General features: G+C 37.6%; 2 protein-coding genes and 2 long non-coding RNA genes across 6 annotated transcripts; 3 read left to right on the top strand and 1 right to left on the bottom strand.

Annotated features, from left to right (window-relative positions):
* Nucleotides 1-9461: 9461 nt before the first annotated feature.
* Nucleotides 9462-21570, top strand: MRPL44 (mitochondrial ribosomal protein L44). The gene is made up of 4 exons (XM_074191264.1): nucleotides 9462-9662; nucleotides 11822-12290; nucleotides 15302-15480; nucleotides 17471-21570. The coding sequence occupies exons 1-4, from the start codon at nucleotides 9481-9483 to the stop codon at nucleotides 17637-17639; spliced, it is 999 nt and encodes a 332-aa protein (XP_074047365.1). The 5' UTR covers nucleotides 9462-9480; the 3' UTR covers nucleotides 17640-21570.
* An 8610-nt stretch (nucleotides 21571-30180) lies between these two features.
* Nucleotides 30181-107407, bottom strand: SERPINE2 (serpin family E member 2). Its single transcript, XM_074191263.1, has 9 exons — nucleotides 107327-107407; nucleotides 64393-64672; nucleotides 58523-58750; nucleotides 50625-50822; nucleotides 37860-38058; nucleotides 37009-37109; nucleotides 34773-34859; nucleotides 32292-32375; nucleotides 30181-30826 (listed from the first exon to the last, which is right to left on the bottom strand). Exons 2-9 carry the CDS (start codon nucleotides 64649-64651, stop codon nucleotides 30789-30791), a joined length of 1194 nt encoding a protein of 397 aa, XP_074047364.1. The 5' UTR covers nucleotides 64652-64672; nucleotides 107327-107407; the 3' UTR covers nucleotides 30181-30788.
* LOC141490883 (uncharacterized) lies at nucleotides 31109-68801 on the top strand. Its single transcript, XR_012469381.1, has 4 exons — nucleotides 31109-31255; nucleotides 40116-40273; nucleotides 40373-40429; nucleotides 50605-68801. It is a non-coding gene; the product is annotated as an uncharacterized LOC141490883 (long non-coding RNA).
* Nucleotides 86137-206034, top strand: LOC141490884 (uncharacterized). 3 transcript variants are annotated; one of them, XR_012469384.1, is made up of 4 exons: nucleotides 125782-132287; nucleotides 135044-135135; nucleotides 138073-138397; nucleotides 199264-206034. It is a non-coding gene; the product is annotated as an uncharacterized LOC141490884 (long non-coding RNA). The 3 variants fall into 3 exon arrangements; XR_012469383.1 differs by lacking the exons at nucleotides 125782-132287; nucleotides 138073-138397 and adding an exon at nucleotides 86137-91238; XR_012469382.1 differs by lacking the exon at nucleotides 138073-138397.
* Nucleotides 206035-240050: the final 34016 nt, after the last annotated feature.

Genomic DNA, 240050 nt, shown 5'->3' with positions numbered 1-240050 from the left:
TTATTCTCCCAAATCCTTTCTATCCCATTTTCCAGGTCCCCCTTCTATAAAAGAGTAGATGGCTAATGAGGCAAGAGAGCAGGGAGTGCAGGCAACATTTTTAAAAACTCTCATCACCTCTATAATAAAAGTAGTAAAGTAGAACAATGTCCACCTTATCTATGCTTGTCCCTTTAATAACCAAAGGAAGAATGAGCTAGTCCTCTGAGTTCCTCTCCTGTACCAATTGAATACTGTAAGGGAAACTGGTAGAAAGGAACTCTAGAATCTTCTGAAATTAGCCCCCCTCCCCTGCAAAAACCCAGAGTATTATATAATGTTTAGGAATTCAGTATAGAGGCATCTTGTTCTGCTCTAATACTGTAGTGGTCAAGCTGGTTTCAAATTTTTTTCTCCAAAAACAGTTCTCAATTTCCCTATTTCTGTTGATGATACCACTGTCAATCTTCCTAGTCATTTAGACTGAAAGATTTGGAATCAGCCTTGTCTCTTAATTCTTGTTCACCCCATGTGTTTAATCAGTTGAAAAGTCTGAAATTCTGCCTCCCCAACACTATTTGGATATCTCCTTTCTCCTCATACTATCATCACTCATCAATTCAAGCCCTGGCCACCTTTTGTATAAACTACTGGAACAGTCTCCTAATAAACCTAATTGAAGGTAACTGATTGGCAGACCTCAAATCCATTGTTAAGAGTATCTCTATCCCAAGAATATGAAGACTTTCCTCAGGGAAATGGGCTGATGAGAACAATTTGTGCCAAAAGGTCATGAAGGCAACTGAAGTAGTCTCTGTGGAGCTCTTAGAGCTTAGGCATCAAAGACACTGTATTACTCTTTTTTTTTCAATTGGTATTTTATTTTTTTCCAATTACACATTTTGAAATTTTTTCAATATACATTCACATGCATATACATCTTTATAAGTTATATAATTTCCTTCCACCCTCCCTTCTCACCCTCTGCCCCTCCGTGGTGAAGCGTCTGGTGAATGTTGTACAAATACATTTTCTGTATGAAGAATTAGCACTAAGGGGAATAGAAAGAATACTATGATAGGAAGGAAAATAAGAAATTTTTTAAAAAAGTGAACATAGTTCATACAGATTCTGTAGTTTGTTTCTTTTGTTTTTCTTCTTCTGGATGTGGATAGCCTTGTCCATGACAGGTCTCCCAGCTCTCCCAGCTCTCCCAGGTCTCCCAGATCTCTCCTTGTCCTTAATCTCTGAAATGCTGAGAGGAGCAGCATCCATCAAAGTTGATCAACTCACAATGTTGTTGGTAATGTGCACAATGTTCTCTTGGTTCTACTCCATTTCCTCTTGACTTTCGTCCTGCCATTTGACTTGGATGACTCAAAAAGAGAGAGTGAAGTTGACAGTTTTGTGAAACTCTACCCCACTTAAAATCATTCATGCTTGAGTCAAGATATCACCCCATGATGTCTTTGGTCCTCTTCAGAAATGAAGGTTGAACAACAATCAAATTCAAATCAACTTAGAGTTTCATGGTAAGCACATTCCTGCTCCTTCTTGTTCAAACCTGCCCTCTACAAGGTAAAAAGCTCCTTTCCCAACTTCCTGTCATTTTAGGTTATCTAACAGAGAAACCTGATTTTTCCACAGAGGATAGAGATCTCATCACTTTTCCGGGACTGGCCTCTTAGTTCAGTCATTCATTGGAGTGGGGTTTCTTTAGAGCTCATCATCCCACACAATGACCTTAACACTATTCCAACCCTAGAAAGTAACAATTCTTCCTTCTTTCCTGAGAAAACTGAACTCTTACATAGGCATAGTAGAGTGGAAAAATTATGTCATAGGATGTGAGAAAAGACTGATATTGCTGAACACCAGTAGACAGGTGGTAGATGATATATCTGAAATGAGATATCTATTTTCAGATGTGACCAAGGTGGGGAAGCAGTAGGAAAGGATGGTGATGGAATAAAAATCATCATAGTCAACAAGATGTTTTTAATATTTTTTTTTAGGTTTTTGCAAGGCAAATGGGGTTAAGTGGCTTGCCCAAGGCCACACAGTTAGGTAATTATTAAGTGACTAAGGCTGGATTTGAACTCAGGTACTCCTGACTTCATGGTCGGTGCTCTATCCCCTGCACCACCTAGCTGCCCCAACAAGATATTTTTAAAAAAGAAACAAACCAGATGGTAGAAGGATCTATACGAGGGCAAATTAAACTAGGTCTCTTTTTAATGAGGGGATGATATGACTCAAAATTTGCCACAAATTGTTACAAATACTAAACAAAATGGAAATGCATGATTTTATTAGAGTTACATCTATTTCAGAAATAAGTAAATGAGAACCATCAACAATCAACTGGCAATGGTTCAACAGTCACAGCTGCCCACTCTTGCAGTCCCCAGGGATGTGTTTAATAAGGTCTTGGTGATTTGAATTAATCAAGGGTAATCACATATTCTCTTCTGTTTCCTGACTTGCCTTGATTATCAGCTCCCTATTATGCATTCCCCCCCCAACCTTCCTAAGTCAAAGATCCTTGGCAGAGAAAACAAAGTAAGAGTTGAACAGAACTGATTTCCTTCCATTGTTGGAAACTATTTTTCAATTTACTCCCTTCCTCCCTCAAAGTGGTCCTGGCTTTTCTTTGATCCTATTTCCACCATTATAATATAACTAACCTTTTTTTTTTTGCCTCTCATGCAAATTCTGGCATGTTTCCTCCTTTCACTGGCTTGACCCTAAATTTAACCAGCCCAGTCACAAACACTGCCTTCTTCTACCTTTGAGTTCTTAGGACAATTGTCAGTCATTTTTCCCTCTGGTCTTCTCTGCTTCTCCTTTGAGAGCTTCTAGATACAAGTAGAAGAAATCACCCACCAGACCATGCAGACTATTCAGAAATCTTTTTTATTTTTTTCCCAATCGACTCTGTCACACTTGCTTTGACTACTATTTTAATGTTTTCCCCCTCACACTACCAAACCCAGCAAGATGGTACCATCTCCTCCATTACTGAACAAATTAAGGCATCTGAACTGGATTCCTTCATAAGCATGAGACAATGGGAAGAATACAAAACTTGGAGGATTGTGAGTTCAAATTCTGACTGCTTCTTTTTACTTGTGTGACTTCAAGGAAGTCATTTAAACACTTTGGTCCATAATTTCCTCATTTGTAAACACGATCTAAGGTCACCTTCCAGATCTATTGTCTTTCTTATTCAGTGTCTCAAAACCCATATTCATCATCACCCATTCTCTCTTCCTTTGCTCTAATTACTGAGAAAGAGTTGACCTTCCTTCTTAACCAAGGGTAGCTTCTTTCCATTTGCCCTTTAAAAAATTTCTTTTTAAATTTTCATCTATTTGTACATGCATATTTCCAAGTTTCTATTTGCCCTTAATACCATGTGGGAGCTTGTTCTATTGATCCCTCTTTCTACAATCTTCAGTCTCTACTGGGTCCTTCCTACTGCCTATGAATAGCCTCTCTCAGAGCATACTTATCCTTAGATACATAAGGCTTGAGCTCGAAGGCATCCAAGAAGTTCAACCACGTAAAATCTAAATGGGACAATTGGAAGCACAGAGAAGACTTGCCTAAGCTGATGAAGTAGGTGAACATTGGAAATTCTCTAACTTTAGAGCCAGTTTTTTTTCCCTACTGTACTCTAAGGCACTCTGTTTTGTTTTTGTTTTGCAAGGCAATGGGATTAAGTGACTTGCCTAAGGTCACACAGTTAAGTAATTGTTAAGAGATTCAGGCTGGGGGCGGCTAGGTGGTGTGCAGTGGATAGAGCACTGGCCCTGGAGTCAGGAGGACACTTAATAATTACCTACTTAATAATTACCTAATTACCTAGCTGTGTGGCCTTGGGCAAGCCACTTAACCCCATTGCCTTACAAAAACTAAAAAAAGAAAAGAAAAAAGAAAAAAAAAGAGTCTCAGGCTGAATTTGAACACAGGTCTCCCTATCCACTGTGCCACCCAACTGCCCACCCCCCTTTCTTAAAACAAAACAAAACACTTTTACTTCACCATAATTTCTTTTTTTAAAAAAACTTAGTATTTTCACAAGTTACTTGTAAAAACAACTTTTAGCATTTGCTTTTAAAACTTTGCATTCCAAAATTTTTTCCTTCTTCCCTCCGCACCCCATGCCACCTCTTTGTGAAGGCAAGCAATACAATATAGGTTATACATGTGCACATTTCCATAATAGTCATGTTTTCAATATAAATTACTTTTTTTTTAATTTTAGTTTTTTGCAAGGCAAATGGGGTTAAGTGGCTTGCCCAAGGCCACACAGCTAGGTAATTGTTAAGTGTCTGAGGTCGGATTTGTACTCAGGTACTCCTGACTCCAGGGCCAGTGCTGGGCCACTGTGCCACCCAGCTGCCCCCAATATAAATTCTTTTGCAGAAAATAATGATTCCCACTCTCAAACTCTTAAAAAGAAGAGTCTAGATACTGTCCCTATTTCTAAATCACTCATCCCTGAACCCCTTATAATTGGTCTTATTATCCCACAATTTTACTGGAATTCCTCCCTTAGAGTTGATCATCAGTTTCTAAATTAAGCTTTATGACGTTTTTATTCCTGATTTTACTTCTCTGCTGCTATTCCTGAATTTCCTCTTACCTGTCTGAGTATTCAGTTTACTTTGCTGAATCATCATCCATTTCCTACCACCTAAATATAGGCATCCCTAAAACTCCACCTTAGATCCTCTATCCTTTTTCTCCTTGAAAAATCCACTCCCAAGGATTCAGTTATTATCTAAAGATCACTGACTCATCATAAATTCCAGCCCTAATCTCTCTCCTGAAAATTGCTTCAGAGATATCTCTGTCTATACATCCTTTGGTTATCTCAAAGCTGAATGTTCAAAATTAAAATCCTTTCCCTCCCTAAATTTTCCTATGCCAAGGAAACTTCCCTTTTCCATGGAAATCATTGTCATCTGCCTAGTGACTCAGATTCATACACTTTGAGTCACCCTAGACTCTTCTCTTTCCTTCCCTCATTCCCATTCAATCATTTGCCAATTCTTGTTAATTCTATTTCCACAGTATCTGGCAACCACCCTATCTCTCTCTCTCTCTTTCTTTTTCTTTTTTTTTTTTTAGGTTTCTTGCACATTTGATACAGTCAAACCATGGAACAAAGACAGATGAATGGAGGTTAAGATGTTGGAAATCATATCTCAGCTAACCCTACAGTCTTGAAGAGGGGTAAAAGAGTATGAATAACTGATAGGAAGAGGACAAAAAGATATCCCAACTTATTAACTCGAATTAAAACAGAAGAGCTTTATTAACAAAATTATAGGGGCAATCACCCTATCTCAATCCCTCATCATATTTCACCTGGACTTTTAAAAACTAGTGAATCATTCTATTTCTAATCTCTTCTCCAATGTATTTTCCACATATCTATGCAAATACTTTTTTTTAAGACTACCCTTCAGCTCAAAGACTTCCAGCGGCTCCTTAGTGTTCTATAGCTTGGATTAGTTGGTGGAATAGTAAAATGAATGCTATCTCTGAATTCTGAGCACCTGGGTTTGAAACCCACCTTATCTTCCTCTTGCTTATCTTGTTGAAGTCATGTAAGCTGAGTTTATGTGACTATAAAATGAAAGGTTTAGATTCTATGACTTCTGACCCTTGTACTTATGAATCAATGATTCTTCACAGGCTTTATTTTCCAGCCAAACTAGAGCTGACTCTACAGGGATCAAACAGGAGATGGCTATTTCCAGACATAACAACTCATCTCTTGCCTCACTAGTTTCTCAGAAGCTCATCCTTCTTGCTTCAAATGTTTTCCCTGCCATAGTCCTTATCTCCTTTCTTCAAGCTTCCTTCCTGGGCTTTGGACTGTGGTAGGCACTTGTTAAATTGAGTTAAAGGTTCAGTTCAGATGCCGCCTCCTCTGTGAAGATTTCTTTAATCCCCCAAGAACTAGTGCTCTAACTCTTAAAAATTGCATGTTGTGTTCATAGGTAACAGATGGCACAGTGAATAGAATGCTAGACCTGCCCCAGATACCTAGGGCTTATCTTATTCTGGGCAAGTCAATTGACCTCTCTTAGCCTCAGTGTCCTCATCTGTAAATTAGGGATAACACATCACAGGGTTTCATAAAGATCAGATGAAATAAAGTCAAGCACTCTACAAAGCTTAGACAACTGTTCATGTCAGCTATCATTATTATGTTTCTTTAGGACCAAAGTGGCTTTGCCTTTTGTTTTTGAATCTGCAGAACCTTGTACATAAAAAAATGCCTCATAAATGTTCAAAGTAAATTTCTACTTAGATCTCAGTGGGATTTCAAAAGGGCATAGTCGATAAAGGTTACTAATATTTAATATGCTTCCAAGACAAAACATTATTTGTTAGCTCCCAAAGAGTACTTATCCCCTGTGTTTTTCCTTAAAAAGGCTTTTAAAGGTATGGGATATGATGATGTTGTCCTGGTCGATTTCTGGAGTCCCTGTGATGTCATTGGCCCTGAGGATAGGACCAGGGTTGCTAAGGTAGGTAGGTTCCCAAGAGTCTTCTTTCCATCACAAAGCCCTGGCTGAGGATGCTATGAGGTACTCCGCTATCACCAAGGGTGACTCCAGCTATTCAAAGGGAGAAATAGAACTTGTTGGCTGCTAATGTGGTGGCTGTTTGTACATCCTGAAGTCAGAAGAGGATTCAAACACTGACAATCAAAGATTTCCTTCTTCGTTTATCTCCATGTATGCCCCCCCCCGGAAATTAATAACAATGACAATTAAAGAAGAGTAATTAATTCAAACAAGTGGAAGACTTGAAAAGTAGCATGGTGCAGAGGAATGGGCACTGGACTTGGAAACAGGCAGACCTGTGTTCAAATTCTCCTTTTGAGTCTTATTAGTGGAGTAACCATGGGCAAGTCATCTCATTGCTCTGTGCTTCATTTTCCACATCTGTAAAATAAATTGATGGGCTATCTGACTTTTAAGGTCCTTTCTAGCACTAACTCTATGATAATAGACAAACTGGTCCATAAAAATAGGGAAGGTGGGGTGAGGAAAGAGACAAGTATTTATTTGCTATGTGTGAGGAAATGGCAGATTTTAGCAAAAATATTTCTACATGTTTAATTGAAATCACCACATCAGCCAGATTTAATTCCCATCTATGCTGACATTTAATTCCCATCTATGCTGACCTCTCTCTGGAGCTCCCATCTTGTATCTCTACCTGCCTTTCAGACATCTAGAACAGGATGTCCAGTAGATATCTTGAATTCAAAATATCCCAAACTAAACATCTTACCCCCTTAATCCCCACCCTCCATTCCCTTCCCTATTACTGTAGCAACACCATTCTCCCAATTCTTAGTTTCTCAACCCAAGAGTCATCCCACTCTTCACTATTTCTCACTCCTTCCCCCTCCCATCTTTAGGGGGTTTTTTTTGCAAGGCAATGGAGTTAAGTGACTTGGCCAAGGTCACACAGCTACATAATTATTAAATGTCTGAGGTTACATTTGAACTCAGGTCCTCCTGACTCCAGGGTCAGTGCTCTATTCATTGTACCACCTAGCTGCTACCCCCATCTTTAAACTCTTACCAGTGTTTTCACTTTTGCAACATCTCTCAAATTCAGCCTTTGCAAAAGTGAAAACACTTTGGTCACAGTTTAAAGATGGGGGGGGGGCAGATGCCTTTTGTATTTCCTCCTGGAAGCAATAGGGTGAAGTCACTGTAGGCTATTACAATAGTCCAAGAATGAAATGATGAGAGGCTGCATCAATGTGGACTATTGTAATAGCCTCATTTCAGCCACTAAAGTGAATTTCCCCAAACACAGTCTGATCACCTCACTCTCCTTTCAATAAGCTACAGTGACTTCACCCTGTTGTCTCCAGGAGGAAATACAAAAGGCATCTGTTTGGCATTCAAAGACCTTTATTATGTAGTGCTTTTCTACCTTTCCGGTCTTCTTATACCTTATTCTATAACGTTTAGGGGCAGCTAGTGGGGAGAATGTTGGCCCTGAAGTTGGGAGGACCTGAGTTCAAATCCAGCTTCTGATACTAGCTGTGTGACCTTGGGCAAGTCACTTAACCCTGAATGTCTCAGCTTCTACACTCCCCAACATATATTCTTTTTTTCAAAAATTTTATTTTTTAAATTTATTTTGACTGTTCCAAGAACAATGCCTGGGATCCAGGCATTTCCCATGTCTGGTTGTCCATCGTCTGGTATGCTCTCCCTCTTTTGCACTACTTAATGATCTTCTTGGCTTCCCTTAAGTTCCAACTAAAATCCCAAATTCTACAGAAATCTTTCCCTAACCCCTCTAAATTCTAGTGCTTTCCCACTGATCTGGTACATAGCTTGCTTTGAATATATATATTTACATGTCGTCTTCCCTATTGGTTTGTAAGCTCCTTGAGGGCAGAAGGACTGAAGTTCAAATCCTGCTTCAGACACTTACCCAGAGTGTCATTTAACCCCAATTTCATCCACACACAAAAAAATTCAATTGTCTTTTGACTGTCTTTTACTTCTTTATACCCCCACTATTTAGCACAGTGCAAGACATAGTTGGCACTTAAATGTTTATTGATTAATTGACTTGCCAGTGGAGATGTCCTAAAGGCAGCTGGTGATGGAAGAAGACAGCTCAGAACAAAAATATGATTAATTAGATGTGTAATTATTTTCAAAGAGATAATAATTGGGCCCATGGGAGATGATGAGATCTTTCAGTTAGAGTATAATGGGGAGGAGGTCAGGTTGGAGAATGAATGATGATGATACTGAAGAGGAAACAGAGAGTGGGCAGATAACCCGAGAGTGGTCAGCATTCCACTGAAAGACGCAGCCTGTTTATAAACCGGGGAAAAGACCTATGTTCCCCTTCTTAAAGGCTGTGTGACCCTGGGCAAGTCATTCAAGCTGACTGCCTCAGTTTCCTCATCTGTAACAAGGTGATCATGATGGCATTTGCTGTCCAGGACTGTCCTTGATTGCTATAAAGTGCCCTGCGGCCTTTGATGCTCGCTGTTATTCCAGATCTGTATCTTAGGGCCCGGCTTAAGGCTTGTTTAACCATCTGAACAAGCGTGTTTGGATCTGGTTAAGGGATCAGACTGGCGGCAGCAGTAGAAATACTTTAACTGAGGCCCAGGGCGATACCTAGGGCAGGGGGCAGCTCCTGCCCACCCAGGGCCGGTCCCGGGGAAGCCAGGCTGGCCAGGTCCGGCTCGCTCAGAAGCACCACGCGAAACAGCCAGCAGAGGGAGGAAGGATGGCCCCGCCCACCGGAGCCCGCCCCGCCCCGCCTTCCCCGTGCACCCAATGAGCAGCCTCTGCTCCGCCCCCGGGCTCCGCCCCCATCCCGAACCTGGCCCCGCCCCCAAGGCCGCCTTAGCACCGCCCCCAGAGGCAGGGAGCGGTGTCGATGCGACACCGCTCCGACTCGCTTCCTTCCGGTCTTCACAAGATGGCGTCTGGATTGGTGCGGCTGCTGGGCCGGGCGCCCCGCGGCCTCCTGCGGGCCTCAGCCGTCTCGGAGCCCATCCGGCAGAGCCGGGGCATCAAGGGCGGGATCCGCGCCACGCTCCGCTTCCTCAAAGAGGTGGAGCGGCAGCGGCAGCTCCGCTGCCCCCCGCCTCCCGTGCGCCGGTAGGTTCCGGGCCCCGGACGGGGTGCGCGCGCGCATGCGCGGGAGGCCCTCCCAACCCCCCACCCCCGCGCTTCTCCTGCTGATTGGCCAGAGGAGCCCGGGCTCAGCCTCGGACCCGCCTCTCCAGGCGGAAGGGCGGGAGCGCGCTCCGACCGATGGGGAAACTGAGGCTCCGAGGGCAGAAGGGACGGGAGGAGCGCAATACGGTGCGGGTTACCGTGGTCCTCGCCCTCCCCGAGCCGGGATGCGCTGTGATGCTGCCCCATTGGAAGCCCTTGGGGGCAGCGCTGCCTGGGCCCCTTTTTTGTGGCTTGGAACTGCTGCATAATTAACATTTCCTGCTGGGTGGGGCTTATGGCCTGGATTCATTCACTGTAATTTATTTATTAAACACCTTTTTTATTTTATTATATATATTCTTTTATTTTATTATTGTATTTAATTTCATTTATTAATTAACCTAGAATTTGTTAAATTGATTTTTATTTAATTTTATTAATTTATATTAATTTATTTTATTTATTTAATATTTAATTATTACATTATTTATATTTATTTTGCTTTTATTTATTATTTATTTTATTATTTACTTTTTAATTTATTTAAACTAAGTAAGCTAACCATTTATTGAAACTAGAATAAAGTTGACTAAAAAGTTCCCTACACGTAAGGCTAAAAACGGCCTTTCATGTGCCCGGCAGTATTTTAAGTGCTAGAAATGACCAAGTACGGCAGAAACTCAGTCCTCAGTCCCTGCCCTCGAGTACCATTCTAGGACAGACTTGAACTCGGGTCTTCCAGATTCCAGCCCCAGGGAATCAAGTCCTACAGCTGAAGGCCCCTCCTGTGGTTGATGGTCATTTGGTGTACCTGGAAGATAAATCCCTTGTAATTTTGGGAGGTCATCTCATAGGGAACTCAGGAGTGGTTGGGTGAAAGTACATGCATTTGAGATGAGTCTTTGGCAAGGCAGAGGGGAGATGAGCATATTCCAGGAGGGGCTTGGAACGGCGCCTCATGTTTGAGGGGCATCTGCTAGGCTTCTATATAGATAGAAGAGTGAGGTGGAGGGGCGTGGGTAGTGAGAAGAAATGTAGGAAAGGTCTAGACTCTGAAAGACTTTAAATACTTAATACTTAAATGAAACAGAATTTTCTATTTGATTCTGGGGTATGAGAAAGTTGGGGAGGGGTGTGGACAGGAGAGTAGTTAGGGTGACTATCCTTTTTCTGTGCTGACATTCTTTGAGGATCCCCTGAGGTATGCTCTTTGCATTTCTGTAACTGTCTCCTCCATCACTTGTGCCTTTCTGGCCTTGAGATTCCTCTCCAGAAACACTGGAGCTAAGTGATGTGGTTTGTTTAAGGGAAGATCCTCTCCCTTTTTTTTGTTTGTTTGTTTAGGTTTTTCTTTTTGCAAGGCAATGGGGTTAAGTGGCTTGCCCAAGGCCACACAACTAGGTAATTATTAAGTGTCTGAGGTCAAATTTGAACTCAGGTCCTCCTGACTCCAGGGCTGGTGCTCTATCCACTGCACCACCTAGCCATCCCCTCATAGCTTATTTTAAAAAAAGACCTTATGCCATTTGGTCTAAACCTCTCATTTATAGGTGAACAGGTGACTGACCCAGAGGGGTTACATAATGTGACTGTCACCATGCCAGTTGTATCTGGCATTATGGAGAGGAAAAAACTTAATGGATTGGGGAGATGGAGATTCTTGGTAAAATCTGGAACTTCTAAAGATAATGTCTTATTTCCAGTGCAGGATTTTGCCAGGTTATAACTGCTTTTCAAAACATTAATCTAGCTATCTAAATTTCTAAAACTTATAACCATTATTGTCTGATTTATTTGTTTTGAAAATCAGTACCTAGGGCAGTTAGGTGGTGCAGTGGATAGAGCACCTGCCCCGGAGTCAGGAGGACCTGAGTTCAAATCCAACTTCAGACATGTAATAATTGCCTAACTGTGTGACCCTGGGCAAGTCAATTGAATAAAATTTTAAAAAAAGTTACCTAGAAGTAGGGATAATCATTTTTCTAATTGTTTCTTGTAGTTGGAGAAGGAATGACATTTCATAAAAGTAACATTAAACTTTTGAGATAAAAATTCAGCATTTTGAGTTTTCAGTGCTCTGTTCTTTTTTTCATTTTCAGTTCAGAGAAGCCCAACTGGGACTATCATGCAGAAATCCAGGCGTTTTGTCACCGACTACATGAGGACTTTTCTTTAGAGCTTCTCAAAACTGCTTTTATTAACAGATGTTACATTGAAAGTGAGGAAGCCAGACGACAGAAACTGGGAGTTGACCAAAAAGCAGTGGCTCTCAACCTTAGAGATAACAGAGAACTCGCAGAACAGGGAAAGGCCTTTTCCCAGACATGTCTCACACAGCTGCTTGGTGGGGCATACCCATGCCTGCCCGTCGAAGGTGTGCAGGCCATTGTGGATTTTCTTACCCATGAGGATGTTATATGTCATGTAGCCAGAAACCTGGCTGTAGAGCAATTAACACTGAGTGCGGAATTCCCTGTCCCCCAGGCAGTTCTCCAACAGACTTTCTTTGCAGTTATAGGAGCATTGCTGCAAAGCAGTGGGCCACAGAAGACATCTATTTTTATCAGGGTATGAAACTATTTATTACTTATGCTTTTGAGCTTGAGTTTACAGTCTTTAGTCCTTGCAGCTTGTTATTTGTGAAGAAACTTGGTTAATTTAAAAAGACTGGACCTAAGACCAAGTATAAACTAAGAAAAATCAAGAGCAATAGTTTCATATTTTTCTTTTTTTTCTTGTTTCTGTTAAAATGTTAGACCAAATTATGAAGTCCTACAACTGTCTCTCTTTAAAACCATCAGTCCAAGTATGCAAAATTCAAATTGAACAATATTTTTTCATTTAATTAATTTATTTTGAATTTTACAATTTTTCCCATAATATTGATCCCCCCCCCCCCGAAGGCAGTCTGTTAGTCTTTACATTGTTTCCATGGTCTACATTGATCTAAGGTGAATGTGATGAGAGAGATATCATCCCTTTTTTTTTAGAGTTTTTTTTTTTGGCAAGGCAATGGGGTTAAGTGACTTGCCCAAGGCCACACAGCTAGGTAATTATTATTAAGTGTCTGAGACCGGATTTGAACTCGGGTACTCCTGACTCCAGGGCCAGTGCTCTGTCCACCCTCCTGGTTTCTAATAAAACAATAGTGTTCTATAACATACATATATCACAATTTGTTCAGCCATTCCCCAATTTGTGAACATTCACTCGATTTCCAATTCTTTACCACCACAAACAGGGTGTACAAATGGTGTTTTTACCTTTTTTCATAATCTCTTCAGGGTATAGACCCTGTAGTGGTATTGCTGGATCAAAGGGTATGCACATTTTTATTGCCCTTTGGGCCTAGTTCCAAATTGCTCTCCAGAAAGGTTGGATGAGTTCACAGCTTCATCAACAATGTATTAGTGTCCCAGATTTCCCACATCCTTTCAACATTGTTGATAAATATTTTTCAGGTTCCTGCCTTGTGCAAGAATTTGTAGTGGTGGTTTTGGGCCATTTCAGTCATGTTCAACTCTTCATGACCCCATTGGAGTTTTCTTGACAAAGATACTGGAATGGTTTGCCATTTCCTTCTCCAGCTCATTTTACAGATGCGGAAACTGAGGCAAATAGGGTCACACAACTAGTAAGTGCCTGAGGCACAGATTGAAACTCAGGAATCTGATGAGTCTTCTGGACTCCAGACCCAATGGTTTATCTACTATGTCACCTAGTGATCCCCCCAAAATTGTATATTATACCTAATATCAGTATAACATTACCAGCATTTTATCATTGGCCTGCTAACTCAAATGATATTTAAAAAAAAACAAAGCTCCAGTTGGAGATCGAGCTATCTATCTATCTATCTATCTATCTATCTATCTATCTATCTATCTGTATATCTTTGGAGATAGGCTGTAATGGAATTGACTGTTAGCTCAATGTTAAAATGTGGGTACATTTTATTTAGAAAATAATGAAATATTAACAAATATTTACAAAGCACATCCACATATAATAACTGGCATTTATATCACAGATGACTCCTTGAGCTGTCTACTTTGCCCTGGCATCTCTGAAATTCCAGGACCTGCCTATTAGATATTTCAAATAGGATGGTCCATAGGTATCTCAAACTCATCTAAAATGGAACACATATCTTTTCCCCTAAATCTCCTCTGTTTCTGTCAAGGGCATTACCACACTTCCAATCATATAAGTTCGCAGCCCTGGCATCTTGCTCCATTCCCAAGTTTCTATCACTGCACATATTCATTTATGTTAGGTCTGTTTGATTCTATATCCACATCTCCCACAACTTCTAGTTTCCCTCTCTTTATACTGTCACCCCTGGTTGAGGCCCTCATCACTTCTTCCCTGGACCAGTGCATGAGTCTCTTCATTGGTCTCCTGCTTCCCTGTAGACAGGCACTTCATAAGTGGTTGTTGATTATTCTAAAGTTTACCCCTTGCAACAGCCTTGGGAAGTTGTAGCTATCAGATCTTTATACCTAGATTAGGGAATTTTGACCATTCTAACAAAGCAAGTTTGGATCTAGGTGTTTTTCAGTCCAATTCAAGTATTTTTGTTCACTCCTTTGCTGTGGTCTCATCTTCTTGTCATATATAAGTATATTTATTTAGAAAGCATGTCTAGCTGAATAATTTTCTTTAACTATTCAGTGTTTTGCTGGTTCCTGTAGAATTCATAGGTGTTGGTATGTTCCATTTTCATTTAAATAAATAATAGAATGAACATTGAATTTCTTGGATTATTCATCCTTGTTTCTTATTTTTTTGTGAAACTTTAAAATAGAGTTACTTGTGATAAAGTCATTATTATTTTAATATCAAAGAAATGTTTAATAAACTTTAGAAAACTCATAGGATAGATGTCAGCGCTGGATAAACTTCCTACCAATCCAATATTATTTTTGAGTTAGCTACTTTGACTACCCTTAAAGAGTAAATAAAAGCTTGTGAAATTCCCTTTTGCAAATATATATACATACATACACACATAAAGAATAAATAGATAATTAATCTGGGACTATCTAAACTTATTTGCCACATATCAATAAAGTTTTTAACTTATAACCTCAGGAATATTTTAGCATCTTTCTATGATATAGATCAAATCTAAACAAGGAGTTAGACCAAGCAGGACAGACTTGATGTCTGTAGGAATCTGGGTTTGAAGCTGGCCTCTGGTACTTGTGTGACACAAGGGAGTATAACCTATTTGGGCCTCACCTTTTTCATTTGTAATGTGGGCCACTTAACTCACAGGGTGGTTGTAAATAAACAAAGATAATGTATGTAACAAATTTTGAATTTTAAATGTAAATGCTTTTGTTAACTTGAACTCAGACTAAAAACATTTTCATTGCACTGAAGTTTTATAAAGAATATGGTTTGAAATAGGCAACCTTTGGGAAGCAGAATTTCTTTTATTCTATGAGAACTTTGTTTTTAATGAAGTGTGATCTGGATTATTCAGCAAGAGTTAGATGATAGCATCCTTAGAATTATGGATGCTTTTATTCCCTTCTGCCTAATATTTATAATGTTATTTTTTTTTCCTGCAGGACTTCTTAATTACACAGATGACTGGAAAAGAACTTTTTGACATGTGGAAGGTTGTAAATCCCATGGGTCTTCTAGTGGAAGAGTTGACAAAAAGGAATATTTCTGCTCCTGAACCCAGAATTACCAGGCAGTCTGGAAGCAGCACAGTGTTGCCACTGTATTTTGTTGGTTTGTACTGGTGAGTAAAGTTTGCATTGTGTTTTGCAGTGTATTTTTGCACATTTTAACAAAATTATATTGAAAAATATTTATTGTGATAATTCCAGAGAAAGATGGCTTCTCAGATCCTAATTCCTGTAGGAATTTGCATATCACCTGTCTTGTCTTAAGGAGCATGACCTATGTTACTTTAACTGGGAGCTTCTATTAATTTTACTTCCGAATACATATAATGACTAAGGAGTTCTCCATAAAATTTCAGGGTCTGAGATATATTTGCTGCTCTTGGCACTTAACTTTTGTAACCAAGAGGCAATTGGGTTTCAGCCTCCAGTTGACTCTTAGCAAGGAAGGCTCTGTTTAGCTACAGAAGGGAGGACTATTGTCTGCATTCAGTTCAAATTTGGGAATTTGTATACTGATAAAACCATTATCAAACCTTATGAAAATGTTCACAGTTTCTCCAAAAAGTATAATATTTATTTTTTATAACCTCTAAGTACATTATTAATCTACTAAGGTCTCAACTCTGATTCCCAATTAAGATATGGAAATTTCTTTGTAGGTTCTTAAAGACTATGTTGGCAAACAGCCAACCTATCAGGTCACAAAGTTATGATTTGGTAGGCAGCTGTGTCTGTTGTCCAAGGACTAGCTTAGCTTATGTGCAAGAGGCTTGTCGTGCTTTTCAGAAGCTACAGCAATTCTGGAAAACCCTTTACCAAATCAGAGAGTTATGATCTACACCCATGGAGGTGGTACCTTCCTTCATAAATGAAATCACAGATTCTTGAAATTTATATATTCAACACATTCTTACCATGCTCTAGTTCCCTTGCCTCCTTCATATGCTTTTGTTTTCAATTTGGTTTACATTTGAATGGGGGCAGCTAGGTGGTGTGCAGTAAATAGAGCACTGGCCCTAGAGTCAGGAGGACCTGAGTTCAAATCTGGCCACAGACACTTATTAATTACTTAGCTGTGTGATCTTGGGCAAATCACTTAACCCCATTGCCTTGCCAAAAAAAAAAACCTTAAAAAAAGTTTGAATGTCCCTTAATCTTAGCACAAGTTAAGGTAGTGTTGCTAAATCAGTACAATTTCATATCTAGAAAGCAAGTTTTATAGCAGTTTATTTTTAATAGACCCAAGCAGGGACCAACTTGAAAAACCTAGTCCAGTGAGTTGTCAATGATCTTTAGATCTTTAGAAGAGATCTTTTTATAATGAAGGTGAAGCAGAATCCATTAAAATCCAAAAGTGTTGTTGTCAAGGTGTTTCAGTCATGGCTGACTCTTTGTGATCCCATTTGGAGTTTTCTTGGCAAAGATGCTGAAGTAGTTGCCCATTGCCTTCTCCAGCTCATTTTAGGAAATTGAAGTCAAGTTAAGTGACTAACCCAAGATCACATACATGCCTGGTAAGTGCCTGAGATGAGATTTGAACTCAGGAAATGAGTCTTCCTGATTTTAGACTTGGAACCCTATTTCTTACAAAATCTAACTGCCCCAAATTAAAAATTATCTATTTTTTTAAAAAATCAACATTACTAAGGCAGCTAGGTAGTGCAGTGGATAGCACTGGCCCTGGAGTCAGGAGTACCTTAGTTCAAATTAGGCCTCAGACACTCCATAATTACCTAGCAATTACCTTCGGCAAGTCATTTAACCCCACTGTCTTGTAAAAAGCAAACCAAACCAAAAAAAAATCAACATTACTTCCAGTGTTAGATTTTCTTAACTTCTTTTTGGTCATGGACTCCATTGAATTTGGTAAAACAGTGGATTCCTTTTCATAATACTGGTTTTTTTTAGATACATAGATTATAGAGAAAACCAATCAGTTGTATTGAAATACAGTTACCAAAATATTAAAACAAGGGACCCATAGTTAAGATTTCTTGTTGTAATGAATGTTATCTTCAGATGCCATTTAGAAGGTATATCTAATGCTTGCATATAGTAAGACTGCATACTGAAATTTAATGCTTGTTTTTACTTTCTTTCTAGTGAAAAGAAACTAATAGCAGAAGGACCTGGTGAAACAGTACTGGCTGCAGAAGAAGAAGCTGCTCGGGTGGCTCTAAGGAAGCTGTATGGGTTGGCTGAGAATAGGCGACCTTGGGACTATTCCAAACCCAGTGAAAAATTAGCGGAAAAAATTATTACTTCGAATTAATTGGCCAAAAACATGTTAGCGCTTGAACTCACCAAAGCAGAAAAAGGAACCACAAACTTCAAAGTGACTTGGAAGATATGATGACAGTTCCTAGATTGCTCGGGGAAATCTTCTTTCTCCCTTGGGGGCTTGTCAGATTACAAGAGAGTCATTTACTGTTCAAAAATGGTTATGGTGAAATCCTTTCAAGTTTGTTAAATCTTATTTGTTGACCTCTTTAGAAGAAATTGCTCTTGAAGTTCTGGATTTATCACTGTGTGATTTGTAGAGTGTTATGCTTTTTATCATTTAGCAATTCCCTTCTAGCTTTGAAGTATCATGGTATGAAAATTTTTTAGTTCCAAGTCCCAATAATACCAATTTAAAATTTTTTTTGAATACAACAAATCTTTGTTTTCTAAAATGTTACTTGCCAAATTAATTTGAAGCATATTATTAACAGGTTGACTAACTTCACCTACTTAACTAAATAGTATAGCTTTTAGCATCACTAGAAAGGCAAAGTCCAAATTGCGACAATTCTACAATAAAGGTGAATGGCTTAAATCTTTGTGAGCTAATAAGTCTGTAAACTAGTTAGAATTCTAAAGTAAAGCAGTAAATAAAGGGTAATGTTCAAATATTTTTTAAATCACTCTAAGACCATAAACTTTTTTTTCTTAATTAAAGATTTTATTTATTTTGAGTTTTACAATTTTTCCCCCATCTTACTTTCCTCCCCCACCTCCCCACGGAAAGCAATTTGTCAGTCTTTACTTTGTTTCCATGTTGTACATTGATCCAAATTGAGTGTGATGAGAGAGAAATCATATCCTTAAAGAAGAAGAAACAAAGTATAAGAGATAACAAGATCAGATAATAAAGATATCAGGTTTTTTCCCCCCTAAATTAAAGGGGAATAGTCCTTGAACTTTGTTCAAGCGCCACAGTTTTTTCTCTGGATACAGATGGCATTCTCCATTGCAGACAGCCCCAAGTTGTCCCTGATTGTTGCACTGATGAAATAAGTGTGTCCATCAAGGCTGATCATCACCCCCATGTTGCTGTTAGGGTTTACAGTGTTTTTCTGGTTCTGCTCATCTCACTCAGCATCAGTTCATGCAAATCCCTCTGGCCTTCCCTGAATTCCTGCCTAAGACCATAAACTTTTAAGACTAATTTGAAGATTGTAAATAATTGTTAATTCAATGAATTTAGAATTGGGAGGATAATTTATTACTATAAACGCAAACATTTTTGTTTCTATTAGTTTTGGAGTAGAAGCTTTCCCTTCAGTATTATTTTTTTAGGGCAGTTTATCATAAACATCCATCTTGCTATTTGGGAAAAGACCAGTTAGTTCCATATATGTTCTTACTTTGAAATGCAATGATTTATAAACTATTTAATTAAAGTCCCAAAAATCTTTTGTAAAGGGAATTGAAATTATTTTTTATTTTTTAAATAGCATTTTTATTTTCCCTCTATATGTAAAGACAATTTTTAGCTTTTATTTTTACAAGATTTTGAGTTCCAAATTTTTCTTCCTTACTCCCTTCACTCCTTTCTACCAACAATGGTAAGCAGTTTGATATAGGTTAATAAACATGCATTCATGTAAAACATTTGTCCAGTTGTGAAAGAGGGAACAGACCAAAAGAAAAAAACAACACAAAAAAGTTTAAAAAGCATGCTTTGGTTTGTAGTCGAGTCCAGTCCGTTCTTTATCTGAATGTAGATAGCATGAAATTTTTTTTTGGAGAAGCATTTTAATAAAAATGCATGACCTGAAAAAAGGCTAGTAGTCTAATAACATCTTTGTATACTTGAAAAAAAATTTATGAAAAATTTTGAAGTTTACAATGAGTTCCTGAGCTGTCCAAATGTTATAATTGCTCAGAGTAAATCCTATGAGTTTTGGAATACAAACAGAAAAAGGAACAGTTAATTTATTTCATAGAATTTTTGGCTATCAGATCATACATGATCCCTGCTTAGGGGAAAAAAAATTATTTACTGGGATAGTCTCATAACTGTTTTAAGATTAGATACATCAAGGACTTGTCATGTAATTTGTAAAAAATATAAAGCAAGTACTTGAGTTCAAGACAGGACTTTTCTTTGAGATTGTAACTGATTTCTGTAAAATGTTCACCAATTTTCTAAGTATGTAACAATATCATTGCACTTTTAAAAAACCCTCAGCCCCATATTAAACTTTTCATCTTTGTTTTTTCAAGATAGTAGGATTAAGTGACTTGGGGTCACACAGCTAATAATTGTCAAATGTCTGATCCTGGATTAGAACTCAGGGCCTCCTGACTCCAGGACTGGTGCTGTATCCATATTTCATATTTAAAAATTAAAATGTAAAAACTTGATATAGAATGCCCTGTTTCATATTTGGATATCTGAGCATAAACTGTTCAGATAATTTAAGTTATTTTGCAAAGCATGAACTAAGAAAGTATCCCTATTTTTCCAAATAAAAAAAGTATGGATCACATGAACTGACCATCATTCTGATTATGACCACCAGATGGAGCTGTGATCATTTCCTTTTACATGGAGGAGGTATTACTTTTAATCTTGTCAAACAAAAGTTTATCTTCCAAAGTAACAATTAAATGATTTATATTAAGGATAAACCTGCTGTACTTGAAAGGTAGTCTGTCTTTATTTTTTCTTCACTTATAAACTCTCATCTTTTATATTGCCACCCCCAATCAAAAAGCTAACCTTCCTGTTCCTTCTGGATGCTTAGTGACAGCTATGAGCCTGCCCTTGCTGCTTTAAAACAACAAAGAAAGCTAAACCTTTAATGAACTAGACATCACGTACCAAAGTCTAACTCCATGCCCCAGTCAGAAACCTGCTTTTCCAGCTTTGCCTCACTTCTGCCCTTTTCCAAACTTAGTTTCTAGGCAAATGTGGCAAAATCCTCTTTTATTTCTCTTCTTTGTTCTTATATATACTTTTCTCTACCTGAAAGACAAAAACATTTCTCTTTTGAAGTCTTTCATGATACTTCTTCCATGTGGTCTTTCTGACTCATAGCATCTTATATTTATATCTCAAAAAGACCTCAGAGGTCATTGGGTCCAAATTTATTTTACAGATAAGGAAACTAAGGGAGATAAGTTATGTGATTCACACAGGGTCACATAGCTAGTAAATATCTGAGACAAGATTTGAACTCTGGTTTTCCTGAATCTACTAGCTGAGGACCTATTGAAGGGAAATCCTTTTATTTCCAAAGGCAGTTCATGCAATTTTCAAATAATTGATTGTTTTGGATCATTATTTCTTCACTTGCTTTCAGGGTTTGTGCCTTCAAATAGACTAAGTGGGGAGGTACAGATCTAAATAGAGTCCAGGACTGAGTCTTCACCTGTGCTTGTTTAGGTAGAATCCTGCATTTTACCTACATTGTTTCTAATGTCTTAGGCTCTGAAGTTTCCACACTTTCCTGGAAGGCTTGTTAACATGTTTAATAAGGAAGTTATTATAAAGGCTTATAAAATCAGCTTAACAGACTTTGAAGGGAATTAGAATAAACATTTTAAATTCTACTTTACCCTCTGCCACATTTTTGCCCAAGTCAATTCTGAATGTAGTAAAAACAAACCAAAACAATCCTGATGAATCATTTGTCAGAATACTGTAAGAGAATTTTGTTCCTATTTTTAAAAAATCACTTAGTTTGGATGGTTTGGCAAATGGAATCAGCTACCAGTTTAATCTGCCTTTATGTGACCAGTGATTCTCTAAATAGGTGATCTCCGATGTTTCTTTCAACTCTAAATTCTGTGTGATCCTTAGATGAGTGAAATTCATAGTTATGGTCATCCTTATGTTGGCTACTAGTTGCAACCTCCTCCAGTAAACTTATTACCAGAAGAAAGTTGCAAAATGGCTTATTTTTTGTTTTTAGTACATCTAGCATTAAACCAAAAGTTTGATTAAAGTGATCAAAAATTTGAAAATAATGGTAGTAAAAGTCATCTTGTGTGAAGGAAAACAGAAGGAAAACAGTGTTACACACTGATAACAGCACCTATCAGCTTAACAGACTTTAAAGGGAATTAGAATAAACATTTTAAATTCTACTTTACCAAGATAGGTCCAAGATATGACATGATACTTTCTGTTTTACTAAATGAACAGTGATGGGAACTTTAAGGAACTTTTCTGAATTTACCACCTTCCCCCATATTTCTTCTCCAGTTTCCATTCAAAACAGTTTCACTATATCTTAATGGTAACCCTTGTCAAATAGCTGGCAATAGCAATGATGGGCATCCAGAGACCAAGGTCATTTTGGGGATGCTCATAATCTTATGATGTAGACATTGAGACTTAAATGATATTGGTGTCTAGTAATCAGCAAGACCAATTCTTGAAGGAAGTGAAACCCTTTAAAGGAAATAGGGAGACCCCAAGGTCTGTAATCAGAATGATTACCTAACCAGTCAACGGGAGGAATCTAAAGACTAGCAGACATCTCAGATAATCCACAAGCTTTGTTAGAGTTTAATGATAAAAATTTAGTGAGAATCCCTTCCTCAAAAAAAAATTATGTATCCATATATCTATACATGTATAGTGTTATAATTTCTCTACAAACAAAACAAAAAAAAAAGCTTTGGTTCACTTGTTCATATATGTAGTTGCATACAAATATGCTCTCTATATATCATATTTATCTCTATGTAATATTATGTATGTATATATAGTATGTATGTGAGTATCTATCATCTCTTCCATATATCTATGAACAGCTTAGGTGGCACAGTACATAGAATGCTAGACCTGGAGTCAGGAAGATTCATCTTCCTAAATTCAAATCTGACCTCTCCTTACTAGCTATGTGACCCTGGGCAAGTCACTTAACTCTGTTTGCCTCAGTCTCTTCATCTGTAAAATGAACTATATATGTATGTATGTATGTATGTATGACATATATATGAGAAGCCTGCTATTTGTAAAGCATTTACCAGGGATTGTAGAAAGATGACTTCATGCTAGAATCAAGAGACCCCAAGATCCCCTGCAAACACTCCATCTGGCCAAAAAATGCACCCCTCTACTAGGTCATAGAAAGAATAATTTTCAACTCTTCCACACAACTTTAGAATCCACAGAAAGAACCCCAAGTCCTGAGGAGATTCTGAGATAGATAAGTCTTGAAGCATACCCACAGTCAACCAACCAAAGTCCCTGGAGCATTTGGGGCAGTCCCCAAATTCACTTTTTGCATTCCACAGAATTAAGCTCAGCTTGCAATGTCCTAGGAATGTAGTTGCAGGAGACAAACTCTAGGACTTGGGGGGTCATGGTCAGATCCATCATGATACTTCTTGCCCAAGCTTCCCCCAGATAAGCCTGGCATAGAAAGGAGTAACCTTGGCAGCTGTAACAGGGCCCCAAAGCAGCCCTAACCTACAGAGAGAGCAGCTTTGGGGTGTTCCAAGTAGGGTCCAGCTGTGTTCCAACAGTCCTCTCAGCTGCACAAGAAAAGCTCTAGGCAAAATTCAGCCCAAGCAGTCCCTGAAAACTGTGGTGGAAGCCAGTCAAAGAGTAGCCCTTCAGCCCAGCAACAGGCGAAGGTTCTCCAGGGAGAGATTTTGAAGCCTTGGGCTGAGAGGGAGCCTCAGAGTCCAGTGAATATCTTGGTGTTAAAGAGCATAGAAATCAAAACCTAGGAGATGATTTTGACCCCACAAAAAGTCCAGGAAAAGCATCAGGGAAAAAATATGCCCTGGTCAAAGGCATTGAAGTTTGTATCTGGAAGAAATGGACTAAAAGAATCAAGAATGGAAAAATCAGGAAGTATCGAACAGCAAGGAAAATCAACAAATTAGAACAGTGGAAACCTCATTAAAGAACTGAATGCTCAGAAATTAAAATTGGCCAGACAGAAAAATAATGACCCAACAGTTAATTACCCAGCACTGGGTATACAAAGAAATAAAAAAAAAGTCCCCTAACAAAAACAAATAAAACAAAACCAGGCCTCAATATCAAAAAGATAATATTCTAATGGGATAATAACATTAAAAAAACACCTAAGTACAAACAAGATATTTAGAAGGAATGGAAACCTGGAAACTGGGAGACAGAAGGGAGAGAAGGCAAGGGGGACAGCAAATGAAAATATTTAAGATTTGGGAAATGACAGCAGGGAGGCCAATATCTCCGGATCAAAGAGTATGTGATAGGGTATAAGAAGAATGAAAAGATAGGAATGGGCTGGGGTATAAAAGTCAAGCTCCAAGTAGTAATTTTTGTTTCCAAGGGTGCTAGATTAATTGTTGGGGACCCAGGACTTTTGAACTGCTAGAACTCACAAAGTCCCCTCCATACCTAGACATATTTTTCTTTAGATGCTTATTCAGCCAAGATCAGGAAAGAACAAACCAAAAAACCAGCTCCAAACCCAAGTTTAGGCTTAGCTAGGCTAAACATGAGCTTGAGATATCAGTACTCATGGATGGATGGTAGCTAGAGTAGAAGAAAAAATCAGGCTGAACACCGAGCATTCTTGGGTATGTTATGGTGGAGATTCCTTTGATATGTGGGTTGGACTTTTGGGACACTGAGGACACATTTACCTCTCAAATTCTGATTCCATGACTCAATAAGTTACCAGTTCTTTCTGCTCAACTGCCAGCAAGGGGATTGCTGTGTCATCGAGGAGTATCATGCTCTTGAGCTATGTCCCATATTACTGGAACGAGCCAGGACCCCTCTGTATGTGCCAAGACATGGCCTCAGTTATATGAAAAATGAACATGATTTTTCCTGAAAAATGAATATAATTTGGGAGAGAAGGCACTAGCATCTGGGAGAATCTTTAATGTTTCAAAATAGAAGTGGTTTATGAGTTGAGTCTTGAAGGAAACCAAGGATGCTAAGAAATGGGGCTGGAAAGGGAAAGTTCTAGATATGGTGGATGGCCAAGACAAGATAAAGAGGATTATGTGTATGGAACAACAGGAAAAGCATTATGCCTGAATCCTAGATTACATGGTGGGGTGGAAGGTGGACGAAGACTAGAAAGTAGGAAGGGGCCCATTTGTGAAGAACTTTTCACTTCAAATAAGATTACATTTTATTTTGAAGATAATAGAGAGCCACCACAACTGATTATGTAGGAATTTGCAATTGGTAGACTTATACTTTAGGAAAATCATTATGAATTCCATCATTTTCCTTTTGTCCTTCTCTAGGGTCTGGCAGGACATTATTCTACGATATTTGGGATAGTATAGTTGAATTTCCATTGTACCATGGTCCCATGGACTTGAACCATTTAACCTTTAAGCATTAGCACCTTGCTTGCTATGACCCAGAGTTGTGAGTATATTCCAGTTCCTTCCCATTCCAGTCACAACCTATATCTACTTTCTGTCTGCCTCTTGCTCAGAGGTCCAGAGGCAGATGAGAGATTCCCTCCTATTTCCAAAGTCTAATGGGAACTGAGACAAGTTCTTCATTAACAGGATATGGGCCTAGAAAGTGTTGTCTGAACAGGTAGAAGAAACAGCACGAGAACAATTATGTAGTCATAGTCCTGGAGACTCTAAGAACATAGATCTGGGATTAGAAGGAACTTCAGTGGCCACCTAATCTCATCCAATTTCTGGGAAATGGCAAGTAGTAAGCCAAAATGCCTACGAGGATTATAGAAAACTGAATAAGAGGCCACACATGTGCTTCAAATGAGGTTCTCAAAAAAAGAAAGGTCTTCACTTAATAGATGAGGAAACTAAGCTCCCAGAGGTAGATGACTTGGTAATCACATAGCTAAGTGTGAGATGTGAAATTTGAACCTGCATTCTTTGACTCCCAAGTAAAAGGGTCTTTCCATGTACCAAAAGGCCACTTCACTCAGGACATGGTTACAAAAGTCCTTCTAGCTTAAGCAGACCTCATTTATTTTTCTTGAAGTTCTATCAAGTTGGTTTCAGGTGGGCAGGACTATTCAAGAATAGAGTGGAAACCAAAGGCAAAAACAAATCTTTTGTGTACCTCTTTCAATTCCCCATTTTCTTTCTGCAGTACTTATAAGTACTAAGCTAATACTATTCAAGTTTTTCATTTTCAGAAGAACAGAAAATTACAGGGAGTACAAAGGGCCACTCCCTTGTGTCCTTTTGAAAAGCTCTCTCATGAATGATTTTTTCAGGTGGCTTGTTTCCAATTGCCTTCCAAGGACAAAGACTTTTGTAGGCCATCAACATCATACAGCTTTACAATTATTTGGGTCAATGCCTACATTTTTCAATGCATTGTGTTCCAGGTCCAATTGAAAGCACCACACACACTCTCAATGTGGAGATGAGTGGGTCTACTTGTCACTGTCCTTCCCATCTACCACGTTATTCTTGAAAATTGCCTGCCTTCCCTTCAAACTCAGTGTGACACCTAATCTGTGTGAGAAACCATTTGTTTTGTCTGTTTAATTGCCTGCACAAGCCCATATGCACACAAGTGCAGGTAAACACACTCACACATGGCAATATCACCATCCCCCAGTGGACAGTAGTTTTTATTCTTGTCTTCAGATCTTTTGATTTTATTTAGTTTACCTGAATGCAACCTCATATCTGAAATAGCCCCTGCTATAAACTCTTTGAGAGTAGGAATTGTTTTATTCTCTTTGTATCTCCAGTGTCTAGTAAAGTATCTGACATAATAGTTTGTTTTTTTTTTTTTTTTTTTGGTTTGTGCAAGGCAATGGGGCTAAGTGGCTTGCCCAAGGCCACACAGCTAGGTAATTATTAAGTGTCTGAGGTCAGATTTGAACTCAGGTACTCCTGACTCCAGGGCCAGTGGTCTATCCACTGCGCCACCTAGCCACCCCCACATAATAGATAATTAATATTTATTCATTGATTGACTCTGGCCTAGGCTTCCCACTGCATTTTGAAAATTTCTGGAACACAAGAAGTTGAAATGACTGAGGGTATTACTGTAAACTGAGCAAAAAGTCACACCTGTGCATTCCAACTGAAGGACTTTTTAAAAGGAGAATACAGCTTTGTAGATAGTTCTTGGGTGATTTTCTTTCTTGCTAGTCCTCCTGGGGTTCTACTTGGCAAGATTGATATGATCTGGTCATGTGACTGGTGGTCTGGCTGATCTTGGCAACAAAAACGATGAGAATGAATAAGAAGAGTCTATTAAATTGGAACTATTAAATTGAGAGGCTAACTAGAATGAATTAAAGACTACTTCTTTCTTCTCTAGGAGAATTTAAAATCAGGACACAGGACAGCAATTTCTTATAAGGGTCTTTGATATGGAACCCAGGGTAATAAGGTCTATGAATATGCAGGTATTAACAGTTGTGATTTAGGAACTGTAAGCTTTAAACATTACTTTTATTTTCACTCTAATAGAAATTCCATTTAATCTAAAACTGGGAGAATAATGTTGGGCTCTTAAATATATATTTTTAAATTTTATTTATTTAAGGCAATGAATGGGATAAGTGACTTGCCCAAGGTCACACAGCTAGGCAATTATTAAGTGTCTGAGGCCAGATTTGAACTCAGGTATTCCTGATTCCAGGGCCACTCTATCCACTGTGCCACCTAGCTGACTACTCTTAAATCTTATGGATAATTTTCCTACCTGTAGTCCTTACTTTTTTTTTTTTAGGTTTTTGCGAGGCAAATGGGATTAAGTGGCTTGCCCAAGGCCACACAGCTAGGTGATTATGAAGTGTCTGAGACTGGATTTGAACCCAGGTACTCCTGACTCCAGGGCTGGTGCTTTATCCACTGTGCCACCTAGCCGCTCCTTAGTCCTTACTTTTTAAAAATATTTTCTTTACTATATTTTAAATGAGCAAAAAGCCAAATTAAAATCAATATACCTTGAAGTTTTGAGAAGACTTCTAGACCTAGACCCTCCACCCCTACCCACATCCTTTTTTAAAAAAATTATTTTTTTTATTTATTTAAGACAATGGGGTTAAGTGACTTGCCCAAGGTCACACAACTAGGCAATTATTAAGTGTCTGAGACTCAATTTGAACTCAGGTCTTCTTGATTCCAGGGCTGGCACTTTATTCAGACCCACATTCTTTTAAGAGATATCCAGTTCAATACAAATCATTTTTGGACACTGCAGGTCTTAGAAGCATGTTTGAAGCAATGACAAACAAAGAAGTTGCAGTCAAACTTTGGGAGGGGTGGAAAGTGGGTAGTTGGAAAGGTGAACCCAAAGAGAAACATGGTGAGAAAGTAGTTTAGGGTTTGGAAGACTGAAAGTCTGAGTACCTTGAAATTATTTGTATTTTCGCATAATCAGATTAGCTGAAAAAAATCTGCAGATTATATAACTATATGCTAAAAATAGACCTTGAGAGATATTTAAGTATTTACTTAGGAGATTGGAAGCTTTTTTTCCCCAGAACTACACTAGAGTAGATGATTCAGATATTATTGTTATTCCTTTTTTAAAGATATAAAAGTTGAATTTTAGAGTTAGATGGCACAGTGGGTAGAGCACTGGCCATGAAGTCAGGAGGACCAGAGTTCAAATCCAGCCTCAGACACTAGGTATGTGATTTTGGATATGAAGTAAACCTGATTGCCTTGCATTCTGGGATATCCTCAGTCATTCTGATTCATATCTGGTCACTGGACCCAAATGCTTCTTGAGGAGAAAGTAGCCTCATTTAGCCTCATTCAAATCCAATTCAAATGTATTTTTCATGTAAATTTCTTTGAGAATGAAGAAAAATATTACTACTACTACTACTACTATTATTCTAAATTGAGAGTTGCCTGTGATCATATAGCTGTCATGTGGCCAGGTTATTTGATTTCAAATTGAGCAACCTTTGCAATATCTTAGGTTGTTTTATTTCCACAAGTCTCAGAAACAAGTTCAGTTATATCAATGAGAACAAGCTGCAATGTAGATGTTCTAAGTCAAACTTCAAGTTACAGTGGAGCAATCTTTAGGAAGAATATTTGGGTTCTCATTTCTACCCTCAGCCTCAATTCCTTCATTTATAAACTGAGGAGGTTAGATTGTGGCCTCTAACGTTTCTTTGCTAAAACTGGTGAAATTTATAATAATGTAATTGGGTTTTTTTGTTTTTGTTTTTTTTACAAGGCAATGACTTGCCCAAGGTCACACAGCTAGGTAATTATGGAGTGTCTAAGGCTGAATTTGAACTCAGGTCCTCCTGACTCCAGGGCCAGTGTTCTATCCACTGTGCCACCTAGCTGCCCTGTAATGACCTAATTGAGCCTCAGTTTCCTCATTATAAAAGGAGGGAAGGGGAGACCATATGCTTCCTAGGGTTTTTTCCTTCCAGCTCTAAATCTTATTTCTAAATTTATTTCTAGATGGAGTCAGAGGATAAGGGAAACCAGCAACCATCTTATAGACTTAAGTAATTTAATAAACCACTGAGAACTGCATATAATTACCACACTTTTGCTTGTAAACAGCTGGGGAAAGAAGCCCTGCAGTCAACTCCTTGGTCTTCCTTCTTAAGTAAGCATTCCTTTTGCTTAGCCAATGGTATTTTAAAATAACTGATGTAAAGCAGTAAACTTCCACTAGTCAGCACATTGGCATTATCACACGTTGTAAATTAGCCCAGGCCCAAGTCTAAAGTTTTCACATACACATTGAAAGTAGGCAAATAGAGCCTGGGGACTGAAGAGGTATGTGGGAGTGACTGGGATGTCCAGGAGAAAATCATATTTATAAATTGTGGTGAGAAACCTTTAAAAGTTTTTTGACTGGATTGGACATAGGGTTTCAAGAAATCCTTGAATGAAAATGGAAAGGAATTTGTGGTAACATTAGCCTTAGGAAAGTTGCTTATAAGTTTATCTTAGAAGACTAGGATCCCAAAGAGCATAGAGAGAATTTTGGCATAAAAAGTAAAAAAAAAAAATGAAGAAAAAAATTCACTCCCTCAAGTTACCAAAGTCATAACCTCTTCTTTGGTACCTGCTACAGAAGAGTCTCTTCCCTTTGTTGGAAGCCTAAATAGATCTCTCTTGGGGCTGAGGGAATTTTGGGGGGGTGAGGGGGACAGAAGAGATTAGAATGGGTTACCTTTCAGGCAACTCCTCTGCAACCCTAGATGAACAAAGAAGCATTGAAGGACTGAGTTAAGTTTTAGCTATCCAGCTTGGAGGAAAAAAGAGAGGAAAGATCTGGAGGTGTTGGATTTTCTGTTGTTTTGGTGGGGCAGGGGTTTAGAAGGAAAAATTTGCTGTCAGATCAAAGTAGTATTGTCCCGTGGTCTTACTCAAACAATTCTTTTGTCTAAGTTTCTAATAATAGATAAAAAGCTTGAAAGTGTGTGTGTGTGTGTGTGTGTGTGTGTGTGTGTGTGTGTGTGTGTAGGGGGAAGTTGAAGGAGCATTTTTTTCCCACTGTTTACAAACACTTTATTGTTTCCTTTGTACAAAATACAAAAATGCAATTTCAGAAAAGAGCACACACACACACACACACACACACACTCTCCAGCAAGAGCAGGCCCACCACAGAACAGCAAACCTTGTCTAGCAAAGACTCCATTGGTTCATTAAAGTTTATTTTAGTGAATACATGCATCATAGAAACAAAACCAAAACACACACAAAAAAGCTGAGAGTTGCGTTATTCCTGTCCCCCAAATGCTTACTGTCAAGTCTTTGAGGGGCAAAGAAGAGAATTAAAAAGGCATCTAACAATTTTTTTTCCATAGAAAAAAAGTCAACACTACCACAAAAATTTTAGTCACACTGGTTAAACTCTTTTCCCCAAAGCCACAGCTTCAAAAAATTTTTTTAAAAATCCTAATACTCAAGAGGTTTGTTAGCCTAGGTAACCATTCAGTAGTCTGAAGAATCTTTTAGACATTTTGAAGTCTTAAGCCTTTCTATTCACTTGCAGTGCTCCAACCATCCCCATCTTTCTCTCCCTAGGACACTTTGCCCAGAACAGCAATGCTTCTACGGTGGAGGCTCTATTTTATAAAACCCAGCCAAATTTCCTAAGACCTAGTTTTGGAACAGAGTCAGAGTAATGTACAAAAATATTCAACAGAACTATTAAAGATGTAGTCAGGGAGTCTTTTCTTCACAGCAAAGGAGTCTTTGCCTCTCAAAGAAAAACTGCATTTTTTTTTTTGCATTTTCTTTAGGGTTTGTTTATTTGTCCCATGAATAAAACAGCACCTAGAGTAGGAAAAAAGAGAAACAAAACAAAACAAACTGTTACATAGTTGATGAAAAAAGCCTCACTCTTTATTCATTCATTTGCTAATTTATTTTTTTGAGACTAAGTATCTCTGTTTAGCTCAGATGTGAAGTACAGAGCTACACCAAGACATGGAGTCATGGAAATGACCTTGGATTTTCAAAGGCCAAGCTACTAGAACAAAAGCAAGCATCCAGTCCAGGGCTGGTGACCAACTGTCAGCTGAGGACCTGCTTTTTATCAGAAGGATGGCTAGCCAACAAGTAAACAAACCCTTTGGCTATGGCAGCCTATGAAAATAGATACTAAGGCATGCAGAAACTGTGATGAAAGGGATCCAACATTGGATCCCTCCAAACTTTACTTACAGAAAATCTGAACATGCTCTCTGATCACTGGATCACAGAGTAAGTATTGCTTCATTCTGTATCTATCTATCTATCTATCTATCTATCTATCTATCTATCTATCTAGAGATTGGCACATAGAGGACCATTAAAAATGCTTGTTGGTCAACTAATCTAATCCAACTCCATTATTTTAGAGAGGAAAAAAGTGAAAGCCTAGAGAGGTTAAGTGACTTGCCAAGGATTTAAGTGGCAGAACTGGTCCTCTGACCCCAGATCTATACAAGGCTTCAGAGTCAGGGATGATAGCAAAGATTAAAGAACACAGATTAAGAAAAAGTAGAATGACATTCAAAGTGATTAAGACTAGGAAGATAATTGAATTCTGTTTTTAGGAATGTATATAATGTAAATATGTATTTTACTACAATATTTCTTCTATTTATGTGTGTGTTATGTGAGAGAGAGAAATATCTCCATATCTCTATACCCATATCTTTATCTCTCTATTTCCCTACTCTCCTTTCGAAAAGATTTCATTTTAGGAGGTTAGCCTATATTTGGATCAGTATGGCAATATATTAAAGACATGATGAGTAAAGTCTTCAAAGTTCTAACGTTAATGATCATGTTAAGTATGGGTCAGAATGTTGGAATATGTTCCAAGATGTTTTGCAAAAAAGTGAAATTTTCTACTAAATTTGATCACTGTCTCTGAGCCTTTGGAAAATCCAGGTGGTTTCTGTAAGTCAACTATCATACATTTAAAATGCTATTATACCTGCCCTAAATGATTACAAAAGAAAACCACCTACGATTCTGCCAAAATTTGAAAGGTCCCATCATCCTCTGGCAGCAGGCTGCCATAAATGAGTTCCTGCCAAAAAGCTTATTAGATCTTAAAACATTACCCTGTAGATCTTCAAGGTTGATTGATATAGTATACAAAAGGCTAGGTAATTGCTGCCATATAGTAATTACAGTATTAAGTCTAACAACCTTCAGGCTATAAGGCTTGATAGAGCTATGCTCCCCACACACTTCTTTGAATACCAACATTCAGTATATGACAGAACCAGCAATAATAATCACTTACCTGTAGGATTGTGTCGAATGAAAAATAGAAATGGTCTTTCTACTATAAACCAAGGAGGTGATGATCTTGCTATTAGAATAGCAGCTAAGAAAGAAAGGAACAAAGGGATTAGAATCCAAGAGAATAATGTCAGTAATCTAAATAAGACATAGCAGAAAAGGGGATTGAAGTGGAATTAATAGTCCTCTTACTAGAGAGGCTCTTTCTCCCCACACCTTGTCTGATTTGGTTCAATGAGAATGATTTGCCACATGACAACATCTTTGTTAATTTAATTTCCTTTGTTTATAAAATGCCTTCCCATTCTATTTGCAGTCTGCCCACCTGCTAACCATTCTTTAAGGTCTTCCTTTAGTCATCATTGCCATGAAGTCTTCTCTGATCTCCCTAGCTTACTATAACTGATTCTTTCATATCATTCAGATGCCATTTATTTTGCATTGAGGATATACAGTTTCTAAAATAAATTTTTTTTGGTGACTATATCTAGTCCTCCATTAGTCTAGACTGCAAGGTCATTGAAAACAAGGAGTGTCCTTTATACTATTGTGTCTTTTCCCTTCCTGTCTGGTCTTCTCCCCACCTTGGCAACTGCTACTATTCCATATCTATCTATCTATCTATCTATCTATCTATCTATCTATCTATCTATCTATCTATCTATATGTATATATATCTGATCGATACATGGTATGTTTTACTCTATTAAAAACCACACTCATAATTAAGTTCTGTTACTTTTTTTGGGGTGAGGTAATTGGGGTTAAGTGACTTGGCCAGGGTCACACTAGTAAGTGTCAAGTGTCCTTTTACTCTTTTAATTACCAACAAGGAATTTCAACTATAGTCTTACCACATGTGATACATTTATTTTACCAGTGTTAGTCAAATAGCAACCTTCTCCCCCTTCCCACTCAGTTCAGAGGCCATTACTCAGAATAAAATATCAACATAAAATTCAAAACATAAAAAATTACAAAAGACAAAGCAAGTATGTCTTCAGATTTGGCTAACCTAGACATACTGTACTTTTACCATTATCCTTTAGAATACAACTGAAAACAAGGTTTACTCAAAGAAGTTCATCAAACCTCGATTAGGGCCCTAAATGAAAAGTTTTCCCAGACCAAACTGTATTAAAGAAAGCTGAAGCTGTTTCAAAGGTTTACACTTTGTGATATTGTATTGTTTGGAGTGGGGTGGGGTGAGTGTGTCAGTTTTTTTAAAAAAAATTCCAACTACTTCTATAAGTTTTATAATCTTGGCTATATATGTACTTTTCCCCCTAATTAAAAATTGGAGTATAGATAATGTTTCATTCTAGGAGAGTGTCTGGCCCACAGGAGGTGCTTAATTAAGTTGCCAGACAGTTTGAGGTACTTGGGATACATATACAGGAAAGAAACAGTTCTTATTTGCAAAAAGTTGACATTCTAATCATTCATTAATGCCTACTGATTTCTAGACAAATGGAGAAAATAAGTGACCTACTGATTTTTTCTTTTTTTTCTGGGACAATGTGGGTAAGTGACTTGCCCAAGGTCACACAGCTAGTATCAAGTGTTTGAGCCCACATTTGGACTCAGGTCCTCCTGACTTCAGAGTCAGTGTTCAATCCACTGCACACCTAGTTGTCCCTATGGCCTATTGATTTTTGCTCTTCTCCTACATTACTTAAATGATGGAGGGAAAAAAGTAGATTTGGCATTACAACGACCAAGACTGGGAAAATGGCTCAACTACACTTAATTATGGAGAGACGTAATATAGATTCTGTTTCTCTAATAATAATAATAATAATGATGATGATGATGATGATGATGATGATGAAGATAACTAGCATTTATATCACACTTTAAGTTTTACAAAGGGTTTTATATGTTATCTCATTTGATTCTCACAATAACCCTGAGAATTAAGTGCATTTTTTTTATCACCATTTTACAGATGGGGAAACTGAAGCAAACAGTGGTTAAATAATTGTCCAAGGTAAAAAACAACTATTAATTAAGAGTATCTAAGATTGGATATGGATTTAGATTTTTCTGATTTCAGATCCATGGCACTATTTAGATGATTTTCTTTGATTATCTGTCTTCCTCTCTTTACCCCAGCTTTCTGGGCTAAGTGGTCAGGGACTGTGACTTACCTCAATTTTTCCTCTTCCCTAACATGGTGTCCCACACATAGCAGACAATCAATGAAAAATGGTTGAATGTATGTACTACATAGCTGGGATTCATCCAACATATGTCAATACTTAACTTCGCTTTGGATAGAGATGGAGGTAACTGTACTAGAGAGAATATGATGTATTAAATTTGGATCATAGTCTGAAAGGCATGGCCTTGTCTAATATCCAAAGTGAAAAAAGATCATGAGAGCAGGAACTGGGTCTGCTTTATCTAACCTTCTAACAATAGGGCACTACTACTGGATGAGGATTGTGTTCTTTGGGCGTCCATGCACACCAAGACTTACTAGTTGCTGCAGAAGCTTTGGTCCCATCTTCACTCACTTCAATTTTTGCTTTTTGTATTAGATGAGAAACATGAAGATTTCCTGATCCTGTTCAGACAAAACAAAGCATTATTGTCAATTTAATTTAATTTAATCGTCAATTAAGTCAAACCACTCACTGCTAGTTTCTGTGATTTGGTTAGTGTGTACAACCCCCCCCCCCCAATTATCATTCTTATGACAACTAAGCAGAGCAGTGAACAGAATAGTGGTCAAAGACTGGATTTGAACTCATTTCTTCCCAATTCCAGCTGGAATTGGGAAGAAATGAGTTCAAATTTAGCCTCTGATATTTACTAGCTATGCAATTCTGGACCCTATGTCTACCTCAGTTTCTGCATCTGTAAAATGGGCATATCATAGCCCAAGGTTGTGAAGATCAAATGAGATCATATTTGTTAAATGCCTAGCATGGTATCTAATTCTTAGTAGACAATATTATCACTATTCTTGAAGATGACAGGGGAGGTGATCTGGTTAGTCAATGACTGAAGACTGTTAAAAAAATAAAAAAGAAAGAAAAAGACTGAAGACTGTTGTCTCAGTGTCACCTCAGTGGACTTTTAGTCTCTGCTGAATTAAACAGCAGTTTTATAAACTGGAAGGGTCCTTAATTATAACCTAATACAACCCCTTAGTTCTACAGATGAGGAGACTAGGGCTAGAAAAGTAGTTTAGTGAAATGGGAAGTCACAAAGGAGCAGTCACTGACTTTAAACCTTTCATATGGAGGTGACTGATATCCCATAGATCATGGGAGCATAAATTCTGAATAAAAAAGATAGAAGAGATTATATAATCCAACCTCTTTTTCAGATGAGGAAACTGAGGGTCAGGGAGGAAAACTCTCTGACCAGGGTCATACAGACTATAAGAAGAAAGAACAGGGAATTAAACCCAGATTCTTTGACTCCAAATACATCACTCTTCTCATTGTACCCCAATGCTGCTCTAAGAGCTCAAAGGCACTTTACAAGGGAGCTCTGTGCTTGCATTCATTTCCACCACTATCGGCATCCATTTCACACCCCAAAGGATGACAAAGTCATAGGCAGAGCATCCTCATTAAAGTGCACTGCCATATCCATGTAGGCAGCTGCTGTTTCACAACGTCAGGCACATTTGTCACCTGGCAGGAATAGACAACTGGGGGGTGGGGGCTAGAGAAAGGAGAATACCCACAGCTGTATCCTGATTGATGGGTTAATGATAAGTGATTGCATTCTTAACCTTTGAGGGGAATGAATAAATAAACAAATAAATTATATATACTTACACACAAATACATATGTGTGTGTGTGTGTGTATTCACATATACACAAAATGATTAGTTTTACTTCCAAAGATGGAAAAGAATGAATTTAAAATTTATATATTATATGTATACATATAATATATTAATATTTATGTATGGAGATCACACTTTTGAAATATTACTTTGGAAAAAAGAGTTATATAAAATGAGATACGATAAAGTGTAGTCTCAAATCTATAAATCCTAAAAGTGGTTGAAAGGGAACATCCTTCTCTCAGTTCAAAGCAAACTCTAACCAAACTCATCTTTGCAAATCCACAGATATAAACATACCTGAAATACCAGAACTATAGGTTAACCCTATAGTTACCAATCACACATTTGAGCATCTGACAAGGCCAACAATGAACTCAGAGTTTTCAGATACTGGGAAGAATTTAAGAGGAAGAGTCAAATGATTTGGAAAGCCCACTTTACAAAATGAAAGTCTTCCCAGAATTTAAAAAATAAATTCTGATAAGTTTAATCAGGTGTATATATAAGATTATCATCAAAATTCCATTGCACCATTTTGTGATGTCTATAGCAAAAATATTAAAATTTGAAGTAGTCACCTCGAGAGTTCTAACACATGCTAAATTCTGTTTGCTTCCTACCCTAATGGATCTAAAGGATCTATGATTCTCAGATGATAATTCCTTCTCTCTTCCTAGTCAGAATTTGCAAAGTGTTTAGTAAGGTACCTCCTAGGGAGCTGTTGAGATACACATAGAGGTTCAGTAACTTGCTCAGAGGATAGCCAACAGTTCTCATTGATGGGATTCGAACCCAGATCTTCTCGACTTAAAACTTAGCCCTCTATCCTATCCACTATTATCATGATGCCTCTGCTCCTTGGTGAAAGCACAGACTTATTTAGGAAATAAAACTTGTCAAACATACTTGCTATTTTTGCAAAATTTGCCTTTGTTGAGTCAAACATGTCGGTAATGCCAAGAGCCTTCAGGGAATCCTTCAGATCAAGTTTTGCTACTGCTGTGAATCTGGTACAAGAAAAGGAAATAAAACAAGGAACAAACATGTACTATTAGAATACAAGAAAAAACAACCTAGGAAATAGGACTCAGTAGCAAATTTTAAAAATAGGAATTTAAACTAGCATCTTAATTCTCACACTCCAAATTTAAATATCAAGCAAACAGAAGCAATTCCGAACAGTAGCATCACAGACAACATGTACATGTGAAAAGGAAGTAAGGGAGGAAAAACTCAGTGTTCCCTTCTGCTTAAGCTCCTTCCTCCTGGGGGGGGGGAGAGAAAGACTCTGAAAATGCCCTCTTTATTCTCTAATCCAGAGCAGATGGCAAATGTATGAAATAGAGTGAAATTTTCTACATTTATAGATGTAGGTGATTGTAATGAACTAGTCTAATTGCTAGTTATTTCTGAAATATGTTCTCAACACCCCAAATTGGAGCTTGGGATTCATAATCCAATTTTATAGAGCTGGAAGTGACCAGAGTACCTGAGTCTGACCATTCTCATTTTGTGAATAGGGAAACATTGGTCCAAAGAGATAGAAATGACTTGTCCAAAGTCACACAACCAATAAATGGCAGCTCTATGACTAGAACCTAGGTCATGTGACTCTTTGCCTCCAAGACCTCTTTTAAGCTATCAGATCATGTTTATTAGAGTGGTAATCCTATTTCAGTTTTCAAATTTAATCCAACAAATGTCTATTTAGTACTTCCATCTTATCTTCAGTCCAAAGGCATCATGATGTTACTTACTTGGGCAAAATCAGCTGCACTCTCTTTGGTACCATGTTGGTCATCCAACTCTGTATTGTCTTGGTGCTGATGTGAGGGATGATGGCAGAGAGTGGGGTGGTGCTCTCTGTAGGCAGGGCAATCAACATGCTGATGCTTTCTCCATGGTAAGGGAGTTCAATGAAATTGTACCATAAGTCATTAGGTGTGCTTGCTGACCCTAAATAGGGAAAAAGAAATCAGAGTCAGCTTCAGTACAGCCTCCATGGTTTCCTAGAAAATTCACAGATTGCCCTACTCCCATGTGCAATGGTGCCAACTGAAAGCAACAAACTGTTCACTAGGACATCCTCCAGGGGAGGAGAGCAATTCAGGTTGACATTTCCTCTTCATAGACAATAGCTCTCAAGGAGGAACAGGGCCAAGTATAATTACATCTTCATTCCTCATGCGGCTTTACATTTCTTCAAATTAAAAGGAGGTCTGAATAGTAAAGCTACTGTATTTCACAATCACTGCCTTTGCCCTGGTGTGGAATTCAGCTGAAATGCAAGGGTAGAGACTTTGTCTTTGGAAATACTTTCAAATTCTGGACTCCATATTAAATGGGGATCAATTCTGAAAAAAAAAGAGTGAATGCAGGCTGCCTTGGTGTCAGGCTATTTGCACAGAGCAGGAACAGGAATAAGGGATGTTTTACATTTATTTCTGTAGCCATCCAAGTAAATGCCTCCAGAGATACACAACACTGTGACTGACAGATTTGTATATAACCTCTAGAGCTGGTTCATTTTTCTTTTTCAGGTTTTTGCAAGGCAAAGGGGGTTAAGTGGTTTGCCCAAGGCCACATGGCTAGGTAATTATTAAGTGTCTGAGGCCAGATTTGAACCCAGGTACTTCTGACTCCAGGGCCGGTGCTTTATCCACTGCGCCACCTAGCCACCCCTAGAGCTGGTTCATTAATATATATATACAGTATATGTGCATATAACTACCATCGAACTGGCCCATCAGTACATGCTCTTTGGATAATGTACTGTGCTCTGAACGGGGGAGAATAGATTGTCTTTTGGGGACTGTGTAATGTTTTTAATGACTCTTCCCACCCCCAAATTTTCCTTGAAGCACTTCTTTTTTGACATCAATATTCTTCTAGTGATGTTGTAGGTCTATGAATCATGAAAGGCTACAATTTCCAGCCAACTTTCAGTTGAAACCATCCACATGACCCATTAAAAGTGTAATGGGTGTATGACCCATTAAAAGTGAACCCCTTAAAGAACAGTAACTGTCTGACTTTTTAAATATACATTGCACTTAGTAAGCTAAATGTTTTTTTTTTTTATTCATTCATTCCCCAGAAGAGGAAAGTTGTTGTGCATTCAAGGAATAATGGAGAGATGCATCAGGTTCTATATAGCCTGGGCAAAATGCTTGCTAGCCCATTAAATAGATGCAACATGTGAAATACAGAAAAAAATCACCCTGAGTCACTGCAAAACAAACTCAATGTACATATGGCATTGTACAGGGGTCAAACATATAGCCTGGGGCAACATTTTTGAATGAAATTCAAATCAGATTAAAAAAAGTAATTGGTAAATATTTAACAAAATAAATAAAAATACAATCGAACATTGATAACATGTTTTCTAAGTCAATATGCACCTCTGGGGAGCCTTAGGTATAGTTTAGTAGCCCCTATTTCTATTTTACTTTAGCACCACTGCTTTAGAATCTGGAGGTTAGTTGAGGTGAGATAAGATTTAAATTGGAAGATTGGGTCATGAACAACTTCACTATCTTGTATGAGTTCATGAGTTCACCTAAGCTGTGCAGGGGATAGTTTCTTGAAAGTCAAACCAAAGCAATGAAGAAGTGTCTCTAAATCTCTATGACAACAGGGTTAAAGTCAGTCATAATGAGGGTTGCATTCTCTTTTCATTTTTCCTTTCCAATCAATTATAATACCCCAAATTCTAAAATGTGAAGTTTAAAGTGGAGGTTAACAGAGTCCACCTTGCTTCCTCAATGATAACCTACCCTCTCCCCTTCCCAACTCCCAAAGGAGCATCTCTAGCATACAAGGCAGGTAGGACATTTCAGTAAAAAAGGAGAAAGTTGTAGAACCAGCCTTGAGGAACATCCCATATTACCATCTAATCTGGATGCAGACTTCAAGGACCTTCCAGTATCCTTCCTATTTTCAGCCCTCTTGAAGCTTCAGTTGCCATATGGAAAATCCTTTAATAAATTTCAATCTACTCTTTGTTACAGCTATAATGACCTATTTGTTATTCTTCATACTCAACAACACTCCATGCCTTTGTGTTGGCTGTAGACAAAGAAATCAAGACAACTGGTGATGACCTGGGATGCAGTGGATGATGTAGATGTCTTTGATGCCAAACCAAGCTCTAAATGGTCCACAACAGGTGCTGAGTAAATGCAAATTGATTAATGGATAATATTGAATATTGATTAATGTCAAACTGAAGTTTCTTTTTTTTGTTTTTTTAAACCACTTTCCCTAGGTATGGATGCTGTATGTTCTCATTAATCCTTTTTAGGAGAGGCTTTCCCAGGCAAAGGTAGGAATCTAAATAGATAAAGGGGAACTGATCAAGTCTTTTCATTTGAAAAACTCCTAGAACTCATACAAATAGCCTTCATTAAAATGGATACATTGAATGATCCTCATTTAAGAGTTGCATCTAGGGGTGTGCATGAGGTATAACAAATGACCAATGAAGAATCTCACAAAGGGAGTAGTATAAAGAATTCCAGAGATCTAATATGATTAGGAAAAGACATGGGACATCATGTAGCAAGAGCAAGGGATGACTGATGAAGAGTACTTATGTATCCAGCAGTTATCCTTCCCATGCCAAGGGACCTAACAAGAAGGTCCACAGAGTTTAAGTTGATGGATTGCTGTCCAGACAGATGAAATGAAATGACAGATCCATCAATATACTGGTAGATCAAAGTATATTCCTAATCTTCCTGTAGTACAAGAGTGGCACAAATACTAATTTCCTACATTTTTTGGACAAATAAACAAACATTTAGAGGTGAGGTGACCAACTGGTGCAGAGCTAAGATTCTTGACTCCAAGTCTGGTTTTCCCCTTACCACTTGAAACCATACTGATTTTAGAGGCAATGTAGTAGTACCATTAGTAGAGAGATGGTGTCATTCACAAAGACCTGGGCTCCAACTCTGCCACTGATACTTATTGGCTGTGTGACCATAACAAAGCACAGCAAACATAGCCCCTTAAGGCCCCAGGAAACTTTTTATCCCAGTAACTTAGGGTGCAAGTCCTTATATACATCACTGGAAATTCCCTACATGGATAAAAATCCCTCCTTTAAAAAGCAAACCATTCACACACCTCCTAATAAAGCGTTGTAGAGATAATAGAGTATCAGCAGCAGCTTGAAGAGTTTTGCTGTCTTTAAGGAAGACAAATCAATGGCCTAGAGGGAAGTTGGCTTTTCTTTGTAATCCAGAATTCTTGTCTAACAATCAAGAAGGATTTATTAAGAGTTTACTATGTTGGGTAGCTAGGTGGCATAGTAGATAGAATGTGAGACCTGTAGTCAGAAGACTCATCTTCCTGAGTTCAAATGTGGCCTCAGACACTTACTATCTTAGCTATGTGACCTTGGGCAAGTCACTTAACCTCATCGTAAAATGAACTGGAGAAGAAAATGGCAAACCACTCCAGTATCTTTACCAAGACAACCCCAAATGGGGGTCACAATGAATTGGACACAATTAAAATAACTGAAGTGACTGAACAACAAAAAATGTTTCTAGCCAATGCACAAAGTACTGGAGAGATAAAGAAAAGGCTAAAGAGAAACAAATTCCTTGCCCTCAATGTCCTAATATTTTAATGGCCAAAACCCCCCAGATTTACCCAATTTTATAAAAGATATACACAGAGTAGATGGAAGGTAGTAATCTTAGCAGAAAAGGCATTAGCATCTGGGGAGATTGGGAAAGGCCTTTTGAAGAAGATGGCATTTTTCTCTATCAGGAGCAATAGTTTATTGGGGTAGTCTGCCCTCTTCCACAGGGTTCTGGAAACCTTCTGTCTGCCATAAAGTCTACCTATAAAAAACACAAATAAGTATGCCCCTTTGTGGGATATAGGGCATATTCCCCAAAGAATATTTTGGACCATAAAATGCAAGAGAGCTAGTCCAGCTAGTGGAATGCAGGACACCAGTTTCTCTTTAAAGAAGAAATGTTTAGACAAGCATATTAGTGTAACCTTTTGGAACATGGTGTTCCTTCTATCCACAGTATCCAGACAACAAGGCCACTCAGCTGCCCCAGCACACAGGGCCACACTCAGGGATACATAATAACTCTCAGGATATGAGTGACTCTGTTCTTTGGTTATTTGATCCCAAAAGACATGAATTTTCTATTTTTTCCCTCACTAGCATTAGGCATTAAATATTCTCAAGAAAATGAGCTGAATTTGCAAAAGCAATGTAAAGATTATTTGTATTGTTTTGATTCCCTGGAGAGGAAATGATGATCCTCTCAGTCTTAATTCAGAAATTTTCTATTTGAGAGTTCCTGTGATTTCAGTAGAAATATTAAGACTATTTAGAAGACTGGGGTAACTTTTTTTTCCTTAACAAACAACATTTTTTTTTAATCAGTTAGATTAGATCATTAAAGATGAAGAGAGATATAGGTCAGGGGTAAATGTATGTGACCTTGAACAAGTCAATTAATTTCTTTTGGAGTTTGCTCATCCATTATTTTCAGATTGGAAAAAAATGGACTAATATGATTCTTTCCAGGTGTAATCTATGACCCTATGAATAATATTGTGTCAACAGTCAGGGATGGACTATGCATATGTGCAAACATAAAAGCAGATCTCTATGTAGGTGAATGAAGATTTTATAAATCTACATATATGTATATGATTTTTGATTTCCATTTATAATACCCATAACTGTCCAGTCTTTATGTATAGTCACTGACACAATTTTCTTGCCTCTCATACATTCTTGTATCTCTATGTTCTAAATCACAAATATGTCAGTGTTCATTCATATGCATGTTATAAAATAGTTAAATAAGGCGGGTAATGGAGTGGCTTGAAGAGAAGGACATAAACTGAGAGTCTCCCTCTGAAATGAAAGAAAAGAAAAGAAAAGGAAATATGCCTTTTTTCAGAGACTAAATTATATTCTTTCACCATATTTTAAAAAATAGGAATAATTCACTGCATGATTTTATGGAAATTTTCTAGAAACCTAATCTTCTTGAACGACACTTTACTTCTGAAGTAGTATTCTAAACACAAGATATTTCAATGACCAAAAGATATCACACCTGCTGCAGTTGAAAGTTATTGTTCTCATAAAACAATGAATCAAGAGCAGAAGGGAGTATAGGCAGCCTCTTGGCAGAACACAAAAAGTTCATTCCCTACCACTAAGGTATGTCCCAGTCCTAAAATTCTATGTTCTTTGTGCCACATTCTTGGATATTACAATCAATATCTTTCCCAATTAGAAGATTTGGGGGATGCTTAAAAAAAAGGAGGCAATCTCATTTGACAGATTGTAAAGAAAAATGATGGGAAGATAAATATCTTTCCTTGAAGAAATTGTAACTTAGAAAATTTGAATGAAAAATTAGAAATTAAGGAATGAAAAAGTGTCAAAAAGATCACAGATCCTTAGAGAGCCTTTACATTTTCTAGAATTGTGGTCCAATAGGGAAGCTCACTCAATTATATCTCATGCCTATCCTTAGCCCCCAAAGAGAAGATATAAAAATGTGAGATCCTTTTTGGAAAAAAAAAACCCTCTAACCAAAGCCAAAGGAATAACTTTAAGTTTATGCCACTTTTTTCCCTTTTCAAATAAATAATTCTAGGAAGATTTTACATAGGAAACAAGCTCTTCTGGTCCTCAATACACTAATCAACTCTTATCATAAATGGTCAAATGTCTTCCCAGGACTATCAAGAATTTACTTTGTGAGTCTATTACCCTCAATTTTAAAAAAAATATCTTATGTACCATATAATTTTGCTGTCTCTCATATTTTATTTTCTCCTCAAGGATATGATTTCTCTCTCAATACACTCAGCTTTGATCAATGTAAAGCATGGAAACAATGTAAAGACTATCAGACTGCCTTCTATGGGGAGATGGGAAGAGGGAAGGGAGAGGGGAGGAGAAATTGTAAAATTCAAAACCTTACAGAAAATGATAGGTAGAAACTACTATTGTATATAATTGGAAAAAATAAAATATTAATAAAAAAGAATTTACCTTGTAGATAACTGGGCAATGTTATGAATGTGTATGCTAACAGTGGGAACTAAATATGAACTTCCTAGTTCATGAAAATATTAGGTTAACACCCAGAAGATCTGCTAGTTTAAAAAAAATTTTAAATATCATTGCATCAGAAGAAATCAATCTAGTAATAATATCAACAAAGTGAATATCCATTAGTATTCTGAATTTACATCTTTGGTTTGTGTGATATGCATTTCTTTAGACATCTCATTTATTAAAATGTCTTCTATTTGCTAAATACTGTATTAGATACTAGACAGAGCATTGATGAAGTGCTTATAATCTGCCATATATGGTGCTCTGGGAATGTAAATATAAGCCAGCAAAGCAAGCTCCTACCCTCAAAGGAGCCTCTGTTATATTTTTAAAATTCACTTTTATTTTCTTTTCAGTTCTGACTTTTCTCCCTCTTCCTTTCCATCTCTCAACCAATGAGAAGGCAAGAAAAATAAAACCTATTACAAGTACGTAGTCAGGCAAATCAAATTCTGCATTAACCAAGATGAAAGATAGAAAAAAAAACCTCTGCACTGAGTTCATCAGCTATTTTTCTAGAGGTGGAGGTGGAGAGAATGTTTTTATCATAGGTCCTTTAGAATTCTGGTTGGTCATTGTGTTGATCAGAGTTCCTTTTGCAATGGGGAAAGACAACACATAAAGGAGGAATGGTGAAGATTGTGGGGAGATATTACTGAGGAAAAGCATGGCCAGGGTCCTTCCTAAAATAGCTTTTTGTTTAGTTGCTTTTCAGTAGTGTCTTTGTGACCCCTTTTGGTGTTTTCTTGGCAAAGATATTGCAGTGGCTTGCCAATTCCTTCTTCAATTCATTTTAATAATGAGGAACCTGACACAAACAGGGTTAAATGTCTGAGGCAAGTTTTGAACTCATGAAGATGAGTCTTCCTGCTTCCAAACATAGTGCTCTGGATATTGCACTACCTAGCTCTCCCTCCCAAAATGAATTAGGTTCAAATTTGGCTTCTGATGATTTTTACTAGTATGATCTTAGGAAAATTACTTAACCTCTTTGGGTCTCAGTAAATGAAGGGATTCAAATCAATAGTCTTTAAAGGGTCCTTCCAAATCTAAATTTGTGATACTATGAAACTCTGATTTTCAAACAAAAAATTAACATTAATTGAATGTCATCTAAGAGCTACTCACTGTGTTAGCTGCCAAGTCTGCCATAGCTATGTGTCAGACTATCAACATGGGTCTATAAGATGTTTTTTGGTTAATGTTTCAATTTTTCTAAAAAAAAAAGTCAGGAATTCAGAGATAAAAGAAATGGGGCAAACTAATAAAGATATTTCTTGGGGATAAAAAGAACAATGAGGGGAAAAAAACCCACCCAGGAAAGAAAATTTACATCATCAGGAAATAATGTTGACCTGGTCTGCCCAATTCTGGATCATGATTTTCACTAATGGCCTTGGACAGATCATTGATTAAGCAAAAGTTCGAACTCTTATCATAGGCACAAATGCTTGCTAGGAGTAGATGAACCTAGGGCAGCTTTTATAAATCACTACATTGATATGATGTGACTATAGGAAAATCTGCTCAGTTAACAAAAATTGATTCTAACATGCTTGATGGAAACCACTTATCTAACACAGGACATGAAAATAATTAGTTTCCAGTTTATTTACTCTGTTTTCAGTATGACTCAGTGTAAACTTTCCAAAATGTTTAAGTCTAAGCTTCCATCTACTTTTCTAGTATTATTTGTTAAATCTCTTCATGTAATTTTTGCTTCAATCAAATTGACTTGCTAGAGATTTTAGCTATGTGATCCTCCATCTCTTCCTTCTGTCTTTGTATAAGTGGGTCCATGTGTCTGAGTACACTCTTTCTTTTATCCTGCCTCACAGAATCTTTAACCACCTTCAAAGAATGGCTCAAATGTCACCTCTCTACAGAAGCCTCTCCTGAACCTCACTTATTATATCAGCATTACTCTGGTATTATTTTACATTAATTTCTTTGTAAATGTTGCATTTCCTCAATCCCAAGAGAAGGAACTTCTTGGAGGCAGAAAAAAATGCTGGTTTTTCTGTCCCCAGTAACTTATCTGTAATAGATATTTATTTATTAGATAGCTATTAAATAGATATTTATTAAGCTTGTCATTGAACTGAATTTTTAGGAAAAAATGTTCTCTCTATTGATATTCTACTCTCTTTTTTTGCCCCTCCCCAATGAGAAAAGCAAGTAATTTGAATATCCTATTTTTTCCTATTAAAAATTGCACTCTAGAAACGAATGGCAGAATTTGGCAACTTTTTTTCAACCTCTAATAATTCTTTAAGAGTTTAGCTCTGTTAATCATGATTTAACTGTCAATGAGAATGGCTTGATATATTATATATCTAGCACAATTCTAAAAATATACTTCCTTCTCCAGCCAAAGATTACCTAAAAGAGTTTCACAAAGAGTAAGTAAACTTCATGTCTGATTAGAGAAAATACATATGGCAGACCTGTGTAAAGATTGGTAAAGAACATATGTTGATTATTCTGTTAATCACTATAGCAATGCAGAAACTAAGGGTGAAGACAAGTAGTTACACTACTTTTTTTTTTAAAAAAAAAAGGTGACTGGGAGGCATAAATCTTTCCCCCTTTTTTTAACCTTCCTGGGGTATAGACTATTAGTATTATTGAGTCAAAAAATATGCATGGTTTTATAGCCCTTTGGGAATACTTTCAAATTGCTCTAGAGATTAATTGAACTAGTTCATAACTCCACCAACAATGCATACCTACTTTCCCTCAACTTTCCCATTTTTTTTTAGGCTTTTGCAAGGCAAACAGGGTTAAGTGGCTTGCCCAAGGCCATACAGCTAGGTAATTATTAAGTGTCTGAGACCGGATTTGAACCCAGGTACTCCTGACTCCAGGGCCAGGGCTTTATCCACTATGCCACTTAGCTGCCCCAATGCTGTTGCATTTTGAAGAAAGTTATTAAGATATTCATCCCTCCTTTCACTTTCAAACAACCTATATATATGTCGATATATGTATATTTATCTTTATTTATTTATAAAGTCAACTTCTCTCTGGTATTTCAATAAACCCAAAGTCATATTAAATATATCTCAGGAGCTCAAAAGACACTTTCTTGAAAAAGCAAAAGTTTTACTAGAAGGGGTGGCTAGGTAGCACAGTGGATAGAGCGTGGGCCTGGAGTCAGGAGTATCTGAGTTCAAATATGACCTCAGACACTTAATAATTACCTTAATAATTACCAAGCCACTTAACCCCATTTGCCTTGCAAAATCTAAAAAAAAAAGTTTTACTAGACTCCCATCCTCCTAGGAGGCATATTGGTAGTAAGAGATAGGGAAGGGTTATCACTTTCAAATAAAGTGTTCCTTCTAAGTGGCTATTTACAAAGTTATTTAATAGGGATAGCTAATGGAACAGCCCACAGTTTCACCATGAGTCAAAAATGAAAAGATCTATTAAAAAAAAAAGACAAAAACAGTTCTTGGTATATTGTGAATTTTTAGGAGCCATTTAGGAATAGGTTTTGTACTGTCAAGACCACAGATTCATTGGAGAATTTGTGTTGAAGTTTAAGTTGTTTGAAGATATAAAAATGTAATATTGGGAATAAAATAAAATTGGGAATAAAAAAGGTTTAGATTCAAGTCATAAATGGCACAATTTTCTTTCTTTTTAAAAATTATTATTTAATTTTATTTTCAGTTACAAATTGAGGCCCTTCCTATACCTCTGTCCCACCCATTCAGATGATATGCTAAATAACATTAGATATGAAACAATATAAAATTATTTCTACATTATCCATGTTCTGGAAAAAAACTAAGAATAATAAAGGGGAAAATGCTTCAATTAGCATTCTGCATCTACCTGTTCTCTATTTGCATGTGGGCAGTATTTTTCAGTACGAGTCCTCCAAAAGACTTTTATTCATCAGTTACTAAGCCTTTCACAGTTGTTCATCATTACAATATTACTGTTATTATGTACATTATTCTCCTGTTCTGCTCACTCCACTTACCAGCAGTCCTAAGAAGTCCTACCAGAATTTTTTTGAAACTACTCCTTTCATCATTTCTTATAGAACAATAATATTCCATCACATTCCTACACCATAACTTATTCAGCCACTCCCCAATTGATAGATAGTCCCTCAATTTCCAGTTCTTTGCCACCATAAAAGAGCTGTTTACATTTACACGTATAAATCTTTCCCCGGGGAGGCTAGGTGGTGCAGTGGATAGGGCACCGGCCCTGCAGTCAGGAGTACCTGAGTTCGAATATGACCTCAGACACTTAATAATTACTTAGCTGTGTGGCCTTGGGCAAGCCATTTAATCCCATTTGCCTTGCAAAAATTTAAAAAAAAAGGTTACTGGGAGGCATAAATCTTTCCCCCTTTTTTTTAACCTTCCTGGGGTATAGACTATTAGTATTATCGAGTCAAAAAATATGCATGGTTTTATAGCCCTTTGGAAATACTTTCAAATTGCTCTCGAGATTAATTGAACTAGTTCATAACTCCACCAACAATGCATACCTACTTTCCCTCAACCAACCAGCAATAAATGGCAAATTTTAAGCAGTAATCACTACTAATTTAAATTCACTCCTGAGTGTTTCAGTCGACTCCATTATGAAGTATTTTTATGATGAAATACTTACTAAGCCCAAGGGCTTACAAAGAAAGGCAAAAAACAGGCTATTCTCCCATGAAACTCAGTCTAAGGGGAAGATGAGAACATGTAGAACAACTAGGGACACAGGATAAACTGGGGGTAATTTCAGAGAGAAGACACTAAGATTAAAGTCTGGGAAAGGACTCTTGTAGAAAGTGGGGCTTTAGCTGAGATCTGATGGAAGCCAGGGGAACAAGGAGGGACAGAGAGAAAATGCCTGTAATCAGGAGATGGAAGAGCAGAGAGGCCAGTGTCACTGGACTTCAAGGCAGGTGAAGGGGAGGAAGGTAGAAGAAGACTAGAAATGAAACAAACTGAAGATCTTATATTTGATCCTGGAGGCAACAGGGAGCCACTGCAGCTTGTCGAATATATAGAGGTGTTTTGGTTCAAATATCCAGGATTAAAAAAAAAAAAAAAGAAAGAAAGAAATCAGCCTTAATTCATTTATGCCATGATAATGAAGACAGAAGTCTTTAAGCCATTAATAGGAAAGTTCACAAGATCTTTAAATGGAGATAGGGACTGGATCTGTGATTTCATTGTCATAGGGAACTCCCAATTCTACCAAATGAGGTTAATATTTTCTCAATTTCAGAGGGTTAAATATGGCAGAGAAGTCAAATTTTGGGGTGAACACAGATAACCCAGATTAAAATGTAATTTTAATGGAACTTAATGGAATTGTAAATGTAAATGTAAATATGTAAAACTACAATGAAATAAATTAAAATGCAATGCAGTATAAATAATATTAGTTTTCTTTGTCAATATGTAGTTTCCAGAAATCTGTGTTCTATTGGGACAGAGTGTCAAAAGGTTAGAAGATTTGCTCTGGGTGGGGGGGAATGTGATTTGGAGGCCTATTCTCTAATCATTTTACAATACTTCCTTAAAATACCCAGGGATCTATAATTGTATGATCATGGGAACCTCCTAAGGATAGAAGCTGTAACTTCTCTGAGATGGTCTTTATGAACTTGTGTGGCTAAAAAAATTCACCATCTAGAGGTCAGACAGACTTCTGGTAAAGAGCATCACTAAATTAAGCCAGGGCTAGTCCTTAGACAGTTGAAATGCAGCCTATCACACATACTCTTAGGGTATGGAAGTGATCTTAGGGGCTTTCAAGGAATGTAGGCTCTCACAGATCTTATTGAGCTCTAAAGGTTTTAAATGAATGACTGTCAGAAGACTATGACATTGTTTTTCTACCATCAGTTCTTTTTTTAAAATATTTATTTAAGGCAATGGGACTTGCCTAAGGTCACACAACTAGGTGATTAAGTGTCTGAGGTCGAATTTGAACTCAGGTCCTCTTCATTCAGGGCTGGTGCTTTCTCCACTGTACCACTTATCTGCCCCTATGACATTATTTTTAAGGAAAGAGAGCCTTCTCCTCAATAAGTGTGTTTTTTTTAGATTTTTTTTTCAAGGCAATGGGGTTAAGTGGCTTGCCCAAGGCCACACAGCTAGGTAATTATTAAGTGTCTGAGGTCGTATTTGAACTCAGGTACTCCTGACTGCAGGGCCAGTGCTCTATCCACTGCACCACCTAGCTGCCTGTCCCAATAAGTTTACTTAATTTTTTAAAAAGTTATTTTTACTTTAAAAATAAAATTACTTATAAAAAGAAAAGCAACTATTGTTCCTATGATTTTTGGCTTACCCTGCCTTTAATCCAAAGAATGAATTTTATAATAATCTATCTTTGTTTTTGAATTCTAGGCATTTGATTGTGAGCTTACCACATCGGAACACTGCCAGTTGAGCCAGCATTGGTACTTGGTAAGACTTCCCATCACCTGCCACAAACGTGCGTTTCTTTGTATTTTCAGGTTGAAATCGTGATTTCCACAAACCCTTGAAATATATTGCATTGACAAGCACCAGCTTGGTGAGCACACCATCAATAAGATCTGGGGAGATGAGATTGTCAATCATTCCTGTAAAATCAAAAGGAAAAAAGTAATAAGAGACCAGACATAAAGGGGTCCATGGAGGAGAAGGCAAAAGGGATTTAGAGATTAGAGAGACAATAGGGGCAGGACTGGAAGTTCAAAGGATAATAAATTGAAGGTTGCAAGAACTTTAGAGGACACTGAGTTCATGTCCCCTCCCCTTTTGAAGAAGTAGTTCAAGATAAAGAATGGTTTGCCAAGCAAGATTCATGCAAACCAAATATCTGAGTCTAGATTTGAATCCTGAACCTCTTGACTCTAAGCTTAGTGACTCTTGGCATCACAGAATTCTGCTACTCATTCATCTAGTTCAGTAGTTCTTTAAACTTTGTGACATTAATATGCATTTTTTAGGGTTTTTTTTTTTGCAAGGCAAACGGGGTTAAGTGGCTTGCCCAAGGCCACACAGCTAGGTAATTATTAAGTGTCTGAGACCGGATTTGAACCCAGGTACTCCTGACTCCAGGGCCCGTGTTTTATCCACTATGCCACCTAGCCGCTCCTAATCTGCATTTTAAAAAAAAAAATTATTTACAGTTCTGAATTCTTTCCCTCCCACTGCACCCTTCCAACCCACTGAGTAAATAAGAAAAACAAAGTTAGTTTATAGATGTGTATAGTCAAGTAAAACAAATTCCCACATTAATCATGTTCTAAAATAAATATATAGATATCTTTATCTATTTGTTTGTCTATCACATAGAAATATATATATATATATTTACATATATACCCACATACAAACATATATGTATTATATTATATTATAACATTTATATATTTCCAAATAGCTATCTGAATGCTTCAATCTACATGATGAATCTCTCTATTTGGAGGTGGGCAGCATTTTTCATTGTGAATCCTTTAGAAATGTGTGGTTGATTCTATTATGGAAATCAGAGTTGGTTGTCTTTATAGTATTGTTGTTACTGTATAAATTGTTCTCCTAGTTCTGCTCATTTCATTTTGCATCACTTTCAGCTCAGGTTTTTCTAAAGTCCTCCCCATCATTATTTTTTAGAGCAAAATATCAGTTCAACATATACCATGGCCCCCTTTGGCAGTCTGTCAAAACCTATGGTCCCCTTCTCCAACTGTCTTAACTGGAAGAAAGTGCTAAATTTCAGTTAGTGAAAATTAAGATATATAATTTTTCCCCTGTCTGAAATCATAGATTCCCCTGAAATCTATACATGTACCTTTTAGAGGTCTATGGCTTTCAGATTAAGAACCTTGATCTGGTCTTACTCTATTCTATTTGACAGGAAAAAGAGACCCAGAAAAAAGCAGCCTGTTGAAAGATGGAAGAGCTGGGTCTAAAACTCAGGTTTCTTGACTCCGAGTCTTCCAATTACCTACTAAATCATCTATTAAAAGTTTAAAAGTCACAAAAGGCACAAATCTCTCTGCATAGGAGACTAGCTTCTATACAAAATCATGAACTCTGGTCAAAAAACAATTTAAAAAAAATTCCTTTCACTTTTTCTCTAAAGATTTCCAACTGTGGTTTCTGCCTAGATATAACAAAAAACACGCTATTATAGCATTTTGACATTTAGTTAGCAGAAGTGATACCAACTGTTCTGGAGAGACCTAAAGCTTAGAGATCAGGGTCCTTGAAATTTCAAGTTTAATTTAAAAATACTTGAAGTTTTTTTCTATCACTGCAGGGCGTATATCAGCTATTTTTAGTGACATTTTCATAAGTTGATGAAATTTCTCAAATTGTGTATAGGGTTCCCTACCCCTCTGAGACAATTCCATTTCTTTCAAGTCTTCACACAAGAGGTTTCTTCCAATAGCACTTTAAGCAGCACTGTGAAGGCTCATAGCCAGCCTCCTAAGGAATAATGTAGATGGAGGGGCAGAGGATCTGGTTCAAATTCCAACTCTGCCAATCACTTAACTTCTTATATCTCTTTTAATTACCATCAATTAAATTAATAATAATAATAATAATAATAATAATAGTTGTAGAGAGCATCAAGGTTTGCAAATATCACTTCATTTAATCCTCATAATGGTCTTGTCAGGAAGGCACTAGTATTATCCCCATTTGACAGATGAGGAAACTGAGGCTAAGGGAGGTTAAGTGACTTGCCCAGGATCACAAAACTAAACAGCATTGGAAGCAGGATTGGTATCAGGGCTTCCCGACTCTCTCTCTCCACTGAACCTCTTAGCTGCTTAATGCTCAACTGGAGGGATACTAAACAGGAGCTTTTGAAACCTCAGGGCTATCTATGAGTGTTCCATGGGATCCAGGAAACAGAGAAAGGAAGAGAGAACAAGAGAAAAAGAAGCCATTCCCAAAAAACTCTCCAAAGGCACTCATGCCCTGGTTGCCTCTCCTTCTAATTTCTTTTCTTTTCCTTTTTTTAGTTTTTACAAGGCAATGGAGTTAAGTGATTTGCCCAGAATCACACAACTAGGTAATTATTGTCTGGGGCTGGATTTGAATTCAGGTCTTCCTGACTCCAGGGCCAATGCTCTATCCACTGAGCCACCTAGCTGCCCCTCTTCCTCTAATTTCTAATGAACCTGAAGCATTCCTCAGCTAGTCCAAAGACAAAAATGCAGGTAGTTTTGACAAAGATACAGGTTTGCAAGTAGAGATGGCTTCATTCTTTATATTTTTAAAATTGTTTCAGCCTAGCACATGGCAGACACAAAATAAATGCTTGCAGAACAACTGATGGATACATCCTTTTGATGTACAAAAGTCCCGTGCTTTGGTCAGTACAAGAACTTTCCAGATATTCTCCTTGCCAATCAGTCAATAAGTATTGTCTGTCATATGTGCTAAGTACTGAGGATATAAATAAGAAAGAAGTAATTCCTGCCCTTAAGGAGTTTGCAATCTAATGGAAAAGACAATGAGCAAACAAATATGTCCCAAAAATCTATAGATAGGAGAAATTGGAGATAATCAATAGAGGGAAGAAAACTGTTTACCTTTCTTTTGACTATCATATTTTTTTCCATGCTATAGGAATAAACAGTGTACAACAGTACTAGGCTTAAGGTGGCACACAGGTACTACCACCTCTGCTGACTCCTGCCTATATGTTATGCTAACTAGTCAAAGGGGTTCACTCATCTCCTTAATCTCAGGTTTACCACTTCCACCACAGTCTTTTTATTCCTCTTGGTAGGAGGAGTGGCACCTTGATTATGGGAATGGAAACCACTCCCTTCTGGGGTCAGGGTACCCCCACACCCATCCCCTCCTGTAGCATGTTTTGGTGATTAGGTAATGGGCAGAGCCAGCAAGCTCCTGGCGCAGCTGCTTGGGCCAAGGCTCAGGGCCAGGCTCTCCACACAGAAGGCACTTTGACTTGATGGGGGGGGGAGAAACTATTTAAAATATATTTCATATTTAATAGAAAAGAATTACCCTGTTTATAACCATTTCTTGTTACTGTATATCATTTATTGAATGAAAAAATGAGTTTTTGCAAGCTAGTAAGAGCCTCTAATCACCATTTATATGAATAATTCTATGGGAAAATGAAGTCCAGTTCAAAATTCTGTGTTCTTCAATTGAGGACTGACTGTACAGTAAAATTTTTAAAAACAAAATTATCATTTCAAAGTCACAATGGAGAGAACCCATCTGGAATGGCCCTAGATTCTATTATAGAAACAGAATACTATGAACCTAAGAAAGAAGTATTGATGGCAGAATTCTAGTGTTCATTGTCATGAGACTGAAAGAAAAATAAAGCTCAAGGAGGGGTTTGGGACTTTAGTAATTTAAAAATTATTTATTAAGCACCTATGCTATGGAGAGATCGATGGGTTCAATGGATACCATGTAAGACTTAAGATCTCACAAATTGCCTTGGATCCAACTGTGTGACTATGACAGATTATTTAACCTGACTCTTTCTAAGCCTTAGTTTCCTCATCTGTAATACTTACCTTAAAGGGCTGTTACAAGGATCAAAAGACAGAGTATGTATAAAGAGCTTTGCAGACTTTAAATGTTATATAAATAGAAGCTATCATGACTGATATTATTTTACAGAAGAGGAAACTGAAGTTTACCGATATTAAAAATGACTTGCCCAGGCTCACGCAGCAAGTCTTAAAGCCTGAATGAGTCTAGATTCAACTTCAAAATCAATGTGCTTTCTGGGGAATAAGCATTTATGTAGCACCTGCTGTGTATTCATCACTGGGCTAAGCACTTTTTCTAATTGTTATCTCATTTGATCCTCACAATAATCCTATTATATTATCCCCATTATATTATATACATATAATATGTTATATCTAATATTGTATTATATATGCTGTCCTCATTTTTGCAGTTGAGGAAACTAAGGCAAACAGAAGTGAAGTGATTTGCCCAGGATCACAGAGCTAATAAGTATTTGAGATCCAATATGAATTTAGGCCTTCCTGACTCAAGACCCAACATTCAATAGTGGCACTAGACCATTAGCTGCCTCTTCTTTCTTCAATCTCACTCAAGTAAAAGAGGCCATAGATTGGTTGCCTGGGATTAGATGGCTTTATAAGGTATTGTACCCAAATTTACTTGACTTTAATTTTCTTTATAAAAGATGAATGACCCTTGGAAGGGGATGTCTAGAACTCATGGTTGATAGGCAAGCAGAATCCCAGTTAAGCAAGTAGATTATAAGTGCTGACATTTAAATAGTGATTTCAAGTTTACTTTGTATACGTCACCTCACTAAAACCCTTCTTTTACAGATAAGAAAGCTTAGTAAAGTTGAATGATTTGTACATGATCATACAAGTGGTAATGTTTAAAAGTAGGGTTTGAATCAAGAACTTCTTGGCCCTACCTCCTAGCTCCTTCTAGGTTCTGGGGTAAACCTTTTGCCTTTTTCTGGGAACCAGGCTTCAAAGTCATATCTTCCTTGGTATGGCCCCAGGGAAATGCTCTTTCGTCTTATTTCCATTTTCAACATCTTTATGTTGTGTTTCTCTATTACAGTATAAGCATTTTCTCAATTTGAATTCCCCAGGGCCAACATTCTATCCATGGTCTTCCTGACTCCAAGGTCATGTTCCCTCTCATAAGATGGTGAGGAGCTGGCTGTTGTTTGTTAGCTCCCTAACCTGAACACCAGACTAATGTTCGTTCCAGTTTTGGAGGCTATTATCACTCCTGATAATGTCAGATATTTTAAAAATGAGACCAATGACATTTCTAAGCTGGAAGCAAATGTGCTTTAAAATCTTTCTGAAGTACAATTCTGGAAAAATTTGTATACAATCATTTTTGAAGGGGACCAATGACACTATGGGGTGATGTATTGACTTCTTTGTGAATTGGATTTAAGTGAGGCAGAGTTGCACAAAGACATCAGCCCTGCTCTCTCTCCATGAGTTACTGAAGTGAAATGGCAGAATATGACTGCAGGGGATGACCCTAGTGACTTTGATGCCTGACCAAAGCCAAAGTGCTCCAAAGAATCTGTTTCAGCCACTTCATAGACACCAAAACAATAGTTCTCTTTTTTACATTCTATTGGGGGTAGTTTTCACATGCTTGGTGTGGATATCCCACCCCCAATTAACCAAGTTTAGTTACCAGACAGTTAAGAGAATAATCAACTGATAGATTTAAACTTGTTGAATCAAGTCATCCAACCATGTAAAGCTGCTTCCTAAGTCACTGAAATAACTTGTGCATCAGACTGTTGAGCCTTTAATCTAAATCTATAATCCTGTGATTCCATGGATTTTTTGAAGGGAGAGGGAGAGAAATCATGAAGGAAGGAAAAAGTGTCATAGTACTGGAGACTGGAAAATAAAACACTAATTTTTTTTTTGCAAGGCAAAAAATGTGACTCACCTAAGGTCACATACCTAAGCGTCTGAGGATGGATTTGAACTCAGGTTCTCCTGACTCTATCCATTGCACCACCTAGCTGCCCCCAAACACTAATTTTCAAAAAGGGGAGATCTTCTTAAAATGATAGGCAGATAAGTATGACTTCTATTTATGGTCAACATTGAGAAATGGAAGCTGTGATTAGTATGAACTTGTTCACCAAGAACAAGCCATGACAGAATCATTCTATAGTTTTTCTTTTTTTTTTTTTAACCTAAGTTTACTAAAAGTCTGGCCTTTCCTTGGCCTACTGCAGACACAGTATGCCTGAATTTCAGTGAGGCATTTCAAATTCTCTCGTTTATACACTGTGGATAGGAAACGGCTGGATGATAGTACAGTTAGGTAAACTGGGGTCCAACTGAAGAGCCAGGGGTGATTTAAAGATCAGGGTCATCCTAGGGTGAATTCCATAATGGAATACTGTTAGATTCTGTCCCTTGCTTATTATGATAACTATGCCACTTATTTCTGAATACAGCTTACTGATAAAAATGCTTATCAATCTTGTGGATTGTTTCCTTGAAATTCTAACTAAAATCCCACTTTCTATAAGAAGACTTCCCTTAATTTCCCCTTTTTTAACTGCAGTGATTTCCCTTTTAAAATGGTTTCTTATTTAATTTATTTATTAATTTAATTATTTTCAATTTATCATGTATATAGCCTGCTATGTCTATATTTAGTTGCATGTAGTCTCCTCCATTACAGTGCAAACTCTCTGAGGGCAGGGACTAGTTTTTGGTTTGTTTTTTTGTGCTTTTGCCTTTTTTTTTAGTATCCTCAACATTTAGAACATAGAAGGTTCTTAAGAAATGTTTACTGAATTGAACTGAATAATTGAATTTGTCAGGGATGGCTAATTGGTTACATAGTAAAGCAGGGATCTAAAATGATAAACAAGGTAGGAATATGTGACTCTAATAAGACAGAATTTAATACTTGTTTTTTTTAATTGTTGATTTTCTTTTTTAATTTATTTAAGGCAATGGGGTTAAGTGACTTGCCCAAGATCATATAGCTAAGCAATTATTAAGTGTCTGAGGCCAGATTGAGCTCTGGTCCTTCCTCCTGACTCCCAAGTGCTCTCACCACTTCACCACCTAGCTTCCCCAATATTTTTTTTTTAAATGAATTGCACAAGAATAGTACAAAGGAGAAACAATTGTTTCTTTGAACCCTAGTAGACTTGAAAACTCAGGAGTCAGCAGTGTGTTTGTTAATCAAAGCCAATTTAGTTTTAGGCTACATAAATAGAAACAGTGTCTAAAATGAGGGAAAGGGCGGCTAGGTGGCTTAGTGGATAAAGCACCAGCCTTGGAGTCAGGAGTACCTGGGTTCAAATCCCGTCTCACACACTGAATAATTACCTAGCTGTGTGGCCTTGGGCAAGTCACTTAACCCCATTTGCCTTGAAAAAACCTAAAAAACAAAAACAAAACAATAAAATGAGGGAAAGTTATAAACACACAGTATTTGATACTTGTCAGACCACATGTGGAATAGTATGTTCAGTTCTGGCTGTTTAGGAAGGATACTGAAAATTAGGATGCACAGAAGAGGATCTGCTGAAGGAACTGAGGATGTTTAGGAAGAAGAAGAAGAAAAGATTTGGGGCAACTGTTTATAAATATAAGTGGTTATTCACATAATTCCAAACCCCAGATTAGCAGTGTCTGGATTAATGAAATTTTCCTTTACTGAGGGATAGGAGAGAAAACACATTTAGATATTAGCACATTAGAATCTAAATATTTTCCCATTCATCCACTCTGCATCACCCTAGATATGTTAGGGTGCTGCAAATACTCACCTCTAGTTTCATTTTTAACCCAGAAATTGATGGAATCAGCAGCAGAGGCTTTATCTTCAAAGTTCAAATTCCGGACTTCACACTGAAACACATCTTTGTTCCTTGTAACAAAAGGCACTTCCATTTTAAAGCCATTCTTTGCAAATATAGCATTCGCCACTGTGACAATGTCTTTATTCTTCTTGGAGACGATGGCCTTGTTGATTTTCTTTAAAACTTTACCAAATCCTGTGGGAAAGATGGGAGAACGTAGCAAATTAATTACAAAGAGAATCAAAAGGAAACTTCTATCTTGTAACTTATGGGGAATAAGGACATTCTAAATAAGATGTTTGGGTAGCAGGAGGCCTAATTCTTCCATCATCTTAGTTGTCTACAAGAGTGAGCTCTCTTTCCAGAATGGAAGCCAGATAACATGCTGGGAAGTGTTGGGACTTTATAATTAGTTGATTGCAAAGGTAGAGTCAGAAGGCATATACATTTATCAATGTAAGAAAGAACTGGCTCTGACATCTTCCACGCACTACTATCATCTTCACAATTGAGAGTTTTTTCTTGAAGATAGTAAGTTTAATTACTAGCTCAAAAGTCAAATGAAATAATATTCTGTTCCAAGATCAATCTCTGCTCACATGCAATTCAATTAGGGAGGCATGTAGGGAATACATCACTTTAGCCTAAACTCTTCACCTATACAATGAGCAGATGAGAGGAGATGGGTTTCAAGGTTCCCTTTGGTTCTATATTTAGGGAATCAACTTGATTTTTTGTTGTTCTTTTTTGTTTTCCCACTCTTTGACACTATTTTTTTTTAATCAAGGAGTTTCAATGTGGCGCTCACCCTTGACTAAACTTGAAGTTCTCAATTACTTCTATTAATTGCTTCTATGATTCTAAAGATACATTTGAAGACACAAGTTTATAGATTTAGAACTGAAAGGGACCTCATTTTGTTTTTTACAAATGAAAAAAACTGAGGATCACAGTCACACAGATAGTAAGTAATATAGGTTTTCTGTCTCCATAGATCAGTATTTTTTCCATTGTACAACACTGACTCAATAGAACTGTATTATATATTAATATATGTCCTGTTTGGTTCCAAATGGGTTAATGCAGAGAAGTCTCCACTCAAATTCTATTCCAATGCATCATCATGGTGTGGAGGGGACCCCTGGGGCTTGCTGGTAGGAAAAAAATGCAGAATCATTGCAATTCCCAAGGTGTACTAGCTCTTGCCTATCTGTGTCATCAGTTCTACAAAAGGGTTTTCAAAATAATGGAGTGTGCTCTGGAGTGTAATTGTGGAGCTCCCTGAGAGCAGGGGCTATTTTTACCTTTGTCTTTATAGACATCCAGCACCATGTTTGGCACAGTTGCTCCTGGCCCAATTGAGATAAAATAACACAATTTCTTTTGCAAATCTTAATTGGTTACAGAAATACTAGCCATTATTGTTGTTGAATGTTACAAGCTAGAAAAACTTTAATTATTGGTCCAGAAAAGGATTGTCATCTGAAGAATAGATTAACTAAGTGTGGAAAGTCTTGGTCATTGGGTGATGAATTTCTTCAGCCTGGTTACCGACAATGCTGTTTACTAAGCCAGGGGAAAAGTTCTGAGTTCTGTCACTAGAAGGAACCACCACCCAGACAAAAATCACACTGAAATATTTTAGTGTGAAACAAGATGACAAGATACCAGGAAACTATTGTGTCAATGAGGAGTTAGGATCTTAGCTTTCTCCTGTTTATTTCAATTTTCTTCAAAAAATGTCCCTCTCTTTTCAGCAGGGTCAACATCAAACAGCCGGTATATTGTTCACCTTAACAAAATATTCATTCATTAAATGTTTATTGGTCATTCATTCAATTACTGGATATGAACCATCTGCTAGGTGATGGAAGAGACAGGAGGGTTAGGTAAGACTCAGACCTTACAAGTCATTCTAGAGTGCCCTCTTGTCACTCAAATTGTTACTATCAGGTCTTCCTGACTATGAGATCAGAGCTCTATGCATTACACAGAAGCTACCTTTCACATGATACTTCAGGGCTTACCTGACCAAATAAAGAGAAAAACAAAGTCAGTATAAGCAAGACTAAGAGGGTAAGTGCTAATCTGCACTGGGGAAGAGAGTTTCCTCACTAGAACTCCTTTACCTAGATGAAATCATAGACCTGAGAAAAATGTCATATAACTCTATAGGGATCATGGATAATGAGTGGGAAAGGAGTTTAGGGGTCGGGGAGTTCATTCCTTCATTTTGCAGAGTGAGACCTGGGGTATGTAGGTGACCCAGGGCATGGAGTACCAGGTCTGGAATCAGAAAGACCTGAGTTTCAAATTTGACCTCAGACACTTAACTGGTTGTGATCCAGGGTAAGTCATTTAACCCTGTTTGCCTCAGATCTTCATCTGTAAAATGAACTGGAGAAGGAAATGGCAAACCATTCCAGTTTATTTGTCAAGAAAACCTCAATTGGGCTCATGGAGAGTCAAACACAACAGGAAAATGACTGAACAACAACAAACTGAGGCTTAGGGAAACCAAATGACTTGCTCTGGCCACCCTGTAAGTAGCAAAGGCAGGTTTTGACTCCAGATCCTCTAACCCCAGAGTCAGTACTCTTCCTCCCCTATCCGGCTCCATGGTGCTTCCTTATTTTTATTGTTCCTTATTTTTACAAGCCAGTGTCTCCACACTGCTCCTTATTTATACAAACCAGTCCTACCTTAGCTCTTCCTCCCCAGAGACAACACAATTATTTTGTCCTAAGGGGCTTGAAAGCTGAGGATGTCCTTGATCATAAGTTGTCCTTTTTTCTCTAGAATGAATTTTTAGTTTAGTCCCAGATTTCACTACTATTGCGCATCTTTTTGTTTGTTTGTTTGTTTTCAAATAGAGATGAAGAAAGCACCAGAGAGGGTAGATGTAGGATGACTCCTCAAAAGGCCAAAACCATCAGCATTTTTGAAAGTGCCATTGATTGGATTTATATTTGAGATATATTTTTTAAAACAGATACTATTTTTAGAGGGTCTACAAGTGTGAACTTGTCATTATCATCTTTTTGGAAGCAATTCACTCACCGTGAATAGAGAAAATATAATTGTTCGATGAGAAAACCCTCAAGACAAGGTCTTGCATAATGAAATGGATTCTAGGAATACCTCTTTAATCCCACACAGAGAGCTGATCACACAAGCCAGCAAGACCTAGCAGGTCTGGAGAGTTGCAGTGACCCCATGTTTTTGGTTGGCTTTTTTTTCCTCTACCCAGTTCTGGAACTTAACTTACTGGTTCCTCTTTTTAGTTTTTTTAGATGACTGTGTCTCTGCTTGAAAACTAGGTACAGGGCTCTGGCCTTGCCTAAGGTGGGCTAGACAGACCTCTGCCTAACTATTTATCATAAATAGTAGTTCTATAGTGCTTAAAGATTTACAAAGTTCTTTAGTTTCATCATCTCATTAAATTCTTATTTTTTTCTTCATTATCTTGCTCTATGAAAATAGTTTTTGTCCTTCTTTTAGGTGACTCATGTACATTTACTCGAGTTGCGTTGTCTCTGTGGGGGAAGAGCTAGGGTAAGACTGGTTTGTGAAGCAATAAAAATAAGAAAGCATTGATGAGACACATACAGGTTAAAAATAACAAAAGGAAAGGTACAACTGTATAGAGGTCTATCTTTGACTCTTGGATCAAAAAATAAGAGTCCCTGTAACAAAAACTAAATTTTTCCTAGTCTTCCTCCTTCCTGGAACCCCTTCTTCCTGGATTTGATCTAAGAATTAGCCCTAACCAAAGCTTATAATACATATTTATCAGATCAGCTGGCATAGTAGGAGGCGTAGTGAGCTTGAGTCAGAACACCTGGTCCTGGCTCTCACCCTTTTAATTGAGTGGCTCTGGGAAAACAAAAATCATAAATTTCTGAGCCTCATTTACTCATTTATTCTAGGCTTTCATTTTACTGTCAAGGAAACTGAGGTCGAAAGAGGGTAAATGATGTCCCTAGAGTCTTACAACTAGCAAGAGGCAAAGCTTGATGTGAGAGTCTCTAAAACCAGAGCTCTTTACATTTTACCAAACTTCCTTTTATGCCCTAAAGGAGCATTCCAGACCTCAGGGCAAGCTAACCAGCATGAGATTGGCCCATCTAAGCAACATCGGTTTACACAGCAGAGGGAATTCTGGACTGTCAGTCTCCATTTTAATCACTTCCTCTAGCTCAGAGCCATAACTAGCAATTTTGGACCCCAAATTAACCCGGCACAAGTAGCATGGGAAGATCCTTTTAGTCAACTTTATAAGATAAATTTGGTTCCTGGGATAAGAACCCAACTAATTGCCTTTGGGGAAAAAAAGAGACACCAGGATATTGGCCTCTGTGGGCAGACATCAAGTAAAGCTGTGTTTGTAGTGATTACTGGACTGTGGCCAGGTAGGAGCTCACCTGACTCACAGCTGGGAGGGGAAGAAGCTTTTATCTGGGAGCTTCCTATTTTAGCTAATTATTCTTACTAGTAAAGGTGCTAAGTTCAACTGTTTCTACCTGCTGAAGGATTCCAAGCAGCCAGCTCCCCTTGAGGTTCAGCACCCTGAGGCAAAGTACTGATTACCTGGTTGCCTTTGCCCTAGCTTCAGACAAGATGTTCATCTTGATTCATTTCCACACCAGCGAAGAAAGAGGCAAAAAAAACCCCAAGCTTAAACACACACACCACACACACACACACACACACAAACACAGGAACTGAAAGCACAGCAGAGAGAGAAAGAAATCAAAACCAATTTGTCCAAAGTTATATTGCTAGGGGCGGCTAGGTTGCACAGTGGATAGAGCACTGACCCTGGAGTTAGGAGTACCTGAGTTCAAATCTGACCTCAGACACTTAATAATTACCTAGCTGTGTGGCCTTGGGCAAGCCACTTAACCCCATTTGCCTTGCAAAAAGAAAAATCTAAAAAAAAAGTTATATTGCTAACCAGGGTTCAGCCTAGAATCATCAAGGTCTCCTTCTAGCCCCCAACTCTTTTTAACAGAGACATCATGGTATGCAATGGAAAGAGTTGCATTTTGAGTCACATGAGTTTGAATCCCAACTTTGACATTTATTAATTTTGACCTTAAGGAATTTGCTTTCCTCAAATATCCTCCTCTGTAAAATGGGATTTGATATCCTCATAAAAGAGTTAAACTAGATCATTTCAGAGTTCATATTTTAAGGGACAATTGGTGAATAGCCTACTCATCCCAAGCCTGTATTGTGTAATGGAAATAATATTGCTTTGGGAAGTAGGTAGTCTGAGGGGTCTGTTATCAGCTCTGCCTCTAACTATATTATCTGGGGCAGCCAGTTTGATTCCTCTGGGCAGAGGCTTCTTGTATAAAATGAACCAGATCACATAGTCACAGATTTAGAGCTGGAAAGGAGGCCATCTAGTCCAGTTTCCTCATTTTACAGATGAAATAACTGAGGCCAACAATAGTCAAGTGACTTCTGCCCAAAGTTCTTTTTTTAAAAATTTTTATCTAAGGCAATGGTGTTAAAAGACTTGCCCAAGGTCACACAGCTAGCAATTGTTAAGTGTCTGAGGCTAGACTTGAACTCAGGTCTTCCTCACTCCAGGACCAGTACTCTATCCACTGCACCACCTAGCTTCCCCTTACAGGTAGTAATCTAAAGTAGAATTTAAACATATGTCCTTCAACTCCACAGCTAATAATATTTCAATCCATTTGAAAATTCTGTGATGTTGGAATTGATGATTTCCCCCAATAATCCTTGATATATCCTGAGGAATTATCCTGTAAAAGACATCCTGCTGTAAAAGATATCCCAGTTGTGACAGAAAGAAAACTCACCATTGACACCATATCTCATCACTGTTGTCAGCTGCTTCTTTGTCTTGCCATCAGCCCCAAGCTGAAGCATCCCTAGGATTGATGCAATCCCATGGGGAGAAATAATGATATTCTCACGAGGGCGCGATTTGACTATTTGATTAAAAACTTGGATTCCAGTGTCTGAGCCAAGTTCCTCAAGAGAGAAAGGATCAAGATGGGAGTAGGCTGATGTCAAAGTCACTGTGGTGAAAAGGAGAAGTGGAAATTGCCAAGACATGGTTCCTTCTTGAAGGACAACCTGCAAATTAAGGAAAATTAAGATGCATTTACTATGCAGTCATTAGGAAAATATATTGTCTTCTCCGCTTGGTGTCAGTCTTTATACTGCATGTGACCCATTGAAAACTGAAAAATAGCTAAGGAGAACTCGAATTAGATATAACAGAAAATATTGGACATCTCTTAAGAAATTAGAGACAATAACTGGGTTGAATTCCTGCTTCTGACACAAACATGGCTGTATAATCTTGGGCAAGTCATTTAACTGCTCAGTGACTGACGGCTCTAAAACTATAAAGCTACAGCCCAATCTCATTGATAAAATGGTTGACAAACCACTTGGGAGTTTCTGACACTGCTGAAATCACAGTTTCCCTTTCTATAGCCTCACACTTAGAATTAGTAGAGAAATATATAGCTTTAAAATCTTCAAAGCAACCAAATTCTTAAGTCTTCTTTGGTACTTTTGGAGCAAAGTAACAAAGTTTTAGAATTGATGGAAAGGGAGGAATAAAGAGAAGGGAAAAGAGAGGAGGAAGCAGGAAGGAGGAAGAAAGGAGAATAACATTTTTTTTAAGGTTACAAGACACAGAAGGATTTAATAAAACTAACAGATATAAACTTATTCACAATATAGAGTTTAAATTGGCTCACTAGCAATATACCTAGTTATCCAGATATTTACCAACTATTTACTATTTAAGTGTCATAAGTTATCATAGTTGCAAAACTATATCTGTTGGAGATTCTAAAGGAACAGAAAAAAGAATGAAAAAATTAGAGGAATAATTATGGATATAGATATGGTGACCATAATTAGAAAATGTGATCTGCTTTGTTCATTAAAAGTGCACTTTCATTTGTCATAGTTGATAAACACTGAGCTTGAAATCAGAACGACATGTTCAAATCCCAACTCAGACACCTACTAGCTGTATAATCCTGAGCAAATCAATTAACTCAGCTCAATTTTCTCATCTACAAAATGAGGATAATGATAACATCTACCTTATAGGATTATTATGAGAATCAAATGAAATAATGTCAAATGCTTTGCAGACTTAAAAATTTTGTTTTGTAAATATTAGCTAATATTATTTTCAAGTAAAGAAACATTGATATCATTTGTTTTTAAACATTTCTTAAAATATCTCTGACCTCTTCCTCCCAGAAATCCATGATTTGTAACTGCTAGGTTGAATAGTAGATAAAAGTGCTGGACCTGGAGACAGGAAAACCTGAGTTCAAATTTGGCCTCAGACTTTTATTGGCTATATGACCCCAGTCAAGTCACTCTGACTGCCATAGTTTCCTCATCTGAAAAATGGGGATAATTAATAATAATAATAATAATACTAATATAACAACACATTGTCTATTGGATGTGAGGACCTACTGCTGTGAGGATCAAATGAGATAATATTTGTTAAGTATTTTGCAAACCTTGAAGTATCGTATAAAGGTTAGCTATTGTTTTAGCTAACAATAAATAATAAGAAGAAGAATAATAAAGGAAAAACAGTTTGCCAAAACTAACCAATATATTGAAAAAGTTTGATATTATATGCCACTTTCTATATTATTAATATTCCACCTCTGAAAAAAAGAGAGAGGGGAGGGAGAGATAGGAGTGGATGGGAGGAAGATTTACAATGTATTTAAATCCCCTCATACACCTGCTGAAATAGCCATAAGCAAGCACACAGATGTTATCTCTGAAAGCTACCTTCAGTGCCTATAGTAAGTATATCAGGGAAAAACATTAAGCAAATTGATTAAGAATACATCTGTTTACACTTCTAGGGGCTGCTTGGAGGCATAGTAGATAGAGCATCAGCCCTGGAGTCAGGAGAACTTGAGTTCAAATGTGACCTCAGACACTTAGAAATTGCCTAGCTGTGTGACCTTGGGCAAGTCATTTAATCTCATTGCCTTAAATAAATTAAACTAAAAAAAAAAGCAATTAACTTCTGTTCCCCTATTCTAACTCCATTTTAAAGAAGCTTTTCCTCCATTAAGCAAAACTTAAGATACCCTCCACTTTTTATCTATTTATTTATTTTTTGCTGTGGAGTGTGGCTGAATTTGTCAAAATCCATCCAAATATACCTTCCATTTAATGAGGACCTCAACTAGAAATGCTACTTTAATTTTTGCTGGGCAATACCCAAAGTCACACAGCCAGGTAATGATTAAGTGCCTGAGGCTGGCTTTGAACTCAAGTCCTCCTAATTCCCCGTCAGTGTTCTATCCACTGTGCCTCCTAGCTGCCCCTCAAAATGCTACTTTAAGCAAAAGCACAGTGTCTGGTATATAGAAGGCAACAAGTGTTTATTGAATAAACTGAATGAAAAGCACAATTCTTTCTTCCTCCATGAAGTATATAATTCCTGCTAAATTTTTTGTGGGGTCCCTCCTAAAAGGCCCAAGCTCTTAAAATTATGGGAATTCAGGTATTACTTTCCCTCTTTTTTCTCCCCCACCCCACTCCTTGTAATGAGGCTGTTTAATGGTGAAGCAATGTTAAGGTAAGAAAAGGTAGAAGGAGCAACAGAATAAAAGTTATATTCCATCTATTTTGAAGATTAAGGGCCTTTTCCATCCAACCTGTCCTTTGGGAGGAAAGAAAGGGCAAAAGTCAGGGCTAGTCCTAGGTAAAATCCTGCAACTGGAAAAGTTCATCTTTTTTGGTTCTCTCCCATCTCCCTTCCATACTTTTCTACTCTCTGGTCCCTCTATCTTCCCAGTTCAAGATGTGCCCAACCTCTTCAAGCTAGTGTTTGTATAACCATAGATGGCAACATAGATGTTTGTCCTTCATTCTTGGAGACCATAACATCAGGGAATGCCATGACAAGTACATGAATTGGATTTGAGTGGGGGGCTATGCTTAGTTACCAGTCGCACTTTCTCTTCCAGAATCATCTAGGTCCAGTGGCCGGATAAGAATCAAGATGACTAGAGATGGCCCTGGATATGAGGCAGTCAGGGTTAAGTGACTTGCCCAAGGTCACACAGCTAGGTGCTAAGTGTCTGAGGCTGGATTTGAACTCCTGTCCTCCTGACTTCAGTGCTCTACTCACTGCACTTACTCTGAAGGCTTCATGTAGCAGCCTTACCCTCTCTCATCACAATGTCCCAATGTCCAAATAGTATTCAGATTTTCTTGTACAGTTTTGGTTTAAACAAATGAAAGTCCACTTTTAATGAACACTGCCAAAGCAGAGCACAGGTTCTATTTATGGTCACAATATCTATTCCCCATAATTATTACTTTGATTCTTGTGCCCTTTCTTCTGTTCCTCTGATATCTCAAATAGATATTGGGAAGGCCAATGGAAAAGTATGAATAATTAACCTTCCCCTCCTCTGACTCTTTTATTGTCTGTTAAGGAAAATGAATTGCTAATAGATGGTGAGTGTTTGGGACATCAGTCAGTAAAAGAGATGGTTTTCTCATTCAAGAACATTTTCTAAAAAAAAGATAAAGGCTATTATGTCTACTTGAGGTTCAATCATCTTTCCCTTATATCCCACTCTTTGTGGGTTTTATTAACAGAGACCTCAGAGTGGTTTTCCATTTCATTCTCCAGCTCATTTTACAGAGGAGAAAACTTATAGAAACAGAATTAAGTGACTTGCCCAGATCACATAGCTAGGAAAGTGTCTGAGGTTGGATTTGAACTTGGGAAGATTACTCTTCTTTACTTGAGGCTCAACATTCTATCCATAGTTGCTCCTATGTATCTCTATGAGCTGCCTATTCCTATTCTCTTTCCTACCTCTTTCCCTCAATAGGATGATGAATTTAGCCACTGTTATCCTTTTCTCCCACTCATAGGGTTCCCATTGGAAGTCTGATGTTAACCCTAATTTTTTCCCCACAGGAAGGAGAAACAGTCACATTGCCTTGGATTCATTTGACTTTCCAACAATATTGTCAAATTTATGAATGTCCATCAAAAGTCAAATACATTCCAAGACCCCCAAATTCTTTATTGTTCCTACTCCTTAGATATTAGTAGATACTAACAGCTGTCAAGCAATTACTCCCAGAAATACTTTCCTCTAAGGACCCAATGATTGACTTTAGTTATATAATTTTAATAATTATAAGAACTATTTACCAATTATACACAATAACTATCAATCAGGATAAAATCATTATATGTTTATATGTATAACATATACATATAACATAAAATGGTTATTCCTCAGAAGAATTGTTTTAAATTTTAGCTTGAGTTAAATAATACATCTTGGCTAACATGAAAGTTTACAAATTTACCAACAAGAACTTTTATTAAATCTTATGTTCTGAAGCTGACAGTTTGTTTACTAGCTACTTCTATCTTCATTAAGAGATGTTGGTACATCAAAATGGTGTTCTTGAGCCAGGCTAAGAAATGAATTGTACTTATGTTTATTTCTTTGTTAAAACTAATTGTTTTCTTTTGGTGCATTATAAGCCCAGAGTAAAGACAGTAAAATAAACTATTAGGCTGAGAACAGAAGTATAAACAAAAATATAGTCTGAAAATTTCTAAGTTATATGGTTATTATAGAGGGCTTGTCATCTTGTCATTCATAATTATTTTCTAACATGTACCATGTAGAATTTGCTTTTTTTTGGTCTAATCCAGAATCAATATTTCATGCATCCTCCCATAGATGTAACTGTAAGATATCTGTGTAAGCAAAGGCTTTCTCAATTCAGAACTTCAAGGTGACCTACATACTTTGCTTCTCTGGGTCTTTTCCATGGCCAGCATGACCTAATTTTGTTTTTGGCTCATAGGATACTTTTAATATTGTTATACAAAAGTAAACAGGAAAAAATAATATCTGGAATTTTAGGGTTTCCAAATATTCACTGCAGAAACTGAGTTGATTTTTCAAAACTTGAGATTATAATTCCTTTTCAATGTAAAAGATCCCCAAAGTCTGCTATGAAGAAGAGAGAGTTACATTTTATTCGACTTAAAGATACTTGGTTATATTCCCTAAAATGTTTTGATTCAGTTCATGGCTATCATCTTCATTCAATATACATGTTGGCTTTATCCTTTTCTACTGTCATCCTTCAATGAACCATAATCTATTTCCTGAATGATATCCTTCCTAACTATATAAAAATTAGAAAGGATCTGAGTTCCTACTATGCCATGGTTATCTCCTGTCTTCTGATCAGACTACACTGATGTGGACAGTGAAACTCCAGCTGCACAGTCTGAAGATAGCTAAATGTCCTAAACTTTGGGAACTTTGTGAAGAATTATGTTCCAGCCTCCTCTGAATTTGTACTAGATTTCTACTATCTGGTAGTCAGTAGGGTAGTAAATTAGAAATATAACCTCTTTATTTTACTGAATCAATGTTTGATTTAGGATTTCTGCTGAAAGAGGAAAAAAGCTTACCAGTTTTCACTGCCCTGAGAGACTGCCACCTTAGTGGACTCTCAGCTATAGGTGTGGATAATCATGGAGAGGTACTATTCAAGGTACTACAGACAGTATGGCATACCTAAGGAGGTCTAAGAATTAGTGAAATTTTGAACAGGGAGGGAAGTGGTCATTCCTTCTGCTTATCTATGTCTCTCTAAATCAAATTATCCCATGTCCTAAACTCACTTATTCATGTAAGTGAGTAACATTTATACTTTTCTAGAGTTACTATTTATTTATGTCATTAAAACTAGATATAAAGCCTAGGAATTTCTCTTAGGCCCAAGCAATTCTAGGCATTGAATTAGACTCAAATAGAAGCAAGTTTTGCTTTTATTGATGTTTTTTTTTTAACATCACATTCATTTCAGAATACATTCCTAACCCCAACCAGTGAGCTATTCCTTGTATCAAGTTGTAAAAAAAGGGAGTTGAACAAAAAGAACCAAGACATTAACTGTAACTGATGGCATGTACACTATTCCAGAACCACAATCTTCCATTTCTGCAAGGAAGGGAGAGAGGTACATTTTCTAAAATCTTCTTTGGGAACAGACTAGGTCATTCTGATTACAAAACTTTCTGTTTTATTTTAACTTCTTTCTAAAGTAGGCAGTTCTTTACATGAAAATAAAATTTGGAAGAAATTCTGCCCCTGGAATCTTTCAGGATGGAGGTTTTGCTTCATCACAGTCAGTTTGTTTTTAAAGACAAAGTAACACTCAAAATGTTAAGTGTGGGAGAAAGAATAAGGGTGTTGCCCAAACATGGGAAATTTCAATAAGAGTGGCCTCAATTAGTTTTACTATTTTCATTTCTTGAATCATGTTTTTCATAATAGTAAAAATGTATTCAAATTTCGGCTTTTTTCCCAGGGAAGTCATAAAAGTCTACAAATCTATTTTCACAAGAGTTATTCAGATATTTCAAAATGCTTGGTTTCATTCTCCCAAAGCATTCTATATTTTCCAGGGTGGGGAAATATACTTGTGAATAAATGAAAGTTTACTTAATGTATGAATGAAAGTTGAGGGATTTAGATTAAGATAAAAGTGGCCTGGAAGGCATGGGAATGAAAACCATGAAGCTGATATTACTATTCAGGTGTCACACATCCATGGTAGATCTCTCCATGGCATCTTGGGGAAATCAGAAAGTGGAGACACAACTCTCTTCCTCTCTCATTAATTCAACTAATCACTTCTCCACAGATAACTGTGATTTTGCTTAAGCTATAATCCCATATCTCTGATGATTTACCAGACACTTTCATTTCAATCATAAACATCTACAAAGTGCCTATGTGTAAAAAGCATAGTGCCTGAAGACACCTAAATTGAAATGAAATGTTAGCTGATAGAGCTCATTATCACCTTCAAATTCGAAATGCTTAAGAGCAAAGTTGTTATCTTTCCTCTGCAAACAGCTCCCCTTCCTGACTTCAGTAGCTTTGTTTGTTATACTACCATTATCTGATTCAGAGATTTGAAGAATGCCTTTGTATCCTCCTTAAAGTCACTAAATTAAATAGTGAGCTCTCCCAACAAGAATGTCCCCCTTTTGGGGGGAGTTAGGTGGCACAGTGGATAGAGCACCTGACAGTGGAGTCAGGAGGACCTGAGTTCAAATGTGACCTCGGACACTTAAAAATCACCTAGCTGTGTGACCTTGGGCAAATCACTTAACCCCAATGTCTGGTAAAAACTAAAAAAAAAAAAAAAAAAAAAAAGGAATGTTCTCCTTCTTTAAATTGGGACTGAAAAGTAGAGGAGTTATCTTAGATGTCCAGTTTTGAAATTCCAACTAGCCCTGCAGTAGCATCAGGGTAAAAGGTTTTTTCTCCAACATCTTTCTTTCTTTCTTTCTTTCTTTTTTTTTAAACATTCTTCAGCTCTAATTCTTTTTTATTTTTATTTTTTTTTCTTCAGCTCTAATTCTGAGGATGCATAGTGAGTCAGGAGGGATTCTAAGGATTCTGTAGGAACTATGGCACATTCTAGACCTAGTCTTGGGATTCTTTTTTAGTCACCATCTTAGAATATGGTTAATGGAAGTTTCTCCAGTATCTTTCTGCTTACCCTTTTCCTCTAAAACCAAGAACAGCCCCAGGACTTTGACTTTTCCCATTCTTGTAAGCAACTTTTTAACTGCTTGGTATATGATTACTGCTTTGAATCCCAGATATGCAACTAACTTAGCTACTAGTTATTCTTCCATTAGTTAGGGGTTCTTAACAGGGGGGGTCTAGTAATTTTGATGACTATTTCACTATAATGGTTTTCCTTTATGATCTTAAGCATTTTGTTTTCTGCATTTAAAAACATTATTCTGAGAAGTCTATATACTTCACTAGAATGCCAAATACATCCACAAAAGGCTTAAGAAGTTAAAGGGGCTGACCTCCAAGTCTAACTCAGCAATTAAATTCTATTAATCTAAAGATTTGTGTCCTGATCAGTTGCAAACAGAACAAAGGAAATTAGTTAGTATTATTAACTTCAAAACTTAGCTAATATTTACTAATCTTATTAATGCCCAAGAATTTCACATTTGGTGATCCCAAAGGAATGAAGGCTACCTACCTCTCTAAATGCTAGCCAGGTGTTAATAGCAATAACAAGAGTAGCATCTAACATCTGTATAGTATTTTGAGGTTTACAAAGCACTTTACAAGTACTATTCCATTTGATCCTTATAACAACCTAGTTGAGATAAATACTATTATGATTCCTACTCTAAATATAAATGACCTGCCCAGGATTACACACTAATACATGTTTGAAAAGGGATCTGAACCCAGAGCTTTCTCTAACCATTAGATCATACTGCATCCAAACATACCAAATTTTATTCACCTTGATTTTGTTAAAAGATATATGCATTTGAAAACATATCTTTTTCTCCATGAATTCCAGTTTTGTAGCCCTGCAAAGCTACAAAAACTACAAAACAAGCTTAAGGCATATCTTGACACTGCTTGGGGATGTTAAAATCAGCCTGTGTCTACAAAAGTTATAGTAAAATTGATGAAGAAATGTGAAAAGCCAATGAGTCAAGTTGAAACAGAGACCTGATTTCTTTTTTTGGTTGACTATACTGTCATTTGGTAATGTTTCTTGGAAATGTATGAGAAAAACATGTTACTTTGATGACTGAACAGTAGGGTATAATTGCTGTGGAATCTTGTAGAAAATATGGCCAATATAAACACAACCCTGAATTCTTATCCTTGGTTCTTGCCCTAGCTCTCTTACTGATGCTTTATTTGTTGTTTTGTTTTTTTGTTGTTTGTCCTTTGTTCTTAAAGAAGCCCATGACATTAGGAAGGTGATGCCATGACAAACAGCTGAATTAGATTTGAGTGAGGGGATACTGTACTAAGTCACCAGCCTCACTTTCTCCTCCAGAGCCATCTGGATTCGGTGACTAGATATGAATCAGAATGACTGGAGATGGCCCTGGATGCAAGGCAATCAAGGTTAAGTGATTTGCCCAAGGTCACACAGCTAGTAAGTATCTGAGGATCTGAGCTCCTCCTGATTCCAGGTCAGCACTCTGTCTGCTTCACCACCTAGCTGATTAAACTTGGACCAATCGTCTAATGAACCTCATTTTCCATCCCTGTAAAATAGGAATTACATCATTTATAGTACCTATCTCACAGGGGTGTTGTGAGGATCACAAAGCACCCTGTAAATCTCAAATAGTCTCTCGATTACACCAAAGGCAACGATAGTCACTTCTTGCTTGAATGTTTTACAATTCAATGAAGCAGCCATGATTCACAAGGTTGTTACTGATGGCTATTTTAAATTCAACAAATATTTACCAAGCCCTTACTATGTGATAGGCACTGTATTAGTCTCTGGGCATACAAAGGCAGATCCTAATAACCTCTGAAAAACTGCCTCCAAGGAAGTTATTTTCTGCTTAGGGAACAGGGTGGATAGTCCACACACCTTGCAGATTCTAAGGGACAGAGAAGCTATGGAGATTGGGCAACATGTTTAAATCATACAACAAAGGTCAAGGTTTTCATAAGGAAAGGATAAAGGATCCCACTATGTTTTTCAAAGTTTGACAGTGGTGCTGAGGGATAAGTCTAATATTCTAGCACAAGAACAGTAACCAAAAAATGGTTATTGACTGACTAAAATTCACTCTATACCCTACCTCATATCAAATATTAAGATGTGAATTAGAATTGTTTTATTCTTTATACTTGTATCCTTAAAGCCTGGCACCGTGCCTTGCATGCAGTAGGCACTTAATAAATGCTTGTAGAGGGATGGCTAGATGGAACAGTGGATAGAGCACCGGCCCTGGAGTCAGGAGTACCTGAGTTCAAATCCGGCCTCAGACACTTAATAATTACCTAGCTGTGTGGCCTTGGGGAAGCCACTTAACCCCAATGCCTTACAAAAACCTAAAAAAAATGTAGATAAGTTGAAAAAGTATTTAAGTAAAACAATGGAGGTTTTTTTGGGGGGGAAATGATTCAATCTATACATCAATGACTTTTGGGTTCCTCAGGGTGGGAACACTTTCTTCTGATGCAAATATTAAACTAGTGAATAATTACACATACATACATCATCATCAAAGTTTGCAAAGCACTTTCCTCCCAATAAACCTTTGAGGCAAGGAGTATAAGAAATATCTCCATTGTATTAGATGAAAAAAATTAAGGTTCGGTGAGCTTCAATGACTTTTCATAATCATATAACTGGTCATCATCCAAAGTGTGGATTGAACCCAGGTTTCCTGAGTCCAGAACACACCCACCATACTCAGTTACTTCAAGGCAAACTGACCCACAATGTAACAAATTTTATGTTTTTAAAAAAACCAATCCCCAAACCAAGTGGTTTTGGTGGCATTCTTCTGTATCTGTTGTTACTATTGATAGGAACAGCATCAATTATCATTTAGCCTATCATTGCTGCAGCTTATTCAATTATAAAACGGGGATCACCAAGATCACCTGCCTGCCAGGGCTGTTGTGAGGATTAAATGGTACAGAATAAGCAGTATACAAATGTTAGTTATTATTATTATTATTATTATTATTATTGAGGTACTTAGGTGGCTCAATGAATAGAGTATTAGACCTGGAGTTGGGGAAATCTGAGTAGAAATCTGGCCTCAGATGCTGAACTAGCTATATGGCCCTGGGCTAGTCATTTAACCTGTTTCCCTTAATCCACTGGAGAAGGGCATGACAATTCACTCTAATATCTTTCCTTTAAAAATTTTTTTTTATATATTTAAAGCAATGGGGTTAAGTGAGTTGTTCAAGGTCACCCAGATAGGCATTTTTTTAAGCGTCTGTGACCGAATTTGAACTCAGGTCCTCCTGACTCCAGGGCCGGTGCTCTATCCACTGTGCCACCTAACTGTCCCTCTGATATCTTTTACAAGAAAACCTCATATGGGGTCAAGGACATGACTGAACAACAACTCTCATTGCTATTATTAATCACCAACAGTATACTGAATAGCCTTTCCTCCAATTATTTCAAAATAAGTAGAAAAGCCCCCTAGATTAGTTACAGACACAAGAACAAATCCCACATGGAGGAAAGATCTGTTAAAACAACGATAATTTGATGTTGGTCACCAAAAAAAGCTATAAAACTTCATTTCTTCTCACACTGTCATGCTCAACCTACAAATATTTTAAGTACGTGACTATAGGTGATCATGAGGAATACACAACATCATACAAATACACAACAAATAACAGCAGTTCTGGGAGTCATTTGTATTTTGGATGATAGCATTGCTGTGCTAGAGCAGACCTAGGGAGCTGCAATGACCCAACCCAATTCCAGAGACCTTACATCTACCCCCAATCTTCACATAAAGAGGTTATTGATTCAGAGTGAAAGGTTGAGACTTTTTTGGACACGGCCAATGCAGGAATTAGTTTTGCTTCACTATACATGTCTGTCTGTAACTGAGCTTTTTTTTCCCTCAGTGTGGAAGGAGGGTGTGAAGTGGAAGTAAGAGAACTTGAACCTGAAAATAAAATAAAGTTAAATTTTTTTTTTTAAAAAAGAAAGGGTCTTGGAGTGGAAGTCACAAGGCCGTGCATGAACAAGGCTGTGCATGAAATCCCAGCCCTGTTGCTTATTATTTGTGTGAAGCTGGCTTAGTCACTTAACTTCCCAGGGCCTCCATTTTCCCATCTGTAAAATGAAGGGGTTTCCCTGCATGACCTCTCAAGTCTCTTCTAGCTCAATATCAATACAGGTTTTCTAAAATAAAAAAATGGTTTGACTTGACGAATCTATAACAGCCCTCTTTCCTGTCAGAGGAATCAGCAAGTTCCCCGACTCAACCAAGCTGGACTCTCCTTCCCATCTTATCATAAACTCTTATTAAATATTCTGAGTGGTCACTGGGAAAATGGGCTTCCGTATTCTGAAGTAAAGAAGGAAACGTAAAGCACTATTTCTCTGACCCCTGAAAGTTAGCCTTAATGGCCCTTGGAAGGAGCTGTTTTTAAGACAAAGCCATCCTCTTTTTAGAGTTCAATAAAAACCTGGCAGACAAAAGTTCTGTCTGTATTGCTGTTATATTTATTAAACCAAGCTTCCTGTGGCACATTCCGGGGAGTGATAGGACATTGTGTTGAGTCACAGGGGTGGAGAGAACAGTGGCTCTCTCTTCCCCCAGAAGGCAGATGGGACTTTTGAAGGTTTAGTGAAACATCTAAAAAAAGAAAACCTGAAACAAACCCCCAAACGGTTTAGATTCTTTATAGGAAAAGAAACAGGAGAAAATATTGCAGAGGTAAAAAAGTAATTGCATCTTGTTGTTAGGGTCTCTGTTAGCCTCTGCCTCTCCAGCTCCCCCACATCACCTCAGCTGACAAAATGCAATGAAACCTGATAGTGTCTATATAAAGGGAGAGGATATATCCTGTCACTTGTGGGGAAAGAGCATGTAAAGTGTTCCCACTCCAGCGTTTTCCAACTTCAGATTCTTCCTACTACTGTTCTACTTGCTGGCTATTCTTTAAAAAACCGTTTTTTTTTTTAAAGGCAGTGGGGTTAAGTGACTTGCCCAAGGTCACACAACTAGGTAATTAAGTGTCTGAGACTGCATTTGAACTCAGGTCCTCCTGACTCCAGGGCGGGTGGTGTATCCACTGTGCCCCCCACCTGTCCCACTGGCTAGTCTCTAAACCAGTTCAATCCAAGCTACATGTTTGCTTAAGCATCACTGTAAACTGAAACCCATACTTTTCTCGATCTGAAGAGTCAGCTAGAAAATGAAACACAGGAGACAGCAGGTGGGTTCTCAGGATCAGGACTTGACTATCACTGTAGGCTACATTTGTTTGATTATCCCATGAGGAGGTTCTGGTGACTTCTGCTGGGTTGCTTGTTTTTGTCTCAGAAGACGAGCTGATGGATGATCAGTGAGAAGCCACCATGTGCTGAGACTGACTACAGAGCTTTTTCTCAGTTGGGAGGATAATCACCACAGGCTCAGAGACACTACTGAGGTCAGGATCTGGGCTGAAATCAGGCAAGGATGCTTATGACTCTAGAACCTAGTCATGGGAGGAAAAGTCTTGGAACCAAGAGAGCACCAGGCCCATCCAGTATCTCTTCTCCATTGAATCTCTGATTAAACTGAATGAAACAGAAACCTGATACAGTACAATTAGAGAGACAGAGACAGAGAGATGCACACACACACACACACACACACACACACACACACACACAGAGGCAGACACATACAGAGACAGAATCAGAGAGACAGAGATAGATAGATAGAGAGACCGAGAGACAGACAGAAAGAGAGAGACAGAGACAGAAAGAGAGACAGACAAACAGAGACAGAGAGAAAGAGACAGAGAGAGACAGGGAAGCACAGACAGAGACAGAGTTAGAGACACAGAGACAGAGAGAGACAGAAGGACAGGGACAAAGAGAGAGAGAGAGAGAGAGAGACACTGAGAGAGAGGGCTCTTCAGAAGTATGTATGAATATTTCACCTATTTTTCTTGAAATAATGGAAAGAACAATGAATTTGGGATCAGGATATTTGGTTCTGGTTCTAAGCTCTATCATTTATCCCCATGAGAGAAATCACTAAAACTTCATTTTCCTTTTCCCAAATGAAGGAACTGGACCAGGTTATCATTAATATTCTTATAATGCTGATTTTCTATGAGTTTCTGATTCTTCCTTTTTTTTTTTGGCAAAGCAATGGGATTAAGTGATTTAGCCACACAGCTAAGCTAGTATTAAATGTCTGAGGCTGGATTAGAACTCAAGTCCTGACTTCAGGGTCAGTGCTCCATCCACTGTGCTACCTAACTACTAGAGTTGCTGGTTTGTTTTATTTTTTATTTTTATGGCACAGAATTACTTGCTTGGGACCTAATCATGACCAGCAATCTTCTCATGATGGCAAATGTCTTTTTCCAAGAACAAAAACAATAGAGGGAACTCTCTCTAATTAAAACTAATCTAACATAAAGGTTATTCTGGCAGTTATCTCTCAATTGTGATTATGGTAGCGTGAAGAAACTAGGAAGAACAGGACATATTAGGATCTATGGTCTGAATAGGACTGAATTTATCCTAACATAATGGGAGTTCCCATTGAGAGTGCTCTGGATTTAGCCTCTGAAGACCTAGGGGGCATCCCAGCTCTGCTCCTTAATAACTAACTGCATGCCACAACTTTTTCTGAACTTCATTTTCCTCTATATAGGGGTCTGCTTTTAATCCATACCTGTGATTTCATTGCTGCAAGGGAATTCCTGGTATGTCAACTCCTTTCAGAGGCCAGACCAACACCTCAGGTGTAGTCTGGAGAGTTGGTTGGGGACACTGAGAAGCTAGCTTTTTCAGGATTGTAAAGTAGGGTCCGAGGCTGGGCTCTGATCTATGTGTTCCTCAGACAATAGCTATCCTCTATATCCACCCTACCATGCTAACGACATAAAATAAGGAACTTGAAATCCTAGAGCTCTGAATTTCTTTTTGGTCGCCTTTGTGATTTTTATCTCTATCAATATAGATTTGCAGCCTACGTATCACAGAGACTTAGAGGGTGGTCCAGGGTCCACACACACACACACACACACACACACACACACACACACACACACACAGAGTCACCTCTCCATAATGTGTGGATAAAGACTCTTTTGTAATTGCCATATGTTTTCAAATTTATACTATTCAAAGTTAGGATTATGTAAAATGCAGTAACTCATTCTAGGCCAAAGGAAACATGCAGTATGAATTTAATAACACCACCTCCTTATTATTTGCACTAATTCGCCCTACTCGAACAGTTTGTTACTTCAAATCTGGGGTACTTTATACTAATCCATTTTTCTGACTGATGAGTCAAATCAGTGAGAAGTTAAATGACTAGGCCGAAGTTACACAAGTATAATTTGTCAGAGATAACACTCAAATCTCTGGCTTCTTGACTTCATCTCCTATGCTATTTTATAGTTATAATATAATGTTGAACACTCACCTTATGTAATTTTATATGTGAAAGGGAAAGAGAAAACATGGAGGGCCTGGAAGTTTGGATTTTAAAACCTAAATTTTGTGAGAACATCCCAGAATATTCATCCAAAAATGCAGAATATTTACATGATTCTGAATCTTTAAACTTTTGCTTCTTTCTCTTTCTGTCCCCCCCCCCCCCGCCAAAAAAACCAACCCTAAATCCAACTCTCAATTAACTGGTGTTATTTTTCAAGTTGGATGCCAAAAGTTGACTAAATAACCTCTAGTTTCATTCCTTTGCTGTTGGAAAGACTCAGTGGTACAGTATAGTACTTTATTAGCTTTTCACATCTGGGTTAAACACCCTTGGGGAGAGATTGGCTCACTGGTCTCCTTGTCCCTGGAGATTACCTGTTGGAATGTAATCCAAAATGGCCACTACTGGCATCCTGAACAAAAGGCCCTTGGGTGACCTGGTAGGGAAAGCTTGGGAATTTTCTCTACTGGAGTCTGAAAGTTTGATTTATTCTATTAACAGTGGTCAATATATTAGCTTCCAGGTATTTTTTTCTGTTATTTTCCAAGACTGCCAAGCTCAGGCAACACAAGGAAGAGTGTTTTTCTATACTATCCTGAAACTGAAAGGGGATCAAAGAAGTCCCAAAATAGTGGAGTTTAGAGGTCAGTATTATTATTAGTAGTAATAGTAGTAATTATTAAGAACCAATGCCATGAAGCAAAACATTTTAAGGTAACTCTAAGGAAAATCCAGGAAGGTGAGTCTTTCAAAACATCTAAGTAAAATTTGGAATCATACATGGAGCAGTATCCAGAAGAGAGTTCAGATATTTGTATTTATATTTGTGAGAATTGAGGCCCAGAAGAGTAAAGATTTGCTTTTTGTTGCATACTTGAGTATAGGTCCTCTTACTTTGTTTTGGGGCACTCTCTATCTTTTATGTCTCACTGAAGATTTTTCTTAAGTATTAAAAAACCACATTTACAATGGGAAGGGGGAGGATTAGACATCCCAAATGAGGAAGGAATTCCTTCCAATATCAACTTCTTTCAATTTACATTGTTAATTTTGGAAATTATGTATCAATGTCACATATAGACTTCCCAATTAACAAGGCTGGTTATCTTCCCAAAGTATGTTTGTTATGGTTTGGAACCCAAACTTCATTTTCCAATAGAAATAATGCTTGGGTCTCTACCTAGGCCAGTACACAAATCAGTCTAGGAACCAAGAGTGAGGGAGGAGGGGAGAGGTAGGAAAGGCATCCTTCTGAAGGTGAGATTTGATTGGAATCTTGAAGGAAAACTGGGAAACTGAAAGGTAGAGAAGGTTAGGAGAGGGAGGGAGAACATTCCAAGCAAGAGGGAAAAATCACTGGAGTTTATTGAACAAGGAGGTAACATGGGTTATCTCCTGGATATGGAGCCAAAATCATACTTGGTGGTGGTGTTGGGGAGAAGGGGGAACCAGGGAAGGAATACATTTGGAAATGAATTAAATAAAAACTAAAGGGGCAGGGAGGGAAAAGAAGGATGAGTTAACAACTTAAGATAGGTTAAGAGAAGGGTTTTTTTTTTTGGTGTATATTTTAGGATAAGGGAAAACTTAGAGAGTATTTCTTTGCAGGGGGAGGTTGGTTCTTAATGTGTTTTGTGTCCTGGACATGCTGGTGAAGTCTATGGATCCTTTTTCAGAATAAAAGGCATCAAAAGTCTCAAGTTCAACCCCAAAGTTAGACTCTCAGTGTATGTGACCTTGGACAAGTCACCTAACCTGTTTGTCTCAGTTTCCTCTACTGGAAAGTGATGAAATTAATAGCATTTACCTTGCAAGACTGGTGTGTTTGTGTGTGTGTGTGTGTGTGTGTGTGTGTGTGTGTGTGTGTGTGTGTGTGAGAGAGAGAGAGAGAGAGAGAGAGAGCAAGAGAGAGAGTTCTATATCTGGAGAGTTCTAAAAAAGAAAAGTCAGGTTATTTTTTTTAATTCCCACATCTGCTCACACATCCATACATAAGGAAAGTTTTGTACTGGCTCCCTTAGCACTCTTTCCTTTCACATCAAAATCCCCAAGAACGAAATGCAAAATAACCACCTTAATGCTATTTTAATCTTGGGGCTAACACATAGAGAAGTATGCACCTCTTAGCTTTATCGGCAATGCTGCAACAATATTTTCTGTGATTAAAGCCCCCAAAGGCCATGAGTCATTATGTAAATTTTCCATATGAAATAGTCAATTGTGTCCTCAGAACTAGGCCCAACTGTAAAAATCCATCCAGGTTGGACATTCCTCTGCATTTCTTCAGCTAATTGAAAAGATCACAGGTGTAACACATGAGTTAAAGCTCCCATGAGGAAATTCCATTTGCATTCCCTGGCCCAAAAAGCATGCAAGCCAATCCTCATGTTATGCTGTTCTGCACTTCTAATTCAATATTGTTTGCCTGAAGACTGAACTAATCAGAAATGTTCACATTGTAAATTGATGACCTGAGACTTTTAATGTTGAGTGACTTTTAAAACACTGCTTTTTTATTGTACCTGTTTTACTGTAGAAACATTAGCAAATGTAGCTTGCATAGATATGTCAGTGAAACAAAGAAGAAGCCTGAAACTCTTAGTAACAGATGTCTACCTGGGGAAGACACTATGTAAGCTCTGCTCCTTGAGAGATCACCAATGATAGCATCATATACAACTGTCTATGGGATGTCCCCTCCCAGAAGTCCCATGGGCATCTCAAACTCAACACATCCAAACTGGAATTCATTACCCACTAAAACCACTGCTCCTTAGAACCAGAACAATTTATAAAAACCCAACAATTCCATATAGACAAACAACTTTGGAAGACCCTAGGGACTCTGATCCACAATGACCGGCCATAATTAGAGAACTCATGATGAAATATGCCAGCCAGTGTCCCACCTCCTGATAGAGAGGTGAAGGATGGAGAGGGCATATTGAGACATTGTTTTTAGTGGACAATGTGGAAATTTGTTTTCTTCACTATATATGCTTTTTTTCTTTTTTTTTTTCCTTCAGGTTTTTGCAAGGCAAATGGGGTTAAGTGGCTTGCCCAAGGCCACACAGGTAGGTAATTATTAAGTGTCTGAGGTTGGATTTGAACTCAGGTCCTCCTGACTCCAGGGCCATGCTCTATCCATTACACCACCTAACTGCCCCCAAAAAGCTACTTTAAATCTGTCCTACCAGTATTATTTTCTTCTAAATTTCCTTTGTGGTCTTTTGTACATTTTCTTCAATGATATTTCCTTTCATTTTTTGGTAAACCCTTCCACTAGCCCTCATAATCCACTCCCCCCCCCCCCCAACCCAGTGGGAAAAAAACAAAAAAAACCCTTCAAACTCCTGTAATAAACCTAGTCAAGTTAACAAACCTCCACTGGTCACATCTGAAGATGTGAGGCTCATCCTATATTCTGATCTAGCACCCCACTAGCAGCATCTTGAGTTCTCTGCAATTCTGGTTAATCATTTCCCTTATGAGAGTTCTAAAATATTTCAAAACTGTCTATACAATGTTTTTGATAACTACTGTCTAAAGTATTTCACTTGTTCTATTCACTTTACTCTGTTTTTGCTTGTATAAATCTTCCCAGATTTCTCTGAAACTGATACTCAAAGTGCAATAAAATTCTATTCTATTTATATTCCACAATTTGCTCAGCTATTATCCAGTTAATATATTCACAGTACTTATCACTGTACTTGGCACATAGTAGGTGCTTATTAAATTTTAATTGACTGACTAATGAGTACCACCTTTATTTCTACTTCTATGTTACAAGAAGCTGCTATAAATGTTAGTTTATCTAGGTTCTTTTCCTCTTTCTTTGATTTCTTTTAATATCATTGGATAGGAAGGTATTCACAATTCAGTTCTGGTCAGAATTGATTCTGACATTTTGGGTGTAGTTCCAAATTATCTTTCAGAATAGCTGGACTATTGATGGCTCCATCAATAGAATAATATTATGCCTGTCTTACTAGTGTTTTGGAGTATTTTTTCATCTTACTGCTAAATGATTGAGTGTTGATTTTCTTCCTTTGATTACATCTTCTGACCATTTATCAATTGGGAAATGACTCTTGTTTCTTATATATCTCTTGGATAGAAGACCTTTCTCAGGGAAATTTTATGCGAAGAGTTTCCCCTCCACCCCCAGTTTTGCATTGATTTTGTTTGTGGAAAAACTTTTCAATTTTTATTAATCAAAATTGTCCATTTTATCTGAGTTCACCTTGCAAATATAAAATGCTTTATAAAACTAAATACTATATAATTTTAGCTTAGCTGTGGTTGTCATTTGTTTTTGAAGAGCAACGATGATATCACATGGTAATGCTTTGGCTCATGCATGAGTTGGTTTTAAGTGAGGCAGAGTTGCACAAAGTCATAAGTCTCACTCTCTTCCAGTCATCACAGTCCATTGGCAAGGCAATTGACAATGACCTAAGATGCAGTGGGTGACCTTGGCATCTTTGATGTTTGACCAAGTGTTAAGTGTTCCACTGTGCCTGCTTCAGCTGCCTCCCTAGCCACTGGAACAAACTATTCTCATCCTTTCATTCCAGTTGGGGAAGTCTTCTCATGCTTGGGGTAACCAATCCTCTAACTCACCAATGGGTTTGAGTCCTGTTGATTACCTTCAATCATCTGCTTTAGCCCATCTGTTGAAATGATTTTGCCAGGGTATGACTTCTGAGCATGCTACAGTTTCTTGGAGCTACAGGTGAGACTTGGGTGAAGGTAGACAGCAGTGACTGAATAGCCTTGATAGGGGCAAACCCTCATGGCAGAGGTGCTAGTCCTCCCTGAACACCCCATTAACTGAGACAGCAAAGACTGTCAGCCTAGTTAATTATCTTGGGTGAGACCCTTCACTTCTGGATCTCAGTGTCTTCACCTGTAAAACAAGACAGTTATGCAGATGTTCTCTAAGGACACCTTGGGCTTTGAAATTCTTTGCTTCTAATTCACCTCAACCTGAAGTGTTTTGGTTAGATGAATTTAAGAACATGAACATAGCTAGGGTCTGATTTCAATTTCATGTCTTCTTGGCTCCCATGCTCACTACCTGGCAGTTTTTCCTGAGTAATGAATGATAGTCAGTCCTCACAGAAATAGCTTTCCCTTTAGAAAGGGATCAGCTCTTTTTAACTGTGTGATCCTAGGCAAGTCACTTATTCTCTATTTGCCTCAGTTTCTTCAACTGTAAAATAGGGATAATAATGGATATTAAATAATAATAACAATCCAATGTTGTGGTAAGGATCAAAGAGATAATAATTACAATGGCAGTAAGTTGCTGGCACCTATTTAATGCTTTATAATTTTTTTTAAAGAAAAGCTTTTTTGGGGGACTTTTCTTATCCTTAGTTTCCATTTCCTTTTTTTTTTTTTTGGAGTGGGGTTTGCAAGGCAATGGGGTTAAGTAACATCCATTTCCTTTTGTTGTTTTTTGTTTTTGAAAGGCAATGGGTTAAGTGGCTTGCCCAAGGCCACACAGCTAGGAAATTATTAAGTGTCTGAGGGTGGATTTGAACCCAGGTCCTCCTGCTTCCAGGGCCAGTGCTCTATCCACTGTGCCACCTAGCTGCCCCCCATTTCCTTTTCTTTTTTCCCCCCATTTCCTTTTAAATAAAGAGTTTTCACTTTTAAAAAAAATCACAAAACTCTTGGGTCAGATTTTTCAAATATCAGAGCATTTCCCTGAAAATTAATTAATCAGATAGATGTGGAATCACGAGATTCTGATTCTTACTGGCTAGCTGTGTGACCTTGGCTAAGTCGCTTATCATTTGGGCCTTAGCCTTCCTCGTCTGTAAAATGGGGAAGTATTTCAGACATTTATTTTTTAAAATTAATTCATTTTAATAATGTGATCTCTAAAGACTCTTCCAGTTCTAAATCAGTGATCCTGATAGAGCAACACCTGACAGATTTAACTCCCTAGCAGTGAACATTATTTCCTATTCTATGTTCTTGACTTCCAGGAATATGGGAAAATCCTCAGCAGTTCAAAGGCACTTTTCTTTTCTTTTCAAAGTAGCTTTGTGAACCAGAAATTATCCTAATCCCTGGAATTCCAAACCTTCTCTTCCCTAATTGCAAAGACAGACAGATGTTCCATTTAGCTAGAGATTGGACCAGTGTTGACAGGGCTGGGTTGTTCACAAAGTTTTTTTTCTGGGAAGGGCGATCAGTGTTTTCTAGATACTTTATAAATGACACTGTAGCTAAATGGGCTCAGGTGTTTGCTGAAATACTGTAGCAACCTTCTTTACCACCCCAAGCCCTTCCCATTCTATGTTAAATTTACGCTGGCACCACTAGGGGCAGAGATGAGTCAAGATGCACCCATGGATCCATAGGCTCATGTACTAAACTGTTCCTACTGTGTTAAGTGCTGGCCAAACAAATATAAATAAACAAGAATCACTACCATCAAGGAATTTTTAATTTAATGGGAGAGGGAGGGGAGATAGCACATAAAAGGGAAGTGATGGAAAGTGATTGAGGGAGGGGAGAGGGGAGACTCCTGGGGAGGACGTGGATTAACAGAAGTGTGCATGGATGACTGAGGAATCATAGCATTGATTGATTCTTGAAGGCTGGGCCATGGGAGTGGTATGCCAAGGTCTCTTCCTAAGATTAACATTTCATGGGAATATGTTCATGGAACCTTGGAGGTCACCTTGTAAAACCCATGCCTGGTTAGAGAGGCCTTCTTCAAATCTCCATTTGACACCCTCTAGTGATGGGGAAACTCACTTGCTCTTGAGACAGCTCCAATGTTTAGGAATTTTTTTTCCTTATATAGAGTCAAAAAGCTGTCTCCCATTGCTTCTAGTTCTCCCCTCTGGAGTCAAGGAAAATGAGTCTAATCTATCTTCCACATAAGCTTAGAGCTGGAAGGGATCTTGAAAATCACCCAGTCTAAATTTCCTGGGAAACTGAGGTTCAAAGAAAGTCTTTGACTTTGACTCAACCCTGGTCACAGGAGGAGTTAATGGGACAGCAGGGATAGAACTCAGAACTCCTAGCCTTGTCAATGCTCTTTGTTGATTGGTTTCCTCACTACATGATAAGTATCTCTTCTTTTCCAACCTATCCAAATCCATCTTATTCAGGATTGGATAATGCTTCAACTCCAAAGTTACAACTGATGTTACGAGATGTGGATCATGTCTCATTTACCAGAGAAATGGCAAACATAGTAAAAAAAAAAAACCCCTCGGATCATTGAGAGTGATAAACTTGAGGATTAGGCCCTGGTAATGGGGCACAGGGAGGGGAGGGGAAGTGTGTAAATTAGGAGAGGTTTTGGATAGGAAGTGGCATCTGATCTAAGCCTTGCAAGAAACTGAGAGGTAGAAGTGTGAAGAAAATACATTCCAGGCATAGGTTCACTTTGATTAATCTTTACCACTGCTCATTGAATGGCAGATAGATGAATTGCTAAAGTAAGTCTTAGACACAAGATGCAACCTAGGGGGGAACTACTCCCTTGAAGTAAAAGAGCTACTAAACAAATAAGAAATAAAATTAATTAATTTAATAAATAAATCTAAATTTAAAAAGTCTCTATAATAAAAGGGTAATATCATTAAATACTTGACTCAACATGAATCCTGTAAGGGAAAATATACTTGGTTTGAGTTCATTACAGGGTAAACAAGTATGAAGGCAATGGGGAGGGGGAAGGGAAAATGTAATCCATGAAGACTTTCAAAATGCCTGGCAAAATTTGCCAGACTATTAATAAATTTGAGACACCAAGGAACTGGGAAAGGCAGAGGAGGGAAGAAATAGTTTGTCATGGGGCAGGCAGTTTTACATGAAAAGTATAAACAATGAAGACTTAAGGTTTTGTATCAGAACCTGCTTTGTCTACTATTTTTAGAAGCAGTTTGTTATAGGGGAAGCATGGTAAAATCTCAGAGCTCAAAGACGATTCTCAGCTTTTCATGGAAATAGTGAAAAACTGCCAATGACACAGAGAAACTTCAAGGACTTCAAGAACTTCCCCAGAAGTTCAAGTTGACAGAAAAAATGATAGATGAGTTTGAATGTGGCAACTATAAGGTCAATGAAGAAAATACTCAAAGCCAACTCATTATGTTTCCCCAGTACTGCTTCTGCTCCAGCATATACAGCACCAATTGCTTCAACTGCTGTTTTGTTTGGGTATGATTTCTGATCCTCTCTCCATCCTCCATTAGACATATGTCAACTTCTGAAAGTTCTTTCTAAAGTTTGATTGATTACCAGAACTATACACAAAATTCTCAAAGTGGTCTGACTGGGGCATGGGAGATTACAGCAGACCTCTTACCTCCTCAAGGGTAGGATGAAAAAAAAAGAAAATTATTTTGACTTTGACTGTCCTTAAATGAGTGTTCCATAGACACGGGGGGAAAAAAGAGTATTGAACATGATATCGCAATTCTCCAATCTCACAGCTTGCACTGTTTCCATCAGTTTTCTTGCTGATCACAAAAGTGAACTATGCAATTTTATTCTATCTGTAGTCTTATATAATCCTCTCATTTAACCTTTTCTTTATAGCTAGGATAGTAAATCTGTTGTTTGTTCTTCATTATCGAAGATGACCAGTGACAACATGAATGAGTGATGTTATGATTTTTCCAAAGAAATACCAGATGACTATTTGAGCTTTTCTGTTACTTCAGGGAGTTTTGAAATAGAGAGGGAAGAAACCAGACAATTATTCCAAGGAGTGAAGGGAAGACAAAGGGTAGAGAGAAAGTTTAGTTTCGTAAGGGGCTTCTTGGGCAGACACATGCTTGCCAAACAGGATTCAGCTCCACAAAGAAGCCCGTGACAATGAGATCTAAGCTTTTCCAATTCCAGCTGATACCAGCAATGAATTTCCAGTTATTTATATGGCTCTTTCTCTTCTCTAAGAATCCCTAGGGCACATTTTATATTTTGTGGCATATCTAGTGCTATTTTAGTTATGATTTAATGAGGGTTTTATATCATTCCTCCCGCCCCCTTTCTGATACCTTTGAACATGGGGATTCTGCCTATATCATTTCTGTCTTTGACAACAAAGTTTTTGACAACCCAGTTTGGCAAATTATTTCTCTCTGAGCCTCATTTTCTTCAACTATAAAGGTCTTGATCCCCTTTCTACCCTGGCAATCTAGGATTTTTTGGAGGGCATTGTTTCATCAGAAGAACTGCTATTATGGGCAGGTCTTGTTGTTAGGATAGCTGGGCAAACACTGGACAAAATATCTTTCTCAAAGTACCAACTTATTCATAGTGTGGTACAATCTAAAGCCAGTGGCAAAATGATTCCAGGAAGAGTTTACATTAAGTGACCAGAAAGACTTTTGACCTGTAAGGGAAAAATAAAAATTTACTCACTAGCAGCCTTTGGTCAATCCTGGACACAAATGAAGAGAAGGAGCTGCTCATACATCCAGAAAATTTATTGAAGTCTCTGTCTGGATCATCCAGCATCAAAAATGAGATTTACATGCAAATGACTATGTATTGATAAGCTATAGCCAATACAAATGGGAGATCATTTTAGAGAGAAGGCAGCATCAGTGGGGAGACCAGGAAAAAAGCCTCTTACAGAAGATACAAGACCTGTGATTTCAGAAACTCCTTCTACTCATGTATGGCAGCACTTTCACCCTAATTTATAGGTGTAGAGTTGCCTGGAGACCCTGAGAAGTTCAATGATTGTCTCAGGGTTTTGTGGTCAGCACGAGTTAAAGGTAGTACAAGAACTGTGCGGCCAACTCTACATCCATTACAATACACTGACTCAATTAAATCTCAGGAATTAATTCAGAAAAGGTAGTGCTCCAGCTGGGCAGTGTAGACAGTCACTATTTTTTAGTAAAAAGCTAACTCTTCATTTTACATGGTGCAGTGTTTAGATTCTGTCTCTCATTGTCCAATTGGTTACTTTTCAAAAAGACTGTGTGACCCTGGGCAAGTCATTTCCCCTTTACAGGTTCCAGAGAAGTCTTCAAGTCAGGGGCGAACCTTCTTTGGGTCATGTTGGCAGCCCTTTGGCACTCTGGTGAACCTACTGACTGATTCTCTCCTCAGAATGTTTTGAAATGCATAAAATAAAATACATAGAACTTTGAAAATAAATCAATTGCATCAAACTTTTAAAAAAGAAAGCAGACAAAAACAAGTTCATGGATACCAGATTAAGAGTGCCTCCCTATTCTAGGATTAAGTTTCAGAAAACTGTACTGGTAGGAAGAATTTCTTATTCCAATGAATTCCTGGGTCCAGTCCCTAACCCTGGGCACCCAAATCTATGCTCTTCAATATGGAGCTTAGCACAGGTCTCCCAAGCAGCTAGAATATACACGCATTTCAATTCAACCTTTTCAAATTCTAACTTCCTGCAAGGGTCACCGCTGGACCCAACTGCTACAGAAGCCCTACCTGATGCCCTTATTCCCTCCTCCAACTACATTGAATTTAGTCATTCTTTTACAATGATGGATGCTCCACTGTAGCACTACTCCTAGTTAGTTCCTTAAGCCTGGAATCCTAGTGCCATTTCCATAGGCTGGCTATAATCAGAGGACAGCTACCTGTCCTGCCTCAGTATGACTCCAGGAAGGACAACAAACATGATGCTAAATATTTTTGGTGCTAGGTGAAAGGATTGCTTTTTGTTTTTTAATTTTGTGTCTCAAATCCCTTTGGCAGTCTGATTGAAGCCCAGGACCTTCTTCTCAGAACAAAATTCCTTTTAAAAATCATAAAACATACAGGATTAAAAAAGAAATCAATTATATTAAGAGTTATCAAAATACTTTTTTAAAAAATTCATGGACCCCAGTGCATTGCATTAGATCCATTACAGGCCTCCCTATCTTTTCTCACTCTTTTGACAAATTCAAACCTAGTCATTGTCTATTTATTCCAGTGGGTAATAAATAATCTTGATATAAAAATATTACACATTCAGAGATCATACCAACTGAGTGCTAGTCCAAACCTCAAAAGTCCCTAAATATCCACACTGCTCAGAAAGTATGTGAAGATGCTTAGGGGAAACTGGATGATTGTAGAAAGAACCTTTGTCTGGAATGGAGGAAATTTTGGTTCTATTCATGGCCAAACTTCTGACTTGGAATATGACTTTGAGCAAGTCTCTCATAGACTTTCTTGTGCCTAAATCTGGATGAAGAGGGCAACAGCATTTTCACAAATTGGTGGGATCCAATATTACATAGATTCACTGGATTTTAAAAATAAAATGTATAAAGAACTTTGTGCTTAAATATTCATCTACCAATCCTGGGGTATTAGAAAAGAAAATAAATTTGTTATAAAGTCTATATGTGCAAATTGGGAAATGTTTGCTTCCTCAAAAGGCTGACATTGCTTCCTGTTCTCACCCAAACTGGTCTCTCCTCTAGTGCTTTCCTTTTACCCCTCACCCTCTTCTAATTTCTCCCTACAATGAAGCCAGAGGGTTTCAGACTTCCATGAAGCCTTCAGAAATGAGATCAGTTCAGAGGGATCACTCCCTTCTCTGAATTTCTGAAGCACTGGTTATACTAGTCAACTTGGTACTTCACAAAGGTAAACCTGAATTATTTAAATATTGCACATGGATGCTTCTGTCTCTGCAGATACAGAGATGTGTGTGTAGGTTCCTTGAGGGTGGAACTCTAGACTGTCAGGATCTAGATCAAGGGGATGCTCAAATTTTCTTACAGTGCTCTTTTTTTTTGGCAGCAGTTAGGATTATGTGACTTTCCCAGGGTCATACAGCTATTAAGAATCTGAGGCTGCATTTGAACTCAGGTCCTGCTGACTCCAAGGCTAGTGCTCTGTATGCCTCCTGGCTACCCCACACTCTTTCTATATACTCTACAATTTAGTAATATCAGACTTCTTGCTGCTTCCTGCAAATAGTATTTTCTTTTGCCTGACTCTCCCCCTTTTCTGTGATTGTCCCTCATGCCTTTACCTCCTGGCTTCCTTTGACACTCAACTCAAATCTCACCTCCTGCCAGAGGCTTTTCCTGGTCTCCCTCACTGCTACTGCCTTCACTGATGATCTTCCATTTACACTGGATATAGTTTCTAAGGATATGATGGTTTGCTTGTTGTCCCCCCTCTTAGAATGTGAACTCCTTAAGGGCAGAGGCCATGTTTTGCCTTTTTTTAAAAAAAAAATCCTTATAATTTAATACAGTGTCTAGCACATAGTAAATGATTGAGAAATACTTTTTGATTGATACAACTATTCAGAAGATAGAGTTCAGGGCCTGGGGTCAGGAAGACTCATCTTCTTTAGTTCAAATCTGGTCTCAGACATTTGCTAGCTGTGTGATCCCAGACAAGTTACTTAACCCTGTTTGCCTCAAGTCTCCTCATCTGTAAAATGAGCTGGAGAAGGAAATGGCAAACCATTTCTGTATCTTTGCCAAAAACATCCCAAATGGGATCAGACATGAATGAAATGATTAAACAGCTCTCTCTCTCTCTCTCTCTCTCTCTCTCTCTCTGTCTCTCTCCCTCTCTCTCTTTTTCTGTATATATATAAACACACACACACACACACACACACACACACACACAAAGACTTTCACAGATCTCCAAGACCAAATCTCCTTCCATTATACCAGGATGCATTAATACATACATCTATAGATAACACATGGATAAAAATTATTACATAATAAATCCTTTAGTATAATACTATAATATATAAGTATAATAAATAATTTTATAAACAATATAATGTATATAATTATATATACAGTAATCATTACATAATATAATGCTTTATGTATTTATCTAATTTTGTTTATAGAATTATTATTTATAGCTGTATAATACATATATGTGTATATCTAATATTATATGTGTAGATATACACATGTACATATGTATGTCTATATCTCTATCTGTCTATATGAATGTAGCTTGGTATAGTGGAAGGAGATCTGGTCTCAGAGACCTTTGGAAGACCTGTGCTAGTGGGGTAACCTTGGATAAATCTGTGACCTTCTCAGACCCAGGCAACTTTTAGATAATAAATTACAGAGGATTTGCTTGTAGATGAAGTTTCTACACACAATTTCAGATGTGGACCTGACCCCAGCCTCCTAAAGCAACATTTTTAACACATATATATATATATATATATATATATATATTCAATGTTTAAGATTATAAAATAGAAATTTAGTAAGTTTTTCATAATGTGTTACCCATTTCAAAGCTAGTTCAGAATGAGTACCTGTTCACATTAACAGAAAGTCAGAAAACCTGAAAGGAGGAAGAAGTCTATGAATTTAGGGGTTTTTTGGTTTTTAAATTTTGATAACTATTTCAGTATAATTAGTATATAATCTCCATCATAATCCAATGTGCTTTATTGTATGCATTTCATTTTAAAGAATTATGCTGATGGAGCAGCTAGGTAGTGCAATGGATAGAGCACCAGCGCTGAAGTCAGGAGGACCTGAGTTCAAGTTCAACCTCAGACACTTAATAATTGCCTAGCTGTGTGACCTTGGGTAAGTCACTTAGACCCATTGACTTAAATAAATAAAATTTAAAAAAAAAGAATTATGCTGAGAGGTCATAGTTTGCATCAGATTGCCAAAGGGATCCAAGGCACAGAAAGGGTTAAGAAGCCCTGATGGAATCAAGTCTCTTCATTTTATAGGTAAAATGGAGGTCTATTAAGGGAGAAGACTCCTACCCATGCCAAAAGAAAACAAAAAATCAAAAAACCAAAAACCACCCAAGGCCCAAACAAAGAAGGCAGTGTGGCATCGTATTAAGAACATTTGCCTAAGATTCAGAAAACCTGCATTTTTTTCATTTCAATCCTGCCATTTACTACCAGCCATTTGGCTTTGGACAAATCCCAACCTCTCTAAGCCAGTTTCCTTTTCAATAGAATGTGGGTGAGGAATAGAGTTGCACTAAGTGGTCTTTATGGTCCCTTATTGCTAACATGCCATGAATCTTGGCCAATTTTCTTCTTACTATAGAAACAGTTATTTACTTATCTGCAATGTTTAATTGTTAAGACCAATGACAGCAGGTATGGAATAGCATTTCTTTTTCTATCTCTTTTGGCCCCTAGCACAGTGCTGTGTCCAGGATAGGACCCCAATGAGTCTTTGTTGAATCAAATCCTTCAGTGTTCAGAGTACCTAAGCGTGACTGGTTAGTAAACATGCTTATTTTGCAGTTCTTTAAAACTGTTTGGCTTCAAATAGAGACAGACACAAAAAGGACAGGGAAGGAGACACATAGACAGAGACAGAGAGACATGGAGAAAAAGGAAAAAAAACAAAGAGATAGAGCCAGACAGAGAGACAGCAATAGAGTCAGATCCAGAAAGATTGTCAGACACATGCATTACAGTCTTGATGATGAAGCATCTTTTGGTCTTGTGCCAGATGCTCACTAGAAAGATACCAGTTTGAAGAAGGAAGAGAATAAATTGCTGAGAGAGAGAGAGAGAGAGAGAGAGAGAGAGAAAGAAGCTAATCACTGATCATGCAACCACTATGGAGACAATTTTAGAGAAAACATTGTAGAGAACAGTGAAAGCAAAAGGAAGCAAAATTCAGTGATTTAAGAGACCCTTTCAGAATTTGCCCTTTCCTTGTGTTTGAAGATTGAAGGACCTGACCTGCTCAAGGGTCTATCACTAAGAAGAGGCTGAGCTTCTATTGAAATTTAGACATTGGGATTCCAAATCCATTGTCTCACGTTTAGAAGGGATAGAATTAAACTAAAATCAAAGGAACCAGTTTCTCATCCACAATCAATAAATGTTCTCTTTCAGTCATTTTTCAGTCAAGTCCAATTCTTCTTGGCCCCATTTGGGGTTATCTAGGCAGAGATCTTGGAGTGGTTTGTCATTTCCTTCTCCAGCTCATTTTACAGATGAGGAAACTGAGGCAAACAGAGTTATGACTTGCCTAGGGTTGCATAGGTAATAAGTGACAAGACAATAAATATCTACTTTGGAAATTCAATTAAACAGCATCTTTGGGAAAAAAGAAAATATCCAAAAGTTTTTCCTCTTCCTGTGAAAACTGTGATCTTTCATAAAGGAAGCTTAAATAAAAACCTAAAAAACAAAACTGTGTTATTCTCGGCATTTGGTTTATCTGAAGTAAAGCTCTCTGGGCTGAGGGTTACCTATATCCAGTGGATGAATGTAATACTTTTTTTTGCTAACTCATCATCCTCCCAATCATTTGTTCTGAATCTAGCTGCTGAGATCTTTTAAAGTTCAAGTCCTAGAAGAGAGCAAGCATTATCTACCAAGTTCAGTATTCTCCATCTATAGAAAACAGCCAAACTTAGTCGAGAATTCCGTCATTCAATTTATAAAATGGGAACTTATCTTATAGTGGAAAACAATGAATCTGGGGTCAGAATGACATGTAACTGGAGGACATTTCATTGAATTCATTTATCTCTCAATGTGGGTATCGATATCTTGGATGGGTGCTGCTTATAGATAATGAGTTAGATCCAGAAATGAATAGAAGATTGGCTTACATCACACTTGGGAAACCAGATAGACCTCTCAGTGATCCTGAGCTGCTCATTGCTTTATGGCTATTACTCACAGAACACAGAATACAATGTCAGATGACCCAAAGGCAATGTAAAGGTTAACAGAGTAAGTTTAAGAAGGCTGTAGCATATTACTAATGATGACTTGGGAGAAGCATATTAAAATATCATTAAGGATATGCATTAGCAGAACAAGAGGTAAGCTAGTCATCATTGAGAATGATGGACTATAGAAATGATACAATGGTGTTGTCTAAATAGTAGCTGAGCCAGAAGAAGCCCTCTACAAAGTCATTTGAATAAAAGATTCTCACATAGGGAAACAAATTTGACTACAACACATTGAGACTTGGTGGGATAAGACATAATTAGGATAGAATTCTAAAAGAGTATTCAGAAAGAAGAGACTATGTGAAAGTTGAGGGGTGAGCATGTATGTATAGAATATAACTGTATTTTTAAAAAATATACTCATTGAAGAAATCTAGTAGAAGGAAGAAACTTGAAAGGAAACATTTAGATGAAGAACAAATAAGGCAGAAACAAGTATTAGAACATACTCAAACCAGATGAGCAATTTAAGAAAAGGATCACAAGCCTAGAGTGGAAACACAATGTAGACATTTACAGAGATGTTGCTTTCTAACCAAAGCAAGGCAGCTAACAATTTCTTGGCTGCCTTTATGATAATCTCTCAAAAAAAGTATGAACCAGTGAGGGGAATTTCCATTCTGAATCTGATTGTTACCAACAATGGAAAAATGGTTACTGGGATGAAAATAAAAGAAATCTCATGGGAAGAAGGAAGATCAAATTTATTTACCTCAGAACATGATAGAGAAGAGGAGAGATGGCTATGGTGAGCAGAGGACTTTTTCAGAGAAAGGATAGGTAATTTCACATGGACTGATGAAAGAGTACTGATGAAAACTCAGAAAATCTCAAGAGTGAGATTGAGAACACAAAGTAAAACATGCAATGAGGAGGAAAAGGGAGAATTGTATAAAGAGATGTATATGGAGATGCAGAGGGAAATCAATCAAATTTTCAAAAAGATTGTGAGCAAGATGGAAGATGAAGATATAGATGTTGGGCATGATTTTTATAAGAATAGTGTTTGGACTGTTAAAATTAAGAATGATCTGCAGTTGTCTGTTCGGCAGCATAATGAGATTTTTTTAAAAAACAAAATCTATATTGGGAGGAAAAGGATAATTATAGAACTGGTAGGACTGAGCTGGTCAAAGTAATCAAGGTGGATTACCCAGTATAATGGATAAAGGAGAGAGGGCAGAGCTGCTTAACTTTTATTTCCATTCTGTTTTCTCTATCAAGGAAAATGTCTGAGGATTAGAAAGAAGAAATTAAAAATGACTAATAGAGATCTGATACCCAGGAGAGGAAGGGAAACTTAAGAGAGAACTTTGCTGCCACTGATGAGTTCATGTCACCAAGCCCAACATCCTAGGGCTTTTAAATGGCAGATTTGAAGAAACATAGTCATTGAGCTTTGCAAAATGGTGAAGGATGGGAGAGAGAGCAATGAATTGGAGAATTTACTGATTTAAAAAAATCTATAAAGCATAAAGCCAGTGAGTTTGACTTCAAACCTTGATAAAATTCTAAAACTTGTTATTTGTAGCTGGGGTGAGTTCTTTACAGGTATGCCAACCCTTTGATCTTTACAATCTAGTTAAGGGTTTCCAAGGAAAAAGAAAGTGGTTTTTGCCTCTCCTTATTCCTTCCCTTCAGGAGGGGTTACTGCACCTTTCCCCTCCTATGCCATGCCTCTTCCTGTTTTCTCCTCTGGCTGTCGTATTTTCATAAATCTGTAAGTACTGTGAACTCTGGGTTCCACATGTTCATTTTTCTTATAATAAACCTGGTTTTCACATAAGTCTTATGACATTGTGATTACCTGTTGACAAAGACTAACTTCATTTCCTATTGTAACACATTATTATAATTTAGGCTCATTTTTAGCCCAGAGGGCAAAATAAGGACTCATAAGTTCCATTGGTTTCCTTCTCTTTAGTTTTAGGAAATTTATTTTAGATGAGAAGGTCTAGATTCTTCCTAGTTAGGAAAATTTTCTATTACCTTGGTAGAGGTTATTTATCTATATGTTTGTCTTCCTATCTATCTATATTTTTTATTTAAATGTAACATTAGCCCTTGACCACACTGTGGCAGAAACAAAAAATTCAATTTACTGAAAACATTTAAGTTATGAAATTGAGGATTATATTGTGTCTTGTGTTAGACACAGGGAGGAGAAAATGAGAAAAGAGATGACCTTTTCTTGGGACTCCCTCTCAGCCTTGCTCTTCCTTTCCATACTAATTTATAGAGCCAAGATCATTCCTCCATATCTCCTTTCTCTGCCACAGTTTGGTCCTACAATTGTTCCATGCCTGCTCCAACCTCTGGAATCCAGCTGTTCAAAATCTCTTCTTCCCCAATTCTGAGGCATTTTTCCCTTTTATGAAAGTATTTAGGTCATGACTCACACAATGAGTCTCGCATGCAATGGCTTTGATTGATTCAAGGAGGTGTACAGGCCCGGTTCACAATGAAATCTAATTGATTCAATTAAAAAAAAGAGTTTATAACTAGACAATTCACTAGAATTAGAAGGGATGGCTTTGACCTTACATTTATAATTTTTTTGATAGTTTATTGGACTGATAGAGTTAATCATGGGAAATGACATAGAGTTTGCCTAGATTTTTATTGAAGGATTTAACAAATTTTCTCCTGCTATTACTGTTAAAGCCACAATGAAAAGCCATATCATAATCTATCTCATATTATGTAAATTATGAAATTGGAAGAACTTTGCCCCTCCCCCATAGCTATCATTTTTGAGGATGCTCCAAGGAATGCTTTATGCTATATTAATTAATTAAAGGGACAGATGGCATGTTTGCCAAATTGGTAGATAGCAAAACTGAGAAGGGTAGTTAACAAACTAGAAAAGAGAGTCAGGATCCCCAAAAAAAACTATGATATGTACTAGAGGCAATAGAACAAGACATACATTTTTCAGACATGTCAATATATGGTGTTTTATGCTAAAACATTTGTTTTTTTTATAAAAGAGATTTTTTTTGGGGGGGGAGGGGGCAGTAGGGGTGAGTTGATACCAAAACCAAAAAGATGAAAAGAAAGAAAAAAGTATCTATAAATAGAAGAGAGAAGGAAGCTCAGAAGGGGACACAGTATTAGAACTGCCATGTTAAATCTGTAGTATGCAAAAACCAACCAATCAAACAAACAAACCTCAACCAACAAACCCCAACCACAAACTTTATATAGTGGAGATTCATGGCTTTATATACAATTCCCTTTTTCTATTGTTCTTTGAATATGAAAATGTTGTTTTTTATTAAATTCACAATAAAAATGAACATTTAAAAAGTTGTGACAGATTAAAACACTGGATTGAAACACAGGGATAAATGCAAAGCAATATATTTAGCCAGTATAAGATGGAATAAGTATAATTAGGAGCAGTCCATCTGAAAAGGACCTGGGTCTGAAATATAATCAGTGTGAATTAGCAGCAAAGCAAAGCAGTCATACAATCATATACTATATTAAAAAAAGGCAGAATACAATACTAAAGAAGTCAGATCCCACTGCTTTTTAAACTAATTGATTTGCTTCTGGAATACCAGGTACTACATTTTAGAAAGAGTTGATTGTTTAGAGAAAATCCAGAGCAGAATCATCGGAATGATGAAGGGTCTCGAGTTATAAAGATCACATGAAGTAACCAGAAAGACTGGGCTGGAAGGAACAGTATATAACAGATGTCTTCAAGTATCTGAAATGCTGTCACATGAAAGGAGGATCAGATTTATTCTACTTGAGTCCAGGAGCCAGAACAAGACATTCTGGGTAGCAGTTACAAAGAAACAAAATGGGGTTTGATGGGAGGAAAAGTTTGCTAACCAAAGTAGAATGGGTTGTCTACCAGGAGTGAGGTTCAGTAAAAGGTCTTCAAGCTAAGAGTGGATGGCCTCTTCTTGGGAATAGTGTAGACAGAATTCTTGTTGAGGTACAAGTTGGATGAGGTAGAGACCAAAAAACTTTCCAAGTCTGAGATTTTGTGATTCCAGCATATCAGGGACTCTTCTATGGAGCATTTATTGAAACACTTTGCCAAAGATTGCACTGAACGAGAAGATTTGGAAGCATTGTTGTCTGCACCAAAGAGATCGTGAATCCATAGAGATAGTGAGAAAGAGTGTCACTTCACAGGCTCATAAAATATTCTTTCACCTTTTCAAATGCCTTGTTCACTTCTGAAGTGTGATGTGTTATTCTGCATTATAAACACCCACCCCCAATCACAGCCCATGAAAACTCTGGATAAAAAGAGAAGTGATAGCTCTTTTCTAAAGACACATAGCAAAGCGATCACCTGATGTGAATTTTGAAAAGAAAAAATGTTTCCATGCCTGGCATAGTCTTCAAGCAAAAATCCCATAAGTCGGCAAAGTAGAAACAATGTCACGTTATGGTGAAACCAAAGTGTTTCCTTAGATCAATAATTAAAGACATTCAATTTAAAAATTATTACTTTTCAAATGACTAACATTCTCTCTTTTTTTAAAAAAATAAATATTGAGATGAAAATAAACAAATTTAACAATTATAATTATTAATAACAAAGTACTGCCCAGTCCAAGTTTGCAATTAGGGAGGCAACTGGGGGGCATAGTGGGCAAGAGCACTGTACTTGATTGTAATTTTTTTTTTTTTAGGTTTTTGCAAGGCAAATGGGGTTAAGTGGCTTGCCCAAGGCCACACAGCTAGGTAATTATTAAGTGTCTGAGATCGGATTTGAACCCAGGTACTCCTGACTCCAAGGCTGGTGCTTTATCCACTGCGCCACCTAGCCGCCCCAAGAGCACTGTACTTGAGATGAATATTTACTATTTGTTTGACTCAGGGCAAGATACTATTTTTTTAGCCTCAGTTTCCTAATCAGTAAAATGAAGATAATAATGGCAGATATCTCACAGGGTAGTTGTGATAAATCATTTGAAATAACTTATGTTATTATGTTTTATAAACTTTAAAGCATTATAGGTGAGATAGCATTAAATGTTGGCTGTTTTTATTGGTAGTATTAGTATTTTGAAAAAGAAAAAAGTGGTAAGGAGGTAGATTGCTCTAGATCAAATTTTAAAAATTGGACTTGGGACTTGATTTAAGGGAATTGCTTGAACTCTAGGATGAGACTATGGGACATTTAGTTAGTTAGAACTGTCATTTGTAATAATTACTAGAGGACTGGTTAGTATCATAATGGTGAGATTTGTGTATTCAAAGGAAGTCCCAAAAGACAACTAAGCACAACTGTGACTTTTATTTCCGAATCTGTTAGGTTGATCGGCTCCGTAGCAAAAATCATGTAACATCTAGGCAAATATAATCTGGTAAGAGAAAAACAACGTGCTTTTCATAAGAAATTCGATTTTACGGATGTTTTAGTACTCTTTGACAAGGTAAATAAGCATGTGGATTAAGAAGAATGTCGATGTAATTTACTGACTTTCAAAAAATACTTTATGAAGTTCTTCATTAAAGGTTATTCTATATAAGTGAGTTTCCATGGGATTAGAGGTAATATTTAGTCATGGATAAGGAGCTGGATTGGAGACAAAGGGGAAAATGCACAAGGCTGCGAATGAGGAAGTATTCAAAGGAAAGGAATTCACCAGAGATTGATCTTAGGATGATTTTTATAAATAAGGATTGTTTGATGGAACTGTGGGCACAAAACCAGAGGAAAGAAACCTTGGAGGTAGAAGGAGAACACATAATAGCTTTAATAAAATTTTATTTAAAGGATTTTTTTTCCATGTAGGAAAAAGAGTAGATATATTGTGTAGCTCCGGTGGACAGCACTAGGACTAATAATAATAATAATAATAATAATAATAATAATAATAACAGTAGTTGAGATTTTTATAGCTTCTAAAAATTTTGTTAAACAAGTATTAATATCTTTGGACTCCAGTTTCCTAATTGTGAAGTGAATACTAAATTAGATCACTTCTAAGGGTTTTTCTATTAAATCTATGATTCTATAACTCTACCAGTATATGAACAAGAATCCAGACCAAACACTTATAAAATAAGGGGCTTAAAAGAAGCTATTAAATGTATGTTAGGAAAGAGATCAGAAGTCACAAAATTTTAGAGCTGGCAAAAACCTCAGGGATCATGTAGACTGGAGGTTTTTAATCTTTTTTTTGTGTCTGTGTGTGACTGACTCTTTTTGGCAGTCTGGTGAAATCTATAGATCCCTTCTCAGAAGAAGACTTTTTAAAAAATACAATTGAAGGAGATACTAAATTTCAATTAGAAGTTTGTGAAACTAAAAATGTAATTTTTCCCCCACCTCAGTTTATGGTTTCCTCAGTTGTCCACAGACCCCAGGTTAAGAACCCCCAATTCACATGAAGAAACAGTGTTAGTTTCCTAAGTTATTGGTGTCCAGGACTGACTACAGCAACCTTATACTTAGGTCTTGTCCAAAGAGATATACCCTATTTCATGGCAAAGGCAGAATTAGAACTGCTGACCTTGGATTCTGGGGGTGGTAGTGATTATTTTTAAATGATATAGGGGATGAAGTCAACAGGATACTGGTCAACCTCAAGGACAAAACAGAAAATTATCTCTTTCTTGTACATATTTCAACACTTCAAGGATATGTGATTTCATCAGTGTGGGTTAGATGGGTTCTAGAGTTGTCCTAAAGCCAATCTACTAAGGAATCTCTCTGCCTTAGCTATCCTTAGCTTACTGTTCATTTCTGGACAAGCACTCAATCTTTCCAGTTTGGTAGGACCTTTCAAATCTTGGGCTCTGTAGAGAGTCTTCAAGAATCCAAGGTTACCTTTATGGCACCACAGTGAATGGAAGGGATGGCCAAGTGGGACACCTGTCCAAAAAGGCACCTGAAATCTAGCATATTATTCTGAACCAAGAACTTCAGAATGACAGACTGCATGAAATCTGAGAAAGTTCATTAAAATGATCATAGGAATCAAAGAGCTTCTAAAAGCTAAAGTTAGGCATCATCAGTGGCAAAGACTGATAAGAAGAGGGGGATATGATCAAAGGTTTTTATAAAATCATGTTTTAAGAAGATGTAGGACTGTTCAGAACAAAGGGCCCTCCTTGAAGCTTGAGGAGTTGGATATTTACTATTTTTCTGCCTCTGGGGAAGCCATATACTATCTTTTAGCCTCAGTTTCCTCATCTGTCAAATAAAGATAATAATGGCAGATATCTCATAGGGTTGTTGTGAAAAATCATTTGAAATGACATATGCACCATGCTTTATAAACTTCAAAGCACTATAGGTGAGATAGCACTACATACTAGTTATTTTTATTTGGTAGTATTAGTCTTTTGGAGAAGAAAAAAGTGGTAAGGACATAGATTGCTCTAGATCAAATAAAAAATGTAATAGGGCAATAGAATGAAGTGCTATTTTATAACGGAGTCGGTAAATTGATGAAATTAATACCATTGCCCAAAGACAGTGAAAGGTAAAAACAGACCAGTTCTGGAGCCATCAGACATTAGGCCTATAAGGGACCTTTGACCATCTCATGAGCTAAAATTCATAATTTTAAGGGAATAATGCCTCCAAGATGGTGCAACAAGTCACTAAGTTAGTTAGCTTCTTAGTGACAGAGTCAGGATTAGAATACAGTTCAGCTGATTCCAAGTCCAAAAGAAGTTCTTAGTTGATAGATGAGAATGAAAGGGGAATTAGGGAAGACATCCTTGATCTCAGCCATCATTTCTACTCCCAAACCATTTCTTCTTAGAGACAGAATCTCTGACCCATTATGACATGTATTATATTCTTAAGACCTAAAAACAACTCACATTATGAATATTCTGAGATTTATAATTTAAACTTTATTGGTGCCTTTTTTCTTTGTAATATCATTGTCATTACTCATTTCCCATAATAGAACTCTCCCTTGTAACAAATACTTACAGTCATCCAAAATGAATCAATGCATTACCATGTCTACAAACATAAGCTTAATTCCATAACTCTAAGTCACTACTTCATAAGAGGTATGAAGCAAGCTTCCCTATCAGACACAAAATGCTTTTTTCTGCAACAACCCCAACAAGCATGAGAGAATAGGAAAAACCATGGACATGGGGACAGAGGAGCTGGATTCTAATCTAGGCTCTACTATTTTTTTTAAAGTTTTTGCAGGGCAATGAGGTTAAGTGGCTTGCCCAAAACCACACAGCTAGGTCCTTATTAAGTGTCTGAGACTGGATTTGAACTCAGGTCCTCTTGACTCTAGGGCTGGTGCTCTATCCACTGTGCCACCTAGCTACCCCTCTACTACTTTCTTAACACTGGACTAGTCACTCTAAACCCTCTAGGTCTCAATTTCATCATCTGTAAAATGAGATGGTTGAACTAGATAATAGTTCAAAAATTCCTCTGAAACTCACAACCTTCAAGATATGTTGTTTATAAGAATTATCTCTGTTTTACAGATAAGGAAATTGAGACTTACACAAATTAAGCAATTTGTTTAGGGTCACACAGTTAATAAACATGCTAGCACTGGCCCACAGTATGGTTCTAAGTTAATTTTCTTAATTTCCTTGTTAAATCATGGAATTTCCCAAGCTTGAGAAAGGAACAGGAGTAATCTGGTTTACTCTATGCTAGACCCTAGACCAGAGGTGTCAAATTCAAGGTTGCAAAACTGCCCCAGATTAAAATATAATAGGGAAATGCTTAACAAAATAAAATACAACACAACATAGAGAATGCTGATTTGTGATTTTTAAGTCAGTATGTGGCCAGCAGGAATCTTATTTCTATTAGAAGCTGACACCATGGGATACTACTGATAGCCTAGACAACATTCAAAGAAATGGGCATATTCAGTCTCTGACTGAACACCTACAATTCTCACTAACTCCAGAGCTGAAAAATGGTGTGAGTGGGGGAGAAGAGCAGGAATGTAGTATATTGTCAGATCTTAAAGTCTGAAATTCTATTTAAGAGATACTGCTTCCTCCATACTCATCCCCTTAAAAGTTATCAATCTGTAGAATAACTTGGAATGAAGACGTTTCAAAAAATCACTTGAATTTATCCATCCATATAGATTGAAAACAATCAATTCAACAAATACCAAATGGGGAATGGCATAGTTAGCAGTTAATCTGAAAAATACCTGGTGGCTCAATATAAGTCATTAGTTTGATATGGCAATTAAAAAAAGCCAATGTGACCTTGGACTACACAGAGAACCAGAGATGCCAGGAATAAGAGAGTATATACAATATCAGGAGTACTGTCTTCAGTTCAGTAGCCAGAGTTTTTGGAAACATAATGAAGTGATAAACTATAGGCCACAGAGAGAAAGCCAACAAGAACCATGAAGGGTTTTGAGCCCAATTGAATGAACCAAGGTTTTCTGGTCTGGAAAAGAGAAAATTGGGGGAGTAGGGGAGTCGATAGCACCCAGTATTCAATAGAATAGTATGTGGAATAAGAAATGTTCTTTTTCTTCAGCTGTGTTAGACTTTTCTTGGAAGAAATTCTGGAGTGGCTTGCATTTCCTTCTTTATCTTATTTTATAGCTGAGGAAACTGAGACAAATCGGATTAAGTCACAAAGAGAGATTGAACTCTGGAAGATGAGTCTTCCTGACTTGGCTCCAAGCTCTATTCATTGAACTACCTACCTGCTAAGTAGAAGGCAAAATTGTGGAAAAACAGGAAAAAGTTGCAAAAAAGAAAAAGCTTTCTAACAATTAAATTTCCTTTTGGAAAACATAAAGGGATTCCCCTCACTGAGAGTCTCCATGCAAAGATTGGAGGGCCTATTTGTCATATATATGATGCAAAAGGAATCCATGAGCTAAATGACTACCTACAGAAGTGAATTTTTGGGCAACAAAACCAAAGGACATCTCTAGAGCCTTCAGCAGTAGCACCTTGGACTGACATGTTTTGGATAGCATCTTGAAGGAAGTTAACTATAGAAATATCTTGATTAATTTTTTAAAATTTGTAATTAAAGAATGAAGGATCAAGCAATGATTATCTTGTTCAGGCTTCTCATTTTACACATCAGGAAACTGAGGCCCAGAGATATAAGGTGACCTGTCCCAAGTCACAAAGCTGAGAAGAGGCTCTGCCTTCTCCCCTACTGTACTGTGCCTCTTGTTTTCCAGTGCTTTATGTTTACCTTATGACAGATCAAAAGCATTTTTTAAGTGTGGGATTTTCATTTTTATTCTAACAAAACAATTCAGATAATTTGGGGGACTGAAAGAAGATGTTGCTTTTTCCTTGATGCTAAAGGGGACATTCTTCTTTTGAGCTCCATTTACATCACCGACTACCCACAGCAAGGGACAACAAAATCTAACCCTAACCCTAATTGTCTAAAGAATTTCTGGAGATTATTTTTTCCTTGACGAAGGTGCATTATGTTTAAAGAAAGCAACGTGATAATACAGCAGGACTCCCGGGAGTCAGAAGAGACAGGACTTGAATCTCTGCTTTATCCACCTTTCTCAGGAGACCTTTCCTGGTCTCCCTCAGTTGTTCCAGCCTTCCATCTGAGATTATCTTGTGTCTGCTTCCTGTAGATCTTAGATATTTTAACTCCACCTCTCCCTCCCTCTAAGAGAAGGGGAAATAATGTTTCTTTCAAAACAGATAGAATTCGAGAATATTTCACAAGCATCTCAGAAAATGTCCACGATAAACTTATTTAGCAGTCCACGCCACAATTCCTACTTTTTAAAATTGTGATGTAAACAGCTCACCCAGAGATACTTCCATGTATCAATGGTGGACAATCCGGTGACAATCAGAATGATTTTATTTTCCTTCATGAGTTTTCTATTCCAAGCCTCTCTGAATGCCTAGACAAAACCTTCAAGAGAAAAAGGTCCAACAAGAAAAATATCCCCCAAGTCCCCAGCCCAACTTTCCCCAAGGAAGGGGTAGGAAGGGCAAACAGCAAGTAATCGACTCATCAAAGCCCTTCTTTAATGAAGTGACTCTCAAGGCAGGTTTTGGCCCCCAGCTTCATCATTAGGCCGGCTGGCGTTTCCTGTGGGTGCCCCTTCTTGCCTCTTCCATTGGCTAAGCAACGATTTCAAGTTTCAGAAGTTGGGAGGGGAGAGAGATGCCCCCCCCTTCAGGGACGTGTGCGACTCCCCCAGTGACTTGCCCTTTACTCTTCTTCCCATGTCCTTTTCTCTTGTCGGGGTCTATAGAGAGAAGCTGGCTGCTTGGACTGCCTTCCTCCCTCTTTCTACAGATTCGCAGCTGTGGTCACACCTGGATACCCACTGGCACTGCCCCTCTCTCTGTGTAAAACCACCCCCCCATGTTTGAGGTTGCTACAGGGAGGGAGGGGGAGAGCAACCCAGGGTACCCCCAACCCGACGCGGGGGCAACCAAAGCCTGCAGAAACTTCCACCAATGTCACGACCGTTATAGGCGCCGGCAAAAAAAGGGCAAAGGCGAGGATAGCGCTCACCCACGGGAGCACGCACTGAAGGGGCAAGAAGAGTGAGTCTGCCCTCCGCGTCCTGCGAGCCGTTCAGGACGGTGGGGGCGGAAAGCAGAAAGAAGCCCTTAGGGCGCAAGGAGCCGGGGCTCCCCTTTCCAGGACTCCCTTCTCCCAGGCTCCCCTTTCCAGGGTTCCCTTCTTCGGGGCTCCCTTCTCCAAGGCTCCCCTCTGCGGAGCACCTTTCTCCGGGGCTCCCCTGGCCAGGGCTCCTTACACCAAGGCTCCCCTTGCCAGGGCTCCCCTCTCTGCAACACTTCTCTCCGGGGCTCCCCTCTCCAAGTCTCCCCTTTCCAGGGCTCCCTTCTCCAAGGCTCCCCTCTGCGGAGCACCTCTCTCCTCCAAGCCTCCCTTCTCGGGGCTCCCCTCTCCGGGACTCTCGGGGCTTCCTCGCCTTCCCGCGCCCCCCGGGGAGGGAGGGCTGGCCGCGGCGGGGCGCCGTCAGCCCGGGCCGCTGGGGTCCGGAGCCCACCCCGCGCCCGGAGCCCCCACTCACCGCCTCTCGCTCCGGCTCTCCAGGTACGCCAGCGGCGGCGGCGGCGGCGGCAGGAGCCGAGTCCTGCGAGGGCGGGGAGAAGACGGAAGAAGAGAAAAAAAGGCAGGAGGAGGAGAGAAGTGCGAGGAGGAGGAAAGAAAGGGGCAGGAGGAGAAGGGGCGAGGAGGCGGCGGCGGGGAAGACGCGGCGCTAGCGCCACAAAGCTCCCTTTATGTCTGTCCCGGCCCGCGGCTCGCAGGGCTGCTCCTCGCGGCCAGGGCAGACCGGCCGGCCCGGGTCACCCCCTCGCTCCCCGCCCTCCCCCCGTCCCCTTCCTTCCTGCCTCTTCCCCCCGCCCCCCACCCACCCCGAGTCCGCGGGAGCCCTCCGGGTCCGCGGCCCCTCCTCCTCCTCCTCCTCCTCCTCCTCCTCCTCCTCCTCCTCCTCCTCCTCCTCCTCCTCCTCCTCCTCCTCCTCCTCCTCCTCCTCCTCCTCCTCCACCCAGCTGCCCCCTCCTTACCCACCACTCCCAGGACTTTGGCACCGACCCCCGGGGTGCAGGTCAGGCACGCGGAGTGGCCCTTCCACCAGAGCTGGAGAGGATGGGAAGAAAGGGGTCAGTCCAAGGTTTGTCCCTTTGGGACAGCCGCGGACCACCCGGATGAGGGGCGAGCGCTTCTGCCCTTCTCTTCCCGAACTGGAAGGACGCCTGGCACAGCCTGTGCCCATGAAACTATAACGACCCTAGTAGCCTTCGAGTTACCAGTCTCCTTGCCCCCCCCACCCCGGCTCCTGTCCACAGGGGATCCTCCGCCCCAAAAGGACCAAACTTGCTTGTCGGCTCTTCCATCCCCTAGAACCGACCTGGGGAAGCCATACGTGGCTTCTAAGGATCTGGAACAAGTTCCGTCTTCGCCCCCATCAGAACTAGCAGGACCTTAGCCGCTTATCTTGATTCCTCATAAAGAATGAACTCCCTTTGGGTCTTCAACTTGTCCATAGCCCGGCATAGAAATTTCACCATATTCAGAACCACTACTTTTCAGAATCAAATGAAAAACTTTTCCTCTAAAGAAAAGTGAATGAGGGGAGTCGAGGTGGTCCAGTGGATAGAGCACTGGCTCTGGAATCAGGAGGACCTGAGTTCAAATTCGACCTCAGACACTTAATAATTGCCTAGCTGTGTGGCCTTCGGCAAGCCACTTAACCCCAATGCCTTGCAAAAAAGAAAAGAAAAGAAAAGAAAGTGAATGAAATGTGAATCCACTGACTAATAATTAGAAAATCTTGGGTGATATAGTCTCCTTTTCAGGTACTTAAATATTTCTTGAGTGTACGAGTGTTCAGGACGCTGTGCTAGGCAAAGTGGATTGGGAATGGTGCACAAAGAAGTCTAAGGCAGGGATCTGGCCCTTCAGAGATGCCAGGGTAGTTAAGGAAATAATCCAGGTAACAAATGGTGAGTAATTCTTCAGGTCAGTCTCAAGCTGGATAGTTACACAAAAAGTCATGTGTACATATGAATATACACACAGGCATGTAAATGTAGATGTGCTCTAATGCCCATATCTACACAACATACACAATAGACATGCAATACACACCTACATACAGACATACACACGTTTTTCCAAGTCTGTGGTTTTATATGGAGAGCATGCTCCAGGTGAGGAAGCTACCTTTACCAATGCAATTCTCTGCCTTAGGGGGAAACTCTAAGGTCACAAAGTCAGTGTGTAATAAACAGGTCTTTAACTCATTTGCCTAGATTTCAAAGCCTGCCCTCGGCCTCATCTTGTATAAATCTAAAAATGAGTAAAAACATTAGGTAATGCATCCTAAGTGAAAAACACATACATACCATAAAACTAGTAATTCTGTGCTGGACCCCCAAAGAAAAATCCTTAACTAAGCCTGGTATGTTATACCTAAAGGGATTCATGAAAATTTTATATTTTCCTTAAAAAAATTCCTTTAAAACTAAATCAGATTTGAAAGAACTTTATAAATATGTATAGCATTTTCATCTATTATTTCCATTATAGGCCATTGGTTTTTCCAGATCACTTTTATTTAGCTATTCTAATTTTAATAGATTTTTGCAGAAAACTTGAGGATAATTACTTGAAAAAAAAGTTCAGAGTAAACAGAAACCTGGAGCCCTTACCTCTGTTTTTGTCCAGGCTTTTCACTACTACTGAATATCTTTTCTCCTGAATGACATACAAAAAAAAAAAAAGATTTTGAGCAGTAGTAGATTCTGAAATCAGACAGGAGGATATGGTTTTTAAAAAATGTGTGTATAAAAATATATATACATACATACATATATATATATTTATATACATACACATCTATATATGTAACTGCACAGGCTAAATCCCATGACATATTGCTATCTTTTGTTCTTTGTGGTATTAAGTGAAATGTCCAAAGCATCTCCTCAGAAGGAAACAGTGTAAGACAAAGGACTGTTTTGCAAGTTGGATAGTGCCGGGAATACCAACTCTGCTTCTAACCAAGTCAGCCTTCCTAATGTTAGTTAGTCTGTATTCTTAGTGCTGGGGAGAAGAGACCAAAATAATAATCACAAAGATGCAGTGGCACCATTTTTTCAGACATATAAAGCAAATTATTATGTGACCCAAGTCTTACCTAGTTTCATGGAAGAAGCTAAGCTTCTTTTGGGGAGGGGGGATAGTCAATAGCAATAAATCAGTTATTTTTCTTTAGCGTCTGATTTTCCTTTGGAGAAAAAAAATTTTTGATGACTTTGTATTTCTAATTGACAGTTCCCCATTATCTCTAGCTCAGACTCTTTGGAAAAATCCAAGGACTTCCTGACTTTCTAAATAGAATAATTTTTTTCTTGATCTCTCTTTGCAATTTTGTCTTCACTGCCTTGAATTTCATTATCTCATTCATTTGTCCAATCTGTCACATTTTTCAGAGAGGGCTTTGGATTGTTTGTTTGTTCCTCAAAAAAATGTAAGGTTACCTGGAGTTTATCCAGCTCAGTGTAAGGAAGCCCTAGTGGAACTCTAAGCCTGGCTTTGTGTCTATGAGCCACAGTTGGGAGAAACCTAAGAAAAGCCAAAAGAGGAGAAAACAAATGATCCATTTAGTCCCATTTCCTCTCTTGGAAAAGGTCCAATGTTGAAAGCTTCAGAAGATGTAAAATCCCCCTCCCAGCCCCCACCTCTACAATGGACCTAAATAGTGTGATCTTGTACCTTAGAAAAAAATTTCCTTTTGATCTCAACATGTGATCGTATGAGATCCTGTAGAATGAAGGCCCTCAGAAGGCAGCCAGTGGTGGGAAGAGCTTTGAATCAGGTTAATCAGAGTTTGAATCTTGACTTTTCTAATAAATTAGCCCTGTGACCTTAGGCAAGTCATTGAATCATTGAGCTTCATCTACTTCATCTGGAAAATGAGGGAATTGGACAAGAGGATCTCAGAGATTCTGTCCATTGGGACATTCATAATCCTATGATGTTGTCCTATTAAGATGATTAGTTTCTGCTCTCATCTGTAACCTCTCTTTAACACTTATGCCACAAAAACTAGATTTTTGTGTGCTGTTATATTCTAGCTATGTGACCCTGGGAAAGACACTTAACTTCTGCCTCAGTTTCTTCAGCTGTAAAATGAGAATAATTACAGCACTTACTTCTCAGAGTTTTTGTGAGTATCAAATGAGATAATATTTATAAAAAAGGCTTTGCTTTTGCAAATTCTCTATATTCCAATACCACTCTATCTTGTTTTATAATCCAAATCAGTAAGAGAAAACTGCCTTTTAATAAAACCTAATCTCAGAATTTAACTTGTGCATTTCAAACATTGTCTTTATTTTCATTTAGCTCCTTTAAAAGTTTGTTCTTCAACAAAAGCCATCTATAGTCACATGAAAAATGCTCTAAATCACTATTAATTAGAGAAATGCAAATTTAAACAACTCCAAGGTACTACCTCACACCTATCAGATTGGTTAATATAACAGAAAAGGGAAAGAATACAACTTGGCAGGGATATAGGAAAGCAGGGGTACTAAAGCACTGCTGGTGGAGTTGTGAATTGATCCAGTCATTCGGGAGAGTACTTTGGAGCTATGCTCAAAGGGTTCTAATACTGTGCCTACCCTTTGATCTCAGAAATACCAGGTCTATATCCTGAAGAGATCATAAAAAAGGGGAAAAGACCCACACATACAAAAATATTTATAGCAACTCTTTTTTTGTGGTGACAATTGAGGGAATGACTTAACCAGTTGTAGAATATATGCAATGGAATATTACTGTTCTGTAAGAAATACTGAGTAGTTAGGATTAAGAAAAACTAGGGAAGACTTTCATGAACTGATGCTGAGTGAAGTGAGCAGAACCAGGAGAACATTGTACACAGTAAGTGCAACACTGTATAATGATTAACTATGATAGATCTAACTCTTCTCAGTAATATAATGATCTAAGACAATTTCAAAAGACTCAAGATAAAAAAAATGCTAACCATATCCAGAAAAAGAACTATGGAATCTGAATGCAGATTGAAACATGCTATTTTCCCTTTTTAAATTTGCTTCTTCTTCCTTGTGGTTTTCCCCTTTTGTTCTGATTTTTCTTTCACAACATGCAGAATGACTAATGTGGAAATATATTTTACATGATTGTGCACGTATAACATATTAGATTACTTGCTCCCTTGGGGAGAGGAAAGGGAAGGAAGGGAGGGAGAAAACTTTGCAAAATTGAATGTTGAAAACTATCTCTACATGAAATTGGAAAATTAAAAAAAAAACAAAATTATTTTTTAAAAAAGCCCAGACAGTTAATGGGGGGAAAAAAAGTTCATTCTTCAGTTAAATCAAATCACTTCCTTCCTTAACTTTCTGAGATAGACTGAAACATTTGTCTGTTTAGGCTTCCCAATCATACTCATCAATTATCATAGAATCACAGAATTAAAGAGTTTGAAGGGATTTTAAGTTGGAAGTGAGATAACTGGTAGCAAAGTAGGTAGAACACTAAGGCCTGGAGTCAGGAAGACCAGAGTTCAAATACTGCCTCAGATACTTACAGGCTGTGGGACCCCTAGTAGATCACTTAACTTTGGTTTGCATCAATTTCCTGAACTCTAAAATGAGAATAATAAAAATAGCAGCCAAATCAGAGTTGTTAAGAAGATAAAATATTAGTAAACCTTAAAATACCATAGAAACACTAGCTGTATCCTCAAAGACCATCTAATTTAACCTAAGTATGAAAGGAATGTCACTATAAAGGTACCAGACTAGTGTATCATTCCCTTGAATTTCTGAGTGAAGAGACACTATATACAAACTATGGTATACTTTTTTTAATGTACATTTTGTTATGTATGTGGTACGTACATTTTGTTTTATACGTTGTTTTGTGCAATGAAATCACCACACAAATAGGATGGAAAAACTCAGATTCCAACAGAAAAAAGTCCAAAACAACTTTCCTAGTTCCTGTTCCATTTTCAAACCATTATCTTTTTTCTTTCCTTTGACCAGTCTTTTTTTTTTTTTTAAGATTTTTTGCTAGACAATGAAAAGTGACTTGCCCAAGGTCACTTAGCTAGGTAATTATTAAATGTCTGAGACTGGATTTGAACTCAAGTCCTCCTGATTCCTAGCTTCTCCAATTTGACCAACTTTAAAAAAATGTTGACTCATTAGCTCCACTTCCACATCATTCTTTTATTTTTTTTAGGTTTTTGCAAGGCAACAGGGTTAAGTGACTTGCCCAAGGCAAGTAAGGCAGCTAGGAAGTTATTAAGTGTCTGAGGCTAGATTTGAACTCAGGTACTCCTGACTCCAGGGCTGGTGCTCTATCCACTGTGCCACCTAGCCACCCCCACATCATTCTTTAGCCCTTAGCCATCTATCTTCTACTATGGCTTCCTCCAACACTCAAGGTCATAGTATCATGGAAGAAAACTTATTTGTCATCTAGCCCAACCCCTCTCATTTTACAGATGAGGAAATTGAGGCCATACAAAACAATATTAGCAGATCTGGATTTGAGCACAGCTTTGTGCTCTCTGACTTCCAATCCACAGTTTGTTACATTTCTGTTGAAATGCTCCCACAAAGTTTCCATTGATTTTCATCTTTCTTGAGTTCTCAGCAGTGTATTCAATCCAAAAATAATTCATTTATCACCTTTGTCCAAAGCTGGAGCTAAGGAGACAAATCCACAGTCTCTTTCCTGAAGGAGCGTTCACATGCTTGGACAGATGTCATAGGAACACAGATATGACTTAGTTGGGGAAAGGAGGTGGGGAGTGGGAGAAGAGATGAGATTAAGAATTCTGGAAATATTTGAGGTTGGAAAGACCACCAAGAGATGGAAAATCAGAGATAGCTCCATGGGAGAAACTAATGTTAACAATTTAGTTGTTAGACTTGGGTTTTAGTTAGATTGTTGAATTGCGAAATTCGACTTCACACTCAGCTCTTAAGTTGAATCTTAACAGAAGATAATTCTGAAAGGTACTGATGAAAAGGGAGTGTCGTATTTTGGGCATGGGATATATTTCAATCTTGTGAAAAGGAGACAGTTATTTTGAGCCCAGGACATAGTAAGCAGCAGAATTTGACAGGAATAAAGAAGATACAAAGAGGAAAAGGGTGAAATAAGGCTGTCAAGGTAGGTTGAAGCCAGATTGCCTGGCAAAGGCATATTTTATCCTAGAAATACATAGAAAGCCACTGAAATTTTTTGAGCCAAAGAATGACATGGTTAGACCTCTGGACCTTAAGATGGCTATTTTGGAAGCTTTGTGAAGTATGGAGTAGGTGGAGAAAGACTAGAGATAGGAAAATCAATTAGGAGGCTATGTAAAACAAAAAAGAAGGGCAGCTAGCTGGCTTTGTGGATAGAGAACTGGGTCTAGAGTCAGGAACACTCCTCTTCCTGAGTTCAAATCTGAGATCAAACAGTTACTAACTGTGAGACCCTGAGAAAGTCAGGGCCTGTTTATGTTGGTTTCCTCATCTGAAAAGGAAATGTTAAACTACTCCAGTAAATAACATCACAAGGGGTAGGATGAGATTGAAAAAAATGATTGAACAACAATATACATAGAGGAAGCTCTATATAGACCATGTAAACCATGATAAGGGATTGCATAAGAGTGTTGATCCTTAAGTAAATGAAGAAGAAATAGGCACGAAATGATGTGGAGGAAGAATCAAGAAAACTAATAAATTAGCAAATATTTATATAGGGCTTACTATATGTCAAACACTGTACTAAACATTTTTACAATAACCCATGGAATTTTAAAATTATTATTTCCATTTTATTAATGAAGACATTAAAGTTAAATGTCTTTCCCAGGGTCATACCTCTAGTATCTGAGGCTGGATTTAAATTTAGGTCTAACCTTGTCTTCAGGTCTTAAGTTCTATTCACTGTATCATCTAACTGCCCCAGGAAATTGGTTGACTTTGGGTAGTGAGATAGACATAAGCATGGAAAAGAATGCCAAGGTTACAAACCTCGATGATTAGCAGAATTCTGTGTCCTTAGTAGAGATATGAAAGTCTCTAGGAGAGATAGGTTAAAAGAGGAGGACAGCGTGTTGTTTTGGAATATGTTGAGTTGACAATACTATAATGATTTCCAGCTAGTGTTGTCTAACAAGTTGTTGGGGTGCAGAACTGAAAGTCATAAAAGAAATAAGGATTGATTAATGTAGGAGTCATCTGTGTCCAGATGATAAGATTATCCTTGGGATTAGATGAGATTACCAAAATAGAGATTACAGAAAAAGAAACATTTGATTTGGTCTGTCATCTATTCTTTTAATATAGGAGATTTTTTATCAAGTTAACAAACACTAAAAGAGGGAATACTACTTTATACAAAGGACAACACAAAAAGAGGATTGTATATATAAAACCATATTGCTTGATTTTTGAAAAACACATATAAATGCAACCCATTACTTTCCAAATGGACTTGCTTCTCTGCTTCTTTCAGTTCTTTGTGTACATAAGCCCTCTTCTTACTTCTTTTTCAAATTTCTTTCTCATTTCTTCCCTCTTAAAACCTCTTCCTTAGTTTTTCACAGCCCAGGTCCATTCCTTGTTCTCCTCCAATCATTTTGACATCTCTGTCACTATCTCCTATAATGGCTCATCTTTTTCCCTCTCGCCTCACAAAAAGGATATTCCAATATTCTCCATTTTTCCTCTTGATTCCTCTCCTGTTGCAGTCTATCTTTTAAAAGAGCCTATCTCCTATGATCTTGATCCTTCATTCAGCCATTGCCATGTAGATAGTTGCCGACATCCAAATTTTAAATATTGGCTTCTATCCTAAAAGCCAAATACTTGCATAGCATCTCCACCTGGAAATTTTGATATTACCTAACACTCAAAAGTTTAAAAACCAAGTTCATCATCTACTTCTTTCCCCAACCAATATCCTCCTGATTTTGATCTCTTTATTAATGATCTCACCATTTTCCCTTTATTTTGGGTGAAAACGTAAAGTTTCTTCCCTTAGCCCACCTTCTAGCCTTTTGTGAAGTCTTATCCTTTCTTCCTTTTCAATGACTCTGAATTCAAATCTTCTTTTTCATTTCCACTCCATTAACACAATTTAGGCCCTTATCAGTTCCTATTATCTCAATAGCCTTCTAAATTGTTTCTGAGTCTCTAAGTTTTTTTTTCAGTTCTTACTGTTCACTGCAGCCAGTTTAACCTTTCTAAAATTGTACTTTACTCCATTCTTCACACAACTGCCAAAGTGATATTCTTAAAGCATAGGTGTATCCATGTAATTTGCCAGCTCAAAAAAGTTTTAGTTCTACTCTTTATTACCTCTTGGTTAAAATATAAATTCCTCTGTCTGGCATTTAAAAACCCTTCCCAATCTGATTACAGCCCAGTTTTCCAGACTTATTATACTCAGGCTCATGCATTTTAGTATCTAGTCAAACTAGCTGACTCTTCACACAAAACTTCCCATCATTTACCACCTCTGTACTTTTGCCTTAGCTGTCCCCTTTGCCTGAAATGCCTCTTCAAATCCTTATCTTCCTTCAAAGTCACCTTTGATGTGAAACCTTTTCTAGTTTTTTTTTTCTGGCTACTAGTTTTGGATTTTTTAAAATTCTGGATCTGCTTAAAAGTCTGTTTGCTGTTTCCCCAATGGAATGTAAAGCAAGAATTGTTTCATTTTTGATTTTGTATCTCCCATTCCTAGAATGGTGTCTTTACTTATTTAGTAAATGCCTGTTCACTGATCACTAATGATGGTCTGCAGCCTAGCAACCTTCTATTGCTTTCATTTCATTGCAAGAGGTGACTTGGGGTCCAGTGGACCCTCCTACTAGAGGCTGGGTTATGAATTCATAGGGACCAGGTTCATTTGGAAGAGAGCCTGGTCCAAAAAGACGGGGGTGGGGTGGGGTGGGTCATTGTTTCTTCTGACTTTCTGGACCCTTACCCTCACCCTGGAATAATCATGAGGAAATTTCTAAAAGAAAGCCAGATTTGCTTTATGTCTAGGATCTTCACAAAAAAGTGGATAACAGAATCCCTTCTAGAAGAAGTACACAATATAAAATATAGGTGTTAGATATAGGAAAGCAATTTCCACTGAAGATGCTTAAAACATAAAAGACATCATAAACACACCTCAACAAATACAGAAACATAAAACAATATGGGAGAGCACACTCAAAAGATTTACAAAAGAACCTCAGCTACTTCTGAAATAGATATTTTACTGTTTTCTTTGAGCTGCCCTCAAGGTCTCCCACTGCATCCAAGGCCATCTTCTGTCATCCTGTTCCATATCTGGCCATTTTCTCCAGAGGAGAAAGGGAAGTTGGTGACTGCACAGCTCTCCCTCACTTCAACTCAATTCCCTTGCTTGTCAGGGTATAACCTCTCTGATATCATGGTCCACTTCAAGAAGGAAGGACAAACAATTACAGCAGCAGCAGCACCACCTCCACCACCAACAACCACCTGAGCAGTTCCCAAGATCCAAAGCTCCCAGTTATCTAGGACTCATAGATGATGGGCTTTCTTAATCCTTTCATCTGTAGCATCCTTCTCTGAAGATCAAGGCTAATGTGGACCTTACTTTTCTATGGACAAATGGCATCTGACTCTGAAACTCTCAGCCTCTTGAATCAGGGCTGAAAGCCTTTATTTTTCTCAGGATGGTTTAGTCTAGGGTCTCTGATCAAGGAAGGAAACAGATAGCAGAAGAAGGAGGCCGAGGACTCAAGCTTACCTAGCAAGCGAATATTCTTGCTGCCACCATTGCTACATTAGTAATAAATTTGTTGATTGAATGAATGAATAATAGACATTTATTTGATATCTATTACAGTCCAGTCAAATGCTATCATAATTGATATTCACAATAATCCTATGAGATAGTTGCTATTATTATCATCTCCATTTTACAGTTGAGGAAAGTAATTCAGAGGGTCATAGTATAATGACTTACCCAAGGCCACACATCTAGTGTCTGAGAACAGATTTGAACTCAGGTCATATTGACTCCAAGACCAGTGCTCTGCCTGCTGCACCATCAATCTACCATAAATTAATAAGTAATATGAAACAGAGCTGAAATCCTATCCTCCCTCCCACTCAATATTTTCCCAAGGATCTGAAATTCCTTCTACAAAAATCTTTAAGTGAACTAGGCAATGAAATGTCTTCTTCAGGTCACTCTTAAAATGAACAATTGTTCCCTGGAAAGGAAGGGGAAGGAGAATGTTAGTTGGAACTGAGGGAGTAAGGGGAAGAAGACTCTTTTCACTGGTATTTTAGTACAGATTTGTTTTTCAGAGTAGCTAGTTGGCATCTTGGGTATTTTGGAAGGCAGAAGGAAGTTGAGATGAGAGGATATGTAGGTCAGGCACATTTCAATATGAGTGAAATCCACCCATTGCCAAGGAATAGATATCATGAGGCAGCCAACCCGGGCAAGGGGTAGGGGGTAGGGTTGGGAGTGGGGAGGGGGGTTGTCAGACTCCAATGATGTACCTACATCTGATGCCAAGACAGAAGGAAATATGTAAAGTGGAGTTGGGGGGCATGCTATTAAGGAAGATAATTAATAAATTTATAGTGTTAGGTGTGAGAATGTGACATTGGATGTCTCATTTAGCAGTCCCATTAAGCAAATCTTTAATCAATGATGTTTTTTTTTCCCAGTTGTTAGTGGGTAGGCTTAAAATGGAGTATTTAAAATTTACCGCTTCCCTTCCATCTTATCCTTTTACCCTGCTTTCATTTCTGGACAGGAAGGAACATGATACATGCTCTATTGAGAAGCACCCTGTAGAGTGGAAAGAGAAGCCAGAAAAACTGGGGTCCAGTCCAGGGTTCTACCATTTACTAATTGTGTGATTTTGGACAAATAGCTTAACATTATTGACCCTCTCTTCATCCATAAAATGGGGATAATACCATTCCCACTACCTACCTCACAGATTGTTAGAAAATTCAGAAATGGAAATGGGAACTATTTTTGCTGACACTTTGGGAATCTTTTTCTGAACACCTGACTGCTTGTATTTGTTACAAGTGAGAATTTCTATTCATAGGGGGTTCCCTTCAGAGGTTAGTGAGTAGTAATAAATATTCCTCCTAAAACAGATCAACAAAATATTTTAAAAAACACATGGAAGAACATCTAGAGGAAAAAATTATGGATTCTGAATGCAGACCAAAGCATACTATTTTCACTTTTTATGTTTTTTCTTTTTCTCATGTTTTTTCCCCCGTTAGTTCTGATTCTTCTTTTTCACAATATGATTAATATGGATATATGCTAAACATTATTGTGATTATACATATATAACCTATATCAGATTGTTTGCTGTCATGGGGAAGGTGGAGAGAAGGGTGGGAAGTAGAAAAATGTGGAACTCAAAAGCTTACAAAATAATGAATATTGAAAACTATCCATGTAGTTGAAAAATAAAATAACAACTAAAAAAATAGAAGAAAACCAAAAGAAGTGCGGAAGGAGATGCAAAATTTTGTTATTGCTTGTTAAATTTGTTATATGCATATTTCCTTCAAAGGATCAAACTGTATATAAAGGTTTACAGCCTCTCTTTATATATAAACATATTATAAGAATATAATCCTCCTCTTTCATTGCATATTGAAATATATGTGCCTGTTGGATTAAATTTACAGTTTTTTAAAAAAAGAACAATTACAAAACCAAACACAAGGATATAAATAAAATAAAATCATTCCAGTTGTGAACTCTTTCTAATTATAATAAGGGAGACAATTTAATATAATGGAAAGATGAGTAGATACAGAGTCAAGGAAGACCTAGATTTGAATTCTCCCTTAATGCTTATTAGATATATGAACTTAAGAAAGCTATTTAACTCCTCTTCCTGAGCTCAAATCTGGTCATATACACTTACAAGTTGTATGACTTTGGACAGGACGAAGTCACTTTATTCTGTTTGCCTCAGTTTCCTCATCTGTAAAATTACCTAGAGAAGGAAGTGACAAACCACTCTAGTGTCTGCCAAGAAAACCCAAAAATGGGCTCACGAAGTGTTTGGGACAGGACTAAACAATGACAATAACAAAGTACTTTCCAAATGAGATAATGTTTGTAAAGAGTTTTTTTAGAAAGATTTTTTTATTTTGAGTTTTACAATTTTCCCCCAATCTTGCTTCCCTCCCCCATCCTTATAAAGAGTTCTTTAATCATAATGTCATTATGTTAGAGGCAGTGTAGTGAGTGGATAGGGATTTTAGAATTAGGAAGACCTGTTTCAAGTCCTGCCTTTGGCACATACTGGTTGTTTGATCCTTAACCTCTCAATGTATAAGACAATTCACTAAGTTGCAGATAACTGCAAATTGCAGTTTAGATGAGAAATGCATGAGTGAAGTTACTTTTCTGGCATGGAGATCTCTATTCCAATAAAATTGCAATGGAATGTCCAATCCCAATTATTATGTTAAATAAAGTTAAATTAGAGATTTGTTAAGAAAGATTGTAGGAGTGAATATATTTAGTCTGATTAAAAGATGAATCAAGGAGGGATTTTAAATACGTGACATATTATATATTGGGAGTGCTATTATAAGGAATTCTTTATTTCTGTGAAGATATAGATCAAATAAATTGCAGGAAGATAGATTCAGGTTAGAGCCCAGGGCAGATTTCTTGATGGTAAAGGTTACTAAATCATTGGGAGTGATTACCGGGAAATTTCCAGGTGAGTGTCCTTAGGGGATATTAAAAATAGACTTGGGCCAGATGATTTCTATAGTTCCATCCAAGGCTATTATAGTAGAATGCCAAGGATAGACACCCATCTGTCTAGTGCGGGGTGCACTTCCAGTGGTGCCATGGAACATTCCAGATCCTCTCAGAGGCTCATTCTGGACTTGGGATTGGCTTCTCCTTCATCTCATTTTCTTTGCTTTGTTCACATTTCCTCTTTGACTGTTGGTTCATTCAGTTCTTCCCCCCTCCTGGTCTCATGCTCCCTGTCTCTTTTCACAGTACCGGCTGTGTCTATAACAGACTCCTCCTTGTGATACATTAAGATAAAAGCCGATACTCTCTATCCTTTCAAATGCTCTCTCAAATCCATCTTCAATGGAGTGTTTCTGACCACAGTACAAGGCTCCCCACTGAGCTGATGAGGATGGAGGAAAAAACTCCCTATTTTTTTTAAAATTTTGCTGGGCTGGGAAAGGAGGGTGGTGTATCCTAAGGAAGGAGGAGGAAGAGGGGGAAGGGTTTGCTTATTAATGTTACCCTATCTTCTCATCTTTCTACTTCCTACAGATTAGTTTCTATTCATATTCTTCTAAAAATACTTTCTTTTTTTGGCTTTTGCAAGGCAATGGAGTTATTAAGTGACTTGCCCAAGGTCACACAGCTAGGGACTTATTAAGTATCATAGAGTGATTTGAACTCAGGTCTCCCTGACTCCAGGGCCAGTGCTCTATCCACTGTGCCACCCAGCCGCCCTCCTACTTTATTCTTTCTTGATGCTTATCCCATTCTAAATCAATATCATATGACCAACTAGGTAGAATAGTGTCTAGAGTTCTGCATCTAAGGTTAGGAAGACCTGAATTCAAATCCTGTGTCAGATACTTATCTATGTGATTCTGGACAAGTCTCTGAGCTTCAGTTTTCTCACCTTTAAAATGGAGATAATAGTAGTATCTGTTATTTTAAAAAAATATTATTTAATATCTGCTTTTTGTTACCATGAGGACTGATTTAGAATTTAGTTTTATTTTTCACCCCCCCCCCCACCACAGCTTGCACATATAGATACTATAGCAGGAAGGAATGAATGAAGTAAACAAACATTCATTAAATTCTAGGACAACCCTACTTGGCCATTGTTTGGACTCCAGAATGGTTCAGAGTGAATGTAAATAGCAATTGTTTCTTTTGTGGCCAGAAAAACCTGAGATTCTTCCTCTTGCAGACTGATTTTTTTTTTTTTGCACCATGCAAAAGAGGCCATTTTTGCTTCATTTCTTTCTCCCCTGGCCTTCATAAAGGAATAGGTGTTGCTTCAGTCAAACAGATCTGATAAAGATTCTAGCTCAAAAAGGTCAAGGTCTTCCACTGCATCCAAGGCCAACTTCAGTTGTCCTGCTCCAAAGGTGGCCATTGGACTCAGATTGTTCTGGAGGAGAAAGTGAGGTTGGCACAGCCCTCCCTCATTAAGATTCAATTAACTTGCATGCCATGACATCACCTCCCTGATATCATAGCCCTCTTCTAGAATGAAGTACAAACAACAACTATGTCTCAGCTGGAAAATAAATAGAAGCAAAAAACAATCCCTTTCCACAAGGAAATTACATTTTAATGGAGGAAGATGATTTAGGAAAGAAAGCTGAAAAACTGGAGGAGGACGTGTCTGATAAAAGTCACTGAGACTGATGTTGAAGTTTAAATGGAGATAGGGTTGAAAGAGGAACAAAGACATTCTGATTCAGATCCCTTCCCAAAAAATGGAGGCTCTAGGAGAAAAATCACCAATTGGAGAAGGGGATTTGGAGCGGACGAGGGATACTTAGGGTGAGCAAGCCGCAAGGGTGGTAGTATATTCTAGGGAGAGGAGGCCCCAACCATCCTCTATCAACTGCCAAGCCTTAACATCTTTTCTTCTCTGAAGAATCTTCTCAAAGGTCCCCCCCCTCAAGGTGCAGTGTCTTAGTTGAACTTCTAAAGTCTTGACTCTCAGTTGGCAAGGTTAACCCTCCAAGAATATTTCTGATGCTTAATTCTGTTGGAAGAAGCCGCTTTCTTCCTCAGGTGGCCACCTTGATGTATCTGTGTCTATCTGGGGTCCAAATCTCTACTCCCTCAGCTATACCTCAAATTTCTCTTGACCTATCTCAATATCCTAGATAGGATGTCTTCTCAGAAATGTTTGGAATTTCCAAATAAATGAAAGCATTTCCAAATCCCATTGAGTATGAATGTATTACTCTATGACATTAGGGGTATGTCTTGAGTGAGTGTTCCTTAGTACTCTCCACCTGCTCACTAATTAGTGCTCCAAAAGCATAAAACAGTCATTTTCTAGAAGTAGTTTTTTAAAATAGATTTCCTGCCCTTTTGATTTCACTTTGAGATATCATTAAAATGTTGACTACTGACATACAGATGGTTGTAACTATCTGGGGGAACCACCAGATGGTGGTATTACTGATAATTTTCTAAATTGGGCTTGTTAAGAAGAACATGATTATCCTCAAGAAAATGCTTTATTAGTCTTATTATAGTACAATTCTTTTTAAGCAAGATGTTGATTACCTCAACTGTTGATGTTTTGGTGTTCAAAGTCAGAGCAATTTCTGTTTATGAGTAGAACATTTCCGAGGTAGTCATAACCTCAAAATAATGTGTCAAGAATATCTGAATGAATATAAATATCCCTAGAGAAAAGTTTCTTAGAGTGTTCTCAGGTTGGGGCCACCAAATAAGGATGTGGTTTTAATTAGAGCTGGGTTGGAGACAAATGACTTGACCACTGATGGTGCTCATATATAAACTTTGCACAGATGCCAGTAAATGTTTCTGGAAGTCTATAGATAACACTTTCATTCAACCACATAAACAGTACCTCTGACTGGGAGACCTTTGCTTTAGGTTATAAAGAAGATTGTATAATGCTTTGCTGTGGTTAAATGTAAACCGGAAACGTTTCTAAACATTTAATAGAAGGTTTCTCATAATTTCCCAAAACCAATTTAAGTTTATTAGATTAAATCAGTCTAACCCTGACCAGATATAAGGAATATGATCAACTCATGGCAAACTATCCACAGTCTTGGAAGCTCCTGACTGGAAAAATTCAATTGTGTAGGGGCATATGTAAATGTGTTTCTGAAAAGAAATTTTCTGCCAAATGGGTTCTGATTCTATGATGGCAAAAGGAAGATGATCCATCCACTTAGTACACTATGCTAGGGATTCAGGATGGTCTGGATTATATGCCAGGGAGTCTTGGTTGGTTGTTTGGTTATTGTCTTCTACAGGTTGGGCACAATCAGTTGGATTTACATTGTGGACACCATATATTTTATTACATATAGAAATTTTTCAAATATTCATATCAAGATCTGAACTTTAGGCAGCTAGGTGGTGTAGTGGATAAGGCACCGGCCCTGGAGTCAGGAGTACTTGGGTTCAAATCTGGTCTCAGACATTTAATAATTACCTAGCTGTGTGGCCTTGGACAAGCCACTTAACTCCATTTGCCTTGCAAAAACCTAAAAAACAAAAACAAAACAAAAAAAAGATCTGAACCTTAGCTCTTACTCCAAATTCATTGGGGCCATATCACATTGCTTCTTTAATTTATGAGCACATATTACATGTAAGATATGACTAGTTTGTATTTGGCATGTCATATTAAACTTCCCTGAATCCATGTTCACTGAGTGTATGTTCTGAAGGTGCTCATATTTTGATAATGTGTATTACTCATGCATTCAATTGTACAAGGAATTGTACCATTTGGCTATGATTGCATGATGTTGCTATCATTATCAACCAAATTGTCAGTCATCATCATCATCAATCAATCAATCAGTCATCCAATTAATTTTTATTAAATGTTTAATAATAAGTGCAGTAGACCTGAATTCATTACTAACACCAAACACTTACTAACTTGTGACCCTGGACAAGTCACTTAACTCTGTCTCAGTTTCCTCATCTATAAAGTGAACTGGAGAAGGAAAATGCAAATACTCCAGTATCTTTGTCATGGAAATCCCAAATGTGGTCATGATAAGTCAAATATGACTTATCAACAAAAACATATATGTTCTGTGCTAAAGATACAAAGAAAGGCAAACTAGCTCATCATCCTGAAGGAACAGTCTAGGAAACCATTTAGGTTTATTATTATTATTAAGTAAGAAGTGGGGTGAAATGACCAGATATATAGGTTAGGAAGACCAATTTGAAAATTAAATAGAGGATAGATGAGAGTGAGGAAAGATCCTCTCCATGGAGATCAAACAGTAGACTATTATAATTGTCTAAGAGAGAAGTGATATCAGCTTGCACTTGGGTGGTGGCAGTGTTAGAGGAGAGAAGAGGGTTCACACTGGGGAAGTTCAAGAGGTACAATCTACAGGGATTTGGCAACAGATTGGATATGGTGAAAAAATATATTCCAAGAAGTCACCTAGATCATGAGACTGAGAGATTTTGATGATAGTAGTGACCTCAACTGTAGTAGAGAAGTTCAGAAAACAGGAGGATATTTTTTTTGGGAAAATAACATTTGGTTTTGGAAATATTGAGTTTAAGATGACTATGGAACATCTAGTTGGAGATTCCAATAGGCAGTTGGAGATGTTAAAACTTTTACTATTGTTCAGTTATTGCTAACTCTTGACCCCATTTCGATTTTTTATTGTTGTTGCTTTTGGTAAAGATATTAGAGTGGTTTACTATTTTCTTTTCCAACACATTTTACAGATGAGGAAACTGAATCAAACAGAATTAAGTGACTTGCCCAGGATCAGACAGCTGAGGTCAGATTTGAACTCAGAAAGATGAATCCTCTTGACTATAGACACTTTACAGAAAAAGTTAGATGCCTTTTGGCAAGTCAGAGGGTACAATATTTAGAAATCATCTAGTCATTTTTGCAAATGTTAACAAATTTTTACAAATTAGGAAGTTGAGGAGCAGAAAACTAAGTGATTTGTCCACAGTCATATATATATATATATATATATATATATATATATATATATATGTATATACATATATATATATATATATATATATATATATATATATATATATATATATGAAGTGGCAGAGGTGGAATTTGAACCCAGGTCCCCTGACTTCAAATCTAGTGATTTTTTTTTTCTATTCTACCTCAGAAACATAACTCTTCTGAGTCTCATTTTTCTCATATGTAAAATGGAGATAATACTGTTAGAATAATCCCACAGGACTGTTGTGAGGCTCACATGAGATTATGCCTGTCTATGGTCACAAGGATAGTATACGGGAAAGGTCAGAATAAAATTAATTAGGTTTCTTTTCATTCCAAGTTCAGCTGGCTCATCACTGCACTGGTGTTACTGAATGGTAGAATCATTGCTTATGAAGTATCCTCTTTTGGATCATTTTCTTTCATTAGAAGGCATTGTGACAGGCTAGATGACTATTTGTCTTTAATTGGCAATGTTGCTGTCATGGTCTTCTGGGGTTGGAGAAGATGAAACCACCTGCATTATGTGGTTGCATCTGAAGAAGAAATTAGAAATGGACTTTTTAAACTTAGAAACTAAAATGCAAACACATTTTTTATAGCTACAATCTCTTTAATCCCTGAACTCATTAATCAAACAAGAAAAAAATTACCAAGGGGATGATTTTACCAAATAAAAACCAAACAGAAATTCTAATATTTCTAAGAAAAATGGACTATGCCCTGGGATGAAATTAATTCAATTCTATTCAATTCAATCAACAATCCTTTTGAGTGCCTACTGTGTACAACGGCATTGTGCTAGGCTCTGAGAGGGATAACTAAGATTATCCTTGCCCTCAAAAAGCTTCCAGTCTTGTTAGGAGAAATAGGAAACCAGGTTATATAATCCAAAGTGAGAATATGAAAATGCATGGAAAGCACAGAATCAAGAGACTTGGAAGGAGCCAAGGGATTAACTGGATCAACTGGGGAAAAACTAGAGTAGAAAGCATTTCATTTAGTCATTTGATAATCATGTGGCAGACACTATGTCATTTGTATTGTAGAAAATGCATTAAATTGGGAGGCAGGAGAAATCTTTGAATTATGATGCAAGAGAAATGGATCTGAGGTAGCTAAATGGTACAGTGGATAGAGTACTGGACTTAGACTCAGGATGACCTTTATTCAAATCCCTACTCAGATATATGATGGTGGACAAGTCACATAACTCTGTTCACCTCAATTTTTCAACTATTAACTGGTGAGAATAGCAGCACGTACCTCCCTAGCTTGTTGTGAGGATCACTTGAGATAATAGTTATAAAGTGCTTAGCACAATGACTGGCACCTTTTAGAAGATTCTTAATAAATGCACATTCTCTTTCTTTCCCCTGCCCCAAGTCACTTCTCTTCCTTGGGTCTCAGTTTCCTCATCTGTAAAAATGAGGGGAGAAGGACCAAATGACTATTCGATTCTCTTCCAGCTTTAAAAAGTGTGTGAAGGGGAACATGGCAGCTGTGGGATGGCCTAGATCACCTTCTCAGACACTAATGACATGTCATTTGCATTCAATTTTGCCTTCCACAGATTGCCAATTATAGTTAAATTTGTCAGACCAGCAATATCCCCAGGATAGCTCAAGGTTAAACAAATTCTCTAATCCAAATATCACAGGGGAATACTAACGTCTTACTTTTCTGCCAAGAACAATAACAATATAAAAGCATTTCTGTGGCATATAAGTGAATGACATATGTAAATCCCATTTGGTATAGACAGGAAACATGGGGTGAGCACATTAAAATGAAGATGGTTCAATACAAACTAAATTCAATTGTTTGTGCTAATAACTGTTGAAACAGGTTCTCCCTACATCAAAAGCTTTCCAGGAAGGGAATTAGCCAGGAAGGCATTAACTCTTGAAGTGTGAACAATTTTAGACTTGAACATTACTTTAAAATATGGCTATTTTATGCAAATTATATGCAGCTTTTATTCATTCATCCATTCACTCTCTCTCACCTGGGATTTTTGGAAACCCTAGTTTATATATAGTGTCCTATCTTTTCATTCAAACGTAAGTTCCTTGAGGGCAGGATCTGATTTATTTTTTAACCCTGCTACCTAGTGAGTCCTCCACATAGTAGAAACCTGTATTTTGTTGAATTGAATTGAATAATTATTGTACCTCACATAGTTGTTGTAGAGATCAAATGAGATAATTTTTTAAGGTGCTTTGCAAAACCTTAAAGGATTATATAAATGCTGGCTATGGTTATTATTTTAACTATCTCTCAATTCCAGATCTATGCATTGACTATTCCCTCTGCATTGAAAATTCTTCCTCTGGGGTGGCTAGGTGGTGCAGTGGATAGAACACCAGCCCTGGAGTCAGGAGTCCTTGAGTTCAAATCTGGCCTCAGACACTTAATAATTACCTAGTTGTGTGGCCTTGGGCAAGTCACTTAACCCCATTGCCTTGCAAAAACCTAAAAAAAATGCTTCCTCCACTTTTAAACCTTCTGATATGGCTAGATTGTATAAAACATTGGACTTAAAAGTCTGGATTATCTGAGTTTTAATCATGATTTAGACAATTTATTAGTTATGTGACCAAGGCAAGTCACTGGACCCTTCTCAATCTCATTTTCCTCATCTATAAAGTAGGAGCAATAAAATCACCTAGATCACAAGCTTGTGAAATCAACTGAGATAAGATATACAAAGCATTTTACAAACCTTAAATCACTACATAAATGTTATTTGTTATTCTTTATTTGAAAAAACAGAAGTGCACAGAGAGAAAAAAAGCCAGCATCAAAATTGGAATGAACTGGGTTTAAGACTGGCATCTCCAGATACTGGCTGAGTGGTCCTGGGAAATTTACTTAACTTCTCAATTCCTTCTAGTAACTCTAGAATAGTTGCATTGGAAGAAGAAGTTTCTATATCAATGCAATCAGCTTTGCAGATTTTTTTAAAAAAATTATTTATTTAGGGTTTATTTGGGATGTAGATACCATTAACCTGTACCATTAGCCTGTACCATTTTGAGATACCATTAACCTGTACCATTAACCCCTATTTTAGAGACAAGAAAACTGAGATTCAGTGAGATTGTATGATATCCTGAATGTAAGAGACATTCAGATTAAATGAGTAAACTATGTAAGGTACTTCAAAAATCTTGCATTATATGGATTCTAGTTGCCCTTATCATTTGTTGTTATTTACCAGAGTAGGGCAATCGGGATGGAAAGGAGATTGGATCATGCTGAACAAAGATCTGCTGAAGGAACTTAGTTTGTTTGACATGAAGAAGAGATAGTTTAAGGAATAAGATTAATTGTCTTCAAGTATTTGAAGGACTGTCTTGTAGAAAGGTCTCAGAAGGCAGAACAAGAAAGAACTGAGGGAGGTTTTGGAAAGACAGATGTCAAGAAGATGTGAGAAAATTTTTTTGTCATCAAAAAAATATGACTAATAGTGGATTAAGATGACTCTAGGGTCGGCTAGGTTGTGCAGTGGATAGAGCATCTGCCCTGGAGTCAGGAGTACCTGGGTTCAAATCTGATCTCAGACACTTAATAATTACCTAGCTGTGTGGCGTTGGGCAAGCCACTTAACCCCATCTGCCTTGCAAAAACCAACCCCCCCAAATAAAAACAAACCACCAAGATGACTCTAAAGTGTTTTCCATCATAGGGCTCATGATTATTTCTGGAAGGGATATTAAAGATGTTCTAGTCATAGAAACATAGAGTTCATAGAGTTAGAGCCAGAAGGTACCATCGGAACCTTAATGTATCATTAAAATTTCCGCATTTATAGTTGAGGAAAACAAGTCCTAAGAATGAATTTATTCAAGATCAGGTAATAAAAGTAGCAGATAATAATAGAAATAATAATAATATGAGATGTTGTAGTTTTTCAAAAGAGAACATCACTATTTGTCAGATTTGGCTAAGAAAGGTCCCATTATAGAATTTCGGTGTGAGCCTGACTTTTAAGGATAGGTTGGATCTGAAATGCATTTTGATTCTTCAATTTCAAACACATGGATTTATCCCCTCTGGAAAATGTGAACGGACATCATTAATTTAACGTATTATAGCAGGAAGACACCAGATGGTTTTCTTATTAAATGCTGTTGAAAATAGGCACAATATGTCCTGATGATGTCCCTGGTTTGCAGTAAACTCAACTCTGAAGAGAACAGTTCTAAGGGATGGGTCATTGTAAGAAGTCATAAGGTCATAGGATATAGAGCTAAAAAGGTTGTTAGAGATTATTTAGTCCTATCCTCTCAGTGTACTAATGAAGACATTGAGTCTTAGACAGGTGAAGTGATTTGCCGGAGGTCACATAAATCACAGGACTGGGATTCACAGGATCATAAATCTAGCCCTAGAAGGGACTAATTCATTTAATCCAACTCCTTCATAGTATATGGAAAAACTGAGTTCCAGGTTACAAGTAGGAATCATAATCATAAGAAGGAGAATTTTCTCAGACTTTATGGTATGATGCTTTTTCTACTGGATTATCTGGAAGTCCTTTGAAGTCACCATTTATCAAAACATTCCTGGTACTTATGGTTTGTTATAATCCCAGGTCCCATAAATTCTAATTGATAGAAGATGAATTTTATTTCTATCCAGCGACTCAGTGTTTTTGAAGACCTACCTCTACAGTGCTTACTTAGCATAGGTGCTTAATAAATATTGATTGATTGGTTGTTCAGTTGTCTTGATTGAAAAAATGCACCGTCCTTAAGTCAACTTGATGATGAGCCTCTCAGAGTTCAGGCAGACAGGTTCATCAAGGGAATAGAGTCCATGGCTGGTCCTGAACTTGGGGGCTTTTCTCTGGGAAGAACCTTCCTTAGAGTTTAACCTTGGCAACAACATCACCGCCCAGAGTCATTATCAGGGCATGTCAAGGGAAGATTGATGAATGTAGATTCTACAGAGGAAATGATATAAAGGATAAAGTACAGTGGAAAATATTTTAAATCAATGGTAACAATACCATTTGGTCCTTGTAACAACTCTATGCATCTAATACTGTAATATAGGGAATGCCAAAAATCTCAGTGCAGTTGTATGCTATTAAAGCTTAAAATGGTATAAAGACTTTTGAGATACCATTAACCTGTACCATTAGCCTGTACCATTTTGAGATACCATTAACCTGTACCATTAACCCCTATTTTAGAGACAAGAAAACTGAGATTCAGTGAGATTGTATGATGTCCTAGATAACATAGTTAGGAAATGGCAGAGCCAGAACTCAAACCCACATATCCTGATCAATTAAGCAGAGTGATATGACAAATTCATAGGTATTGTTTAATCATGCAGACAGGTCCCAATTAATTATAACTAATGAATTCATGAATCTGAACTATTTGAATTTATAATTCTATGTGAAATATAGTTATTGGTTTCATCCAATGGAAATATTCAATGAAAATTCAATTGATGTCACTATTTCATTGGATTAATTCTTTGTACTAATTGAGACCTCTTTGTTCTTAAGAACTCCTTAGGGGAGGACATTTGTAAGGCAGCTGGTGAAGAAACAACTGAAAAAGAAGTTGTGCCTGTAACCAGGAACTAAAAAAAAATAAAAAAGAAGAGGTGCCTCTGTCTTTTGTGATGTTGGAAACAATCTGATACTTAAGATCAGGAGGATAGGGTCTTGTTACCCCTAGATAGGTCAGAATTCTAAGGGTGAAACAACTCCTGCTACAAGTGTCATAAGTCATAAAGAGAATAAAAATGGAACAATCTTGTAAAATATGTACTACTATTAAATCTCATCACTATAAGTCTTACTTTGGGGAAAAAGATGCATTAACCAGTATAGATTGCTCAAATGGGAAAGAACTTTTCAAAGTTAAGAATAATGAGGTAGTCAAAAAAGCCAAGGAGAGCAAAAGGAGACAAAGGACTAGAGTGGGGAGAAAACACTGTGGTTTCCTTTCCATACCAACATTTACTTATCTGCCACCAGGAGTTTGTTTTACATTTCTTTGAATTCCTCTTTAGTACTTAAGCTACTTTAGTAGTTATTGATCTTGGTTGAATAAATAAATGAATGAATTAATTAAGGGATATGTTTAGTTTTTACCTCAAACATTTACTAGCTCTTCACAGTATTTGGCACATGTATAAATGCTAACTATTGTTGGTGATAATAATAGTAACATTTATTTGTATTATTAATTGTGACTCTCAGAGAATCGATTGACTTGTGTTTTGGTCTCCTCATCTATATAATGTTGGCAAGGTCCTTTCTAACTCTAAATCTAAGGTCTCTTACAAAGCTATTTCAAGGAAGCAGAAAGCTGTATCAATGTAGGGACATTCATAGAGATTTCCCTAGAGAAAATGAGAAGCTTATATGAAAAGGAAAAAAGAAAACTAAAAACCTACAGAGACTTCACGTGACTGACAGGTCGGTTTCTTCTAGACTCATATTGGTTTTCTGGAGAAAATAAAGCCTCACAGAAAGGACTCTTCATCTGGATAATAGAATAATGATTATGGCTAGCATTTAAACCCTTTAAAATTTGAAAAATGCTTTACAAATATTATCTCATTTTATCCTCACAACAACCCTATGAAGTGTTGCTTTTCTTTCCATTTTACAGATATACAGATAAGGAACTGAGGCAGAGAGAGCTTACTTGATGTGCCTAGGTTAACACATATAGTAAGTATCTAAGATTGAATTTGAACTCAGGTCTTCCTGGTTCCAAGACCTGAGCTCTAGTCATTGTACTGTCTTTGCAGTGCATAATAGGACCATAAATTTAGAATTGAAAGAGATTCTAGAAATCCCCTTGTCTAACCCCCTTATTTTACTGATGAGGATGCTGAGGCCTAGACAGGTAGAAAGTAGCAGAACCAAGGCCATTTGACTTCAAATCCAGTACTCTTTCAATTGATTAGCAAATACAACATCTGGATTCCAATTCTTGTCCTGTCATTTGGGTTTTTCAGGTTTGCTTTTTTTTTTTTTGGCAAGGCAATGGGGTTAAGTGATTTGCCCAAGGCCACACAACTAGATAATTATTAAGTATCTGAGGCCGGATTTGAACTCAGGCACTCCTGACTCCAGGGCTGGTGCTCTATCTACTTTGCCACCTAGCTGCCTCTTCTACTGTCATTTGAAACAATATTACTTCAGCTCCCTGGGCCTACATTTTATCATATTCCAGAAGAGAAAACTGAGGTTATAATAGGGTTAAAGGGACTTACTCAGGGTCACACTCTGGGGCCAGATTTAACCTCAGGAAGTTGAATCTTCTTCACTCTAGGTTTGGAGCATTATCCACTTTTCCACCCATTTGCCCATATTGAACCTGTAGTTCAGGTGATTTTAACAATATACTTGAATCCAGTATTTCCCAGACTAGTATATCCATACAGCACTTGGTAGCTCAAAATCTATCACTGGAACTCATAAATGATGGCCCCCATAAATAATGGATAAAAGAATTTGGGGAATATTTGAAAACAGCATTTATCAAACTCCTACTATGTGCTAAGTGCTGGAGACATGGTTCCTGTCTTCAGGAAACTCCCATTCTAATAGCAGAGACAATATGCAAACAATTGTGTACATATAAGTTTTATACAAGATCAAGGTAATCTTGGGGATTTGGGATGGAAATGGGCTGAAATCCTGAAGTATTTCTGTTTCTGTTTAAGAGGGTTGGTTGGTATTAATTAGTATCAATAGATCCATTTTTGTAAAAAAAAAACCTGGATTTCAGAAACATCCTTTTGGGTTTCTTGGAGGCCTCTAGAGTCAAGGGCAAAAAGGGCTCATTACAATGTCATATCAGCTTTGTTCATTGGCATCTATCCAGTTCTATTACAGTTTGGTGCACTTCAAATAATGGAGAGTTTTGACCTTATTAGGTTATAAATATAACAGATGAGGACAAATGGAATTCCCATTAACTCTCCATTTCACTGGGACTTTGTAAAGGGCCATTTCTTGAGTACTTGACAAAATTCTTAATTAAGAAAAAAAGGTTTTTGAATCAATCTCTTTTTAAATTTTGGACTTAAATATTTGAAGGAGGTATGGACGTTGTTCAAAATTCTGAGTCAGATTGAAGTCAAACATGCAGATAATTAACTGAATATTTATTTTACTATTTCAGGGATCCATGATTTTATCTCTGTTAGTATTCCCTCCAGAACACTATCCCTCTGTGCCTTATTAGATGTCTTCACAAACTGCTATGACCAAAAATACTTCATCATCTGGTGGCCATTCCTTTGGCACTAAATGTCAATCAATGCAAAGGTCTTGTGAACTCTGGGGAAAAGCTAAAACCTATAGCATAATAGTATTCTCTTTATGATCATCATATAGCAATTTTTTTCAGCCATTCCTCAAAATGAGGAGTATCCTCTTTGTTTCCAATTCTTTGCCATCATAAAATGAATTATTATATTTTTGTACATATGAGTCCTTTCCCTCTTTCTTTGATTTCTTTGGGAGTTTAGGTCTAATAATGGCTTGTTATTGAAAACAATTTAAAAAAGAATAATAAAAGACTTAGAAGGAAATATTTATATATCGGGGGTGGCTATTCATGGCCTAGTCTTCATATATTCTTGCTTAGAATTCAGCAGTTTGTAGCATCGTCTGATATGCAAAACTCTTCCAGGGACAAATGACATAAAGGAACACAAATGCAGACCTACATTACCCTCCCCAGTGATGTCAGGCCTGGTTTAACTGATTTCTCTGCTTTAAAAAAGATACTTCTCTTACCATCACAGTATCACAGACTCAAGTGTGGACTTGAGGATCTAGTCAATGATCAGTAAATGTTTATAGACTGAATATGGGCCAGACACAGCACTAAGCACTGGAAACACAAATAAAAAAAGATAGACCCTGTCCTTGAGGAGTTTACCAAAAAAATGGAGGACAATACACAAAAGGAAGCTGAAAAGGAATGAAGAAAAGGTTAAAAACTATTTCAACCTCCTCCTTAAATGGAGACCCTAGAGACAATAGTCCAGTCATTCAGTCACTGGGAACAATTTGAGCCATAATCTCTTGTTGCCCATAGGAAGTCTCAGAGTGGGGAAAGAAACTAGTGCCTTCTTTGGGGCTACTAGCAGTAGTTGCTGCTTTTCCCACAACTCACATCAACTCCCCTTCCTTCCTAATTGTGGAAATACATTGAACTACTCCAAATTTGACTGAATTAGTCCTCATATGATAGACATGCAATCCATTTCAAGGACTCTATTCAAAACTTTTCATGATTCAATAGGTTTTTCTAGAGTTTGTGGGCTACACCGGTATTGCCTTCAGGAATGTAGGACAATATCCAGACCAATAATATTGATAATGATAATAATATTGATGATGATGATGATGATGATGATAACAATAAGGTCTCTTAAGGTTTGTTTGCTCTGTGGTGTTGCCTTTAGGAATGATGTCTATACCAACAATAATGGAGATGAAGATGAAGATGGTGATGATGATGAAGATGATGATGATGATAACAATAAGGTCTTTTAAGGTTTGTTTGCTCCGTGGCTATTGCTTTTAGGAATATCTCCACCAACAATAATGATGATGTTGATGATGATAATTAACTTGGTATACAAGCACATTATACATGTTATTTCATTTGATTCTCACAACAATCTTGTGAAGTAGGTGCATATCACTATTTTACAGAAGAGGAAACTGATGCTGAGAGAAATGTTAATTGATTTGCTCAGGGTCATATTTCCAGGAAGTATCTGAGACAAGACTTCCTAACGAGACTCTATTCATTGCACCTTTTAACTGCCATCTAGATGAGAGATCAGAATTAATTTTTCTGGGTCTCAGTTTCCTCACTTGTAAAATGAAGGGTTTGGACCAGATGATCTCTGAAATCCACTTCAACTCCAAAGCTATGGATTTTTTGAACACAGTGGAAGAATTATGTGAAAAAAAATCTGATAATATGAATCATTCATCTCATTTATCTGAATTCATTATCAGAATAAATTGAAAGTTCATTGCTTTCATATAAAAATTACATCTTTGATTGATTCAGGTGAAGTCAGGGTCTTTGTAGTAATGATAGGAATGCTTTCTTGGTTCATATTTTTTCCCTTGGACTGAAAAAAGTCCATTCTAAAATTAATGAGGAATCTTGATTCAGGATTGATGTTGGCAAATTTTTGTCTTCTTTCTTTATTGTCATATAATCTATTTGTGCCATCAAAGAAAGGCCTGGAGAGGTTAAATATTACAAAGAATAGGAATTCCTTACTTATGGAACTGAGCCCAATGAGTCAGTTTGTTGCATTCAGGTTGTTGCATTCTGTCACATGCTGGTGCTTGCCTGGCATTAATGGTTTGCTGTAGTGCCAAACTGCTTTGGTAAGAAGCAAAATTAAGAACCAAGAGATTCCCTCAGCAGCCAGACCATCTCCAATAGTTCTGTTTCTTAATCAATCAGGGCACTGGATTGAACAATTCTGTAAAGGCAAGTGAGAAGGATGCCTGGCAAAACATACCCCTCACTATGATAAACATAATTGTGCCAATTCACACCTCCAATCATTTTCTTGGTTGGAGTGGTCCTCTTTGATACCTAAGGACTTGTAGTAGAATGACAATAAGCTAAATGAAGAACTGAATCAATTATGTTTCTGACCCAGCCAGGCTGCTCACTCCTCAAAATAATAAGCACAGTTCTTGTTGAATGAGTCTAATAAAGGCATATTAATCCTTATACACATTTAACAACTGTATATGTTTCAGACAGATCTAAAGCTTAAACTTGACTTTGCTATCAACTTGCTATGTGATTGAGAAAACTGTTGCCCCTCAATTAAAATGACTGGGGTAGGAGTAGAGAGTACTCAAGATGATCTCTAAAGTGCCTTCAGTCTAAATTATATTAAAACTAAATAAAATTTAGTTTTAGTGAGGGAGAAGTGGAATGTGGGAGTCCAAAGTTTAAAATTTATGTCCTCAGATCAAGAGTTAAACTTTCAAATTACTTTATATACTTTATTCTTTACATCATTGAACTTTTCTGACCTTGAAATTTTCTTTCCAAAAGAAATCCCATAATCATAGGTCAATATATATTTATTTATTAAAATGCATATGTACCATTATTAAATTTAATATTTATATTTTTTTCTGGCCTCTAGAGCAACCAATGCAAAAACTGTCTGAATAAATTAAACTCTGTTTGAAATGGTTAAAAAATGTTGAGAATTCAGCACTTTTATATTTATTCAAACACTCCAAATGTTGAAGAAATGAGAGCATGTCCTCTAGTCTTAGCCTGCCCTTTTATGTTTCATGCAGAGCAGACTTAAGATTGTGAAACTTCTCTTCAGTTCTAAGTAGTGATGACAAAAGTCGAAAATTGCTACTATAGATGTCTTTCAGCCTAAAGCTCAACTGGAAACCACTGAAAATTGAATGTCAGGAATGGGTGGTGGAAAGGAATGACCTAGAGGGCACAGTAAAACTCCGGTAGCCTGCTGGGCTTTGGGCTCCAACCTCCTTTGAAAGATTGGATATCATTTTCACAAACATCGAAAAGAGGAGGAAGCTAGGATTGTGAATCCCCAGGGAGACAGTGAGATCAGCAAATCTATAGAGGAAAAAATACATATTAATGTGGCTTTGGGGATATCAGTCTATTTCATCACTCTTACAACTTTGATGGTGGTATCTGGAACAACTGAATAATGTTTTTTTCTATCTTCCCTTTATTTAAGATTGAGCAGTTCTGGTGAATCTCTATTTTTTTTAAGAGCAGTAGAAAAAGACTATATTTGTAGTCTGAGGACCTAGGTTGCAATTCCAATATTGTTGGGCATCTGTGTGACCTTGGAGAATCATTTAACCTAAACATCTTCATCTACAACTAGAGAGAATTTTGAACTTGAAGCTTAGACACATGTAAATTAAATCAATCATGAAATTTCTTTCTTTTTAATCATGAAAGTTAGATCTCACACCTATCATTTAGGTCAAAAAATGACAAAAGACAATAATGGTAAATTTTGGAGGAGCTCTAGGAAGGCAGACATATTTATACACTGAGGTTAGAGTTTTGATTTGGATCAGCACTTCTAGAAAACAATTTAGAATTATGCTCACAGAGTCACTAAACTGTGCATATAGCATTTGACCTAGTGATACTATTGCTGGGTATATCCAAAGGAGTTCAAAGACAAAGAGAAAGGTCCCAAATAGACAAAAAGTAATTTACAACTGTACTTTTGTGGTAGCAAAGAAATGGAAATAATATAGGTAACCCTCAAATCATAGTGGCTGAAAAAAATTGTAGGAATATAATAGAATATTCTTATATTATAGGGGGCAACTAGGAGGCACATGCATAGAATGGTGAGCATGGAGTCAGGAAGGCTTGAGTTACTATGTTTTTCCTTCTTTCCTGTCTTTCTTCTTTTTCTCTTTTTTCCTTCCTCAGATCTTGGGCAAGTCACTTAACCCTATCTGTCTCTCTATCCTTATCTGTAAAATAAACTGGAAAAAAGAAATGTCAAAGACATGCCAGTATCTCTGCCAAACAAATCCCAAAATGGAATCACTAAGAATCACAGATGATCCAAAAGGACTGAACAATAACAAATTGTATTGTAAGAAATAATAAGCATAAAGAATCCAGAATAATTTGGAGAGTTGAATGAATAGATGCAGAGCAAAAGAAGCAGAACAAGGAGATCAATGTACATGATGATTACATAATGAAAAGGAAAACATCACTGAAAGCCTGTGGAATTCTGATCAATACGGTGAGCAATCTTGATCTCAAATGATTGTTGTGGAAGAATGCCTCCTATCTCTTGAGAGAGAATTGGTAGACTGCTGTTGTAAAATGAGGCATTCATTTTAGATATGGCCATTAGATTGTTTTGTTTTTTAACAATACATCAAAATATTTGGAATACGGGCTGAGAATCAGTAGGGAAAAGACAATAATGTGAAGATAAAGAAAAAGCACCAACTTTTTTTAGCGGGGAAAGGACAATATTCTTAATTCTAACTCTAGTGGCACTGAAGGGAAGGGGAGGAACATCTTTAACTTTTCTGATGTTCCTTATGCCTCTATCTCAAGTGAATTGGTATAAATTTCTATTGTATACTAAAAAGCATTTGAGATTTCATTGTCCATATCCATTCAATCGAGCCCTATTATTTTTTCCTTTGAAATATTTATTGTATGCTTCTCTTCTGTTTCAACAGGAAATAGAGCTCTGGGTCTGGAGACAGGAAGTCCTGAATTCCAATCTAACCTCATCATTTACTATATGACCTAGGCAAATCACTTAACCAACCTTTGTCTGCCACAATTTTCTTAAGTGTAATGGGGCCATAATAGTAGCACCCCCTTTTTAGGGTTTTCATAAACGAGATAAGATTTGTAAAGTGTTTAGACTAGTGCTTAGTACATAGTAGGGTCTTAATAAATATTCATTCAACTCTCTCCCTCTCTTCCTTCCTGTATTACTGCAACATCTTCTACCTTTGTCTTTCCTATCTCTTGTCCAACCCACCCAGCAGACTGACCAAATTAAACGCTCTATAACACCTGTTACTTCTGGGCTAATAGATTGATACCTGTAGTTTGGCAAAGTCCTGTATAATCTACATTCTCCTTCCCTCTCCTCTTTAACAGGATTCTCATTTTCCTGCTCATCTTCAGCATGTTATGTCTGGTCCTAGAACCTCTCAGAACCAGAAAGTGCCTCAGAGACCAACCAGAGTAATTAGTATCTAAATAGAAGTCCTTTGAACAGTTCCAACAGATCTTGTCCTTTCTTTAAGAACTTTGCTGATTAGGAAGTTTCTACCTGCTGAGGCAGCTCATTTTACTTTGGTGCAACTCTAAACATTAGAAAACTTTTCCTTACATCAAACCCAAATCTCCTTTTCTGGGACTTTCTACTCATTGCTCAAAGTTCTTTTCTCTGGAGCTAAAGAGAAAAATGTAATATTTCTTTCACATGAGAGCTTTTCAAACACTTGAAGACAGTGATCACATCTTACCAAATTTCTTTTTCTATATTTCATGATTTTGAGGTCTTCCAACATCTTGGTCTGCCTTTCTATCTATCTAAATTTTATTCAAGCTCTATTGTAGAGCTCTCTCTCTCTCTCTCTCTCTCTCTCTCTCTCTCTCTCTCTCTCTCTCGTCTCTGTCTCTAACATCAACTACTACAATTAATTATTTTCTCTATGAGGATGACATATTATATATGTATATACATATATATAATCCCACCTTTGTCTCTCTCCTGAGCACTTGCTCCACATCACCAATTACTTATTGGACATTTCAAATTAACATAGTGAACGCAGCATGTTTGAAATAAAACATCTTTTCTGTTAAATGCACATCTTTACTAAACATATCTATTTCTCTCATAGGTACCACCAATAGTATAAGAGTATCCCAGGTTCATAACCTTGGGATTATTCTCAACTCCTCTCTCTTTCTCACTCCATTTAATCCAGTTAGTTTCAAAGCCTACCATTTCTATTTCTAAGAAAATCTCTCTCCTGGTCCCTCTGTTCTTCTCACAAAACCACTATGTTATTAGAGCCTCTCATCATCTCTTGCTTAGATAATTGCAAAAGTAGTCTAATTGGTCTTTCTGTCTCGACTGTCTTCTCACTCTAGTCCATTCTCTGAACTGCTGCCAGAGTGATTTTTCCTTCAGCACAGAACTAATATGTCCCTCTCTACGGCTCAGTAAGCTCCAGTGCCTTCCTAGGTCCTTTTGGATCAACTATGAACCTCTGTTTAGCTTTTAAAGTCCTATACCACTTTACACAAACCCATTTTTCTACTCTCACATATTACTCAACTTGCCACCCTCTCTAAGCATTCTAAACTGGCGCCTTCTCTGTTCTTCACACATGATAATTCTATTTCCCAACCTTTTGGCCTTGAATTGGTCATTCCCCCATGCCAGAAGGCACACTCTCTTCTTTTCCAACTCATAGATTTCTTGTCTTCTTTCAAGAGATAGCTCTTGCAACACTGATCCCCCCCAGTACTAATCCTCTTCCTCCAAATTGCCTTGTATTTAACTATTTTATATTTATTTGTGTATTTATTGTCTTTATTTACTTTCCATTTATTCTGTATATAAGGATATATATTCATACTGTTTCTTCCATTAGAATGTATGATCCTTAAAAGTAAAATACTTTATTTGTATTTATGTCTCCAGTGTCTGACATATGGATGCTTATAAAATACTTATTGATTGATACATATCATTTAAAGTGCAACTCAGATCTCATTGCTTCAATAACCGTCCCCTAACTACTTCAGTCCAAGATAATTTCTCTTTAATGAAATAGTAAGCATTTTAAGAGCAGACATTCTATCTCATACTGCCATGAGAATTCGGTGTCTCCTATGGCTTAATACATCTTGAATGATGGATAAATGCTTATGAAGTTGAATAGGGTGCAATGATTTGAATGAAACTATTTTAAAAGCAATGGGTTTACATTTCCCAACATCATTCTATAACTCTATCATGAGTTATTATATTTAATATTGAATGTGTAACATTATATTGTTTTTTTTATTGTGCAAATATTTATTTGGTCAACAGGGGTGTGGATATGCCCATGCAGATACATAGAGGGGGTCCTGGAAATCTTGCATCTAATCCTGAGGGGAGGGCTCACCCCATTTAGACTCATTTAGACAGATAAGCCTGTTTTCCCATTACTAAGTGTTTGGAAGGATGCATGCTTAGTATCTGTATAGATCATTAATCAAGAATCTTTAAAGGGACGTCTGTTTGTTCTTCTCAGGCCTAGTTTCTCAGAATTTAGCAGAGATATTTACCAAACATTTCCTGAGAGATTCATGCTGTAGAAATATCATTAAGTGGAAAGAGAGAAGAGAATGTAAATTGAGAAGAAAATTCAAACTATAATACTGTCAATGAGGGGTATTTGCTTTAGAAGTTAGTTTAATTGTTCAAGGTACTTTGAAGGGATGATGCAGGCAAAATGCCTGGAGAACAAGACCTGTAAGTAATCAGATGGTAAATAAGAATTATGGAGAAATGGCAAAAAACATGACTCACGATCTGTACTTCAGTCCCAGAATCATGAATCTTCTGACTGTTAATACTTCCTTACCAGATGCTTCATTGTTTTGACACTGGATGGATGTTGAATATTTGGTGGACTGGTGAATCCTTGTGGAAGAAGGCAGATCGGAGGGATACTTCCCTTCAGGCTCATTTTAAACCATTGCAAACCAGAGTCAGAATGAAAACCAGTATTCATTATCAAAAGTGAATTTATATACCAAAGTTTCATTGCTCCTGATAGCTAATAAGAAAACAATTTTGATGGCTAAGAAGCTTATTTTATTAATGTAATTATGAATTGTATTATAAATGGAACATATGAGAGACAGAATGGATAGAGTAGATAGACAGCCACTGTCCTAGTCAAAAAGATATGAATTTAAGTCTCTCACCTCTGACAAATACTGCCCATGTGATTCTGAGTAAGTCAATTAACTCAAAATTCCCTCCTTCCTTACATTCTCTCCAACTATACAAGGTAGAGGGAATTTTCTCAGATGGACCAGTGAAGTGCAGTCTAGATAAATTTGTAACACTAAATCCTAATTATCATAATCTATTAAAAATAAGATTTAGGGTTAGAAGAGTCCTGAGGAATCATGAAATATGGGGGTTCTTATTCTTTTCTGTGGCATAGACATCTTTGGTAGTCTGGTGAAGCCTGGGTACTTTTTCCTCAGAAATAGGTTTTTAAATAATTGTCAGTTAAATGTCAACGATAATGAAAATATTATTTTTTTCCCAGTCAAATTCATGGAAACCCTCAGAAATCTCTCCACAAAGGGTCTGTGAACCTGAGATTAAGAACTCTTGTTCATGACCAACCTCCCCATTTTACAGATGAGACAGTTGAGGTCAAATGACTTCCCAAGGTAAGGGACCACATAATTAACAGAACCAAGATTCTATCTCAGGTCTTCAAAGGGCAAATTCAGTACTTTCCCCCCTATACTAGGATGCTACTTTATTTTTTCTTTTAAAATTTTTTCTTTTTTTTTTTACAAATACAGGTAATACTTTTGAACATTCATTATTTTTAAGATTTAGAATTACACATTTTTCTTCCTTTCTCCCTTCTCCAAGACAGCAAGTGATCTGTTATGCATGTACAATCATGTTAAATGTATTTCCACATTAGTCATATGGTGAATGAAGAATCAGAAAAAAAAGGGGAAAAAAACCACAAGAAAGAAAAAACAAACAAAAAGAAGTGAAAAGTCATTCCAACTTCTTAGTTCTTTCTCTGGATGGGGAAGATAGTTTCGATCACAGGACTTTTAGAAATGTCTTTTGGTCACTATATTGTTAAGAAGAACTAAGTCTCACGGTGGATCTTCACGCAGTATAGTTGTTGCTATCCTCATTGTTCTTGTTCTTACTTACATCAGTTCATGGAAGTCTTTACAGGTTTTTTGGGAATCTGCCTAGGATGATACTTTAGAGGTCAGTTAATTCAACTCCCTCATTTACAAATGAGGAAACTGAGTCCCAGGGAGATGATCTGATTTCCTCTCAGTCACTTAGGAAATAAATGGCAATAGGATTTTTTAAATTTAATTTTTTCGTTCTTCCTTTTTTCTTTCCTTCTTTCCTTCTTCTTCTTCTTCTTCTTCTTCTTCTTCTTCTTCTTCTTCTTCTTCTTCTCTCTCTCTCTCTCTCTCTCTCTGTCTCTCTCTCTCTCTCAGGTTTTGTAAAGTAGCCTGTTAGAAAGATCACTGAACATGAAGTCCTAAAATTAAATAAAATTAAATACTAGCGGTGCATTTTCTAGCCTTATATCTTTAGGTAATCCATCTTTTCTAAAACACACATTCCTCGTATGAAAAATGGGGATATCAATAATTGGCAGTCCCTCACTAGGACTTCTGGAGTATCCAAAGAGTCAATGCATAGAAAGTTCTTTGTAAGTGAAAAAGGACTATGCAAATATAAGTTGTTACTATTATTCTTTGAGACAACCCAGTTGGAGAAATATGGAGGTGAATAGTCCCTGTGGTTACCTTAAACTCTCCAGTCTTGTGATTTTCATGAAATTACTATATTTCTTAATATAATTTTCTCATCATCACCCAAACAAACTACCTTGCCAACAAAATTTGGGTGGTTTTTTTTTTTGGTGTTTACTTTCATTCTATTGCCAAACACTTGGCAGTCAAGGGTGTAGGAGAGTTGTCTGGTTTTGTTGGACAGAATTAAATACATAAACAGAAGGCTTTAACTACTTCAAGTAGGGAGTGTCAGCCAGGAAAAAAAATCAAAGCATATGTTTACATCAGTGTTCAGAACAAACAGTACTGGCGGCTAGCAACTTACTTGGAATTAATTTTCGTTTTAAAAACAATTTATTAGAGCTCCAGTGCTCAAATCAAGGCATTATTCTCAGACAATGCTGTCTTTTTTATTTCATTTTTTCTCACAATATTTTCTGCTTTTCCATATTCTGCTAAATACTGCTATTTCTTAGTCTTCAAGTAAAGATTTCAGAGTTCTAAACCTGAGTCACAGACTACTGTTTCTCCCTGAATTATTAAAAACAAGTAGCTAGTGAAAAATAGTGGGGTTAATTCTGGGTCATTTCAATCAGTCCCAAAGATGGGTCATTTGTTTTAATCTATGAGAAGCAATGACACAGAACAAGCTAAGTTTGAATAGGAGATAGTTTTAGGGCCTCTTGAGAGTCATAGAATGTCAGAATTGAAGAGATCCACTACTTCCACATCAATGCTTTACAGGTGAGGAGACCAGGAAGAGCCTATGTATCGCCCAAAATTGTGGTGCAGCTGAGACTAGAAGACCTAGGTTATCTGAACCTGAAGTCCAGTTTCCTTTCCCTTATTTCCATTCACTTTTGGGTAAAGAGGACACCCAAGTAGTGTGAAGACTTCTGTTCTAGACCCAGGGCTACTTTTGATATGGCTAAGCAAAGATAAGCAAAGATAAGAGGATTATTTTAGTCATCTTTGATTTTCTACAGGAGGGTTGACACCTCAGTATTCTGGGAATAATTATCCTATAAATTCCTAGATAGGTGAAATGGTGAAGAGCAGAGAGCAGAGTTTTTTTTTAATATTTAAACATTTTTAGATTAATATTCAGCTCAATAGCTGTCAACTTGATACTCTGCTTAAGGAAAATAAACCATTCTGGTCAGACTAGAGGGAAAATGGAAACAGTTTAATGATCAATGACTCCAAAATATAAGGAACATCAAAGGAATTTTACCAGTCCTTGTATTCATCCTTAACTCAACTTGTTCAGATTGGTACCTACTAGAGTGCTTAGAGTCTACATCCCTAAAATGATGCTCTTTGGTGTCTTGTATATAGCAGTTTAATACTTAGGGGAGGCTAAAGTCTTGATCATACTGACCAGCTCCTGGCTGAACTTAAGGTGACTCACTTCTGGCCCTGGTAGTAAGGGGTTGATTCAGGATTTCAACCCAAGTCTTCTGACTCCCAATCCAGTTCTCTAGCCATCACACCATACTACATCCCAACTATTATGGGCCTTGGGTTCCTTAACCATTAAATGGGGGGAGGGCAAGTGAGCTATAAATCTATAGTCCATGAACCAATGATCCTAATAATAGCATACTGCTGTGTTTATTTTAGGGTATTCTACTTTCTTGAGATTCAGTGATCCATGTATGTCTTATTGACTAGCAATTTTCTGTTAAGCAGAATGTTTGATTAACCATACCAGTGCACTCCCTGATTGTTCTGAACAACCACAAGTTCACTGACTGTATTATTCTTATGACTTATGTCTTTAGCTGTTGTTACTCACATCCAACCTCCAAACTGGAAGGTCTAAAAATTCAACTATTTCACCAGAACCTTTTTTTTTTCAGTCATTTGATTTATAGCCCAAGACCACTAAGAAGTAACAACTCATAATCTCTCTGAGACACACCCAGGCAGACAGGAGTCATCCTGGCCAGGCTGACGCACAATTTATTCCAGCTCATTCTGATGGGGGTAATGGATGTCAGCTTGTTTGACTCTAAGAACCTTTCATCACACTGAGTTCTTCTGCCTTTAACATAATTGATATTTTAGAATAAGGTGTGTGATATTCATCAGGACCAATGCACTTTATTTCCTCTTCTCTGCACCCACCAAGTTGAGTATTTGATGTGAGTGTTTAGGATTCTTTGAGAAGCAACATGATGAGAAAGATAAGGGGTTGACTTTGGAGTAGAAAAGACCTGGGTTCAAGTCCTTCCACTAATATACACTAACTGTATGAACATGGGCAAAATGGTTAACTTCTCCATTCCCCCACACAACTTGTTAAGTTGCTAAGGAGGTGAACTAACAATTAGGGGAGTTGAGAGATGTGGGATCAGAAAAGAAGTACCTGAACCTTGAAAGAGGTTAGGAATTCTATGTGAATGAGGGAAGGAGACTATTCCAGACATGGGGAATGACCAGTGGAAAGAAACAGAGGTGAGAGAGGATTATATATTTGTTCCAAGAGGCAATATGGAAGTAGCTGTTGAAATTTTTTGAGGACTTGGGGAGGTGATGTGATTATATCTATGTTTTTTATAGGATTCTTTTTATAGGGTGAATTAGATAATTGGGGGCAAGGAGAATAATTAGGAGAGTTTTTTCAGTGGTTCAGATTGAGAGGTAATGAGGGCCTGAATTAGGATAGCAGTCTTTGAGTGAAAAGAAGGGGATGGATGTGATAAATTTTGAAGGTTGAATCAATGTCTTGGCAATTACTTAGCAGGGGAGGGAAAGAGTTGAGAATAACCTTAAAGTTAGGACTCTAGGTGGCTGGAAGAATGGTAGTATTTTCAATGAACAGTAAAATTAGTAATGAGTTTTGGAAGAAAGACATTTTTTTTTGATATAATTTGTTTTAAATGCCTAGAGGACTTCCTGTTTAAAATATCCAATAAATAGTGATGAGAGAGAGAGAGAGAGAGAGAGAGAGAGAGAGAGAGAGAGAGAGAGAGAGAGAGAGAGAGAGAGAGAGAGAGAAGAGGAGAGGAGAGCTGGATATGTAGATTTTGGAGTCATTTGAATAGACGTGATTACTGAATCTATGGAAGTTGATGAGATCACCAAAATAGAGAATGTATTGAAGACTGGGCCAAAACTTGAGGTACATCTGTGCAAAAAGGGAATATGGGTTATGAACTAGCTAAAGAGACTGAGGATTAATCAGACAGGTAAGGGTGGAATCAGGATGGAGCAATGTCATAAAAATGAAAGAAGAAGGAATTATTGCTCATTTCAAACTGCAGAAAAGATGAAGGGTATAAGAAGGATGAAGAGGGAGGAGAATTCAGTTGGATTAGTCATTAAGATATTATTGGTAACATTGAAGAGAGCAATTTCATTTACATGACAGGATCAGAAATTAGATTGCCAGGGGCTGATAAGTGTGTGAGAGGGGAAAAAATGGAGGAAATGAATTTGATGACATTTTCTGAGAGCTTGATTGTGAAAGGGAGAAAAGATGTAAGGCAAAAAAGAGACCGGGTCAAGTGAAAGTTTTTTTTAATTAAAAATTTGTTTTCAGTTTCAATTTTTCCCTCCCTCTCTCTTCTCCCCCCTACCCTTTGAGAAGGTAAGAAACATAGTACCTATTATAACAAAGTCATGAAAAACACATTTCCATATTAGCTATGTTTTAAAAAACAAAGAAAAATAAAGATAATTTTAAAATATGCATCAAACTGCACTAAAGCTCATCAGTTCTTTCTCTGGAGGTGGATAACAATTTTCATTTTGAATTCTTATTATTTTTATCAGAATTTCTAAGTCTTTCATAACTGATAATCATTACAACATTGCTATTACTATGCACAACGTTCTGGCTCTGCTCACTTCACTTTATATTAGTTCTTACATGTCTTCCCAGATTTCTCTGAACCCTTTCTTCTTATCATTTCTTACAGTAAAATAGTATTACATCTCCATATACCACAACATGTTTAGTCATTTTTCAACATCTCCTCAGTTTCCAATTCTTTGCCACTGCAAAAAGAGTTGCTGTGAATATTTTTGCATATATAGGTCTTTTTCCATTTTCCTGATCTCTCTGGTGTACAAATTTAGCAATGGTATCTCTGGGTCAAAGGGAACACTCAATTTTATAACTCTTTGGGCATAGTTCCAAATTGTTCTCCAAAATGGTTGGATTAGTTCATAACTGAAACAACTATAGGGGATCAAAATCCTCCTCTTCTAGTTTTCTGCTTTTCTTCTAACCTTGAATACATTGGTTTTGTTTGTGCAAAAACTTTTCAATTTAATGTAAACAAAATTATTCATTTCATCTTTCATTTATACCTTTTGTTTGTTTGTAAGCTCTTCTTCCTTTATCCCTAGGTCTGAGAAATATTTTTTTCCTTATTCCCCTAATTCACTTAAGAAATCACTCTTTATGTTTAAATCATGTACCCATTTTGAACTTATTTTAATGTATAAGTGTCATAGGTGTCCACTGTACCATCTAGCCTTTTTTTTTAGGTTTTTGCAAGGCAAATGGGGTTAAGTGGCTTGCCCAAGGCCACACAGGTAATTATTAAGAGTCTGAGGCTGGATTTGAACTCAGGTTCTCCTGACTCCAGGGTTGGTGCTCTATCCACTGCACCACCTAGCTGCCCCTCACCTAGTCTCTTTTTTTTTTAAAAAAAATTAATTTATCTATTTTTCCAAAAACATGAGAAGATAGTTTCCTACAATCACTTTTTTGGTAAGGTTTTTGAGTTTCACAATTTTCTCTCTCCCTTCTTTCCTTCCCCATCCCATCACAAAACGAGCTGTTGTAAATATTTTTATCAAGATATTTTTTGATCTTACTGTCATTAGCTATCCCTCCTAATTTTATGTCTTCTCAAACTTGATGAATATACCATTGATATCATTTTCCTAGTCTTTGATAACAATGTCAAAGAGCATGGAGTCAAGTACAGATCCCTGGGGCACTCCACTGGAGACCCTCTGCCACCCTGACATAGAACCATTAATAATTTTTCTCTAAATCTGGGTAATGAGCCATCTCTGAATTCACCAGATGATTTTATTGTCTTCCAATTCACATCCCTCTGTCTTTTCCCCAAGAAAACAATGAAATATATTATCAAAAGCTTTTTAAAAAATCTGTACACCCAAAGTATTTTCCTCATCCTCTAGTTTAACCTTATTTCATTTTTTGATAATCTGGTTTGACCTACTCTTAATGAAGCTCTGCTGGCTTTTGATGATCACAGCTTCCCTTTTGGGGATAATAATAGCCCTACCTCACATAGTTGTTGTGAGGATCAAATGAGATAATTTATGTAAAACACTTTATAAACCTTAAAATACTATATAAATGAGAGTTATTATTTTTGGATATTCACCAACTATCTCTTTAATGATTCATTTATAGAAGTTCCCCCAGAACTAAAGTCAAGCTCACTGGTCTATAGTCTGCAGACTCTATTCTCTTCAACCCCATACCCTTTGTTATTTTTAAAAATTGGGATATTTGACCTCTAATAGTCTATCTTGTTTTCCATGACTTTTCAAATATAAATGACAGTGAATCAGTAATTACATCTTTTTTTTTTCAGGACCCAAGGAAGCAGTTCATCTGGGCTAGGTGATAGGATTCATGAAGATAAGCTCAATGTTCTAAACTAAGTGTTTTCTTAGGCTCTCCTTACTTATCTTGGGTATTAGCTTTCTATTAGACATTTTTGATTTCCACTATAAAGGTCATTCTCCAGAACAGAAATAATATAGGACTTTAGCTGCTCTGTTTTATCTCTATTCCCTCCTCATTGTCTCATCCACCCCAAGCAATGGTCTAAGCTCTTCCTTAATTCTGCTTTTCCATCACATGTAACTGAAAATATCTCCTCCGTCTTTCTGGTGTCCTTGACTTTCCTCATCAACTAAAGCATCATCATGATTTTGACCTTCCTGATGCTATTCTCACAAGGCCAGGCCACATTCTTATGTTCATTACATGGCCTTGTTTCCTTTCCCCATATATTTCCTTTTAAAATGCATGTGTGTATGTATATAAGTCACACACATGCACACATATATGTATGAATGCACACTACATACATATTCATAGTACATATATACATATACACCCATGATCTAAGTTTATTCAGTAAAACTCCTATAATGCCTATTACCATGCCATACCCAAAGTGGATAAGATATATTAAAAAATACATTTATAGTAATCCATATGCAATTATAGAAGTGGATGGGTTTGAATAACAAGTGGATTTGGTCAGTATCTGAGATTTACTGTAAGGTCATTTGTAATGAACTTGAGAGAGACAGATCTGAGAAAGGAGAGAAACTGACTTGACAGAAGAACTAGGGCAAGAAGCACTCTCGGGGTCTCTTCTTTCTGTCTTCAGTGTTTGAAGTACCATAGGACTTTCAAGAACTTGTGGTTTCTCCTTCCTCCTTTCCTTCTTCCTTTCTTCCCTCCTTCCCTTTCCTCTCTCCTTCCTTTTCCTCTCTCCTTCCCTTTCCTCCTTCCTTCCTCCCTCCCTCCTTCCCTCCCTCCCTCCCTCCCTCCCTTCCTTCCTTCCTTCCTTCCTTCCTTCCTTCCTTCCTTCCTTCCTTCCTTCCTCCCTCCCTCCCTTCCTCCCTCCCTTCCTTTCTTCTTCTTTCCTCACCTCTTTTTCCTAACTTAGTAATCACTAGCAAAATCAAAGAAACAAACTACATAAAAAATTATCTCCACAAATCCCAATTATTTTCAGTTTTTAAATGCTTATGTAACCCTATGTCTATGCTTGTTTTTTTAAAAAAAATTCTGAGTAGTTTTCTCTGTAATTGAAGATATGATACACAAATTGAGAAAGTAAACTGTGATGAGGGGAACTAGGTGGTGCAGTGGCTTCTGGAAGATATTAATTCAGATGTGACCTCAAACACCAGCTGTGTGACTCTGGGCAAATTACTTAACTTAATTTCCTATCAGTAAAAGAACAATAACAGTACCTACTGCCCAGGGTTGTTGTATCAAATCAGCTAATATTTATAAAGCACTTAGCATTGTGCCTGATACATAGTTGGGACTATATACTTGTTAACTATCATTATTATTAATAACAATAGCATTAATATGATATAGTATCAACACAGCATTAATATTAATAGTGCTATTAATAACATTAATTTATAGAATTATGACTATAAATGCCTATTAATTTATAACACAAAATAATATTTAATACAATAATATTATAGTACTAATGTAATAATTTAATCATCATAGTTTTTGCTTTATCCCTCATTTGAAATCTTGATGATAATCTCTTTGAAAACAAGGGCAAAATTTCTTTTTTTAAAAGATTTCCTCTTCTTGGTGTCTGAAACTTCTGGAGTAAGATTTCAGTGTAGGAGACTAAGATCACGATAACAGCAGCATGGAAAGTACAAGTAAGACATGAGAATAATAAGGTCAACCTGGACATTGAGGATTGTAGTTATGAACATCAAAGACTAGCAGCAAGTAGGAATGCTTCAGAAAACACCATTTTCTTCATTTTTCCTTTTATAAATCATGAAGAGAAGGTGGGAAGTTAAAACCCCCTGACTATGTTCCTTTTCTAAGAAATATAGATGAATTCATTTGAGGTTTTCTTTTAAATACTGATGATCTGGAAGGATCTGGGTTGGTGTGGATACAGTGAAGAGTTTGTTTTGCATTTGATCCCATATCATTTAAAAAACACCCATGATAGCAACATTCCAAGTATCTGAATTTATGAATGTCTCAGGAAGTGACCTGAGAGAGTCATTAGCCCCTCCTAGTCATAAAGAAACTAGATTTTGGATTTTTCTATTTGAGCAATATTTCTTTTATCGCCTCAACTAAATTTAACCTCAGTGGGCAAAGATTAAAAACAGAAACCATTTCTGAACTCTAATGTTCTTTGAATGAGCAGTCTAGCCATTTGCAGGGTTAAACATACTCTTCTACCTATCAGAGATACTGCCACACCTTTAGAAAATGACTATTCCATGTATAAGACCTGAGGGTGCCTGAAGGGTCTAGAATGATTCCAATAGAGCAGGGTCCGGTGCCTAACACAAATTTTACTCTGTGAATTCATTTAAACTTCTTTATTAGGTTAGCCAGCCAGTAACCACTCTGTGTCTCCATATGGTTAACTTTAACAGTATAACAATTAAAATACCCTGGTTCCTACATGCCTAAAATCATGGATTTAGTGCTTAAAAATATATAAAAAGACATATGGTTCAACCCAGAATGCTTGACCTGGAGTCAGAAAGATCTACATTCAAATTTGGTCTTAGATACTTATTAGTTTTGTAACCCTGGATAAATTAACCTCTCTGTGCCTCAGTTTTCCCATTTGTAAACTGGATGAATAAAAAGTACCTATTTTCCAGGGTTGTTGTGAGGACAACATGAGATTAATATTAATTAAGTGATGGGGGGACAAAGAAAGAGGGGACTTTGGAGAATATTTAGTCTCATCTTGCTTCATAGATGAAGAACCTAATACCCATAGAAGTTTAGAGATTTGGGATAGCAAGGTGTGCAATGAATAGAGCACTGGCCCTGGAATCAGGAGGACTGAGTTCAAATTCAGCTTAAGTTACTTACAAACTGTATAACCTTGGGCAAGTCCCTTAACCCTGTTGCCTCAAAAAAAGAAAAAGAAAGAAAGGAGAAAGAAATAAGAAGAAAGAAAAAGTAGAAAAAAGATGAAAAAGATAGAAGAAAAGGATGATGAAAAAGAAAGATGAAGAAAGAAGAAAAGAAAAAGAAAAAGGAAGAAGGAAAAGAAGAGGAGGAGGAAGAGGAGGAGGAGGAGGAGGAGGAGGAGGAGGAGGAGGAGGAGGAGGAGAAGAAGAAGAAGAAGAAGAAGAAGAAGAAGAAGAAGAAGAAAAGTTCCAGTGATTTGCTTATGGTTGCATAGGTATTTTTGTGCTATTTCCCTCCATTCAGACTGAGAATTCTTTGAGAGTGGGGCTTTTTTTTGGGAGGGTGAGGTGGGATTGTTACTAAGTAATGCTGCTTGGAGTTCTTTGTGGTTTGTTTATTCTTTTAGTCTGAGTGAAAACCCACTTTATAATAGTATATACTAGTGCTTATTGAAAACCAGTCTACTTAATTCACATTGTCCCATTTCTAATCCTGACTTTTCCCTGAATTAATTGTATGATTTGAAGCAATTTCTGCAACAAGATGTCTCTGGTCCATAAATATGGCTAGCATCTTCATCTAATTAACCAGGAATGGTATAAAGAAAAACAGCAAGAAACTCAGAAATTCTTTCCAAAGAAGAGTCAGATTGTATGTAAAATTCTAGTAATAACTGACTTGAAATAGAAAGAGAATTGAAGGTGTTGCAATATTTCCTCTCTCCTTTTCATTGTGTAATGTGATCCCTTCATTGGGTGTGTGCTTACTTAGTCATTAGTGTTACTGAGCTATACACTATTCCCATTGAGATTAAATGTACTAGCAGTCTCATAATAGTCAAGCTGGGTCTCCTGATGCCACTGTTTAGTGACGGTCACCAGGGCCTGCTATGGAAACAGCTCTCTGGAGTTCCCAAGAAATTGAATGAAATCAAATCATGTGCATCTTCTGCACTGCCACAGATTCAGAATGTATTTTTGTTGTTCTGGGGATTGAGCACAAAGAAGCTTTGTTGTAGCAGGTGGATGTACCCATCTGGTGTCAGACTGGCAGGTGTCCAAGAGACTGGACAACATTCTTAGAGAGCAGTATCATCAGTATTGACAGGTATGGGAAAGGCAGACTGGAAAGATCCCCTGAAAATCCTACCACAGGTCTTGGGTGCTGATTCCAACTCAACTTCTTGCTAACCATTTGACTGTTGACTTCTCTGAACCTCAATTTCCTCATTGGTAAAATGAGTGTGCTGGACTAGATGACCCCTAAAGTTGCTTTCAGCTTTTTAAATCCTATGAAAACATGCTCATCATGTTTGAGATTCTCAGACTTGAAGCAACTTGAGGTTGTATACTATACAAAACCACAGGAAAAAAGTCATTTTATTTCCTGCCTAATTCTTCTCTCTTTGGCTAAAAGCTAGTATTATTTAAGTATTAAAATAAATATTAAATTGTGGGAATATTGCCCTATAGCTGGAGAAAATAAAGGATTTGCTACCAAGAAATAGTGGATAGGACTGTTAAAGAAGGGGGGAAATGTGAGAAATGGAAAGAGAGAAAGAACTATAGCACTGAAAAGAGAAGAAAAAAATAGATGTAAGGAGTTATGGATATGGGAGATGTTGTGATTGAAGCAAATTTGGTGGAAGGAAAAGTGTTGCCTGTGCCTATCTGGGGAGCTCTGCTATTTAAAGTGACTCCCGTTGTTGAATGCAATTTCAAGATGAGAATGGTCTTGACTTATTCTCCTTCCTCCAGCTTCCAGTTTTCCAATCTATCTGACCTTGGCCATTGATGGGTTAAGCTTGCACTTGACATGTTGAACTTCTGAGTTTCAAACCTTGGACCAGGAGGGACCATAACATAGCTTGCCTATTGGATAATACCTGAGTCAGGTGCTAGAGAACCCCCCAAGTGCTACCCTTGTCCAACCCACTATAGAAGTGCATTCAAGTTGTTTGGAGGAGAAGCACCATCTTTTTTTCTCTATTCTTCACCCTACCTTTACCTTGTAAGAATGGGTCTCTCTCTCTCTCTCTCTCTCTCTCTCTCTCTCTCTCTCTCTCTCTCTGTTAGGTCTTGTACTCCTGGTCTAGACCCTCTGGAGAACCATGGGCCCCATACCTAGATTGTCCTCAGAGTATTTGCTGTTTCTCCAGGAGGAAAAAAGGTACACTTTGTAGACCTGTGTAATGAATCCTGAGCAGCTTTAAAATCCCAGGGCTGTATGTAAATTCTTTCACCATTCAAAGGCCTCTCAATATTTAATGGGTAACACCAAGCCCCCGAAACATTATGAGCAGTGGATTTTTCCCTTCATTTTTTTCACCAGGGATATGGTTTGAAGGAATTGCGGATTCTAGAGACTCATTGGCCTTGCCTGAAAAGGGAAGACTGGCTAGAAGTTGAGGGAGAGAGAGGAAGAGGGCATCCTCTCCTGCCCTTTAAGTAGAAGGAGACCATAACCCTAGACAGGACTAGGGAGTTGGAGGTGGACAGATCCTTGATCAGAGGAATTCTCATTCTGTAAAGGAAACCAAATATTCATCATTAATGGTCCTCAAGTGAGGAGTGATTTCTCACATTGAAGACACACAGTCCACTTCAACATCAGAGCTCTAGGATCTGTTATCTCCTCTAGCTCAATCTCCCTACTAGAAGTGCAATAATGAAAGTTTCCACTAGATGGTGTCCAGAGTCAATAAACATTTATTAAGCACCTACTATTTGCCAAACACTGTGCTGAGAGCTGAGAACACAAATATGAAAAAAGAAAGATACTCCCTTGTCCTCAAGGTGCTTACAATCTAATGGAAGAAGACTATATAAAAAGGGAAGTTGAAAAGTGGTGGAGTGGGACATGAAAGTATCCAGTGCAGGGGTAGAGTCGAGAAATCAGAGAAAACCCCAGAGTAATGGGAGATGAGGTGTTTGACTAGAGTAACCCAATCATTAAGGGGCTTTTTTGGATGTGGATAATTGCTCACATTTAACAAGTATTGTCCTTTCAGCATTCCTGTGAAGCGGAGAAGTATTTTTTGATTTTACAGAAGGAAAAAAAAATCCTGAAAGGTTAAATGACCATGGTCACACAGCTAGTAAATATTGGGGCAAGGGTTTGAATTCAGCTTTCCTTTCTTACATTCAATACTTTCCCTTGCATTCTGCTGCCTCGCCTGTGCAAATCTGCCTGAGACTAATTACCCCCAATTTATTCACTTGTGCAATGTTTATTTTAAAATTTTTCTTTACCTCAATATTACCACTAAATTCTACCAATATCCTAGTTAAATCAAAGTTGACATCAAGACAATCTTTTCACACCATCTGCTCCCTCTGAACATTTATTTAGAACAGGTGGTGCCCCATGTCTGAAATTTATCAATTGATTCACAAATATTTAATAGGAAACTACTATATCTAGGCATAGTGTTAATCCCTGGAGTTATAATGACAGAAGAAAAGGAAGAAGAGAAGAATAAGAAGAAGGAGGAGGAGGAGGAGGAGGAGGAGAAGAAGAAGAAGAAGAAGAAGAAGAAAGGAGAAGAAGAAAGAAGAAGAAAGAAGAAGGAGGAGAAGAAGAAGAAGAAGAAAGAAAGGAAGAAGAAAAAAGAAGAAAAAGAAGATGAAGAAGAAAGACATTCCCAATCTCAAAGAATTTACATTTAATGAGGGAAAATGCAAAAGCTCCTAGAGATAAGGGGGTGTTTACAGGTAAATTTATCCAGAATAAATGTAATCCAAATCAAAATCCTTATTGTCCTTTATGGTTTAGCTCTGGCAGCATCTGTGAAATAAGGGAGTTGGACCAGGTGGCGGCTGAGGTTCTTTACAGCTCTAGAACTACGATCTCCCTAAAGTCTTACTTCATCCCTGACTCCCTTCCTTCTTCAGAGTGTTCTAGTTCCTATTGGTTCCCCAGAATGATTATTATTTTCAGTGTGAACATTTATACTTTAGAAATGGGAAAATATCACAAATCAGAGTTTGATTTATTGTTTTGTGGAGGAAAAAAATGTGAGTAAAGCAGATTAGACTTTTTTTTTTGCAAGGCAATGGGGTTAAGTGACTTGCCCTAGGTCACACAGCTAAATGAGTATTAGGTGTCTGAGGGTGGATTCAAACTTAGGTCTTCCTGACTCCAGGACCAGTGCTCTAATAGGGCACCACCTAGTTGCCCCCAGTAGAGTAAACTTAAAAAGTATAACATGGGGCATTCCCCCACCCCCACCCTGAGAGGTGGTTGTTAAACATTTACCAGCACATCTCTGGTTCTTTCTCTCCTCCCATTTTCCTAAACTACTCTTTCTAGGTCTCTTTTTTGGTTCCTCAATTCCTTGCCTTGTACTATATTTATCAATGGATGTACAGTAGTATCCCTTTTAATAGAATTTAAACTGGGTCTGTGCTGTATTTTACCTTTGTTTACAGTTATTTTCTGTTACCTCTGAGAAAATACTCAGTTTTGGGTTCAAGAACATTCACAAAAATGTTCATGAGATCCTGCTCATTGAATCTGCCCTCTTTTAGACCAATCAGTTTTATCACATGATTTTAAATTATAGGGAGAAGAGTTTTTAAAAGAAACAATCTTGTCCTATATCATCACAAGTACTGCTAACACCTGGGTTCCCAATCAAAGTATTTGACTTCCTCCCAACTCTTATATCCCCAAGAAGGTTGCAACTCTAGATTGATTCCCACCTTGTAGCCACCAGAGGTCAGTTGAGGATAGAGGTTATCACTACCATAATTATTCATTTGCTGTACCTGTGATACCTGGCTCACGGGTGCTTTTCACTTTCTGTCTGCAGGTTTCAGTCATTGATGAAGTAAGTTAGTTCATTATCATCAGGATGATCAAACCAGACATCAGGACAAAACTTATGTCTAGATTGTGGCTGCTCTATCCATCATTTAGGGAAGAAGGAACTCAGACCATGTAGGACAATTTAGAGCATAATATGGGAAGAAATTCCCCCTACAGTGGCAATCATGTTTACTCCCTCTGCCTCTGACTTGTTCTCTTCCTGCCCAAACTTTTATTTTAAGAAAAATTTAATTTTTATTTTTCCATTGCTAAAACTATATTTTCTCTCTCCTTCCACTTTTCCCTTTCCTGTGTCTCTCACTCAATTGAATTGTATCACTCTACAAGAGATCAAAACAAGAGGAAAAGAAATCAAATGTACAAAAAATATTTATAGTAGCTCTTTTTGTAGTGGGCAAAGATCTCACTTGTTCAGTCTTGACTTTTGTATTTTTTCCTCCTAAGTATTTTGTATAATTGCAAGACTATGGGTACTAAAACTTTGTTGGGATATCTCTGAGTTGCATATAGAGGAAAACACTGTCTTTTGCACTTGTACAAGGCTCCTCTATTGAATTCAACCTTCTGTCTTCATTATCCACCAACTCTTAGTAATAGAAGACTAATGAATCATTTCTGTTATCTTTTGGTCATTTCATGCTCCTTTGGGGATCTTTACCTTACTTCTCTAGCTTATTTCCAATCCTTTGAAGGTAATTAGAGGGAACATGGTTTTAATGTGAAGACCGGTCTCAAAGTTAAAAGATCTAGATTAATGTCTTGATTCTTTCATTTAATGGCTATATTACCCCAAGCAAGTCACATCATTTCCTCTTTCATCTGTAAAATAGGAACCATGACTTTATTCAGTTCAATTGTTATGAGGATCATATGAAATATTGCATGCAAACCTTTTTGCAAACTCCAAAGCATATTTAAATTATAGCTATTGTTATTATTGATGCTTGTCTTTCTTTCTTTCTTTAACACAATGGGGTTAATAGTGACTTGCCCAAGGTCACACAACTAGGCAGTTATTAAAGTGTTTGAGGCCGAGATTTGAACTCAAGTCCTCCTGACTCCAGGTCTAGCACTCTATACACTGCACCACCTAGCTGCCACCTTGTCTGTCATTCTTTTTTTTTTTGCCTGGATCACATTCTTTGTGATTAGTCCATGGCAAAAGTTACTTCCATATGTTTCCAACGTTGCCATTGCTGATCGCAACTCCCTCCTTTCTTATTTCTCCACTACCATGTACTATATTTTCTCTCTCCTTTCACTCTGACTCTGCTGTAGGGTAGTTGAGTGGCACGGCAGACAGATCCCTGGTCCTGGGGCCAAGAGGCCTCGAGCCCCACTACCACCTCTTAGGCCCAGAATCCACCTGGCCCTGTGGTCCCGGACAGGCCATCCAATCCCAGCCCCTTGCAATAAGTAAAAAAGAAAATGTGTTATATCTCACCACTCTCCCCCCATGGTCCATCCTCTCCTCCATCACTCACATCCCCCCTCCCCCCTGTCGCCCCCTCTCCTTCTTACTCCAGATGCCTATACCCCATTGAGTATATAAGCTGTTTCCTCTCCTAGCCACCTCTGATTAGAGTGAAGTTTCCTTCATTCCCCCTTGCCTTCCCCCCTTCCATATCATTGCAATAGCTCATTACAATAAAGAAAATTCTTATTATATGAAATATCTTGGCCTATTCCCCCCTCTCCTTTTTCTTTTTCCCATTACATTTCCCTTTTTTCTATTGACTCCATTTTTACACCATATTTTATCTTCAAATTCAGCTTTCTCCTGTGCTTCAACTATAAAAGCTCCCTCTACCTGCTCTACTAACTGAGAAGGTTTATATGAGTATTATCACTGTCATTTTTCTATACAGGAATACATGCAGTTCATCATCATTAAGTCCCTCATATTTTCCCCTTCTCCTCCAATCTCTATGCTTCACCCGAGTCCTGTATCTGAAGATCAAACCTTCTGTTCGGCTCTGGCCATTCCAATAGGAACATTTGAAATTCCCCTGGTTCATTGAAAGTCCATCTTTTTCCCTGGAAGAGGACATTCAGTTTTGCTGGGTAGTTGATTTTCGGTTGCATTCCAAGCTCTTTTGCCTTCTGGTATATTTATTCCAAGCCCTACGAGCTTCCAATGTAGCTGCTGCTAAGTCCTGTGTGATCCTGACTGCAGCTCCACGATATTTGAATTGTGTCCTTCTGGCTGCTTGTAATATTTTCTCTTTGACTTGGGAGTTCTGGAACTTGGCTACAATATTCCTGGGGGGTTGGTTTTTTGGGATCTCTTTCTCGGGGGGATCCGTGGATTCTCTCCATTTCTATTTTGCCCTCTGCTTCTAGGATATCAGGGCAATTTTCCTGTAGTAGTTCTTTGAAAATGATGTCAAGGCTCTTTTCCTGATCATGACTTTCAGGTATTCCAATAATTTTTAAATTATCTTTCCTAAGTCTGTTTTCCTTATCAGTTGTTTTTTCAATGAGATATTTCACATTTTCTTCTAATTTTTCATTTTTTTGGTTTTTGAAGTATTGATTCCTGATTTCTGGTAAATTCATCAATCTCCCTGAATTCTATTCTTTGTCTGAAGGATTTGTTCTCCTCAGAGAGTTTTCTTATCTCTTTTTCCATCTGGCCCATTCTGCTTTTTAAAGCATTCTTCTCCATAACTTTTTGAACTGTTTTATCTATTTGACCTAAGTTTTTAGCATGCTATTTTCTACAGCATTTTTTTATTTCCTTGACTAAGCTGCTGACTTCATTTTCATGTTTTTCCTGCATCTCTCTCATTTCTTTTCCCAGTTTTTCTTCTAACTCCCTCATTTGATTTTCAAAGTCTTTTTTAATCTCTGTCATATCCTGAGCCCAATTTCGGTTTTCCATGGAGTCTTTAGATGTAGGAGCTTGTGCTTCCTCATCTTCAGACTGAGTATTTTGATCCTTCTTGGGCTCATTTGCAAAATATTTCTTAATTGCGTTCTTCTTTTTTCTCTGCTTGCTTATTTTTCCCAGCCTGCACCTGTTTTGGGGTGTTTCCTGAGCTTTTGGGACACTCCCACAAGGGTCTCAGTGTATGAGGCTCTGTCCTCCCTCCTGGTTTGTGAATGACCATATGCGCCCCCCTCTGCCACGGGGATGAGGTGGGGGGGCCCTGCTGCTCTTCTGGGGGGGCCTAGACTGAGATCAGGATCTAAATGTGGTCAGAGCCCCAGAGTCCTGTTCCAGGGACAGAGGACAGAGCTCTGCAGTCTCTTCACTCCCCTCCCTTAGCTCAATGGGCTCATGCCCTGGGGGCTCCTGCTTACCGGCTCTGCCTGCTTCTGTTCCTGGATCAGGGCTGCAGAAAGACCACATTGCTTGCTGTGTGCCCTGAGGGCTGGGCTCCATGTGCTCGCTCTGGCAGAGGTCCCCCGCTGTTCCCCCACTTTGTGCCTGGTGCTCCCCAGGGCGTAGGTCAGGAAACTCCCCCACTGCTGTGAGCCACGGTTCCCAGCGCCCTGGGGTTGCCTCCGGGAGGCTGAAGTACTTTTGCAGTGGTGGGCTGCCCCTTTGACCCTGGGGAGCAGAGCCTTTCTGCTCTTTTCCAGGTTACCTTGAGTAGGAGAACTGCCTCTCTGGGTCCCTTTGTGGGTTCTGTCTCTGGAAAGTTTAGTTAGAGTCCTTAGCTTATGAGTTTTATCAGAGAGCGCCTAAGACTGGATCCTTTCTTGTCACCATCTTGGCTCCGCCTTCCTTATCTTTCATTCTTGAAGAAGACCATGTCATCTTAGAGATGATGCCTTGACAAGCACATGAATTGTATGTGATTGAGGGGTAGCTGTTCTAAGTCCCTAAGTCTCACTTTCTCCTCTGGAGCCATCTGGGACCTGTGACCAGATAGGCATCAGGATGACTGGAGATGGCCCTGGGTGTGGGGCAATCAGGGTTAAGTGACTTGCCCAAGGCCACAGTTAGGAAGCATCAAGTGTCTGGGGCTGGATTTGAACTCATGTCCTCTTAAATCCAAAGGCCAGTGCTCTATCCACTGTACCACCTAGCTGTCCAACTAGCTGTTATTAATATCTTGTTAGATTTGTCTCTGATATTCTTTATGCTCTAACATTTTTTCAATTTTACTAGACAAGACTGACTTTCAGATTTAGAGATCTGTGTATTCTTTCCCAATGTGGTCATTGAATTCTCTCACAAAATAGATGCATGTATACCCCTTCTCTGTGACTTTCAACCCATGACCATAACATCCCTTCCCATTGAGGAAAATGTTATTGGGCCTCAGATTTAGAGCTGTAAGGGACCTTAGCAGTCAGTTAATACAACCCCATTTATAACAAATGAGGAAACCAAGGATCCCAGACTTTCCCAGCATTTCCCACAGAAAGTAATGGAGCTGGGATGGAAATCCTGGTTCTCACATTACATAATTGATACCTTTTCCATTGCACTATCTTAGTTCTTATGCAAAGGGTTTCTTCAAGCTGACTTTTTCTTCTACCCCCTCATTGAACTAGAATGATACAGACCAGTTTCTTCAGGAGTCACTGCTTGCTGACTTCTACTTCCCACTATTACAATCTGCTTGACATTGCAGATTCAATAGAGAGATGATCAGGATTCTCTTGTTTTGTCCTGTTTCTTCCAAGTTTTAATACTTCAAGGATCTGTGATTTCACTGGTGTCAGTCTCCTTTCCCGGTAGAGCTGGTGTGACTGACAAAAATTCATCTCCCCTTGGTCAGTCTGGCTTTAAATACTCCTAATTTGACTAGGTTGGTCTTCAAAAAGAATAGACAAAAAATCTCTCATTGGTCTTATTCTTGAAATCTTCTTGGTCTGGTAGAACTTTCTGGTTTGCTCTCTAAAATATTGCCTTCAAATATCCAAGATTATCTCCTTGGGTGCCATGATTGGGCATCACAATTGAACCTTAAGGAAAGGGTGCCTCATTTTCTTAAGAAAAAATAATACAGATGGAATTTAAATCCAATCATTCATTATTGCTCTTTGCATTAGTACTCATTTCCAAGACGCTGTGGAAAAATGAAATGTTAGCTCTCATAAGGGGTCCAACTACTAGAATTCTCAGAAAATGTTCCTTTCCTAGAAATACTCAGTGGAAACCAGAGAAAATAAAGATCTCTTAATGGCCTATAATCAATCGATCAACAAACATTTATTAGGCAATTGTTTTATACAAACACATACTAAATAATAAAAAAAATTGAGAAAAAAGTTTTAACCTTCAAGGAGGTTATGGATTCAAACAGGGATCTTCTCACTAGTGCTTTTCTTGGGAATTAGTAACTAGCAGGTATAATTATAGCTATGCCCTTATTAGTGTCAATAAAAAATCTCCTGAAATCTTCAGATACATCCATGTGTTTAAATTAGTGCTATCTGAAGTAATAATTGCAATAAAATATGATAATTGGCTCTAGCCCAATGGACATATGCAGTACAAATTCAAATAACTTGACTACTTCTTAGGATAGTCAGAATTTGCATTAATTGGAATTTAGCTAGCCCAAAGCTTAACCAAAGATTTTCACATAAAACTTAAACATAAAACCTTCCACTTTCCCACTACATTATTTTTAGTATCATTAGTAATTTGAACTAGAGTTTAGGGAGCTGATAATTGGGGAAGGAAAGATTTTGAAATGTGTCCACCTCTATGAAAAGGCAGGATTCATTGTCTAACTTCACTAGTCCTCTTTAGTATATATTGGCTACCTCTTAGGCAATAGCATCTTAGGGAAGTGTAATTTTTAAAAATAATAACACGAATAACTTACAATTAATTAACAGGTTTCAAAATACTTTTTTTTCACAATGACCTTGTGAGGTAAGTAGTATAACTATTATTTCTCCCCCCCCTTTTAAAAAAAGAATGAAACTTAGTCAAGATTCAAATCCAGATTTCTTGACTCTAAGTCATTTCATTATATTATGTTGTCTCTCCTTATTAGTCTGTACTATGAGCTTCCCACAGATTTTCCATATGACTCAGGAGCCCCTAACTAACTCTCAGGTCCAATGTGTTACTTTGATTCAGTATTTACTCTAATCTCTATCTCTGAGGCCTTACCCAATGACTCTTTGCCAGACCAAGCCAGATGACATTTGGAATCAGACCAGAAGACATTTAATTAAAGCAGCATGTAAGATAAATAACAAGGAATTGAATAAGTTGTAAATATAACTCCATTTAATTCCGCTGTCTACCCAACACACAGGCTGTGGGACACATTAATTTTAATCTTATGGCATAGGTATTAGAAAACAGTTTCTAAAACCATTCTTCTGTGTAGTCACTTTCCTTTCTATCTTGTCACAGCAGCTAACAAGAACTGACTTCTTGGAAATAAGAGCTTCAGGGCATCTGGGCCAGTTATGAATCAATTATATATCCCTTTCCTGATTCTGATTGTGCCAGACTGCCACATTCTTGGGACACTTTATAGAGTTCAAATATGGATGCCATATGATCTCATCTTTCCCTTTTCAGGGCTTCATCCATGCCTATTGGTTATTGCCATTCAGCTTCTTTCTAACCCCTGCATTAGTTTTTTAAATTAAATTTTATTTTAAAAAAATCAACAATGATACAACTTCTGTCCTTCCCATCTCTCCCCACTCCAATCAAGAAAAAGAAAACTCTTATTAGAAACATGTATATATCAAATTCTTGTAGAATCTGTTTCCCCAAAAAAAGTCTCCTTCTGCCTGCACATCTTTACCAGGAGGTGGGTAACATGTTTTATCCTGAGTTCTCTGGAATCATTATATTGATCAAAGCTCTTAAGTCTTTCATTTGTTTATCTTTTCACTATTGTGGTCAGTGTCTATAACATTCTTCTGTTTCTGCTCACCTCAATCTATATAAGTTCATATAAGTCCTTCGAGTTTTTTTAAACCATTCTATTCAACATATTTTTGAAGTTTTGCAAGGCAATGGGGCTAAGTGACTTATCCAAGGTCACACAGCTAAACAAATATTAAGTGTCTGAGGCTGGATTTGAACTCTATTCACTGTGCCACCGAGATGCCCCTTTCATCTGTTTTTAAATTTGAAATATTTATTTTTAGTTCTACATTCTCTCCTTTCATCCATTGAAAAGGCAAGAAATATGATACCCATTATATATATGAAGTCATGCAAAACATTTTCACATTAGTCCTGTTTTGAGGGGGGGAAATCAAGAAAAACATAGTGAAAAAAATATACTACATATGAACTCTCAGAATTCATCAGTTCGTTCTCTGAAAGTAGATGGCATTTTTTATCATGAATTTTGGAATTGTCTTGGATCATGATATTTTTCAGAATATTTAATCCTTTTACTATTGATTATCATGACAACATTTTTGTTACTCATACAATGTTCTCATGAGCTCATATGAATTTCCCAGGTTTTCTAAAATCATTCTTTTCATCATTTCTTATAGTACAATGGAATTCCATCTTATTCATATAGCATAACTTCTTTAGTCATAATTTTCCAGTTGTTAAGTATTTCCTTAGTTTCTAATTCTTTGCTATCACAAAAAGAGCTGCAATAAAAATTTTTCTACGGGGTGGCTAGGTGGTGCAGTGGATAGCCCTGGAGTCAGGAGTACCTGAGTCTGGCCTCAGACACTTAATAATGACCTAGCTGTATGGCCTTGGGCAAGCCACTTAACCCCATTTGCTTTGCAAAAACCTGAAATTTTTTTTTTCCATTTTAGACTTTGTTTTGCTTAGGACTAATAACCTCCATTAATCTATACTTTCTCTTATTCCCCTTTTACACTCATCTATACATAATCTCCTTTCCTTTGATCAGTTCAGAAAAGAGTGAAGTTCCAGTTTCTTCTCCCCTCTCTTCCTCTTTATATGGACTTCTACTTGTATACCCTGTTTATGTAAGATAATTTCCCCAATATTTCTTCCTTTCCCCTCCTAATATGTTCCTCTTCTCTTTCCTTTCCATTCAGAACTACTTCTAGGTTTTGTGTCTAATTAGACTCCCTGCTTGACATTGCAGATTCAATAGAGAGATGATCAGGATTCTCTTGTTTTGTCCTGTTTCTTCCAAGTTTTAATACTTTAATACTTCAAGGATCTGTGATTTCACTGGTGTCAGTCTCTTTTCCCGGTAGAGCTGGTGTGACTGACAAAAATTCATCTCCCCTTGGTCAGTCTGGCTTTAAATACTCCTAAGTTGACTAGGTTGGTCTTCAAAAAGAATAGACAAAAAAATCTCTCATTGGTCTTATTCTTGAAATCTTCTTGGTCTGGTAGAACTTTCTGGTTTGCTCTCTAAAATATTGCCTTCAAATATCCAAGATTATCTCCTTGGGTGCCATGATTGGGCATCACAATTGCACCTTAAGGATAGGGTTTTGAAGAATCACATGGATCATCTCATTTTAGATTGCAAACTTTTCCCCCCCTTTTTCAATACCTTATGATTGCTTACTCATGGTTATATTTTTTATTTCTTTTGACCCCTGTGTTTGCATTTCACAATTTATATCTAATTCTGGTCTTCTAATCAGGAAGGCTTGGAAATATTCTATTTTCTGGGGTCAGAACTACACTGTTGTGATGTCCTTTTCTACTCTCTTCTTGCTTGCTAGGGCCTGTGACTATTCCTTATCCTGCAATACCACCCCTAAACTCTGGTTCCCTCTTTTGTCTATTCTGGATCTGTGAACTGGAGCTAGTTGGTTATTCAGTTGTGTCTGACTCTTTTGGGGTTTTCTTGGTAAAGATACTGGAGTGGTTTGCCATTTCCTTTTCCATTTCATTTTGCAGATGAGGAAACTGAGGTAAACTGGGTGAAGTGACTTGCCTGGGGTCACTAGGCTGGTCTTGAACTTAGGAAGATAAAGCTCCCTAACTCAAGGACTTCACTATCCACTAGACTAACTAGCTATGAATTAGTAGCTATTCTATTCTGCATTAGTTTAGGCCCCTCTGATCTGGATTCAGGACTTCTGGGATGGAAAACGACTCACCATGGTTTCTTCTTATATTTTTGCAGTTAGGACTCAGTCCAGTGCATTTTCTAGATTTCTTTGGGGAATTTTGGGGAAAGTTGCACTCCTTTCTATTACTCTGCCCTTTTGGCTTCCTCCCCAATTTCACAAGTCTGGTTGCTTCTTTCAAACTGTACTTCTTCCTAACCAATGTGCCCTGGATGATGCTTTCATGCTAGAGGGTTCACACATAGTCTTCTTGAAGATATCATCCAGAGAATCTTCCAGAATAAATGGTAAACTCATAAAACCTCAAGCATTGTGGAAATATGGAATCCCTCTGGGGACATGCCATTCTCTAACTCAATACTATCTTTCAGTTTTAGAGGTGGAGAAACTGAAAAACAGAGTCAGTGATGAAATGGTGAATAGAACTTGGAATTCTTGCCTGTATTTTCTATGACAAAACTTCCAGTAGTACCCTTTGTTGTGGCCCATGAGGTCAAATATTTTAAGAATTTAACTGGATTAGATTTAGTTTAAGCTGATAAATTTCAACACACACTTTTTCAAAAGTTTCCTTTCATTTGTCTTGCCCAATCATCGCATAATCATCCTAATCTCCCAATGTGAGCCACTTTGAAAAACACTCATAAACTCTGTCTCCATTTCCTCCCAGAATAACAATGTTATACTATGTATATCTTGACCATGTTCTTCTTTCCCTAAATGACAAATAAGTCAGCTAATCAGAGGGGTTCTTTCTCTTTTTTGGATCAAGAATTTTTAATATGAGGTCCATAAAGATATTTGGGGGGAATCCATGAACTTGAATAGGAAATATTCCATTTATGTTTTGATACATTTTGTTTCTTTATATTTTATTTTATCCATTTAAACATATTATTTTGAAATATAGACTATAGACTTCTCTAGAGTGACATCACACACACACACACACACACACACAAATAAGATTCCCTATGCTGGCTAGATGGGGCAATACCAAGTATTCTAACAAAGGATGTAGCCTATATGGGTAAAAAGGCCAGGGAGAGGTGTTTAAGAAAAGAAAAGTCTTGCCAAAGTGCCAGTAAGGGAACAGGGATTTCCCAGAACCCTTAGGATTGTCTACCAATCCCAAAAGACTGCTGGGAGTCATCTGCATTCTCAATTAGCACTGACGAGCAAGAAATTGGTGGAGGCCAAGCAAATGGAACTCTACAAACCAAGAGAGATCTACCAACCCTTCTTTCCATTGTGCAGGACAAGTTGTAAATATTAGTCCAGTAGTGATTCCCTAAGCAAAGTGAGGTACAGAAATCCTTAACTTCTTTATAGCTCTCATCAAGATACCTTCAAAAACTTTCAGGAGTTCTTTGCTATATACAAAAGAGGCTCAGTGAGAACCTCCATCTGCAACCCACCTTCATAGCCTTATCTCCCAGTATTTCCTGACTTCCTCTCTGTGACCTTGCCAAACCAAACTACTTGCTATTCCCTGGGTGCATTCTGTGATTTCCTGCCTTGTGACTTTGAGAATGTGCTTCTCTCTACTTCCCATCCTTCCCTTCTTTCTCCATCTGAAAAATTATTCATTCTTAAAGATACAAGTCAAATGTCAATTGTTGCATGAAGCCTTTTCTGATATTCCAATGGGAAACCATCTGCTTCTCTAACACAGAATTCTCATGAGACTTCACATATTTTCAGTGGGTTTTTCATATTCAATCTTGTTATTTGTAGTTGGGTCTTCAGTTCTCCACTAGGTTGTAAATACTTTGAAGGAGAGAATCCTATAGCTCATCTTTACCTTCCCATCCCCTCCTATACTCTGACCAGCAAAATATCTTACACATAGCAAATTCTCAGTAAGTTTGTTCATCTGTCAATGACTGAATAAGAAAAGGGAAGGGTCACCAAAAAAGTCATTGGCTTTATAAAAGTACAGTGCTATTTGCATAATGTTACTACTTTATGAAAAAATAAGGTTGGTCAGGATAAACTTTCACAGATTTCTTTAGCACCTGCTTTTTCTTTTACATTTCTTTAGCACTATGTGTCAGCATTGTAAGCATATGATTTCATTTAATTCTCACAACAACTATGGGAGGTAGATGCTATTATTTTTTTTTTAGGTTTTTGCAAGGCAAATGGGGTTAAGTGGCTTGCCCAAAGCCACACAGCTGGGTAATTATTAAGTGTCTGAGGTCAGAGGTAGATGCTATTATTAAGCTCATTTTATAGATGAGAAAAATGAGGCAAACAGAGGTTTAAGTGACTTGGCCAGGGTCACATAGCTAGTAAGTGTCTAAAGTGATATTTGAATTCAGGTCTTCCTGACTCCAGGTCCACCAGCTATTCACTGCACCACCATGTACTTCTATGGCTACCTGCATTCAAAGGGAGTTAAACTAGAAAATAGGTTTTCATTTTTGTAAATGATTGTAAAATCTTTCTTCCTCTCCTTCCCCTCCCCTGCTTTTCAGTATAAGGAGTTGGAAATTCAAGTTTGGAAACAATCTTCCCAGAGGACAGGATGGACTCAGGGGACTGGGAGAAACTGGGGAAGAAAACCAGGATTTTCTTATTGTGAGCTTCTGGGTTGGATCATCCATATCTGCAGTAAGAAGGGGTTAAGAAAATTAAAGAGCTCTTCCAGCTGGTGAGACTTTCAGGCCAGGACTGACAGGAAGCTGAGGGGGTGGCTGACTGGGACTGAAGGAAAATTCCAAAGCTGGAAGGCAATGCTTGGGGACACCTAAGTGTCTTTAGTTTGGACTTTATTTAAAATTCAACACCAACAAAGACCTTCTGAAAATAAAAACAATAACACCCTACCCCCCAAACCCCAAACCCTTTAACTGGAAGTATCCAGGAATGAATGAAAATAAATAATGTTGAAATTGGTTTTTTTTTAATCATGTAAGAGATCAGGCTGAGTAATAATGGAGCCATTGGAAAAAGGACAAGATATTGCAGAGGAAGCAGGAAGTAGGCTGAGGGTCCAAGGGGAGCTGTCATTTGGAAGATGGCCAAGCTTCGATGAAGCAGGGGAGGTTGTCGACAATATGTCCAGAAGCTACTGGGTTGATATGACAGCCAGGAATCAGAGCATGGAGGCAAGACTAGACTTCAGGAATGGTCTGAAAAAATGTGGACTTGACACCTGACTTAACCAGAGGGTGTTGCATCCAAAAAGACTTCTGGGTTAGGAAAGCAAGCCTTCTTCTTGACAGTCCCCCATCAATCTCCCTTGTCTATGCATGCTGAAACTACCTCCTCTCAGAACATATCATGGCCCATTTCCACCAAACAGCTGCCAGTGGGTTTGTAGGCTATTTTTTTTCTGTTACCTTAGGATTCTCAGAGTTTAAACAGTTAAATCAAGTTTTTATGTGACCATTATGAGACACAATCTGCTAATGGACAAATAAATATATGGCAGACTCGTGTAAAGAGCATAAAGATACTGAGGCTAAAGTTGAACCAAGCAACTAGAGGAGGAATATTATAAATAAAAGGATGATAATAAATTAAAGGGAATGCAGGAGGCTAGATTTCTGGGTCTAAAGTCAAGAAACCTCCTTTCCTAAGTTCAAATCCAGCCTTAGACTCTAGCTGTGTGACCCTGGGCAAGTCACTTCACCTTGCTTGTCTCAATTACTCATCTGTAAAATGACCTGAAGAAAGAAATGGCCAACCACTCCAGTATCTTTGCCAAGAAAACCCCAAGTTGGACAGACTGAAAAATGACTAGCAACATTAATTAGATGCAAGAGCTACCCCCTAGAGTCATAGGAACCAACCAGATTGAGAAGACACCTCAAAAGGTCACTAAGCTGATACCCTTGATTGATGGATTAGTGAACTAGGACTCAGTAGGCTAAATGATTTGCCCAAGTTCATATAACTTAAGAAGTGGGCATTACATAGAAGGCCTCTGACTTCAGAGCTAATGAGTGCCTTGTCTCCTGTACCATGTTGTCTAGATAAGCTCTCCTAGAAAGTTTCAATGATATCAACTTAGATTTGTACAATTCTTTTAAAAAATTTTTTTGTTTTTAATATGACCAGTTTCAAGCCTCTTCTTCTCCTCTGAGAATCATTCCTTCAGAATAAAGAATTAAAGAAAAAAGAAAGGAAAACATTCTCTGAGCCTGATTATATATGTAATATTTCATACCCATAGTTTCCCACCTCTTCAAATCAGGGAGATACCTTTCGTGTCAAGCTTGTTTTTGATAAGGAATCTCATTTGCTTTTTGCTGATGGTGTTCATTCCATTTACATTGTAGTAGCAATCGTGTATATAGTTTTCCTGTTTCTACTTAACTTTCCATTAGTCTTTACATTGCTTAGTGGTTTATAGTTTCTATTAATCAATCAACAAGCATTTTTAAGTGTTTGCTGGGTGCCAGACACTAGCCTTGATGCTGGTGATGCAAATAGGAAAAATGGGAAAAATTCTATGTTTGAAGCAGCACAAGTAGACCTCATTTATAGATAAAGAAACTAAAACTGAATTTAGAGAAATGAAGAGACTCACACAAGGTCCCAGATTTTATATATATGGTAAATTGAGATCTTTTCAGTATGTCTTCAGTGCCTATTTTACAATTCTATACTTTCCTTCTGTGTTGAAAAGTCAATTTTTCTAAAAGTCAAAGTTTTCTAAAAACTACTTTAAATTGTGTAAACAATCTTACATGGGTCCTCAGAGAAAGAGGCATTATGGTTGGATTGGATAATTCATTCCTGTCTGGTCAGGAAAGCTGTCTTGATGGTTAAACTAAACCTCTCAAGTTGGAGTTAACCATTTCTTATTCTGGCCTCAAGAAAGAGGCACGTTGGTACACTTCTCAAAGGGATCAAGCACAAAGCTCCTGCCTGGCAAAATGACAGCCTACAATGACAAGCGCCAAAACCTCTCCTTTTTATATTGGGATTGCTGCTTAGGAGGCCCTCAGATTTACTCTTTTGACTCCAGGCAGCATACCTTGAATGATCTGTATCTGCAGTTTGAATTTGGAATCTTGGGGAGTTCCAATTCAAGTTCTGACACTCACCAACTGTATGACCTTAGGCAAGTCACCTGAACTCCCAGTTTTTTTATTTGGTAAAAGGGCTAGATTAGATGATGTCTAGGATCCCCTTTCAGTGGGTTAAAAGGTTAAAAAGTTAGTTCTTCAGTATTGACATCTTGGTCTAGAAAGAATGTAAGCTCCTTGAGGGCGGGAGCAACTTTTGTTTTCATTTTTTCATTCCCAGTGCCTAACAGTGCTTCACACCTAATAGATGTTTAATACTTGCTTGTTGGTTGTGTGATTGATGCTGGCTTGTCTCCATAAAACTCAGCTTTCAGATCTTTATTCTTGTTTCAACAATACATTACTGGCATGTGGTTTGATTCAGAAAGGGAGTCAGTGTTAATTATGAGTTAGGTCAAAGGACAGGAAGCAGGGTAATGTAGGGAAAATAGTATTGTCTTGGAAGAAAGAAGACCTGGCTTCTCTTCCTAGTCCCTAACTGTGTTTTGTGAGTCTATTCCCTTTTTTCCTTTCCTCAGTTTCCTCATTCATAAGGTGCATCTGAGTTCTCTTAGAACTCCAACATTCTATGATACTGGGAAGGAATAGGAAAGGAAGAAAGAGAAGAAGATAAAGGAGAAGATTATTAACTTTTCTCCATGGTTCCTTAGAGAAAACAGGGGACAATGACTGGATGAGATAAGGGTAACAACCACCAACAGTTTCATTTAGAAGAACATATAAACTTTTTAAAGTATGCAGACAAGGCTCTTCCTATCCCTGATCCCAGTGTGGCTGCTGAGTCCCAAACAAGTCTCCTCCTGGAAACTCTTCAAACAGTCCCAAGTGGTTCAAGAAGTACAAATGGCTCTTAAACCCCTAGAGAATCATAGCTCCCATTTGGGAAAATAAGCAAGCTTTTACTTATGTAAGTCCAGAGAGCTCCAATTTCCTACTTCTATTTATTCCTTATAAAAGGGTTTTAGTACTAACAGTTGGGGCCATGGCTTCTGACCAAACTGCCGAGGAATCTATCTTCTGACTCAGTATCTGCTTATGATCCATTCAAAGTCATCTTTCTACCATTGTTTCCCATACTTGAGTCTTTCAAGAAGGCACTCAGTCCATCAGCAAGCATTTATTAAAAAACATCTAAAGCAACTAAACCAGGAGGCAAAGAAAATAGAGAGCTGGCCTGATATCAGAAGGACCTGAGTTCATATTGAGTCTGTCTTAGTTTCCTCATCTTTAAAATGGGGATAATAATACTAGTGTCTAGATCAGAGGACTGTTGTGTGGATCAAATGAAACTATATTTGTAAAGTGCTTATAGTGTTTGACAAATAGCAGTTGCTTAAAAAATTTTCTTCCTTCTTCCTTCCTTCTTTCCTTTTTTCTTCTTCCTCTTCCTTCTCTCCTTTCTTTCTTCTTCTTGTCTTCTCTCCTTCCTTCTTTCCTTTCTTCCTCTCCCTTTCTTCCTTTTCTCTTCTTCCTTCCTCCCTCTCCTTTCCTTCTTCTTTCTTGCCTTTCTTTTTCCTCTCCTCTCCTTTCTTCCTCTCATTTCTTTTTTTCCTTCTCTCCTTCCTTCCTTTTTCTTCTCCTCCTCCTTTCCTCCCTCCCTCCCTCCCTTCCTTATTTCCCCAGGCAGTGTGGTATGTAGTAAGAACAAATTCTGACTCCCCCAAAGAGTCAGATTTCTAAATTCTAATGAAGGAGACAGCATATAAATAGGTAAATGACAAGTAAATACCTCGTCTTCATTTGTCTCTGGGTTTCGGTGTCCTTGTCTCCGGACATTCCTCTGCTCCCCTTTCCCGTTCATCCATCACACCTTTGCTACTAGCTCTGCCATTCTGCCATTCTCTGTTTCTCATCTCTGTGGTCCAGGTTCCTGGCCACCCACTCATCCCTATCTACCCTTTTGTTCATTCATCTTCCATTCAGATATGGGGTCTACTGAAGCATCTCTCTAAGGCTGCTTCATCTAGTGGACCTGGTATCAGAGGACATGCCCCACCTCTAACTGCTGCTGCCTGTGTGACATAAGCAAGTCACTTAACCTCTCTGCATCTTAGTTTCCTTGCCTGTAATGATATTACTTATATCTTTACTATATATTACTTTGCATGACTGTTGAGAAAATGAAATGAGGTAATGTGGATGATGTAGTTCAGAAACTTGAAAGTAGTATATAATTGCCAGTTGTTTTAAAAAAGCTTAACTTATTCTAAAATTATATAAACAACAATAATGCACCTTGGTCCCTTGTATGTTAGATGATTTCAATGACTTTCAAAACAGAGTGTTTCATGATCCATCAAGAAATATGAAAACTCAAAAGGTGGTCTTGGGAAGGGCAATTTTTAGTGCCCTAACTTCTTTTTTCAATGTTTTCAAGTACAAAAGCAGAGCCCAAACACTGAACCTCCCCACACTGACAAATGATGGTCAATAAATTATGTGTGCTTTTTGGATAAGAAAATGTGCTACACAGGAAAAATAAGCAATAAGAATAAATCATTGTCACTAATAGAAACAATTCCTGACAAAAGAATGAGGTGATCTTAGATGGTCTGACTGAGCATTGTAGTTCTAAATCATGTCAGAATTTTAGAAATGCATTTTTACTTTTAGGGGAACTTATACTGCCTCCCCCCTTTTTAATATAGGATAAAATTAGTTTAGAAGAAAATTAATCAGAAATAATTTTCTTATTTGGAATAAAATGTACTGTTTTGGTGTAGCATTGCACTGGTCAATGGGCTAAGATCATTGAAGGAAGCACACTAGTGGAGTTTCATGACCTAGAGAACTAGAAAAACATTCTCAAAACCCTTTAAGTTTATCCCCTAGAATCCTAAGGATGGATATAGTAACCAATCTCTGGGGATTTGACTCTGAGTGCTAACTGGGATTGTCACATAGAGTGTGTACAAAATCTATAATTACGTGGGTATCTAAAGTCAAGATACATATGTGTATATGCATATTCAAGAGTACATATGATTTTGTATATGTATGTATATATGTGGGTATGTATATATCTTGACTTTTATATGTAGATGTAGCAGACACTTTGAGACAACTACCCTAGCCCCAATTTGTACTAGAGCCCCCCAGAATATGAGTACTATATCTCCCCTTAGGACCCTAGGAACCAATGAATTTGCTTCTTTCTTTGATTATCAATTGATATTGACTAGTCAGTCAGACAATCATTTTTAGAAAGAGGTATCTGCTAAGGTGAGATAGTGAGGTAAAAGGACATACCTTCAATTGGGGAATGGCTTAGCAAACTGTGGTATATGTATGCCATGGAACACTATTGTTCTATTAGAAACCAGGAGGGATGGGAATTCAGAGAAGCCTGGAGGGATCTGCATGAACTGATGCTGAGTGAGATGAGCAGAACCAGAAAAATACTGTACACCCTAACAGCAACATGGGGGTGATAGTCAACCTTGATAGACTTGCTCTTTCCATCAGTGCAACAATCAGGGACAATTTGGGGCTGTCTGCAATGGAGAATACCATCTGTATCCAGAGAAAGAACTGTGGAGTTTGAACAAAGACAAAAGACTATTAACTTTAATTTCGAAAAAAACAAAACAAAACCTGATACCTTGTTTGATCTTGCTATCTCTTTTACTTTATGTTTCTTCCTTAAGGATGTGATTTCTCTCTCATCACATTCAATTTGGATCCATTATACCACAGAAACAATGTAAAGACTGGCAAATTGCCTTCTGTGGGGGGCTGGGGGGAGAGAAGTGAGATTAAGGGAAAAATTGTAAAACTAAAAATAAATAAAATATTTTAAAAAGATAAAAAGACATAGCATATTATTACTTTAAAAGTGAGAGGCTAATTGATTGAGTCAGTGATCTTTACTCATAAAAATACACATACATCCATGTATGCCTGCATATAAACAGAGAGAGACAAAGAGAAAGACAAAGAAAGAAAAAAAGAAAGAGAAGGAAGAAAGGAAGGAAGGTAGGAAGGAAGGCAGGGGTCTGACTTTTACTATTTCACTTTGATATTTAAACCCAGCTTTCCAAAAATATGCAGGATTTATCACTAGATCTAATTGTTCATGACATGGAATTTCACAAATTAGCTGAACACAGTTCCCATATGTATATCTATTAAAACCTAATCTCTATTTTTAGTGGTTACTACAATGTCTTATGTTTAGAAAAGTTCACACCAAATGAATTCTAAGAAAAATGATGTATGAAGGTAAGGAAGAATTCAGTATTTTTCTGTAGAACTAGTTAATGATTGAATTATTTTGATTTATTTAATTAAATTGATTTAGGATACATTTTCTCTTTTGTTCTATACCAAATTCTTTTCAACTCATTTTTTTAACCATTCATTTCCTTATAAATTCTGGCTGAAACTCCCTCTTTTCATTTACCCTTTAACTCAAAATCTCCTTCCAAAGGGAGATAGTTTGACCAATTGTACTTTAAATTTTATTGCTGCCTTTTGTTTTTATGCCATAGAGATTTTTCTTTAACCTTCCATTTCCCATTGAATTCTTCCTTGTAACCAAAGAAAAGTTTCAGAAAAGCCTATTGATGTAGCAATCATTCAAAAGGTAATATCATTCTACCTCCAAAGTCTCTCTTCTTATTATAAATCATCAGTGTCAATGTATAAAGCATTACATGTATTTACCTGCCTTTTTAGTATGTTAGTATCATTCTAGTCACTGTGAAGGGCAGCTAGGTGGTGCAAATAGATAGAGCCCTGGTCTTGAAGTCAGGAGAACAAGAGTTCAAATCTGGCCTCAGACACTTAATAACTGGGTGACCTTGAGCAAGTCATTTAACCCTGATTGGCTCCCATTCAGGGTCATTTCAAATCATCCTAATTTGTATCTGGCCACTGGATTCAGATGACTCTGGAGGAGAAAGTGAGGATGATGACTAGCACAGCACCACTCATTCAAATCCAGTTCATGTGCTTGTCATGGCATCACCTCCCTGATGTCATGGTCTTCTTTGAGAATGAAGAACAAAAACTGTGGATGCTATTCTCTTGATTCAATCTTGTTCATTCTCCCAAGTCTGCCTTAGTTCATACTCTCCCTGAATTGTTTGATTCTGACTTCAATTGCCAACTTGATGGAGCAAATCATTCAATCTATTCTATAATATAATATCACTTACTTCCCTGAGATTATCAAAATGTCTAAGCTTCATCAAGTGAAGGGAAAACATAAAATAATTTCATTTCAGTAAAAGGAAAAGTAATATGTTGATTTTGTCTGAATATACTATATACTCTTTAAATAGAACTCCCAAACTGTGTTGGGCAGACATGGGTGCCTCCTCTTTCCCCTTGACCCCCCTCCACCAAGGTCATATTGACAGCTAGGAGATTCAGAATAGCCTTTTTGAAGGAGGTAAACCTTGAGCTAGAGATTTCAAGAAGCAGAAGCAAAAAGGGATGATAATAACATTCCAGGCAAAGAGAATAGTCTAGGCAAAGGTATAGGGACAGGAGGTAGAATACTTCAGGAAGAGCATAAAGTAGGCTAATTTGACAAGGGTGGTGAGTGCAGGTAAGGAAGTAAGGTGAAATTAGGGTGATAGGTGGAGGCAAAAGCTAAAGACAAGAGTTGGTAATTTATCTTAAAGGCAATTGGGAGCCACTGGGGCTTTTCTTAGGGTGGTAACATGGTGAGACACATGCTTCAGAAATATCAATTTGGCAGCTATGTGGAAGCAAGGAGACTCATTAAGAGATGGATGCAATGAACTGATGCTGAGTGAGATGAGCAGAACCAGAAAAACACTGTACACCCTATCAGCAACATGGGGGCAATGATCAATCTTGATGCACTCGCTTATTCCATCAGTACAACAACCAGGGACAATTTTGGGCTGACTGCAACGGAGAATAGGATCTGTATCCAGATAAAGAGCCATGGAGTTTGAACAAATTTCAAGGATGATTCCCTTTAATTTCAGGGAAAAAACAGATATCTTATTGTCTGATTTTTGTTATCTCTTATACTTTTTTGTTTCTTCCTTAAGGATGTGATTTCTTTCTCATCACATTCAATTTGGAACAATGTACAACATGGAAACAAAATAAAAACTGACAGATTGTTTTCTGTGGGAGGGGGTGGGGGAGGGAAGTAAGATTAGGAGAAAAATTATAAAACTCAAAACTCAAATAAAATCTTTAAAAATTAAAAAAAAGACTTGGACATCAAAAAAAGGTAGATGCAAGATAAGAGTGGTGGGAATGGAGAATAAAGAATGGATGTGAGAGATATTGCGGAGGCAGAATGGAAAAGACTTGGCAACTGACTGTATGTGGGAGATGGGGAGAAGGAAGAATCAAGATGGTAAAGGAAGAGTCCAAGGTGGTAAAACTGGATTGTTGGAAGAAATTGGAGGGTCAGAGGGAGAGATACTGAGTTCTCTTATGGAAATTTTGAATTAGAGCTTTCCATGGAACATTCAGGAAGAGCCTAGCAGAACCAAAAGTGGGGCCAGGCAGGGCTGGTTATATAGATTTGGGGAGTCCATAGCATAGAGAATCTTTGTATGCTGACTAAATCACTGAGAGATTATAGAAATAGAAAGGCCAGGAAAGAGGTCTGGATTACATTTGGTGTGGGACAAAGATTCAACAAAAACTATTGACATTGGGGAATTCTCCTTGTGCCTTTACTCCTGATCCAAATTCCCAGGGTTTGTTGTTGCCATTTTCATCCTTTTTTTACCACTGAAGTTCTATTGAATATTTTGTCCTTGGGGGTCTCTTTACTTTCCAAAGCTCAGCTAGCTAATTTGAAAACTTAATTTGTTATGGTTAGAAGAGATCACTATCTAGATTATATATATATATATATATATATATGTATATATATATATATATATATATATATATATATATGCATTTTAACAGTGACCTTTTGGAGATTCTAGTTGTTATGGCTGATTCCATCTAGTCCAGATCCCTCGTTTTGTAGATAGAGGTTCAGGGAAAAGGACCATGTATTTTTCTGTAGAACTAGTTGATGATTGAATTATTTTGACTAAGCCAAGGTTTCTCAGTGAGGTAGCTGCAGAGAGTGGAGTAGACCCCAGGTCTCTATAGTCCCATTTTAGGGCCCTTTAAATAATACTCTGACTCTGATGATGGGACTTTCAGATTGGTTGGAAGTAGCAGAGCACTTTTAAGAGAGGCATTTTTGTGATAGACAGGGCCTTGTAGCTCCATGTCAATCAATTTAGTTCTGTAACCCATGATGAAGTGGCAAGAGTTGTGAATTGGAGGACTTTAGTTCCAATTCTGATAGCTGTCTTCCAAGACTTTGGCTAAGATCTCTAGGTTTCTGGGTTCCTATCTGTCAAATGAGTGGGTTCAACTAGACAATTCCTGAGGCCCTTTCTTGTTCAATGTTTATGGTTCTATAGCTTGCCTATGAATATAAGGCTAACCCAATCACTAGCGTATTAATACTGATCACATTTGTTTTTATTTTTTGTTTTTTCCCATTTGGCAATAAGGCTATATATTTGATCCTCATATTAGAGGGAATTTCAGACTTTATCTCTCAACAGACTACTGAGAGATTCAGACTCCAAGTCACATTCCTTCTTCCCCCTAAGGACTATTTTTTTTAACTAGAACCATGATTTTATTGGTATAGGGGGCAGTAGGAGGTTAAATGCCAGCGTCAGACAGTTGTAACAAGACATGGGAATTAGGTCCAGGTCTTCCCTACTCTGAGGCCAGCTGTCTATCCTCTTGAGCTCATAGTCTTTTCTCTGGTTGTATGAAACCTTTGGAAGTCTGAGGAAATCTGCAAAGCCCTTCTCAGAATGATGTTTTTAAATACATAAAATAAAATGCATAGAAACACAAAAGAAATCAATTATGTTTAAAGATTTTATTTATTTTGAGTTTTACAGTTTTTCCCTCTAATCTTACTTCCCTCCCCCCAGCCTTCACAGAAGGCAATTTGTCAGTCCTTACATTGTTTCCATGGTATACATTGATCCAAATTGAATGGGATGAGAGAGAAATCATATCCTTAAGAAAGAAACATTAAGTATAAGAGAAAGCAAGTTCAGACAATAAGATATCAGTTTTTTCCCCCTAAATTAAAGGTAATAGTCCTTGGTCTTTGTTCAAAGTCCACAATTCTTTCTCTGGATACAGATGGTATTCTCCATTGCAGATACCCCAAAATTGTGTCTGATTGTTGCACTGATGGAATGAGCAAGTCCACCAAGGTTGATCATCACCCCCACGTTGCTGTTAGGGTACATAGTGTTTTCCTGGTTCTGCTCATCTCACTCAGCACCAGTTCATGCAAATCCCTCCAGGCTTCCCTGAATTCCCATCCCTCCTGGTTTCTAATAGAACAATAGTGTTCCATGACATACATATACTATAGTTTGCTAAGCCATTCCCCAGTTGGACATTTACTTGATTTCTAATTCTTTGCCACAACAGACAGGGCTGCTATGAATATTTTTGTACAAGTAATATTTTTATCCTTTTTCATCATCTCTTCAGGGTATAGACCCAGTAGTGGTATTGCTGGATCAAAGGGTATGCATATTTCTATTGCCCTTTGGGCATAGTTCCAAATTGCTCTCCAGAAAGGTTGGATGAGTTCACAGCTCCACCAACAATGTAATAGTGTCCCAGAAGGAATCAATTATATTTAAAAACAAGCATAAAAATATATTAAAAAATAAGCTCATGGATCCCAGTTTACAAATTTCTACAGGAAGATGAGAGACTGCTTCTGTATGGATTAAATACAAGAGGAAAGTGGAACTTACGTTGTCAGAACTTTTGTTAAGCACTAGAGTAAGCACTAAGAAATAAGGGCAAACCTAAATTGTTTTCTCTTCTGTGAGCATGGGTCAGCACTTTGAAGATCTGTGTAGCAGAGGGACAGGATGAATATGATTAAAGATATGCTATAGCTTAATCCATACCAAGTAATTTTCTTAGTGTTGGGGCATCTTTTTATGAGTATGCAGCTTACCTCTCCAACTGTACTAGGGATTTCTTGAGGGCAAAGACAATGTTCCATGTTTCTTTTAGTACTGTGCCTTGTCTGTGTTCAATAAATATTGAATCATTCATTGTTTGATATGATTTTCTTGGTATTCTCCCTAATTAGGAAAAAAGATAACTTAATTAATTGATAGTCAAAACGGTTTTACAAAATAAGGACTTTCTCTCTTTTTTAAAGGTTTTTGCAAGGCAATGGGGTTAAGTGATGTGCCCAAGCTCACATAGCTAAGAAATTATTAAGTGTCTGAGGTCATATTTGAACTCAGCTCCACCTGACTCCAGGGCCAGTGCTTTATTCACCATTGCCACCTAGCTGCCCCAGGACCTTTCTTTTTTTTTTAAGGTTTTTTTTGCAAGGCAAATGGGGTTAGGTGGCTTGCCCAAGACCACATGGCTAGGTAATTATCAAGTGTCTGAGACCGGATTTGAACCCAGGTACTCCTGACTCCAGGGCTGGTGCTTTTTCCACTGTGCCACCTAGCAGCCCAGGACCTTTCTTAAAAGAAATTTAAAGGCTGAATTTACAGGAACAATCCAGTGTTGTTAAGCAACAAATAGAACCTCCATTAGAAAATTTAGAAAAATAGGAAATCTTATCTCCACTCTGTTCCTCAGATAATAAATTTTGGAGTACAAGCCCAGGTAGGAAAAAGAAAAACAAAAGACAATCAATGCAATTTTGGATACTAACCATATGGACTTGAACTGGAATTCAGAAATTTGCCCTTGTCTTGTATGATTTCACCTGCAATTCATTTGAACACATCTTTATTCAATGCTCAGCTTTGTGCCAGCATTAGAATAACTCACTTGACTATTGTGCTTTAGTGCTCTTACCTCTAAGATATCATGTCTCTGAGTGGCCCAATCATAGCTGACTCCTCTAAAGCAGACTTGGTTATGGAAATATTAAACTGATGATTGACTTTTAGTAACTGGCTTTGAGACTTAAACCCAGATTCCAAAGAAATGAAATTTTTATCACTAGATCCAATTGTTCATGAAATGGTATTTACAAGTTAGTTGTGCACACATCCCTGAATTTTGCTACATTTTTTTTTACAAACTATGTCTGAATATATATATATATATATATATATATATATATATATATGTATATGTATTGAAATTCATCCACTATCCAGGGTTGACTGAATCAGGTTAGAGACCTGTGATTTTATTGTTATAGGGAATTCCCAGGTGAAGAGGCTCCCTCTACTTATGCAAGCTGACACATTCCCTGCCATTCAAAGGCTCTGAGAGGCATCCATAACATTGGAAGGTTAAATTAATTGCCCAGGATTACAAAGCCAACTTGAACTAGTCTTTGTGGTTTTGGGGGAGACTCTTTATTATTTTATGACTACGTCTTTCAGACCCCGTTATCTCTATGTTCTTATAGAGCAACATCCTAACTCATCTTCTTGTAGAATACTTTGTAGATTATCTTGAGGAAACTAATCTTTACTATTTCACAAAAAAAAATGGAAAAGGGGAAAAAAGAAAGAGAAAAGGAAAAGTGACAAAGAAAAAAAAGTGACAGGCTCATAAATTAGAACTGGAAGGAAATTTAGAGATCACCAAGTTCATTTTCAGTTATAGAGTTAAAGAGATCTTAGGGGTCACCTAAATGTAACTCTTCCATTTTATAAATGAGGATGCTGAAGCACTAAGAGGCACTTTGCCCAAAGTCACAAAGGAAATAAGGCAGAGCTGGTATTTGAAACCCAGGTCCTTTGAATTTAAAGTCAGTTTTTCCACCAGTGGTAAACTCCAGACTCCTCACTAAGCAGAGGATGGCACAGTTATTTGTGAACACTTCATGTGGGATTTAAATTAAGATTTTCAAAGTAGTTGAAGCACACTTCTTTCTTATTTAAAAAAAACAAACAAGGCAGCTAGGTGGCACAGTGGATAGAGCACCAGCCCTAGAGTCAGGAGGACCTGAGTTCAAATTTGAACTCAGACACTGAATAATTATCTAGCTGTGTGACCTTGGGCAAGTCACTTAATCCCATTGCCTTGCAAACCCCCACCCCCCCAAAACCAACAAGAAATAATGAGACATGGAAGAATATTTGGTAGGCTATTTAAATAATGACATATATGTATGAATATATGTATTATTACAAAGCAAATGGTTTTGAAATAGTAACCTGATTCACAATTTTAACAAACTCCAAGAGGCCTATAATTAGGAAAGAGGTTATAAACCACTAAGATCAACCCTGACCAAAGTAAATATGACCATCCTGGGAAACTGAACTTTACAACATATAGGGAAAAAACCCACAGATTGAAGAAGGATGTGAGTATTCAGGAAATAATTTACAAAAGGAATTCCCCAGACAAATAAAGATGAAAGAAGAGAAATACAGGCCAACCTTGTTTTATTGTGCTTTGCAGAAATTATTTATTTTTATTTTTTTACAAATTGAAGGTTTGTAGCAACCTTACGTCAGCAAGTCTGTCGGCGCCATTCCCCCAAAAGTATGTGTTTCCAATATATCTCTCTGTCACATTTTGGTAATTTTCACAATATTTCAAATTTTTTCATTACTATATGTTAAGGTGACCTGTTATCAGTGATCTTTGAGGATACCATTGTGATTGTTTTAGGGATCCACCAACCACACCCATTTAAGATGATTAACTTAAGTTGAAAAAATGTTGTGTGTGTGTGTGTGTGTGTGTGTGTGTGTGTGTGTGTGTGTGTGTGTGTGTCTGTGTGTCTGTGTTCTGACTGCTCCACCTACTGGCTATTCCCCATCCCTCTCCTTGGGGCTCCCTATTCCTTGAGATGCAACAATATTGAAATTAATAACCCTACAAAGGTCTCTATTGTTCAAGTGAAAGGAAGAACCCGCAAACTTCATTGCTGTTTTATTTTAAGAAATTTCCACAACCAACCTGTTAATCAGCTGCCATGGGTTATAGTATACAATAAACTCTAGGATAGTATAAACATAACTTTCATATACACTAGAAAACCAAAAATTTCATGTGATTTGCGTTATTGCAGTGGTCTGAAACTGAATCTCTGAGATATACCAATATTGACTTTTAAAATCTGAATACTTTTGGCCACTTGATGGTGATAAGTTTTTTCTTTTAAGTTGAGCTTAGATACATGAGAATAAATAAATCACAGGAAAAAGACATAACTTCATTGAAGTGTTATTCCTCAAGGCATCCCCAACTATGGGGTCCTGTAAGCCAAAGAAGGCTACATCAGGTTCAGGATATTCTGTGATTCCATAGCCACTCAAAGTCATAGCTTCTAAGTCATCATAAATTTCCTTACCTTTAATATTATCTAGCTAACTGGCACAGGGGATGTAGTAGAGTCAAGAAGACTCACCTCTATGAGTTCATTTACTACCTACCTGGGTGACACTGGGCAAGTAACTTAATCCTGTTCACCTCAGTTTCCTCATCTGTAAAAGTAACTGGAGAAAGAAATGGCCAACCACTGCAGTCAGTATCTTTGCCACAAAAACTCCAAAATGGAGCCCTCAAGAGTTGGATATGACTGAAACAATTGACCAACAATAAAGAGAATATAATTAGTTCAGGGCAATTGTATCTGGTGAAATGATATAGCTATAAAAATTCAAATGAAACTTTTCCCTCATTTGTCCATACAAGTACACTAGCAGTGAGCAGAGTGGACACATGAAGGAATACACCTAGAAGCACACATACCTAGGCACATATGTGGAGGGATCCCTCATGCCTGGAAATGCTGATGCAGAATCAATTCATGTGTCCAACAATACAGGACCACTGACCTCTTCTAGGGATATTACCACCCTGATGTCATTTGACCTATCTCATGCTGAGTCTTCACTGGATCCATAATTTCCATTGATCACTGCTCTGTTGGATACATGGTCCCTGCCAATCTCTGGTCTGTTTAATATCATCCTGCTGAATATTGCCAGGCATGGCATCACTGTGACCTACATAACTATTTTTCTCTACTTCCAATTTCTTGTTTCATTTGAAATCTTTGTTTATAGTACCATGTTTTACTCATGAGAATAGAGAACTCTGCCCTGCTCTTTTAGTTCAAAAAGTCTAACCATTTAAAAATGAGAAAAGTAGTTGTTTTTTTATCAGCAATAAAACTAGCAATAGGCTTGGAAAGATGGGGGGGTAAACTTTGTCTCCATGTTTTTTTCAGAATTTTTGGTTTTTCTAACCCTGGCTGAAGATTCTCTGACTTATGTGACAGCTTGTTAAAACATACAAAAGGATCTTATACCCGCAGGCTCAATATTTCATTTGTCTTCAATTTGACTTGGTATCCACATTTTCTTTGCCTCTTGATTTTTAGTGTCTGAAAGTAAAACTGCTATAATAACTGACCAGTGAGCCCACTCCTCATGAATCTGCCCAACGTGCTTAGCTATTGCAATTCCCCAGGTGGACTTTGGAGCATCCAAGATATTCTGTGACTGTTTGAGAGTGACATGGTGAAGACTGATTGCCTGTATGGATGGAGTATTCAAAGAACATGAATGGAACTGATCCCACTCTTTCTCTTCACTACCTTCTTACTGGGTGGAATTCCAATGAAAGAAGAGATGATGCTGTTATGGGAGAGGTCTCAGACCCTTCCAATCCAATACTGGAACATGGCTCGTGCGTATGATTCTTAGTTCTCTGTCTCAGGATTTATTTTTTCGTTTTAGATGAAGGAGCCTACAACCTTGTGAGTTTTGAAAGGTCAGGAGAATGAATCACCAGGAGATTCAAGAGTGGAGCCCATTCTGTAGTTTGCAGACAGTAGGTCTAGTTTCAAGACCCTAGGGAGTAAGGGGTGATCGACTGTTAAAACCCAGAGCTCTGGAGTTGGGACCAGGACTCATTTGGTAGAGATGCCCATTTGGGTATAAACTCTGAGGGGCAAGTGACATGTAGAAACTGTCTTGTTTGAACTCTCTCCCTACCAGAAACTTTATTAACATAAGGGACAGAGTATCAAATTGTTGGGGAGAATGTTTGTATCTCTGTTCCTGCTCTATATGCAAAGTAAATATTCCTTTTTAAAAAGTTATTGGGTATACCTTGGAAACAATGCAGAAACTAACAGACTGTGGGGGAGTGGGGGAGGGAAGCAAGATTAGGGGGGAAGACTGTAAAATTCAAAATAAATAAATAAATTTAATTAAAAAATATGAAAAAGGTAAAGATAGGCTTTTAGAATATTGTCACTCACTTGAATGAAAACATTAGCAGCATGCTAAGGAAATTGCAGAGGAAAAAAGTTGGGAGGTATAATTAGTATACTGGATGCTAGTCATTCTTGGTGGACTAGAACATTGGATAGAATTGAATTTGATAATGTCTAAAGTCTTAGACAAGGGTTCAAACATCAACTTAACATAAAGAGGAAAATGTTTAGGAAAAAAGTTATTAATTGGATGATGATTGGAACATAGGTGTTAATCATTGGTAGCTAACATAATGGAAGAAACTTAGTAGAATGGGGACTCAAGGCAATAATAGTAGAGGAAGACATCCATTCTCCATTCCCATCACAACTGTAACGAATAACAAGTTAACAAAACCTATGGATAATGCAATTGCATCCTTTACCCCTAGTTGGCCAACCAATCTACTAAGAGGAAAGATGTATATTCATTCTCCTTTCTCTAGACTCAAGACTAGATGGCTTTTAGAGTGGTTTATATTTGCCCTATTGATTGTATTCATTGTCTATGTATTATTCTTTATCAGATCAGCAATTGTTCTGACTTTGAAGACTCAATAGTCCTCTGGTATTAGCGGATGTGCCAGCATATGGAGAAATTGTTACTGTTATTGCCCAAGATTATGCATCACTCAGAGATTCCTTAATCACATAGATCCAGCACTCTACCTAGTATGCTATGCTGCCACACTAAAAAAATTTTTGTTAAAACATCAGCAAACCAGAATTGTGATGAACATGGCTCATGGGGAGTCACAGAATAAAATGCTTCTTCCTTAGGAAGCCATCAGGCAATATATCAGAGAGTCTTTCATTATAATTAAATTATCTGACTAATTTCATTTATTACAATTTTTAAAAAAATCCTTTATATGCTCTAGAAAGTATAACAAATTCATTTGGCATACTTCTTATATGCATAACTCCTATTAGCCATTTGATCCAGTTTATCACAGTATTCAGACTAGAAAGTCTATTCTTAGCCATTACATCACTTTCCCCCCTACATATATCTATAATTTCTCAAGTTTCTTAATTTCCTCTATCCAAGTAAACAAGATGTGTGCTAAGCTCAAGTTAGAGTGATTCTGATTTGGAGGATGAAGGTATCTTTATTTTTCAAACAGTGGCACTCTTTATTATTCACAGAAATTGCATTTCCAGGAGGGAGGAAAAATATGGGTTTAAATTCCAGCATCTCTAATTAGAACTTTGTGAAGCATCCTAAGTCCATTTTGATTCCAGAAAAACTTGCTCCATGCACACTGGTAGGACTCTCCATTTACCAAAAAGTCTGAGTGGCAGTTAGGAATTTCAAAAGAGTGGCAGTTAGGAATTTCAAAAGCCAGATGAGCTTGTCTTTCACCACCTAATATGCTCTTGAGAAATTACCCCCCACTACCATTCAATTAGGACAGACTCAAGGAATATAAACTAATTTTAATATTGGTTAAAATCAGACATAATTAGAACTCTACTTTTGCCTACATTATCCATCCTAAAGCATGTTCCATGGTCAAATAAAAATCATCAGGGGAGGGAGGTTGGGTTACTGTTTTGAATTATCTGCACTTCTGTTTTTCTTTATTAGTAATGGTGCCTAAATGAGAGTTGATTGTGAGAATGAATCCTATCCTGTTTTGGTGACATGAAGTTGGGACGGGGCTATGTGAAAGCATAATGGCCAGCGATGGCTGAACTGAGAACTGGAGAGATCTTAGAATTAGCATTGGCATTCTCTTTGAGCAGAACTCTCTCTGGGAGGCTATATGTGATGGGACATGGTAAAAGGTCAGGAGGTAGAGGAGGACTTTTTCAGTGAGATTGAAGGTCAGACTCAAAGAGGAAGGGAAATGAGGAGAGGAATAGTGTTGGATACAGAGTTCCAGAATGATCCAGAAAAGGACAGGAACCTGGAATTCTTCGTTGGGTCAACAGACTCCCAAACAGGGCAAGGTGAGCAGCTAGGCACCACTGTTTCATGAAGGGTCTCAAATATGTAATTCATGAGTTTCATCATGAGATTAGAGCTCCTTGAGGACAGAGACATAATCTTATACTATTCTTTGTATCACCTTGAAGTGCTTAGCGCATAGTAGGCACTTCATAAAACATTTATTGTTTATTGACTGGCTTCCTCTGATTGCTTATTTTTTCTTTTACTTTGTCTTTTCCTTCATGCTTTAGTTTCACACTTCAAAGGAAGCTGTTTGAAAGATAACAGATGCCCAAGATGATGTGTAATGAAGAGGCAAAAAGTCATCATGATTCTTTCTCATCCTGTAAAAGGTGTTAGATTCAGACCAACTCTACCAACAAGGTGAATGATAATCCCCTTGTCTCTCCTGCCAAGAATTCCTCCTTTAGAGTAATTCTGAGCATTCTCTGATCAAATATAAGCTCAGGAACTGATTTGTTTTGGTCTTTGTATCCTCAGCCCCTCTTTTGGGGACACTTGGGTTTGATTAATTGTATTTCTAATTTCTTATGGAAAGACTCAGAGTTTTCCCATTTTCCCTTTTGCAGTTGTTGCGTCTTTTCAGTCATGCCAGACTCTTCATGACCTCAGTTGGGGTTTTCTTGGCAGAGATACTGAGGGGTTTGCTATTTGGTTCTCTAACTCAGGGGAAACTTGAGGCAAACAGGGTTTGTCCAGGGTTATAGAGTCAGTAAATGTCTGATGCCAGATTTGAACTTAGGTTCTCCTAACACTATTCAATGCTCTGTCTGCTGTATTAATTAGGGGAACCCATGCTAACTCTTCTTAAAAAGTAAATTATCTCTGCCCCTAGACCTCTCTAAGTTCCTACCCTCTGGTAGTCCTTCTCTACATCTGACTCTTCTCTAGGCTCTTCTAGTCAGAGATAGAGGCTCATAGGTAGACTTTGTGACCCAAGGATAGTAGACCTGAAGTGAGGAGAACTCTGTTTGCATCCTTTCCCCAGAACCTATTTATTGGTTAGGAAACAAGGGGCGCCATCTCTAGGTCTCAGTTTCCTTCTCTGTGAACTCCAAAGTACACTTGTGTGACTCAAATGAGATACAGATGCCTTAACAAACCTTAAACATGTTATATGAGAGGCAGCTATTATTAAAAAAGACTGTAGAGAGGAGAAGGGAGAAAGCATTCAGTTGAGAGATGAATGCTAAGTAAGGGTCTATCTTGAGCCAAATTATGAGGGAGGCAGAGTTTGTCTTTGATGCTTTCTGTGATAAAACCCAGGACATGGGACACATTCTCAATCTGGCTGCCCAAGCCTATCACTGCTGTTTCTTGTCTGCTGCTACCCAAGTGGTTCAAAAAAGAGATTTATTGGTCACAAATCCATGCTTGTAGGACCAGACTTTACAAACTTTCCATTTTTGGAAACTGGCGTGATTTCTTCACACCCAGGCCATCATGCATTCATTTAGTTAAACTGTAATACAATGCAAGGATGTTATATAATACAAACTATACCCAATTGATACAAATCAGTAATATATTCTCATATTCTTCAGTTTGTCCCAGTCCCTTTTAGGTCTTCCCTGTTCTCACTGCCCTCTCAGTCCCTTGCCCCTCCTCTGTGGGCCTCTATTCCAAGTTACAGTTCCAAGTTTATTTTCTATTTTTCCCATCCAAGTTAAGCTGTTGCCTTTTTTGCTCATTTTTCTCTCTGTAGGAATAAATTACTCTCCTGCTTGGATCCCAAGAGGATTTTTGTCTTTTGGCAAGACGGCTGTCTCCTAAGCGACTTCCCTCACCAACCCAGCTGGTGTCCCTGTGATCTCTGGCCCCAAGTCATCCTGTTTTTCCTCTATCCCATTTCTCTGAGCTTGATATTTAGGCCTTTCTCATAGGCTGGTCTCATAGCCTTTCCATTCTGGAGCTGCTCAAGCCCAATTCACAAAGGGAGAAGTTTCCCTTTCTCTTCTAAAACAGTTTTCTAAATTCAGTTCAATTCATCGAGCATTCAAGTGGCTGCTACGTGCCAGCCACTGTGTTAGGGATTTGGGATACAAAGACAGAAAGCCCTCCAGTGCTTCACAAATCCATCCCAGGATCATCCGTTCAACTGAATTCTTTCACTGCATTTCCCTCCTCCCCATTCATTGGGGGAATTCATTTAAATTCTCTGGACCTCATCTTTCTCATCTATAAAATGATGGGGTTATATGGACTCTAAGGTCCATCATATTAAAGCTAACTACTATATTATGTCATGTTAAAGACAACAACAAAATAAATATTTTTTAAAGTTTTAAAATATTAAATTTAAAGACAAGTACCCAAGTGGTTATGAGAAGTCATCTTCCATTCAAATATTTGATACTGAATTTACAATTTACAAACCCTTTAACAAACACACTCAATCCCTAGTTATTTTTGAGGGGATAAAGAGTAGAGAAGATCTTTTAGTTTCTGAACATGTTCCTTCCATAATATCTAGGGACTTTCTCTCTTTCCTAGACCTTCCCACTTTGCTGTCCTTGAAGCTGATAGCAATTTTCTTTTACCCTATCATGTTCTGCCTTCTCTCCCCACTTGCACACCCTTGTTATCTAAATGGTTTTGTCTCTCCTTATTGCTGAAGATTCATAGAGTCCAGAGCATTTAGGGATAAGTTTGGGGCTCTGCCATATGGCACATAACAGTTAGAGAATTCCAAGGGTACAAAAAATGAATAATTGTCTTTTGAGGCCAGGGAGACAAGAGCTGACAAATTCAAAGGCCAGACAAAGTTCCTTTCCTATGGAGGCAAGTGAAAAAACTGGTACGAAGCATAAGGTCCAAAACCATGGGACCTTATCATGTACCTAAAATATATTATAGGGGATGCCCTACTTAAAAAAATACTGATCATTAAAGCTGTTATTTTTGTTTTTTTTAAATGAGAGAATTGGAGAAGGGACCAGATCTTTGATTTCTTTGATAATTGGAGCTGTAGATGTGAGAAATTCCTTTGACTGGGACAGAAATGACAATTCATCTTCTAATTTAGGCTTAGGTCTTATAGACTAGTAAATGAGAGGTTAGGTGACCACACAATTGACCAATATCAGAGTCTGGATTCAAACCCAGAGACTCTTGGTTTTTCCTCTATTATTAGGTGACACTGTCTATCATCTTTAACACCTGAGTCTTTAGATATCAAAGGAGTAAATGTTGGAAGATAGACAAACATTTTGGAGGCTTAGAAGAGATTGTAAGAAAATTTTCAGAGAATGCCCAGATGTGATGGGAAAAAATAAAAGGGACCTAACTGGCTAATCTTTCAATATCACTAGGTCTTTGCTTGAGACAAATACACTTGAAAGAATGATGGATTCATATGTAAATTGAGTCATTGACAAAGGAAACTGAATGAGTAGAATTTGATAAATCATTTTCTATAAATCATGGATACCAACTTACTTTATGGGGCTGATTTTTTTCTGTTTTAAAAATCTTCCACCTATAATCTCCATTTATTTTCATTGTGGCTTTGAAATCTTCTCTTAAATCTTGCTTATTTCTTCAACAGTTCTCTGTAGGATTTTCTTTCCTTTTTTCTTTTGAATCATTTTGATTTCATTCTTCAATCTCTAAGTTTTCTGATTTTTCTGTGTTGCAGAGTAGTGATGATGTCAGAGATTATAGGTGAGTCTCTTATGTCTTCTCATAGGGCAATTTTAGCAACCTACACTGAACGGTCCCACCTTTCCCCTTCACCCATGACTATTTTAGTTCTATTGGGTTAATGCCAGAGTATATTTCTCTCATTTCACCACTGCTGACATTTTCCATAGGAATTGTTAAGCAGTGAGCAACCCCCCTCAGCTGTTTCCTTTCTATTCTTTGCTTTCTCTCCTTTCCAGGACTTGGCAGTCCTGACATCATGAGGCTGGGAGGTTGTCAGAAACTTGGATTGCTGACTATGTTTTGATGCTCACTTATTTCTTAGAGAGGGAAGTCTGCTGGTCTTCTGGCTGGAGAGTGATTGAATTTATTGAAGTTCAACCTGGATCCCATCTTGTGCCAGTCTGAGTGGTAACCATAGTAACACAAATCCAACCCAGTACTTATGGGGGAAGGAAGGTTCCCTTTGAGAATGCTGAGAAACAAAGTTAAGTGGGAAGAGATGCTGTGTCAAGTCTCAGCTACATCTCACTTCTATGCACTGAACAAGATAGTTTTCTTGAACCATTTCTGCTTGAGGGAGTTGCTTAAGAACTAAGCTATTATAAGAGTAGATGATGGAACCTTGATTCATGGGGAGGCTTTGAGATGATACTTTTCAATCTCTAATTAGATCGGAATAATCTTCTCTTGACCTTCTAGGTTCTAGAATATCAAACATCTTATCTCCAGTTTCTAGTTCCAGAATTGGAACATTTTTAGGTTCTAGGATTGGAAAACTCTCTCAATCTTTTATGTCCAAGTCTTTTATGTCCAAGAATTGGAAAGATCCTTCAGACTTCTAGGTTCTAGAATTCTAAGAATTGGATCTCAATATTCTAGATTCTAGAATTGGAAAGATCTCTCAGACCTCCCACTTAGAATTGGAAGGATTTTCTTTCAATCTTTTATGTTCTAAAATTAAATGGATTTTTCTCTTAAACTTCTAAACTCCTGGTTTTAAGTTGAAGGTAATTACATAAACATATTTTCCCCACCAAACATTAGTTACTTCCACACATCAACCATGATCAAGGGATTTTTAGGAAAATGTCCGGTGGGAGCAAAAACAAAAATTGCTATCATTGTAGGTGGGTCATGAAGGGATGGGTGTGTGTGTGTGTGTGTGTGTGTGTGTGTGTGTGTGTGTGTGTATTTCTGCAAAATGCAGTGTATACTAGGAAGGCTAGCAATCATCTCTTGCAGTGTCATTCAGTGGAAAGATTACTAGATTTGGGATCAGAGAAATTAGGTTCAAATCCTAGCTCTGTCATTTATTACTTTTTTGTTGTTCCTGTTGAGTAATTTTCAGTTGTGTTTGACTCTTTGTGGCCTCATTTGGGGGTTTCATAGTTAAGATACTAGAGTGCTTTCCCATTTCCTTGTCCAGTTCATTTTACAGATGAGGAAATGAGGTAAATGGGATGATGATTTGCCCAGAGTCATACAGTTAATAGGTGTCCAGGGTCAGATTTGAACTCAGGAAGATGAGTCTTTCTGATTCTAGGTCTAGCACACTATACACTCTGTTGCCAACTTACTACCTAAATACCTTAAATTACCTTACCTCTCTTGGTTTCATTTTCCTCATCAATAAGATAAGAGATTGGTCTAGATGACCTCTATCTAGGGTCCTTAACAGTTATAACCCTGTGATCCTAAGTCTTTATGAATTCAAGATTTGAGAAAGAACTGATTTCAGTCCAAGAATGGTTGGACTAAGAAAATGATGCCAAGTATTTTTACTAAATGTTTCACATTCAAAACCACAGAAATTCTGAAGAGGGAAGAATAATGGAATTGGGTTACTGTTTAAGACCTGGAAGACAATATTCTGAAAGTTGAGAAAGAAAATTAAGTGGATATGAAATTCCCCACAATTAGTGAGTGGGAGTTTTGATTTGAAGTGGAAAGAGAAGAGGAAATGAGAATTTGAGAGACAGGAGGAACTTGGCTGGGCATCTGGGTAAAAGGGGTGTGGTGGGTGGAGTGGGAAATTCTGGGTAAAGAACTTTGCCTTGTGGTTTTGCCAAGGGCCCTAATGGCAACTGCTGTATTGCCGATAACCATCTTTGAACTGTCTTTGCCACTTACATATTTGGTTGGGATGACAGGACTTGCTTGGAATGCTAGAAACTCTAGCCTTCTTGGGTCTAGCCCAGATTGCTCAGGCCAGATAGTTAAGTAATCTTCAGTTTCCCGATTCATCCCCCTCCTCTTTTTCCAGAAGGGAGTGGGAAGGAGGGAAAGAAAAAGAGAAGGAGGAGGTATATCCCAGAAGGCTGGCAGAAAAAAATAATTTAGACTTCTACTCTTCCTTGATACTCCTTTGTTTGACTCCTATGTTTATTCATTCCCTCTCCATACTTACTATGAATACTCCAGGATTTCTCTGCTAAAGGTAGGGGGTTAGGAAAAGGAGCCTCAAGAAATTCGAACCTATGAAGGGCTGGAAGCAAATCTCATACAGCCCTAGGTTTGAGATCTTTAAGGTATTAGTGGATCCCTTGGACATTAATTTTTCCTCCAAAGTTTTCTCAGTTTCTGACATAACTTCAATTCTCACCTAGAAAAACCTCAAAGATCACTGACGTGAATTCTCTAATCACAGAATCTCAGAATCAGTGGAGACTTTGTGGAAGGGTCAGTTTTATTTTCTTTATCTTTATATACTTAGTGTCTAGAATAGTTTCTAATAACTGCTAGTTGAGAGTACATGTTTGAAGAAGAATCCCTTAATATTATCCCTGACAAGTAGTCATTCTACTTGGGTGGCCCAGTCTACTTTCAGATAGTGCTATTATTTTTTTTCCCTTACATCTAGTAAACCATCCCTCTCTGTTCCACTCACTCATTGGTCCTCTCAACTTTGGAGTCAAACCAAATGAACCTAATCATTCCTCCTCCATATAATAGTCTTTTAAATATTTGAAGGCAACAGGTATGACTTATCTTCTCTAGGCTAACCCATTGCCAATTTTTTAAAATTATCTTTTTTAATGACATGGTATTGTTCTCCCTCATTATTCTGATTGTCTTTTCCTAGATATATGCCTGTTTATCAATATTTTTCCTAATATGGGACAACCAGATAAAACAAAGACTCTAAATGTTGCCTGACTAGGGCAGAGTGCAATAGGTTTATCACTTCTTGTATTTTGGTCATAATGTAGATTTTAATCTAGTCTAAGTTTGTGTTAACTCTCTGCATTTATTTCTATGAAATTTGATCCTATGAGTCCAGTCTTCTAGTCTGTTTAGATCTTTTTGGCCCCCCAATCTTGTTTCAACATTTTGATTATTATTCCCAGCTTTGTATCATATGTAAATTTGATAAACATGTCTTCTAATGTTTAATTGATAAATAATTTTCAATCGGTCCAAGTCATTGATAAAAATGTTAAACAGCAAGAGTCAAGCATGAATCCCTGGGGCACTCATCAAAAGTTGAGTTTAGCAGTACCCTTCCTCTGGGTAGTCATTAATGGGTCAATGGGTCATTGAACCAGTTTTGAGTCAATCCAGTTATTTCATCATTATTCCTTTGATCTATGAAACTAACAATCCTGACACAAAAGAAAATGAAGTTAGTCAGACCTGAATTCTTCATGGACCCATGGAGGTTAACTCTTGGTGATCATATCTTCTCTTTCTAAATGTTCACAAACTGTTCCTTTAATAATACAATGTAAAATTTTTATTGTCCACTTGTTCAGTCATATCCAGCTCTTTGTGCCTCCATGGACCATAGCATGCTAGACTCTTCTATCCTTTACTATCTCCTAAGGTCTGTCCAAGCTCTTGTTAATTGCTTCATGAAATTATTTATCCATGAAATTATTCATGCTCTGTAGTTCCTTTCTCCTTTTGCCTTTAATCTTTACCAACATCAGGGTCTTTATGAATTTTTTCCAGAAATCCAAGTCTATAGTTTGCAAGTTCTATCTTCTTCTCTTTTGGAAAAATCAGAACAAAATTAACCCATCTTCACTATTTTATCATTTCTCTAGTTCAAATTAACTTAGTTCTAAGCTTTAATTAGGTGCCTAGTATATGTTAGAAACTCTGATAAGTGCAGTGAATACATACAAGTAGAAAGAAAGACAAGTTCACCTCTTTAAGAGCTTCCATTCTAGTGGAGGAAGACGACAAATAACGGGATACTGAAAAACTGAAGGGTGGATATATAGAGATGAAGGCATCCAGTATAAAAAGCAAGTTAGAGTCAAACAAATTAAAACACAGGATATTTGTTTATATTCATTTAAAGATCTTGTGCCACAGTCCTTTTGAATTCTCTATCACTAGCCTCCACCATCATAGCACCTCTAAATCCTTTTCACATTTCACTGGTCCTACCTGACCCCAAGACAATATCTTTAATATCTATCCAATTAATATTTCCCAAGATTGCCAATAGAGTTTATTGGTTGAAATCTGACTTCTAATAGTTGAGCCCAGTTTAGAGAATGCTTTTTTATAAATGTATCTTTTCCTACATGTCAGAATATAATAGATTTCTGTCAAGAATAGCCCTTTGACAGCTTTCCTCTGTCTATGATGAAACAGATGGTCCTAACTTTCATTTAAGTTTAATATTCTGATTACATGAATTAAACTGTTTGTCCTAAGAGATTTCTTCCCATTCTAAGAAGGGCCAGTAAATTAAGTAGGTTTTGAAAGAAATTGTTTCAAATTTCTTGTCTTATCAGGCTCTAATTTGACTAGGGTTATAGAGAACTAATAACCATCTTAAGATCCTGGGTTGAATGCCCATTAGAGATATTCTGCAAATGCTTGATGCATTAGAAACTGTAGCCACACCCTGATAAAAACCTTTGCAGATAGGCTAAACCAGGATGAGGGTAAACCGATTAGACCTCTAACCCATTGGTGAAGTAGGAGAATGTCTACCCCAGTATATGAAGATGTCCCCCAGCAAAATGGGTGGTTGAGAAGTTTTTTCCAACAGTCATGAACTTTGATGACTTTGGAAGAGAGAGAGAGAGAGAGAGAGAGAGAGAGAGAGAGAGAGAGAGAGAGAGAGAGAGAGAGAGAGAGGCTGATGACTTTGTGGAACTCAGCCTCACTTAAATCCAATTCACTCAAAAGTCAAGACATGACCCTATGATGTCATTGGTCCTCTTTGAAAAGGACAAGCAATAACAAACTTGACCTGCTGAAATTCAATTCATTTCAATTCAACAAATATTTATTAAAGAGCTGTGTGCAAAGCCCTATCCTAGGTTCTAGGGATGTAGATAGAAAAAACAACTCAGACCTGACCTTCAAGAAGCTAACAACCTAATGGAAGAGAATGAGGAAAAAGAGACAAGTATTAAAACTAATATAATTCATGGAAAAATGTTAAACATAATTGTATATGTACAAGCTATATCATGTTGTTTGCGGCCACGGGGAGGGAATGTAGGGGTAGAAAAATGTGGAACTCCAAAACTTATAAAAGACCGAATGTTGAAAACCACCTTTTATGGTGGTTTTAAATAAAAGTAAAAAAAATTATTATAATTAAAATTAGAATCTAAATAAGTAGCAATTACTTATCACCTACCAGTGGGAAGCAAGCAAAGACAGAAAAGGTCTGCCAAAAGTCTTAGTGTAGTTTTAAGCCTAATAATTTCAGAAATATAAATGCTACAACAAAAAATTAAAAAGTTAATTTTTAAAACATTTATACTTATTTAATTTTATGGATTTTAAGCAATAAATTTTAATTTAAAAAAAAAAACCAGAACCCTGTCATTATATCACCTATGTAAGGGCTTTGGGTTAAGATTCTCTTTGACTGTTGGATTGGGAGAGGGGTACTTTATGCTTGGTCACTTCAATCATCTGATCTATCTCTGTTAGACTTTTCTTGAGAGGTGATATCAAAACTGTCATCACATCAAAACCTTACTCTTTGAATGATCTTAAGGCTAGGATTACAAATGTAATCTCTCAGTCACTGAGCAGCAACCGATACTAGTTTTTACAAAGTCCAAAAATCAACCAGAGTGATACAACATCAGACAATGAATTTTTAATAAGATACATCAGCTATAAAAAACAAATTATTTAATTAGCCTTTAAAATTTTTTTGGTAAGTATAGTTATACTATATATACTTTATACTGCTGAAGTTACTAAAACTTAAAATTGCCTTAAAGTTTTTGGAATACCCTGTCTGCTAAAATATTCATGACAGCAGCTCTATGGTAACAAAGAATTGGAAACAAAATGAGTGCCTATCAATTGGGAATGACTGAAAAAACTGAATATAACAAAATATGATAAATATGAGCCGGGTGCAGGTACATGGTTAACATTTAAATATTTGGTGATTAATTCTGAGAAAGGTGGAAGTATGTATTTACAAAGTAAGTACAGCAATGTAAATGAAAATTCGATATCTAGGCAGAGGTCAAACTTAGAATAATTGAAAAATGACTGAAAGGCTATCTCAGAGAGGTGGGGGACTTCTAGGATAGACTATTGTATATTTTGCCAGATTTGGAAACCATGGCAAATGATTTTGCTTAATTTTTTTCTCACAAAGCAGGGTTCAATCTGGAGAGTGGGGTTGAAATGATTATGATCTAATGAAAAATTGAATCAATAAAATGATTTTTAAAATAATTTGATTAAGAGGAAGGAAAAGATCAGGTAGCATGAGAGATTAGAAAAGGGAAGAATCCTTGCTTACTGTGGAGATTAGAGGTTTCATAGGAAAGATGATACTTAGCCACATCATATGAATCATATGATTCATAGCCTGAAGACCCTCAAGACTTTCTAATTTTTTACAGATAAGGAGAGGTGACCTGAATTGCCTAAGGACAATAATATAATAATGTAATAGATGATTAATTAGAATCCTATATTATTCCAATCAATATTAATCAGTTTGATATGATTCCAAAGGGGTAGTGATTATAAGTTATTTATATTAGATCCTAGAGCTATAACTGTGGATTGTCAATTCACTTGCTCAACTGTAGGAACTAACTAGAGGACCTCCATCCCTTTTTTCCCCCTTCTGTGATGACTAAGCCCAGCATGGTGACTCAGTTACATGGAAAGTACTCCACCTATTCTTGTTGCCTTTCTTATCCCTCTTGTCATCCCTCTATTGCCCAACCTGGGGATGTGATTATGAGCAAATGATCACCAAATGGCTCCACTTGCTAGCCTTTGATCTGGTCCATCAGCCCATGTAGATGTTTTGACATCTGTTTATCAGTCCAACCTATGGGTCTGCTCATTGTCTTGCTAGGTCTTCCTGAAAGATTAAGATAGGTGTGTCAAGGTCTGTTCATTAACCCATTTTTCTAATAATGGCATTCTGTATTTTGTGGAGACCCTCCTGGAGGATCAAGGGCAAGGTCTATCAACCAATGAGATCCTGTATTTTTAGTTTGCTTCATTGGTATTATCTAGGTATCAAGAATTATAAAACTAAGGTCCTGAAGGAAAGGGGCATCCCAGATCATGAGGAAGATCTAAGGTCCATTTCATTAGAGGGAGCCATGGACCCTTTACTAAAGTGCCATTGGCTCAGAACTCTGCCTCAGTTTCTTTTATTGTGGGTTGGACAATTTTAGAACCCCATAGTAACTAAAAGAGCTGAGATTTGAACCCAGGTCTTTCTATCTCTAAATTCTCTGCCTTTATCTTTGTGTCATGCTTCCCCAAACCCCACCTAAACTGGAAGGTGAAAGTTCAGGTGCTACTTTATAAGGAAGCCTTTCCTAGTCCCCCTAGTTGCTAGAACCTACAATTCCCAAAATACTGTTCATCTTTCAAATGAATTTACCTGTCTTCCCCAATAAAATGTAAACTCCTTGAAGTCATAACTTTAATTTTGTCTTTGTATCCCCATGACCTAGCCCAGTGTTTAGCACAGAGTAGGCTCTCAATAATTGTTAACCTGTGAATCTAGCCTAGATGTAATAAAGATTTTTGCATTTATACTATATATTACCATATTTTCCCATGTATAAGATACATCCTTTTTTGAAAAATTTGGGGTCTAAAAACTGGGAGTGTCTTATACAGTGGTTGTAGTTTTTTACTTGCATTTCCAGCTTTTTCACACTTTCTTGTCTTTGGGCTCATTGTTTCACATTTGTTGCAGGTTTAGGACTTTTGCCATGTTCTGCCCAGAAATGACTCAGAAAAGATTTTCCTTTAGTGCTGAATTCAAGTTCAAAGTGATCCAGTTTGCAAAAGTGAATGGAAGTCGTGCTGCTGAATGTTTAATCCTTCTCCACTTGAGAAAACAATCTGAGACTGGCTACAGGAAGAAGAAACCCTACTGAAAATGCCTGGGCAAAAGAAGGCCATGAAAGGCAAGGCAGCCAAATGGCCTGAATGAGAGAGGGAATGGAAGAGATGGATTGAGGAGCAAAGGGCAAGTAGAATTCCTGTGACTACCAAGATGGCTAGATGAATTGCTGAGGAAAAAAAGTGACTGATTTCAACGGAGGACACAATGGGTGCTTCAGATTCATGAAACAGAATGAACTGAGCCTGCATCCACACATCAGAATTGTGGTCAACCCTGGACCAGAGCACAGGCAGGAGAGCAGGCAGAGCCTCTCCTAAGACAGTGATAAGGACATGCTAATAGATGGGAATTTTGGCAATGATAAGGAGTTGTATGAATTTTATGATGGGGGGGGAAAACCTTGAATGCAATATTTTGTTATATATATTTTTCTCAAATTTTGGGCTCCAGGGGGCAGCTAGGTGGAGCAGTGGATAGAGCACCAACCCTAGAGTCGGGAGGACTTCAAATCCTGCCTCAGACACTTAATAATTGCCTAGCTGTGTGGCCTTGGGCAAGTCACTTAACGCCATTGCCTTAAATAAATTTTAAAAAATGTCGGGCCCCAAAATTAAGGTGCATTTTATACATGGAAGCATCTTATAATTGGGGAAATATAGTACTTGACTAGGTAGCTTGAAGTTACCTAATCATATTATCCAGAACAAAGTTAGTTTGGGATCCATGGATCTATGGATAGTTTTCAGCGCCCATAGATGTGGGAAGGAAAAGAAATCTTTATTTTCACTAACTTCTAACTGAAATTTAGCCTTTCCTTCAACTATGAATTACAAAAACCCAAATTATTCTGAAAAGAGGTTCATATAGGCTTCACAACTATTAGAGCAGTCCAGCACACATATATCACAAAAAAGACTGAAAAACAAAAAACAACTCTATTCTGGAAGCTTTCTTGGAGGTAAGTTTAGAGTGGAGTCTAAGGAAAGATTTAAATCCTATGATTTCAGCAGCAACCCTTCCAAAATGGTCTATCATTTCGTTCTAATCCAGTCTGGGCTCGTTGCTATTTCAGGATCTCCCTGAAACACTCCTGGATACCTTTCTCATAGCTGTCTGCACCCAGCTGCTAGCTCACCCCTCAGAAATGACTGCAGGGTCATATTCTCCAGCTGACAGTGCCTTATCTCAACCATTACTGCTCAGATTATCTTCCGTTGCCTCGACTCTGATCACATCAAGCCCCCTCCATCACTCTCAAGTAAATAACTTGCAAGTAACGGGTTTTTTATTTCAATTCAAGATAAATTCAAATCTGGTGTTTTCACCCTCCAGATTCTGCTTCCTCTTTTTTTTCCATACTCTGATCTACCCATCTCCTACTTTTGTTTCATCCTAGCTCTCTTCTTTTTTTTCCAGTTCCCTTTCTTCTCTCTTAACAGATTCTGGTCTTTCTATTTTTTGCTCTCATTCTTTTCTATTTGCTTCATTCATGACAACCCTTCACTTCAGAGCGGATCTGAATAGTGACTGGACACTCAACCTTGAAATTTGGGGCAAGTCACTTCCCCTCCAGGAATCCTAGTTTGCTCATCTTTAAAATGAGGGAATTAGAATGGACAAGATGATCATTAGGGTCCATTCTAAATGCTACTGTTTAAAGAGTCTTTCCTGGACAAATAACTGGTTTTTGTTTTGTTTTGTTTTTCCTCTTAGAAATAACACAGGATAATGAATTAGACTTGGCCTCAAGAAGACTTGAGATCAAATTTGACCTTACTCACTAGACTTATGAACCAAACTAAATCATGTAACCCCACTTGGCTCCAGTATCCTCATCTGTAAAACATAACATTTTGCATCTGTAAAATGGAAATAATATTAAAATATTTCCCTTAACACAGCTGTTGTAAACTGCCAAGTAAATGCCAATTATTATTATCAAATTCCTCTGTAAGACTCCAAGTCCTATGGTGCTATCCATGAAATAAAAAAATTTTGTTTGAACCTCAATTAAATCTAAGGTTGCTAGTGGAGTCTTTGGTTAGAACCTAAAAACTAAATAGTTTAATGTTGTTAGTTTAATATGAGAATTAAGTAGGTGACATCGTTGATAGAGTGTCAGATCTGGAGTCAGGATGAATCAACTTCCTGAGTTCTAATTTGACTTCAGAGCCTTTATTAGCTGTATGACCCTGGTCAAGTCACTTAATCCTAATATGGAGCTGGAGAAGAAAATGGCAAGCCACCCCAGGATCTTTGCCAAGAAAATCACAAAATCACAAAGAGTTGAATGTGACTGAAAAATGACTGGACGAGCACATCTCCCTTGAGCCAGTACAAGTTGGTTCTGAGACTAACCCTGCTTATAATTGTATATCATTTTAAGTTTTACCTGTGAGGTAGGTCATGAAACTATTATTAGTTCTGTTTTACAGATGAGGAAAAAGATTCCTTAGAGAGGTTAAGTGATTCCCCCAGTGTCACCTTTATAAATATTTTTGAGAATTGCTGCTCATGAAAGAATCTTTCCTGTTATTTTTGAACAACGGGGCTCAGCCTTGGGAACCAAACTCCCAATCCAGAGTCCCGGTACAGTATGGGTGGCTTTCTTAGAAACTAATTTTTATTACTAAAAACATCTGCGTGACTATAATTGTAAATGTACTGAGTTTTAACTTTTGTGAGTTAACCAACATGGTTTCAGTGGGAAACCATGAAGGATTTCAGGCTAAGAGACGAAGACATGGGGAGGATGTATGGCTTCAATTGCTCACACAGAAGTCTCAAACAAATCTCACACAAAAGTATAAGAAAGTAAAACTATTTCCTTTGCAGAAAAATGCCAGAGAAATGCCCGGTTTTAACTGTTGTTATAAATGCTCAGTGAGTTGCTATGGCATTTCTAAAAGTTGCAATCTTTTTGTGATGAATTATGGAGATGATTAGATCTCCTGGCATAAGGATGGATTTCGCAATAGTCTTCTAATTGGTCTCCAGGGTCTCTTCCTTTCCAATCCTTCCTCCATAAAACTACCAATCTGATATTTCCAAAATGATTGTGTTATGTTGTTCTGTTGTAAAAATAATGATGTTAGTGATAATAATAATTATTATAATAATAAAAATTATTATAATCTTCCACATTCCCTATAGCTTTCAGGGTAAAGTACATGATTCTTAGGCTAGCATTTAAAAACTTTTCATAGTCTATAAGAAGGATGAATGGACTAAATCAATGGTATCACACTCAAAAACAATTGAGAGGGCTGCTAAAACCTTACCTAAGGATCCCTGTGGGTCACAGATTGACTTAGAAAACTACATTTTAACATTATCTAAGTTCTATTGTATTTTTTAAAAATCTGTTAAATATTTTCCATTTACATTTTTTTAAAAATTTGAACTGGAAGGTGGCACAAGTTGTGCCTCTGGAGTAGATGACCCTAGAAGTTTCCTGTCAGAAGAATGAGGTGGTACAGTGAATAGAGGGTCAACTCAGCCGACTCAACTTCCTGAGTTCAGATCTGGCCTCAGATACTTACTTGTTAGCTTTGTGACCCTGAACAAGTCACTTCACCCTGTTCTCATTTTGCTCACCTGGAAAATGATCTGGAGAAGAAAATGGCAAGCCTCTTAAATATTTTTGTCAAGAAAATTCCAAATGGGATCATCAAGAGTTGAACATGACTGAAAAATGACTGAACAACAACAAAAACATCCTTTCCAGTTCTAAATCTAAAATCTTATATACTACACCTTATAAATACTTCAGCCCATAGACAGTTTCCTTTGAAATAATTCAGTCAGAGGGTGGTGTTGACATGCTGGCCATGGGACTAGTGCTTCTGATGCCCAATTATTTTTTGTTTCAGCAATACCACCATGTCAAGGATTGGAGGAATCCCAACACCTCACCATTGGCTCATCAAATCAAGGTGGGGTGGAATAGGCACACTTCTCTGTAGGAAAGAAAAAGGGAATGGGTGTCAAATAAACAATCATTTCATCAGGTCTATTGATTCTCCCTGACTTGAAACCTTAGCAGTGGCCAGTGACTCTGACAGTCCACCCAAACCACTTTGCAACTGACCCTTCTTGGCTTTTTATTGATTTTCTTGGATCCAGATTTAGACTTTGCATTTGGAACCAGAATGGTTTTCCTTTATGATAGGGGTTCTTGACCTGAGATCCATGAGCTTTTTTTTTTCTTTTAAAAAATTTATTTAGTATTTTCTTTCTTTCCAATTACATGTAAAAACAATTTTTAACATCATTTTCAAAATTTTCTGAGCTCCAAATTCTCTCCCTTCCTCCTTCTCACCCCTCTCATTGAGAATGCAAGCTATTCAATATAAGTGATACATATTTGGTTGTTCAAAACATATTTCCATATTAGTAATGTTGTAAAATTTATTTTTATTATAGGCCAACCCCCCACTCAACTTTAGAAAAAATAAAACAAAAAAGTATGCTTCAATTGGTTCGTGAACTAAAAAAACAATTTTTAGGATAAATGTATTGGAATGTACTTGGTTTCCTTTGCATTTAATTTTAAAAGTTTAACATTATACTGAAAAAAAAAAGGTTTATAGTTGTCTACAACACAAAAAAAGTTAAGAACCTTTGCCCTAAGATCAAGTTCACAAGTTTTGAGATTTTTTTGCTTGTAAACTCATCTCTAATAGTAAAAGCATATAACTGCTAAAAAAAAAGAAAAAAGAAAAAAGGAAAAAAAGGAGGATCAAGTGAAAAAAAAATCAGAACCATTATTAGAGGGAAAAACCATCTAAAGCTCATGGATGGCCAGTCACAACTTCAAAAGAACAATGATAAAGCAAGTAACCAATTCCTGATAGAAAGGAGATTATCTACAGATACAAAATGAGACAGGTGTTTTTCAGATGTAACCAAAATGGAAAATTGTTTTACTTGATTATGCATATTTGTTACAAAGGTTTTATTTTTGTTTGTATTGTTTGGAGGGAAGCAGTGAAAGGTCATGCTTGTTAAATTAAAAATTGCTTAAAAACTCCAAAATGTATGAAAAATATTATCACAGTACCAAATTTAAAATCAGGTAAAAGTTTTTGTGAGAATGCAACTGTAAAGAAGGGAGTTGAATTTCAAATGTCTCAAATGAAAATTCTGAGGGCTTACAAGACTGTATAACCACACTTTTATTTTAAAGTCTTCTTTTTAGGTTACCAGAAGCTTAAATTTTAGCACACTTCAACTGGCTAACTATGGATGGGGAAATAATGTCTCCTTTCATTCCTCTAATCCACATTGCAGAACAAAAACAGAGTAATGTTGCTTGTTCATGGATCTTGTCATATATCTATTCTGTTTAACAATCTTCAGGGGCTTTTCTTTAGATGGCATATCTATGAGATAGTATAGGCAAGCATTTATTGTTGATAAATCATTTCAGACATACCCTTCAGACTTGGTGACCCCATTTGGAGCTTTCTTTGCAGAGTCCCTGGAGTGGTTTGCCATTTTCTTCTCCAGTTCATTTTACAGGTGAGGAAACCGAGGCCAACAGGTTAAGTGACTTGCCCTGAGTCACATGGCTAGTAAGTGGCTAAGGCCAGATTTGAGTCTGGGAGATAAAACTTTCTGATTCTAAACCCCACACCACCTTAATTCCTCTCTCCCTTTTACAGGTTGAAAAACTCAAGATGACAGACATTAAATGACTTACATAGTCATACAATGGATAAGTTTCAGAGATGGGATTTGAACCCAGGCCTGTCCTGATTCCAAGGCTAACATTCTTTCTTTTTCTTTCTTATTTCTTTTTTGCAAGGCAATGGGGTTAAGTGGCTTGCTCAAGGCCACACAGCTAGGTAATTATTAATTCTCTGAGGCAGGATTAGAACCCAGGTCCTCCTGACTCCAGGGCTGGTGCTCTAACCACTGTGACACTTAGCTGTCCTGCTAAAATTCTTTCTACCACAACATGCTGTCTAATTTTCTCTAATAAGGCAATTTCAAAAAGTTATCTCCGGCAGTTTTTCTGAAAGTTCTATCCCCTCAAAGCTCTGCCTGGTCACAAAGAGTTAAAACTCTAATCCCTAAAATGACCTACATCACCACTGGAAAAGGGCTTCCTTCATTCCATTGTGGTGATAATCTTGGACTTTGAGCAGGTTACCAAGTCAATTTGTTTCCCTAGCAACCTGAAGAGAGCATCAGGAAAATGAGAACTAAAAAAAAAAAATCAGATCTGGTCATAGATTGCACTGTTGGGGGATGGGGGGCAGCTTCATACCAGTTTGTGGCCAGGAGTTAGGGGTGGGCAACTTGCCAAATTGGGTGACCCACTTAAAAATCTCAGAATTGTCGTTTTGACCTTCTGTCCCTTTTCAGGATCAAAGCTCCTCTGACATTAAGAAACATAAGCCCTAAATGTAACATATTCTTTAAAGAAAAATTAAATTACAGTCGAGGAAAAAGAAGAAATTTTTGTCTTTTGGAACAATTCTTTCTTCCTGAAAGACAGAATAGACTTTTTGAATTTTGGTTTACTCTGCTGAAACAAGGACAGAAGAAAATGCGTTTGAACTATGGTCCACATTCAAGAGGAGGAATGCTTAGTTCTTCAGGACCCCCCCCCCCCCCCCCCAGTCCCATTCCATCCCATGTTCCTTCGAAAGCCCCCTGTAATCATGGAAAGAGTGGTTATTGTTCTTTGTCCTTGTTTCAAGAAGGTGACATCAGGGAGGTGATGCCATGATGTGTGAATTAGTTGGATTTGAGTTTGGGGGCTAAGTCACCAGCCTCACTCTCTCCTCCTGAGCCATCTGAGTCCAGTGGACAGATATGGATCTGGACCATTGGAGATGACCCTCTAGGAGAAATAGGAATAGAAGTGCAAAAATCATATAGACTCCAGATTGGAATGGGGGGAAAAAGTCAGTTTGATTCAGACTCTGGTTCTGATACTTATGAGCAGGTCAATCACCTTCCTGACTCAGTTTCCTCATCTGCAAAATGAGGATAATGATGTCTGAACTGTCACCGTCACTAAAGTTTTTTTGAAAATAATATTTTTTTATTGATACCTTGTGTCTTCATCATGCACCATTCCCCTCTCCCTCCCAGAGAACCATCCTATAGGATAGATAGTGTTTTTTTAGAGGAAAAAAAAATTGCCATATTTTTTTGATCCATTAGCTGAAAAAGTCCAAAAAGAAAAAGACTTCAGAGCTATTGTTTTTCAAAAGAGGAAAGTATTGTGTTAACATTAAAGCCCTATAGAGACATAAGTTATTAGTATTAAAATGAACAGTCTCAAAAATGTGGAACTCATGAACTTGCAAATGGATAAATGTTGAAAACAATCTTTGCAAGTAATTGGCAAAAAAATAAAAGAAAAAGAAAAGCCTCCTAAAGACACATGATTTATAGTGATAAAAAATGACCATGTATGACATTTATCAAATTGTTTGCTGGTTTGGGGAATGGGGAGGGAAGGAAGGGAAGGAGAAAAATTTGGAACTCAAAATTTGATGGAAATGAATATTGAAAACAATTTTTACATGTATTTGGAAAAAAATAAAATACTATTAAGAGAAAAAAAATAGGGGCATCTAGGTGGCGCAGTGGACTCCGGCCCTGGAGTCAGGTACCTGAGTTCAAATATGACCTCAGACACTTACTGTGGGCAAGTCACTTGCCTTGCAAAACCTAAAAAAAAAAAAAAAAGATAAAAAATAACCAAAAGGGTACAAAGAAGGCAACACATGCCCTGACAACTTCACAAGGTTACTGTGGCAGGGGACCCAGTGTGGGGGCTGAGGTCAGGAGGACCTGAGTTGAAATCCAACCCCAGACACTTACTAACTCTATGACCCTGGACAAGTCACTTAACCCTGTGTGCCTCAGTTTCCTCATCTGTCAAAGGAGATGGAAAAGGCAAACCTTTCTATTATTTTTATCAAGAAAATCCTGGGGCGACTAGGTGGCGTAGTGGATAAAGCACCGGCCTTGGAGTCAGGAGTATCTGAGTTCAAATCCGGCCTCAGACACTTAATAATGACCTAGCTGTGTGGCCTTGGGCAAGCCACTTAACCCCATTTGCCTTGCAAAAACCTAAAAAAAAAGAAAATCCACATTGAGAGCAGCTTAGCTGTGCGACCTTGGGCAAGTCACTTAACTCACTTAACTTAGCAAAAACCAAAAACTAAAAAAAAAAAAACAGAAAGAAAAGCTAAATAGGGTCACAGAGTTGAGCACAGAATCCAGGGAAGATGGGGTCATAGGTCAGAAAATTCCAAGTTCTCCAGATTTCTTTCACCCATTGAAAATGAATGCAGAACAGCAAAAATAATGGGCTAAAGAAGCTGTTCTCCTAAAATGACTAAAGAGGAAAAAATAGTGCTGCTTCCACTGAGTCAACCTATAGAGGGCAGGCCCTTTCACCTCGCGAACTTTGACCCGAGCACCTCGCGAACTTTGACCTCGCGAACTGTCACGCCTCAAGCTTTCACCCAAGGGACGGCGGGAAGGGGCGCTGAGTGGAAGAGAGCGCTGGGGACCCTGGGAAGCCTGACCCAGCTGCCCGGAAGCAGCGAGGCCACGCCCACTGCAGTCGCCTAGGGAACGGGAGCGTCCTCCCCCCCGCGCAGTGCCCCGGGAGGCGGGGCCGGCGGTGACGTAACCTCGCTCAGGGCCAGCCCCGCCCCCCAGGCTTCAGGAAACATCCATCCCAGCAAGAACAATAGGAAAAGAAAAAAAAATCAAAAGAATCAGGAGGGTCAGCTTGGAAAATCCTAAATTCTCCCCTAAAAAGTTGTTTGGAACCGTTTGCGCAAAATAGCATTCCTAAATATCACCAGCAGGAAGAAATATCTTATTATTTTTTTCCCCCAAACTTTAGATTGACATTTTATTTTTCCAATGACCTGTTATGACAGTTTTTGCATATTTACATTAGACGATTTTCTTCCATTCTCCCCTCCTGTGCATTTGTGTTTAACATGATTCCATAGTGGTCATTTTGTGAGAGCTGCTCCTTTAAAATAACCCCCAGATTGTTGAAAAAAATCTACCAGGACTCATTTTTTTACTTAACTCTTGGCATCTCAATTAAATTATGTTAATTAGATTAACTATATCATCTCAATTAAAATTTGTTTTACTGAGTTAGAAAAAAATAATAAAAGGAGCATCTTCTGTATCAGACTTACGGACAAGCGAACAATTTAGGGATAGGTGAGAGATGGAGAGTGGAGGCAGGTGAGAAAGGGATAATTTCAGTTACATTAAAAAGATTTTGTACAAATGCAATCAATGCAACCAATATCAGAAGGACAGAAGATAGGAAAATTCTAACAGTTTGGTTAATTTGAAGTCCCCTAAAATAGTTGTATTTATTGTATCTCTAGACCAAGTGAATGATTTGTTTCTTGAATCTCTCATCTAATAAATCTAATTGCTGGAACTTGAATCTTATCTCCACTGATATTTATTAGGTGTGTTACATTTATTATATTATTTATCTATTACATTTATCTATTACAGCTTGTGACCTAAACCCTTCCAGACTCTGTTTCCTCTTCTGTAAAATGAGAGTTGTATTATTTGATCTCTAAGATCCTTTTCAATTCTAACCATGTGATCTGCTCAATTTTCTCTGAGAACCTTCTTATTTCATTATTCTTGGAAACATGCTTCCACTCAGGCACACTTGAAGAAATACTAGCAAATAAAATTAAATTCTAAAATGAAACATAAGAACATATAGATTTACATATAGCCTATCGATGTAACCTTTTACCTAATTTTTTCCCCCATGGCATATAACTTTGAAAATATAAAAGTTGTTGCTGTTTTCACTAAGTTACATGAATGTGTTCTGAAATACATATTGATCATATTCAGCCCGACTAGAAAGTAAGCTTCTTGTGGCGGCTAGGTGGCAGTGGATAGAGCACCAGCTGTGGAGTCAGGAGTGCTTGAGTTCAAATCTGCCCTGAGACACTTAATAATTACCTAGCTGTGTGGCCTTGGGCAAGCCACTTAACCCCATTTGCCTTGCAAAAACCTTTAAAAAAAAAAGAAAAGAAAATTCTTAGAAAGTAAAGGTAGATGACTTGCAAGTTTTAGGTAGCCATCACTGTATGTCATTCTGCAAGGTGCTATGGAGAAAACAGAGATAAATCAATCTGCCCTGCCCTTCCTGAAGCAGGGATTAGAAATGGACTCAGCACAGATTAAGAAGTAATAATAGGGCAGCTGAGTGATACAGTGGATAGAGAACTGGCTCTGGAGTCAAGAGGACCTGAGTTCAAATCTAACTTCAGACACTTGATAATTGCCTAGCTGTGTGATCTTGGACAAGTCACTTAACCTCATTGCCTTGCAAAAAACAAAACAAACCAAAAGAAAGAATTAAAAGAGACTTAAAAAAAAAGATGTAATAATAGTTTTGTTTTGTCCTTCCACAGATGCAGATTATTAACTTGTCTGTGACTTAGAGTCAGTCACATTGAGAACATTGGGAGGTGAAGTGTTCCAGACCCCAAAGCTGAACCTCCATCTGTTGCACCATCGGCTACTACACAATCATAGGACCTCTGTCTCATTCCTAATTTGGCCACCTCTACTTCTTAACTTTAAGTAATTACATTCAGAAATGATCCAAAGAGCCCCCCCCAAAATCAGGAACAGTTTAGTCAATTCAACGAGCACTTGCATATCTAGCTTTTTTATTCTGATGGCCATGAAACAAAGAGACAAGACTGAAAAACAGTAAGTGATCCCAGAGGTGTGGATGTCTAAGAAGTCATTAGTGGCTGTGTCTTTGGTGTCAAGATAGCAAAGCTCCTGCCTTTTCAGCTTTGTTGTTTCAATTAGTGTTCACTTTTGAGTTCCCTAAAGACAAGTGGATCAGATATAAATTATGAAGAACAAGGCTAACTGAAATGTTACACTGATTATTATCCTTTCATGCTTATTATACATATTTGGGGTGGGAGGAGCAGGGGAAGTCAAGATTCAGAAGAGCAGACGGTAGAAAAATTATTTTATGGAACCAGCTTGTGCCTGTGAGACAGAAATGTGTCATCCCAGTTCTCCCACTAGCTGGCAAGGCCCTCTGGGCCTCAGTTTCTTAACTTGTAAAATGAGGTTATAGTGACCTAGCTGATTTCTAAGGTCCATGATAACATGTCATTTTATATCTCCAGTCAACATTATAAAATAGAAAATTTGCTAAAATAATAATATATGACCATTTCTTGAACCTTGAAGCCCATCTTCCCCCTGCTTCTGAAAATGGACTCAGAGAAAAAAAAAAGACTAAATATTACACAAGGTTGGAGCTTAATTGGAAAGTCATTGATTAAGCAGCAAACTGGCTGTGGAAGAATTTTGAAAATGGAAATAAAGTGCTATAGATAAGCAAACATGGCTTGGCTGTGCCAATAAAATAAAATGACCAGACTATCTAAATTGATTTATTCAGTGCCATGCCAGTCAACTATCAATGGGTTATATAGATTCAGGTATGCAATATAGAGGAGTGATCAAACCTATTAATATTAAATAACTCCCCAAATATCTCCACTTAGGACTTGGTATTTGACAAACTACAGAGAAAACTGGAAAACAAACTTCAGTTAGAAATTAGGTAAACCAGTATCTTACTCTGTATACCAAGATGTTCTGGATGGATACCTACTAAACATAAAAGGTGGAATAAATTAGAGAAGGAAGGGGGAAAAAATTACTTTTCCAATCTATGGTTAGGAGAAACTTTCATGACCCTCCAAAAAAAGATAGAGAGGCTTCAACAGTTTTGAGTATATAAAGTTAAAAATTTATGAACAATTAAAACCAATTCAGTTAAAATTAGAGGAAAAATCATTCACTGGGGAAAGATCTTCATAACATGTTTATCTGATAAAGGTCTTAGATCCATGATCTGATGAAAATTTATAGTAACAAGAGCCATTTCCCAATAGATAAATGATCAAAGAATATGAACAGTCATTTTTCAAAAGAAGAAATCCAAGGACCACATTTTTAAGGCTTTAAATCACTAATAATTAGACAAATACAAATTAAAGCAACCATGACCTGCTACCTGTTATTCATTAGATTGGTAAAGTTGGCAAAAAAGAGAATGATAAAATGTTGGAGAAGCTTCAGGAAAATGAATGAATGCTATCCACTTTCTAACAGAGATATGATGGACTAAATATACAGAATGGAATACATATTTTGGGGCATGTCCATTGCAGAAATTTGTTTGTGTATGTTTCTTTTAACGATTTTTTTCCCCCTTCTGTAAGTGTATTGGGGGCAGGGGAAAATTGAGACATATAAATGCTTGTTAATAGAAAAAAAATTAAAAGAAAAGTTTTAAAAATGCAGAAAATCTGCCCCTGAGGGGTTAAAGGAGCCATAGTTCCTGAATTCTGAAAAGGACTATTAACCCAATTACAAGCAGGTGCTGTGATTTAGTTAGATCCTGATCCTTTTAACAAAGCTGGCATTATATAGCACTTTAAGCTGTGCAAAGTCTTTCATTCTCACAACAACCTTGTGAAGTAGTTGCTACTATTATACTCAATTTATTGTTGTTTAATTGTTTTCAATTGTGTCCAACTCTTTGCAATCCATTTGGGGGCTTCTTGGCAAAGACACTGTAGCGTTTTTCTATTTCCTTTTCCAGCTCTGTTTACAGATGAAGAAACAGAGGCAAAGAGGGTCAAATGGCTTGCCCTGGGGAGGATATAAAGCCAAATTTGAACTTGGGAAAATGAACCTTTCTGCCTCCAGACCTGGCACTCTGTCACCTGCACCATCCATCTGCCCCCAATTTACAGTCTCTGAGACTGAGAGAGATTAAATGTGACTTTGCTCAAGGTCCAGGATTATTAAGTATTTGAGATGAGATTCAAACTCAGGACTTCTAGCTCAAAACTCTACCACTGTACCCACTTGCTTCCTCTATTGATGCTCTAGAAGATGCTTGTGAGTTTCTGTGATGGAAAAACTATTAACCTGCTACCAACATAATGAGGAATCTTGTTCTTTAGATAAGAAATAGAAAACCTATTTATAAGCATGTGCTCACAGACCTTCTAGAGCAGTAGGTCTGACCAATGCCATACTCAAAAGGTATTATTTTCAAGAACCCCGGGTCACCTCTAAACCCACTCAGGTGCTTTAGAAGAGAGGAGGGAAAAGCATCATACTTATTCCAGTGTTAATCTATTGCATATACTACCATCTTTCCCCACGAGATCTTTTAAAGACTCCTTTTGAGGGAGGCTGCCTTAATAACAAAAAAAAAAATAGAAAACCAAAAAGTTCAGTAAAACTAATCAATACACCAATCAAATCTGGTATTTTACATAATATTCTACTCCTACTCCTACAATTACAAATAACAATTACAGAGCTGTCAATTAGAAGCATCCATGTGATCCAACACACTCATTGTAACATCTCCAACAAGTAGTCAGCAATATTCTGCCGGAAGACCTTTAAGGAGAGAAGATCTACCACCTGTTATTTCTGTTTCCCTCTTCTCTCCACTCAGACAGCCACAGACCTATATCAGGTCCTCCTCACTTCATGAGCTTTTAATTGATCTCCCTCAGATCTCTCATTCTAATCCAGTCTATATTCAGCTACTAAAGTATTCTTGAAATACAGGTCCAACCCTGCCACTCCTACTCAACCAAATCCAGTAGCTCCTATTGCCTTCAGGCTCAAGCAAAAAGTCCTCTGCTTGGCATGTCCCTTTCCTCTTCCATCTTATCATCTTTTATTCACCCTCACACATTCTGTGATTCATGCCTAGCCTTGCTGAACCTCACCTATGACATTCTGTCTTTGCCCTCCATGCCTGTCCTCCTCCCTTCTTAGGCATCCTTCAAGACCTAGCTCCAATCACGTCTTCCAGTACTCTGTTACTTCTTGACCCTGTTACTCCAATGAAATGATCTTTGATTTCTACTGCCATATATTTGTATTCGATGTTACTTCCTCCATTAGAACGAGGGCTCCTTGAGAATGGGGAGTTTCAGTTGTTTGGGGTTTTTTGTCTTTTTTATTTTGTATTTTTGTGCCTAGCATAATGCCTAATGTGTAGGACATACTTAATACAGATAATTGAGTGATTGATGACCAACCTCTTAGAACATCTCATTTCATTTTTGAAACTGTAAAGAAGTTTTCTTCATCTAGATCCAAAACTAAATAAGCCTATTTGAAATTTTCACTTATTCCTTTGGATTCTGCCTTCTGGGACCATGCAAAAAAATATTGATTTCCTCCTTCACCTGACAGTATTCTAAATACTTTAAATCATGTCCTTCCTAAGAATTCTCTTCACCAGGCCTTAAACAAGGGAAGGAAGAGAGAACAGCATTCTCATATCTCTTCCTTGGAACTCAGTTTGGTAATTATTTCAGTTCACTTCATTTTATTTGTTTTGTTGTTATTCTGTCCATATATGGTAGAAACTGTGTATATTATTTTTCTTGGTTTTCCTTATTCTACTTTGCATCCATATGTATGTCTTCCCATGTTTTCTCTACAGTCATCATATTGATCATTTCTTATATCACGATGATATTCCAATATGATTCCAATATTCCAATTTGTTGAGCCATCTCCCAATCAAGCTATTTTATCTTTAATTCTTTGCCACTATAAAAGATGCTGTTACAAATATTTTGGCATATATGGGACTTGTTATCACTGATTATTGGCCTAGAAGCTGAATTTTTAGGTCACAGAGTATGAGTAGTTTAGTTCCTTAGTGTAATTTTCAAATTACTTTTCAGAGAAATAGGAAAGAGAAAAGGATATTGGACACCCAGTTGATTACTTCCTTTCTTCTCCCAGTATATTAATGAAAGTGATTTTTAATAGTAACTTTCCTTGAGGGTCTTCAAACACCCATCTGGGATGTTATAATGGGTATTTCTTTAATATATGAGTTAGACTAGATGCCTGGCTTCAGGCATGTCCCCTTCCTCTCTTATCCACCTTCTGTGATCAGCTCTGCTGGCTTTGCTGAACCTCACCTACAATATTCTGCCTGTCTTCCTTGCTTCCTGCAACACCAGCTCCAATCACTTCTTCCAGAGTAAATCTTTTCCTCCCTGACCCTGTTATTCCAAAGCACTTAATTTTCTGTGATTTTGTTATTTGCAAGGGGGGGGGACTGTGGATATGGAATACTGCATACATTTTAATAGTAAGATCAAGGCATCATCCACTCTAAGCAGAAAGAGACCATCATAGACCAGAGCTAGGAAGGACCTCAGAGGCCGTAGAGTCCAACCCCTCATTGGATAGAAGAGAGAACCAAGTCCTAGAGAGATGAAGTAACTTATCCCAAGGCTAGAGCTGAGGCCAGATCCTCCACCTGCATTGCTTCTGGTTACCACCCCATCCCCCCCCCAAAAAAAAGAAAAAAGAATGAGAAAGTTCAGAAGACTCAGGGGCTTCTGGGCCTGATCCACTATTTCCATTTCAATCTTGACCCATGACATTTTCTTCCTACCTGCTAACACCTTCTCTATGCCTGCATCTTGGAGCTCCCTGAGAGTTGGAGGCAAGAGCAGACTTTTTTATATTGTCTGTCTGATGCCAAATCTGAGGACCGGGGAAGATGTCCCTCCTTATCAAGGAACAAGTCAAGTTTTTTTTTTAATTAAGAAGAACCCATCCTAGTAATGATAATGATAACAGAAATGACACACAATCTAGCTGAAGCTGAAGGAGTGCATCCCTGCTTTTGTTGGGAGCAGGAAGATACCCCATCTGTCAAACTAGACCCTGAGAATCCCAACAGCTCTGTTACAGTGGCTGTCATTTGGGAGGCACCCAGTGTAGATGGAATTTAAGGAACTGCAGTCCTAAGAATGAACACCAACTGAGAATATTTAGCTATTTTTCTTAAAATGGTTTTGAGAAAAGCAAGTAGTAATTTAGCCTTTAGGGGCTTAACATAAGTTCTTAGAATTCAGTAGTTTTTTTGGTTTATTTTTTCTTTTGGGTTTCTATTTTAGCTCAAAAACCCAATAATATGTAGTCATTCAACCTAAGGTGGAGGAGAAGACAGGTTAGCTCCTTTTTACTTGGCAATGTAAAGTAAATCACAAGAAAGCATCCACTTGAAGTGTGATTTCTATAAGTTTTTCCTTCACAAAGGAAATAGTTTACACTTTATATGAAATAGTGAAAATTTTCTGTCTTAATTCATCTGTCATTGTGTTGTTTCAGTTGGGTTCAACTCTTCATGACCCCGTTTTGGGGTTTTTTTTTGTCCAAGATATTGGAATGGTTTGCCATTTTTTTCCTCCAGCTCATTTTATGGATGAGGTACTGATGATAACAAGTGACTTGCCCAGGATCACTCATCTACTAAATGCCTGAGGCCAGATTTGAGCTCATGAAAATAAATCTTCCTGTGCTTTATCCACTCTGTCATCTATCTGCTTGTTTTAGTTTATACTGAATATTTAGTCCTTGAGCTAATGTTGAATAGTCAGCCCCTGGGATAATTTTGGACATTAGCTCATTGTTGACCATCACTGATAACATCCATTTCTGTATCCTTAATCTACCTTGGTCTCAAAAGAAACCATCTCATTGCATAATATGATAATGAATCCATAGATGAAATTTATGTTGGCAGTTAAAGATTAATGATTACCTTTAAAAAAAAGTTCCATTAATATAAAATGAGAAAACTGCCATGAATTGTACTGTCCTACTGACAACAATCTGGAAAATCAATAAGACCATGACAATAAAACAAATCATACTCAGAGCAAGTGAGAGTTTGTTTTTCCAAAAAACCTGGCCAAAAAAGCAAAAAAACTTCTCTTCCTCTAAGTTTTTAATGTCATTTCATTTGTAAAGCCAAGTATCTCTTTGAGTATATGTATATACACATACATATTTATATATAGACACATATATTTATGTACATATATTTTCACATATGTGTATGTGCATGTGTACATTGAGACAATCAGAGGGAAAGACAATGTGAGGGAGGTAGCAAGCTGAGCTTGGAGTCAGAAAGAGCTAAGTTCAAATCTTGATTCTGACAATCACTGACTGTGTGACTTGGGGAAAAGAGTCCCTGAACCTCTCTGTGTCTGTCAGCAATCAGACTAAGCTATTCCACAGGAGTTTTTCCACTAGAAAAATCACAAAACCAAATATACAACATAAATACATTCGTTTGGGATTTTATTGGCATGAGAAACTTCTTCCATCAATAAAGGTCACAAGCCATGACTTAGGGGTCTTGTTAATGGGTGGCCCTGTACCTGAGCTTTCTAGGACCTCTTATTCTGCCCTGGCCTTAGCCTGGCTCCAGAGACGTGTCTAATCTTCTTTCACAGTACTCTTTTTGTGTGTGTTATGATTCCTGAATGCATTTCATGCTTTTCAGGTTCTCTCCCTTTATTTAACCACGTTCTTTCCTAGATTTGGAATCTTTTCCTCAATTATTCTTAGAGACTTAGGAAGAACACCACCTCTTCCATGAAGTGTACCCTGATTCCCTCATTCAGAAAACCAGACCCAGGCCAACAGGATCAACTTTATTTATAATTTAGTAAGTGGCTGCCAGGGGAGTCTGGCGCCTCCTTTAAAAGGCAAAGTAAGTCATCGAATTACCAGTACCTTAATGAAACTTAAATAATTAAAGGTAGAAGGGAACTTGGGGGGTCAGACTCCTTATTCTACAGATCAAGAGTTTGAAGACCATATCGCTCACTCTCTCTTTCTGATTCCACCCCCCCCCTTTTTAGAACTCCATAGCCCTTTGCTTGTATTTTCTTTCCAAAATTTGTCATATTGTATTTTTGCATTGTTATATAATGGGTAGAGAATGAACCTTGAAGTCAAAAAGATTTCAAGTTGTACTTGAGATACTTGATACTGGCTGAATAATTTTAAGCAAATCATTTAACCTTTCAGCATTCTGTGCAACATATAAAAACTATAATTTGGGGCAAAGGTGCAAACCTGTATTGGTAGAATTTTCTCCACTCAAAAGTTTCCCATGCCAGTGAAATTATAGGTTCAGTTTCTATCCCATTCTATTTTGCATTATATTTTTATGTAGGAAATGGTTTCATATCTCCTACATATGATAAGCTCCCTGAGGCAGGAATTTTATTTAACTTTAGATTTCTCCTAAAAACTAGTCGGAAAGCTCAACAGTAGCCACTGGATAGGAAAAGATTGATTTATGTCCCAATCCTAAAGAAGGGCAATGTCAAGGAATGTTCAAATTGCTAAACAATTCACCCATTTCATAAGCCAGTGAGGTTATGCTTAAGATTCTGCAAGCTCGGCTTTAGTAATATGTGAACTGAGACTTACCAGAAGAAGCGGTTGGTTTTCAAAGAGCCAGAGAAATAGAAACCACATTGCCAACATTTGCTGGATTATGGAGAAATAAAGACAATTCCAGAGAAACATCTACTTCTGCTTCACTGTCTACACTAAAGCCTTTGACTGTGTGGATCACCAAAAACCGTGGCAGGTCCTCAAATTAATGAGAGTAACAGATCATCTTACTTGTTTCCTGAGAAGCCTATATTCAGGCAAAGAAGCCACAATTACAATTGACTATGGAATAACTGATTGATTTAAGATTGGAAAGCAATACAACAAGGCTATGGATTTTCACATTATTTATTTAACTTATATGCAGAGTGCATCGTGTGAAATGCCAGACTAGATGAATCAAAAAACTGGGATTAAGGTTTCCAGGAGAAATATCACCATCTCAGATATACAAATGATATTTTCTGTAAAAAAATAAAATAGTAAAGAGAAAGAATCAAAAAGGAAGAACTCATCTTCTTGATAAGGATGAAAGAAAAACATGTAAAAGTGACTCAAAAAAACCTGAGATCTTGGTAACTGGTTTCCTTACTTCCTGGCAAATAGATTAAAAAAAAAAGAAATGAAAGCAATGTCAGATTTTATATCCTTGGGTTCAAAGATCATTACAAGTGATGACTGGAGCTGAGAAATTAGAAGACTCTTGTCTTGAAAGGAGAGGTATGGCAAATCTGGACAGCACACTAATAAACAGAGACATCAGCTTGCTGACATCTCGTCAAGACTGTGGTTTGTCCAGTAGCAATGAATGGTTATGAGAATTAGACTGGAAAGGAAGTTGAGCTCTGCTGGATAAATATTTTCCAATTGTGGCAATGGAGAAGACTTTTGTTGGTCCCTTGAACAGTAAGGAGATCAAATCAGTAATACATTACTTCAGCCTAGTTCAAATAGTGAAAATGAAGCTTAAATACTGTGGTTGCATAATGAGAAGATAGGAGTCATTGGAAAAGACTAATGCTGGGAAAGGTAGAAGGCACAAGGAAAAGGGGATGGCAGAGGATGAAATGGATCAATAGTGTCATGAAAATAATGAACATGAGCTTGGACAGACTTTGAGAGATAACAGAAGTTGAAAGGGTCTGGTGTGGATGGTCCATGAGGTCCCAAAGAGACTGAATGACTGAAAAAATCCCAAGAAGATCTAGTATATTGCTTTACAGGGCAACTGGATAAATGTTTATTAATTATTATTTTTACTTTATTCTGTTTCCAGAAGTCATGAGAGCTAAGGATATTTTAGAATGAGGGGAAGAGATGGAAGTTTAGGTGGTTGTGGTCAACAATAGGATTTCAAAATTCAGGACCTTAGAGACTGGTAAATTGTGAAGTTTTTTTTTTTTTAAAAATTATTTTTATTCTATTAAATATCTAACAATTATATTTATAAAACTACACACACACACACACACACACACACACACACACACACATATTAGCCATATTGGGAAACAAAGCAATAAAAATAAAAGAAAGTTTTAAAAAAAGAAAGGATGTTTTACTCTACATTCAGAGTTCATCAGTTCTCCTTGAGGTGGACAGCATCTTTCATCATGGGTCCTTTGGAATTGTCTTGGATGGCTGTATTGATCAGAGTGTTATTCAGTCACTCAGTATTGTCTGAACTCTTTGTGACTCCCTAGACTATACCATGCCAATACTGTCCATGGAATTTTCTGGCAAAGATCCTAGAGTTGTTTGCTATTTCATTCTTCAAAGAATGAAAGAAAATAAAGATTGAGTGATTTGTCCACAGTCACACAACTAGTAAGTGTCAGAAGTCAAATTTGAACTCAGATCTTCCCTACTCCAGGTCTGACCGGTCCCCTGAGCTACCTAGTTGCCTCCCTTTGATTATCTAAGTCTTTATCTCGATCATCTTACAATATTGTACAAAGAAAAGAGCTGCTATATTTTTGTACAGATATGTTCTTTTCCATTTACTTTGATCTCTTTGGGAAACAAACCTAGAAGTGGTATTGCTGGATCAAATTTTATGCACAGTTGTTACAGCCCTGAGCATAGTTCCAAATTGCCCTTCAGAAATGCTGGATCAATTCACAATTCCACCGACAATGCATAAGCATCCCATTGTTTCCACATTCCTTTCAGCATGTCATTTTTCTTTTATGTCATGTTAGCCTATCTGAATGGTGTGAGGTGATACCTCAGAGTTGTTTTAATTTTTTATTTCTATAATCAGTAATGGTTTAGAGAATTTTTTTCAGGTAACACTGTTTTTTCCTTCTGAAAATGACCTTTTATTAACTGTGGAATTATTCTTATTTTTACAAATGCAGCTCAGTTCCATATATATATATTAGAGGCTTTTTATCAGAGAAACATGCTACAAAATTTCTCCCCTCCACTCTCACCCCATTCCTGTTTTCCTTCTAATTTTGACTGTATTAGTTTTGTTTATGAAAAATTTTTTATTTTAATTAATCAAAATTATCTATTTTTTCCTGTCATGCTCTCTTTTGTCATATAGTCTTCCTTCATCCATAGATCTGACAGTTACAGTTTTCTATGCTCCCTTAAGTTTTTGATGAAATCATTTATCCATTTTGATATTATTTTGGTATATGATGTGACATGATTTAAGCCTAGTTTGTAACCAATATGCTTTCTAGATTTCCCAGCAATTGTTTTTTCATATGGTGAGTTCTTACTCCAAAAGCTTGGATCTTTGGGTTTATCAAATATTAGATTACTAAGATCGTTCACTACTGTGCCTTATTTACCTAATCTATTCTACTGGTCCACCACTCTTTTTCTCAGCCAGTATCAGATTATTTTTATAATTTCTGCTTTGTAATATAGTTTGGGGGTAGCTAGGTTGCACAGTGAATAGAGCACCTGCCTTGGAGTCAGGAGTACCTGGGTTCAAATCCGACCTCAGACACTAGCCATGTGGCCTTGGGCAAGCCACTTAACCCCATTGCCTTGAAAAAAAAAAAAACCCTAAAAAAATATAGTTTGAAATCTGAAACAGCAAGATACATTTCTTAACCTTTTCTCCCCCTTTGATTCCCTTGTTATCCTTAATATTTTGTTCTTCCAGGTGAATTTTGTTACTTTTTTCTAACTCTAAAAAATAATTCTTTGGTAGTTTGGTATGGAAGTAAAGAAGTAATTATCTTAGAATTGTTATTTTTATTTTATTGACTCAGTCTACCCTTGATTTTTCCAATTGTTTAGGTTTATTTTGATTTGTGTGGAAAGCATTTTGTTATTGTGTTCATGGAGTTCCTGAGTTTGTTGGCTAGTAGACCCTCAAGGATTTTTTATATTGTTTACAGTAAATGGGATTTCTCTTTTTCTTGCTGATATGCTTTTTGTTGGTAGCAAATAGAAATACTGATGATTTATGTGGGTTTATTTTTATATTCTGCAACTTTGCTGAAATTGTTAATTTTTCAACTAGTTTTTAAATTGATTCTCAAAGTTTTTCTAAGTATACTGTTACATTATCTGCAAAGAGTGATCATTTTGTTTTCTCATTGCCTACATTTATTTTTTCAATTTCTTTGTCTTGTCCTATTGCTCTGAATAGCATTACTAGTACATTGTTGAATGATGGTTGTAATAATGAATATCCTTGCTTCAATCCTGATCTTATTGGGGAGGCTTCAAGTTTATCTCCATTACTGATTATGCTTGCTGATGACTTTAGATAGATAATATTATGATTTTAAGAAAGGTTCCATTAATTCCTATACTTTCTGGTATTTTTTCATAATAAATATCTGAATTTTATTGCTTTATAAAGATACAAAAAATGAAATGCTATCCATTCAATTATTATAAAATATGTTTCTTTAAAATTACATACAGGATTTAAATTATAGTAGTAGACTTTTATGTAACACATTTTGTTATCAAACAAATGTCAATTTGTCATGGCTAAAAACAGCTCCAACAAAGTATAACTACTTTCATTGAGATCCAAAATTATAATAAATCTTATTTACATGAGTTGGTTATTGTCTTACAATTTTCCAAGAGTTATTCTTATAACCATTCCTACAATATCTTTTATACAGATAAGAAAAAACAAAGCTCAGAAAGAATTAAATGATTTGATCAAGTTCACACAACTAGTTAATAAAGTGGTTGATATTTGAATTCAAGTCTCTTGAATCCAAGTTTTTGCTCTTAGCACTTCACTCTAGCTTTGTAAACACCCCTCCCATTACCCCCCCACACCAAACACCAGAATTACAAAGTACCTCTACCCTGTCCCTGTTCTCAAACTTTGAAAATGAGACCTCTGAAAATAAGAGGAAAAGATCAGAAAGTCAGGCACAATTTTATGAAATTAAAAAATCAAGATTTTAAAGTATTTGTGACTTTTGAGCCAAAGGGATAGGAGAAAAAATTCATAAATCAAATAACCTATTTTCCAAGCTATCAAGTATTTCAAAACCTTCATATTAGCCTTCTTCAAAATATGCCTATAAAGGCCAACAGTAAAAAGACTATTTTCTTTTTTTATTTACATTTTTATTTATTTACACATTACTAAAATAGTTTGTCAGAGTAAACATAATACCTCTTCCCTCCACAAAAATAAAAAAATCTCATAAGAAATAAAGTGAAAGAAAGATAATAAAATGTGTTTCAGTCTGTGTTCTGATACCATCAGCTCTGTCTTGGGTGGATCATATTCTTTATCCATCAGAGAAGTTACTTCCATATTTTTCCACAGTTGCTGTTGCTGATTATAATTCCCTCCATCCATTCCTCCCTACTAGCATCTATTATATTTTCTCTCTCCTTTCACTTTGTTCCTCTTCTAAAATGTGCTGTGGGGCAGTTGAGTGGCTTAGCAGACAGAGGACCAGCCCTGGGGCCAAGAGGCTCCAAGACCACATATCACCCGAGAGACCCACCAACCACCCAGCCCCATGGTCCTGGACAGGCCATCCAATCCCAGCATCTTTCAAAAAATAAAAAAAAGAAAATGTGTTATATCTGACTGTCTTCTCATATGAGCTACCCTCTCCTCTATCACCCACATCCCCCCTCCCCTCCCCCCTGTCCTCCTTATCTCCTTTTTCTTCCAGATGTCATACCCTATTGAATGTGTTTGCTGTTTTCTCTCTAAGCCATTTCCAATGAGAATGAAGGCTCCCTCATTCTCCCTCACCTCTCCCCACCTTCATACCATTGCAAAAGCTATTTCTTGACTCTTTTACATGAAATCTTAGCCTGTTCTACCTCTCCTTTCTTTTCTCCCAGTACATTTTCCATTCACCCATTGACTCCATTTTTACCATATATTATACCTTCAAATTCAGCTCTCTCCTGAGGCACATTTATAAAAGCTCCTTCTACCTACTCTATTAAATGAGAAGGTCCATATGAGTATTATCAGTATCATCTCCCCATGCAGGAATACATGCAGTTCATCATCATTAAGTCCCTCATAATTTACAATTTACTCTTCTCTTCCACTCTCTATGCTTTCACCTGAGTCCTATACTTAAAGATCAAACTTTCTGTTCAGTTCTGGCTATTTCAACAAGAACATTTGAAATTCCCCGTTCATTGAAAGTCCATCTTTTCTTCTAGAACAGGATGTTCAGTTTTGCTGTGTAGTTGATTCTCAGTTGCATTCCAAGCTCCTTTGCCTTCTGGAATATTACATTCCAAACCCTATGAACCCTTAATGTAGATGCTGCTAAATCCTGAGTAATCCTGACTGTAGCTCCACAATACTTGAATTGCTTCCTTCTAGCTGCTTGTAATATTTTCTCTTTGACTTGGGAGTTCTGGAACTTGGCTATAATATTCTGGGGGCGGTTTTTTGGGGTCACTTTCAGTAGGAGATTGGTGGATTCTCTCAATTTCTATTTTGCCCTCTGCTTCTAGGAAATCAGGGAAATTTTCCTGTAGAAATTCTTTAAAAATGATATCAAGGCTGTTTTCCTGATCATGACTTTCAGGTAGCCCAATAATTTTTAAATTATCTTTCCTGATGTTTTCTAGATCAATTGTTTTTTCAATGAGATATTTCACATTTTCTTCTAGTTTTTCATTTCTTTGTGTCTTGATTTCTTGCAAAGTCATCAGCTTCCTTTAGCTCCATTCTACATTTGTTTTCCTCATCTTTCTTATCTCCTTTTTCCATCTGGCCAATTCTGCTTTTCAAAAGCATTCTTCTCCTCATTAACTTTTTGAACTTTTTTTTTTCCATTTGACCTAAACTGGTTTTTAAAATGTTATTTTCTTCAGCATTTTTTTGGATCTCCTTGACTAAGCTGCTGACTATGTTTTCATGTTTTTCCTGCATCTTTCTCATTTCTCTTCCCAATTTTTCTTCTACCTTCCTTACTTGATTTTCAAAATCTTTTTTGAGCTCTATCATACCCTGAGCCCAACTTCTATATTTCCTGGAGTCTTTAGATGGTAGAAGCTTGGACTTTCTAATCTTCAGATTTGATCCTCCATGGGACCAAAGTAATTGTCTATGGTCAGGTTCCTTCTTTTTCTGTTTACTCATTTCACAGCCTATGCCTGGTTTTGGAGTGCTTCCTGGGCTTTTGAGATCCCTGCAAGGACTTCAGTTCCTTCAAGGTCTTATGTGAGGCTCTGACTGCTCTCCAGGTCCTTGGATGACCATAAATTCACCCCTTTGCCCCAGGGTTGTGAGGACAGTCTCTGCTCTATGGGGTCCCCAGATTGCAACCAGGGTCTGAATGTGATCAAAGCTCCATAATCCTATCCTAGGGGCAGAGGACAGACCTCAGCATTCTCCCTCTACTCCTTTACCTTCTATGGGCTGAGTGCTCAGGGGGCAGCTGCCAGGAGGCTCCTGCTGGGTGGCTCCATAGGCCTGCTTCTATTTCCTGGGATCTGGGCTGCACTAAGGTCTATGGCTGCACTGAGTAGGGCCCTGCTGGCCTAGGCTTCACATTTGCTCTGTCAGAGGTCTCTGTGCTGAGCTTCCAAGTTGTGCTTGGTGCTATCTGGACTGACAGGTCAGGAAACTGCTTCTACTGCTGTGAGCCCACGCTCCCAGGTGCCCTGGGACTGTTCCCAGAAGGCTGAAGCTCCTTTGGCAAGGTGATCCTAGCTGTGCTGCCACCCCTTCCAACCCTGAGGAACAGAGCCTTCCCATGATCTTCCAGGTTACCTTAGGCTGGAGAATTCCTCCCAGGATCTTTCTGTGGGTTCTGTCTCTCGAAAATTTAGTTAGAGCCATAATTTTAAGATTCTTGAAATATTTTGGGGAGAGCACCTAGGAGAGAGACTGTTCTCCTGCTGCCATCTTGGCTCCAACCCTCCCCCCCTTTTCTGGTATTTTTAATGGGAATAGGTATATTCTTGCAGAGACTTTTTTTCTACATCCATCAGCAATATCATATGATTTTTGTTGTTTTTGTTACTATAGTAAATGAACTAATAGTTTTCCTCATGTTGATCCAGGCCTAAATTCTTGGTCTAAATCTCACTTGTCCATAGTGTATTATCATTGTGTTAACATTGCTTTAATCCCTTGATGGTATTTTATTTAAAATTTGTGCATCAATATACACTAAGAAAGTTGATCTATAGTATTTTTTCCCCTTCTTTGTTCTTTCACTTAACTTTTCTTTTTTTTCTTTTTTGCAAGGCAGTGGGGTTAAGTGGCTTGCCCAAGGCCACACAGCTAGGTGATTATTAAGTGTCTGAGGTCGGATTTGAACTCAGGTACTCTTGACTCCAGGGTTGGTGCTCTGTCTACTGTGCCACCTAGCCACCCCCTCATTTAACTTTTCAATTAAGAATTTGAATGTTATGCTATTTGGTGCATATAGGTTTAATGCTGATATCACTTCATTGCTTATAGTTCCTTTTAACAAGATGTAGTTTCTCTGCTTCTTCCATTTATGTCTATTTTTGCTTTTTCTTTGTTTGAGATTATAATTGCTATACCTGTTTTTTTAACTTTAGCTGCAACATAACAGATTCTGTTCTAGTCTCTTATTTTAATTCTATGTATGTCTGTTTCAAGTGTGTTTCTTGTAACATCATACTGTTAGATTCTAGTTTCTCATCTATTCTGTCTGCTTCCATGTTGTCCACTCCATTAACATTTATGATTTTTAATTGTGTATTTCTCTCCAACTTATTTTCCTTTGTTTATTCTTCTCTCTTCTTATTCCATTCTCCTGTAAAGTATGTTTTACTTCTAACCACTGCCTTCTTTTATCTGTTCTCCATTTCATTATCCCCACCCTCCTTCCCTTTCTACTTCCCTCTTGGGTAAGATAGATTTCTATTACCAATTGAAATATATCTATGTTCATATACCTACATATATATATATATATATATATATATATATATTATATATATTCCCCCTCTTTGAACTAATTTAGATGTGAGGTTCAAGTGTTGTCTACCTCCTCATTTTTCTCTCCATTGTAAAAACTTTTTGTACTTCTTTTATGTGAAACAGTTTCCCTCATTCTTCCTCTCCCTTCCCTCTTCTCCTAGGAGGTCCCAATTATTCACCTATTTTTTTTAAAAAACATCATTCCCACATAATCGATTCATTCTCATACCTCCTTTCTTGGTAGAATCCTTCAAACTTCCCTAAAACTGATAAGGTTCTTAGAAGATGCATGCATCATCTTCCTATATAGAAAAGTAAACAATTTAACCTTATTAGGTCCCTTATGATTTCTCTTTCATATTAACTTTTTTATGTTTCTATTGAGTCTTGTATTTGAAAGTCAGATTTTCTATTTAACTCTAGTATTTTCATCAGAGATACTTAAAGTTCTCTATTTCATCAAATAACTATTTTTTTTTTCCTTTAAAGGATTATGCTCACTTTGTTGGATAGGTTATTTTTGGTCCCAGATCTTTTGCCTTATGAAATCATATTAAAGGAGCAAAGGACCTGGAATACTATTATATTCCAGGTCCTTTGCTCCTTTAATATGATAGCTGTTAAATCTTGTGTGAACCTGTGGGTCTTTGAAATGGTTTGTTTTGGAATTTTACTACACTATTCCTGAGAACTTTCAGATTTGGATCCCTTTCAGGTGGTGGTCAGTGGATTCTTTTTTTAAGTAGAAGATATCTAACAGCTTGTTAAGAGGTACAAAAAATACTGAAGAAAATAAGACCCTAAAAAAAAGCAGAATTAGTCAAGTGGAAAAAGAGGTACAAAAGTGCACTGAAGAAAATACTTAATAATCATAATTGGACAAGTAGAAACTAATGATTCCTTGAGATATCAAAAAATAATAAAAACAAACTCAAAAGAATGAAAAAGTAGAAGAAAATGTGAACTTTCTCATCAGAAAACAACCAACTTTGAAAATAGATGAAGGAGAGATAATTTAAAGACTTATTGGATTACCTGAAAACCATGATCAAAGAAAGAGACTAGACATTATGTTTCAAGAAATCATCAGGGGCAGCTAGGTGGCACAGTGAATAGAACACCAACCCTGGAGTCAGGTTTTCAAATCTGGCTTTAGATGTGTGACCTTGGACTCTGGCCAGGTAGTCCTGAATGGCCTGTGATGGTGAAGTCTTGAGTATGAGGGGCTCCTGTGTGACTGACCAGGTGGAGAAGATGGGGTTGTGAGGTCAAGAGGCTGGACTGGGTGTCCTGGAAGAAAGACCTGTCTGCACCAGGGCAGTTATCAAGGATGATGACTCTGAACTTTGAGTGTGTCCAACTCAAGGAACCTAGGTCCTGACAAAGGTCCAAATAATAGATGAAAATGCATCGATTAAACACTTACTCTGCCATGTGCTAAGTCCTGAGGACCCAAAATAAAAAAATCCAATAGAATCCTTGTTTTCAAGGAGCTCATAGTTTAGTTGGGAAAGATGAGGCAAGAGATTCACCTATTGGACAGATGAAAGAGCCTCCCAGTCCTCAGGTGATTCTGTGGATTGGATGGCAAGGTCCAGAGGTCACCCCCCAGAAGGGGAGGGGATGACCTTCCCAGGGACAGACATGATGGGGAAGAGTAGAGCAGATGAAATGGCCAAGAGCATCTCAGGACCTAAGGCCAGAACACTTTCATCTCATCAGAATGAATATGAATAGTCAAGCAGTCAGGGCAGAGGGGAGGCAAGAAGGGAAGATGCCCTGGGGGGGGGGGCAGCTCAGAGGAGGTGAGGAAAAACCCTGATTGGACCCAAAGGTCAGGGGTGTGAGTTGTTTTTGTTTTTGCAAGGCAGTAGGGTTAAGTTACTTGCCCAAGGTCACACAGCTAAGTCAGTATTAAGTATCTGAATACAAATTTGAACTCAGATCCTCCTGTCTTTAGGGCCAATACTCTATCCACTGCACCAGGGATTTGAACTTGTCTCTCCTAATTGGACCCCAGCCTCTCTCCTCTCTGCTGAGCTGCCTCATATGGCCCCTGAAGGATCTGGGACAGCATACTCTTGGGAAGGCGGAGGCTTGTCACTCTCCCTCCTCACATCATGTCTTGGGCATTGCTGGGGACACAGAAGGGCCAGAACTTTCTTAGCTATTTTGAATGACTCCCTCAGTGAACAGACTAAGTCTCACTATAGCCAGTGCTTGTCTAGGTGTATTCATTCCTTCCTTTATTTCCCTTCAAAAACAGCTTTCTCCACTTATAGCCACAGGTGACCTTCACAAAGCAGACAGAGCCTCTTCCCCAGATTCAGACTCATCAGCAAGCATTTCTAGTGGTGGGTGCTCATCCTTTAGGATGAGTCTAAGTGGTAGAGAGAACCCCACCAGCCACAGGGGGAATAGTCTAGCACCAGCACCTAAGGGGGTATTTTCCTCAATGGCCATGATATCCCTTTAGAAATCATCCTGTCTTCCCTCTCTAGACCTTCAATGGGTGGGGGACAAGCTGGGCTGAAGTCTAGACTACCCTCTACTCTATTGCCATCCCCCCATCCACCCTCAACAATATTTTTTCTCCCTCTGAGAAAAATGAGAAAACTCCCTTTACTGTTTAGTCTTTTGTATCTTCCTGGAAGAGTACTCTGCATACAACATAATATATGTTCACTCACTGGAACTTGTGTAATTTAGTAATTCTGGAGAAAATAATTTTTCTCAATTTCGTTGTCCTAATTTGGATAAAGATGTAGAAATAGAAGAGGGGATGTGGAATTTAGTAGAAAGAACAATGACTCAGAGTAGGAGGACCTGGGTTCAAATCCCTCCTCTGATCTTTAGTATCCATTCAACCTTGGACAAGTCCCTTAACCTTGATGACTTCAGTTTCCTCATGTGTAATATTAAAGATTTGACTGCATGGCCTCTAAAGGCCTCCCAACCCCAGAACTAACTTCATTGGCATCTTAACAAAATACAGACAGAGGAGATGGGCATCTCCATTAACTCTTGAGCTTTCCAAAAGATAGTTAGGAAATGAAAGCAGAAATAAAATATGCATTTCTTGGAAAGGAGATAATCCTTCTTCTTTAGGGTTTCTCAGTAGGTGAGTTTATCCCAAGTGAGGGAAAATATGATGATGGTATCATATTCCTTATTTAAAAAACCCCTTAGCTTGGCTCTTTATCCCCTGAACAAAAATATACTGTTTTCATGCTCAACTTGGAGTTCCAAACAACCCATCTAGACCTCTCCCAATTTTGGCCATGACAGCTGACTGAAGACTGGAAGGCAGAGACCAAGATGCTGAGCTTAGAGACAGCAGAGAATGGACAGCATTCCCCAGAAAACAAATGAGGGTCAATAGTATGCAAGCTGTATGTAGGTACCTTAGTTCTGTTTCAGAGGCTTCCAATGAATTTCTATCTATTTCAGGAATAAACAACTGAGTCAATGCCTTGAAATGAAGAAAAATAAGAGTTTACAGTATTTTTTTAAAAAAAATTTCCCTCCAAAGCTCTTCTACAACTCTATTTTTAAACATCACATTTTATTTTTCTCCCCAATTACTTGTTAAAATAATTTTTAAATGTATTTTAATGTTTTGAATTATAAATTGAAATTATAAATTCCTTTCCTCCCCTCCCTCCTCCCTGAGAAGGTAAGCAATTTGATAGAGGTTATACATGTGCAAATTAAGAAGACTTGAATAAAAAAGAATGAAAGAAAGTGAAAAAATAGAGTGCTTCAGTCTGTATTTGGGTAGCATCAGTTAGTCTTTTGGAATTGTCTTGAAACATTGTGTTACTGAGTTTTCACAATTCTTCATCACACAATGTTGCTGTTCCTGTGTACAATGCTCTCCTGGTTCTGTTCACTTTGCATCAGTTCATGTAAGTCCGAGATTTTCTGAAATCATCTTGCTTGTCATTTTTTATAGCACAATAATATTACATTCACAATTATATACCCCAGTTTGTTTTGTATTCCCCAAGTTAAAGGGCATCCTCTTGATTTCCAACTCTCAACCACCACAAAAAGAGAATGTTTGGATCAGTTCACAACTCCACCAACAGTGCATTGCTATTCCAATTTTCCCACATCTCCTCTAACATTTATCATTGTCCTTTTTTTTGTCATATTAATCAATCTGATAGATATGAGGTTTTTAAATTTGCATTTCTCTAACCAATAGTAATTTAGAGCATTTTTTCAAATGGGTATAGATTACTTTGACTTCTTTGAAAATTATCATTTCATATCCTTTGACCATTTATCAGTTACGGAATGACACGTATTTTTTATAATTTGATTCAGTTCTTGCCCCAAGCTTTCTGCTTTTCTTCTAATTTTGGTCACATTGGTTTTGTTAGTGAAAACTTTAATTATATATAATCTAAATTATCTATTTTGCATTTTGTAATGCTCTCTGTATTTTCATTGGTCCTAAATTCTTCCCTTATCCACAGATCTGACAGATAATCTATCCTCTGCTCATCTAATTTGCCTATGTAATCACCCTTTATGTGTAAATCATCTACCTATTTTAAACTTTTCTTGCTTTATAATGTGAGATATTTTTCTATACTTAGATTCTGCCTTACTGTTTTCCAGTTTTTCCAGAGTTTTTGTCAGATAATGAGTTTTTCTTCCAAACTCTTGGATCTTTGAGTTTATCATACACTAAATTACTATGGTTGTTTACTCTAATGTAGTGTGTACCTGTTCAATTCCACTGATCTACCATTATTTCTTAGTCAGTACCAGATTGTTTTGATAATTACATCTTTATAATACAGTTTGAAATCTGGTGTGTGTAGATCAATTCCCTTCACATATTTTTCATTGATTCCCTTGATCTCTTTTTTTTTTTTTAGGTTTTTTGCAAAGCATTGGAGTTAAGTGGCTTGCCCAAGGCCACACAGTTAGGTAATTATTGTGTCTGAGGCTGGATTTGAACTCAGGTCCTCCTGACTTCAGGGTGGTGCTCTATCCACTGCACCACCTAAGCGCCCTGATTCCCTTGATATTGTGATATTTTTTTCTTTCAGATGAATTTTGGTATTATTGTTTTTTTATCTCTATAAAATAATTTTTGGTAGTTTGGTAGGACACTGAATAAATAATTTAGGTAGAATTGTCATTTTTATTATATTGACTTGGCCAACCCATGAGCAATTAACATTTTTCCATTTGTTTAGATCTGACTTTATATGTGTGAAAAGTGTTTTTTAAATATGTTTTTATAGCTCCTGAGTTTGTCTCATCAGGAAGACTCCCAAGTATTTTTTTTTTGTCTAGAGTTAGTTTAAATGGACTTTCTCTTTCTATCATTTACTGGACTTTGTTGGTAATATATGGAAATGCTAATTATTATGTAGATTTATTTTTTAATTCTGCAACTTTGCTAAAAATGTTAATTATTTTAAGTAGATTTTAGTTGATTCTCTAAATATATCATCATATCATCTTACAAAGAGTGGTAGCTTTTGTTTCCTCATTGTCTATTCTAATTCCTTCAATTTCTTTTCCTTCTCTTATTGCTATAGCTAACATTTCTAATACAATGTTGAGTAACAGTGGTGATAATGGACTTCCTTGTTCCACTCCTAATCTTATTGGGAAAGCTTCTAGCTTATTCCCTTTCCAGATATTGTCTGCTCATGCTTTTGGATAAGTATTTACTTATCATTTTAAGGGAAGCTCTCTTTATTCATATGTTCTCTATTGTTTTTAATAGTAATAGATGGTAGTTTGTCAAAGAATTTTCTTCATCTATTGAAATAATAATATGATTATTGTTGGTTTTATTATAAGATATGGTAAATTATCCTAATTTCCTAATTTTGAACCAATTCCGCATTTTTGGTATAAATCCCACTTGGTAATAGTGTATGATCTTTGTGATACAAAGACTGTAATTCCCTTGCTAGTATTTTATTTAACATTTTTGCATCAATATTCATTAGTGAAATTGATCTATAATTTTTTTATCTATTTTGGCTCTTCCTTGTTTAGATATCAGCAAGTATATTTATGTCATAAAAGGAATTTGGTAGCACTCCTTCTTTGCCTATTTTTCTCAAATAGTTTATAAAGTATTGGGATTAATTGTTCTTCACATGTTTGGTAGAATTTGCTTTTGAATCAATCTGGCCTTGGGGATTTTTCTTAGGAATTCATTGGTGGTGGGGCAGCTGGGTGGCACAATGATAGAGCACTGGCCTTGAAGTCAGGAGAACCTGATTTCAGATTTAACCTCAGACACTTAATAATTACCTAGCTGTGTGACCTAGGGCAAGTCACTTAACCCCATTGCCTTGCAAAAAAAAGCAAACAAAAAAAAAGGAATTCACTGATGGCCTGTTCAATTTTTTTTTCTAAGATTAGTTTATTTAAGTTTTCTATGCCTTCTGTTAATCTGGGTAATTTATATTTTTCTAGATGTTTATTTAATTTGAATTTGTCAAATTTATTAGCATATAATTGGGCAAAACTATTGCTCTTTTCATTTTTTGATACTGGTAATTTGATTTTCTTCTTTTCTTTTTTAGAATCAAATAAAGGGGCAAATAGGTGATGCAGTGGACAGAGCACTGATCCTGGAGTTAGGAAGAGATGAATTCAAATCTAGTCTCAGAAACTTGATAGATAGCTGCTGTGTGACCATGGGCAAGTCACTTATCCCCATTGCCTCTCCTCCCCCCCCCAATCAAATTAACCATTAGTTTATTGATTTTTTATAAATCCAATTTCTAGTTTTATATTTTAGTTCAATGATTTCTTTACTTTTAATTTTATTAATCTCTCCTTTGATTTTCAGAATTTTTCAATTTGGTGTTTAAATGGGGATTTTAAATTATTCTCTCTACTTTTTTTAAGTTGTGTGAGTAACTGATCTGTTCTTTCTCAATTTAGTTGATGTAAGTATTTAGAGACATATATTTTCACTTAAGTACCATGCTATCCTCATCCCATAAATTTTGGTATGTTCTCTTACCATTATTTTCACTAATGAAATTCTAAGTTGTTTTTATGATTTGTTCTTTGACCCACTTGTGTTTTAGGATTATATTAATTAGTTTCCAATTAATTTTAATCTAGCTTTCCTTTCCTCATTATTGAATGTAATTTTTATTGTGTATCTGGAAAGGATACGTTTCTATTTCTGCTTTTTTTTTGCATTTCATTTTAAGGTTTTTAATGGCCTAATACATGATCAGTTTTTATTAGTATCATATACTACTGAGGGAAAAAAGTATTCTCATTCCTATTTCCATTCAGTCTTCTCCAGAGATATATCATATCTAACTTTTCCAGAATTTTATTCATCTCCTTACTTTTTTTCTTGTTTATTTTTTGGTTAAATTTATCTAGCTCTGAGAGGGGAAAGATGAGATTCTCCACTAGTATAATTTTATTGTATATTTCCTTTAACTCAATCAGCTTCTCCTTCAGAAATGTAGATGCTATACTATTTGGTGCATATATGTTTAGTATTAATTTTACTTCATTATCAATGGTACCTTGTTTTGTCTGAGATCATGATTGCTACCTCTGCTTCTTTTGCTTCAGCTGAAGCATGATAGAGTCTGTTCCAACCCCTTATTTTTATCCTGTGTATTTTTCCGTGCTTCAAATGTGTTTCTTATAAACAACATATTATAGGACTCTGGTTTTTAATCCGTTCTGCTCTCCTCTCCTGTTTTATGGATGAGTTCATCCCATTTACATTTATAGTTATGATAACTGTTTATTTTTCTCTTGTTTATCCCTCTGTCTCTTTTAGTCCTACCTATCCCTTCTCACAGATGTTTTACTATTGATCACTATTTCCCTTACCTGTCCTCATTTCTATCAATCTCCATCCTCCTTCTTTTATCCCCATCCCTTTTTGCTTCCTTTTGGGTAAGAGGGATTTCTGTATTCAACTAGTATATAGGTTATTTCCCCTTGAGTCAAATCTGAGGCCAGTAAGGGTTGAACTTTGCTTGCCATTCCCTCCATCTTCCTTTCCATTATAATAGCTCTTTGGTACTTCTTTTATGTAAGATAATTTGCCCCATTCTATATCCTTCCTGATTTCTCTCCGGTGAAATTTCTTTCTCACTCTTTATTTTGTTTTTTGGGGTGTCATCCATCAAAGTTACCTTATATCCACATCCTCTGTCTACAGAGACTCCCACTAATTGCCTTTATGGTAATACAGTTTTTTAATAGTTACAAATATTATCCTGCCATGGAAGAATATAAACAATTTAACCTTATTGAATATCTTATGTTTTCTTTTTTACCTTTTTATGTTTCCCTTGAGTCTTGTATTTGAAGATCAAACTTTTTTATTCAGCTCAGGTTTTTTAATTAGGAATGCTTGAAAATCCTCTATTTCAATAAATGCCCATTGGCCCCCTTCCCAAAGATTGTGTTCAGTTTTGCTGGGTAGTGATTCCTGGTTGCAATACTAATTCCTTTCCCTTCTAGAATATCAAATTCCAATCCCTCCAGTTCTTTCATGTGGAAGTTGCCAAATCCTGTGTAATCATAACTGTAGCTTCACAGCATTTGAATTTTTTTCTTTCCAACTGCTTGCAGTATTTTTCTCCTTGATCTGGGAGCTTTGGAGTTTGGCTTTGATATTCCTTGGAGTTTTCATTTTGGGATCTCTTGGGTTGTGATTGATGAGTTCTTTCAATTGATATTTTGTCTTCTGATTCTAGGATATCAGGACAGTTTTCCTTAATAATTTTTTTTTGAAAGATACTGTTCAGGCTTTTTTTTCCCCTTGAATTTAGACTACTTAAAAACCATGATTAAAAAAAAAAAGGCCAGGACACCTTTCTAGAAATGGTCAAAAGAACTGCTCTAAAATCAAAGTCCATTTCTATTGCTTGTGGATTTCTCAGTATTTGGGACTGGCATTTCCCTCTTGGCACCTCTGAGTTCTCCTGAGGAATGCTCTGGTCTTCTGGGACAGCCTCAGAGGAGTAGCAGCAGTGCTCACAAGAAGGGCGTGGGGAATCATCGGGGCTGCGTAATGGAATCCTCTGATTCCTTTGCTTCTTCCCCAGGTTTGAGAATGATGATTTGCCCCAGTCCACCCTCTCTGGCGATGTGGCTCATTGTCCCTGGCCATGCACCCTAGCTCCTCATCCAAAAAACATTGGTTGATTCACTCTTAGTCAGTCCAGCATTTTTTAATGAAAAGAAATCCTTTCCAAACATGACCCAATTTGGGGCAAAACTGTATACTTTTACTACAGTAGTAGGTAAGTAGGTAAGTAGGTAAGTAGACATGAAGCCAGCATGGGCCCCCAGAGTTGTGCTCCCTTAAACTATATGTAAGGCACAAAAATATAATAGACATAGTTCTTCATCAGTTTTTAAAAAGTGTTGGCAGCTAGGTGGCTCAGTGGATAAGCACTGACCTTGGATTCAGGAGGACAGGAGTTTGAATCTGGCCTCAGATGCCTACCACTTAGTAACTGTGTGACCTTGGGCAAGTCACTTAACCCTGATTATCTCCCATTCATGGTCATCTCCAGTCATTCTGATTCATATCAGGTCTCTGGAGTCAGATGGTTCTGGAGGAGAACTCATTCCCCCACTCAAATCCAGTTCTCATGCTTGTCATGGATCACCTCCCTAATGTCATGGTTTTCTTTGAAAATGAAGGACAAGGGGCGGCTAGGTGGCGTAGTGGATAAAGCACCGGCCCTGGAGTCAGGAGTACCTGGGTTCAAATCTGGTCTCAGACACTTAATAATTACCTAGCTGTGTGGCCTTGGGCAAGCCACTTAACCCTGTTTGCCTTGCAAAAAAAAAAGAAAATGAAGGACAAACATTAAAAAAGTGATGGGAATGCAAATTCAAACATTGACTAGGAGTGGGGAAGAAAATGTTCCAGTTTTGAGAAGCTAAAGTACAATAGCTTCTTTACTCTCTCTCTATTCCATATGGAAATACAGCCTCAGGGGCATTCAGGTGGTGTGATGGATAGAGTGCCAGGAGACTTGGGTTCAAATCCAGCCTCAAGGGCATCCAGGTGGTGTGATGGAGAGAATGTCAGGAGATGGGTTAAAATCTGGCCTCATGGGCTTCCAGATGGTGTGATGGAGAGAATGCCAGGAGACTTGGGTTCAAATCCAGCTTCAGACACTTATTAGCTTTGTGACCCTCTCAAGTCACGTAACCTCTCTCAGCTTGTTTCTCTTTCTGCAAAATAAGGATAAAACAACATCTTCCCGTAGAGTTGTTGCGAGGATCAAATGAGATAATGATAAAATGGTTGACATAATGCCCGGCACAATGTAGACCCCTTATTATTATATTGCTATATATTATAATGCACATAATATTATATGGCTATTATTATTTGTCATTGTCATTGTTATCATTATTCTCCAGTTCCGTGGATGCCAGTCTTCTTCACCTTCACCTTCCCTTTGCAAGCAGGGATACTTCCCTACAGTGATGACAAGGAACAGTTTGGTAGCTCTCATTTCTCTCACCTTGTTGGGTCTGCCAAGTTCTCTCTCTGGCAGAGTCTAGCGAACATTGGACCCAAATTCTATGGATCGGACTAAGTCACATCCAAAATCTCTTCCAAGTCTGAGATTTTAACTCAAGCCAGTACAGGAACTGATTCTCCCTCCCACTTAACTGAATTTGCTTTGATTATTATTTTCCCATTTTGAATTACAAAGTAGATTTAAAGGCACATTTCTTCTTGTTGATATTTCTAGTTATATTTCTGCACATGTATTTCAACAAGGTAAAGTTCCGGGTTTGAATTCTGGCTCTGCCATTTATTCATTATGTGAGTCTGAAAAAGTACCTTAAGTTTTTGTGAGCCTCAGTTTCTTCAGCTGAAAAAGAAATGGTTCCTATTTCATCCACTTGCTTCCCATGGTTTGTATGATACTCAGATTAGAAGATGCATTCTTGTGAAAATACTCTTTAAATCATAAAGTAACATACACACGAGAAGTGTTATAATTATAACAATTACTGCTTCTGATGCTATCTGATAACTAAGCCATCTGGATGCCATCTAAAAAGGCATTCAGGGTGTTGCTTGAGATGTAGGGCGAGTGCAAGTGGAGGCAGAAGAAGAGATTATGATTCTGCTTGGAAATCCCTTGGAAAGAGTCTCAGGGTTGAGTCATTTTTAGTCTTGTTGACTATGACCTCTTTTAGCATTTTCTTGACAGAGTGGTTTGCTATTTTTCTTCTTCAGTTTTACAGATGAGGAAACTGAGGAGACTGGAGAATAGTTGCTTTTAATACAAGGTTTTCCTAAAGTCTTAGTATAGTTTTAAAGTCTACCTTAAAGCTTCCTTGAGTTTTTTGAGCCAAGCCTTAAGATGGATCAAGGAGAAAGGATAGGCAGTAATGTTGGTGATGGTCACATCTTTGATCAAAGAGTGTGCGGCTAATGGAACATTATTCTATTTTTTCTGCTACACTAGCAAGATCATGAACTTGCCTGAATCCCCCTAATAAGCCACAATCCCTGAGAAACATGTTTTCTGAACAAGAATCTTAATCATTTCAAACTCTTGCTGCTCTTTAGTTTCAATGAGGACATTGCTGCTTATGAGGCAAAAAAGATTCTTGGCTCACTATTTTTAAAATGGTTGTTAACAGTTGGAAGAGCAGGAAACAAATGCAGTCTAGGTCCAGAGATGTTCTTTTATGAGGACACCCAGACTGCACTCATGTTTCCAAATTGCCTATTAATGTAAGAAAAGTTTCACAGAAGCTACTGGAGCTGCCAGCATGCACAGGTAAAGACCAATGGCATCATCTGGTTTCACATAAGTCTAATTATTGCTCTGGGATCTGAACTTTCTTTTTTTTTATTTTTCAAGGCAATGGGGTTAAGTAGCTTGCCCAAGGCCACACGGACAGGTAATTATTAAGTGTCTGAGGTCAGATTTGAACTCAGGTACTCCTGACTCCAAGGCCGGAGCTCTATTCACTGCGCCACCTAGCCACCCCAGGATCTGAACGTTCTAAAGGCAAGATTTCTTCTCTTATATCACAATTTTGACCACTGCTAGGTCCAGAACTTCTCTAATTTAAGAACCAAGTAGAAGTGAAATAACCACCTATTGGGCCAACTTCTTTTATGGAAACCAAATAGTCAAATGTATTTTGATTATAGCAAGCTTCATCTAACGGTTATGTGACACCAAGCTTGGGAAAGTTCTTCCATTAAAAGCTGCCAAATAGGTCTGTGTCATTTTGACCAGGCTTCTTCCATATTGCTTGTGATTTCTCAATAGGGTTCTTTTAGGTATTTCACTTTCCCAAGTTATAATTGTACTTGTCTTTCAGTTCCTGCTCTTGCCTGGGTAGCATATATTTTAAGGTATTTCCAGCTAGGTCTTATCCATGGGGGACTGGTGGCTAATACAGCGAAGTGACATTAGATTTCCTTTGGCCACTTTTTATTTAATCAACATGAACCTTGCTGAGAGTTTCGTGCCCATTTTCTTCGGGGCCAGAGAGGACTCCTGTGGAACTTATAATGGAGACCATTGATTTGGTTTCATTTATTACCCATTTGCTTCCTGGGGGAAGGATGGCTTACTATTATTTTTGTACTTATCTGTAATGCTAGGTTGCAGATCTGACTTAAATCTCCTTCTAAACTTCTTTCAGGAGGAAACTTTGCAGAGCAGCAAATTGCAAATGTTTGCCGAATTGAATTGAACTGAACAATCACTTCAGTTAAAATTCTATAAGGTTTCTGACTAAACAAAAGTCAGGTGGATGGAAGGTTAAATTCATATTGCTTGGATAGTCTCTCTTATCTATAAACCATGAGTATTTGCAAAAGCCCTAGGAACTAGTCATTACTCACTCAATATATCCTAGACATCTTGTTAAGGGCTGGAAATAAAAATAGAATTTAAAAAAGCAAGCCAGTCCCTGCCCTCATAAAACTTACATTCTAATGGGGGAAGTTTGGTCTTCTTTGACTTTTGCCCAGAAAAACCTCAAAATAGTATGTCGAAGAGTCCAAAATGATTGAACAACCCCATTTTCTCTGGTACCAAAAACAAATGTTCAACAATGGGAGTTAAATCTTGTGTTTCCTGTTTGTTGACTCTAGGATGAACTTCTGTGAGAAAAGAGGTTAACTGGAAACATGAGACAAAGGCGGGGTGGCTTTCAGAATGTAGACCCCTTTGTCTGCCATTGTAGTTGAAAAAAGTATGGGACAGGGAAGTGTTTTCTAGGGCAATGAGCTAGTGGCACCTGAAGAACTACCCCACTGGGTTAAGGTGCCTGTTGCACTCACCAGCTCAGTGGAGAGCTGCGGGAGGGGCTGCATGCTGAGGGAAGATGAGGGACCACATCTTCCGGCAGCTTCATCTAGTGCCTGACTAAGGTTATACAAGTCTTTGGGGAAGGGTGACTCCTTTGGTGGATGTCATTGTTTTCCATGAATTCTGTTGTGAGCTCTATTTGTATCCTCTAACTTTTAATAAAATATTCCTGAATTTTGTAAACTGTGCTTCTAAGAGTTGTTTCCCAGGTTGCTCTTTGTTTTCTTGGGCTGAATGCTGTGCTTAAAGGTGGAATTTTGCCAGACCAGATCAAATGCTTTTTTGTAGTTCATAAACACTAAGCCCAGTGGGATCATGTTGTCCTTCACCTCCCCACATCTGTCAAAAGAACTCAGGGATGACCTCCCTAACATTGGGGGTGCCCCCTCTGCTGAACTTATGGGAAGCCATGGACACAACTCATGCAACATGTGAAGGCATGGCCGGGTCCAACACTGCATCATAGGAGGGATGCTTACTTGCCTGCCATTATAGAGCCTTTAGAATTTTTGTTTATAGAGAAAGGGTTTACCAGATTATAGCCTTAGAGC

Source organism: Macrotis lagotis, chromosome 6 (assembly GCF_037893015.1).
Source record: "Macrotis lagotis isolate mMagLag1 chromosome 6, bilby.v1.9.chrom.fasta, whole genome shotgun sequence".
Lineage (NCBI taxonomy): Eukaryota > Metazoa > Chordata > Mammalia > Peramelemorphia > Peramelidae > Macrotis > Macrotis lagotis.
This window is presented reverse-complemented; position numbering and strand designations above follow the sequence as displayed.

What these genes read in the sequence shown, in the direction of transcription:
- MRPL44 (XM_074191264.1), top strand. Translation starts at nt 9,481, where the DNA reads ATGGCGTCTGGATTGGTGCGGCTGCTGGGCCGGGCGCCCCGCGGCCTC. An exon ending in CCCCCGCCTCCCGTGCGCCG is followed by an intron (nt 9,663 to 11,821) that starts GTAGGTTCCGGG and finishes TTTCATTTTCAG; the next exon opens with TTCAGAGAAGCCCAACTGGG. An exon ending in AGACATCTATTTTTATCAGG is followed by an intron (nt 12,291 to 15,301) that starts GTATGAAACTAT and finishes TTTTTCCTGCAG; the next exon opens with GACTTCTTAATTACACAGAT.
- SERPINE2 (XM_074191263.1), bottom strand. Translation starts at nt 64,651, where the DNA reads ATGTCTTGGCAATTTCCACTTCTCCTTTTCACCACAGTGACTTTGACA. An exon ending in AAATTTTGCAAAAATAGCAA is followed by an intron (nt 34,860 to 37,008) that starts GTATGTTTGACA and finishes TTGTCTGAACAG; the next exon opens with GATCAGGAAATCTTCATGTT. An exon ending in CAAAGCTTCTGCAGCAACTA is followed by an intron (nt 32,376 to 34,772) that starts GTAAGTCTTGGT and finishes TTTCTTTCTTAG; the next exon opens with CTGCTATTCTAATAGCAAGA.